The sequence below is a fragment of the Condylostylus longicornis genome, unplaced genomic scaffold (assembly GCF_029603195.1).
Source record: "Condylostylus longicornis isolate FDR11 unplaced genomic scaffold, ASM2960319v2 ptg000055l, whole genome shotgun sequence".
In the NCBI taxonomy this organism is placed as follows: domain Eukaryota; kingdom Metazoa; phylum Arthropoda; class Insecta; order Diptera; family Dolichopodidae; genus Condylostylus; species Condylostylus longicornis.
The window spans coordinates 14,715,935-14,998,025 of record NW_026578024.1 but is presented as its reverse complement, the minus strand read 5'-3'; the positions used below and the strand labels follow the sequence as shown (position 1 = coordinate 14,998,025).

At 25.1% G+C, this 282,091-nt stretch overlaps 8 protein-coding genes across 12 annotated transcripts; 3 read left to right on the top strand and 5 right to left on the bottom strand.

The window, feature by feature from the left end:
* The first annotated feature begins 8,581 nt into the window (after positions 1-8,581).
* LOC129611875 (scavenger receptor class B member 1) lies at positions 8,582-41,825 on the top strand. Its single transcript, XM_055525285.1, has 10 exons — positions 8,582-8,721; positions 18,124-18,510; positions 34,474-34,565; positions 34,939-35,454; positions 35,529-35,812; positions 35,879-36,012; positions 36,868-37,014; positions 38,139-38,257; positions 40,949-41,074; positions 41,167-41,825. The coding sequence occupies exons 2-10, from the start codon at positions 18,477-18,479 to the stop codon at positions 41,566-41,568; spliced, it is 1,854 nt and encodes a 617-aa protein (XP_055381260.1). The 5' UTR covers positions 8,582-8,721; positions 18,124-18,476; the 3' UTR covers positions 41,569-41,825.
* Positions 41,826-48,203: 6,378 nt separating this feature from the next.
* On the bottom strand, positions 48,204-94,654 carry LOC129612024 (GATA zinc finger domain-containing protein 10). The gene is made up of 8 exons (XM_055525465.1): positions 94,113-94,654; positions 68,837-69,116; positions 53,384-53,753; positions 51,565-51,944; positions 51,472-51,497; positions 51,093-51,364; positions 50,376-50,463; positions 48,204-48,396 (listed from the first exon to the last, which is right to left on the bottom strand). Exons 2-8 carry the CDS (start codon positions 68,994-68,996, stop codon positions 48,229-48,231), a joined length of 1,464 nt encoding a protein of 487 aa, XP_055381440.1. The 5' UTR covers positions 68,997-69,116; positions 94,113-94,654; the 3' UTR covers positions 48,204-48,228.
* Positions 94,655-95,793: 1,139 nt separating this feature from the next.
* Positions 95,794-233,324, bottom strand: LOC129612105 (calexcitin-1). Its single transcript, XM_055525609.1, has 7 exons — positions 233,148-233,324; positions 161,773-161,857; positions 159,957-160,009; positions 159,769-159,888; positions 114,213-114,289; positions 101,741-101,876; positions 95,794-100,781 (listed from the first exon to the last, which is right to left on the bottom strand). Exons 2-7 carry the CDS (start codon positions 161,828-161,830, stop codon positions 100,671-100,673), a joined length of 555 nt encoding a protein of 184 aa, XP_055381584.1. The 5' UTR covers positions 161,831-161,857; positions 233,148-233,324; the 3' UTR covers positions 95,794-100,670.
* A 32,816-nt stretch (positions 233,325-266,140) lies between these two features.
* LOC129611973 (probable peptidyl-tRNA hydrolase 2) lies at positions 266,141-267,341 on the bottom strand. The gene is made up of 3 exons (XM_055525404.1): positions 266,932-267,341; positions 266,814-266,880; positions 266,141-266,501 (listed from the first exon to the last, which is right to left on the bottom strand). Exons 1-3 carry the CDS (start codon positions 267,172-267,174, stop codon positions 266,200-266,202), a joined length of 612 nt encoding a protein of 203 aa, XP_055381379.1. The 5' UTR covers positions 267,175-267,341; the 3' UTR covers positions 266,141-266,199.
* A 561-nt stretch (positions 267,342-267,902) lies between these two features.
* On the top strand, positions 267,903-269,625 carry LOC129611711 (ATPase H(+)-transporting accessory protein 2). Its single transcript, XM_055524993.1, has 4 exons — positions 267,903-268,033; positions 268,177-268,529; positions 268,585-268,980; positions 269,041-269,625. The coding sequence occupies exons 1-4, from the start codon at positions 267,991-267,993 to the stop codon at positions 269,221-269,223; spliced, it is 975 nt and encodes a 324-aa protein (XP_055380968.1). The 5' UTR covers positions 267,903-267,990; the 3' UTR covers positions 269,224-269,625.
* Positions 269,626-269,821: 196 nt separating this feature from the next.
* LOC129611710 (LIM and senescent cell antigen-like-containing domain protein 1) lies at positions 269,822-272,355 on the bottom strand. 4 transcript variants are annotated; one of them, XM_055524991.1, is made up of 8 exons: positions 272,221-272,283; positions 272,010-272,060; positions 271,559-271,681; positions 271,272-271,500; positions 271,120-271,196; positions 270,918-271,059; positions 270,598-270,856; positions 269,822-270,539 (listed from the first exon to the last, which is right to left on the bottom strand). In XM_055524991.1, exons 2-8 carry the CDS (start codon positions 272,024-272,026, stop codon positions 270,340-270,342), a joined length of 1,047 nt encoding a protein of 348 aa, XP_055380966.1. In that variant the 5' UTR covers positions 272,027-272,060; positions 272,221-272,283; the 3' UTR covers positions 269,822-270,339. The 4 variants fall into 4 exon arrangements, with proteins under 4 accessions (XP_055380966.1, XP_055380967.1, XP_055380964.1 ...); XM_055524989.1 differs by having other exon boundaries at positions 269,823-270,539; positions 272,010-272,147; positions 272,221-272,355; XM_055524990.1 differs by having other exon boundaries at positions 269,823-270,539; positions 272,010-272,138; positions 272,221-272,352.
* A 1,513-nt stretch (positions 272,356-273,868) lies between these two features.
* Positions 273,869-279,374, top strand: LOC129611865 (PHD finger protein 14). Of its 2 annotated transcripts, XM_055525269.1 has the most exons (10): positions 273,869-274,014; positions 274,204-274,562; positions 274,626-275,092; positions 275,145-275,422; positions 275,493-275,611; positions 275,665-277,431; positions 278,303-278,446; positions 278,532-278,875; positions 278,942-279,050; positions 279,125-279,372. In XM_055525269.1, exons 1-10 carry the CDS (start codon positions 274,005-274,007, stop codon positions 279,140-279,142), a joined length of 3,615 nt encoding a protein of 1,204 aa, XP_055381244.1. In that variant the 5' UTR covers positions 273,869-274,004; the 3' UTR covers positions 279,143-279,372. The 2 variants fall into 2 exon arrangements, with proteins under 2 accessions (XP_055381244.1, XP_055381245.1); XM_055525270.1 differs by lacking the exon at positions 278,303-278,446 and having other exon boundaries at positions 279,125-279,374.
* A 346-nt stretch (positions 279,375-279,720) lies between these two features.
* LOC129611867 (60S ribosomal export protein NMD3) lies at positions 279,721-281,807 on the bottom strand. Its single transcript, XM_055525271.1, has 4 exons — positions 281,554-281,807; positions 280,651-281,474; positions 280,108-280,546; positions 279,721-280,052 (listed from the first exon to the last, which is right to left on the bottom strand). The coding sequence occupies exons 1-4, from the start codon at positions 281,610-281,612 to the stop codon at positions 279,860-279,862; spliced, it is 1,515 nt and encodes a 504-aa protein (XP_055381246.1). The 5' UTR covers positions 281,613-281,807; the 3' UTR covers positions 279,721-279,859.
* Between the last annotated feature and the right edge of the window lie 284 nt (positions 281,808-282,091).

Below are 282,091 nucleotides of genomic sequence, written 5' to 3'. Positions count from 1 at the left end.
TTGCTATGAGGTTTGTGTCGTCAGCATATATTGTGTACTTTGATTCCATGTTACAATTAGAAAGATTCATAACATATAATAAATACAGAAGTGGTCCCAATAGAGATCCTTGTGGTACACCCGTTTTTATACGTAATTCCGCGCTTTTCGTGTTTCTGATTCGCACACTATGCATTCTATTCGATAAGTAACTTCTGAATAAACTATTTGCTGTGCCTCTAATTCCTAAATCTTCAAGAAATTCTAGAAGTCGGCTATGATTAACCACATCAAATGCTTTACTACAAACACCCGCAACGTAATATCCTTCATCTAAAGCGTTATATACATGATCTAGTGTTACCGAAACAGCAGAGTCAGTACCACTTCCTTCTATGAAGCCATATTGATTTTTGTCAAAGCCGATTGTTGATTCAACAAAGCTATGGATTCGTTTATTAATAGCCTTTTCATATATCTTACTTATAGAATTTAGTATAGATATTGGCCTATAATTACCACAGTCCGTTTTTTTTCCACCTTTATGAATGGGTACAATTACAGCCTTTTTCAAGCATTCAGGATAAATTCCGTTAGTGAGGCATAAATTTATCATATCACATAACGGTTTTTTAATAATATGTATTAATTGCTGAATGTCGCTAACTGTTATTCTATCAGATCCTGGGGCAGCATGCCTATTCAGATTTGAAGTAATCTCAACAATTTCATTTTCGGTTACCGGTACTAAAAATACAGATCTTTGATTTATTGAATTTCGAACTGTATTCGGCATATCATTAGTGCTGATATTATTTAAAATTTTTTCCCCAATTTCATTAAAATATTTATTTAATAAGTTGGCGGTTTCTGTATCTGAATTAGTTGATTCACCATTTGGTTTGAGTAAATTACAAATACTTTTTATTATTCTTTTTTATTGTGTTACTAGGTTCCTTTTTATGTGCTTCATATAAGGAGCTCCTAATCTTTAATTGTTTAATAATTGTAGGAGTAATCCATGTGTTACTTCTTGACCTTACAGTTTTTGTTGTTGTACAATTTTCTTTTGCCTTCTGAAGTATATGAATTAATTCATCTACTTCAGTAATATTTATCTTTGCTAGCTCATTAGTGACTATTTCACACATTTTAACATAATCTGTTCTAGTATGTGCGAGTTTGGTGTATGGTTTTATCACATGTTTTGTTAACTCAATACCAACAATAGCAGTTTTATGATCAGATATGTCGTTCTCTTCAATTTTATACGTAATTTTGTGCTCGTCATCAATATTTGATACAATATGATCAATTAATGTGCTAGTGCATTTTGTTTATAAAATTATACCCAGCGATGTTTATCATGTCCATGTATTTGATTACTATTTCGACTTCTTTTTTAATGAATAATGACGGCTTTTTAGGAAAATAAAACTTTATTAGAGAACGGAAAATCGACATTTTACAAACTTCAAAGGGCGACAACTTGGGAGTTGGGGGAGTTGAAATGAAATTTGATTAAGAAAAATATCTTCTCTTATCTCTAATTAAAATTTGATATTAATGCGAGGTGCTGAATAGGGAAAAAATTAGGTCGAAAATTATAGAAAAACCAGTTCCAGATAACAGTTGTTTTGAAGTACCAATTCGGCAGTCCCACATTTGTTTGTGGTTTTATTTTATGATACAAGAAATAAATTCGGTACTGCAAAACAGTCATTTTTATGACGTTGTTAACCTTTAAGATAGAGAAATGTTTAGAACTTAGAGAGAAAAACGTTGATTTTTTTAGCGACAGCGCGAGAGTAGTGTGTGAAATATAAGTGCTGCGAGCTTTTCTCAAATTATAATTTCTTCACTTATATTTTCTTTGTCGGTATAATACATATCTTAAATTTAAATTATCAACATAACGGAAATTAGGTACATTTCTTACAGTAAGTATATAACAAATAATTTAATAATACATTCTTCAATATACTTCAATATAAACAATGCTACCCATACGACATCTATTGTGATTTATTTGATCCAAATTTAGGTGAAAGTTTCAGTATAAGCTTTTTTTATTGAACGTAGTTTGGAGCCGAATTGGTACTTCAAAACAACTGTTAGTATATAAAAAATTATTATGTATGTATTTGAATTCAAGTTATTTCCGTTATAAAACTATACATACCGTTATTGTTTATGGTTCAAAGCTCTTAAATGATTTAAAGCTTATTTTATAATTAATATTTATATTGTGCTTGTAATTTCAAAGCTATTATCACTGATGCAGAAAAAAAAGTTTCGTGATGTACTGATATTTGAGAATTTATTTTGAAATTTGAATGATAACAATAAAAAAATGCGTGAAACTGTTGTTTTTTCTGTAATATGAGTGAAATATTTTATTGAGTTATTAAGTGTTTTGATTTACAAATACATAATGAGTGAATATGTGAATATGAATGAGTAAACACCCGTTAAATAAAATTGTTTGATTTATGAAAAAGTTTATGAGATGAGTGTTTGTTTGTATGTTGAATCAAATTCAAAAAAATTATATACATAAAAAGTTTATAAGAAAAGCAAGCCAATGTTTTTTTTTTTGCACACGGAAGTTTAGAATTTTTTTTTTTTATTTAATATCTTCTGAAAAAATACTTAATTTTTATGGTAATAAAAATTTTAGTAATGTCAAAATATGTACACGCATTCATACATATATTTAATTGTTATACAATAATGTTATGAAATGTTACTCAAGTTTCAATGCGTCTTTCATTATTTTTGTTTGTTATTTTTAGAAAAGTTCAATAAACGTTTGTGCAATTATTAAATTTGTTCTTACCTGTTTTTATATAATTTACTAATAAATTTACTACTTATATTAAATTAGTAAACAATAACAAGGTAGTATAGAATATAAAATTAAAAGGGGAACGCACTTATATGTAGGAAAAGTAATGTTGTAGATTAATAAACGTAATAATTATTTAAGATCTTAATAAGTAATTCAAAATATTATTTAAAATTTTAATAACAAATTATAGTTTTCGTAGGAATTATTAGCAAGAGTCAAAACTCTATAATAAGTCATCGAATATAAGAGTTTTGGTAAGTTTTAGTTGAATTCTGTAGAGAGCATATTCAAATGGAAGTTTTTTTCATTATTTTAGAGTTACGATACAGATTTAATGTTACTTGGACTCAATAAACTACACGATACATTAATAAATTTCGAGGATATTCTATTTCTATTGTTGGAATACTATAGGACAAGCCATTTGAAATGTTGGAATTTAGTATATATTCATTTATATAAGGGTCCGAATTTTTTACACAACATTTATAATTTAGTCACTATATTGTTCAATTTCTGCAAATATTTTTATAACCAAGACAACCATTATTGTAGATATTTCTGTTAATTTATTTGTTCGAGTTTTAATTTCACACTTTTCAGGAACCCAACTATATCCTCATAGATCATTTTATTAAATGAATAAATGGGGAAAACCGTTCCGGAAATACCATTTAAATACCAATTAGAAATTTAGGAAAATTATTAAAATAAATATTATTTATTTTTAAAATAAATTTCAATTCTTATTCCTTAGAAATGAAATTTATTTATATACTTTAATTAGCAAACACAATATACTATAAGAATTTCTGCACTAGTGAAATTTAACACGTGTTTAATATTTGCTTATAACTGGTTTTGATTTTTCTGGATGCGGTCATTTTTACGGTCATGGTTAAATTTAAACTTCTTTTTTTTTTTTTTGAAAAGAACAATTTGCAATTTTACTTCCTTATTTTTCTTAAAATTTTTGTGTATTATATAAGCCCAACATATACGTATGTATACAATATGTATGTGTATTTAAATATATATTTTAATTATAAATAACAATATTATTATTAGCCTATCTTATTTTAATCATAGGCACGTAATTTAATTTTTAAAATAATTATGAAGAATTTCGCTTAAATTATTTTTGCTTTAAGATTTTTTTTCTTCTATAATCTTCTAATCATCATTATTTACATAGTAATTAACAGTTTGTTATTTCGGTAATTGAACAAAATTAAAAAAAATTCTCTAAAATAATTATTTAATTGAAATTTGGAAATTCGGAGAAAATTTTTGCGTCATATACACACAAAATAAGAATATTAAAAAAAAAATAAGAATTATAAGTCGTCATTGTTTTAAATAAGTGACTTTTGTGGCGTAATTTTAAAAGTTTTTTTTTCTATTACAATCACCTCATAATCATGAATAATTTCAATGAAGGATAGATACAAAGATAGTTAAGCCTACGCAAATTTGAATTTGTTTTAATGATTTTTGAAAGAATTTCGAAAAAAGCTTTATATACGCTTTGTAGGAATAAAATGAGCTTTCTCATGTTTTATACTTAATATTAATTATGATTACAATACGGATATTGTAATTTAATTGTTTTCTTCATAAAAATATTTATTTTTTAGGTAAATAGTATTCAAGATTCAGTAATCAATGCTTTAACATATACTATTGTTTTGGGCATCAACATTGAGTAAAAGTTTTGTTTGGAACTGAGTGTAAAATTTCAACGGTTTCCGAGATAGAAGGATTTTCACTTGTTATAACTTGTTTCCCAAAAAAGGTAGAAACTTCAAATAGACTGTTTTAAGCCTCGTAAATCAAAATTTCACTTTAGTTTCACTTCGAAAATTCGCTGTCTAGAAAAAACTCAGTTACTAGATTACGCATAGGATACAAAAAAATCACACATAAACTTTTTTTTTGATTCATTACAAGAAAATCGCCCACCTGTTTCACAGCGAAATTTCATATAGAATACACGTATATTTAAATGAGAGTGCCCACGATCAAGCGAAATTAAGTGGCGGTGAAATAGCATAAATTGGCTGTAGCCGCTCACCGTTTCAGTTATAATTATTTGAAAATGCCGACATAAATTCATACTTAAACATATTTGTAAGATTATCAAATTTATAAGATCATATAAATCGAGTAGGATTTTTTAGTAGGAAAGGCTTATAAACCCTTTTTCTTGTTATTGATAAAAATAAAAACTTAACATAAATAGATAAACAGAATACCATTTCTATATGTAGACAGCAGTGTATGTAGGTATGTACGACATAAATGAATAATCGATTAAAATAATTTGTTTCGTAGTGGGAATGTGACAAGATAGCGATCATTTAATTCTGTACAACATGCAATTACCAATATTATTATAATTATATTCTTAAACCATTATAAGAATACAAATTTGATGCAGCTTACATATTTTATATACGATGATGTGTTCAAGATTTTTTATTTAAAAATATTGAAACAAATTTTCATTATATTTTGTATTGTTGTTGTAAGAAGCAACCTTGCCTGTCGTCAATGTGTAGGGATTAATATTTACCATATATACTTGATTAATATACGATGTAATAAAAAAAAGTTTTTAGTCCTCTCTGATGGCACAAAAAAATTGACGTAGTGTACAAGTCATTTTTATGTTTTTTTTTCTTTTTTTTATAATTATCAGAAATTTTAGTTTTTAATGAAAAATTATTATATTTTAATTTAAGCGAAAAAAAAATATTTATTTTCAATATTATTTTACACAATTTCTTATAGGACATTTTTAGTATTTCATTATTGAAGCTATTATGTGCATGTAAAGTAAGATTGGTTCGTATGATTTTTTGCATCTTCCATGCTAAAATTTTATTAAATTTGTTTTTTCTTCTTCTTATGGCTCTTTTTTTTTTTTTTTTTTTTTTGAATATATGCAATATTCTTGATAATAAATGATCATGGAAGATGCGGTTAAGAATAATGTACAAAAGGCAAACAAAAAAATAACAATTACAATTTATCGAAGTAAATGACAGTAATTGTTATCGTTGTTGTGCAATAAATTATCACAGTGCAATGATTATTATTGTAAAACAGCGCATTCAGTTAATTTTTAATTTTAGGTTTAATATTCTATATGGACTTCATCTTGTATGCCAACGAATAGTTAAGAAGATTTTGTCTCCTACAATATAGAGCTTGGATACCATAGTTATTATAAACTAAAATAGTTTATTATCATTTCTATTTATGATACAAAATACAATATAAACGTATAATGTATATACAACAGCGAAATATGAGGATGAAATCGAGTTTATTTAAAATATTTATTAAAATTAATAAATTTTTTTAACAGATTTTCGGAGAATTTTCTGTAAAATGATTGTGCTTATAATAAAATATTTAAAATATTCGTATATATTGAACTAAAGTATGTAATAATTGAATTAACATAAAAAACTATGTAAGTATAATATGTAAAAAATTCTATTCCTGGGGATTAATAAGTAAGAAGAAAATTAATATGAAGTAGATAACAAAAGTTTGTTTGTATAATTTCCGGTTTAAAATGACGTCAATATGGATTCTTTGTATACTGTGACAAAATTTTTTCTACATTAAAGTAAAATATTATAAAGGAAAATAATTACATATAATATGCCTATCGAGTCTTGTGGTTTATTTTTCAGGTTTTTGCATATTGAGATTTAATAAAAACTAAAAGTTATTTTGAACTCCAATAATTATTTTGAATGTAAATCATGATTAAAAATTCAACAAAATGTCAACTATATCGAATAACTATTCATTGATTTTTTATCAAAAGGTTAAACTGTATAAAATTTCTGATTTCCAGGGCGAATACAATTAGTTATAAATATATGCTCCTTAGCTGTTCTCGTGATTTAATTCTTTTAATTTATTTCTTGAGCCCGTTTTGATAAGTTTTTTTTTATCATTCAGTAATAATTGTGTTTTATGGATGCTATAACTTAAACTTGTAAATTATGGTTGAGATAAAACTAGACAGAAGTGTACTATAAAGGTACTAATACATGCTTTAATATTTTAAAAGTAAGCAAATTTTTCATTACATTCGGAAATTTACATTAATTATTGATTATATTTGTATTATATGAAAGAAATTCCGGGCTAACTTAAAAAATGACTGACACGAATTTTTGTCAAATTGAACAGAATTTGAGTGTAAATATACACAATATGTGTTTACTACATTTGAAATTTCAGAAACTGTATAAGTGATATTTTGTTCTAAGCACTTAGAATTAATTAAAACTCTAAAATAAGTTAATTAAAACCAAATTTTATAAATAAAATTTCGATTTAATTAATAAAATTCAAATATAATTTCTGATACGTTTTTAATAATATTGCCACAAACTTTATACATATTGCACATACATTTACTTAAATGATATTGTTTTGAGAGGGAAAAATTCAGAATAACATAAAAATTACATTAATAAATCTGTACTTAAAAATATGTACGTACTCTAAACTAAATAAATGCAAAAAATCTTACTTTGAATACACGTGAAAGAGTCAAAAGCTTGCAGTCAAGATCATAAAATTGTACGTATACGCTTTTTCACCGCTCTTTTATCTTCTTTATACTCGCATATACCTCGAAATTCGAGGTCTTATTAAAACTTTAGAAATTTGATATTTTAATATTAGCCTGACACATATAGAAAATTCATTCAAATGCAATAACATTAAATTATTAAAAATATAAACTTTTCAACCACAACCGCTCAATCCGCTTTATTTTTTTTTTCAATTTTTTTGTTTTAGGTCAAAAACTTTATTTTTTTTCTAAGACAAACACTACATTGAATCTATGATATTTTATCATTTTACCAACAAAAAGGAAAAAGAAAACAAAACTTAAAAGAGAGAATGACAAAAAAAATTAACTACACACAAATAATTTAAAAAAGCTCAGCTTTGAATGCTTAAAATGAACTAAGAAGAATTCAACTACAAAGTAAGTATACGACGTTGTTAATGTTATCGCAATTTTGTAACAAAAAATTTATTCATATCACCTGGCATGCATATTCGTTTGCATATTACGATTGTGTGTATGTATGTACTGATATCATTTTTGTTTTGTCACCTTAAAAAATTGAGTACAGTTTAAAAAATCTTTAACTGTACTCAAAATTTTTGTTTTTCTTTACTTCAACATTTTTGTTGTGCTTCTTTTTGTTTTTGATAAATATTGTAAAAGAGCGAGAAAATTTTTTCATATATAAATGAATTTTTCAATATAAAATCTTGGCTTAAACGATCGTGATAATCATTTTATTCTGAAACTTGAAAGCGTTTTGAACGATAAAGGAGTAAAAATTAAAAAAAAAAAATATTTTGGAAATTGAAAAAAATAAACGGAAAAAGTAATAATTTTTTTTCTAACGATATTTTTTGTGAAAATTTTGTGTACTGTGAATAAGAAAAAGAAAAATCGAAACGGATTATTTAAAATATTTACGAAAATTTTTAGTATTTATAGCTTTTGAGCTATAGTGGAAAAACTGAAATTGAGAAAAAATAAATTAATTTTAAAATATTAAAATTATTATTTTTAATTATAAATAAAATTAATTTCAAATTGAAAAAAGGATTAAGGATTAAAAAATTTTTTTTTGTTATAAAACCTGAGTTTAAAATTTTTTTTAAAAAATTTAAATTCGAATTGAATAATTAATATTAAATTATAGAAAAATAAAAATAAATAAATATTATTATTATTTTAAAAATCTTGTTGTTAATTAAAAAACGAAAGAATTTTGGAAATCATTACGAGCTTTGCTAGAGCTACAAATTTTGGATTAAAATTATTTCAGAAAGTAAGTATATGACCTTATAAATTATTTGTAAATTTAATGTGCAGTATTGTAGATTAATTAATTTTGAATTAATTTTGTTGCCAAATATTTTGATATTATTAGATATTATGTCAATTGTGTTTAACTAATTATTAAATTAATAAGATAAAATCAGGATTTATTCGCAAAATTTTTTAATTTTAAAAAAAAAATGCACTTTTAGTATTGATCCTGTTGATTATATGAAGAAATTTTTTAACAATGAATAAATTAAATAATAATTATAAAAATAACCAGTGCATACTAAATAATAATAATTAGTGCAAATTATAGTGGTGATGATAGTATAAAGACTAAAACTGCGTTAATTATGTTTCTAAAATTAAAATTTAAAGAATAAGAAATCCATTAAAAGGATTTTTAGATTATAGAATTTTTTTTCTAAATATCGTTTTCTGAAAATTTAAAATTAAATTAATTAATTTGAAAATTCCACGGGACATACTTTTATGAGGAATTAAAAAGTGGCAATAATATTTCATCTAATATTCGATATATTGGAAAATATTGAAAAATATAAGGAAGAGGTGTTTTTGATTTTAAGATAGTTAAGCATTGAATGCAATACAAATGAATGAAAAGAAAAATATTATTTATAAAAATATTACTTATAGGTAAAAACAAGTGGATAATAACAATTAATTTCGGTAGCTATTGATACTTATATAAAAAATATAGTGCTATAAATTAGAAGGGATTGTGTTTTTGAAGTCTAGATTTTCTTTTTAGTAAATTATAATATTTTCTTTTGAAATTTGTTAATTTTAATATATGTATATAATATATTTATTAAAAAAATATTAAAAGCCACAAATATTAACATGTTATACAATTATTGGTATTTTGGAAACTACAATTTCTTTCACTCTGACCGAAAAAATAGTTATTGGCACCAGAAAAACTGTAATCCTTACTAGATTTTGATCCCTTCAGAGTTATAAGTATTGGTATTGAGAGAATATTTATGTACAAGTTGTAGTATTCCTTAAGTGAATTGTAATAAGTAATCACAAAATCATATATTTCATTCTGCAGTCACTTTTACGTATTATAAGCACGAAAACTTATTCCAATATGTCAAAATTGGAGCAAACACAAAATAGGGAGAAAAATGTTGTTTACTCGTATTACAAAATACGTACTTAATGTGCTGAATTTGCCTTATAAAAAAAATAGCGAATATTGACAAAAACTTTACGCGTATGATCACCCGACTGCAGATCAACGTCATTTATGAAAATCATTCAAAACAAATCATAAACTAATTATTAAAGTAATTAAATATAAAAATTTTAAAAGTATATCATCTATTTAAATTTAAACATTGATTGATTAAATACAAAATAAAAAAGATCAAAATGTTATAAAATGACATTAAAATGGACGTCATTAAATTTTCCATGAAAAATTTGCAAAAAAAAGTACGTCAAATTTCATGTGCATTAGTGAAAATTTAAAATATTTTAATAGATTAAATAATAATCAAATTGTCATTACAATTAATGCATAATAAAATTAATTTTGTCTTTTAGCACATTGCTGATTATTTTCATAAAAATCATTTTGTGTACTCGAATTCATTGTTCCCAATAATGTCAACATTTAACGTAATGTGAGAATTGAAAATTATTTAAAATTAAATATTTCATATACATACATATATGCGCATAATATTATAATTATCATTTGATTATTAAAAATGATTTAATTTATTAGATATAATCTTATTTTAATTTACGGTAATGAATACATTAAAGAAAAATTTCAATAATAAAACATAAATTAAATCACGATATGAAAAAAAAATTTATTTTATTTTAAATAATGTTTATTTTATTCACTTTAAAATTCCTTGTCAATTAAATTTTATAACAGAAAATACCTTAAACTATTTCAATTTTTAATATTAATAAATTAGATTTGAATTATTATGGTCAACTCCAAAATTCTGTCACGATTTTGTGTTAATAAAAATTCTATTCGAACTTTGTAAATATTAAATGTTTTTCTTTTTAAATAATTGAAGTAAATCTCCCGTATTCTTTTCATATCGAAGACGCAGAAAAATAAATAATTTTATATCAATTAATTAAAACGACAACTCTGATTTTTTTGACAATGTCATTGAATAGAATGCGTGGTTTTAGTTTACCTTCACAATTATTTTGTGTTGTACTCGTAGTTGCGGCAATAAATAGTTTTTAATGAAATGTTGCATTCAAAACTATTTATTCTAACAAAAAAATTTAATCTTTTAAAATTTTCCACAAGGTCTGTTGCTTCCATTACGCAAGCAATTTCTAATTCAGAATGAGATGAATATTTCATTATGACTTTCCTTGATATTCAATAATTTTTAACTTATTGGTCAACTATCAGCTACTTTCTAAGAAAGATAATTTAGTTAAATATAATATTAATTAAATACTAATTCTTATTAATTAATTATAATATTACACGCATAGATTAAACAGCTATTTTTCATACACACATGTAACTATACAAATGCACATTTGCAATATTGAACATGAGTAATTTTAAATTGTTTTTTTTTTTTTTATCTCAAGGACGCATTTGATGTAAAAGAGTTTTAAATTAATCTAATATAAATCAAATCAAATTTTTTATTTCATAGGAAATTCATCTATATATTCTTTGTTGCATTAAAAAATAAATAATTTATAATCTATATAATTCAATTGATTGCAATGAGAAAAGTATTGCATTAAATTTTTATGAGATTCTTGAATTTTTATAATTTTTTTTTTTGGGGAATACCATAAAAACAGAATTCATTGATATCAAATTAATGAAAACTACAATTATTCAAAATTAATAAATTACTTAATTTACTATTCATATAATCTTAATGAATTTGCACCCCCAAGACAATACAATCGTACTAATAAAAATTTGAGTATGTTTGTAAATAATTCATTTATGTTATGTTTCTTAAATTTCAACTTTTACCTTACAGCAAAATAATTACTTTGTTAATAAAATATGTTTACTATTCGGGAAGTATGATCTTATTGCCATTGGTCTTTTTGAGATTTAATACGTTCTCACTTGCCGAATAAAAAAACTACCATTAGTAGCTCCAAAAGAGCCACTTTCACTACGTCCATTTGAAACCAAAAACTATGGATTAGGCTCAGTGACGAAAAAAGTTTTTTGAAGCTGGTGCTTATATTCGAAAACTGAATACGTCCTCAAATTTTTTTTTATTTCATTTCAAAGAATATGTACATATTTTTGATTTTGATTTTAAAATGATTGTGAGTTTGTATAAAAACAGAACTAAAGAAGAGAACGAAAACGGCGAACGATTTGCGTTGTTCCTTATGAATTTTTACATTTCGTCGCTGAAATCCGAATTTCCGAATTCGCTCTTGTTTTATTTTCACCCTTAAAAATATGGTTATATTTTTCAATTATTGAATTCTTAGGTCTAATCCGAAATATTAAAAATTATGTTCGGCCAACTGTCAATTATGCCAAACTTAACTATGACAGAGAATTGTCAGAAGTATGAGAGTGTTACAAACGAGTTTATTATTTTTTCAAATCGTTAAATTTAAATAGTGTATTCCAATATTCGATAGGGGATGCAAATTGAAAAAAAAATACATAAAATTGCGAATAATTTTTTTTCATTAACCTGATTAACACTGGATAGATTTTTGATCAAAGTGTTTTGTAATATTTGGAATATTTAAAAAAAAAATAAAAATGTAAAAAAGATAAAAATAAAAGTTAAAAATCTGATATTTTTTATGTTTTAATTATATAACATCTATCAATAAAATTTTTACAATATATTTCTACTGCACTATAACTATATTTATATGAATAGCATGTGTACGAGTACATTAAAAAAATCGCTAGACGGTAGCACGCGCATTTTTTGCTCTTTTTTAATTTAAATTAAAATTACTTTAGGTTTTTTTTCTTTTTCTTTTCTTTGAATTTTTAATAGCATTGTTGAATTTTGAAAAGCGATGAAATGTTAAATGGAAGCTTTTCTTACAAACAAAAAAAAAATATGTGTGAAACAGTTGCGTGATTTAAATTGCTTGAAAATTTTCATATTTTGTTTTTCCTTTTGAATTTTATGATATTTTGGTCAGAATAGTTATAGAATTTACTACGAATGATTATATAACAAGTGGGTCATTATGAATTACTGCTTTTTAACGATAAATGTATGTATGTATGTATATAGTTTGTGTATGTTTATTGCATATTTGAAAGACACCACATTGTAAAAATATCAACATAAGATTTTCTTCTGGGGTTTAAAATTTGAAAAGACTATTATTAAATTTTGAAAAAAAAAAGAAAAGCAACAAAATGTGTGCATTTAAAACTTAAAGATTTTTCTTATTTTTGAGCTTTTGGTAGCGTTATTTAAAAATTCTAAGAAAATAATTAGGGTATAAAAATTGGGGTATTTTATACAGGATGATTCAGTAAAGAGTACAATATTAAGTATACAGGGTGATTCAGAAGGGTATACAAGAACATATACCATTACGTATTTATTTTAAGTCCTTTGTTAAATTGTTTCTTTGAAGGCCCTATCTTTTTCGGAGCGAAAGTTATAATCAAACAAACTTGGCTAAGTAGAAATTTCGTAAAAATTCGTTAAAATCCCTGTATCTCGGAAACCCTTGAAATTTTGCTCTTAGTCCGGAACAAAAGTTTTACCCATTTTCAACCCTCTAACCAATGGTATATGTTGTTGTATACTTTTCAAAATCACCCTGTATATCATTGTTAAGTGTAATGAAAATGGGTAAAATTTTTGTTTAGAACACAACCGGTGTCAAGTTTTAGCAGTTTCTGAGGAATATAGGATGATAAAAAACTTTCCCGAAATTGATTTTTTTTTTTGAAAATGTTGCGGCATTCGTTTAACATAAGCAAAAATGACAAGTAAACGAAAGTAAACATTTTGGTCAAACAATGTCATGTAACTGTTTTTGTTATGTCTTTTTGTACGGTATGTCGTGTAAATTCGTATATTTTTATTAAAATATTTCAACATTCGGATACGAAGTGAAATAATAGTTAACAGTTTTGTTTTTTTTGGCGGGTAAAAAATAATATCTACTTAATATTTTATTCAAATTTTATTAGTATATTTTGAAAGTACCAAAACTGTGAGCTGATTAAAGCTGATGTTTCAGTTAAAACAAAAAGAACATAATATAGAACGTGGTACAAAAATAATGCAACAAATCTTAATCAATTATGAATGAAGTAAATTTATTAAAATTAATAGTGTATTGAACCATTAAAAAGCAATTAAAATATAATTTAATTACATTGTTAATAAAATAATACACTATATTCTTTGTTTATAAAATTTTATAATCTCGTTTTACATATAGATATAAGAATAACCTGTAAGAATTTTGTGCTTTTAAAATAAGTTCATAAAACACACTATTAAATAATTATTGCAAATTATTAAAATAATAATAATTTCTAATAAAAAACCTTTGATATTTTGCATTTAAACCTGTTGCTTTTAAATTTAATTACTCTTATTTTAATTTATTTCTATAATTGTGTTTTTTAATATAAATGCAACAGATATTGAGAAAATAAATAAACAAGATTAAGAAGAATGAACTAGAAAATAATTGATCTAAATTTATTAGATCAATTATTTTATTAGGGTAATTTTTTTTACAACAATAAATACTAATTAAATTTATTTTTTCTTAAAAAATTGCATTATAAAATAGTTATTGTAGTTTAATTTTGCCAATTAACAAATATTTTTCAATCTCTCACTGTTCCAAAATATTCTGCTACATTAAAAAATTAAGGACACTATATTTGCTATTTGCATGTTAAATGTGGACTTTATAGACTCTCATATTTTTTTTCAACATTAATTGAAACCATAGTCCTCACCATTTGAAAATATTTTTAATTTATTTATTTATTTTATTTCTACCTGGCAATATAAACTAGACATTATAAATACAAAAAAGTAAATAAACTAATCAAAAGTAAGTAATAGAATTGAAAATAACAATTTAAAATTTACAAAAACAAAACAAAAAAAAATGAGTTAATGTCTGGGAAATTACATTAGAGAAAATCAAAACAAACTGTCAATTCCTTTCAAATAACTATTGTTTTGTGAACATCCTGTCCCGCCGACAACCATTAACCTCACGGCTAATGTTATTAGGGAGACGATTTTAAAGTGAAGCTATTCTGATAAAGAAGAATAAATGGATCTTGCGTGATTAGTGGCGATGAATCTCAACCATTCACAATCTAGAAGAAATAATTACGACAATCCCCAACGACAATTCTGCTGCAAAAGCTATGATATAGCGATAGTTTGGCTATTCTTATATAAAGTTTCTTCTTGGCAGCAATGCTGTTAAACCTCGTCTATATTCCAGCTGCAAATCTAGTGCTGGTATTGAAGATTCCTCTCGATTATATCAATTCATAATATCCATAGAAGAAACCACAATGTCACATTAAAAGATAGAAGAGAACACCACCGGGTTCTCCATTTGATCCTTGTCTCCTTATAGTCAGAAAATCAGCAAATCTACAAAGGAATCTAATTTATTTCTTTTTTTTCTGAATTTCAAATTTTATATTAAGAATTTTTAACATATACTCGTATGTGTATAGGTATGTACAAATTAGTCAATGAATAATTTTTTTTATAATGTAATAATTAAAATAAATAGAAATTAAATGTTTGCATTAACATACTAATTAAAAAGTTATTGAATTGATTATTTTTAATTATCTAACGGAAGTATTTGTTTTATTATTTAAATTGTACGTGAATATGCTTGAAACAATGTATAAGATGCATGTGTAAAATATACATACATACATATATGGAAAAAATAATCATTTATATTATTAATATGTTAAAGAGCATTAATTTATGTACTTATAAATGTACTCAATGCGACAACAGATTTTTACACGGTAATTTAATTTTGACAAAGTGTTTTTTTGTTTTAAATCTTCAATGGCGCCCGAACATTGTGCTTGCTTAATTACGCCATTTTGTGATGCCATTTAAATATGTTTTGCCGTTTTAAATATGTTTTGTTCCAATTGATAGCAAACGTTAATCGAATTGTAATTGATAGAATCTAACTTCAGCAATGTGTCATCGCTAACGTTAAAAACTTTTTAGCATTTTAATTGACAATTTTGACTTTAATTCTTTAATGATTTATTCTTAAATAATTGATTGCTTTACATACTTAACTTAAGCCAATCAAGTTGAAAATCAAATAATTAGAGGAAGCAATCCTGAAAAATGCAATTGATTAATTTTTATTCACACCAGTGTTATTGTAAGCAATTTATTACATCATTTTGTGGAAAATAATTTTCTGTAACATTTACATATGAAAATTATAATATATTTAATTGATTATGAAATATGAATTGACATTTAATTTATGATAAATAATTCAATATTTAATGCACAATATTTGTTTGTATACAGTATTTAGTTAGTTATTTATTAAGCCCTTTTTGACATATGATAATTTAATGTAAGCTATTATTGATGATAAATGTGTTCGTATATAATTTTGTTATTAATTCTCGTTATAAAATTCTCGTATTTTGAAGATTAAAATTATATAAAATATTTAAATACTTTGTAATTAATTAAGAGTACAGTAAAGATGTTAATTTATAAGAAAAATACAGCTTAGAAGAATAATTTAATTACTTAATTATTGTTTTAACCTTTTAAATTACTCCTTAATAACTTTAATATAGAAAACTTATTTAATTGAATTAAATTGATTTACATGTTTAAATAAAACAAATTAATGAAAAATTTTACTTAAAAAATTATATAATATAATTATTGAATTTCAATTTCAAAATGTTGATCATTTGAATTTTCTGCTTAAAAATTTAGAAATGTTTAAAATTTGAGGTCTAGAAATTTTGACAATTTAGTTATTAAAATTTATTTCTGAAGAACAGGTAATCTGTTATACAAGATCATTTATTTTATTAGTATTATTATTTGTAATATTTAAAGAATAAAAAATTATTTTGTGATTCATAATTCTTAAACTCAAAAGTTGTAGTATTTAAATAAGTGCACGCAAGGTTATTATTCATTTATCGTGTGATAGAGTAATACTTAAGCTATAAATTATATTTTATTGGCTTGTTATTATTTTAGGCAATTGTTTTCTTCAGTGTTGTATATAAAAAAGTTCAAGGACCTTAATTTAATCCGTAATATTTTTAATTTTTTGTCATTTTGTGGAATGTCATTTAAATTATTATTATTTATTATATACATACATAAGTATATTGAAAAATTTTTAAAGGAAATGCTTTCCAATATAGAAAAATTTATTAATCATTAAATTTTTGTATATTTAAGTGTAGGTAATATCAATTTGTTCATTGATATTTCTTCGGTACAAGGAATTACAGATTATACCAAATGTTGGTTGTATCAAGTCAATAAACAAAAGAAGTTCTAAGGAAAAAAATCTTCAAGTTCGGAAATACTTACCAATTTCCAACTGAAAATAAACTTGGGAACTCTTAATGCAATTTAGCTATGCATATAGCTATAAGAATTATTTTATATATGTACTATATATTTTTATATATATATATGTATATATGTACAAGTCAGAATACCCATTCTATGTCATAAAAAAATTTATATTCCGAACTTAAGTATGTTTTCAAAAAACTTCAGAATTATTGAAAAACACTAGTGCGTTTAATTTATCCTATATAATCACGTTGGCAAAAATTGTACTTAAAGGATGGAAGGCTAACGCTTCCGAGGATTTTTTCATTTTAAATAATTGGAAAATCTCTATAACTATTTTAAAACTAATTTTTTTTATAAAATTTTTGCTAATTCATTTTGTTTTTGTGGTTGTTGTTCATTTCACACGTGGGCATTTTAAAGTATTGTTTGCAAAATACAACAATTTGTAACCTACGTACATGTACATATAATTATCAATATAATATGTCATTAATCACTTCTATATTCTCAGCAATATGGTAGAAATTCGTAATAGGTCTAAAATGTAAGACATTCATCACGTTTTTCTTTGCTTAAACACTAATAATAGAAAAATATTTCATTGTATTCCGATCACGTAAAAAATTTTTAAAACCCTTTAAATATGAATAATTTTCCTGCTTCAAAATGAATAAAAATAATAATATAACAATCCGAATTTTGGTATAATACTATCTCAATCAAATATACTTTAAATTGCCTCAAAAGATAAACAAAAAATCAATTAATTTTTTTAATAATCACTGAACTTATATAATTTTTTTTTTTTTTCATTTCAGAAACAGTTAATATTATTTGACATCTATTTACAACATATTAAAGACGCAAACCAGACATCGTAGTATACGTTATTTGAAAAATTAAATTATTGTCAAAAGTGGCAACTTGTTTTTTTTTTATATTAGAATAATAAAATATTAAAATGATAATTCAATTCAAAACAATTAATAAATCAATTAGAATAAAGTAAAATATTTAATTTAAAATTGAATCAGAAATTTTTAATACAATTGGAAAGAAAATTTATTTAAAACAAATTATTTAATTTAAAAATTTTATATAAAATTTGTGATATAAAGAAAAAAGAAAGCCTTTTGTGCATATTAAAGCTTATAATTGTATAATTGCCAATATGAAGCTATTTAACAAGGAAAAAGATTCAAGGGGTAAGTAATTGAAATTTAAAATTTATAATAAATATTAAGTGAATAATATTTTATTATAAAGTGATATTTTGTATTATGCTAAAAATTTCACAATTCTTAAAATCAATTCTTTCCTACGATTGCAAATTATAATATTGGTACTATATGTTAAAATTAAATTACCTCAAATTGGTTTAAAGTAGAACTTTATGGAAAGTTAAATGTAATTCATGGCACTCGTCGCCTTTATGGATATCACCTTAGTGCTGCTTCTATTCCTCTTTAAAACTTTTACTCGTCATCTAATCAAAATTTTTATTTTATTTTATATTTCATTTTATACAAAATTTCGATCTACGTACATACATATATTATATTTTCGATCAAGATAAAAAAATCGTAATTTTAACGCTATTTCATACTTATTAAAATATTTAAATAAAAAAAAAGTTTTGCAATTTGATGATTTATTTTCAGATGAAAACTTGACATTCAAATTATTTTTTTCAAATTTTATTCAATTTACAAGTTATTTAATTGATTTACAAATGGAAATCATGAATTCAATTTGATAAATTTGATAAAATTTTGGAATTTCAAATATTGCACAAAAATTAAATTTAAATTAGGTTCCATTATGCATTATTTTATTTTAAAATCATGTTCGCGCAATAGAATTTAATTCAAACAATTTAAACAAATCCAAATTTAATATTTTTCTTTAATTTTAAACTCAGGTAAAAATATTTAAAAAAGTTTTGTAAAAAAATTTGTTTGTTTATTCAAAATGAGGTTAAAATTTTAATTTTTAATCAAAATTATTGAATTCTACATTAAATTAAAATATTATCATATCATAAATGATGTTTTAAAACGAAAAAAGAGAAAAATATATTTTTTTTTATTATTGATTTTATGTGAACAAGTACGGCCATTTATAGTGGTTATATTTGTTAACATAATTAAAAAAAAATAAACCAATAAATTTTCCATACTGGTTAATTAGCGGATAAATAATGTCAAACAAAAAAAAATATGGTTTTTATGCAGGGAAATAAATGTAAATTTAAAAAAGTCATCATCGATTAAGCAGAAATTTTAAAATCATTTATAATTCAACATGATATTTAAAATAGAAAATTAACACTTTTGACTCAATTTATTTAAAATTTTTGTTTTTATATTAAAAAATGTGATTTTTTTTAACCACCTTACGGCCACCAATTTATTAATAAAACTTAACCATATGCATTTTGATACCATACACACGTACTTGTACAATTGCACGAGCACATATACAAAAAAAAACATTATTTAAATTAAAATTTTTAGGGAAATATTGTACATAATTTGAATTTAGACAAGTTTGTTTTTAAATAAAAATATTATTTTTAGTTAAAATTTACGAAAGAGTTGCAAATGTCAAACAAACTGTCATATCCTAATAACTTTTTGACATTCATCGTGGAGAAAAGTAGTTTCAAATTTTATAAATTTATTTGGAAAACCAGTCGTTGATTTTCGCTAATTATAGATGTAGAATTATTTCAAAATTGTTTTCGACGAAGAGCCATTATCAATCAACAAAAGATCATTTACCAATTTAATTACATCCCAAAAAAGTTCAAAATGTGCCTTACCATGTGTCCAAAATCATTAAACCGATCAGTAACATTACTATACGGAAATAGATGGAAAAATAGATCTCAATTGTCAAACTAATCAAATTTTGGGTTCCTTTGTAATTAATTAGAGAAAGCTCGAGTCTAAATGGTTTTATCATTAACACCAACTTTCTTTCACTGATTTTCCTTACACATACTAAAAATGCAAATTTCAAAATTAAATGAGCTAGTCCATAACATTTGTAATAAATACAATAATAATAATTTAATAATGAAAATAATAATGAAATAGTGTAATAAAATAATAATGAAAATAGCATGCACAATAATTGTAATTTTTCATGTTTTATTTTACTTACTTGCCATAAAGCATAATGAATAATATGCAAATTATTATTAAAATATTAAGTATAAAGGGCATAAAAATATAATTGAACTTGACTGCCACCAGGAGGCAAATTTCATACATTTTTTCTTTTAATCTGCATGTCAAATTAAAGTGCCCATTTTCAAGCAAATGTGATTGTGCAAGGTAATATATAGGAGAGCGAGTAAGGTAATGAGATGAAAAATAATTGTGATAAAACTTATTTTTTTTTTTCATTAAAATTTGCACTTATAATTGATATTCAATGAACTTTAAAATGTTTGTAGGTTTTATTTTTTTTATGTAATTTTATCGCGAATTTAAAGTTTGTTAGAAGAAAAATAACCTTGTTGAAATAAAAACAATGAAAAAACAAAAGTTAAAATAAAAATTTACGAACAGTTATATTTTGTCAAAGATGATTTTTTTATTAATTTCGTTTTACTTCGCTCAAAAACTCAACGATCATTTTGACAACTGGGAACGGTAAATCGGTTTATGTTTTATTAACATTCCGTTTTTTTTTCTTTCTTTTTTTTTTGCTTTAAAATTTTAAATTAATAAAAAAAATTTGCGAATAAATTAATCATTTCGCTTTTATTTAATAAATATTTATATGTATCAAAGGCAGTTATTTAAAAAGTTATTAATTTTTTGTATGTATATGCGTGTTTGTCAGTGAATGTGTAGTAGGTTTTAGTTTATTTTATGATAATTTATTTTTGATAAAATATTTGTTTCAATTTGAACAAATTCATTTTATAGTTTTATTTCCAAGGATAACATTTAAAAGAAATTTGATTTAATTGAAAACAAAAAATAAAACTTAAAATGATTAATGATTGAATGAATAAATAAAATGTATAATTAGAAGAATAAACGATAATAATTTACTTTCATTCATTATAAAATTAATTGATATTTCTTTATTAATTACCAATGTTAATGAAAATAATTTGACACTGACAGAATATGTCATTTTAATTACATTCTAAGTTAAAACTGTTTAAAGTACAGTTTCATTTTGGCAAATACAAAAGAGGAATGTATTTAGACAATAATAAAAGGTGGCCCACTATTCCGAAATTTTGCGACACTGAATGTTTAAAAAAAAAAGAATTGTTCTTTTGTGAACACAAAACCGAATTCACTTCTGTGGTCACAAGAAATTAAGTTCAGTTTCGCAGTTTCTTATTTTATTAGAAATTCAAATTTTTCCTAGTTTAATATGCATTCTGTCAAAACTTGATAAATACTTATATTTATCTCACTTATTTTCAAGGTTATTAATGTAATTATTTATTAAAATTTCGTTTTAAATTTTTCTGTAACTTGCGATAAATAAAAATATATAAATTTGCGATAATATAAACTGCCTCATTTAAATTAGAACGTCAAATAATATTCTGACACTTTGTGCAATTGTTGCTATTATACGTTAAATATACCCATTTATAAATTCATAAATAATCTTTATTAAAATCTAATTTTCATCCTATTAAATAAATAAAATTTAAGCTGTACGAGTATACGAATGTATATGTTTAATATTTTAATTAATATGATATTAAGACATTATGGGATTACATTGAATACTGTACAACAAAGTAATTGGTGTTAATTATTTATTATCTTAGATGTATAATTATTATGTTAATTTTTACATCAAGTGCGGCACTTTGAATAATATGTAAATACGTATACATGTTTATAAATACAGAACAACTTACAACCGGAAGATAATAAAATTTTTCAATATTTAATATTTTATAATATTTACAATTAATTTTTCTCAAATAATTTTTTTTTAATAATAAATATTCCTAGAAAAAGTTAATCTTAATCATTAAAATCATATTTATTTTTTAACTCGGCCTATTGATGCTTTATGCCTTTTATGTTTATAGCATTAACATTGAAAATAATTTATATATATATATCTACATATAAAATATATATTATTATATTGTCAACAATTAACATGTTATATTATTCGACTTACCTTGACATTGGTATATTTTACTTAAAAATATCCATGTTCATGTAAAAATAAACACTTATGTAAATTAAATCGTAAAAAACCACATTTCTATATTTGTATGTATGTATATTTTATGTAAACATTATACACATACATGTAAATTTTCTTTTAATAAAATCTGTACAAAATTTTGTATTAAAAATATAATAATTTGCATAACAATATTTAGTTCGTAAAAATTATATTACGTGTTTTGAGCATATTGTTAATTAATCAATTAGGTGTTAGTTATTTTTCCTAAATTTTTCTTTTTTTTTGTGAAAAGAAAAGAATTACGTGCCTAGGTTTCATGAAAACAGCAAAATGTAATGTAAAAACTGTTTTATTATTTTTAAATTTTATTGAAACAATCGAGAGGATGTTGTAAATATTTTTCAATATTTTTTAATAGATCACTTATGTCTGTATTAGTTTAGAACTTTATGCCCAATTTTTCCGATACACTCCAGTATTAAAATCGCTGAATATGATGAAGATCAGTAAATACAGTTGAAGGACATAACAAATAAAACATTATATAATATTTCCGTCAAAAAGAGAATTTTTGCACCAACGACCTTTTGCAATAATTATGTAATGTTTACAACATCCCATTTTTGTCGATATAAAAAAAAAGTCTAAAATATACATTCAAACATCCCAAAATTTCGATAACATAGAACCGGAAGTTTATGTTAATCAAATTATAAGAGCTCATGTTTCTTGAAAAAATTGACAAGAGTACTTTACAAATTATAATTTTAATTTACTGTTGTTTTCCTTTTTTGCAACGGCTAGTAGGTATTTTTAGGTAATTACGAACATAAAAATTCCATTATTTGAGCAAAAAAAAATTCGACTATTACGAGTAAAATAGTAGTTTATATATTTCAAATCCGCAATACAACATTTCCTGGCAAAAATAGAAAAAATCACTGAAACTATTTTTCATGTTAAAACACTAAATATAGCTTATAAATTCAAATATGATTGTATATTCAAGAATATTAAATAAATAATTAGTACTATCCTCCAACATCATTTATCCAATATATACGTTAAAGAGTGTGAACAGCCCATAATACACTTGTCAAAATTAAATTCAATCAATATTCTATAATAAAATCAATATTCTATAATCTATATATTATTATTTACAACAATTTTCAAATTTGAACAAAAAACCCACACCCAGACAAATTATAATTCATATAAAATTTGTAATTACTTGTAATTAACAAATACGAATATTTAGCTATTGTTAATTAAATTTAAATAAAATAGAAAAGAATAAAACAAAAAAAAAATTATTTAACACGGAAACTCTTTCACGGTCTTCACCAATTCAATATACAAAATCATATGTACATAATATATACTTTCGAAATTTGGAATTCCAATAAAATAATCTAGTCATACATACATATATACGTTAATCCATATATTACACATATATTATAAGTATGTAAACATACTTATGTAAGTGTATTCATTGATATTAAAATGAAAATGAAATTGAGAAAAAAAATTTTTTTTTACCGGCTGATAACTGATGATATTGCATTATTTACCGGAGTTCAAAATCTTAAATTAATAATCATAACTATAGTATGATTTATGTATGTATGAATAGGTTTATATAATATAGATAAATAAATAATAAGAAAAATATTATTATAAATATATTAATTATTAGGTGTTTGAGGGACACAAAAGGGGGATAAAAATTATAAACATAAAAAGTATTTTACTATGTCAAGGTTATCAACATATTTTATGAACTATTTTATTAAAAAATTTTCTCTTCCAATTTATTTACAAAATATTTTTATTATAATTTTAAAGACGGCAGCTTTTTCATTTTTCTTTTCTGTCTTTTCTGTACGTGCATGTATGTGTTACAAATATATGTAAATATTAAGTTAAAATTCGAAGAACACGTCACAAAAATTGATAACGATTACAAGAAAATGCCATAAAATAAAATTAGACATTTTTATTTTATGAGATTTGCAGAGAAAACAAGAAACAACAACAAAACCAGAAAAATTAATAATTAAGATTAATAAAACAAAATTTTTATATTCACCTTAAAACTCACCACATCACATTAAAATAAAAATTATCATAATTCACAATAATTTATTATGTGGTTGTATATTTGTATCTAAACATTTTTTTTGTGATAAGATGTTTAGATTCATGAAATTCCGTTGAAGTCTTGTTGCAATTAAAAAACGCAATGACCTTGGCCTTTACTTTGATTTTCTCTTTGATGTTTTTTTTTTGATTTTTTAGAAATAACAAAAATGTTACTTCTTTAAGCTCTTAGATTTCATTGAAGTTTCATCGATCGTCATGTAGTGGCAATTTGGTAATAAAGCATAAAGAAGTGTGGTAACGGTAAAAATTAAAAAAAAAATTATTTTTGCATCTTAAGGTAGGTAGGTAGGTAGTGAGTTTTAATTTTATTTTTTTTTTCTGTTTTGTTGATTTTTTCACCTCGGTTTGAATTTAAAAGTTTTGTGCTTTTTGTTTTTCTGTTTTCATATTTTTGTTTCATGGAGTCAAAAGGAAATTGAAGGAAAATTCATATTATAACTTTGTATTTTTTTTTAGTAAATGACCAGGCATAAATCATAATTTTTGGATTGATTATAGCTAAGAAAAAATGTGAATACCTGTTTAACAGCATCTTGACCTTTCATATTATAATGTGAGATAAATTTTTTTTGTTTGTTTTTGTGCTTACACAATAAAACATAAAAGCCGGAGACTTGTTAACACTTTTATAAGATTTTCGACACCTACAACGGAATTAAGATTTTTTGTGTGTGTATATGTATATATATATATAACGTATGTCTATATGGGTGATTGTTTATTTTTTTTTATAAATTGGCTAACGTTTTGATTTTGTTTTTTGTTTTCAGTATTTCTTGCAATCGTGTGGTATTTCCCGGGTGAATAGCACTCATCAATGCTAAAAATTCATATTTCTCTTTCTGGTTTTTATTGAATAACATTTAAGGGTCAATGTAGTTATGAATGAGAAAACAAAAAAAAAAGTAAAAGTTAAGAGTTTGGACTTGATAGAATTATATAATAATTGTTGTATAGTACCTACTACTACTACCTTTATGACATAATGACCATTGCAATCAGTAAATTTTTATTATAAGAAAATTTAAAAAGTTATTTTGGAAGAGAATGTTATAGATAAAGAAAAATAAATAGAAAAAAAAGCTATCAATCAATACCTTATGTTATAATTGTGAATAGATAGGAAATAAAAATGTGAATTCTAATTTGAATGAAGGCTGCATTTATTATGAAGTCTTTTACAAAATTTATTAGATTTACATAGCATATAATTTTTGTGAAAGGTGTGCGTATAAAATATAATTGAAATTTTTATTAATAATTTAAAAATGACTCTGACACAATTTAATCAAAGATTAAAAATAATTTAAAAAGAGATTTTTCTTCAAAACCAAAATTATAATGTAATATGAAAAAAGAATTTGCTGAAGGTTAAGCCCTTAGCGTATTGTATAGGTATAAAAAGATTTTTAAATATATTTGAAAATTTTTGAATTACAATGGTTATTGAATTTTATATTATTCTGTGGTTTTATATTTTTGAACTTGATTTATACTATATGATTATAATGCAACTGCAATTTTACATATTTAAAGAAAATAAAAATAAATTTTGTAAAGCTCTTTAATTTCGATTGAAGGTTTAATTTTTAAAAAATTATAATGATTTTTATTAATTTACGATTTTATTTGTATTATTTGTAAAAATTAAAATAATTTAGTCATCGAATTTGTTTTGTTTATTATTAAGGCACAATATTGGTTTTTAAAGTGTTGACTTTGAGTTTTTTTAAGTATAAAGTATAAAGAGTTTTTAATTATAAGTTATCTTTACTCTAATAATGCAAACTTGTTGTAATAGTGAGAATATAACATAGTTATCATCAAATAAATTGTATTGGATACGTTTTGTTTTAGGGAAAACAATACTGAAGGAATGCTGCCGAAGGAGTGTTTCTAGTTCAAAATAGTTTGTGACATTGCAAATAAGAGGGATTTATTTTGACAAGTATACGAGTATAACTAAAGTGATAGCAATATTTATTGCCGAAAAATTGAAATAATATGAGTAATCATTTTGTAAACATGGAAATGCTTTGGGTTTTCAAAAAATGTTTTTAATTTTTGTGAAATAAATCACTTTTTTACGAAATTTTGCTTTGATGTGGGCATAGTGAAATATTTCTTATAATAAATCATATTGTATGACACTTACCTATAAAAATTTAAATATTAAGAATACAACATTTAATTTTCATTTAAAATAGTAAAGCCATCTATTGGAATAGTGACTCCAATAGTACGTAAATATTCCTTTTAACTATTCTTTCATATAGTCTATACTGTTGGAATTTTCAATGTTATAAAGCTTGGCGGTTCGCTCTTTTAATATTTAAGTATAAAATGGAGTAATTTTGGATTCAACACCAAATTGCAATCATGTACGTGTGATTATAAACATGTTTTTTTTTCAACAGCTTTCGAAGCGTAATTTTTTGTTGTGGTTGACCTTTTTTTTGTTGGTATAAATAAAATAAGCATTCCTATTACGGTTTTTAAATCTAATCCAATTTAGAACCTCAATCTGAAGATAAATACACTGTGTCACTTTGTCTATGATATGCGTCTATGCTAATCAAAACATCAAAAAATCTAAGTGTTTATCTAGATTTTATTTAACAAATATGCTTTATAAATATTATTTATGGACGGTAAAAGATCATTTTAATAAGGTTTTTGTTGTTATAAATTTTTTTCCTCTATGATTTTTAAATAAAAAGTATATATATGTACATACATATATTGAATATAAATTTGCCATCGTTTCAAGCTTTTGTAATAGAGATGTGAATTATTTTTATATTTACATACACCTTGTAAATTTTAATTGCAATTGACTGAAGAGATCAAATTTTAGAAATCACATATATATGTATGTATGTAAGATCTTATTAGATAAGAATATTGTAAACAAACCCATTAAATTTATGTTTCCAGCAAAATATAATTACACTTAATATGTTGAATAAAAGGTCATACATACGGTTTCAAAAAAAAAAAAATTGCAATATATAGTAATAAAAAATAAATGAATAATAAATATAATAAATTAATAAAAGTATGTCGAACTTATAACACATAAAGATTTTGAAATTTATGTATGTACGTAATACGGCGTAATAAAGTATAGAATAAAATTTTGTGTAGTTTGGTGCAATATGCACGAATACTCAACACATGTGCAAGTTTATTCTACACTTTTTTCTATCTGTCGTTTTAATGTCAAAATATTTAAACACGAAAAATTGAACTACAAAATTATAAATGAAAAATCAACTAAGTTCTCAAGAAATTACGATATATGTATTTTATTGCCAATGGAATTTTTGTTACTGCGGCAATACGAGCGTCCAGCCTTTTTGAATATTGCTGGTGGCAATTCTTCATAGAATAAAATTTTTGAATTGATTGTTTAATTTGAATTTTCATTGCGTTTATTGTAATTCAAAAAGAATGAAAATGGTTACATTTGACCTTACACACAACAAATTGGGATAATTTTCCATATGCCAAGTAAATTTTATATTTTATGGTTTATACTCAATAGCATAAAACTAATTTTTTCTTTAATAATTTAAAATGAAATATTTGACTGGTGTCTTACTGTTTAAATATATAAATAATATATAAAACAAAAAAGTAGTAATTTTTTTATTTCACAATGCTAATGACAAAGATATTCAATTACAAACTGTAATACAAGTATTTAGTAGCATAAAATTATGTAGCGATAATGATCATAATATTGCACACAAATTTTAATTTTATTTAGATCGAATCAACTTTGATGTATTCATTAAAATACTTTTTACATTTAATTTTCTTTATAAAACAATTTGCATTTAATATAATTCTTTTTTTTCTATAAAAAGTGAGTTTTAAAAAAAGTTGTACACAAACATAATTGAATTTATATTTTAGCGCTGAAATATTAATCACGCCAAGACATTTTTATATACCGTTATTATATAATAGGTTTTCTAATTGCTTTATTGAACTTTGCTCTCATAAATGGCATCCCTTTATTTCGACTTACATTTAAAAAAAAACAATTAATTCTGGCACATTTTGCCAATACGTTACGCTTTCATAAAAATTATTATACACTTAAGTTTAACTTTGATTGTATGCAGAATTCCTACACGAAAATGCCGCTCATTTGTCCCATTAACCTATTTAGTTAATTTAACAATGACACATATTTAAAAACTAATAAGCAGAAATTTTTCTGTTTTGAAATTTAATTTTTCAAATAATCAGGTACTTGTCAACTTTACTTGAAATATTTTAAATGACATTTAAAACTAAAACTGTAAACAAAAATTTTTGATACACACTGTACGTAAAATAATAATCATTGAAATTAATTACCTAAAACGGGAAATTTTACACTGTTTTTATGTTTTTTTTTTCAGAATTAAAACGCCTTTTTCTTAATAATTTATAACACGGTTAAAAATAAAGAGCAAAAAAGAAAAAAATATGCAAAGAAAATATGAAAAGTTGAATTTTACCTTTTAATAAAAAAGTTAATTATAATATCAAAACAATTAAAAAATTTTATCAAATATAATAAAGAAATTATTCGTGTTAGTTGTCATACTTGAAAAATCAAGGCACATTTTAATTTTTAATTTTTTGCCATTGTTCTAACATTTAAGTGTAAAATTCAATTTTAATTTGTTTTCAAAACAGCTGAATGAATGTGCACTGTGCAGTTAACGTAAATGACAGAACGCATAGATAATGACGTTATAGATTTTACGCATATTAATTCATAATTTATGAGATAATTACCCTTTATTAGGAATAGAGTTCAAATATTTAATTGATATGTATATATAGTAAGTAATTATTATACACACATACATAATTAAAATATGACGTGAATTTTCAAGAAAAAAACAGAGTAAATATGGGTTAATTGGAGTTAAGTAAATAAACTTAATATATTATTACTATTATTAAAATGCATTATTTTTCGACGAGACCGTAAATTATATTTTGATTTTTATTTCATATCCAAAAAAATATTGTTTTGAAAAATATTCACAAAATTTGCATTCTTTTGTATTCATTCAACACAATTTCCGAATGTTTAATAATTTATTATTTTTGCAATATCGTATTAAATGACCGTAATGTTGTTTTTAATATTTTTAATTGCTGTACATTTACATAGATAGTTAAAAATTTTAAAATAAAAATAAATATTGATTTGGAAATTTATTTTAATCTCGAAAAGTCAAAAAAAAAATTCTTGTTGCTATAAAAGAACTAAGTGACAATTTAAAGTAGAATACAAAAGAGATCCGCTTCGAAGTTTCCATTGATTTTCATTCATTGTGAATATAATGTTTACAGAAAAAATACATAAAATGTTAAAAGACTTTTTAATAATGGACAAATGTTACCTACTACAAATTAAGCTTTTTTTCTCATGAAAAACCATAAAATCATTAAGTAAATAAGAAAAACAGCACTTATTTCATCATACTTAACATTTAAATGAGCGCGAAAAAATATGACGATATAACAAGTCTATTGCAAACAAATAATGTAAACGCAATATTATTTAAAAGGCGGCAAAGTTCAAGTTTATTAAAAATTATGTTAAAAATAAATTATAATATTCTAATATGTCTATAGATAGAATAACTATAATAATGGTTAAAGATTAAATAAATTGAATATGAAGTGTTTATGTTTATAAATGACTCACTAATTTGTTTTTACAAGTTTGATTAAATTGACAATAGGCACCGTAATATACTGTTTTTACCCGAATTCATACATAATTGATCATATGAATAAAATGAGATTGAGCAAAAATTCAAAAATGCATTGGGTTTAATCATTGCATTTAAGAAAGAATTTTGAAAAAATTCTTAATATTTTGTTTGTATCATTGCAATGTAATCAGTGTGCAAATGGTCAGTACATTCATTTTCATATGGTAATGATGAATAAATGGATTTGACAAGAGTAAATATGAAATAGTTCGCAATCACAGTGAAAGAATTAAATTATAAATTTAATAATTTTTATTTTACATGTTTAAATTTTTAGCATATTTTGGTAAATTAATCAAATTTTTATGCAGCTAGTTAATTATTAGAATTTTTATGTAGGTAGTTATATTCTATGCATGCAGGTAGCAGGTAGGTAAATTTTAAGAAAATCTGCAGAGTATAGTTTTTAAAGTTACATAGTTAAACTGCAAACCAATGCTAAAATTGTTCAGGTACTTTGAACTACTATACTTCTTTCTTAATCAGTTTTAATTTTAAGTCAATAATATCATAATCAGTGTTACCAAAAAGGTTAATTTTTTCATAATAGGCCCTCTATTTAGTTGTACGTCATGTAAATTTCTATTTCAACATCTCACCATATTATTAACATTATCCTAATTACAATTTACTTTTTCATTTTATACGAATTGGTTTTAAGTTGTCAAAATAGTGTGAAAAATTTTTCGAAGAAATTCAGTTAAAAAAAAAATTTTTTTCTTACTCATCGCATCTAAACTTTTGTTCGCGCGTATGTTTTATATTATAAGATACTGTTATATATCTAGTTGTATTTGTCAAATATATGTATGTATATCTGTTTCTTTTTCAATAAATCGCGAAAAGAAATGCTTTATGAATATAAAAACTGTGAGAACTGTAAATTGCATAATATTTCAAAAACAAAAAATTAGCGAAAAAAATAATAAAATTACAAATTTTTTTAAAGCTTTTCGAGATGCTCAAAATTTTTGTTATTTTTTTTTTGTTTATGATAATGATGGCAGTAACAAGATTGTGTAAGCAAAGCAGGTGAGTTAGTAGATTTTTTTATTATACGAGAAGAAAACGATTGGTAGCTTTGTTATCTTTGTTTTTGGTTCAATGTCAATGACACAATCAAAGTTTTTTAAGTTTATAAACAAAGTATGTACAAATGTATAATAGTGTGTTTATAGTTTGTACATAATTATACAAGTATTTGAACATTTTTATTAGAAACTCGTTAAATTTTTTCTATATCAAAATTTGTGAAATTTATGCGTAGTCGTAATTAGAGTAAAGTTATTTAGTAAATATTTTAAGAATTAAATATTTCAAATAGAATTGAATTTGTTAATTTTGTTAGATTTAAAGGATCTAGATTTGATATTGAGCATATGCCTATATTAAGAATATTAAGAGGAGTTTGAATTGCACGACATTTGTTTTTTCTTATACAAGAGTTCAATAAAGTACAAATTTTACCTTTAATTCCAGTTTTCTACTTAAGTGTGAAATTTTTCAAAATACTAATTTTTATATACATTTATTAAATTATTAATTATGACATCTGTAATGTCAGAATTAAAAATGGAATTGAAACAGTATTTTTTTTATGGAAAATTTCAGTCACTTCAGATGCTGGAAATTTATTATGTACGCATTGCATACATATACTGCATTTTATTTTAAATAGAGCACCATTACACCTTACAGTATTGAGTAGCAGTAATATGAGAAATTTAATTAAAATACAAGTTTTTTTTCATAATAAATACTCATTATGTACTGTTATGAATTTATTTTTTTTGGATTTCATTAATAAATATTTGTAATACTATTCGAGTGGGATCGTATTACTTGTCATATGAGATTTTCTCAATAAATATTTTTATTACATGAATACATATACATATAAAGTGTCTATAGTAGTAGTATAGCAATGCAATAAAATGAATTATTAATGGAATATTTAATTTATAATACCTATGTATATGTTATATCTGTTTTTTTTTCCTTGTATAGTTATACGAAACATTTATTTTAATTGAGATGTAATTTTATTAAATGAATTATACAAAAATGGCAAGGAAAGGTTAAAATTATTTCGGTTTATATAGTTAAGGAAGCAATTACATCTTCGAAAATATGTTAATAATATTATGTCAAAAAACACAAAAAAAAATGTGTTTATTTTAATGAGAGAATGTAAGGTTTAATTTTATTACTATACTTGGGGTTTTTCCTCTAAAATAATTTTCACAGTTTTATAAAAAAAAAAATATAAGTCAAGTTGTTTCAAGTACTTGTACACTTTATGTTTGCATTTTACATGATTTTTAATGCACTTATCATTAATAAAATTTTTATTCAGTAAAAATGAAAAAAAAATCTCAAAAGAAAAAAAAAATTTGTTTTTCTTTATCAATTTAATTTTATTTTTTTCTGTTATATTTTAATTTTCATTCGTTTCACATTTTTTCGCGTTTCAATCAGTTACTTGTGTGTGTCTAATAATATATTTATGACTATATTTAGTAAGATGGAATGCAGAAATGCAACGCTTTTGTTTGTAAACAAAAAAAAAAAGAAAATTGAAATCTTCTAATATTTACACAATTGCTTATATGATTATCACATTTTTTATTGTGTGCATTCGCAGTTAATCATCTTGACTTAATTCTGATTTCATATTATGTGCAAATACCAATGTATATCTATGAGTATGTATATATGTATATTGATATACCAAAAGCTTCTATAGAATTCAAAAAAACTATCTTATAAGCTTAAGTTGCTTGAATCCTATTGTTAACGTTACATGTTTTTTGTTGTTTTGTTTTGGTTTTTATATTATCTTATGTATTTAATTTAGTTGGGACTATGCAGAAAATAATGATTTGTTTGTATAAAAAGTATTAAGAAATAAAAAAAATATATGTAAGAAGGAAATAAGATGTTCGTTAAATTATACACAATCGCATTATTAAATTTTTTATAATGCCACTTATGTTATTGTTGGAGGATCATGTTGGATATTTGTGAATTGAATATCAAATATTATACATACATAAATGTACTTATAAATTTATAATGAATTTCGTATTGTGAATATTTAAATTATATTTTATAGGAATTAATACACAATTAATATTAAAATATAAAGAACAATACTTCATAAAATTATGTGCTGAATTGCATTAATAATTATTGCTCTAAGGTTCTAATAAAACATGAATATTTGATTTCAATATGATACAAAAGAAGTTTTTTACTGAATAATTGTCAAAAATTTGAACATTTTTTCAGTATTAAAATATTGCCGTTTGAAGGCGCTTTTCAATTATAAATTTGAAGAAAATTGTGTTTACATTTAATACCGGAAATAAAACAAGTCATAATTGCATATTTTATATCGTAATTTCGTTTTATAAGGAAATTGCACGGTGCATTATGTTGTTCCTTTAGGGCTTGCTTCCTGTAATATACATGGAATTGTAATTAAAAATACATACAGTTGCATTCTTAAAACACGTCTGATTTCAAATTACCTCCTATCTTACAATTCAACATTGTTGTGTTTATTTATAAAGTGAGCTATTTTATTTCAAAACTAAAATGTTCTGGTAAAAATTTTAAAAAACTTAAAATTTCATTGTATTATATTAAGATTTTATCTTATTAAATAAAAAAACGGCGGCAAAATAAATTATAATTTTTAATATGAGGTTATCTTTTTGACAAATATAATTTAAGTTTCATGTTTCATGTTTCAACTTGTTTATTGTAATCTTACATTTTATTTTGATTCACTATTGAACTTGATTTTCCAGATTCTGTCAAAAAGATCATTATTAATATGATGGGAGCTCATTTAAATTAATGAAGTGTTAAGTTATTGACACGATTAATTAATTTCGTTTTGATTATTTCATTATTTAATTATTTAATTATATATATCAAGAAATAATAATTTAGTAAATAATTAATAAAAAAACTTAATTATTAATTACATTTTCTTTTATATTATTTTAGGTTGTATGCGGTTCAGTTTTCTTGGGTTACTTTTTTTTATAATAGCGTCATTAATCATCATTATAAATCCAATAAAATTAATTGTAGACGATGTAAGTTTCTTTTTATAATTATTTAATATTTAATATATGTAGTTAAATTTAATAAGGTGTTAAAATATTACACGAACTATGTAATAGATTAATCAGTTTTTTAATTTATATACTAATAAGACGAGTTCAATCACAGTCCAATTTACATTATAAGTGAAAGAACTCACAATTGGTCATTTAATTTAATTTTCGATAATGAGCCAAAACCACCATTTCGTATTTGTAAACCATAGCTGGTCAAATTTTTATAAAAAAAATTTAAACTAGAAAAATAATAAAGAAAATAAATACTATAATGTAAAGTAATTACATTATAATTTTATAATTTAAAAAAATGTATAAAATAACAATAAATAACTACTTTTATTTACAGCAATTGTCACTTCGTCCTGGTTCATTATTATTTAAACTTTGGGAGAAGCCTCCATTAGAAGTATTCATTAGAGTTTATGCATACAATATAACAAATTTTGAAAATTTCTATAAAGGAATAGATAAGAAAATTAAATTAGAAGAAGTTGGACCGTATGTTTATCAGGAGTTTCTTGAAAATCATAATGCAAGCTTTAGTACAGAACATAATACAGTGACTTTTCAGCCAACACGTCGTGTTAAATTTATACGAGAAATGTCAATTGGTGATCCAAAAAGTGACAGAATAACAGTTCCCAATATACCATATATGGGTGTTACAACAGCAGTTTCAGAATTTTCTTTATTAGGTGCAATTGCTGTTCGAACATTAATGCGTACTTTAAGATCACAAGTTATATTAAATAATATAACAGTGGATGAATATTTTTGGGGTTATGATGATCCATTAGTATCATTAGCATCTAAAATTATACCAAATGTTATACATTTTAAAAAATTCGGTTTATTAGATAGGGTAATGAACTTTCACATTTTTTATTAAATAAATTACAACATTGCATTTTGATTAATTATTTGTATATTTTGTAGATGTTTGATGAAGGTAAAAATACTGTAACAATGAATTTACCACATAAATCAAAATCCAATAATATAGATGCACCAATTAGTGAAAGATTAGTATCTAATGATGAATACAATGATGAACAACGTGAATCTTTCGATACGATTGTAGATGTATTAAAAAATATTGAACCAGAACAACAGGAATATGAAAAACCTTTTATACCTTTAATTAGAGATTTTTCAATAGATAATTTTAATGGTCAAAAAGGTTTGAAACAATGGGGCTACGCTGAAAATAATCCTTATGGGTAATATTATACCTTTTTATATTTGTATATTTGAAGAAAAATTTTAATGTTTAATTATTTATATAGAAATTCAGAATGTAATACATTAGCTGGTACTTATGATGGAACATTGTTCCCTAGAAATATAACAGAAGGAGAAACATTTCGAATTTATCGTAAAACATTTTGTAGAACTTTACCAATTGTTTATTCGCACCCAGGTAAGCTTAGGCGTTGCCGAATGTCTTACTGTGATTTGTCATATTGGAAAAAATGAGAATTAATTTTTTATGCAACTGAAAATAAACTTTGGGTAATTAGAGTTAGATAGAGCCATTATACAATTAATTTAAAGCTGCAATATATGTGCCATTCATTTCTTCTTGAGATAAAAAGATACTTCTCTCTTACATTTCTAATCATTTTTTAGGAAATATATTATGTATGTATATTTCCTAAAAAACGATTCGGAACGCTTTGCTCTATTATTATATATAAACTGTGTGCTATAGCATAAATACTTCTTTCAAATACAAGTAGATTAATATTAGCTCTTACAATAAAATAAAATTACAATTAACCACTGATGTTTCATAACCTTATTTGCTATGTGGGGCCTCAATCCGTAATCCAAAGACCCTTTTCCCATTCATGAAGCAGTGATATTGCTAAATTATTAAAAAGAACGGAATGTAGTATATGCGGACAGGAGTAGAACGTCCTAGTCGTATAATGTTTGAATTGGTTTTGAATGTAACAGCTTAGTCTAGGCTTAAATACTTTGGGATGGGGTTTTTCAAAGGCGTTATTATTTCGCCTGTGAATCTGCAGTTTTAACATATCATTCTCGACAAAAAACCAAAGATTTTCAATAATAGAGGTGTGGAGTAGATCTGCGCTAGATATTAATTTTAGTTTATATAGATTACCTGTATATTATTAAACTTAAAGTTGCATAATAAATATTTTTATAATATCATTACCAATCATTTAATAAAGTATGTTACACATATGCTTACAAGTTGGTATACGTAATTTCTATAATACAAGCTTAATATTTCTTTAATAATACACAGGTGAAGTTGATGGTGTCGAAGCGTATTTTTTTAAATTAGCTGACAATGCATTTGACAGTAATATAGATGATCCGCAATCATCATGTTTCTGTAGGAGAGGAGTTTGTTTAAGAAAAGGATTGGGTAATATTACACCATGCTACTATAGTAAGTATACCATAAACAATTTATTGAAATTGGTTTGACTAAAATTTGACAACTTCATTTTTAAGTAAATTTTTTTTTGTTTTTGTTACGATAATACGCAAGCGCTACAGTGATCTTTTATTAAATTATTTTCGTATGAAGTACTTTTTCACAATTTCAACATTATTGAACGTATATTGCATAATTATTTTTATCGTAAATATAAAAAACATTTTATATTTAAAGTTGATTTATCAATAAATAGAGTAATTATAATTAATATTATCTTAATTTAAAATCAAATAATTAATAAATAAATTTTATGCAGTTCATATATTAATTCTGCATATATTTGTAATTTTTATTTATTATAGCAATTATGTTGCTTTTTCTATGTTTTAATTGACCATTTCTGTAAAAAAATCAATTAGTTAAACATATAATTACGGAATATTTTCCACTACTTTGACATAAATGTCAATTTAGTAGCAATTATTTTTCAATCAATTTATCATTATTTTGTTCTAAACCGTACAATTACGAGAAATTATGAATATATAATAAAGTCTAAGTTCTCCCTGTAGAAATAATTATGAATTAGTGATTGTGAATTAGTAAACTTTTATTTGCTTAAAAATTTTTAAATAAAATTAATAATATTTATGAGTTAAACTGAAATGTGACGTACGTTTGCAACTTATTTTCTATTTTAGTTTCATAACAACATTGTAGAGGAAATTGTAATTTGCTTAAATTAAAGCTTAAAAATATTAAGTATGTTATAAAAATGAAATTTCTTTAACGATTACGTACAAGTGGTAAAATAAAGGAAACCCAACTGGTTTTTTTAATTATTTCTAAGTTATATAATTTTAATCAAGAGCTTTAAACCTTTTTTGAATTTTTATGTTTTATAAATTTTTTTTATTAAAATTTAGTTTTAATATGTATAGAATTGCATAATTAAATATGTAGTTTGCAATAAAGTTCACAATAGAACGCCATTGTAAATGAAATGAAGTCATAATTCTATTTCAAAGTCGAATCACTGTAAATGCAAAAATTTGTACTCAATCTTAATTTCAACAATGTATACGTAATGTAGATAATATTAAATTTTTTATATATTAATTTGAAATTAATAGATATTCCAGCTGCAGTATCATTTCCACATTTTTATAATGGTGATCCAAGTTTATTGGATTCGATAGAAGGATTAGATCCATCTGAAGAAAAGCATGGATCTGAAATTGTTTTACAACCGGTAAGTTTTTCAATTTCATTTTAAGTTGAATTATTAATAATGGAATAGAATTGAAAAAATGTTGTTGCTAACACATAAAGTTTATTACTTGACAGATTAAAGTTCAAATTAGTGATCTCTTTTTTATTCTAAATATTTTATCTCTTTTTCATTATTTTTTTTATTTTTCCAACGTGAAATCTATTTAAGATGTGCGCCATAGTTTATATATCGGTTTCATGGAAGAGCATTATTCTAATTTTGTAATACGAATAGCAGAAATTCTGAAGATTTTATTTAGTTTATAATAGTTTAAGGTCCGGCAATATTTTAATAGATCGAAAATTTCAGTTATTACTGTTGTTGTATGGCAACGAATAATACTCTACAATATTTACAAAAAACTCTAATTACAAATCATCTAACTACATCTAACTACACATCTACACTTCCTTAAAAAAGAGGTTCTTTATAAAAGAGTATTTTGAATAAAGTGGTCTTACACATCTCTTTTCCGGTAGATGGCTTTACATGAATGTCAAATTCTATACAATATTTTGTACAATTTAGAGGTTAGTTTAAAATAAATTTTTTTTTTTAAAAAAAATGTTGGGTTCATTTATAAAATTTCCTTAAATGAATTGTACACAGCCGATTAATTTACCGACGGTCAATATACCTAGATCCATTTTTTTTATTCCTATGATTTATTGTGTTGACATTTTTTTATTGTCTTTAACGCTTTAAGTTTAATATGTTACATACAATATTTGTGCAAAATTTAGAATTTCGAAATTAAAATCACTAAAAAAAATTAGTCACATAAAAATAAAAAATTCTAACAGATATAAATTGTTCAAAAGCAAAAAAAACATGTATGCTTACGTTTGTGCAAATATTTTATTATTTACAAGGGTAAATAAAACTTTCTTTTTAGAATTACTTTTTAGAATTGGGTTGTACCTAAGAGAAATTGACAAATATGAAATTATTATAAGTAAATTTAATTTTTTTTTGCACTTAAGGCAGGTGTGAAAATGAAAATTATTTGCAAAGTTTGAACTTTCAAACCGAACTTTTAAGATCATAAAATTGTAATGTTAATTTTTTTTTTAAATTAATATTTGTAATTTCAATTGTCTAACTATGAATAACAAAAAATTTTCAATTTTCAATTGATTTATTCAAATTGCTTATTTTGCTATCCACAAAAATATTTTTATTAGTATTTATTATTACATTTGAGAAAACGATTAAGAATGAAAAAAAAAACAAAATTGAATTGACATTTAAATTGTCAAATGCGCTGTCAGTTAAAACTATATTTCTGCCAGGTCAATAATTTTTTTAAATTAGATAAACGTGTTCCCCTGAAAAGTTGAATTAAAATTGCTCGAATGTTGAATTTTTGTTATAAGTTGAAATTTAAAAATTTATGAAATTTTTCATTAATTTATACAAATCATATTGTAGTATGAGAAAAGAAACTTGTGCAGCGTGAATGTGGTAACTTATTTGAAAATATTCAAGATAATTTTAGCTATAATACATAGTTACCATGCTGTTGTAATAAGAGAAGTAAACTTTTAAAAATATCTTAATTATTTTGACTTTTTACAATGTACAATACAGATAAAGAGTATATATTATGCATATTTAATGCAGGTAAGTAAATGTGCATATACATATTATTTATTGACATAATATTGTATATATATATATTGAATTTAATTAAGATTGATTTAATTTTTAACTCTAATTAATATTGATCTTACAACAGTTTTTGTGCTGCATCACGTTTCAAATAATTTATTAATATTAATTTTAATTTTTTTATTTTTAAATAAAATTACTTTGCATTACATATCAAATAATATGTTTTAAATCGGTATAAGGGCTTTATTATTATAAACTAAAATCTTAATTATTATTAAATTAATTTAAATGAGAATAATTGTTTATTTTTATTGCATGAACAAATTATCAAATTTATTCTGATCCATTAAATTATTTAATCGAATTAATAATTAAGAAAAAATGAGTGAGTTTATATGCTCACTTTATTCTGATAATTGAGAGGTTATTTGAGGTCAAGTCTGGTGATGGTAATATTATACATACATTTGATTAAGTAAATCAACTTTAAGACGTCATAAACATTAAGTACTTAGGTGTGCAATGTCATGCAATTTAGAATTAATGACACAAACAATTATACTGTAAATTTATGATTTAAAGGTATTTAGTATAAGGTGGTAATTTATAAATTAAATAATAACAATAATATGCAATTAAAATATCATGATTTGCATTTATTCTTAATTTTATAGCGTTTTTGATTCTTTATTGTTTTTGAAGTGAATTTGTGATATAGAATTCTATATCTGTATCAGATATCGTATATTCTGAAAAACGGAATATTGATGAATATGTAAATAATTTGAAGAGAAATTTTATTAAAACTCTAGTTACAAATTTCAACTCTTGCAGAATCCAAAATGAATTAGAAGGTTCTAGTTTTATATAATTTTAGAATATACTTAAATAAGTTGGATGGCGGCTGATGCTTTGATTTTTGTATTATTAATAAATTTATTTCCCTCGTTTTGTTAACCAAGCTCCGATAAATAAAATTTTAACATTCATTAATTTTAAATTTACATTTGAAATAAAATTTTTTATTAAAATTTTTTATTTTTAAATCAATTCTAGCAACTTGGAATACCAATGAAAGTACGATCTCGTATACAATTAAATTTATTAATGGGAGAAATTAAATTTAATTCTGATATGAGACCATTTAGAAATATTGTATTACCAATTATTTGGATTGATATGGTAAGAAATTTTTAAAATTTGATTTAAAATAAATTTAAAGTAAAACTTTTATAATAAATTCTAATATTTACTTATTTAAAATATAATTTTAGGGTGTTGAAAGTTTAACACCAGGCTTATTATTTTTATTATATCTTCTATTCAGTATTTTACCATATGCTCAAATAACTTTAATAATTATATTATATGCTGGTGGAATTGCAGCATTTTTAAAAGCAATATTATATATTAGATGGATACCAAATCGTATGAGACATTTACATGAGAAAGCATTAGAAATAACATCAATACCAGCTGGTGTATGTAAAGTACCAATTGTTATTGTAAGTGGTCCAGCAATACTTAGTTTAGATAATAAACGTTTAAGTATAGGTGGTGGTAAAATATTAGAAGAAGAAATGAAATGTTTAACATCAACATCATTTAATGAAGATGATGATGAATTTGAAGATCATGAAGTTTTAGGTACAGATATTTCTAGAATACACTATTAAAGGAACGGATGAAAGAATGTATTTTTAAAAATATTCAATTTTAAATTTATATTATGTAATTTAATTTTATTTTTAAGTAGATAAAAAATAAGAAATTGTTTTATTAAATTTTTATAATTATGATAACATAATATTGTAAATATTGAAAAACAAAATTTATTTAAGAAACCATTATTGTATTCTAATAAAGCAAAATACTTGTAAGATCTTTGTAAATTTCATCCTATACTCATTAATTATTATTTACATAAGCTGTATGTGAAAATTGGTGATAATTTATTAATTTTAGAAAATATTTTAATTTTAAGTTTTACATAATATTATTTTCATATTACATGATTACATGAGAAATTCAAAAAGAAGAATATAGAAACTTTGATCTAGTGAAATAAATAGTCATTAGTTTTAGTTTTTTACTCAATCATTTTTATTTCTTATTATTTGTAGTAAGTCTTGCTTGAATTAAAACTGTTAAAACTGAATTATAAGTAAAAATTACAAAAAAAAAATAGTTATTTTAAAGTACACTACCGAAATGCCATAAAATCTGCTTGTATATTTGAATTATTTCAATATTATATTTGAAATTTTTCAAGAAAATTAAATTTTCGTCTTAAATATTCTATTTGTATATGATTGAGATAAAAATTTGTGAATAATTACAAAAAATTATTGTAAATTTTTAATTTAATTTGAATTTCTTATGTAAAATATGATTCGCTTATGTATGTATTAAACATGTATTAATTAATTGTATTTATAAAATCCTTTTTTGTTTTTTTTTGTTTTTTGTAAATAAGTTGAGGCAAATATTGTTTTATATAATTACAGTGATAGTTTTAATATTAATATATAAGAAAAAGATTGTGACATATTTGTATAATTTTTAGATTTAGTTTTTCGAAACTCTTACAGTATTTATGAAGAGTTTATAAATTGAATATTTATAAATTAATTCTTTATTTTCATAACCTGACAAAAATATGAAAATTCAGAAAATATTTTCTTTAATTTTGAAATTACATAAGTAAAATATCGTTAATGTTGAAAATTTTCAACGCAAACTACATTACTCGGGACACATAATTATGATTTTTCACACTTACAATTATTTTAAATACATATATATAATTGCATTGGAATTATAATTGCGTCCCGTGGGTATGTGGGTTTTACATTCATCTGGTATTTAAATGGAAAAGAAGTACATGCATATAGTAAACTAATAAAAAGATTTATTCAGCTATAATTCTAGGTGAAAACTTACCCAACTAAAATTTTAACTTTACATTAAAATTTTATTTATTTAAATAATCAAGGTATCATCTGTACTTCTATTCAAAAATTTTTTATTAGTGAAAACGTTTGTGGAATACACTATTAATTCTTTCTAAACTTGTGTTAGGTTTAAAGTAAGTGACTCATTGAATTTTAAAACAAAATTTCAAATTATTTCCGAAATGATAAATTGTATTTAATTAAAACGAATTACCTAGCATTGTTGAACATTTCAATTTCCAGAAAAATAAAAAATTTTTCCATTTCACAGTTTATTTATAATGATATTTTATTTCACTTTAATATCTTTTAATATAAACGCAACGAAAGCATACATGAAACCTTTTACATATAAATTCAAAACGCTTTCGTTATAAAAAAATTTTCAGAATAAAATTAAAATCTTTTATAATTATGTATGTGTTATAGAGAGTTACAGTCAATCTTTATTTTTAAGAATAAAATTTGACTGAATCCCTTAGCAATATATAAATTATTTATTTCTTAACCATTTCTTTGTTCCTTAACCTTATAGTTATGATTGCGTTGCGTTTTTGTTATGATTTCATTTAAAGAACTATTCTATATTACTAAAACATTTTCGAAAATTTAACTTCTTAATAGTAAAGATTTTTATTTGTAAATTCTTAAGTATTTCTCTTTAAGTATTAACTATTTTTTTTCGTAGATGCTTATGAAATTCAAATCGACTAACATCAATTATTGCATAATATTATTATAATAAGACCGGGGATGAGAAATTTTATATAATTCTGGAAATTTTATAGGACAATTCAATCACTCTCTTTCTGTGGTTAGTCATATACGTTAAGAAATAACTTGTGAATTTCTAATATTGGCAACGATTATTCAAACTAAAAATTTTTATGATGGTAGTATATTTTAAAAATTTAAAGTTGCGTGGTAATATTTGCACTGTATAATAAATTAGAACTCATTTTTAGCCACATGCTCACATTAGTCACATGCTCCATTAGTCACATGCCTTTGGTACTTCATATGAAAACATCAGAAATATAAATGACTTATTTATAATATCAAAATAACTAAAAATACTCTTACATACTAAAATACAATAATAAAAATTCAATTTCCTATATTATTGCATAATTATAGGATTGCGTATCTATACAATACGTACAAACTTACATACTATATTTCCATTAAAATTTTTGAATTTAAAAACAAATTGAAATAAATTTTTTGTTAACAGTTCAACGTTCTATAATGTTAAAATCTTGTTAAACTTGCAATTTATACATTATTCTTATTTTCAAAGAATTTTATGAGCATGTATATCAATTATTTTAAAAAACTTGTTAGTTTCTATTGTACTATTTTCGAGTACCATGTTGATAAAGCAAAATTTTATGCATTCCTCTGTTTCCCTCATTAATTTCTTTCATAATTTTCATATTTACAAATCACTTATGCGATTTCTAAAATTTAAATAAACACTTTGTGTACTAGTTTATTATATTTTACTTTATATTTATGTTTTCCTTTATTATAAATTGGATTTGAAACTTAACATTATACTCAAAATCAAAAAAATTTTTAAAAAGTTAATTTCAAGTTGAAAATTGTCGTAAAAAGTAATTAAAACAATCAGAAATTATAAGAGAAACAATTTCTTCCAATTTTTGATATGTTAAAATTTTATGTATTTATATAAAATAAGTCAAGCCCTACAAGAAAAACACTGGTAATATGTACCTATTTGTATTTAATTCCATTTACGGCAATTTACTTTTCTAAACGAATAACACTCTTAACTAATTCGCGAATAACACTCTCAACTAAAAAAGTTTATGTAAAGAAGTAATTGAGAGAAATAGTTATGCGAATTTATACCAGTAGATGGTTTTTTATATTTATATAGAAAGCAAACGCTACATTTTAAATATTTTTTAATTGCATAATGGAATTTTTATTTCTAAAGAGCTAATAGAAATTCCATAATGTAGTTTTTTTAATGTTTTTTTATTATGCATAAATTGTGAGCAATTTTCCAGCATTAAATAATGTTTTTCTTTAGTTTACATCACATTTTATTCCTATTAATTAAATGCTCATTGGCTTTTTAAATTTAAAAGATACATTTTCATGTTTTCCAATAATTATTAAAAGTTTATACAATACTTTTTGTTCTAATGTCAGAACGAATATGTCAGTAATATTAATTAATCATTTGACTTCAATTATTGGTTTGTAAAGTGTTGTAATTACATTAATATTTAGTACAAAATTCTACATAAAATTTATTTTACATTCTATAAAATTTTGTTCCAAAATAATGGCCAAAAGTGTGAAAATTTAGTAATTTACATATTTTTACGTCTCTTAACACGTCTTTTAAACTTATAGACAGTTTTCCCTTCTAACCACAGAAATATTTCTTATATATGCAATACATAATATCGAGCAAAGTATTCTAACACTCATATTTTATTTTTAGTATTATAAAAGTGATTTTCTCTATAATTTTACAATATTTTGGTGAATATTAAATTTACATATTTATTTTTGTTAGGTAAATAATTCATTTATATATTTATGTTACATACATGCCCATACATACATACATACGTGTTGTAATATGAAATAAGATCACTAAAAACTGTGATATAATAGTTTTATAATTAAATATCTGATATTATTTTTAAATTTAAGTGCAAAAATATAAACGTCATTTATATTTTATTTAATTTTAAATTGAAAAATAAATATTAAAAAACAAAAATAATAAAAAAATGTATAACATTATTATTAAATTTCAAATGATATAATGAAATGTGACATTTTATTTTTAATAGGTGCTAGCAATTATATACATACATATATATTTATATAATATTACATATTTATAATAATAAATTAAAAAAAAACATTACTCATTAAAAAAAAGAAAAATAAAATTTAGAATATTTTAAGAGAAAACCCTGTTGAAAAAATTTTAAAGATGAAAGATAGAAAAATGAGATTATATTTTTCATATTTTTGTAATAAATTTTTAAAAACCCGAAAAAATTCTTGAATGTTTCAATGCTTGTTTTTTAGGAGTTTTGGGGTGAAACGTAGACGGTATGCAAGAAATGAAATGAAGTTTTGGAAGAAACTCAGCGAATATAGTTTTATAGAGAAACGCTATAGAACTAAATTGAAGTCTCAGAAAACACAATAATTTTCTTTTAAACAATTTGAAAACTAATTGTTTTACTAAGTCACGGAAGAGTAAAACTTTAAAACTTTACTTAAGGTGAATGGTGATTACAAAAAATCTTAGTAATTTTTTATTTCTTAAATGTTTTTTTGAATCCGATTAAAAAATCTTAATAAAACTTAGGTCTTATAATAATTTTTCCCACTACATAAGAATTTATATTTATAAAATGCAACTGTACAATCATATTTTACAAAGTATGTATTCTTGTGATATTTAAGAGCCTTTCCATGAACAAAATGGTTGATTTTTCCTTTTCATACATTTTAACATTGTACAAATTTTGTAACAAAAACTCTTCGAACTTAAAGTAATTAATAAAAATTATTCTGTTCTAATTTATCACGCACGCTTATCACGCAAATTATATCTTGCGCGTAAAGCACATAAGGTAAGTCTGTCTTCAACGAATTTAAAAATTATTAAATTAAATTTCATTCCAACCTTTATTATGGGAATGGATATTTATGGATTATTATGGTTTTTTGTGATATTAGAGTTTTTATACAAAAAACATAGCATTAAAAATTTATTTCGAAATTGAATTTCTATTAAAATTTCTATTCAATGCCTCATATATTTAATGTGATAATTTCATGTAAAAATGTACCTTCTATACACACGAACTATATATTATAAACAAAAGTAAACTAGATGATTTCAAATTGCAATCATGACAATGATAAATGAATTTTTGAATCGACCGCATTGCATACAATAAGGGAGGTTAATGTGATGGCATCAAATTTCACATATCGAGTTTTCGACTTAAATGCACTCATTCATGGTAGGAATGGGTAAATAAACTATTTTGTTAATCGTATTGTCGGTCTGTCGAGTCTGATGTGTAGATTTTAATCTTAATGTCGGCCATTTTCTTGAAATTTTATATGACATGAAGTTTTGAACATTTTCTTAAAAACGATCAAAAATCTAAAATCGACCTGTCCAATTCCCGAAATCTGACATATTCCAAAAGTCGAACTTACACTGACATAAGGTAAAAATTGAGAAAATTTCCAGAGATTTAATATTTTAGTTCTGTGTACTGCCAGAGGAAATTTTCGTGGCATAAAGTAAATCTCTACTCAGAGCTTAGTTTACGTTTTTTAAGGTAGATATCTAAAACCTTACTAGCCTCCTTAAAATTTCAAAAAAGTGTTTAATGGTTTTTTAATTGCGTCACATTTATGCTAAACTAGAAAATACCTTGTTTCGTCGATTATGTGCTGATCACTTCAAATTTTTTTTGTCTTTAAATTCTATACTGGTTGGTTCAACCATCATAAATTATTTTAAATTTTTATTTTAAATACGATTACCATTTTAATTATCTACCATAAATACATATTCAATTGTTTTCAGTAAAATTTCATAGGAAAAACAACAAAACAAACAAAATAAAAATAATATTTTATATTTTAATTATTTCAATATTATGAAAGTTTATTTTAAAATTGAAAAGTCAACAAAAAAAAATATATTAATTAATTAATATAACAATAATTATTATTGATAAAGAACAATAAAATAAAAAAAAAACAAACAATTTATAAATAATATTTTGTTATTTTTAAAAATTATTTTCATTTTTATAAAAAATATTTGTTATACAATGCATGAATAATTAACAAAAAATCGAAAAAAAATTTATATTTATTTTAAATACAATTTCAGACAGAAAAGATTTTCATATTTTGTAATTATTATTATAACTAATATAATAGTGAGTATGACGATTAAATTTAATTATATAAAATAAAAATATAACAATATAAAACAAAAAGGATAAAAACAACGAAGAGTGAAATTACAAAATTTATTATTCAATGACAATATTTAGAGTACCAGATTATAATGGATTAAAGCGACGCACAATAATATCTGAGCTACGCATAAAATTTTTAATAATTATAGTATTATATAACACTAAAATATACCTATACATTTATTCTTATATACACTAAATCCTAAAATCGCTTATTATACACATTTTGTTAACAGACAAAATAATATTTATAACAATTTTTTATAATGAATAATTTTTACTTTTATACATTCATTAACATTTATCCTTGTTTTTTTTTGTATACTTTATTGGGTGTATTACACACATATATATATATATTCAAAGGACTTTATTCATTATCAATAATATCTCGTATCCATTTCATATAAAATGATGTTCTTGTGTATACATCAGGATATCCTTCTAATGCACAGCCAGATCCAAATGATGTTATACCAGCTAATATCCATGGACCATTTTTAGTTAATCTACATTGTAAAGGACCACCGGAATCTCCCTGTCATATACGTAAAAATAAAATAAAAGTTAGAAGCAAAAAAGATTTTTTTTCCTAATAATGTATTTTTTGTTTTGGGCAATCTGGATTGGAGATTTTAAAATGCGTCCTCTTTAAATAATTAAAGATTAATATGGGATGTAATAAATTTTATGGAAAGCAATATTCATGGGTGTAGAGAATGAAACATATAGAAACATATAGAGAATGAAAACAGCGAAAATTATTTTATGCTCAATAATTTTAAAAGAACATTTTAAATTATTTGGTTGACTCTAGAAAATTTTTGTAAATTTCTGCTTTATATAACAGAATATTGTATTTTATTAGCAAGTTCTTAGCATACAAAGTTACTGGGACGTGATTTATCGTAGAAAGATTTCAAAATTAAATTATGATTTTTACTGAGCGGAGAAATCTAAAGAAACTATTTTTAATAAGATATCGATCAGCTATTCTCTTTGTTGTTGTGTCGGGCTGTCCGTTTCCTCTTATATTTAAATTCCAGTTGAACCGCTTTTGATGAAATTCTCTATCTAAGCATATTTTGTAAAGACTCTCAGAAAACTTCATTTTAAGAAAACTTATCTCTCAGTTTCAGTTTTTGAGAAATGTACGATACGAGCATGTGCTGTTCACATCAAATTTTTTTTCAAATAAATATTTCAATAATTTGATTTTATTAATTATTTTTTATATTTATGTGCCATTTTAAGCTAATTTTATTTCCAATATTAAAAATCAATGCATATTTCTTTAACTACACATATGCTTTCATATAAACACTCGAATACTAGAAAAATGCAAATTAATGTTTATTGTAAAATTAGATTTTTAGATTGACAAAAATTGAATTACAACTAAAATTCCAAAAAAAAAAACGAGAAAATCCATAAAAATTTTATTTATTTAAAAAAAAAACAAATAGATTGGGTCGATTTTCATCTATACGAATATGTAATTTTGGTTCAAAACAATTACCAAAAACTCTTCTATTGATCTGTCGAAGAATTTAGAAAATAATAGCAAGAATTTAGAATTTTTTGCACTTTAATGCTTTAAATTTTTAACACAATGTGAAAGTGTCACATTTCAAAGAATCTAAAATCTAAAATATCAGTTATTTACTTTTAACAAAATAACATTGGCAGGACACAAAATATTAAAAAATTTACAATATTCAGAATTGAAAATTTTATTTTTACGAAATTAATTCAATATTTAAAAAAAAATACCTATGTCTATATATGTATATATATAATGCTCCCATGTATGTTACATTTAACCTTAAATCAAAATATTTTTATTCTATTTTTAAAATAATTACTTAATGCGAACCAAATATTTTTTGAAGCAGTTTCTCTTTATAAACTAACTTCAGGAAATAAAAGAATTATGTGGTTGTGTGACCAATTTTATTTCCTTTATATACGTTGCAACAAAGGATTGGTGGTATATGTGAATATGTGAATGTATGTATGAATCAGCGACGGATCTTCCATATATACAAAATAAGCATTTGGAAAGGGCGCCGGAAAACAGGACGCCATTGAAAAAACATAAAAAAAAAATAAATTTTGAAAAGAAAAAATATTTTCCAAATTTTTCCAGTACACTTGGTTTCAAAATAGGCGGTTGGCGTGAGTTCTGGAAACGGTGTAAGGAATCAAAGAAAGTCAGAACCGGGCCTGTATGTATAGTAAGTAAATTATGTATAATTATAATTATGAATTTTTAATTAATCCTTACACATTAAAAAATTTCAATTTAATTTTAAATAAAGGTAAAAAAATAAAGGTAAAAAGGGAAAAAGCCAGAAAGGAAAAACCAAATGAAGTTTTGAAGTTTTGTTGGAGAAATGTTAAAATTTTCAATTGAAATAATTTTTAATATTATTTTTATTATAATTTTGTATAAAAAAAAACGACAATTGAAAATACATTATTAATGTTTATGTATGAAAAATATTTATAGCATACCACACATGTTCCGCCTTTTCCATTTAATTTACCAGCACATAAATGTCCTTTATGAATTTTAACAAAACTACCATAAGCGTCTCTGCATCTGAAATGAGAAAAATATTCAAAATGGTTTTACTGGGAAAAAGGTATGTAATTGAAAATTCATCTTTTGTTTTTGTTATTTTGTCATTTTGTCTTTAATTTTTATAATAATTTTGACTGCTTTAATAAAGTAATAAAAATTTTTGTAAATGAATTTTTATTATAAAAAACTTTTGACAAAGTTAATTTTCCTTTTTTATTAAGAAATTTTCGGAAAAAAAGTTATTGAATTTCTTTTTTGTGAGAGAATTATTGTGAATTAAAAAATAATTCATATATAAAAGGAAATTTTGAATAATTGAGTGTGATGAAATGCATTTTTGCATATAAATATGAAAATTATATTCGCATATTCACATGACGTATAAAAGTCACATGAAAAAGAGGCCAGCAGATACAATTCTCATTTAAATTAGAGGAAAATTTTCAATATTAACACGGGAATTGCTTAATTATTTTTTGATATTTGCGCTACTTCTTGATAGATTTTTAAAGAATAGATTTCGAGCGCGCATAATAACTGATTTGATTGCCCATACTCAAATATCACCCTCATACAATATTTTTCTCTTCATTGGGTACAGTTAATTCTTATATATCGAATAGGTCATGAATAGAAATTCGACTTACCTTGAATTACTTTGCAATGGAACATTTGTTTTTAATAATATATCACTTAAATCTCCTGTTATATTAGGTTTTCCCCAACCGGTTGCAATACAATCCAAATATGGTAAATCTTTATATTCATCATGAAATTTATTATTATATTTTGATAAAATTGTATCACTACTATCACTATTATGACTTTCATTATTATTACCAAATTCATGATTTCCAGTTACATTTGAATCACCATCTTCATTTCCAATTTTAACATTTTTAAAACCATTCATAAATTTATCATTTCTTCTTTTTGGAAATTTTGAATTACGTCGACCATTTGGTCTTTTTATTGGTGGTCTTTTTAGAAAATTTGCTATTTTTGTTGTCATCAATTCTTTCATACTTGGTATTGTAAAATTATTTTTATTTCTACCTTGCATACTTAATAAAAATTCTTGTAATGATGGAAAAAAATTTTCATCTTCCTTATTATTACTAGGTGTATTAAGAAAATGATTGTTATTATGATTATTAAATTGATTATTATTTGTTATTTGCATTATCATTGTATGATGGTCATCAGTTTGAAAAGGATCAATATTAATATCATCATCATTATTGATATCATCATTATATGATTGGTCATTTTCATTGAATATAAATGGTAAACAAATTTTTCGTACATTCGAAAATTTTGATAAATCAGCGGGCATTGATAATTTCATTAAGACTAGATCATGTAAAAAATGTTGATAACTTTGATGTAAAATTATTTTTTCAACTGGTATACGTTGTTCATATCCAGATTCAGCATTTCGATCATATTCACCTAATACAACAGTCCATAATGGCGGTAATGGTAAATTAAATAAATCACTAAAAATATGCAAATGAAAAATGAAAATTTTTTTTTAGGTGAAGTGAAAATTTTATTTAAAAAAATGGTAAATAATAAGATTGGAAACTTTTGGATTTGGAAATGGAAATTCGGCAAATTGTAAGAAATAACGTAAAAGCTTTATCCGCTTCTGTTGTTCGTGGGAAGCTCATACCCGACGTCCGATTTTGGGTCTTCTCTTTGACAATATATTAAAAATAACATGAAGAACGTTTGTATACATGGTCTTATTATGCGTGCCAGTAATACGTTAGGTAGCTCCACAGAAAATAATTATAAAGTATTAAATCATGAAGCCTTGAAATAAAATTTATTATCCCGAAATCAAATTATCACCGAATTTGAATTAGATAATTCCAATATTAACGGCATATTTCATTATCCTTTTGCAACAAAATCTTATCCGGCCTAATGTCATCTATATTTACAAAAATTCATTTATTATTACGAGGTTATTATCTCAATTCACCACAGTGCGTGACATAAATCATAGATAATTATGAGTTGCATGAATCGATGACAGCTTTTCAAAGAGAATTTAGCCAAATTAGTTTAGTTTAAACCCACATATACATATATAATGATTTGTCAGAATGTAATGAAGATAAATGTCAAAGTTCACTACAAACCAAATGAAACAGTTTCATTGAAGGAAAAAAATGAAATTTATTCAATTGTGTAAACTTGAAAGCGTAAGACTGTACAATACTAATGGGATAAAATAAAATACCCTCTATTCATTAATAAGCCAAAATTTCTAGAAAAACACTTAAGATATAAGAATTTGTTTACAACAAATTAAATCACTTCCCATTAATATTCTGTTTTATTACAAAAATTATTGTAATGTTCTTTTAGATTAGATTATTTGTTAACTGGACAACAACGTAACAACACTTAATATACATAATATTTTTTTTCTAGAGAATTAAATCTTTAGTTTTCATTATTTGAATTGAAATTAAAAGCATTTTTCTAATGCTTACAAATACACACAAACACATTTATTCTCAAATTATTTAGCATTATTGAAATACTTTAGCATCCATTGATTCTTTTTAGCATTATTAAAATTGTTTATTTATCATTTTACCTTAAAGGTAAACAAAAATGGCGGCATCGTAAAAAGAAAATTCCAACTTGAAATTACTATACAAAAATTGAAAACAATGTAAAAAAAAAAATAAAAAATAATATTTTTTTTTTGATGTTTGTTTTTTTTTCTTGTTTACCTTTAATGGAAAGAAAAACTTATAATGTAAACAATTCACCTTAATCTTAAGTATAATGGAGTGTTATGAGTGGGGGAGCGCAAGCCGATGAAGAATGGATATAGAATAAAGAAATCACAAGTAATAAAATACAATTATGAAAACAAAAAGTTATTTAGAAACTATAAGAAAAACAAAAAACTTACTTATGAACACAATGTGAAGCAGACAATACCCAAAATTCATCAACTAATACACCACCGCACCAATGACCTAAGAATCCCATTGAGGGATGTAAAAGCTCTAAAGATGCCTGCCATGGAAAATGACCTTCTTTTGTTGGGCTTCCTGCTATAATTTTTGGTATACGAGCATTATGAAAAAATTGATTGTTAACATATTGCTGTTTCTTTTTTCGTTGAAATTGTTGTTGTTGCGGTTGCTGCTGCTGCTGTTCTTCTTGTTGATTACGATTATAATGATGTTGATGATAATGATTATAATTATTTTGATTATGTTGATTATTATGTTGCTGTTCTTTACGTGGTTGACGTCTTAGCGGTCTTATTCCACATTCTGAAAATATGTAAGTGTGTTATATAATACTCGTATAAGTTCAGTAATTTTATATTATAATAGATTTGTGAATATATAAAAGAAATCATAAATAGGAAAATCATAATACAAATAATTTTATTGAAAAATAATAGGAGATTGGCACACATACACACACATACAGTAACAAACATTCGAAATATTTTACAAGTATTAATAATCTGCGTATAGCTTTTATGGCAAGTAACAAAAGATAAGAGAAATGATAATTCTCTTGCTAAAAATTAATTTTCCTCCTTAATATCATACAAAAATAATGGCTACTTAAAATTGATAATCATTAATAATAATCATCATCATCACTGTTTGTATATATAGAGAATATTGAGAAAGAAAAAGAACAGTAATAAAAATTGTATCGAAAAAAAGGGAAGAAAAAAGATATTTTGAAATGAAAAGAGAAGGAATACAAAAAAAAAAACTGAATTTAAAAAAGTAAATTTTTATGTACACCTAGAGAAACGAGACAAAAGCACAGTAGGTCAGTAGGCAGTCTAGCATTAATAATTTATTAACTACCGATATGGTGTACAAGGACAATTTTCGGTTTGTTTCTTTTTTATTTTTGAATTTATTTTTTGACATTTACATTAATTTATTTCAAGTTCTGAACAGATAATTTTAAATAGGGAAAATTTTTACAAGAAAATTGTGTTACAACAGAACATGCAGAAATTGTACGTGTATTACATAGAATTGCTCTTCCTTATAGAAATGATTTATTTTTTTTAAATTTTTAAATTATAGGAAAATTTAATAAAATTTGTTAGATTTTCCATTTCAATTAAAATGTTGTATTGCTTCCGAAATATTGTGCAAATTATGAATGAGGAGCAATTAGAAGCAATTGCAATTTCTATAATGGTACGTTGTAAAAACATTTTTTAAGTTACATATAAAAAAAATTTTAGCCACTTTAATCGTGTATTAATTGTAAATTTTACTAATTTCCTCAACTCATTATGCTTAAAAGTCAAATTGAAATCAAGAGAATGTGTGAGAAAAGAGGTGTGAAAACAAGATAATATGTAAAGTTAGTTTTGAACATGTAAAAACATTTGATTAACAGAAGCAAACTGAATTTCTAGCAGTAAATTTTGATCCCTATGTAACCAAGAGTCAATAAAACTGCAATAAAAATAAGAAGATATAAATGGTGCGGTCAAAGACCAAATATAAGTGGTTATTTTAAGGGAACCGAAATATCCAATAATGAGCCAATGCTCCAAGAGATGGCTGGGGCGTGCGTTCGACATAGTGTCACAGGAAATGAACGAGCGGATGATCTGGTTAGGTGTGGCTTACATTTCCGCGGCGGAATAAGTTTTTGTTACCAGCAAGAAAGTGAAAATGAATATATGTAGACATTATATCTATCGTGCGACGACCGTATGTGTAAAGTCCTGTCTAGATGTGAGACTGCAAGAAATATGTAGCCAAAGGACGACCTTACCAAATAGAGTGGGTCTTCTGGTGATGTCTCGGCGGGCATTGTCTGCATGGCGGCAGTCTACACGGGTATTGGTTGTTAGGGGAGCATGCTGTTAGAATAAGATTACCCTTCAATAAAACGTGTCGCAGCTAGCAGGATATGGATGAGAACGGGATTGTTTTTCCCTTTCCCTATGAGATAGCGAAAAGAAGAAATATCGGAAGATAGATATCGGGGATTTTAATAAATTAATCAAAAGATCCCAATGACTTTGATAAGGCTCCTGTTATCGTGCGCTCAATGATTGTCTAGTGGTCTCAGAATGGTATTAGCAAACCGACACACTTATGCTAATTGAGGTGCGATGAATCTGCTGCACCGTCCATGGCAACCCACCGACTATCTGATTATAAGACACGCGATGGAGTATAACTCCCAGAAAAGCAGAAAAATTTGCAGAATACGGGGAGAAGCGCAGTAATAAATGAAATATCCAGAGGTTACTCCGAAATTGAGACAAATGAAGAGGCTTTGTGAGAGATCTATGCTTCTAGGAAGGAGTAAATAAATTGAATAAACTTTCGAGTAAAAATTATCGTCCTTATTTCTATGATAAATTGTTGAGTGATTTATTGTGAACAATATTTCAGAATTTGCTTATTAATTACTATAATTTTAAGAAACAATATTTTGTAAATTAAAAATTTTGCTATTATAACATTTAAAATAACTAAATCATAATTTATAATGTGGAAGTTTCAATGGAATTTACTTTAGCAGAATAAAGTAATTTCTTTTGAATCTTTTCAATATATGCAAAAGCAAATTTAGGTCACGTTCTTTATTAGGATATTTATGTGAATAAATTGAATACATACATAGGTGATAAGCATAATTAAATTTGTAATATTTCTCTCAAGGATTTTTCTTCAGAATCTACTCATTTTAGGGATGTAATTTTCTTTTATTGATTGAAGAAAATTCTATGCCTCTTTCATCTTTCTCTTTGTTTTAACAATAATTTTATTGCTTTGAAATAGTTTTCCCTTTTTATATTTAGTTAGTTATTAATTTATGGCCCTGCATTTATGTTATATGAATGCTTTTATATATAGCGGCAAGAAAAAAAACGTTCTCTTAACTTCATTTTAAAAATGAGGGTATATTAAAACAATAAAGTGAATATTGTAGAAACAAAAAAAAATTATTCTTAAGAATCATAATAAATATTTATTTTAGAATATTATAAGGACTTTATAGTATTTGACTGTTATTTTATTCTAGACTAAACTAAATAAAAACTATAAAATAAAAAAGATTATTGAGAAAATTTTCTTAAACTTTTTATTGCAATCTCACTTTATTTAAGAAGAAAGTGAAGTATGAAATATTATAGTGATGGGACACATTATTTGTAATTTAAACAATTATAATATAGTAAATGGAGCACATTTTACGAAAGTTTGACTTAAATTTGAAAATAAAGCGTTTGATTATTCTGACAAAAATTATATTTACTACAAATTAAAAGAGATTAACAATATTTACAGAATGTGTCACGGGAAATGTCACTTATTTAACAATTAGGACAAAGGAAAAAGCACACCAAAACCAAAAAAGTGTCGATTCAAATGCAGTGAAGCCGTGCAATCCAGAATGCACTAAAAAGTTTTACTACGGTTTAACTGCATTATTTGTACCGTAGTTAAACTAAAAGAAGACTGGGTTTTTAGCAATTGTGTACAATTCTTGTTACACGTTTTCAGCAATTGTGTACTATCTCGTAACACAGTGTAAATTTGTTATTCTAAAATATGGATCTCAGATAAAATATATTGCTAGAGGAATGCTGCATTTTGGATGTTAGGGAAGATTTGCATAAGCAATAATTTAAGTGCTGCAATGAATCAATGATTTTCAGTGCACTATGAATCCTTGTATGTTTTTAAAATTTTTTTTGTAAATATTATTCACAATATAAAATTTAATTGACTATAAATTGACAGTAAAAATTTTCAAATATTTTGGATTTTGCAAAGAAATACAAGTTTTGAAGCAGAAATAAGAAAAATTTACTACATTAAAACTGCACTTAATTCCGGCCATTGGTAACATTTTATAAAATTTATTCATAAATTTACGACAAAATAAAGCAAAAATGAGAATATCCTTAAACAAAACAAGAGAAAAAAGTTAATAAAAACATGAAATAAATAAAAATAATATTTTCTATGTCAAATAAGTTTTGATGAAACTGAAGAACAAATTGGTTCTATATACGAGTACATTTACAAAATATTGCGTTTGTAACTTTTGAAAAAGGACACAAGAAAAAAACTTAAACAGATGTTATATCGTAAAATCTGATAAAAAATATTCTTCTATGTGTTAACAAAAAACGCTACGGGAAACAAAGCTACTGAAATTTTTCACAAAAAAATTTATGTAAAAAAAATCTTAAATTTTCTACACAAAAAGAAAAAAGCAGAAAAAAATTGTTTTGAACAAAAAATTACTTTTGTTGCTTACTAAGATTTTTCTTTTCATTTTTTTATTAGCTTTAAAAACTTTGAACTTGATAAAATTATGAACTTTTCCATAGAGAATTAATAACATATTTAATCGACATATAGACTTTTTTATTGAAATGGAATGAATCTCTTTGAAAATTGTTATATTTTTTAAATTGTTAAATTTTTAGTTAAAATCAATGAAAGCACTTAGAGCTCTGGCAGAGATGCAATTTTTGTTTTGTAAATACTTCTTGACTCATTACGTCATAGAGTTTTTACTAGACTGACTAGTCACCTACCTAGTTAAAAATCTGTGCCGTATTGAAATTGAGACATGAACCTATGATATCATGCACTAGTTTCTATGCTCTTCTTAAGAGTGGGAAGAAAAAAAGAATACATCTTGATTGTGAAATTGTTGCTTGCACATCTAAGCAACTAAACTATTGATTAAATCAAACAGTTTGTAAAAAATTTTAGCAATCAAACAGTTTGATTGCTTAATTGCATGCGGTCATACAGTTGTATGAATGCGTGCTTGAATATAAACCTGTGGAATACAAAGAAGCTAATAAACAGTTGCAAAACTCAAAAATAGCATGTTCCAAATTGCATGCCTGAGTTCTTAGTTAGGTTTTAAGAATTACAAATGTCACAGTACTAAAAATATATTAATCCGTTGTTTACCATTTTCAATTAAATCTTGTATCCGAGCATAAACTCCCAATGTTGGGCGCCATCAAATAAAGTTTGACAAAATAATGGAGAAACTACTTCTTAAGTTCTTAAAATGGGGAAAGATATTATTGTACGATAGTTTAATGCCCATATTATAGAAAATAATAAAAAGAACAGGAAAAATTAATAATTAAAAGTAATAAAAATTATTTTCCCAGTCAAGGTCAAGAATGAAATATGCGTTTATCTTGATATTAATAATGTTGTTACAGTAGTGTTGATTTTTAATGGGGGTTAATGACTTTAAATGTAAAAGAAGCCGAAAATAATTGTTAAAGCAGCAGGGTTACATTACAAAAGTAGTTGTATTATTTTTGTAAATAAAAATTTCCGATACAAAACTTGAAATAGCATCGTGTCACTCAATTATTCATAATTTTTAGTGCGTTACAACAATTTTGCAATTCTTTCAATATTTTGTATATAATTTCAAGTTATCCTTGAATTAAAACATCCAATATTTTAAGATTATAAGACAAACTGCATGCATGTACACGGAGTATAAACATGAAATTTTAAGTCATAAGTAAATATTATTGTAAATGGTATGATTCGGGTTTTTCAGTTTAATTTGTTTGAAAACAAAACTTTGTTGTTCATAAATAAAATTGACAGTGATTTACAGAATTTTATCTTAATTTTCATATGCAGTTCTAAATATCGGACATAAATAGTTTGCCTTTATTGTATGGATGGTCTATAATTAGAGAACACAATTGTTACATGTCTATAAATAGAGAACACTACATTTTGACGATGTTAGAAATTAGTACCGTGTGTTTGGAAACACTCGGAAGTTGACAAACCTAGTGAATATTACATTCATGAATCTAATACAACGTTAAGCTACAAACAGTACTCCTGATTGTAACAATGATTTTTAATCCTATTAACCGATATAATTAAAGTCGAAAACGTGAACTTTTACATGGCCCAAAATTTTTATAATTATTTTCAATATTTTCTGATACTCGACTACATTTTGTTGTTTTGTTATACATTTTTCGATTATGTTTTTCATTATTCTCTTTTGTTATGTTATTATTTTACTCTGTCATCATCAGACATTCAACTCAATTTCCAGTTATTTATTATTACGTGCTAATGCACTTACAATCTACATAATATTATATATACCTATGTCATGTATATAAGTTATGAGTCACGTGCGCATCTTACCTCTCATTGTTTTATATTTATAGCATATTTATTATAGTGTATTGCTAAATTTATGTAATATATACATACTTGCATCTGTAATAATTATACATTATGACTCGTTGCAAATAATATGAAATGTATACAGCATTTTTATATACCCTGAAATTGAAATCTAGCTGAACTTGTAATCAAAGAAGTTATTTAATATACCTTTAAGCTTAACGGTTGACTTCCTTGAGAAGGTGAATGAATTTATATTTGGTTTTACTTTTAATATTGCATTGGTAAAAATGCAAGAAATCAATAAGACCGTTGGTAAATAAGATGAAATATGTGCCCATGTATATATGTATATGTATATAATGTATATATGAACATCTCTTAAAATAAAATAAGTGGAGATGTACGAGTACATGAACGTGTGTTTATGTTTGGTATATGATTAAGGTGATGTAGTAACGGTGAGACAATGTTGGAGCATTTATTGTAGTGTTTTATGTTGATATTAATTGTTTTCTTTTGCTTTTGATTGCATTCATGTTTATTTGGTATATTCTGGAAAATGGGACAAAATATCAATGCACTCGTCATTTTTTTCAATTTATTTTTCAAGTTCATTATAATAGTATTGTAATAAATTATTTCGAGCTTGTTTGCCATCTTGTATGTGAATAATAAAAAAAAATTATTTTTTTTTGTTTTATTTTGTAAAACAGGCATGGATGTGATTGTGAAGGCGTACATTTTTATTAATTAAATAATACTTTTATTTTAGGTGGTTTGTTTGTCTGTCGTTTTTTAGATTATTTTATAAAAGTAGTATTAGTAAAGAATATGAAATAATTATTATCTCTTTAAAAAAATTTTCACGATCATTGCAAACAATTACAATGAAATTAATATATTTTTATTGCATACTTTTAGGGAAGTAAAAAATTTAATGGCAGAATTATTAAGACCGAATAGGGAGCGGGGGCTTATTAATACAATGGAGCTCATTCTGATTATCGAATCATGAAGTGATATTGATAAATTGTCGTGATTATTGCAATATTATTATTGTATACACAAACCAATTCACTTAAATGATTCGTATCTATAATAAAGTTTTTGCAATTTTTACGGTAAATATCACTATCATTTAGTGATTCGATATTCAGAATAAGACTCTCTTTGATTTTACGCAAACTCGATAATGGTTATAATTTTAATCACAAATCAAATTTGTTCCATCGAAAATTTGAAAATGACTCATGTGAAAATTCCCGGTCTGTTTGAATTTGAAAATTAATTTCAAAGGAAATTTTGTCATTCTTGTGATGTTTCCATTAGATATTTTGGTATAGAATACGGTAATTTTTCGATATTATTAAAAAAGGTTTGACGTTTTGACTTTAAAAGTTGTCAAAAATTAAACTTTTAGAATCTTCTTATGGAACTGAAAATTTTCTTCTAAAAGCGGACAATTCAGTTTACGAAATAATTATTACTTGTTTACAATATTATAAATTTCAAAAGATTAAAAATAACAACAAAAAAATTAAAAATAAGAACAAAAAATAGTGAAATAATGCATGACTAATTTGCGGTCTTAATCAATGTTGAATCAAGTTATCAATTAAAAGGATGAAACAAAAACGTTGTTATTAAAAATATTAAGGATACAAGGTGGTCACTGTAAACTCAAAAACAAAAAAAAAAATATGTTATTAATTTCTTTTTTATTTTTTTTTGTAATTTTTCTCAAAAAAATAAAAAAATATACGATTTTAATTGAAACTTATGAAAACCATAAATTATTTATTGAAAAATTAATTAAATATTTTGTTTTTTAATTAAATTCTACGATTAAATTTTAAAATAACTGATAATTTATTATCATAATATTTGTGATGTATTTAAAAAGAATTAAAGATGAAGAATATATTGAGTATTGAGTAAATTTTAATATTGTGTCCTGTCTCCAGTAGAATGAATGTCTTAAAAGAATAATTTAAACAATGCAAATTGGCGTCATGCAAAAATTAATTTTTCTCTTTTACAAGGATAAATAATTTTATTGCCATAGGACGTACATAAATACACGTTTGCACGTATAACACGCACAAATCATTTCTTAAATTTGTTTTCAATATTGAATCGGGGATATTTTTGTACAATGAATTTGTGTTTATGTTATATGCAATAATAAGAGAATTAAAACTCAAGGATATTTTTGAATGTCCAATTTGATGAATTTTATTGTGTATACGCGTACGTAAAAAAATGTGTTCTTTTTAATACCTCAAGTGTTATTTTAAATGAGATTAAAATTTTGAAATCAAATTAGGCTGAAATAGCAATAATTTGGTAGTTAGTTAATATATTAAAAAATAATGATTAATTGAAAATTATTGCGGCTTCCTGTTGATGGTAAATGATGGTGATTTCGATGTTATCACCCAAAGTGTAATTTGCAAGAAAATTATGTTTTTTTTTTTAAAGAAAATTTACTTATAAGAATTTCACTACAACTAATATTGCTTGTCTGCCGTAAGGTTGCTGTAGAACTTTTTCGTTTCATGTCACATTAAATGTTCATTTCAGGAATTATTTCATTTTAGTTTGACATATTTAGTATTCAATTTTGGAGTTGATATTTTTTACGCACCGGATTAGTGCAGAGAAAATGTGAAGTAAAATAAATAGACTTCAACTAATCAATTAGGTAAGAATAACTTACTCCATTAATTACATTAAAAATCAAATTAATTTTTAAACTACTTCCAAAACTCATAAAAAATTTTCATTTAGGCCCTTTGTTTTAATTTTTTATGTAAATTTTATTAAATTTTAAATTTTATAACAAAAACAATTTTTGAAAGATTTTCCAAATCGATTTCAAAAGTTAAAATAAATTTTTCCTTCCAACCAAAAATAAAAGGAAAATAACAAAAGATACAAGTGAGGTTATTTTCAATCTTCTGTGACAATTGCAAATTTAAATCTTCTCTTCTTGTTTTCTTAATTCAATTGAATATATGTAATACACCATTTTTCGTCACCATTTACCTTTTGGTAACAAACTAAAATATGATAAATCCCAATGGTTTTGTGAATTTAAAAGCAAAGTAAATTACATCCTGACAACATTTTCGATGTTTTCAGTGAGAAAAAAAAATGAGTAAAGAGAAGGGAAAAAAAATAAAGTGCTACTTTGAAAAAAGTGTCAATAAAATTTTTTTATTTTGTTTATTTTTATCATTCTATTTGCGAGTTAAATGGAAAGGCACACTTATTTAAGTGAATTTACGTTTAGAAGATAGATAAAATGCTTGCAGCTGGGAATTTTCTAACCTGGGCTCGATTACAAATTTTAACCTGGGTAACATACGAAATTTGTTTTTATCAGAAGTCAGATTTCAGACCGATTCTCACTATAGAATTATAATTACGATAATAATGCAAGTATGCCCATTATCTAAGAAATTATAGAATTTACGAATTTAAAATTATTGTTTCATTATTGTAACTTATACGACTAATTTGCCCCATTGGATTTTTCAGAATTAATTCTTATAAATGTTAATAAATTCACTCCTTTGTTAAAGTGAACATGTTCAATTTATTAAGTTTATTATTTTAAATATTAAGTTTTATACGCTTTTCTATGTTTTCTCTCAACATTTATTACAATTTTCTAAAAAGGCGTGAATTAGATTGTCGAATTTTGTTGCGAATTTGGACATATAAAGTTTGGTGCCGTCGGGATACCTTCCTTCCTGTATGTGAATAATTGAATAATTAATTATGAATAAATATAAATAATATTAAAAATTCCCAGAATTGAGTTCCAAATAATCCAAAACTCAAACTATAAGTTTAAAATTCAAACAAAATTTGAGGAATTTAAAGTTTTTAAAATTATCCAATTCACCCCTATAAGAAATCCAATTTCAATGGACTTCTTTCAATAATAAAAAAATTTGGAAAAATAATCTTCGTTGCCTGCAGGAAGCCTATTATTTACTTAATTTAAATTAAAGGTTATTTTGAAAAATGAAGAAATTTTTGTGAAATAAAATTTATTGTTCTTCAAATATTTTCTTTCGAATGGCTCCATTTTTATATTGAATGTACGTATGTATTTTTATATTGAATGAAGTGCATTATTTCACTATGGCGTTTACATCTTTTAAACTATATTGAAAATAAAATTGAACGTTGAAATAGTGAAAAGAAAATGGAGGAAAATATTTGCAATTTGAATCGCTATGTGAAATCTTCAAAAGTCGAAATTTTATTTATATATATATACATATATTTACGTTTCCTTAACCTACGTTCAATATAATAGAAAGGACATAGGGTTTATTTGGATTTAAATTTCCAATTACGGTGGTTTTTCCAAATAAAAAAAAAATAGAATAGAAATTTTTATTTTAAAATTTTGTGTGTTGAAAGGAAAGAATTTCAGGTATAATATGGATGTTTGTGTGTACATATGCTTACGTATAAGGACAGGTGCATATAAATAAGTGTAACCATCAAATTTCTACTATTAACAAAGGATGTTCTAAATTGAACTACAATACGGTAGATTTGAATCAATTTTTGATAATTTGTTGGTGTAAGCTTTTCAATTGAGTTTTAAGATGAATTTAGGTTTTTTTGTAGTAGATATGTGGCTGAATGTTTCAATTTGAATTAAGGAGGAAAAAATTATTGGCATAATTGTGTTTAAAATGAAATATTGTGGGAGTACTACAGAGCCATAAGAACATTGTTCTATACTAAGCAGCGGAATATTATTTGTTTCTCTAGTTTTAAAAGTTAAAACCTCACTACAATCATAAATTTCAAATCTTTTAGAGTTGTTTTCATACACTGCACTTTTGTGATCCACTTGAATGAGTCGTCTGCAATATCTGCTCGGTATAGACATTTTCGTCCGTCCTTCGATAGCAGGACAATTCAAAAAGTAAATACGACCAAACTTTCACAAAGTGTTTTTTCTTTTAGCCAAGGACTCTTGTTGTAGTTGGATCAATTCGGCCAACAGTTTCGGGTAGCTTCCATACAACTCCCAAAACAAATTTTAAATATTCGGAAAAATAATAAAGTTTCCATGTAACTTGGCATTTGTGTGCCCAATTATAGATCGGACAAATCCATGAAGTTTTTATGGAATAGTTAGACAGGTTCAAGTAACTTCCATGCAGCTATGAAATCTTTTTACAAATTTTTATATATTGCCAAGGTAAAGGGAATAATTCAGTCGATTCAGACCGACTGAAACGTTTTTACTTGTTATAAATTTGTTTCGCCCTTATGAAAAAATATTTGAGGGACTTCAAAGCGACTAGATTTTGTTAAGATTTTCTTTTAACGCTTTAATTTCAATCATTTTCTATGAAAATTCTTTCTGTTTTGCTTATTCCAAATTTTTGAATATTTTCTTTGCATATTTTTAGGCAAACTATTATTTTAATTTTCTAAATCGCTCTGGTTTTGGTAAATGTGAGAGCATGTTTAATAGACTTCTTAGATATTATCATTCTTTCAGCTCATGATCTTAATTGAATTGAAGAATAATTCCAAGAATTGAAGAATAATAAATCAAAATTTTGTATTGAGTGAAAATTTTTTAATAAACAATATATCGTCGGTTAAGAAGCAGAAAGCATTAAACCAGGAAACCATGTTTTGAGTAAATTCAATTTGAAAAAATCGTGAAATTGTAAAATTAATCAATTAGTGCAATGGGGATCGGTCTCTTTAATTTCTAAACTATATTCTGGATTTGCATGATTTTTTGCCACAACAAAAAATATATTTTTCTTATTTAATTCATCTGGATAATTCGAATTTTCAAAAAATGCACTTAGTGCTTTCTGCCTTTTAACCGACGATATGCAATTATACTTCAAGAAAATTTAATATTCTTAAATAATTTTAGGGATAATTGAAATTGCTACATTTAGCTCTTTATAATATTAACATATTCATTAATTGATTATTAATTTAAAATTACATTTTAATTATATTAACAATCCTTAAACAATAGAATATGGTTAAAAGATTATTTCCTGTTGTTTTAATGAATTCTTTGGTAAGATTGTTTTAACAATTACTTAGTCATTGTTTGCGCGAAAGCTTTTGAAACCCAGCACTAATATTACAATTCAAATAATTACTAACCGTGTGGTAATTGAAATTTTTGTCACCTGAATACAAGTAATAAAAATTACTTTTATCGTCGTTTATCATATACACATAGAGACATGTACGTATGTATTGAGTGTGCACTATGGTAGATATTCAAAGAATGCTTCAAAATGATCCTTTTTATATATAATGTTTCATATTTAAATTTATTTTTGTAAACTAATTAAATTTGTGGTTTTTTAATCCTTTTGAAGAATTACTGAAGTTTTTATGTTACAAGCATTTAAAATCATTTTATTATACCACAAGTTATTTGCTGAGTACTCAAAATAATTTTATTATCATTGCGGTTTTGTAAATTATTCTGATATAAAATTACTTGATTTAACTATCATTTACGATAATGGTATGTAATTTTAGTATACTATTATAATAAATATGTTTTTAATATTTTGTATATATATATTTTTTTTTCAATTAAATTAATATTAATTGTGTTTAATTTTACTTGTTGTAATTATGAGGGTCATTGATTTGATTATTGCACAAGGATTACAAAATATCAAAAGAACACAGCCATGAAATATGAAAAATAGGGTAAAAAATTTTTGTTTTAGATATTGTGTGAATAATTTTTCTGGATAGAGAAGGTGGTTTTATATAAGAAATTTATATAAAAAATATTGAATCAAATTTTGATGTTCTTGATTTGAATTCTGGAAATGTGCTATAACCTCTTAAAATTGAGCTTCAATATAATACGAATGGAATCATTTAATATTAAATTTAACAAAAAATCAATTGAAAAATCAAAATTTTAAATTACTCTACTGAAACATAACACCTACTCAATAATATTGTTTTTAAAATTTTAATGAAATTTTTATACAATCGTCAATTATTATTATTGGCCACTTAAACTAAGATCAACTCAATTGATTTCCAAAATTTTTTTTTTTGAATTATAACAGTGAAAGTTAAAACTTAAAATTTATTAATATTAAATTTACATTATATATATTGGACAGAAATATTGTCTAACATGAACCCAAAAGTGCTCTAATAGAAAAATTTTATTTTTTACCTTTCCATTAAAAATTTAATGGTTAGATTGCTATAATTTATTTAATATTTTCAATAAATTTAATGGGAGGCTACTTTATTGAAAGTTTTTTTTTTTGTTTTGAAAAAATATTTGTTTTATAAATTTTATGTTAGTGCTTGCATTAACAGCTGTGCGGACAGTATAAGAAGGTTGTGTTGAAAAAATGTGTTATAAAATTTTTTTACTTTCTGTTCGATTAAAGATCGGCGATATCAAATAAGTATATAGGAATCTGAATTTTTTTTAAGATTGATTTAAATCTCTTTATAGTTTTTGATTATTTTTGAAAAATAATGCATTGATTATGTTATGCAATATAAGTAAATTTATTTGAAATTTCAAAGTAGTTTGGATTAAAATGAAAATTTAGTCTGATTCAGTTATAATTTATAGACGTTCTAAATAATTGGCGATTAATAATTTAATTCGAAAATATGTGCAGAATTAAAGTTCATTGATCTTGTACTTGTCATGTGTATTTCTTACTTAGGTGGAACTTACTAACTCTGGCGTTAACTAACAAGTAGACTGTTACACTACAATTACTCTTTGAAATTTAGAATCTGTATAACATTTCTTACACTAAGTGACTAATTATCATCAATAAACTTGTACTTGAGACAAAGCTATACTTAAACTTCTAGATAGAGATAAAACATCTAGATACATGTAGATATCGTAAAGTATAATATGAATATCGTTATTTATAAGTCATAAGAAACTATCAAATATTTCATCTTTCCGCCGTTTGGGCTCTGTTCTTTTATTACAAAGCTGTGTTTTAAGATTTTATATAAAATATTGCGTTAGAATAATTTAAAATTTTCATAAATTATTTTCTGGAATTTTTCATACTAAAATATAGTTTGTCTTATCAAAAATAATTGGCGTAATTTTCCAACAAACAATTCCAAATAAAACTGAGTTAAGTTCAAAGACCACTTCAGAGAAAAGTAGTTGTGTTTATAAGCATCGGGTTTTCACAAAACGACCAAGGACAATGTTCGGTAAAATATTAACAATTTGACATTGCTATAGTTTCTTTGCTAATTAGGGAAGTTTTGGCTAGTTTATGTTTTGATTTTCTCTTTTCTTTTTAGCTTTTGACTATTATGTCCTATTTTCAGCTTATTTTATTTCATTTCGGTTGAATATACTCGCATGTTCGGATTTCGTTAGAAAATATTTAGAATTTTATGTTTTTAATGAAAATATTAATTTTTTTTACATTTTATGTCAAAAATATTGGGTTACTTACATTTTATATAAAAATATTGAATTTTTTACATTTTACGTAAAAAATATAGGGTTATTTACGTTCTTTACGTAAAATATAAAAATATTTTACGTAAACAATATAGGGTTATTTACGTTTTATATTAAAATATTGAATTTTTTACATTTTACGTAAATAATATAGAGTTATTTACGTTTTATATTAAAATATTGAATTTCTTACATTTTACGTAAATAATATAGGGTTATTTACGTTTTATATTAAAATATTGAATTTTTTACATTTTACGTAAATAATATAGGGTTATTTACGTTTTATATAAAAATATTGAATTTCTTACATTTTTTGTAAACAATATTGGGCTACTTACGTTTTTAATTAAAATTAACATGAATACCGCCGGTTACGTTTTGTTTATTGGGTTTGTTTTGAAAAATATTATTTTTTGCATAAATCTGCTTAAATCTACTGAAATATTTGATGATGGAAACTTTGTGTTTTAAATTAAACCTAGTACATACATAAATAAAAGAAATCTACACATTCATACTTGAAAAACTAAAAATATAAATTGTATATAAATGAAATAAAACTTCTTAACATTATTAAACAATTGAATATAACAAAAAAAATCCATTTTTCACGTAAAAAATATTAAGAATTATGATAATGAGATTATAAATAGATCATTACAGTTAAGTCTTATTATACCTGTTGCACGCTGATGGTGATTGTTATCGATTTGATTACCATTTTTATTGGATGTTGTTGAAGATGATGATGAAGAAATTGTTGGAAATTGTTGAAGAAAATTAATGGTTATTCCTTTTTGTATTGATACGAAAAGTGTAAATGCCATCAGGTAGTTCATTTTTTATTAAAATTTCCATTCAAAAATAGATTGCATCGTTGTTGCAAATTTTTTTCTTTACACAGTTTTTTTTTTTTGTGGTATATTTCTTTACTGAAAAACGTGCAAACGACAGCTAATCTGAAAATACAAAAAAAAATAATAATAATACAACACATAAGTTATGATTAATAATTTGTCTTCGAGCCATATAATTTAAAATAATGAATATCGCAAAGGAAAATATTGTTTTTCATAAGAAAATTATTTCATACTATTATTTTTTATTTTACATTTAAAATACAATTAATATCAATAAAAAAAACTTTAATATACAATTTAAATAATATGGCGATAGTGTTGTTATTTGCTAATAGCGGTCAAAGTTATTTATTACATACAATTATTATTAAATTTTTATACAAATATATTTTATATCCGAATTAACAGGTCTTCTGTTAGAGTGTTGACCTGATTATGTTGAGTTGGTAGAAAGAAAAACTTGTAGTATAATATGAGCAATGTAGCACTAATATTGTAATAGTAAGAGAGAATTGTAATAGTAAGAGAGAATCACTTCCTTTCACATAGTTGCTGTAATAGAGATAAATAAATAATTAATGTATAACAAGACATAATAAATTGCAGTGGCAGTAATGTAGCATTAATCAAAATATTTTTCTATATTAATTGTAGTTTTTGTATGATTTATATTGAAAAATAGATAACAAGAAAGTAATAGAATATTATTGGCGTTGTGAATCAGAAAATATAATTTGCGGAATTCTCCATAATGCGGTAGTGTTGCAACATTTGATTTTCCATACTTTGTTCACATAAATTAACAAAATTTTGCCTATATTTTAATACTAGCTCTCTTACATCAGAGCAAATAAACTACATACTTCCAAATTTATGGTGAACGTATTTCTATACACATTACAGTCTTCTAACAGAATATAATGTAAACAAGAACTTTTAGTGCTGCTCCCTCTCTTCAAAAAACAAATGTAATTAGACACAAAAACCTTTGCAATATTAATACTGTTTTCAACCGCAAACATATTTACTTTCGCAAAGGGGAAATATACTCAATTAAAAATTATAAAGAACTATTTGAGAATTTGTAAATTAGTAATTTTAAGCAAGCATTATGCATAACCAGGCAAAGCTCTTATTTCAAAATTGAAATTAAATCACAAATCGCATATTCTGTCAAAATATTTTTCTTCATTTAGCTTAGACTTTAAAGAAATTCCATTCCTCTAATTAGTTGTTATCAGATAGTTTCGGCCAATTATTTTTAAAAGAAATTAAAATTACTAGCTATATAATTATTCATATTAATTTTTTTTCGGAATATTAAAAAATCTACAAAATTGTAATCATCTTTAATATTAACGATATTAAAACAAAGCAAATGATTTGTTAATTTTTCAACCTCAGTTTTCTTTTTTCTTTATAGACACGATTTTCTTCCAAAAAAAAAATTTCATGCTGGAAAAATGACCATTTTAATAACACAGGCACATAATAAACACACATGCATGCATAAATAATTGTGTATTAGTAAATAAGATGAAAAGCGTCTAATACGATAAAGGAAATTTTTTGTTCAAAAAAAAAAAAATTATTATAAAAATTTTTGAATGACTGACTGGTTTACTCATCACATGAACTTGATAAAATCTCATAATAAAACAACTTTTACCTTCATTTGCTTCTCCATTTTTTTTTTTTTTTTAATTTTAGCGCATTTCTTTGGATTACGACATCGGTCCACTAAAATATTGTAATAAAAAACTAAAAAACAGAAAATGAAAAACCAGCATATTTTTGAGTAATAACCATGCAAGCTTGACGTTCCATTCAGTTAGTCATAGTTATATTACCATATGTCATATCATCACTGTTTTTGAAGATAGTTACAATCTGTAACTTTGTAATTTGTAAACAAGTAATCTTTTCATAATTTTCATTGCTTGTTTGTGCCATACACAATCAGTTAGACATGAACAGATAAAAAAAGAGGCAAAAGAATAAAAAAACAACAAACTAACCAACATAACTATAACCAACGTGTCAAGTTTACATTCATTTATCGCATTCTTTCGACAATTTTTTTATTTCGCTTGAAATTTTCATAACACAATATAGCGTACGTATCTAATGCTCATGTTCACCCATGGCGCTTAAAATTAAACTTTTCACTTTCAATTGCAAACTAGTTTTATTCTATATAGGAATAAGTTGCTGTTTAATGAAATAGAAAAAAAAAGTGATGTTTTTTTTTGTTTTTATGGCTACCGCGTTTGTTTTTCTTGTTTTACAAATAACATTTTTATTATCGAGTGACTTAAAGAAGACTCATCGGCTTTATATGTTGTCGACTATGTCTAAATTAATGTTAGTATGGTTGTTTAAATTAAAATTATGATGGAAATGTTTTAATAAAAAAATTTTATGTACACTACATAATAGTGAATATTTCACAAATGTATTCTAAAATTAATGATTCCGTTTACAATTACGCTTTCAAATGTTCTACTACAAGTTACAACATATGAATAAGAATACTAAACTGTGTATTTACTACTTTAGTATTTTAGTACATGTAGTGTTGTGTATAATGTAGTCGGTTGTACTTTTTAATTGCACTGGCAGATAGAGTTTGCAGTTCAATTGTATTTGAATGTCATTTTAAATATGTAAATTAAATTACTAATCTACGATCTATACTTTAAGTTTTACTCTATGTTAAGTTGAAATTGATATTGTTTGATATGAGCTGAAAATTCCCATACCATACTTTCGAATCTAATGACCATGATGGTGCTTACATTTGAATTGTATTGCTACTAAGTATCCTATTTTCTCTTCACATTTTTAAAATATTTGTTCGCGTTATTTATTAAAAGTCGAACTAAATTTTTAATATAAACAAATTCTTAGACTAAAGCTAGGGTCCCCAATTTAGTTTGAACCACAAAATATATGAAAGTTTGTACGAAAATCAAATGACAACAAGGTCTTAAATTTGTAATCTTACAAAACTAAAGGCAAAATAAAATTTTCCCCCGGATAATCCTACTATCGCTGGTAAATAATAAAAAATTCTTCTGAATATTTCACTTTATTTGAAACGATTATACGGCATAGCGATTGAAGTGTGGCGAATCGATAGCCAATTGCTTTTGAATAAATTTTTTATGGTTTATTTTTCCAATTTTTTTTTTTTAGTATTTCTTGTCTCGTGTTATGATCACGATGAAAACTTCATTGCCTTATGTGAACTTAGAGTTTTTTCTAAAATTTTAGATTTAGTTATTGTTAATTTATGAAATTATGTTGTAGTTGAAGTAACTTACAGTTTTAATATTTTAAATATCTAGAGTTTTTTTTAGCTGTTAATTAAGTTTTTCTTAAAAATAGTTTTAAAACCTTGATTTTAAGTGGTTTAATAAAATTATTTATAATTTTTTATTATTCAAGTATTAAGAGGACATAATCAATATGGAAAATGCTAAAATAAAAAAAAGAATGAATAAATTTAAATTGAAAATTGTATGAAAAGCAGTAAAAATTGCCACACAAGCTTTGATTTATTCGACTTTTATATTGCATCTCTAAAGCATATAAAATTCAATAATAATTCGTGTTAATAATGTCATAAAAATAGCAAAGGTTTTAGAACATAAACAAGTTTTTAAAAACGCCTCCTTTAATTTGACTGTCAATTATTATCGCATATAAAATAATTCCGTTCTAATATATTCAAAAAAAAAAAAATTAGTAATTTAGTTAGTTCAACATTTAATTTTATAAACGAGAGTGTTTTCCACTTCATGACGTAAAGTATGTATAAATTAATCAAGTGTACAAAGTACTTGGAAATAATTTTACAATCAATTTTTACCGGCCGCATTGCATAAAATAAAAAAGGTTATTTAAATTAGTTTCAAATAAAGACAATTGGGGATCAATTGATTCATCAAGTTTCTTAAAATAAACTTAAAACAAGTAAAAACGTTTCAGTCGGTATAAACCGATTGAATTATACCCTGCACCTTTCGTTGTTGTATAGCAATTACTCGAACCTGTGAAATCAGTTTATAGAAACAACTTGACGGATATGTCTGACCTATAATTGGACATCCGACTACCAAGTTTCATGAATCTGACTTTATAATTTTTCCAAATATTTAAAATTAGCTTTTGGAGTTGTATGGCACGTATCTGAACCTGTCAAACAATTCTATCAAAACTTCACAAATATATCTGACCTATAACTCGACACACAACTGCCAAGTTTCATGAATCTGACTTTACTATTTTTCAAAATATTTAAAATAAGCTTTTGGAGCTGTATGGCAAGTACCCGATCCTGTCAAGCAATTCCATCAAAACTTCAGAAATATGTCTGACAGATAATTGGACACACGACTGCAAAAGCTCATGAATCTGACTTTATTATTTTTCCAAATATTTAAAATAAGCTTTTAGACTTGTATGAGAGCTACTCGAACCTGAAAAGCAATTTAACCAAAACTTCAGAAATATATCTGGCCTATAACTCGACACACAACTGCCAAGTTTTATGTATCTGACTATATTACTTTTCCAAATATTTAAAATTAGCTTCTGGAGTTGTATGTCAGGTACCCGAACCTGTCAAGCAATTTTTCTAAAACTTCAGAAATATATTTGACCTATAATTGGACACATGACTGCCAAGTTTCATGAATCTGACTTTATTAGTTTTCCAAATATAAAAAATTTGCTGTTGGAGTTGTATGGCAGCCACCCGAACCGGTGCAGCTATCCCATTATAATTTTTAGAGCATATGTAGAATATAATTGGACACATGTATACAAAATTTAGTATTTATACCTTTATTAGTTTTTAAAATATTTGAAATAAACTCTTGGAGTCGTATGGCAGCTACCCGAACCCGTTGTCCGAATAAGTCCAATAACAATAGGGCTCGTCCTTGGCACAAAAGAAAAAACTTGTGAAAGTTTGGTGTCGATTGCATTATTCGTTTTTGAGTTATCGTGCGATCGGACGGACGGACGGACGGACGGACGGACGGACGGACAGACGGACATGTCTAAATCGACGCAGAATTTTACGCTGAGCAAGAATATATATATATGTCCATACCGCAGATGACTCCTTCAAGTAGTTACAAACTCCATACCAAAGTTAATATACCCTTCACGAAGTGCAGGGTATAAAAAATGGGGCGTCAGATATTTTGCAAATGCTTCATGTGAAACTATTGACGGTCATTTTATCTATATGGCAATTTTAGACAAAAATTTTAAATATTGTTTGAAATGAAGTTGGATTTTCTAATAAAACCAAGGAGGGCTATATGACTCTAGGAATCTAGCTCAGGATTATTTTTAAAAAGATTTATACGAATGATGAGATTTCATGGCGAATGAGGCAAAATTGTTATTTTGTTCTAGGCTTAGGTTCAGATTCCCGAACCCGAATTTTAAAATAGAAGAAATTATATTTTCTAACATTCGCGGACTGATATTTCAAAATGTAAAACATAAAATTCAAGATTAGCCCAAAATAAATCGGAATACAAAATTGTATAACGTAAGTTCATTTAGCACTGCTTGACGAATAAACATCAGAAAATTTACTTGTTTTAAAATTAATGTTACTTAATGCTGCTCTTGTATTATAGAAATATGCAAAATTATTACAAGTTCGGATTGTTTTCTTTAAAATATAGCTTCTTATTTAGTGAGCAGAGTATACAGAAGCGGCTAAAAGAATAATCTTGCATATAATAGCATTTTTCTTAAGAATTTTTACTTTGCGTCAATTAAATTTAAAAAATATATTTCGTAAATTATAAATCATATTAGTTAGCCATAAAAATGTCCATGTGTGTAGTTTATTTTCTGAAACTACTAGTATAAAAGAATTACAAAATGATTTTGAATTTAATTAATATTTCCAAGCTCATATCTTAACTTTATTAATAATAATTTAATAATAAAACAAACTAAAAAACAATTAAATTATAAAAGTGTCATAAAACGTGGAAATAACTGCGAAATAACGAATAATTAAAATTCCTAAAATTATTTAATTTGAAATCGTAAATATTTTCCATAAATGCAAATACAATTTGTAAAAAGTTTTGCAATAAGTTGCAGTTTTAATATTTTGCAACTTATGATTAAATTTTAGTTAAGGTACAAGGTGTTTGCAGTGCAATTTTCTTGTTATTATACATAAAAACCAATGTCTGAATTGTCACATTTTGCACTCATGAAATTTCTTATTTTTAACAATCACTGTTAAAGTCAATTGATTAAGTGCTATACTTAAATAGCGGCAATCTGCTGCACACCGCTGCCAGTGAAAAATATTGGTCCATCAGTTTAAATGTAATACTACGGTTTCGGACTGTCAATTTTACACATCTATTGTTCAAATTAACATTTTGACATTACTGATAAAAATAGTCGTTCATAATACATCTTTAAAACGAAAAATTAGTGTTGCCACGCGCATTAATTTTTATATGTCCAAATGACAATGCAAAATTTTAAACAACCATAGGTTCTCGGAAAAATTGCTTTGAACATGGCAAAAACTGAAATTAATACAACTAGTTGTATTGTATTATAACTGACGTGTAATGATGATTTTTCACTTTGTGCTAGCATAAGTTTTGTTACAGATTATCAGTAAAATGTCGTTAGAAACACACTAAACTCAACTAATACTTAATTATTGCTTTTCCTAAAATATTTTCCGGTATTTTATAGTTCTAGTTTTCGTTATAGCCGGAGCCGGTTATTTATAGGTTAATTAGTGTTAAACGTTTAGTGTTAGCTGAAAATTTAAAGTCAATTGAATGATTTTGCAAATTATTACTTTTTTTATTACAGGCGTAAATGTAGAATTTTTCAGTCTTCTACATTGTTACAGAGTACTGCGTAATACATATCAAAAATTCGGGATGATTTTCACCCTGTCAGTTGTATTTAAATATATCATATATACATGGGTAATACACACAGGTATAGATATTTTAAATATTATTTGTATATATTTTAGTAAATGCAAGAAAAATTATTAGAAAACGAAAGTGAAATGTACACAAAAATAAAACTTCAATTCTCATGTGCATAAACCTAGGTACAAATATGGTGTGTGTTATTTGTATATTTTTATGAAAACCTCAAGTTGCAATTTTAATTTATGGTTGCAAATGATGGTTGATAAATAACATCATAGATCATTCGTTGCACTGAAAAGTATTCAGTTTTTATTTTCATATAGATTCTTCATAAATTTTCTAATGTTTTAAATTTTCACTTTTCATCAGTTTTATTTTGTTTTTTTTTTTATTATTTTTTAATAATCTACCAAGTTGTAATTGCATAAAGTATCAATAATTATAAGAAATTGAAATAACATTTGCGTATAGCTATAAATTCACACATAACACACACATATATATAATATATATGTAATATTATGTATATCAGGTGCAGTTACGTGATACGGTACATATTATGACTTTTTTTTTTTTTTTGCTTTTTTGTTGTAAAATGAGAAATTTGAAGAAACATGATAAAATCAAAATGCTGCTGAGGTTAGAAAATATTTGACTTCTTGGTGGCTGCGAACAAAATAAAAATTATTATATTTTATTACCGAACATATCAAATGCGCGTGTGGATGTGTCTAAAATGTCGATAGAGCTAGAGAGAGACTTGTTGTTTAATTTTAATATTTCTGCATTTTAAAAAATGTTTATGAACTTGAATATTGAATTCTGTATATATACATATATAAAAACATATTTACATACACACATTAATTTGTAATCAAAGATATTTTCTTAGATAATCGTATAGTGTCAGATGTGTTATTGCTGTTATTGTTGTCGTTGATATTGTCGTGCTGTTGAGGACATTAATCTTTAACATTTAATTTTTCTTTTCCTTTGTTATTTAAGATAATAATTGGAATTTCCTTTATATTTTCAATATAAAATTTATTATTAAGCTATTAAATTTAATATACTCTATAAAGTAATACAATACTTTAAGATCAAAAAATGATTATTATCGTTAAAGTTTATAAATTTTGAAGTATGTATTTAATATATAATAAAGTAGGAGACGATTAAAAAGCTATTTATTATAAATATATAGCATTTAAATCACTACATATTTAAAATTTTCCGAAAATAATTAAAATATCCTGCGAAAGTGTTAAAAATTTATCAGTTTTTTCTTCATCTTGTGTTATGACTTGTGAGGTACTTAGTGAGTTAAGTCATATTTTGACAACAAAAATGTTTAGTGTAGAGAACTTTGACTTAAGTGTCAAATCTAAAAAATATAATTTGAACTCTACTCATTAGTTTTGCTGAAAATACGTATAGAGAATGACTCGAAACAAAATTTATTGCTTTTTTGTATAAGCATTAGTGGCATATTTTTAATAACATACGCATTTGTAACTTCAATATTAAGTGAATTGAAATACATGCACCTAAATAAAAGTATAAACAACAAAAGCTTTAAAATTTAAAATAAATTCGCCGTGTGTTTTTGAAAATTTTGTCTAAATTTTGTATAAGCGGAGACAGACGCTCATAACTTAACGCCAACACAAGAGAGGGTTACATATTCTTTTGTCATTTGATATAATACAAACTGTCAACTTATTTTCTCTTTAAGGTAGGCTCCATTTTGATGAAATGAAAGCTCATAGGAAAAAATTCTTAATTCAATTTTAAATGGCATTTTCATCGACTGAGTGAATTGGTAGCTTCAGTTACTGCATTCTACTTTTCGATTACCATTTTACTTGATGTTAAAAAAACTTAAAAAGGTAATTGCAGTGCAAGAAATTTCACAGTGTAAATTATTGGCTGCAATTAATTCCCTGTAACTGAACCAATTGCGTGTTTTTGAAAACGTTATTCTGAAATAGGTTCTGAAAATACATATAATAATTAAATAAGCGCATCTTTCTATAAAATGTTGAAAAAAGGAATTATCAATAATATCTATGCTATTATTTTTTATACAATTGAAATGTTCCCAATAATATTATAATGTTTCTTTGTCAACAATTTAATTTATTAAATTTTTAAACACCTTGACGAAGAGTATTGTACTTAACGCGATGTTAAACAATTTCAATTAAATTTTTTCCAATTCAATAATTGAAAACATTAATGGCGTACAAATAAAAAATTGATTAATGATTGCACTCTTAATTTGTTTTAATTGTTTAAAAATTTTTTTTTTTTCTTAGTTATACGCCAATTAAAATAAAATTTTATTAACAATATTTTCAATACAATGGCAATCTAAATTTTTATGTGAGTCTTTTTTATTGCAGTTAAAATTTGAGAACGTAAATAATCTATTAAGAGCAAAAAAGAGAGAAATTGGTACTAATTGCTAAATAATAAATTATAAAAAAAAATTAATAAAAAATTCCTATGGGTTTTAATTTACAAGGTAATGAAGGAAAAAATTTACTTGAAAGGATTTTTTTTAATTGCGATCCGTTATTATTTTATTAAAATCAAAAATATCCTTTTGAAGAGCATACACATTTTTATTAGAATTCTTTTGACACATCCAAATTTCTTTGTATACTGCAATATAACAGATAATATGTAGTTAAAAGCGTTTTTACTGTGCAAAATTCTTAGCTAGGATCTATAATGAGTTGTCTATATACACTACGTTCCAAAGAAGAATTTAAAGCATATCACATGATTTGAGCGTATGAACATTGCATTATTTAAGATTGTTTATATTTTACTGATTAAAATCCTCGCTAAATAATTTTAATTGCAAACATTATGCATACGCCAAAGTTCCATGCGCAAAATTGTGTTTCTAAGGAAATCAATATGTTTGTATAAAAAATAGTTTAAAAATTTTTCAGTAATTTAAATTAAAAATCTTATTAGCTTTGTGTTATTAATTTAATTATTACAATTTTTAAATTTTTCAGTTTTAGAAACCAAACAATTAGCCTTGCAATATTAGGATTTTTTCATAATTATTAAATTTTAAAATTTTAGTTAGAGAGTTTTCAACACAGGCACTTTTTATAGGCACTGCTTGCAGTTTTCAATTAAATTCAAAATGTGGTAAGTAGATAACGTAAAATATTAATAGAATAAAATACGGCTCTTCAAAACAACATTTGTTTTTTTTTAAATAATGTTAGTGCTTTAGAGGAAATCATTTGTTCATGTGCAGTTAAACATAGTGCCTTGTTGGCGAGGGTTCGTATTATAAAATTTATTTAAATAATATAAAATTATATAAATTTTGATCCTAAATTTTTTAAAAGAGTCACATAAGCTTTAGTTATATAAGTTTTTTATAACTTTCTGACATCGACAATTTTCAACGTTTCAAAAAAATGTTTGAAATAACCCAATTTCTTTCAGACAATTCCGATTTCACTCCGGTAACTCGAGCTCGATTCCGATTTAACAATCGTTAATCTAACGTAACTGTGGAACATTTCAAAATTCCTTACATATACAAAGGGTTCAAAATTCATTGTAATGAAAATAAATTTCGCAAACAATACAAAATTAGCTTTTCAACCCTTTATTACCGACCGTATTGTGTAAACAATAGGTAGGTTATGTGATGGCAACAAATTTTGCATATCGAGTTTTCGGTGGGAACGTACTTCTCCATAGTAGGGAAGTGTAAATAAACTATTTTTAGCAACCTGTCGGTCTGTCGGTCTGTCGGTCTGTCGGTCTGTCGGTCTGTCGGTCTGTCCGTCTGTCGGTCTGTGTGTGCACGCGTGTATCTCAAGTTCGGCTGAACCAATTTTGATGAAATTTTATATGTAAGTTTGTTTCCACCATGGCACGGATCGATCAACTTTTGGTATATATCAGGCCTCGGGAACTGCACTTTTTAGCGGGCCTGTTTTACATTTTTGAACATTTTGAAGAAAGTATTCAACCGATTTACTTGAAATTTTATATATAAGCTCAGCTCGACCGTCCGCAAAAATTCGTATGTTTTGGAAGAAATCAGGCATCGGCAACTAGCCGTTTACTACGGGCCAAATATACATTTTTGTGTATATAAAGAGAAATAATCAACCGATTTCATTGAAATTTAATATATGAACTCCTCGTATTAAAACAATGAATATATAAATTTTTTGGAAAGATCAGGGCTCGAAAACGGATTTGCGGGCCGATTTTACATTTTTCACCATTTTGAAGAAAGTATTCAACCGATTTACTTGAAATTTCATATATAAGCTTTGCTCGATCATACGCAAAAATTCCTAACTTTTGGAAGAAATCAGGCATCAGCAACTGGGCGTTTACTACGGGCCAAATATACATTTTTGTGTATATAAAGAGAAATAATCAACCGATTTCATTGAAATTTAATATATGAATTCCCCGTATTAAAACAATGAACATGTAAATTTTTTGGAAAGATCAGGCATCGGCAACTAGACGTTTACTACGGGCCAAACATACACTTTTGTGTATATAAAGAGAAATAATCAACCGATTTCATTGAAATTTAATATATGAATTACTCATATTAAAGCAATGAACATATAACTTTTTTGGAAAGATCAGGGCTCGAGAACTGATTTGCGGGCCGATTTTACATTTTTCACCATATCCACAGAACAAATTGATGGAATTTCTTGAAATTTGATATTTGAGTTCCGGTTGTTACCCAAACTAACTGGCGAGCATTTCAGGGAATTCGGGTAGCACAAAGCGAAACTCTACTAAGAGCCAAATTTACATTTTTCTAAGTATGTTAACTATAAGCTTACTAATGTCCTAAAAATTGGAAAGAAGTATTTAACAGACATTTTTATAATATTCTGTAACACTTTCATTTAACTAGACAATACACAATGCGGTCGGTTATGTGCTGACCACATCAGATTTTTTTTTTTTAAACTTTTATAATTGTATTACATACGTTTAGAATATAATTAATAAAATTGAATTTTAAACTACTTAACCATATTATTTATCATTAAGCAATAAACACTAAATAAAGCTCATGTGATTGTTGTTTTGGTCTGAAAATATATTGTACATAATAGTGTAATTAATTCAATAAACACTATAAAATTTCCCACATGGGTATATGAACGTTTTCACGAATATAATATGTATACGTACATATGTGTATGTAAATTTTTGTGTTGTAAATATATAAAAGTGCAAAATGTATGTATGTATATATAGTTTGTGAATCAATTTGTGTAGTGGTAGGAAATCAATTAAATCTTTAAATAAATTTAATAATGAATTGAATGAGGAGAAAGGCGCAATATTTAGGTATTCCGTTAATAGATTATTCAGGTGAATTTATTTTTGTTGCTTGCATTCTTTTATTTTTGTATATACTAATGTACTTTATTTTAAAAATTGAATAGTGAGAAAAGGCCACACATATTGCTAATTATAGCACATAAAATAAATTATACTGTTATTTATTTTCCTCTTATACACGGTTATATGCAAATATATAGCGAATCTTGTTTGCTTATTTTATTAAATAGTGTGTATGAGACCTTGTGAATTAAATAAACAATGTGATATTATTTACCCTTTTGACCTATATAGTATTTTGCAAAATAATGTAAAATGCCCTTATATATACAAAGATTAAAAAGGTTTAATTAAAACCGAAAGTTTAAAATTTTAAATTTTGAAGTGATTTACAATTTTTAAGAGGATTTTAAAGCAATTGAATTTGATTAAAGTTACTATTCCGTCCGTCAAGTTGATTACGTTTTCTGTTTTAAAATAACCTATATAGTAAGACAAAAATCTATCATAGCAGAATCTGAAACTCAAGTAGTAGATAGTTCCAATTTGTGCATATAAATTTTAAAGCTATTGTGGTCTATGAAAAGACAAATTATTATTCGGAAAAGTCAAGCTTGTACTTTTCCCCTCTGTCATACTGCTTGGACCTTTGTAAGAGGTGTTCCCCTCAGTCACATTGCCTGGAATACTGAATACACTGGCCTAGAAAAAAGAGTTCACTCTTTAATTAGCATCTATTCCAAAAATAGTGGTGACCGAAGGCAGCACAATTTGCTACTTTTAAGTACCGGGCAAAGCGTTCCATTTGTAAATTATAGATTATTGACGTGCAAAACATATCTTTTAAAGATTTTTTCTAACAATTTTCAAATTTATATAGTTGTTTATTATTGATTCACTATTTTTTAATAGTGTTTAATTTTTTAATAGTTTAACTTATTTTTTAATTGTAGTGAATTTTTTATATTATACTTGCCTGACTCCAGAGGGAAACTTTTGTGAAATTTTACTAATAAATGCCTACTGGGGATTTTTTATTTGAAAATACAATAATTTAATTATTTTTACCTGAATAAGACGATTTCGCAAAAAAATATGAAGGTATAAAATTTTTTCCATTTTATTCCCTTGATATTTAAAAAGAGTATGAAAGTCAAATTATTCAAATTGTATTACAGTGATAATTTTTGGAAAATTATTACATATAATTTTATTAAAAACAAAATCCCAGTCATTACCCAAGTGTGAGTAATGGAATTTAAAATTTCTATGCAAATGTTGCTAATAGAACATATGCATTTTTATTCTGCTTTATTTCCATTCCTAAGAAATTACATTGGAAAACAATAGGAAATTTAAGATTGGTCCCATAAGAAATTCAAGCCAAATTTTTGTTTTCACTTAGTTCTGTTGAATAATTCTGGTACACTTTCATTGTAGTACAACATATTTATTTACAAATATTTTGGGAACATCTTACCATTGCCTTTTTTATTGCAAATTTTAATTTTTTTTTTCATTTTACATTTATAAATTATCGTAAATTTTTGGGTAAATAAAGAGGTCAAATAAGAAAATTTCATTATAAATTTTAGGCTTTTTCTTCGTTGTGTTTTTTTTACAATATCATTCAATTTTTCTCCTAAGTCATAGTGTGGAACGAAAATAAAAGTAAAATTTGGTCAAAATTGAAAGATCATTTATTCTTTAAAATTAACATACACGTGTGATGAGTACAATGACAACATGTTTGCTCATAAATAGACTGAAGTTTCTAATTAGACCTGGTATTTGCATATTAAATTTTTAATTTTTATTTTTTATATCTTTGTGTTTAATGTATAAAAATGAAAGAAGTAAAAGTGTGTAATGGATTGTGTTTATTCCAATTATTTTTTCACAAACAATAATTTTTATTTAAAACAATTGTGTTCGGTATTATTGTGATCGTGCTGACAGAAGAAGAATTTCTACAAAAATTAGGTACTTTTGAACTTATTCAACTAATCAGCATTCAATTACTTTGGGTTAGCTTATGAAAGTATTTTGTTGATAATTTTCTTATTACAATTGTTATAATTTATTTTATTTTCTGTTATTTCATTTTATTTGCAGATCTTGAAAAAACAGAGTCCAAAGAAAAGAAGAAGGAAAGTATTTATATACAGAATTTATATTCTGGCAAGCAGCTTATATAAATTGAAAACGGTCTCGATTAATTAAATAGGCGAATTGCAAATATTGGCACAACTTCGCTTTTTAACAAATATCTTTTAAGGAGTATTTGTGATTCTGTTAATTAAAACCGGAGCTGCGAACACTGCTTCTAAAAGAAGCGGGAAGCGTTCAGAATGAAGAAAATGTAGAAGAGCTTTGTGGATTACATGTTCCTGTACGATTTTGGAACAATTGGAGAAATTTGTCAAAAAAAACTAATTTCTTAATAAAATAGAACAGTCAACCTGAAAAAACACATGTAACGCCTCCGATGCGAATTCAGTGTGACATGATGGGTAATTTGACAAAGATTTAGTTCATGTATTGTTAGCTAAGTACAATTACCTTAGAATATAAGAAGATTATAAAAGTTTCACCAGCAACATCTTAAGCATTTCACTAATTTTTACTATTTTCTGAATTTAAAATGTAAACTTTTTGTTAAAATTTTTCACAATTAATTTTGTATTTCTGCTATTTTTCTAGGACATTTTTCTTGATTCTTTTTAATATCACTATCTAAAATTCTAATCCTTGTTAGGGAATGATTCAATTTCAGAATTTGATATCAAAATTTAATTCACGTACTTTTGAATTTAAGTTATAAATTAAATCAACAAATTACAACAAAACATTTTATTAAAATAATTTGTATGTCATTATTTATGCAAAATCAATATCATCGGGTTAGCACTTTTGTTAAAATATTTTATATCCAAAAAATCTTTTCATATCACAATTTTCAAATTATAAATTTAAAATAAATTTAAGACCTTTCTAGTTTCAATGTCGCGAATAAACTGATAAATTTTCATATGAATAGGTTTGTGTATGAAAATCTTTTAAAATAAAAATAAATTTGATACAATTACCATTAGGGGGAGCAATGAATCCCACTAAATTTTAATCGTGATTTTTTTTTGTTTTTATTTTTGCTTTTTTTGTTATCATTTACTTTTTATATCTTTTACCATTTCTTTTCTTTACACTAATATTTTTTTTTGTATTTTTCCCCTTTTCTTATCTTCTTATGTTATTACGAGTATATGCATATAATATATTAGAGTTAGTAGCAGTATTAACAGTAGCAGCACTTGCAACAAAAACAATAATAATAATAATAATAAGAAAGTAGCATAATAGTAATAGTAAAATTGAAAAATATACCCTGTTGAATTCCCCGATTCACTTGTTAGTGTTAGCTATAAGACAACAAATAGTTTGTGAAATCCCATAGTACATAGATATTACAAATAAATTAGAGATAAAAGAAAAACAACAACACTGTATACATATTTATATTTTTTCATTTGCTATACTCGTATTAGCATTGATAGGAAAAATAATTTAAAAGAAAAACCGAATAAAGATTTTAAGATTTTAGCGGTTTTTTTTTTGCGAATTTTTGGAGCTATTTTTTTCTTGTTTTATAAAATCTCAATAGAAAAATGAAAACTATTTTTTTATTTTTCTTTTCTTGTGTGAATTATACACATATATATAGGGAAATGGTTAAAATGCTTAATAAATTGCAACAAAAGTTGTGCTTTAAGAGAAGAATATTTCTTATTCATTTGAAATTCTTGGGGTCTTATTTGCTTTTACAAATAATATAAGAACAATAACATAAATTGTATATCATGCCAGTTACTTTATTACCATCAAAAAATTAACATGATAGCGTATATATGATAGTGACAGTAAAACTTACTTTTATCTTTCTAAATAACAATATTGAAGGGAGAATGGTATAGACGAAAAAAAATTTGTTTATGAAAATTTATAGTATAATTTATTGGTGCATGCCAGTGGCGTATAATGGACAATTCAATTTGTAAGAATTGAAATTTATAAAAGGTATCCCAATAATTTCAATAAATTCGAACCTTATATCTTAAAGACAATGATGCACAATTGCATCTATCAAGGAACAGCTGAAAATCTATATCGAGTTTTTTATATTGCGCCTAAAAATGTGTTGAAATGTGCTGTTGTATGAATTTCTTTCATTAAAGGTTTTATTTAAAATATGTATGTCGAATGTAATAAAAAAAGCAAAATGGGGTCTTTCAAACTTTCATTATAGAAATGATCATACGTCACTGATACTAATATAGTATTACATCTGCACCTGAAACCTGTTGTTATTATATGAATAATTCATATTTTTGGTTTTTTTTTAAAGACACTAATTTTTTTTTTCAATTTTGAATATTAACAAAAATATAATGGACTCGTGAGTATAAGTTGTTATGCAATACTATTGTGTATAATGTATATCATTATATTTAAATAATATAAATTTATTATATGATATATTAGACTTTACATTAAATTAGGCTCCTTTTCGTTTTCACTTTTTTATGCTTAAATTGTAAAAAATGAAAAATGAATTTGCTACTTGTACGTTTCATACATTCATGTAATTGTATAGGGATGCCGAAATGTTATTTGAATGTATGTTAAGTTCAAATTAAAGGTAATTGATCAAATATGTAAATTAAATCAGTTATTGTACTTATACGCAACAAATTGTGGTACTGCCATAAAACAGCACTAAAATATGACTTTTAATAATTTTCATTATTGTGAATGATTTCGGATTTGTAGAGGACGTGAGGAAGATACTGGTAATTATCTTTTGTAATCCGCTCTCTTAAATTGCGGTAGGGCGGTCAAAAGAAGTGCGCTCGATGATATTGACTATGATTCGAGCACAGTTTTAGAGAAACTAAAAGTTTGCTCTTAAACTGGAGCTATTCCTCATGTCGTACATTTATTTTGCAATTATGTGAAGAAATATAAAAAATGGCCTATGTTTACAACTGCCAGAGAAAAACTAATAACAATTCATTGATAATCATCGTGTCTTATTGCGGGCAAGTTTTGTTGATTATTATACTTCTTTAGCTCTATAATTTAAAACCTGGAAATCAGATATGCAACAATCATATTTTCAGAACAAAATCTTAATTCACGTCTACTTGAGCTGTTCACGTTTAGGTTCACGTTCGCGTTTAATAATAAATGCGCTTATGCTATTGATTTCGGTTAGTAAATAACCAAATTGTTGCTTGTTCATTGATTTTCTGTTGTAACTTAAGTAATTTTTTCCTTCCTTTATTTTTTATCAAACATTATAGGAAAACAAAAGGTAAAAAAAAGAAAAAATAGAAAGATTCGAAAAACTAAAAAATTTAACAATGAAAAGAAATTTTTCTTTTTTACTTTCGCCTTCGTTTCTTCGGAAGTAGCAGCGATTTTTTCAACGAAAGTTTTTATCTTGTTTCAACATCTGATTGTACAAGAGCACAACATTAAGGTGACTTGTGTACATTATATTGCATATGATTGGTAGCATTACATTACATTACAGGTGAGGTGATGATGCTGCTGTTATTTTTATCATCACATTTTTACTCTCTAATCGCTATTAATTCAGCAGAAAAAAAAATAAAAAATAATTGAAAACATTTTTAAATAGAGAAGTAAAAATTTCGAATCAAAATTATTTTATTTTCCTCAAGTACATGACAGGTGGCGTATTTAACATTATTAGTATACGTCAAAGCATACTAAAATGTTAAATGAACAGTTAGCACAATTTAGTTAAATAATTTGATTGTTATTTAATGTGACGTTTCTAAAATTTTTAATTAATTAAGATTGAAATTTTCACAAAAATTAGCAAAATTAGTTAAAGTTGAAAAGAATAACTGAAATTTATGCTCGCTCGTTATGTTGTTTATTGGCTTTACACAAGAAAAGAGAGGAGATAAAAATTTCAAAAGAAAAAAATTTAATTTTGCAATCTATGTTAAGTTAATCATGAAATGAATGTCACCTGCTGAAGGAAAATTGACTTTGCCTATAGTAGGTCCTACTGCAGTTGCTATTGGCGAAGCTATTTCTGTGCATCCAACTCGATATACTACTTCTTGAAACAATAATAGCTGTATGTCATAAACAACGAAATTGTTCGTCTTATGTATTGTTGGTTCCTCAGCGTAAAATATTGAATTTAAGAAGTCCTACAAACATAGTTGGGAGATGTAAAATTATACGACTTCGAAAGAAATTACCTTAGCTAATTCCAAATATTCGCCAAACTTTAATTTCAACAAGTCGGGGATTGCGATCGTCATTAACCAAGTAGTACCAGCTATAGCAAACCAAACCGTACCAAACGTTTCTCCTTTTTGAATGCAGTAGAAGAGACATTTCGGACTTTTATGGATTTATTCCAAACGCAATTCTCGCAGTTAATAAATTCATTGAGAAAAAATGAACATCATCATCAACCAAATTTTGCGACAGAATTACTTCTGCAAGTTGTTTGAATCAATTAATTGTTTTGTATTTTTCAAAAGTAAGTGGTGCAAGAGACGGCGTACTGGCTGAGCTATTAGCCGATCTCTAAAATTGTCTCTTTTTTTATAGATTTTTATATTCTACGATAAAAAATTTTTTATGTTTCTGTAAAAATTTCCAATATGATATTTTTCCACAATGTTCACTTTACAGTTTGAGTGTAAGATATGTGAATATCCCGAAGTACATTCCAGAGTTATTGGAATTACTTGCTAATTATTATACACATTAAATCATTCGGTGGTGTAGTTCCATTATTGAATCTATTGAGTAAAATTTAATCTTAATTACATTGCTTTTTAATTTATTGTATTGAAGTTGATCCCAAATTTTTCATTCTCTTTGGAACGTGAAATTGATCACATTACGAAAATTCGATTTCATTTCATTGTCAGTAAAAACTATTGCAGGTATATGAACTGTTATTATTATATATATATATATACACATACAGCATGTTAAAAATATTGTACATAAAGAAAAAATAAAAAAGTTAATATTACTTTTTATCGTAAAAATTATTAAAAAATAAATTCCATTTGAGGTTGAGTTCAATAATTATAAAGTGTGCAAATTATAAGGATTAAATCGTTTAAATTTTATAAGCTTTATTAAATTTAATGAATTTTTTTTTCTCTTTATTAATTTTCCAAACATTTTTACTGATTTTTTGTTTGTTAAATGAAAAGAAAGAGGAATAAGTGTGAATTAAAATAATTACACACTGTAAAGAAAATAAATATTTAAGTTTAATTTTATGGTTATTTTATTATTTGCTTTTTTCGATATATCGAATTTTTCGATAAAAGTAAAAGTGAGAAAAATCAATAATTTTAAATTTAATATTGTTTATTTTTCGATTATTGAACGCGGCTATAAGGTAATAAAAATAAAATATTAATAATAAAAAATTGAAAATTATTATAAAATGCAGAAAATCAATAATTGTTATTGGTTTGTTATATAAGTTAATTAGTTAATTTTATTGATACAAAATTTGAAAAATAAGTTTATTGCTTAATTTAATTGCACATACTTATTTTTTATTTAAATTGTAAATTTAAAATGTTTGAACAATCTTGTACGTAGGTTGGATTTTGAATCATAGTAATTGAATCGTACTTTAATAAAAAATAATAGTCAAGCTCTATTGAAATTTTATTAAATAAAATGCTCAATATACCACCATAGCAAAGTAATAAAAAAATTTGATACAATATTTTCTCGTTGCACGTCATTTTTACCAAGAGCACTCTTGCATTTTCGGAGAAATGCGTAAAATTATTTTTAACGAGACTTAACGATTATCGTTCGATTTGTCAATCAAGTTTGAGTGATGAAGCTGAACCAACTTTCACTATAATTTGAGTTTAGTTTTTTAATTTGACGATCTATTAAACTAATAAGACCTTTCTTTACTAATGGCCGATTTTTTTGATTAATTTTAAGAAAGTTACCCAACAAAATTTTCTCGAAATTTTAATATTTTCTTGGAATACAAATGTCAGCAAGATTATTTACTTTAGGTAAAATATTCTTCCGTTAGAATATTTGCAATCTGAAGCAAATCCCAACGGAATTTCTTGAAGTTTTTTTGTGAACAGCACTAATTGAAGATTTTTTTTAAGAAATATAATTCAGCCAATTTAAATATAGTAATGGACAATGCCATCGATTGTGTTTTGACCACCTCGGTCATAAATTTCTAACATAGTACATTGTATGTGGTATGGAATGTTTTTTCATTATCCAGAATTAATTTCGAAATAATAATGTTCCCGGATGTGAAAAATACAAAAAAAATACTCAAAAAATATTCTATAGTTTATCAATAAGTTGATCAGCAATTTGCAAGAGCTTTAAAATACAAATTGTAGTTCTTAAATATCAAAAATATTTATTGTTCTTTAAAATTAATTTTACACATATTTCTAAAATTTTAAAAATTTTATAATTCAGAAGAATGTATTTTAGGACAATGTCAAATGAATATTTTTGTATTTCCATTAAAATTTTCCTTCAATGTTCCAAATCGACCCAATTCTCTTTTTTTCGTTACTATAGTATTTCCGTTGAATTCTTTTATTGAAATCTAAAAAAATTTTTTAGGGATAATTAAAAGGATAATTAAAAGAAAAAACTGCTTTGTAGCCAGATTTTTCAATACCCCATAATAATTGAAAAAAATAGCATGACATGCATTGTACAGGAGGGTAATTCTTACTGAATGAATGCGGGGAGTCATTAAATTTAAATGTTTTCATATTTCAAATTTTTGAATAATTTTCAATAATTTTAAATCTTAACTCTTAATAATGTAGCTCTAAATAATTCATGAGAGAATATAGAAATTTCATACAGCGAGAAATTTGATTAGCTAAAGACATTCATGACTTATTAAGAGCAAATATTTCAAGTTTATAATTCAATTATAAATTTTAGTTATGGCACTCTCAGATCACAATTAACTAACAGTCAACTTACATTATAAAACCCTAAATACTTACAAGATTGACTTCATTTTAAATCACAGTATGAATGGAAGCCAGTAATTTTATAATTTGTTTTTAAATCCCTCCACAAGAATATGGCACATGGACAATTAATTTCAATTGCCTTTGTTAGTTTTTTATCATTATCATTGCAAATATTTTTTTTTCCATATTCTTTCAAAAAACAAAAAACTATTCCATAATGCAAAAATTATCTGTCATTTCACTTTAATTTTTAATCTACCATAAAAATAAAGGGTATTACAAAAAATATTGTTCGAATAAGGGGAATAAAATGACAACAAAGAAATCGAATAATCAAAAGATAAGAAGAGAAAAGTGAAAAAAAATCTGATATTTAAATGAAAAAAAAAATGCACAAAACATTGACTATTTAGATTTGCAAGTTTCGATTAAATTACAGCTTTCGTGAAATGTTAAAACTACAATAAGATTAAAGACTTCCGATATGTCAACATCTTATTATTGTGAATTTTGAATTTAACCTTTTTGATTTCTTTCACAGAAAAAGAAAAACGACAAAATCAAAAAATAGAAAAAGAAAAAAGATACGCTACATTTTTAAAATTAAATGTCAAATTTAACAAGGCAAAGGTAATCAATCTTTTTACCACTTAAACATCAGTTAATCTAATAACGAAATGAAAAAAACGGAGGCAGCTTATAAAAATTGCAACCAAAAAAAAACCAAAAAAACCCAAAAAGCAATGAAATGAAAAACTTTTTTTAGTACATTTTCTTTCAAAAATGAAAATGAAAGACAATGTCTTTAGTTTATTAGGTGTCCGAGCGTCTTGTCATTCATAAATGTTTCACGGCATTCAATTTTGAAATTAGCATATAAACTCATGTACGCATGAGTTTATACGCTATATATAATCCCAGCTCTACACTTAGGATTAAATCATTCAAAACCTTAGTGACTGTATTTTTGAGAAAACGTATTTATGTTCACAATTTGAAACCAGCTACATTCGCTGATGCAGTGTTTTTACTCCAAAAAGGAACAAGTAGTTTTCAAAGAAAGATTAAAATATTCGATATTTTCTTAAATTTGTTATATAAAGTTCGATATTATTTTTTATTCATGCAAACCAAATTACGCAGTAACACTTCTTTATGCGCCTAAAACAAAAATGTGCTTCTTTAAAAGTTCCAATTTAATTCAAACTTGTTTTAATTCAACATCAATACTTTGAAATCAATACCTTTGGAAAACTGTGAAAAATTAAGTTGAAAGAAAACCGAGAAAAGAAAAAAGAAATGTAAAAAAAATGTAAAAAAAACCAAAATCACTAAAATTGGAAGCAGCTACTCGACATTTTTTGTTATGGTGCAGCAGCATTGAAAATTTTTTGCATTCATAAATAAATTTAAGAAAAAAAAATTGCATATTTTTGTTTTCTTTCTTGTTGCCATTTGCAATTTCTTTAAACGAAAACACCTCTTAAAATGTCTAGTTAAGACAAATTATGAGAAATCTACATGACAGTTAAGTTTTGTATTTAACTAAATATTTACAAAGCCGATGGTCTCTTTAAATATTCTTGTATATTTTTTATTATAGTTTCAGTTCTTATAATATACAAAATAAAGGAAAATTCAAACTAAAATCTATCAAATATTTTTATTATTATAACAGAAATTTCTGGAAATTAATTTACCTTCTTAATGAGTGTAAAGCCTCATTAAGAAGGTAAATTTATTTACAGCTAGTGTAAATAGCTGCTAGATAGGTTTCGACTCAGTGTTTTAGTCATGATAAGTAGAAGGAAGAGGGCACAATAGATGCTTCGGTGTATTATTACCATATGTCTAATCTAAAACTGGATATTTAAATTAAAAATCATGATATTTACGGTCAAAATTACCCTGTTTACGGTCAAAATTACGCTATTTTCACTGAAAGATTTTTAAAATTCTCAGTTTAATTGTAATTAATTTACACAGAGCTACTTTTTAATTTCAATCATACAATTTGTTCTTTGTTATGCCTTCGAGTATATTTTGCAGCCTTTTTTTATCATCAGCCCTTTAAAGTAATTTTTGGTGCAATAAATTTTTACATTCAACTTAGAACTTGCCAAGCAGGCAGTATACTATAATTGTCACTCTAAACAAATTCGCTTCTTAATACCATCGAAATTTTACCATAATACCGCAAGATGGTTTCATATTACTGTATATATAAATTTATTATGTGCATATTTTGACGTAAATATTTTTTAACCTGACAGCATTTTATTCCACCTTCACTTTTTCATTTAAAATTCATATTTAAAAAAATTTAAAGTACATAATCTTGTGTATACAACAAGGGATACAAAAAATATGTTTTTCATTTTCAGCGATTAATCGTTTTCCTGTCTTTTAAATTAAAAAATTGAATCGAAAGTGAAATTCATAAAACTAAATATAGATAAAGAAAAAATTACTTTAAATCTTGCCATTATATTTTATGAACTAGAGTACTTAAACAGTATAGAAGATAATTATTCAGTAAATTAAATTTAATGTGGTTAAACAGAAGTCATCGTAAATTAAAATTATACCAAGCAAGTTGAAATTTATTTAAAGTGTTACAACACTTTTCAAAATTGCCATTATACATAATTTTTTTTTTGCGAACAATAAATATGTCAAATAAAATTTAATGATTTGTTGTATATAAATGAAAATTAACCAGAAATTTATTGTTTAATTCAAATTGTAATGATCAGAAGAACGTCAAATATTTAACAAGCAAATAAGGAGTTTTAGATAATCATTATTAAATTTTTGATAGAGGGCAAATGTGTTACTATAGGTTATTAATAGTACAAAAAATATAGAAAATTCAGAGCAAATTATTAAATGCTTGTAGATTTATTCACATGAGATTTAGCTGCCTAAATTTTTAATTCTTTTTAAAGTTAATTTCATGTAATCACAATTTATCTCATCATTTTAAAGTTGATAAAATATTTTAGAGAAGAGAATTTCGTTAGTAGCTTCCTTCCGCACAACGGAAATTTTAGTTTCTTTACTTTTTTTTCTTGATTTAGTCATCATCGTAATGAAATTACCATGGAGGCGTAATGTTAAGTAAAATTTAGTTACAAAAATTTCCGGCTAAATTTTGATTACCTAAAATATTATCATATTTTTTAATGGCATTTTTTTTAAATGAAGAAGAGAGGCATTTTTAATTCTTACTAAAATTAAAATATCATTTAATTGAAGGCTATTCATTTCTATAATATAAAGTCCAAGTAGATTATTTTTCACTGAAAATATTCCTTTTTGAGGTTAAAATAATGAAATACTGATATAACACTCTTAAAATACTTTTATATCGTTGATCATATTTGCACCTTTTAAGTGAAATTTTACATCATAGGCAGCGTATGTGATTATAGATATTAGATTCATACACTTAATACTGGTGTACATATTATTATACAAGTGTACAAAAAATATTATACAAGTGTAGTGCAGGAGGTGATATTTTGATATATAATTAAAGCTATAAAAAATTCATTGCACTTCTTATTGAACATATATTCGATTTTGCAATTTCTACACCAATGATTAGCAATGAAAGAAAACAATGATTAGCCATCTATCTTTTAAAACAGGTAACAAAAAACAGAAATGTTTTGTATTAGCAAAAGCAAAAAATTAATTAGCACCTTTTTTTTAATTTGAAATTGTTGATATTAAGTTGGAAACAGAACAAGAACGGTAAAATCTTTAAATTCACATAGAATACACATATTTTAATTGGACTGGAGCAAGTAAAATTACCACCGTGAATTTAACCTTCGGTGATTAAACACCCTAAATACCCACTTTTCCGCTGTCAGTTTTTTTGGACATAATCTATTTCCATATATGTGTTTGATATTATATGTAAAATACTGAACAGTTGATATTGTCGTTCCGCTGATGTTGTAGGTTAATAACAGGAATCGTCCGCTATTACCGTTACCTAGGTTGACAAATAGATTTTAAATTTAAATTTTAACTTTTAATTTTTTTAAATTATTTGAAAAAGATGTGAAATTCATCACAATTTTTAATTTTGTACGTGAACACCAATGTTAACCAAAAATTTTGTAGCTGCGTTCAAAATCATTTGACATAATATTGTCAATTTATTGTTTATTGACAATAAATTTGACAATTATTATTGAGTTCATTGTGATTTGCAGAAAAACTTTTATAATTTGTAAAAAAATATCAAGAAAACTATGAATAAAAATCAATTGATTTGTTGTTAGACGTTTTATTCATCGCATTTAATTCATTTTGTTTTAATTAATTTTTTGTTTGTTTGTTTGTTTGTTAATTTAATTTCATAATTTCTTCATTATTGTTTTTTAATATCGTTTACATTTATTTCTTGTTTTGTTTTTTTTTTTGCACTAGTTAAACATTTAATTTATTTTTTTTAACAGTATTTTTAAACTTTTATATATATATTTTATATATATATATTTATTGATTTTCTTCTCATATATATTGTTGATTTCTTAGTTATAGTTTTGATTTTTTTTTTCTGTTTTCTCTACAATTTTTTTTTGTTATTTCATTTATTATTGAAATTCATTAATTATTAATTTGTTTTTTTTTTTTATGTATTAAATCACTTTAAAACAGTTTTACAATTTTTACATTAAATCTAAAAATTTTTTTATATTTTTGTTATTTTTAATTGGCCGTATTTTAATTAAACATTAAAAATTAAAATTTATCAACGATTTTGAATACAAATTTTTCATTTTATATTTTTCTTTTTTTTTTTTTTAAATAGGATAATTGACTTTTGAAGAAAAATTTTTCATAATTCTAAATTTAATAAGAATTGAAGTAGTTTTTGTAACAAAAAGATATTTAACAGAGATTTCTGTTATATTTTATTGATTGAGAATTTTTCAAATATATTTTTATATTTTAATTTTATTTATTTTTTATATTTTGTCAATATTTTATAGGAAAGGTCTTGAAGGGAAAATGGACACAATATTCTTGTTTTGTATTTAATATGACAGTCTGTGACATAATTGTATAATAGTAACTTAGAGAATAATATACTGTTTACAGATATATATATATTACATGATTATACACTAATGGTATCCAAAATTTTAATATTTAAATTAAATTTTTAAAAAATCGCTGCCGTAAAATTTTTTAAGAGTAAATATTAAGATAAGAGTTTGAGAACAGTTTTTTTATCTTTAAGGTAACACTATAACTGTCATACTTGCTCTTTATATTATTTAATAACTGTAGATAGAGAATTATTAATCGATTTTTTTGTCTATTTAATTATGGTTTCTTTACTTTAGAAATCCATTGTGTTATTGATATTGTTCTTGTAAATTTCAATTAGAAAATGTTCTGTTCTGTTTCAATTAGAAATTGTGTTTCAATTGACTGTTCTCAAATCAAATTTTTTTTTTTTTTTTTTTTTTCCTTTGTTCACTCCTAGAAGGAGCATAGGGCTAGTGCATGATTTCTCATGGACTAGTTTCATAGCGTCATAGGGTTTAACTAGGTAGGTGACTAGCCTGCCGTAGTTTTTATTTATATAAATCAAATAAGTATAGTAAAATAAAACTGTTCCTAAATAAATCACAATCTTAATTCTATTCCGAATTATTAAAGATTTTATTTGACAATATTTTAGAGTTTACAATTTGTTTTGGAATAACTAATTTGTTATTTATTTTATATATATATTTTGTTATAATATACATGTACATATACATACATATATGTATGTACTTTTGCACATATAGTTATACACATATGTATATAGGAGTATATAGGGAAGAAATGCAATTTTTATCTCATATGGAATTTTAAAAGTTACACTGCTATACTTTTTACTTTTTTTGATTTTTTTTTAAATATTTTTGAAACCTATTTATAAAAAATTGAAATTTGCATATAATTAGAATTTTTATATTTAATTATATAATAAATATTATAAAATTTAATATTTTTAATTTTAATTTATTTTTTCTAATTATAGGGTTATTTTAATTGAGAACAAAAAAACAAAAATTATGAAATTTTTTGTTAATTTTTTTTTTATTAATTTTATAAATTGTATTTATTGAATTTATTTCAATTTTATGCTTTTTAAATTAAATTTTAATTTTTAAAAAATATATTAATAAAATTTAATTGTTATATAGATTTTTATAATTTTTATATAATATTATGGATTCTTTTGAGAAACAAAAACATTGAATTGATTATAGAATGTTTTTTTTTGGTTATTGGAAAATTGGTTGGAAATTTTATAGGAAATTGTATTGGAAATTTTGTTTTTTTTTTTTTAAATTTTGAAGAATAATTTATTAATTTTATTATATATATTTTATAATATTATTATTAAAATTGAAAAATATATTTTTTTTTTCGTTTGCTTATTAAATTTTTTCTCTTTTTTTGTTATATATTTAGTTATTCAAAGAATATAATTATGTACTAAAGAAAATAAAATTCAAATTAACAATTTATTATTAATTAACAAATTATTATAATAAGCATATAATTTCTTTATATAATAAAATTGTATATATAAGTTACAAGTTTAATTTGTTTTTTAGTTCTTTTTTCAAAATTTACAAACAGAATCATGTTAATTGTTATATAATGATAATGACGAATAATAATTATATTTTTAGTACATTTTAAAATATTTTTTTGGTTTGTGTATTTTTTCTTTTTATTTAGTAGTATAACATCAAACAATTTCAGATATTCAAGAATAAAAATTTTTTTTTTTTAATATTATAAGGGTAAACGTTTTATAATACATATATATATATATATATATATATATATATATATATAGAATTATTTTGAATAAAATTGAATTTTATTATTTTAATGAACCATTTAAATAAAATTTTTGTAATTTTGAAGAGATTAATATTAAAATTAAATATTAAAATTAAATATTATTTTTATATATAATATGTATATGTGTATATATGAAATACAATTATAATACATACAGACAATATAACAGTGTTATGTATTCATTAAATTTTTTATATTTCATTTTTTTTGGTTTTTGATTTCTTATATTTTCTTGTATTTTTAAAAGAGATTCTGATTCTAATTTTTATTAAATATTTAGTTATATAATATGTAATAAATATATATATGTATAAATTTTAAATTATATACGCATGTGTCTATAAAAATGCATTCTTTCTTAATATTTTGGTTGGCGGAATATTTTCCACGAAATTCATTTATTTTATTTATTGATAATTAATTATTACGATATGAATACTATTTAGATAAGAAAATAATCTATTATAATTAATTTTCATATATAAATTTATATACGATATTATATTTTATTGTTATATTACTCATTATATTTTATTATAAGATTTTATATTGTTTTAAATTAAATAAATATTTTTCTTGTTTTTATATTAAATAATTTGTTATAATTATATATATATATATATATATATAGGACCACAATTATTATAATAATTTAATTTTTGAACATTTTAATTATATTTTTTTTTGATTCTTTGATTGAGAAAATCTCAATATAATAGGTAAATGAAAATTTTTGTATTATATTATTTTTGTATTAAAGCTTTATCTTGTACATATTTATTTATTTTGTTATACAATATATATGTATATATATAATTTTTTTTCTTTTATATTTATATAATATATATAAAAAGTAAAACATATTAATAATATTTTTAACATTTTATATTTTATAATATTGTGTAATCTATGACATCACAAACAGGACAATAAATTCATTTTAGTTAAATTTTTGTTTTGATTTGTAATAAGAAATGTTGCGTTTATTTTTTTTTTTTTTGTTTTTTCATCATTTAAAAATTAATATTATTATTATTATATTAAATGATAATTTTTATTTTATATTAATAAAAATAAAATAAAATCATGTGAAATTTCATTAAATTTTGTTTTTAAGTACCTTTATAGATTTGTAATAATTCTGTCAATACTCTCAATTTAAGAACAAAATACGGAAACAAATATGTCAAAGTTGTTTTAGACCGTTTCAAATTGACAAATTGAAATTGATAACATTTTACAAATAAAATTGTTAAACAGAATTTTTTTATGCACAATCATGAATAATGTCAAAATAGAAAGTAGTTGCATTCATTGTCGCAAATAGAAAGTGATCAGCATTTGTTTACATTTGATCGAGTACATCTTTTAAAAATTGAATAGCTTAAACTATAATTTGTGTTTTGTCAAGTTTAGGAATTTAATTAGAATTTTTAATTTTGTATTTCAACTCTTTAAATATTTTCGTATTTGAAAATAAAATTATTTTTACTTTAATATTGTTTTCTGGCAAGAAATTGTTACCAGATTTCAAAGACATTACGTAGTTTAAGCTATTCTAATTTCTAAGTTATATTTTATGTCAATTTTGTCACTTAACGTTAATTGAGAATATTTTCCAATATTATAACAGTTTTGCTTTTATACATTTGTGATTTATTATAGCAAATTTCATTTTTAAAAAAATTTAATTATTTGGTCATATATAATTTGATTGTTTCTAAAAATTATAAATAAATCAATAATTTTCTCTTTGATCAAACTTTCAACAAAACGCGCAATATTTTAGAAAATTTCTTTAAAATTTTTTAATTTAAAATTTAAAGAAATTTTTCCAATAAATTGTGCTACAATTATGGAAATTTGTAATAATTGACAAAATTGTATATTAAATTTTAATATTAAAAATAAAATAAATAATAATAGATTTTTAAAAGCACATTTTATTAATTAAATAATTTTTCGATAAATATTCATATATATAGAATATTAAATGTTATATCGCAATATAGATATACAAATATATTTATGATATTTATTTGGTATATTTTAGTATTACATTAATTTTCGCCTTCAATTATATATTTGCAATAATTTTTATTATTATAGCTAAAAATTTATCATTAATTTTAAAATTTAAATATTTTGTTAAATAATAAATTCCAAAATTTTCCTTGCATACTTATAGGTTTCATAATATTCAAAATTTAAATATGATTTCTTTTGATTTACAAGAATTTTGTTTTTTTTTTTTAAGAAAATATTTGTCACGTTTATAAATTTTGAATTCAATTTAAATGAATACAATCAATATATATGTATATAATTGACATATATATATATAATTATTTTTTTTAATAATGATTTTCTGCTGTTTCATTTTTTATTCTGACCATAATAAATACAATTTCGCGATATTAAAATTTTTGGAACATCAATAAATTTTTTTTTTTTCAAAGAGACAAAACAAAATTTTTTAGACATTTAACATTTATTTATTTGTATATGTATGTATTTCTTATTTTATTTTATTTATTATATTTTAAAAATGTTATACACAAAATTATCTATATATTATATAAGATAATATACGTTTTTTTTTTTGTTGGTGAAACAAAGAAAAAAAAAAGAAATTTTCTTGTTGCTGTAGTTGTTATTATTGTTGTTGTTGTTGTTGTATTTCATTTTTTAAAATTTATGCTATACATTATACTACATATATATATATATATATATATTATTTTATCTAAGGTACATTTACTCACTTGTGAATTAAAATTTTCAAAAATTTTATAATTAATTATTATTTAATTTTTATATTTTTGGATTTCGATCTTATGGCAATTTAAAAAGTACAAATTTTCTTTTATTTTTTTTTTCTATTTAATTGAATTTTTTCATAATTTACTTTTTTTTTTGTATTTCTCTATATATAATAATTATGTTTCTTTTTTTATTTTTTAATTTTAACACTATATTATTCACAATATTACAAAGTTTTCACTGTTATTACTTTTATAATAAGTGAACGTCATCATTTTGTTAAATTTCATTAAATTTTTTTATTACAATTACATATTTAGTTTTCGAATATCTAAAAAACAAAAAAAAAAAATAAAACAAAATAAATTTAAAATTCGAGACATTTTTTTATTTTATTTAATTTTTATAATAAATATTTTCTGGTTTGTTACATAATTGATTTTTTTTTTCTCTGAAAATTTAAAAACTTTTTTTTCATATATATAATATTTTTTTTTATTAATTTATTTATATAATTAAAATACTCATTTTTTATATAATCGCTTTTATATATAAAGATATATAATATGGTAGTTAAATTTTTTAATTTTTCTTTATTAATTACGTTAAAATGAAAGTTTTCCAAAAATGAAATTGCCGGGAGCATTTTTATCCTCAGCAGAAAAATATTCTTTCCACAAATCAGCAAATTGTTCACGAGTAACTTCTTCTGCACCCTGTTGCAATGAAAATTGTAAATAGAAAAAATTTTTTTAAAATTAGTTATTTTTTTTTTAATAATAAAATTGTAGTTTTACATGGACAAAATAAAAGTACACTGAAAATAACCAGAATTAATCGGAAATGTCAAAATAGAATTGAATTCGATTCAATTATACGTAATAGAAATATAATCGATTAGTTAATTCTAATTTGATAATGCAGTTTTAAATGTCAATCAAAAGTTTTGTTCTTAATGTCAAATTATCTTAAGAACTAAAGCAATATAATGTGTTATGAGTAATAGTAGTACCATGTGTCATTGAGCAAAAATAGAAATAATGAAAACTGTTAAACTATGTTCATACATACATATGTATGTATATTCGGGCAAATAAAATGTGGAATATTGACACTTTGTTCTTATAATTAGAATAGCGAATAATCAACTCAATATAATATACAAAATCAAACCTCATATAAAATGGAAATCATATATGAGAGCGCTTTCAGATCAAATGAAAAAAATTTGGTAATTTAAGAGCTCATATTCAAAAAATGAACACTTGCTATTCTCATTCTTTCATTTAATGAGTTTTCAAACTTTAAGTGATATACTATATAAAGAAGTAGTTTGTATAAAATAAATAGTTAAAAAACTTTCAATTTTCTCTTTGACATAAAGAATTCTATGAAATATGAAATTTCTTTTCCGAGAGCGCGATCTGAGCATACTCTGACGGTTTTAAATTAAAAAAAAAAACACACATTTTTAACTTACAGCGCTCCGAGATAAAAAATCAACTCGAATTTATATTTTTAACAGATCTGAATCTGGTCTAAATTAACAAAAAAACCGAAAATACTCTTTGTTTTTTTAAAATTAAACTATTTTGGGACGTTATGAAGACATTTCTATTTTTATTCATATAGATTTAATTAGTTATTATTTTATAATATAAAAAAATAAATTTACCTGTGACATTTTTGTGAAAGCTTGTTCACATTCAGATTTATCTAAGCCATAACTTGAACAAACGAGAGCAAATTCTTTTGCATCGATTGCACCATCATTTGATGCATCTTCCAAATCAAACATAAAATTCATGTATCTGAAAATAAAAGTATAACAATAATTTATGTTAACAATATAACAAATATGGTGCTATTACAAAATTTTGAATTTATTTTTAAGAGCATTTGTTTTATTTCATTTATAGGACTATATCAAGGTACTATTTAAGAGGTACTATTTTAAATTATACAATTAAATAGAAGAGTTCGATTAGTTTTAGCTTTATCTAAAAATTAGCTGTGTTAATACCACCACGAGTTTTCATTCGAGTACAGTCAAATTTTCATTCGAGCATTTGTAAACTTCCTGTTACGTAAACAGTCAAAATAAATTTTCGTTGTTTTTTTAATAAGTCAAAAAAAAAGCTTTTATGTTGTGAATATGCATTCAAAGTAACTTTAGCGCTCTGACTTTATTCTTTCCGTGTTTATTGTTGAAATCATAAAAAAAAGTACTACAAGTGATTTTTTTTCTCCAAAATTTTTGTTTTTAATTAATTTCTTCAACAATGAACTTATATGCAGTCATGCTTTCAATAACAATGCTCTCTTTTTCTTTTTCTCCCCCCTCCCTTCTGATTTTCCTTTCTATTTTTCGAACAATTTTAAACGCCATATTTTCTCGTTTTTGTTGTCTTTTCTTTTAAATTGTACAAAGTGTAAAAAGTTCTTGTATTTCAACTTTGTTTTAAAATTTTTCGATATTAAAAAGTTACGAAAAACATTTTTTTTTTTTTTTGGAAAATAGTCCATGTTAACGTCATCAATCAAAATCATCATGATGTGAAAAAGTTATGTTTACCCTCTAAACGTAATATTTGCATTATACTCAAGGATACTAGATAAGTTTTACACCTGTAGCTTTGGTTTTAGATTTCAAAAACAAAATTTCAAAAAAAAATTTCCAAAATTTTCTTCAACTGGCAAAGCAAACTTTGCAAATTTAGTCCAAAAGGGTGAAAATTAAAATTTTTTTTTCATGCCAAAATAAATGCAATTTTTATTTTAGTTTTAATGTTTCTCTTTCTTTTACAAATTTGAAAATAAAAGCACGTTCCGACACACTACGTATAATTATTCTGTCACGTATAAAAGGCAAAAAAAAAGAAAACATAACAAGAAAAAGATCTAGAACATGAATGGGAAAAATCCCCCGTCATATCTAATAAACGTTTTTGTTTTCACTGTTTTTTTTTTTGGAAAACTTTACCTTTAAAAAAATTCAAAATTGGCGAAAAAATTTTTTTATAGTCGTAGCAATAAAATGTGTGTGTATGTTTACCGTTATATCGTATATATGGGAAAATTAACACATTTAAAGTATACAATATTGCTAAAAATTCGGAATTGTGTTAGTTTTATGAACTAGATAAAGTTAAATAGATTTAACCTATTAAATTCATTATGAAGTACGTTTCTTTGTGTGAACATACGTTGTGTGCCATGCATTATAATTTTTTTAATATCGTAAAAATATTTTACCTTGGCGTGTAAAATAAATTCGTGTACAAGGAATAAATGTTGTTTATCTAGAGTAATAAGGTGAAAATTGGCACAAATTTTTCGGCTAAATTTTAATTAAATTTCACACTATTTAAATAACACTTGCACTTTTGAATGCAAGATAATGATAACAAAGTAATTTGCCACTTGAATGTTTATTTCTATTCAATGGGTGACTTGTTATTTGCCATTCCAATCGAAAGAAATGGATTTCTTGAGTAAACTTCAAATTTGTAAATAAGAGTTTATTCTAAGAACCTGGAAAATAGGAACCTAAATGGCTGAAAGGGTGCAATAACCGAAAATTTTGGATCGAATTTCAATTCGTCCAGATTTTATTGAATTTAAAATATTTTTCAAATTTCTGAAAATGTCAATATTGTTCTTGAACTTTTAATCTGTTATTCTGAATCTTTGGAATCATTTTAGTAACAATTCTTCAACAATATACAAAATTGAAGTATCGAAAACATTCTACTATTAATCCAATCATTTATGATTTTGTTAAGAAAATTGGGATGATTTGAAAGGTTGAGGCTCCAAAAAGCAAATGGAATTTACTTAGAAAATTTGCTTTAAAATCTTCGTTTTTCAAACTCGTTTCGTGTTGTTTTAGCTGGCTAAAATTTCAAATTTGCTTTAAAATCTTCGTTTTTCAAACTCGTTTCGTGTTGTTTTAGCTGGCTAAAATTTCAAATTTGCTTTAAAATCTTCGTTTTTCAAACTCGTTTCGTGTTGTTTTAGCTGGCTAAAATTTCAAATTTGCTTTATTTAATATTAATTTTACAAAACAAAAAATTAGGAAAATGAAACTGGTTTATTGGTATGTTCAAATCAAAAATTATATCCGGTCTTCAAAAATCAATTAAAGTACTCTTAAAAGAAACTTTATGTGATTGTCCTAGCAATATGAAATTCAACTGGTTGCTAAAATTCATTATAAAATTTTAATAACTTCTATCTTTAAAAGTTCTTGTGTAGCATGTCTAATGTTCAAAAATAATAACATCAAATTTATATATGCAAATTATACACAGAGAAAAAGCAATGTAGGGTTTGGGTCTTAACATTAAATCATTAGAATTCTCTATTAAATAACGCAAGTACACTGAGAAAAATTAAATGATCAAAATAAATGGTCGAAATGTTTCGGATATTGTGGTTGATATGAATTACTGTTGAAGAAATTTTTCTTCTGCATTTTTAAGTCCAATTTACACGAATTCAGAGCCACACAGTCATTCACTTTAAGGAATTTTTCACAATTAATTTATACACTTCACCTTACAATTGCTCTGTTCTAAATTAAAACATTTTTGGGGCAAATATAACTTTTATAAAACTAAAAATACAATATCAGATTTTTTCGTTTTTTTGCCAAAAAATTCTAAATATAAAAAATTCTTCAACAAATGAATTAATTAAGAAAAAATTCTTTTTTTTGGAACATTTTGATTTTCTACACTCAAAATGCATGCATACTAAAAGCATATATGCACACATAACATTGTTATCACTCACATGTTATTAGATGCTCTCATGTCCTTCTTAAAATTTTGCAAAAAAAAAAATAAAGGATTCCATTAAACTAGAATGAAAACAATAAAATTATAAACAAGAAAAAATAAGAAAAAAAAATTTTTAAATAAACATAAATTGCAAAAACAATTATGTCCTTTTTATTCAAAAATCCTTTCAGTTAATGTCCTTTTTTATTTTACTCTCTCTCTCTCTCTCTCTGTTCATTCCCTTGGGTGAATTAAGAAACACAAAAAGATGAAAAATAAAAAAAAAAAAAAACTAAATAACAAACAAAAAAATTTTTTTTTTTTCAGTTCAAAGGGCAACGAAGTGCATGGATGATTCTTGATTTATAATTTATGGTGGACTTGAACCTGTCAGTAAGATTATAAATGCATATTATATACGTATGTGTGTACTTGTTAGGAATTTGTAGTTTGTGTGTGTATGTGCTGCAAATGTACATAATAAAGAGGATTTGGGTACATGATTTTTGTTTTTTTTTGGGTATTATTTTGTGCTGGTTGAGATTTTGTATTAGAAAAGTACTTTATAAGTTAATTTGAATCGAATTTATTTGAAAGGTGAATGGAATTTAATTTAGAAAATATCTTGGATGTAAAACATAATTTCTTCACTTCTTATTAAGTACAGTAGGAGTACATATTCTTTTTTGGATTTTTTTATACAAGATGCTTATATGCCTTACTCAATTACTTTTAACATCAATCTTTGAATATACATGTAGATAAATTAAATTGAATGGTGCAGGATTTTTTTGGGTTATTTGATTTTTGAACATTGAGCAAGCGACTGAATAAATTGATTTTAAATTAATCGAGTTTTATCGAGATATTTTCAAAATTAAGTGAGATAAAATTTTTGCAGTTTATAAAAAAAAACCACTAAAATTCAAAATTTCAACTAATTTTAAAAATAAATGCCAAACTCAGTTTTTCTAAATAAATTTAAATTTTCAATTCGATTTTTTACGAATAATTGTAGTATTTTTCATATTCATGCATAATTTCAAAATTTTATTTCAGGTACATGAATCGAAATTTAAAAGAATGTGGACTAACCTATGGAATACTTGAATTTGCAACAATACAAGAAAGCGTCAAATTAAATTTATGCAGTTTTTACTTGTTACCACAGAATTACTGTCAATACTTGAATTCAAAGAAAATAGGTAAACAATTGCAGTATTACGTATACAAGATTGTAAAAGAAAATTATTTTAGAAAATTTTAGTTCAACTTGGATTTCTACCATTGCATTTCATTTTTATTTTTTTGTAAAATTGACTGCGAGAACGTCCAAATGGAAAGTTTCATCTTGTGATATGATCTTTGTTTATATCTTAAAAACTCTATAGAGACTTGAAAAAGAGTCAATGTGAAAGGTATCTTCTTGCTTTCATTTTTTGAAGTTGTTCGACTTCAATAAATTCCATAATTTTTCGTCACAATATACTTAGAAAATTATGCCGGTAAACTCAATAACAATAAAAGGATAACGTTAAAACTCAGATCGTCCATTTCGTGTTATGAATTTTTTAAAAATATTTCGAAAAAATTTATTTTTTTGTTATACAATGAGTTTTGAATATCTTTTATTGTTTTCCAGTGACGCATCTGTCATATATGGCAGTAAACTTTTATTTTAAGTATTTTTTTAATGACTGGCGGCGCTTTTGAAAACATAAAAAAAAGTCTAAATTTTAAAAAAATTTAAATTTTTTTTTCAATTTTTTTTTCATTACGTCTTTTCTAAAAATTTTTTATTTCTATGAAATTTTAGAAACCACGTAGGGCACCGAACAAGTGAACTCCGGGCCTGTTGTTTTCTAATTCTCTTTGTGTTAAAACTTTCAATAATTCAAATTTTGACAAGATTCAATAAATTTTTTAACAAATAATTATTTTGTAATTACATGCAAAATGCTTTAATTGTCTTCATTATTACTCTAATAATTATTACTACTCTAAGACTAATAATAATTATTAAATTACAGAATTCTAAAATATTGCAAAAACCTAACAAAAACTTGACATAATTGCAAGGCAAATGTATGTACTCGTATGTAATTAAAAATTTCTTTGAAGAATTTTCATTTTTGCAAAATGAAATTATAAAAATAATTTTTTTAAACACAAATTTTTTTTTGAAATAATTTTGACTTTATTATTGGTATATAATTAAATTAATCAAGTATGATTAAAAAGTAATTTATTTTTGCCATGCAAATTTACAGTGAGGTGAAAATGGTGTTAGTGTCAAATTTAAATTCTAATGTCTGTCAAAACATTCTTTTTAAAAGGCAAGTATTCAAAAAGTTTTTTAAGACTAAAAATTTGATTTAACAACTTGCGATTTAATTTAAATTCGAAAGGTGAAAAAAAAGTTATAAGAAATTATTCACCATATCAGTTGATTCCTTTATTAGGTTTGTGTGTCCTTCATTTTATAATTGGGTATTTAATTTCCTTTTTAGCATTGATAATAAGTTTTAAGGGTTTTTTCTTCTGTTTATTCTTTCAATTTTGAATTTTAGTTCATTAAAGTTTTTTTCACAACATTTTCACCCAAAAATTGTAAACTAATTAAAACAAAAAAAAAAAAAAATTACAAGGACATTTTTGTAATTATTAAAAATTATTTGTATACACAAATTTTCAAAACTTGATATTATATATACGTATGTTATCCTTATTCCAAATACAATAAGTTTTGCCTTCTATATTATTTTTGAATCCTTGAAAGAAAATGCAAATTTTTATACAATTTTGAATATTTGTGATGTTGAGTGTATTTCAACTGCGTTTAGGTTATTTTCTAAATTTCTTTTTAATATGCTTGTTTTTTTGCTTTTATAATAGTTTTATACTATTTTTAATTAAAAATAGAAAATGTGTGATATACAGACAATTAAAATGCTTTGAAATGAAATTTTATGATTTCTTTATTTAACCAATTAAATTTCAATTAATGGCGTATGGCGAGGTTTTGCATTACGAGTCTGGTATTAAAATGGTGTATGATGAATTTGCATTGAATTGTGAATGGTTTTTCAAATAATTTGTTATTATTTTTGTTTCGTATCATGTGTTTGTGCTCATATAAATCTCTTTTAATTATGCAAATAACAATTTTAATTTAATTTTCAATTAGCATTATGCAGCATTATTTTAAATTAAATTCAAAATTTTAGGTAAATTTTTTGAATATAAATTATTAGGAAGCAAAATATTCTAATATTATTTTCATTATTAACTACTGGTGTAGAAAACTTTCATAATCTATGTTAGCTCCAAATCAAAAATCTTTTTTAATTGATATTTAATATTCATGTTGTGCATACAATAATTGGATGGAAAATATGTAGAAATTGACAACTTTATTGAAATAGACACCAAGTATTAAAAATAATTTCATTACAATTTATTTTAAATTATTTATTAATTGATTATGAATTAGAAGAAAAACGCAAATATTTGTGGTTTATTGTAAAAAAGTATGCATTAATTCGTATTATTTTTATTTACAGTGATAACAATTTCAATGTACAATGAACACTAGCATACTGATTTTCTTATTTTCAGTAAAGAATGAACAATTTGCCAGATACTATTAAATTTTATTAATATTAGATATCAGTAGCTGCGTGTTAACCGATTGAATTCTTGCAAAAAGAGCAAAATTATTTTATACGAGAATGAAACGTATGGCAATCATTGATATAGTCGTTTTGCAAACACACCTACTAATTATTTTTTTTGTTGTTAGTATATAATATCAAAATGAAATTTGAAATTGGTTTTTCCTAAAAACATGCAATTTTTCATTACCGACTAAAACTGTGATGCTGCAATAAAAGATTAAAATTTAAAAATTTATAATATAAAAGTGATGCATATTAGAGTTTAACTAACAAGTAAAAGTGCGATTACATCGCATGTGCTTATGTGGTGTTCAGCACCTTTCATATTTAAATGTACATTAATTGCACACCAAACGAATTTATTTATTTGGGTATGTAAAAAGCATAAATTACTTGTCCTTTTAGTGTTCCAATTTATTCTGAATTTTAAAAAAGAAATATTATATTAAAATTATATTAAAAATATTATATTTCATCTGAAATTTTTCACTTCCATCAACATCATTTTTTTCATTGATTGATGTTATCTTAAAATGCACACGATGTTTTATAAATTGAGTTTTTTTTTTTTAAAGTGATTAAAATCTTAATTAAAAGGAAGTAAGAAAAATTTAATTTATAATGTACGGGAGTTGCTGTATGCTGTAGAATAAAATTAATATGTCGTATTCAAGAAAATAATATTTTGATGTTAATCATTAATATTAATGTATAAGGTCAATCCGCACATAATATCATTCACGGTGAAAGTAATTTTAATTCACATAATTCGTAAATATTTCTTATTAAATTCATATATTAAGGACATTTTTAATAACTACAACTGATTAAATTTTAAATTATTTAATTTTTTTTTATAATTACGGATAGATTTACTTTTTCATTAATGTATTGAAGATAATTATTTAATTCACAATTTTATTCACACGAATTCTAATATTTTGCAATGTAAAATAAATTTAGAAAATCACATTCTTATCCGTCATAAGATCACATTAATTGACTTTGAAATTCACGGTAAAGACGATGCAGTAGGCGTTAATAGTTTTATAATTAAGCTTTTGTTTTGCATCTAAAACTTAAATGAAAAACTTTGTGTGAAACTAAAATAATTTTAAAATATTGTTATCTTTTTAAAATCTATAGAAAATAAAATTTTTTTTTAATTATTTTAAATATTTTAGTTTTAAAATAATTTTTGTAATTATATCATAGAAAAGCTATTCTATTAAAATGAAATTTTAATTAAAATTAATTAATTTAATAAAATAACATAAGCAATAACAAAATGTATAGAAAAATCTAAGTTTGTATATAAACGGCAACAGTGAACACTTTTAATAAAAATTAAATTTAATACGAGTATTATATCTGCTGGCTGATTTACTTGTATTAATGTCTTTATTCAATTTCAAATAGGATTTCTAGACAAAATCTACAAAAAGTATACTAGCTATTGTTAAGCTTTTTACTAAAATACCACGATACTATGGTAAAATTTAATTGAATTTTTTCTTTATATGATTTTTATCTTTTCCTCTTCCGATTTAATTTTGTTAATGCAAAAATTTAATTTTAAGCAATAAGAATTGTTTTTCGTTTTTGTTTTATGGTGTAGTTTTAAGTATCGTTCCTGTATAAAAGAGATTTTTTTTCATATAGTAAACTAATAATTGTTGTCGGTTCTTAGCTGATATTTTTGCACAATTGCTGTATTTTTAATATTTTGAGTTTGAAAGTAAACATTTTATAGAATTTTCGTTAGTTATGTAGGAATGCATAATTGCCGTGCCCGATTATATAGATTATAAACTGTCCTTAACAACTTCCGGTATAGTTATTAATGTCTTTAACATAAGAACTAGTCCTTATATAGGCATATTATTATAATTTTATATCTTATTTTCATATATTTTGCGTTCTAGATAGAAATATTTTGATTTTTCCTTTATAGACAAATTACGTTCCAGATAATGCACCGATCGGACTAAAAACGTTAACATATCAAATTTATACATGCCAAATACTAGCATAAACGTTGAATTCAAGAATTCAAATGCAAATAATTCCGTCAGTTAGCCCACGTCACGTAGGAGAATTATGAAAATTTCTCTTTAATTTTTTGGATTCGTAAAATTATTTGTATACAATAATTTGTATGTTTTTAAAAATCTTATTTGACATTTCATTATTTTTAACTTTAACTCTTGTATCAAACTATTGTAAACACATCAATTTAAGTCATGTATCAAACTTTAATAATAATGTCGATATTTGATATTATCGACATAGTTGAATCGATTAATATTGTAAACAAATTAGATGCACGAACATTTTTGATTATGTAGTTGAGTTCAGTTCTATTATATAAATCAGGCGCAGAGGATGTTATTGCAGTTGACCAATGTAGATTAAATAAAAGAATAATTTTTGGAAATATTATTCTTTTAATAATTGATTTTCATCTATTTTTTCTACGATTTCGAACATCGTCCTTTTCTCATTGAACCCTTACCTTATAATATCGTTTATAATAATATCGACACGCTATGCACTTTTATGAAGCGAAAATAAATCAATGCAATTGCAAAACAACCGGAAAATAAGTGTGATTTAAATAACATCATTTAAGTTGTCTTTTTTCTTGTATTTTTTTTTATTTAAGTTGAGTGGTTGAGAAGTGCCCGATATTAATTTTTGTTTACAACTACAAAATTTTTTGTCCATGACCGACAAATTTATTTTTTTTTACAATAAAAACTTTTGATAAACTTTTGTTTCTTTTAATTTGTCATTTAATTCATTTGTCATCGGTTTTTCGTTTTTTCTTTTTTTTGTATATGAATCCTTTTTTGAACAAAGGATTAAATAAAAGGTGGGACCAAAAACAAGATAAAAGAAAAAGATGTACTGAAAGCTATAAACAATTTTTTTTTTTCTTTTTGGTTTTTTTTTTCGAGATTTATGACAATGATTTATTTTTAAAATTTATTTTTTTAAAAAAATTTTATTTCATAAAAATAAATTTTGAGAAATTGAAGATAAACACTTTTTCATAAATATATATGTATATGTATATGAAAAGGTAAAATTATTATTGTTTAATTATGCTAAAGGACATTATTGATTCTGAAAGATACAAGAAAAAAATTTAAGGAAAGACAAAAAATTCAAAATGATTTATGATGCTTTCCGAAAAAGTTTAAGCAACTTGTCACAAATTTTAAAGGAGAAAAACTGTAATAATTGTAGAGAGAGTTTATAAATGAAATTTTATAATTCATAAAATTGTCTAGTCTAATAAACCTTTTCCATTGTTTTTTCATGGGGGCATTAGGGGCGGTTATTCATGGGTTTTTTATATATTAAAAACCTATTATGTATGTGTTCTTAGAATTTCAAATTATTGTTAAAAATTCATAATATTAAGAAAACTAAGAAAGAACGAATAGTTTCTTTGGTATCATCTATGAAAAAGTTATTCAAGTCTAATAATAAGAGTGTGAATAAATTTTAATTTCGTTCACTTAAAATTTTCTGCATTTTTTTTAAAGAATAAGGTATTTTTTTAAACGTTTAAAAAAAATCAAAATTGAAAATAATATTTTAATAATCAAATCTAACTATAATAATTAATATTGAAATTAAAGGAGAAAAGGAAAGCTGCAAAGAACTACAAAAAGCTGCAAAAAATTATAAATAGAGAAAATCTACAACAATATACAGAAAATAATAAAAGTTTCAATGAGTACAAACATTTTAAATGTTTCACAACTTCTGTGACTATAAACTATTTGCAACATGAAATGAAAGTTGCTGAAGCATTTGTGTACAAACAATTAATTTAATAATGTTGAAATAAAATTTACTTGTTTTAATTCAATATGTGTATTGTGTTGGATATTTTCAAAATGTTTGAATATTGTAAAAATTAAAAAAATTAAAATGTGTTAATCTTAAATTTACTCAAGTTCTTAATATTTTTCTACTATTTGCTATATTAAATATTTAGAGGCAAAAGATTGTTATCGCTTCAAATTAATTTCTTAAAAAATAAGTGTTAGTTCCACCAAATCCACCAATTGATTCCACCAATATTGACCAAATTCATAAGATTTTCAATTCAGTTTCACGGGAAATATGTAATCTATATACTTAGATGAAAATGTTACAGTTTTCATGTTGGTTGGAAAATTGCATATTTTGCAAGAAATTTATTGAAAATTTTAAATTTACAGAAAATTCTAAAATTGTGAATGTTTTTTTTGCCACTAATTTTACTTATACTTAAAGCATATTCGATGTTTACTAAAAAAAAAATTTGTATGAAAACTACAAAATTTTTAAACAATTGTTATAAACTGCTGGCTAAACGGAAAATTAGGTTTAATTTGGTATACGCTGATTGTCACTTTCCAAAGTGACTGACTAGACTGTTATAGGTAAAACTTCACAAGCTTCTTTCAACATTAAACTTGATTCGCACAATCAATATCACTCAGAAATCTTTCATAAAATTTATTAAAAAAAAATTTCACACTGAAAGAAAATTAAGTGCCAACACAAACCAATTTAATCAAGGCAAAAAGATATGAGCTTCATTTTTTTAGTTATATTTGCCTTATATTGCCCTTACAACTAAACTTAAGTGTATTTACAAATTTTACATTATATTTTATTAATAACTTAATAAATTTTATCGAAAAATATACCCACTCTCCCTATTTTACCAAAAAAAAACCTTATTTTTTTATAATACTCGTAATACGAGATGGGAAAAAATATTTTTAAATGTAAACGCATCCTGACCAATGTTGTTTTTAAAATATTACAAGAAAAAATTATTTTTCAAAAAACAGAATTTATTTTTTTTTTTTATTAAAATATTCTGTTTTCATATTATTACTCAAAATGTATGTATGTATGTATAATGTATGTTAAGAATCAGTAACATATAAGGTAAAAAATAACATTTTTTCAGCTGACATTGATTGAAGTTTTCATACAGTGATGGAGAAAAATAATAATAATAATAAAGAGAAAATAAAAATGGGAAGAGCAAAAAGCATCAATCAACAAACCTTAAGAACATTATAAAGAACCATAGAAACTCACAATCGTTTACAAAAATAAAGAAAAAAAAAAGAGTACCTTGAGGAGAACACGGTTTATATTTTCTTTATTATACTTTAACTGTCATATTATAAAAGGTAAAAAATAAAAAAATAATAAAAAAAATAAAGGAAACTTTGTATAGAATGTAAAAGAGAAATTAGAGGAAATAAGACCCATCACCATTGTGGAGTCTCTCACATATTTAAAAAGAATTTTACAGTTAAAGGACTTAAGAAGTAAATAAAAAGGTTTCATTTTTTCTTCTTCTTCTTCTTCCTTAAGAAATTCTTTTACTTCTTTTCATTAATAAAAATAGGTAATAAAAATGTTTAAGAAAATCAAAAAGAGAAAAGAAGGAGAAAATAATTTTTGGGGCTATTCTTTCTTGATCCCATAATTTATACTAAATAATTACATACATACATGCATACAAACCTATAATATTTCTTTTGAATACAAAATTTTCTTTTTAGACTCATAGCTATTCTCCATGTATTTCATGAAAAGGTAACCTCAATTTGTATAAAAAGCAAAAAAAAATTGAAAAAAAAATGTTTTAGAAAAAGCATACCTTTGTTGCCAATCTAAAGCGGAATCAGGATCTTTAGCATAAGCATCCCACATGTTACACCATTCATCAACAGATACCTAAAAAAAATTATCAAAATTTTATCATTTTAATTTTTATTCACATACAATCAACTATTATATAAAAATAATTTCAATTTAATTTAATAATCGAATTTAATATTATTTTCGGGGGGTTTGAGCATTATTTGTTGAAGAAAATAGGGATATTGTGTCAGAAAATAGGGATATTTTGTAATCTGTAATCATAATGTAAGTAAGTAAATAAGGATATTAGTTAAAATTGACAATAGAATTTTTATGGTTTCAGAAGATTTATGAAATTTGGTCTAACAAAAGGAGTTTATAACTGTGATACTTATTAATCTTATTTCTTGTATTACAGTTATTTTAAAGAATTAGGTACAATATTCAGTCCCAATACTCTGTCATGATAAACTAGCATTAATTTAATATACTGGCATTTAATTTAATTGATATTTTCTGGTATCAACGGAAAATTTGCTTAATCGAAGGTCTGCATCATTAAAGGTAGCACAACAACGAAGTCGCAGAGATTATTGAGCATTGTATGCATTCTTCCTTCATTCTCAATCTTTTACTACACACTAGGTTTTTTTGTTAGCTATACAAAAGTAATTGCGTATAGTCAAAAGTGCACTTTATCGTACAAATCTTCAAACATAAAAGACTAAATTTGATAAGCTGTAGGTAAAACATTTTATTGTAGCCGGAGTCGCTTCAGATTGTAAGCTAAAACAAAAGTGTACTGTAATAGTATTGGCATATTGCATATGTAAAACTTTTAAAAAACAATTGTAGGATTTTATTTTGTAATCCCTAACTATACAAATTAGGGATTTTGACAAGTTATATATAGATAATTGGGATTCAGAATAAAAGAAATTGAAGCTCATTTCGGCAGCTGTTAGTTTTACATATTCCATGAACGTATAGTAGTGACTAGTTTTTGCTTGTAACCACCAGAATGAATGGTAACGTAAAAATGATATGCTCATAAATAAATAAGAATTTGAAAGTAAACTGTGGCTACAGTTTCTTGCTCTATGGTTTCTTAAAAGAAAAAGCGAGGGCGGTTTTCTTTACAAATTTATTCATTATGCTTGAAAATCAAATAACAATTTGAAATCTTAAATTAATTAAGTTTGCATCAGATTCTACACGCTGTAATGAACACAATGCTCCTTTACTTAAAAAACACTCCCTAAAACTTATTCATGCCACATTTTAATTAGATTAAATGAGTAAAAAGTGAGAAAATTAAGTGAGACGCTTGTTCCATGCCATATCCTAAGCAAATTCAAATTTAATACTACATAACTTTGGTATTAAACAGTATAAGAGTTTTAAAAATATAAAATCGCTGTAGAATTATTATTTGTGGAATTCATTAATTTAATATTAATTTAAAATGCTCTTATTTTAAATTATTCTTTATTAATATTTTTGCTTTTTAGTTTTTTCTTACCAACATAATTCTATCATTTTCTACTACTATGCCATTATAAAACCATAAAGAATATATAACTGAGTTGAAATTAAATAAAGAAAGCAAGTCATTTGAGAACAATCTTTTAACTCTAATATATGCAATATGAGTGTGGTATAAATTCCACAAAATTCATTTTTGAACAACTTTAATGCAATTTTCATTCTATTTCCCTCTATATTTTCTTTTTAATGAAAAATACTCTCTTATAAATTATGAGCGAATTTTTCAAAAACTTAAGTAGTATAAACAATAAAAATATCGTGAGTATTATAAATATTAAGACAATTAAAATTAAAAAAAAAAAGTTCACATTTTATTCCATGAAATTTTTAAACAAAAACAAAAAGAACCAACTATTTTAGATAATTAGATACACAATTCAAAGGTTATATTTTGGATCCAACAGTACACATACACACACATACACGTTTCTGTTGAACAGAATTAGTAATTAAAAATAAAAAATGCGAGGGATCTGAAATTTAATTACAGGGTTATAAAATATTAAAATTATTGGTCTTATATGGTGTAAATTTTGTTTTAAAAAATTTAAAAAGTAGTGTAATGTAAATATATAATATACAGCATGTATGTATGTGTTATGACCTAATTTTAAAATATCAAAAATTTAATTAGTAATTTACTCCGCATTAATTTTGTTAAAAATAAGCAAGCACCTCTTTTATGTCACCTACATTATTAGTTAGAAACAAAGTTTAAGAAATGCAAACAATGTTTAATTTTACAACTTAAAAATATTTTTGCATATATTTAGGCGAACAAAATTTTATAATATTCATTTTATATAGCTATAGTACTTAGCAGCAACATAATGCTAGCGCTACATGAAAAATCTAGTTGCTTTTCTTGTATAGGAATTTCTAACTACATTTTTCAAATAAATATTCTCTTCTTGAAAGATAACTCTAATCTAAGGTATAAAATGGTGGTTGGTGAATTTAGTTTTAAAGTGTTATATAACCTGTAAAATATTCAAATTTTACAAAAAAACGTATTGAAAAATTTCAATTAAAGAATTTTATTCAAATGGGTTATGTAATGGGTTGGTGGAATTTAAAATTATGATTAAAGAAAATTTGATTTACACATTCAACCTTCTGGCAAAATATAACAAACATAAAACCATAATATAATGAACTATAAAGCTTTGTCTTATGCTAATTAAAATTATTTTACAATATATACATAGCATAATATATATATATTATGTATACATAACAGTTTTATGCCTTGACAATATCGTGCTCACTTCATATATAGGTACAAATTTTATGAGATCACATGATTTTTTGATTCTATTAAACGTTAGCCTATGAAATTTAAAAATAAAAGATTTTCATAGTTTTTTAGGCTACATAAAAATTGTTAGAGCAAAAATAAACTTAATTGCAAATTGCATTAATTTTAACTTTTGAGTCTTTTTTATGCAACTTCGCTCAAGGGAGGAGCATAGAACTAGTAAATGATATTGTACATAACCATATTCTTACCAGTTTCGGTCGGTAGTTACGTGTCGGTATATAATAAACGGGAGGCTCGGTAATCAACTTATAATTTACTTAAATATTTTCAAAATTTCAATCAATTTCTATAATTTTCAAGCTGAACCGACAGTTCTTATAGCTATAAGTTATTGCTTATCCACTATTTAACTTGGCCCCTCAATACGTTTCCAACACGTTGAATTTTTAGTTTCCCAAAACGTTTGTTATTACGTTTCGAACACGTTGAATTGTTAGTAGACTAGATGATTAACCATTTAATAGTTGAAACTTGGTTGAAAATTTCTAAATAAAATTGAAGTGTGAGTGACTATGCCGATCTACGTGTTTTTCAAGGTGTTGTTAGATCAAGTTGATTTGTGAATAGGCAGCATAAAACATTATTTTTGACCACACCACTACAATTTTACATTAACATTTCCTCTACGCTCTACGGCAATAACGTAAATTTTATGAAAAAAAAAATCAATATTTACGTTACGGAATTGCAGTTTGAAGTGCTACCTCATTGTGTTTACGGCATTAATATGACATTCAGTTGTCAAATAATTATTGAATCACTTTCATTTCTTTTCAAAAATTTTTAAATTCCTGTATAATTTTTTGCATATAATTTACAAACATTTACATATATGCATATCTAACAATACAAAATTTCATAGAAAGTTATTGAACGAAGACTACATTTGACATTTTGCATTTGTGGTGTAAATTCCATGATTCAAAGAATTTGAATTTTACTTTATTCAACACTCAATATTGTAATCATATTATAAAAAAGAAATTGTTACCATATACACATACTTTGATATATTGTATACAAAAATTTAAACACACCTAAGTGGATTACAAAGGAATTATTTTTTGATATATTTTGTTCCCCTCAAATAAATTCAAAAATGTCATCCTACTTTAAAATTTCAGTTTTTTTTTGGAAAACAAGAACGAAAGAAGAATTTTTTTTTTAAGAATAATACTTTTTTCTCTGGAAAAAAAATTCTTCTACAAAGTTAAACAAAGTGTTGTCCTTTGCAGTAGTAAATACTTGGTTTTCGTCTTTTTTACTTTTCTGTTTTTCTTACAATATTAAAATGTGGCTAAAAAGAGGAATTCATTTTTGTTCGTGACATGAATTTCACTTAGAGTAAAAGATAGCAAAAACAAAATATTTACATACTTTTATGCATGTGTAAATATAAAGGACTTTTTAAAAATAAATTTAATTTTCTATTTTAGCATAATAAAAAACTATTGACTTTGTATTAGTTTCGTGTTTCTTAACACACATATTTGGGTTTTGTGAGGATAGAATGTGTTCTTTGCAGTTGAAAACTATTGTTAAATTGTTTAGGGTTGCTTATTATTTCTTGTGTCCTTAAATAATTTAAAATAGCACTATGTTTTATTGCACATTTAAAACCGAAGATCAAATGTAATGAAAGAAAAAAGAAAACGTTCTAAACATTAAAGGACAATAGAACTTTGTTAATTTAATTTTTTATTACCCAATCAGTAAAACTGTAGAGATCAACCACTAAATTTTATATTAAATAATAATTAAAAATAATATAAAAAATTTGTAAATTTTCTAAAAGAAAATAAAAATTTTTAAGTGCAAATATTTTAACCTTCAAGTATACAACAAGCATAATAGAAAATCTTACCAAGGTGATCATAAAGATAAGATTATTTTAAAATATTTTCCTAATTTAAAATTAAAAAAAATGGTCAAATGAACGTGACTTTGTATATTTGAATCTATAAAATTTAAGAATATTGTTAATTCTTGACCTTGAAAACTCGCATATAAGGAAATTTTGTCGAAAACAATAATAATAATAATTTTGAGCTTAATATTTTATAAAATAACGTGCTAAAGGATATACAACGGATTTTAATAATGGGGCCATAAGATTTACGATCTTAAAGTATAGATAAACATAATATAGAATATAATTTTGTAATACCTTATTTTAATATGGAATAGGTGCTTAAAAACAATGTTGTTCACATACAATGTTGCTATAAGTTTTAATATTATTGCCATTAATATGTTCGAAGAATATTAGTTAAAAGTCCTTGAAATCTTTGAAATCACTGTAAGATAGAAAAGGAATATGAGATACTTATATACGAAATATAAAATAATAGACAAGATTTTGAATTAGGTCTTCTTACGAAACACTTAGAAGGATTTATGTAGTAAGTGTTAAAAATTGTTATAAACAAGTTTACAAATAAATTTTCGTATCAGAATAGAAAATATTATTGTTTTGAATTCTTGAAAATTCAGCATTTTTTTAGCATCCCCTGCTCATTATCACAAGCATTTCTTGAAAAATCTCAAATAAATTTTTATTAAAAACTCATTTGAAAACTTTTTAGCTATTTAGAGTATGCCGGAATTTCTTATATTGTATATTGAATCTATATGACCCATATTATGAAACAAAGATGTCAATATTAATTCATTCTCCACTGCATTCTTTCCTCAGAATTCTTCATATCTAATGTGGAACAGTTAAGATATTGTTCGCTTATTTCCTTTAAGGTTTTGCAGTTGTAATGTGAATTGGGTTTCCTTAAGTTTTATTCCAAAAATTTCAGCACTCTCAATATTATTAAAGTACACTCTCAATAAATTAAAGTATTGTAGGTCTCAATATTAATTTTCAAAACTGATAATTTCTTATAGGGTCCCTAAAATAAAAATTGAGTATAGCACAGAGAGAAAATGTGTGCTCATTTGAACGAATGAACTTAAAAATTGAAATCGCCTACCTATAGAATTTGGTACAGAAATCACATTATTCTTTTGTTATCTGCTAAATAATTTTTTACAAGTGCATTTTTAATTTTGAATTAAATTATAAGAGAATACAACAAAAAAGGTTTTACAATTTATTTTTGCATATTAGCGTAAATTCGAATTTATTAAGTTGTAAAAAACAAGAAAAAACAAAAAAACTATAAATTTTACTTAAGTGGAAAATTTTTCTTTGCTTGTTTAATAATTTCAATGAAAATGGAACAAACATGTTATGTGAATGCACACATGTGAACTAAAGATTGTTAATAGTCAGAACCACAAATGCATGGTGAAAATGATATGGTGAAAATTTGAATTTCCGCCAAATAACGTTGTTTATTTTCGGTGATAATTTTGCTTTTGTTATGTGTACTTGTTTTTTACATTTTTTTTAATAATTTAACAATACAATCATAAACGCGTAATTAATAAAACACTCTTAAATAGTTGTATGTGTATTGTTTTTGTTTATTTATTTTTTTTTTGGGCTGAAATATGTTAACAATATTCCAGTTACCTTGGACTGCAGAATTATTCTGTATTACTGTTTTATTTTATTTTTGCCCTGATTTTGTGATTTTGACTCTGATTTTTTTGTTTTTAATATTTGTTTTGTAATTTTTTTTTGACATTCATTATCTTTATTTTTAAGGGCAATTTAGATTTTACGCAACAATATTGGGAATTTTTTACAAATCGAAATATGTAAATTGCATTTTCGAATTCTTGAAATTCGAAAAATGTAAAATATAAAATTGTACAGTTTGTTGAATTGAAAAGCAAAATTCAATATTAAATTTGAAATATATGCCGCATTTTCGAAAATAATATTAATAATTTTCGAAATTTTCAAAAATGAGCTTTACAATAAAAGTTCCTTACTACTTTCAATACTAAATTATTACGGTAGGTGAATAGCTTAGTAATGATTTTTTCGAAAATGTTAATTTGTGTTAATCAGACAAACCTTGTAATTATACACAAATTCGAATTCCAAAGTAGTTTTTTTGAGATTCTAAATTAATATCGGTTGATTCTAAAACCTGATTTCAATATTTTTTCAATTTGGTTGACTAGTTTTCAAATATTTAAAAAAAAAAAAGGGATGTTTAAAATAGAACCCTTTATTTTTTGTTTTCCTTTTTTTGTTTTCAAAATCAAGTTAAATGAATAAAATTTGTTATAAATAGATTTGTTATGGAAAAGATTTTATTTCTTCTGTCAAAACGCCTTAATTTACTTTCCTTTGCTCCATTTTGCTCCTTTCCAAGTATATCAAATGCGTGCAACTGGGTTGATCATGAATTTCACTCATAAATTCCAATGTACGTTGCCAACGCAAGTGATTATTACTTTAGGTTTTTTTTTACATTTCTTAAAAGGTTGACACATAAGTGAGAAATAATTTGTAAAATATCAATCGCGAAAATTGCTTAATAGCAGATGATTGTCATTTGCCATATGCGAATGACGTGACTAACATGATCGTCAAATCTTTGACATACTTGATGGGAAACGATCGCATTTGGTTAATATTTCTAAACTATATTTAGCGCTGTCGTCTTCATTATTACAATAGACAGACAAAATTTCATACTAATGGGAGTAAACAAGAAATATTAATTTTGTTTAGACTCCGACACTTGTTTTAGCTATATTTTGAGCACAGTGCTATAACCTTTATTTGCAATGAACTAATATAAAATTCAATAAGTTATTTACCAATAAGTTCAAAATCGAATAATTTTGAATTTCCGATAACATTATTCTTATACAAATTATGTTGTAAACGTATAAGTTAATTTTATTTTATAAATTATTTAATTAAAATAATAAAAACAAGTGATTGTAAATTACATATAGCCACTTCCAATTCTACCAATTACTAAAACAAAAGGATTTTCCTTTGTGAATAATATAAAATAGAACAAAAAATTTTTTTTTATGTTTTCCTAAAATTTTATTCGGTCAGTATTTAAATTCCTTGTTGGTATAGTTTTCACATTTATATGTACACAAAGGTCATGAGAGTATAAAATTTCATCTTGTTATAAAATTGCCTTTCTTATTTTCCTTTTTTTTCTTTTTGTTTATATTTTTTATAGTTTCCTTTTCTATTTTGTTATTCTTAACAATATTTTACGATAACTAAACCAGAAAAGGGAAAATTTCTAAGTTATTTTTATGTTTTGCAGATAAATATTTTGTTTTTCTATATTTTGGACCAGAACGAACCCACTATATACTCGTAATATGTATATGGATAAAATTTGTTACCTTCCTATATCATTTGAGAATTATTTGTGTATGCATGTGTGTATAAATTCATATATTATGTACGTAAGCACATGAGTATCTAGTGTAAACGTACAACATATAAAATGTGCATTTTTAAATGCGACGATTGTTTCTTTTCCTCTTTAATTCTTTTGCATTTTTTTTTCAGTGCATTTACGAAATAAATGCTAAAATTTTCTTTCATTTTTGTATTTAGTTATCAAAAAATTATTGTACGTATGTAATAATATAATAGAGCTTGGAAATTTGCCAGGTGCTGTTATTTTGTATCCTAGATACAACAGAAAAAAAAGAATTATAAATATTATTTTTATTTTTGAAGACTTTTGGCTCTTTTACTTCTGTTTCTGTTTTCTTTTTACATATACAAACATTAATTTACAAACAATAGCTTAATAATAATAAAAAAAATAAATAAAAATAAAAAAGGATATAAAATATTCTCTTTGAATCGCATATTTTGTAATCATATTTTTCAAATATGTTTTTTTTTTTTTACAAATAATATTTTTTGTAAACTTAAGTTGACCAAAGATTTCAAATATACACAGACGAATATATATAGACAATAATACAGGCAGGCAAGTTGTTTGCGTACTTAAATTATGACCTAAATTTAAGAGTCTATAAAAATTTTCACTAATATAGTACAGTACTCCTATACATATATGATGATCTAATGTGTTAATTGGAAATATATAGAACAAGAAAGAGATTTAGAATCGATTTCACCGACTATATATACGGTAAAAGTAGATCATTTTGCGGCACTAAAGGGTTAATAATTTAATTACAATATTTTTGTGAATATATGTATGTATAATAATAATTTTTTATTCATATGTGTGTTGGTATGTCACAAAATTCTTTACATAATATCTAATGTTAAAAAAATCGTTTTGGTAAAAAATTCACATTGTGAATAATTATTTGTAAAATCGAAATATTGCCTATATTTAGGCGAAAATTTTTATTAAATAAATGTAGTTATTTCACGGAAATTTTTTTAGTCTCCTTATCATTTTTGAACAAAGACAACAATAATACTTCACTGTTAGTAGATCAGAATATTTTTGAATACAATCCATTGCAGACAACAAAATCGGCACTGATTTCAGAAATTCTACCACATTGTTCATCAATTTTTATTTTTTTTAGGAAATTGAAAGTATGACATTGCCTTTAGTAAAAGTGATGCTCAATAATATTTTTGATTAAGTTTTTGTTATACTAATAGCCTCTAAGCCCCTCTTATCAATTGAAAAAAAAAAGTTATAACATCTTGAATCTTTTCACCATTATTCAGAATATTGTAACGGAATTACAAGAAATATGCCTTTAGTAAATAATCATTTACAATATTTAACGGAGAACTTTCTTTAAACCCTCGTGTTTTTTTAATTCTAGCATCTTTTAAATTCTCATTTGATAGTCAAATTTTAATTTAATAATTGCCTCAAACCCTTATAGTCTCTAACAGTCCTGAATTCATTTTTTTCTTTCTATAAATATAAGACGAATCAGAAAAATAATGAAAATTTTTAATTTCTTCAGCGTTGCAGAATAAAATTTTTCATATTATAAGTTTTAGACTTTTAAAAAAATCAGGGAAAATTGGCTGTTATGTCAATGGACTTCTAAAGAATTTTTACGAAATTCATCTCAGAGTACTCACGTTTACTAAAATTCCAGAAAACTCTTATGAAATCAATTACAAAATAACGCACTTTCGAAAGATGGTACAAATTTCCTCATCGTTTAGTTCATTAATTTTTCTATTTTTCATTCATTTTATATCAAATTTCAGTGTCATAATCTTTTTTTCTTTTAAAATAAATTTACCACATGAACTTGGAAGCCGTAATGAAAATTTCAAGTACGTCTATTTAAAAAACAATATTTTCTATTCTGTTGCAAAAGAAGTCGCTTAGTATATAATAGCTTTTATCTAAAGGATAATTTTGTTTATTAGTCATTATTTACAATAATTTTATCCCCCAAACTACTTATATTTGCTTTAGCAATTAAAGCAAATAATATATAGACGCATAGTGGCCATTAAATAATGAGAACTTTTTATTTTTTCTTCTATCCATAACAAATAAATAATATAAATATGAACTAAAAAAATATTATTGCTCTTATTTAAAGGATGTAAAGGATAATTATTGTATATTTATTACAAATTCATTAAAGCAATAGAAAAATTATCATGAAAATACTTTCTGAGTTGAAAAGTTTCTCATTGAAATAATTTTGTATTTTTTCAAACAATCGTAGAATAAAATGGTGAAAATTAGTGTAAATTAAATTGCAGTTTGAAGAGAAATTAATAAAATTTAAATTCTCAATGCAAAGAGAACTCTGGAGTTGCTCAAGCGTGGTTCTATAGAGCTGCTTAATAGAATTTTTTTATAAAAACTTGGCTTTTAGTCATAAAATACTGACGTAAATGAATATTAGATGAGCCGTTTTACAAATCCATGTGCGTTTTATAATAGACTATTGAAATTTGAAGGATAGCCTCAAGGGATATATGATCGCTATAGTATATGTTCAACTGAATTAGGGACAAGAAGTTTTCCAATTAAAGATGTGATCATTTTTAGTTGAAATCAGAACTGGTTAGTTGTACATGAATAGGTATTATTTAATTAATCGAAGCTGCCTTTATCATTCAATCGAAAAATTTTTCACTTATTTTAGATCTCACAAAAATATTCATTTTTTTTAATTAAAAATTTTAAACTAAAACTTAAGGCTATCTCCAACCTTTGCTTTCTGTAAATTGCTATGAAATTTAATTTAATTGTATTGATTTAAAAATTTTTAGCACTTTCCCAAAAAAATTTTGAAAAAAGTGCTTATTAGTTTCACAATGTCCATCCGTCTGTCCGTCCGTGCGTCTGCTCGTATGTCTATTTACAGAACTTCTACACCCTTGAAGATAGAAATCTTACCGCCCCCCTCCCCTCAACCGCCTCTAAAGGTTATAACCCCCTAAAATCCTAGAAATTGAATTTTTTGATTATTTATTGCAGGGAAGCCATAAGCTTGCATTGCAAACGCAGAAAGATATTGGTTGGTTTCTTCTACCGGGGCATACCATACTTGAACTGTAAGAAAGCAAAATTGCCGTTAAAATTTACTGTTATCTAAAATCCGCTTTTTCCAATTTTTTTTGAATTCTGAAATTTTAACAGCATTTAGAATCTAATAAATAGTTCATTTCATTTAAAGAAATTTTTTTTCCCCTTCCACCCCCTCTCAAGTTATCGCCTCCCGAAATTTATAAAATTAGAATTTTTAGCACCTTATATTTCCTTAAATTTCTATAAATGCAGAAATTAAACGGTAAATACCATGCCATTAAGAAATATAATTATTTTTCTTAACTCGCAAAGTTAACCCTTAAAGTCGAGCATTATGGTAACGCCACTTTTAATTTTTTTTGTTCTAAAACTACATACATTGCTCATCCATATGGTATGCAATCTTTGAAATTTTTTCGTATATGAATGAAAGTAATTTTAATAATTGTTAGAGGGAAAAGTGCTACATTACAAAATATTGGGTTTGACCCAACTTTATTTAAAATCTCTTTAAAGTTGTTCTATTTTCGATTCTCTAAAAATTTTGTACTAATTATCAGGTTTTTAAGTTTTACATTAAATATTAATCATTAATAAATTATAAAACTTTTTATTATCCTTTTTAAGGTTGAAGCGAATTTATTATTTCTATATACAAAATTCATTTAAAAATAAAAAGGAGAAAATCTTAACATTTTTAAAATTCTTAAAGAAAAAATTATACAAAATCCTTTTACAAGTAATTATATTCCTATTTTTAAACAAATTACATAAATCACAATTTAAGGTATTACCACTTCAATAGGAGATCAGCTGTCCTACATTCCTGCTCAAATCATTCCATTTGATTCTTTAAGTTACTCAGTAGAATAGAAAATCTTAATTAAATACAAAAATTTCAAAGGATCAAAATTAATTACCAAAAAAAAAGCATATTTGTTTCTACATTTTTTTTAAATCCTTGTCATCTATGTATATAGTGTTTTTAATTTGGTATAATAAAACGAGCATGGGCAGTAATTTTATAAAATTTGAAACATTTTATCCACTATAAACAATCGATAATTGATTTTAATCTTCTTTTCATTAGGGACAAGATAAATTGATTTTGTGTATATTTGTATGTGTGTGTATGTATAAAACAATTGAAATGATTTATAATTAATCTATATGCATGTACATATGTATATTTTATTAAAATATCTGTTAAAAAAAACTAAAATATTATAATAGACATCATCAATTATTTAAACGAAATAATTTTCTGAATGAATTTTTTAAAACAAAATATTTTAATGGGCATGGATAAAACAAAAGTAATTTGGTAAATAATTTTAATTTTTAATTCGTTTTATTTTAGAAATTCCAAAAAAATATTTTATGATAATAAAATACTCACATACATACATATATATTGTTGATATTTAATAATATGAAATGCTACTGTTCAATAAGGTGGTGTGAACAAATATTTGGTTAAAATAGAAAATATTGACAAAAGCGTAATTAAAGACACAAACCATAAATTGGAAAGCAGTATGACACAACGTGACGAATGACAACTTGTGACAAAAAACTAGAAGAATTAGGTTGGACAATGATGCTTATTCTGAGCATTGAATCACTAAGTTTATCATTAAAGTTTCCAAAACTTCATTGTGGATACGAACTTGTATGAATAGGTTTAGGTTTACAATGATAATACCGAATTTTTTACGGTGATTATTAGTATAACTTGTTACTTAAGAAACCCAATAGCATTATAGCCATAAAAATAATTGTGTCGAATTCAGTTTGTAATAATTTTGTTAAAAAAATGCTGACAAATAACAGGAAATCTAATTTTTAAAAATATTTATATTTAATGCAAAAAGAAATTCAAAATTTACACAAATTTGTGGGATCGTTTATTAATCACAGTAATGGATAATATAGTTGTAGGGAGTATCTATCTAAAAGAAGATGTAACATCAGTTTGACTTATTCTATAGTGCACAATCTTAGCAGTAAGCTGAAACTTTGAATAGGCCTTAAGGCGCCCAATTATTCGGAGAAAGTTCCATGGAAATGAATAGTTTAGAAGTCTGGTTATAAAACTCAAAAGTCACCTTTAAAATGAGATAGCAGTATTATATTGACAAATTTGATGTAATTAGATCATTTGATTCTTCTTTTTTTAGGATGCACATACAACGAAATCAAATTCAGTAGAATTTCATTACGACAGTCGAACTTTAGAAAACCGTCTATGACATCTGACTCAAGCTCAATTGGTTTGAATTTTAATTGATTTATATTATTATTCATTTCACCGAATCAAATACGAATTTTCCTCATAAACTATTAAAAATTTCTCAACAACCCCAAATATTTATGTAGACTAAATCAAATAAAATGACAGATGCAAAAGACTATTTTACCTACGCATTTTGATAAAATGTTAAAAAGGATAAAATTATTAAAAATGATAATCTAAACATTTTACTCTTATTTATTTATTTATTTATTTATGAAAATTAAATTTTCATGTGATTTCTAAACCATTAAATTTTTGAAATTTCAATAAAAAATTTTTCACTTATCATAATTTAATACTGAAATTTATGGTAATCAGATTAATTTTTTTTTTTTTAAATATTTATAGGAAATTTTCATATTGTGTGATTCTACAAAGGATAGAAAAAATTTCAATGTCATTATACCAATACAGGCATATTACACCAATACAGAGTAGAAAAATATCATTGTGATTCAAAGAACAATGGTATAGAAACAAAAAAAAAAAAATTGAATAACTTTCACTCATACAAAATTTTTATTTAAATTGAATTTTATGTCTTTTTTTTCACAAACACACCATAATTATTATGCATGTGTTTATAGATTATGAATTTTTTCTCCAAAATAAAAAAAAAGTTTTTGGAATGTTTCCAAACTCTTTCTTCAGTTCTTTTCATTTCTGTTTTTTTTTTTTTTTGCATTTAAATTATTAAATTTATTATCAAAAAATTATGCCAACACAATGTTCTTTCTACTGTTTTAACCTCAGTTTAATGAAATTAAAATAAAAAATAAAATTAAGTTGCAAATTTTTTTCAAGGCTGACAAGACCGTAAATTATAAATATTTATTATTGAAAATATTATTGAATATTGTGAATTAATTATAAATTTTATATTTTGTCATTGGGTTTTATTTTATATGTAGAGACGCGCAGTTTTGGTACAATTCACAATTGAATTCGAAAACGAAATAAAGGAATTGAAAATATTGGATATGAAATTTTTTAAAAAAGGAGGTGTGGGCTGAACCAACATTAATTAAATCCAATATTTGAAATTGTTATTAATGGATTTAATAAATTCTATATGCAAATAATTATTCTAAACAATTAGTTAATATGTAGACCTGCAATACCAAATACTTTTAAAAATTTATTTGCTCCAATTTTGATTATTTTGCTATTCACAATATTATTTTGTTATAAAATATAAATTAGTCACATTGAATTCTTGTGATTAAACATGAAGGAGACAATATTAATTTGTTTAATCTAAATTTCTTAGTATGTAATATTTTTAATATTTTCTCGCTGCATTTTTAAAACATTTCAACCATACAGTCGTTATGATTATTAGAAAAAACCAGAAAATATAGAACTATGGCCGTGCCACTATGTTATTACGAAGGATTTCCAAGGGTTACCTATATAATGACAGATTCGTATTGGTCATATACTAATTTCTTTTTTAAAATTCTTCTTTATTCTAATATTTTGTGTGAATTTAACATGCCTGTTGCAGGGTAACTGTATAAGGATCTGACCAGATTATAAAGATCTATTGTACCCTCTACACAAGATGTGTAACACACATCTACAACACCTCTTCGAAACTCACCTTTCTTATGCTTTAGAGTAACTTGAAAAATTCGGCAGACCGTAGGCGACCGATAAACGAACGATGCTGAGATAAACAAACAATCGGAATGTCAGATATATTTAAATTGATTGAGAATCCGATATTTACATCTCTGACTTCAATATCTTAGTGTTGGAAATAGAAAATATGTAAATATGTAATAACCTTCGATTACAAATTCATGCGGCTATAAAAAGATGTTTATGATGCAAGGATTACTTGTATAACACCCACTCATTGCTTGTATAGCAGTTATTAATAAAATTATTAATTGTAGAAATAATTGCATTGTAGAAATTGAACAAAGTTCATTAAGGATAAATTTCATTCACTGAAATCCTTAAATTAATTTTCAAAAGAATTAAAATGAACCGCTTCTTTGTATTTAAACTCTCCTATAGTATACTAAATAAAATATCTTTGTTTTTCTACATATAAAATTCTTATAAGTATTATAAAATTAATATAAGTACCTATACAATTAAATTTATTAAACCATTTATGTTTTAAGGAATTAATCTTAATTTAAAGAAGAATCTTGAATCTATAATTTAATTTCAAGTAAAACAAGAATATAGTCAAATACTTTATGTTATTAATAATAAATTTATTATAAAATATCATTAATATTTATTTATTATCAATAAAATATAAATAAAATCAAGATAATCAATGAATTTAAAGCAGATTTTCATAACATACTCAATCACATTAACTCATATAGAATAAATAATGAAAAAACACATTACTTCTAAAATAATCTTCTTAAATTTACCTTTAGTACTTTAAAAAATCATCATTTAACTTCATCCATAATAATATTCAAGTAAATTCGAAAATGAATCACATTTTAAATACATACTTAGTGTATAAAATATAAAATCAGTAGATATATGGATAATCTAAAAGCATACTTCGAGGGGAATTATTTACAAGAAGTTGAAATATCTAAATAATAATTTACACTAGCTATACGTATAAGCTATAATAACATTAAAATATTATAAGAATATGCATTGTGCATTCAATGTATATATACATGCACATATATAGTTAATAAATCAACTATAAGTTGAGAATAATATGCGAGAATAAGATTTACTAAAAGATACAAGATAACCTCGAAAAACGATATTATTATTCTAGTATGGTGTATTAGAAAGCATAATAATAAAAAAATTGCAAAATTCAGTTATATAACTATATACATCAATAATTTTCCATTTTTCATATATTATGAGGATATAAGGTATATGAGCATTGCTTTATTATAAAATAATGTAGTTAAAGAAATTATAACGATCCATGCAAGAAATAAGGATATCTAACAGAAAAGAACAGAATAAAGCAATATTAGAGAATAAATTGCGTGAAATCATATACTAATAATGTAAAATAAGAAAAATGGAACAACTATTGTAAATTATTCTAGTGAAAATTTTGCATCAATAGCTTTAATTCATATTTTATTTCCATATTATATAAGAAAATATAAAAAAATTATATAGAATACACGTTTAATAAGGAAATAATAAAATATTATCAATGTATATGTACACTTTAAATAACAAAATGGTAATTCAACCATTGTGTAAAACCATTGTATGTATATATACATTTTATGTTTTTTATGTGTAATTCAAGGTAAAAGCAATTTATAAAATTTCTATGTTGACATACGAAATTAATGTGATTTGTTAACATCCTTAAATAAGGACATTAAATTAGGATAAAAAATATTATTTATATATTATTATGAAATATTATATACAATACTATTATATTACATATTATTATTATTATTACCTTGAAGAAATATCATTATTATTATTAAAAAATAAAATTTTTAACTTAAATTATAATAATTATATTTAGAATACATATTGAATGCACACACGCAAAATAAATGTGCACATGCCAAAATTGTTTATACGTCATAAAATGTTATACAATATAAAAAATAAAAAAAAAATATGCCTAATTTCATGAAATTCTGGCCCAATTATACCCTTAATATAATATATGAAATAAATCAATTTCATTAATCTATTATTATTATAAATTAAAATTAGATCGAGAAATTTAAACACTTGATACAAGTGTGATGAAAATATAATCTGGGTGAAAGAATTTTATTAAATGCGATTAATTCGTATAAAAAAAATTAAATTTATTAGGAAAAATTTGAAAGTTTGGAAAGTATGTGCATACAATCATAAATAAAAAGAAATTTTAAAATTTTATTATTGATTGTTGTTAATATTTTGGAATGACATCGAGATTCTGGTGGAAATTATAGTCAATAATATTTATTATTTCAAATAGCTGATTTTAATATTTCCAAATGAAAACTAAATTAACAATTCCACCGACGTCACAATGCGTGTAATTTCAATAATATTATTAAACAGTGATATAAAGTTGCTAACACTCTCTTGTGTCGCTATATATGTTAAGTACAGCAATCCTAATAGGATTTCAAGAATAAGAAGGATGTAGAAGAATTATAAGAATGATCTAATTTAATAAAATTATAAAAATTATGTTTCGTTTTTATTTTTACTAGAATTTTCAATAATATACGAATTTTTCTAAATCAAGGTTTAAATATTATAATATTTTATAATTAATTGCTTTATTATAATGTGATAAATTAATTTTTCTCACTCGAATTTTAAAATTTAATAATATTAAATTGGTCATTTATAAAAATATTGAACATAAAACACACACGTATAAACAAAATTGTATTTCTTAAATTTAACAAAAAATTGAGCAACAACAAATTTTTGAAGTTTACAGTAAAATTAGAATTAATACTCTCACCACAGCTAATAAAGTTGACCACATTATAAACTCTGTATGTATTAAACTACAGACACAATATATAAACTTCATGAAGAAATATGAAATATAAAGAGAACAATAAATTTACTTTGTATAAAAAGCAAAAAAACAATGGCGTAACAATGAGTATAATTTCTCAATAAATTTTTTTCGATAAAAAAAGCTAGCTATAATGCTAAAAAATATTTTAAAAATTTTACAACCCCACTTTTATAAATTTTTAAATTTCTTCATTATTTTTCTTCAATTTGAAAAATATTTCAAATCACGTCGATTCTTCATCATTATAAATCATTGAAAAAAAAAAATACGAGTATTCACAATAGTGTTCACAATATTATTCTCTTCCCGAAAAATTCCTTTAATATACCAATGAAAATTTTAATACAAAAATATTTATTTGTTATTATTTTATATTTTTAGTTACATGGAAAGGTTATCAATACTACTTTGTATTCGAAGAATCGCCGCTGTAGAATAATAAAGTTGGGTCAAACCAATGGTTTGTATTGTAGCACTTTTCCCTTCAACAAGTGAAAATTCTGCTTTTAAATACAGTCTATGTGTAGCTATCACACTATTAAAATTATTTTCATTCATATACAAAACTATTTCTAGGATTGCATATATTTAGGATGACGCATATATGCAGTCTTTGAAATAAAGCAAAAATTAATATAAAAAGGGGTTAACATAATGCTCGATTTTAAGGGTTAATTGTGTGAGTTAAGAAAAGTAATTATATTTTTTAATTTCATGGAATTTACCGTTAGCTTTTTGCGTTTATAAAAATTTGGAAAAGCTTGCGGTTTCGGAAATATAAGGTGTCAAAAATTCAAATTTTACGAATTTCAAGAGGTGATAACTTGAGAGGGGGTGGAGATGGAAAAAAATTTTCTTCTAACAAAATGAACTATTTATTAATATCTAAAAGCTCCTAAAATTTCAAGCTTCTACAGTCTGGGGTCTAGAAGAAAAACGACATCAAAAATTTGGAAAACAAGGACTTTAGATAACGGTAAATTTGAACGGCCATTTTGTTTTTCTAAAGTTTAACTGTAGTATACCGCGCAAGGGGAAGCAAGCCACTGCCTTTCCGCGTTTGCAAAATTTCAAAAATGCTTATGGTTTCATTGCAACAAATATTTAAAAAAGGCCATTTTTAGGGTTTTGGGGGGGTATAACTTCTAGAGGGGGGGAGATAGGTAAAAATTTTGTTCTACGGAAATAAGTTTCTAGTGAAGATCTATGTACGTATTAAATGTCAGCTTTCTATCTTCAAAGGTGTAGAAGTTTTGTAAACAGACACACGGACGGACGGACGGACGGACGGACGGACGGACGGACGGACGGACGGACGGACGGACGGACGGACGGACAGACGGACGGACGGACGGACAGACGGACAGACGGACGGACGGACGGACGGACGGACGGACGGACGGACGGACGGACGGACAGAGTGAAACTAATAAGCACTTTTTTTCTTTTTTTTAAATTATGTTTCGTTTTTATTTTTACTAGAATTTTCAATAATATACGAATTTTTCTAAATCAAGGTTTAAATATTATAATATTTTATAATTAATTGCTTTATTATAATGTGATAAATTAATTTTTCTCACTCGAATTTTAAAATTTAATAATATTAAATTGGTCATTTATAAAAATATTGAACATAAAACACACACGTATAAACAAAATTGTATTTCTTAAATTTAACAAAAAATTGAGCAACAACAAATTTTTGAAGTTTACAGTAAAATTAGAATTAATACTCTCACCACAGCTAATAAAGTTGACCACATTATAAACTCTGTATGTATTAAACTACAGACACAATATATAAACTTCATGAAGAAATATGAAATATAAAGAGAACAATAAATTTACTTTGTATAAAAAGCAAAAAAACAATGGCGTAACAATGAGTATAATTTCTCAATAAATTTTTTTCGATAAAAAAAGCTAGCTATAATGCTAAAAAATATTTTAAAAATTTTACAACCCCACTTTTATAAATTTTTAAATTTCTTCATTATTTTTCTTCAATTTGAAAAATATTTCAAATCACGTCGATTCTTCATCATTATAAATCATTGAAAAAAAAAAATACGAGTATTCACAATAGTGTTCACAATATTATTCTCTTCCCGAAAAATTCCTTTAATATACCAATGAAAATTTTAATACAAAAATATTTATTTGTTATTATTTTATATTTTTAGTTACATGGAAAGGTTATCAATACTACTTTGTATTCGAAGAATCGCCGCTGTAGAATAATAAAGTTGGGTCAAACCAATGGTTTGTATTGTAGCACTTTTCCCTTCAACAAGTGAAAATTCTGCTTTTAAATACAGTCTATGTGTAGCTATCACACTATTAAAATTATTTTCATTCATATACAAAACTATTTCTAGGATTGCATATATTTAGGATGACGCATATATGCAGTCTTTGAAATAAAGCAAAAATTAATATAAAAAGGGGTTAACATAATGCTCGATTTTAAGGGTTAATTGTGTGAGTTAAGAAAAGTAATTATATTTTTTAATTTCATGGAATTTACCGTTAGCTTTTTGCGTTTATAAAAATTTGGAAAAGCTTGCGGTTTCGGAAATATAAGGTGTCAAAAATTCAAATTTTACGAATTTCAAGAGGTGATAACTTGAGAGGGGGTGGAGATGGAAAAAAATTTTCTTCTAACAAAATGAACTATTTATTAATATCTAAAAGCTCCTAAAATTTCAAGCTTCTACAGTCTGGGGTCTAGAAGAAAAACGACATCAAAAATTTGGAAAACAAGGACTTTAGATAACGGTAAATTTGAACGGCCATTTTGTTTTTCTAAAGTTTAACTGTAGTATACCGCGCAAGGGGAAGCAAGCCACTGCCTTTCCGCGTTTGCAAAATTTCAAAAATGCTTATGGTTTCATTGCAACAAATATTTAAAAAAGGCCATTTTTAGGGTTTTGGGGGGGTATAACTTCTAGAGGGGGGGAGATAGGTAAAAATTTTGTTCTACGGAAATAAGTTTCTAGTGAAGATCTATGTACGTATTAAATGTCAGCTTTCTATCTTCAAAGGTGTAGAAGTTTTGTAAACAGACACACGGACGGACGGACGGACGGACGGACGGACGGACGGACGGACGGACGGACGGACGGACGGACGGACGGACAGACGGACGGACGGACGGACAGACGGACAGACGGACGGACGGACGGACGGACGGACGGACGGACGGACGGACGGACGGACAGAGTGAAACTAATAAGCACTTTTTTCAAAAAATTTTTTGGAAAAGTGCTAAAAAGTCACAGAAAATATAACAATAAGGAAGAAAGAATAGCAAATAAGAACAGCAAATTATTCTGAATTAGAAAACAAAATACGAAAATATTGAAAAAATAACAGTACAAATAATGCTAGGAATTTTTTTCCCTTCATATTCTTTTAAAATAAAGGAAAAAAATTGTTAAACCATTTTTATTTCGAAAAAAAACAAAATTTTAGTTAAATAAGAGTACACATAAATTATTATTGTAACGATTTGTTTCACTCATTCTGCTTCTCTCTCTCTCTCTCTCACACAATTTCTACTAAAATAGTAAAATTTTCAAAACGATTCGATTATTTTACTGTTTTATTCCAGTTCAGTTTTGTTTTTGAGAAAATGCGGTTGATCTTCAATACAAATCATGCTATAGTTGAAGGTTATTTTATTCCTGAATTATTTTATACCTTTAAAAATAAATTCCATATGCATATTATACTAATAGCCTTTATAACCTTTAATTTAATAGCAGAGTGAGCGAAAAAGAAAGGCAAAAATCTAAAAGATGAAAAAGAAAAAAAAATACAAATGAATGACGACAATATAAGGAAATTGTGAAAACTTTAATCGAGCATAAAATTACATTTTGTCAAATTTTCCCGTCATGTGGAATCAATGTTGCAATAAAAAATAGTTTTTCACAATTTTTATTATTTGATTTCTTCTTACTCTTTTTACTGCTTTATGGAGCTATTTTGAAAAAAAAAATTTATTTTCTTTCATCTTTATTATTTTCAGCGACAACAATGGCGAAAATTTAATGTACATTCTTTTTTGGCTCATTTTGGGAATTTTTTCTTTGTACTCGTACATTCGAATATAATATTTTAATGTTGATGACGGTAAAATGGTATTCAGGTGAAAAGTATTTGGGTCATGATTTTTACAATCAAATTTATTATAAAAAAAAAAAAGTTTATTGTATTTTATAATATAAAGCGTATGAATTTTAAAATTGTTTATTTAAATGTTTTAGAGAGAAGAATTTATTCCTAATGCTTTTAACCCTTTTAGATTCTAGTGTACTCCAGTTTTCACATCAATGTGGTATTTAAAATATGTAATTGAATTTAAACAAATGCAAAACTGCTTAATAATTTTGGAAAATAAATGCGAATTGAAAGATGAAGGTAAATCGTAAGTTTAATTTTACTTAGGACGACGATTCAATTTTGATAAACGTTGAATGAAATGAAGGGGTTAATAATTTCTTCAGATCAGAAACAAAAAAGGATTTTATTTTTTAATATTTTGGTAAGAAAACATTTTCTAACAATGTTACAAATGCAATTTAATATATGGGATGCAAAGCAAAAATCATATTTTTTATGAAACGAAGACTTTGTAGAAAAATATTTTCAAGAAAAATTTTTCATTTTATTCATTGCTTTTTTATTAAAAGTAAACGTTGCCAAATAATTTCGTATTTATTTTATTTCTATTGTAAATATAACTTATGTATATGTTTATTCACGGTAGCATTTATTATACAAGATTTGTGAATTTATTGTGTGTTTATGATCTCATATTTCCAAATACTATTAAATTTCACATTGTTTATTCGATATTGCAAAATTATTTTTTTCTGAAAATTACCGAATTTTATTTTGAATTAAATTGTTAGAATGCTTTTAAAAACAATAACTGAAGTGCGTAGTTAAAACAAGAATAAAAGTATTGCCATTTGGTATTGATTTGAAGAACCAAGAATTCAAATGACAAAACTTAATTTACTCGATTTTTTTTAAATTTTAACAGGTACCTAGGAATTTTCAATTTTTTGTATTCGTTTTCTTACTTTTACTGTACACATTTGGTAAGAAATAACGGTCTAAGGCATATATATGGCATGCTATATGACAATTCTCAAGTTTAGTTGTTTGTCCGTCTGCCCCAACGATAACTCAAAAGTTAATTGAGTTCATTGATTTTAGTTCACTAAAAATTCGCAAATTGTTCATTATAATAAATGTATATGTTTGAAGCAATGTTTGGGACACCTATATCATACAACTTAAAAAGTTATTTTGCAATATTTCAGAAACCACTAAAGCTACAGCTAAAACTAAAAACGGGAATTAAAGGGGTGCTCGAGTTCATCAGGAGGTTGGGTCTCAAGCAGGTATTTTAGGACATGCCTCGCACCCAGAGGAGGGAACAATAGGTCCTTATACGCAGTCGCGGTGCACTGTTTCCTCGATTGTACAAATCTACTCTATTTTCGTATTAATGTTAAATTTTTCTAAGCTGCACTGAATCTTTACTAAATAAAATTCGTTTAGAAAAATAATCTTTTCCTTTCATATTGAATTTAAAATTTTTTTGAATACTTGAGAAAATCAAAAGTAACATCAAATTTCAAACATGAAAAAAAAGAATCGCATTACATCGCAATTGTTTTAATTTTTTATAATTGTTGCAGTCTAATTTGGACTTTAATTTTTGAAAAATTTTATTATTATTAAAAAGTTTTAATTAAAATTAAAATAAAAGAAAAGTTTTTTACTTTATCTTTTATTTTGTATTCTTTTTTTTCTCTATTTAATCCCAGCAATTGTAAATTTTGTTAAATTTTTCTTGAATAATTTTTTATTGTAATTAAAAGTGTACAGAAAAAGACTCGGTATTGTAATATTGTAATCGGTTCAACATAACGCTGTAATTCCGAGAAATATTTTGTGTTAAATTAGAATGTTCATATTGGCGCAATATTATAGAATCTAGTCGAGAGTAACGTTCAAGGTTCTATAAATTTATTCTTTTAATATTTAATTCTATTTGCTATTGAAACTCTTACAGTATTAATGACCCCCATGTTGCAAAATTTGTTTTAATTGAGTTGAATACTTATTTCTTAATACTCTGCACGCCATTCCGAGTTGTAATTCTACCAGAGGAAATATAAATAAAATTTCAAACACAATATGACTAAATTTTTAATATTAATTGATTACAATAAACATCTGTCTAGAGTAAATGCATGCAACGCCAGACAATGAATTAAATTTTTTCCTTAAAATAAGCTTTTAAGTTTTTATAACTATGATGCTTTTAAAGTAAAAAAATAAAATTTATTAGCACAGTATAGTGTATATGAATCCTTTCTCTTAATTTTTATATCCTTTACACATTTCAATTACACAATTAACATTAAAAGAATCCTCTTTTCTTTACACACTATTCTTCTATATATACTGTAAAAATAACATGAAAACTTTTATAATAAAAGAAATTAGCAGAAATATCCTTTATATAAAAATTTTCACTTTTTTTTCAAAATAACCCTTGGTTTTATGTTGCTGTTCATTTAAAAATTTTATAGTTTTTTATCAATTCAAAGTTGTTATTACAGAAGCTCTTGTAATAATAACGAAAGAAAAAAAGAAACGCAAGGGTAGAATAAATTTAAAAACATTAGTGCCATTAAATTTAATGTTAGCATGGATTGATCTTAATTAACTTTGCAATTTATTTTTTTATTGACCGTCTAATAAAAATTTTCTTATTTAGTTTTAAAAGATTTATGGGTAACCATAAATAATATCTCGAAAGAGCCAATAATGACAACGGTAATAATTTTTGTTTTTTTTTTGTCCAAAGGTAAGTGTGCAATTAAATTGAAATTTACATGACGTATTGCGTTTTTAATGAAAGTGACATCATTTCTTAAAGTGTTGTGATATTAACTGACATATTATTAAATGAAGACTCTCTCTATAAAAACTCTCATATGTAATTATTCATTCGTAAGCTTTGCCTGCTCGTTGTGTCTGCTTATGAAAAAACTTAGAAAATTCTCGCAAATTTGTCAAAATTTCTATGAAATATTATTAAAATTTGACATTTATTTTCTGTTGACGGATTCTCTCCCAATTTGCGGATGTCACTTTTCCTCAGTGTTCCTTACACCGACTATCTGAGCAGATAATTCTCATCAGAGTGATTTTATAAAAATTTTGCAAGTATTGATAGAATCAGCTTACGGTTGCAACTTTATTTGTAAGTGAGAGAGCGTAAATTTTAAATTATAATTTTATTCTCCTATATTTTCTCAAATTTCAAATTTTTAAAGTTTTGTAAAGAATGACAATATGAAGGCAATATGAAAATTTTTTTTCAATATAAAGTCAATGAAAGGTGAGTTTATTGTGTGTATCTGTAAGAAGTGTTTGTACATCTAAAAGTTTAAGAGGGAAATTTCAAACTTATGATCGTAAATTTAAATTTAATATTTCAAATTGCATATTTTTTCTTAAAATTATATAAAATCATTTATCAGTTCATATCATATCATCATAAATATGTAATATAAAAATGGTGTTAACAAAATTATTAATCAATATCGTTTTTATAGCTCGCATCTTTTATGACAAAATAAAATTTCGAATGAATTCTATAGAATTTTGTTGACTGTCTAGACTTAGATAATACCAATAAAATATACATATGTATATATGTATTGTATTTCTATATTACATACATATATGTATGGGTATACGAAAATCTATAAATCATAAGTATACAATAAGATCGTAAAAAAATTTGATTTTCGAAATAAATTGTTTAATATGAAAGACAATTCAATAAATAAACCAATTTATAAATTTTTTTTTCGTATACAATTTGGAAAATAAGAAACAAATCTATGCACATTTTAATATACAAAGAATTGTTGGCAAACATTTTTATGGTATTGTATGTCTACACTTATTGTCATCGTTGTTATTTATGGCATAATTATATTTAGGATTCTTACAACAAAGACATGATTTAATGCTACATATAACTGTCGTATGAAATAAGAGTTCTAAGCATATTATAAAGGTTTTACAGCTCCCAAGGTGAATATTATAAGAAAACGAGTTTTCCGAAAGATTTTCATAATTAAAATTAAAAGAAATTATAAACTTGAATGATTATGGTTAGCATAAATTGCAATTATTTATCTTATGTATCGCTCACATGAGATAAATGTCACAACTTTGATCACATCAGCAATGATGATGAAAAATTATTTGAACACAATTCAAATTTCAACCTAGTTATCCTATTTTTAGATTTTATTCAAATATTCATGACTTCAAAATGAGCAATTCTTACTTTCATTATTCAATTACATTATTGAATACATCCTCTTGTCTCAGATTAGAATCATCATTAGGATTGAGATTAACAATATATTCAGTAAATTATACCAAATATTACTTCATTCCTGTTTTTTCACTCTTTATTTTGTCCTATAATCTACCGAAAACAGGCATGTTTTAATAAAATGATTTATGATTTATTATTATTAAAATAAAGGACCGTAAAAAAAATTGAAAATATTGTAAACCCAAAGGAAGGACTAGAATAAAATTTCATTTCTTTGGCAAATCGCCACTTTATGATTTTATTAATGGAAACATTGATAATGAATTCGGAAAATGTTTTTAAGTAGATGTTAAAATTTTTTTTTGTACTCTGTAGGAATGAATAAGGGTGTGCGTTGTACATGATATAATAATGTAATCCTTACGATAATAGCTTTTGCTTTCAGAACTTTTAGGGTATAGATACTATAGGTTAAAATTCTAAGTATCCCATAGAAAATGTATATATGAATTTTTAATTTATAAAAAACATTTTAAGTTGAAAAACTGGTTGATTTTGGCATTCGAAATAATTATTGAAGAAACAACTTCCATTACAAATTTTAGTGCCATAATTAATTGAAAAATTCAATTATAATCGGTCTCTATTAAATCTTTGTTGAACAAAATGCGAACAAGTCGAATGCAATACTCAAGTAACAAAGAATGCCAGAAACTGTAAGGTAAAGTTTCCACCATTCTATACTGAATCATAAAACATATTTGTAATCCCACACAAGTGATTAAAATTTTCTGTTCTGAATCTGCGTCAACTTCATGCGACATTTCTCGCGTCCCATTTGCCTTCATGCTTAAGTTATTGAAGAGCTTATGCGTATAGTTTGTAAAAGAAACGGTCTTCCTCGGCATATGTGTAAAACATAACCTCAATTTTTTTGACATAACCATTTTTGTTTTTATATTTAATTTTTTTTTTATTTTTCAAATGACAATTTAATAAAAAGCCATTGAAACTATTGCAATTAAGTACCAAATTCACTATGAAAACACGATCCACTTACTGTAAATAAGAAATATTATTTCCATTCAAGTAATGTATGTAGTTGCTTAGTTTAGTTTACTCATGAATAGTTAGTTTTGATTACTCATGAATAGTTCGAACATGTAAATGGTTTGAACTCATGTTTCAAAAATTCCTGAAAATGTATAAAATTTAGCACCATTGCCAGAAGTATTTTAAGGAGATAAACACGCAAAAATGATTTCCAGTTTAAATTTTCAAGGGAGGAAAAACTCGGACTCTCAATTCTTTAAATAAACAAATAAATTTAATGTTGATTTAAATTTTAGGAATGTTTCAAATTCCAAGAAACAAACGATACAAAATTTTCACTTATCAACTCTGTTGGGCATTTCAAATACAAACTGTAGTACACAAGAATAATTAAATCACTTTAATTTATTTCAATACAAAATGCTATAAGTATCTTATCACAACAGTATACATTCAGAACGTTTTATATAAGCATTGTGTACAAAAATGCAAATTATGAAAAGATTTTCTGCTTTCAGATCTGGAAAAGAATTCACCGGATTCTCAGTATTTAAAAACATTCGCAATGTACACAAACTGATTTCGTATTAATATTTAAATGCAAATATATTGTGTGTGTATAAATAAAGCTGAACAATAGTATTGCATTCTTGTAAAATTTATGAAGACAATATTCTGTTTTTGTTATTAATAGATAATAGTTGCTGTATACACATTTGTAAGGCCCTAACGCAATAGGCATTTGTTAGTAATCTAAAAAACGCAATCATCAGAACAAATTATATGCATTTTGGTTTAACAATAATTTTTTTATTAATCTTTTGTTTTCTCATACGGCTAGTACTTTGTTTTCTTAAAACAGAAATACCAAAATAGAATGGAATTTATGTAATTGAAATTGCATAAATTTTGGCTGAATTACAAGTAGATTATGATAACTGGGGAATAATATTATTTTTTGTAAATGTTAGGAATCAAATAAGCAACTTTTATTTGAAAAATAAAAGTTTAATAAATGTTTTTTTGTCTTCTGTTTAAATTCTTTGGAATTTAATGGAAAATAAAATGTAGGACTTGATTTGTAAAATGGTTGGTTAACTGGTTAACTTCTATTGTTTGATAATGTTGTGGTTCACAAATGGTATTTTAATCCCCGAAAAACAATATGTTGATGAGAGAATTAGCAAATATGAAAGTATTTAGGAATTTTAAAGGTTTAAATTTTATTCAAGAATTGGTTTTAACAATTTCGAATTTCATTTAGCAACAATGTGTAGGTTAAATGTAATGGGGGCTTTCAAACACATTTACAATAATACAAGATGCACTTAGATTTTTTTAATTTTAAGACACAACCTATTATATTTACAAATTTCATCTAACCGGTAAGGAATCAGTTTATAAAATTAATTAAATAATATCAAATCAGAATTTAGTAAGATGTCGAAAATTTGAAAGCAATATAGATTCAAGACCTCTTGAAGGTTGCTAATCAGAATTTCAGCTTATAACTACAAATTTATTTTAATGGATTTATAATTCAACTGTATGTAAGACTTTAATAGTAATTAGTTCGCAAAAAATAGTGAAATTTACGAAACTTATTCTTACTGGTAGCAAGATTTAATTTGGTAATTTTTAACAAATAAGGGTTCGGCTCAACAAACAGCATTCTTCCTGCTGAATGATTTTCCTTCCAAATTTTCTTTACTTACTACTGAACGCTGGAGGTAAAGAATATTTGACTGTCATTGGTGCTTCCTCGTCGAGGGAATAATTTATTTACCCGATATAAAATTTCTATTGATACTGACTCACTTCGAATAGTGCTTTAACTATTTACACTTTCGTAAAATAATTGTGTTTTATTTGATTGGATGAGATTTTTAAGTTAAAACTCAATAATTACAGCCTTAGTAAAGGATAAATGAAATTATATCCTTTAAATATCCTGTTTTCAAAAAATTTCAACAAAAAAATGAAATAATGTTAACATAAAATTAAAAATTCACCAGTTTCATTTGCGTAAAAAAATTTTATGATAGCACAAAGTTCTTCCATTAATTTTTTTTTTTCTGAAATTTTCACAAAAAAAATTTATTTAAAAATAATTTTAAATTGAGCTGGAATTTTTCTCACGAAAAGGTCCAATAACATTCTTTTGTTATGATTTCCTTTTATTTTTTAAAAAATATTCAATTATGCCCATATGAGAATAATCAATACTTTTTTTTTCCCCCCATTCAATTTTTCCGACTAAACTTTCAACTAAAATAAATTTCAAAACCAAATTACAATGCTTTATTTCACAAAGGGAAAGGAAAATACTATCAGGAATACATGCATTTTGCATGTGAATTCGCATAATTAATTGGAAATGGTTTTTTTTCCCCATAAAATATTGAATTTAACAGTTCTGTGAAATTAAAATAACCCTTATATAGTATATTTAATTCAATCTCGACAACATTTACATAAAAATAAATTTTCTTTAAAAAAAAAACTCGCAACGATAGTGCTCTAATAATGTTAAGTTTTCCCTTTAATATTACGTATGAGGGAATATAGCACATCCTTCTATTCTTAAACCACATATATTCAAGCTGGTTATACAGACAACATAATAGTCTTCGAATATGAAGTCATAAATATTTCCAGTATCGTATCGTGTTTATTGTACTCATAAGATTGCAGAGTGTCTCATTATACAATGTACCTGAAGAGGCGAAACCTTTATATTTTTAGCCAGCACCTTTTACATTTCTTACGTTTAAGGTATTTTATTTATGACTTGTTATTTGAATATTTTTAAATCTCACAAGTGGAGCCTTATTTCATGGAAATACATATGAGCATTTTCCCTTTCTTCTAAGAATTTCCAAAAAACAAAAATTTATAAAATTTCATCAATCGAAAAATTTATTAAAATTATTTTAAAAATTCCGAAATAGCTACTAAGAAAAACAAAGATAAATTGTTGAAAATATTATTAGGTAAGTTGAAGTGCTCTTGAAGACAATCGAAATTGCCAAATAAATTTAAAAATATAAAAGAGGGAGTGAAAATTTTGCAGCGAAAATCTCAAAATGTAACAAATGAATTCTGAAAAAACGTCTTTTACGATTTCAGTTTTCAATAATGAAGTTTTGTAGACAATAGAAGGAGAGAAACAGTAATTCGAATGTATATTCGAGGAAGAATTCTAAACACTACGACAAAATTCCACGTTTATTGTTGATTGTCTGTTTTATGGTAGTAGATCAAATTCTCTAGTTTTGAAATTTGGAATAACAACGTTAGAGAATAACAGGAATGAATTCTCCAATATTGACTCCATTTTCCCCAAATACAAGAAACAACAAACTTTGATTTTCATGCACTTATTGGTACACCCTTTGCATACAGTCGTATTAATTTAATGCATTCCATTAAGTTCTTTTTTATCTTCATATTCACAAAAGAGAAAAAAAATATCAAATTATGTTCAGAATTTTTAATAAACGGATTTCTTTTTTCTTTAGTTGTGTTTAATGTGAAAAATTCCATAAAAAAAATGTAAAAATTATTTTATTTTTACGTTGACGACCCACAAACCTTGATTTGGAAAAAAAAAAACATTTTTTTTTTGTTCATTTAGTTGCTTTCTTTAAACTTGAAAAAAAAATTATTTGAAAATTAATGATCGAAAATGACCTTTCAAAATGGGAAATAAGCAAGGACAATTGTAAAAACGAAAAATATCCTGCTAGTCTAGTTTTATAATTATATAATGTGCGTGTATGTCTACTTTTATGTCTGTAAATTGGTAGGTTGTGTAGTGTTCTAATTAAACTTGTAGTCAAATTTATATGTTTTCAAAATTCAAAATGTTAGGCTAAAAAATATTTGCTTCTTCCTCTTTATTATAAATTTTTTTAGAATATTTTTAATGCATTATTAATATAAAATGAACTCATTCATTTAAATCTGTCGATTCGTCGGTCAGTCATCCGATTTTCTATTGGCCTACTTGTCAAACTTCTATACTTTTTAAAGGGTAAATTCAATTTATCCAAAATATTAGTTTACGTCTTATCTCCGCGTTCTGTCAAATACTAAATTTTCCAGAACGTGGATTTTCTAAATTCAAAAAGAGTTAAATTTTGACATTTAACACCGTCACTGTGTTAAAGTTCATAGCGTTAGCAAAGTTTGCCCCATTCCACTATCATCTCAACATAATAAGAGATTTTAGTGACAAGTAAAATTTACAAGAAGTCATTATTATATAAGGAGGTCATTATGACTATATGGGAAAAAAATTTCCTTTATTTTAATCTATTAGGTATGGTTTTTTTAGGTTGACGCGGAAGCAATTAGGTCAGGTAGAACCGTTGTGATAACACAGGATCTCCATATACCCAACCTCATTTGAAGCAGTGCAGATATAAAAATATATCGGTTTAAATCCCTGGCATTTATATTCACTAGGCTCGTGACTCACAAAAAGGAATATGATCCAAGAAACACCTTTGCGTGCCAAAGCTGAGCATGGGTACTGAAGAGGAGCCATTATTCCTCATTCTCCTCATCACAGCAGTTCCACCATAGATCATTAGCGGGATGTCCCACCCTCTTCGTATTTCGTATTCGGTAATCAGGAAGTGCCCGGAACTAGTTTAGGCCAAATTTGCCTGATCGCGCCGCATTTCGTTTCATTTTCCTACCTACTGTTAATTTTCTCTATTTCTGCATTCGGTTTCAACAGCTTGCACGTACTCAGAGGTATCCCCTTGGCCTCCTTTTCAGGGAGAACCCCGAAAGTACTTCCATGCGTTACGAGTTCTATTTTAAACTGCTAAACTTTTAATATTTTTTCTCTAATTTTTTAATTTTACTTTATCAATAAAGCCTACAATAATTGCTAAGAAAAACTACCGACAGTTTGCTTTTAAGGAAAATGTTTTTATTTCCGAACCATTAAATTTTACCAAACCTTCATTTATTTTCTTTGATTTTGTTTTCTAACTGCTCATGCCATTTTCTTAGTTTTCTTAGTTCAACAAGAATTTCTTTTGAGCATGGAATTCTTCTGATTTTTATAGTCTTATTTTAATGACAGATGTATAAGAAAGGAAAGTAGGAAACATCCTTTTTTATACATTTTATTTTATAAATTAGACATTTGACCTAAAAATACTTTTACAATTTTTGTTACATAGGATGAAAAATTAAATTTAACGTAAGATTGTGATTCATTAGAAGACGTAACTAATTTATTTAAGGACATAATCATCCACATTTTATTTATTATTTTCTTTTAGACTCCTGCCCATACATCAAAAGTGAATTACGTGGGATTGATTTAGGATAGAAAAGACGTGGGATTGATTTTTCCAAATGAAAAAAATTTTCTTACAGATAATTGAAACGTCATTTTATCACTTAATTTTTTATTATTATTTTTTGTTTTTCATGTTTCATTTATTTGTCAAAAATATTTCATGAAACGAATACGATGGGAAATGTAATTTGTAGCTGTGTCTTTTGAATGATGATTAAGATATTGATCGTAAACAGAGAATTTCAATACAGAGAGCAAATTACCGACAATTTCTTCATACAAAAATAAAATTTTTCTGAAGTTCAGTTAGTGGAGCGTCCATTGGAAAAGCAGTAGATCAAGCACTCACTTAAAATTTGAATAGAAAAATTTTTTAATTTCTTGACTTGTGCTTTGGATTACGTTATCCATCTGTTTTGCAGTTGCATGAAAAAATTTTCGTTGTTTATTTCAAATTGTCTAATATTTTAGATTATGAGAATATGTTTAGTATGATTCTCGATACGAAGCGCTAAGTGTAATATTTAATTTATAATCGAATATCACATTTGCGATCGCATGTCAAGAGCCTGTGACAGTTGCTCTCATTTCTATAAGAACGTCAAAAATGTCTCAAGATAATTGAATTTTATAAGAAAACTCTTTCAACTTTAATAAAGATATCTAAACGTAATGCAATTATAATTGAATTTATTACATATTCTGATAAAAAAATAACAAATCTCAGTTGAATCGTAAATTTATTATACAATCTACATTTACTTATTTAGAGGGAAGGTTATAAATTAACAAATCGTAGGGATGAAAATTCAATTTTGTGCAAAGGTTTCGACAAGGGCTACGTCACGCTTCCGAGCTTATTACTAGATGAACGATTCCAATAGGTACACCTAAAAGCCTAAACTACAACCAAAATTTCTAGCAAAGATAATCAGACAATATTAAATAGGGGTGAGTAAGCGGTTTAGATATTGTTCGAAAATTAAAAAAGCCTGAACCCAACAGGAATAATAAAAATATAGAGTATTTATTTTTCAATGAACTTAATTTCTAATATTACTTTTAATTGGATTTACGCGTTCCACCACCATAGGGGTGCAATCTCCAATAGACTCTTAGAATATTTTAAACAATTCCAACCATTTTAGACTATCGGCAAACCATTTAAAATAATAGCAATTTGGTTATTAATTTAATTATTGAAATTTCCCTAAAAGAATTTAATTAAAACCAAAAAATAAAACTTAAAAATACAATTAGCTTTTCAATTTATGAATTCTTGAGTTTTCGTCTACAGGAAGAAGAGAGAAGCAATCTTTGTTCTCTCATAATTCTCAATAATTAAATATCTTTTAAGTTTTTTTTTTTAGGTCATATTTTAATTAGAACATATAAAAATAATCGTAGACAATTTAAATAATTTTTTTTTCCCTAAATAAGTAATTATTAATTTTAAAATTTAATAAAATAATGTCCTGTCAAAGGGATTCAGAATAATAAATTTCTCTCTTCTTCTCTCTCGTTTCTCTTGTGTGCCTTTACACAAAAAAAATTCTTTCATATTTTAATCATCGTAATTATAATGAAGAAATGATGATGAAATCATCATTAAAATGTCCCAAACTATAGATGTCCTTTTCTCTACCAATTTCCATTTCAGTATCTTGTTAAAATGAAGAAGAAAAAAAAATAAAATTGAAAAGAAAAACAATTTTTTTTTGCTTTTAATTTTCCTCTACATTTTCTTCATTTGAAAAATCGGGCGAATTATGAAAAAATAAAAATTTAAAATAGCAGAAAAAAAATGTGAAAATTTATGGAAAAAGTTAAATTTTTTCGTTATGGAAACCTTTAAAATGGTACCAGCAGCAGCACAACAGTTATAAAAGATGATAAAAAGTCACTGTGAACATTTTTTATTTACTCTTTGTTAATATATTTTCAAAGAAAGAACAAGAAATATGCTGAAACTTGTTAATTTTAATTTGTTCGTCTGTCACTTTACCCGCGGATTGAAAAATTTTCTACATTCTGTACAGTGTAAAGTTCACATTTTGAAACAAAACACATTTTGTTGTTAGACTTTTTTTCTATTCAGGCATTTGCAATCTCTTTTCACAATTTTTAACCTTCGTCAAAAAAAAAATTTGGTGCTAATGACTTATCATGAGAAAAATATAAATTTTATAAGAATGTAAGTGCTGAGTCATATTTTATTTTGTTTGCATGGTCAAAAAATCATGTCCAACTTTCTAGTTCCACAGCCGTCTCACAACCACAACATCAATCATCTTTTAAACGTTTGCAACGTCTTCATCGGGCATGTTTTATATAAAATGTTTGGTCAACAGGCCACATTTGATGAGGTCTTCCTTAATTACAACATAAAAATAAATGGTCGTGTCAATCAATTAATTCAAGAAGTGATACTTTGTTTTCAATTGGAGACGATAATCGACTACCCCGACATTAGTTGATTGACAAAAATTCTCAAAATTGATCATGAACCGGATAATTTCTTCAAAGAGATTTCAGTGTCGCAAACAAAATTTTTATAGGTTTAACTTCCAATGAAACTCAAACCATAAACTTATTATTGGAAGCTTCACACGAGTACCAAACATATATTGTGGCAATATTCGCCTAAATAAACTATAATAGTCAAAGTTTACTAAATTATCGAAATATTTGTATTCTCCCAGCAGATCTTAATATATGTAGCTATTAGCTAAAACAAAAACCATATTATTTTCTCAGGAAAATTCCTACTCTTCAAACTCATTTGTTTGTGAAGACTCTTTTTGTATGTTGTGAATAAAATATTGTTAAAGCTTCCTGTCGACTTTATTTTACTTTTTCTCTTTCTTTTTACCAATACATTATTACACAATATTATATATGAGTTTCTCTATGTTAAGTCATTTATATACAGCTAAAATATTTTATGAATCGCTGATTCTAATCAGTTCCAGACTGATAATTTATACAACTGTGATATGCGACTGAGTATATTAAATTAGAGTATATTAAGTATATTAAGCCTATATATATATATTAAATGTAAACCAGTGTGTATATTGTTACACTACCAACATATTTTATATCAGATAAAATATTTCTACGTTGATTTTTCTCTTAATTAAATTTAATTTAATTTTTAAAGACACTACAAATATTCTAATGTTATTTTATAAGAAAGGAGAATATTTTAATAGCAATAATTTATATACGGTTAATGTTATAACTGCGTCAAGTCGGGGCTCCCCTATTATTTTCACCTACTATTATTATTGTTTTATTAAATTTTATTAAATTTTCACGAATGTCATTATAAATGAAATTAAAAGATTGTAAATTTTAATACTTTAAATCAGATTGCTAGAATAAAATATTTTAAATATTTCTTCGAAAAAATAAGAATATTATAAATTTTTTTTTTATAAATGATTTTCGAAACATTTGCGATTATGTCGAATATTAAAAAAAAAAATATTAAAGATATTAAATTTTTTCTTAGAAAAATAAAGAATAAAAATTGATTTTATTGTACAACGTTTTCAAGGCTGAAATTCAATAATTTTAACGCTTACTATTGATTTTTTCGCTTAAATGAATAAAAAAAATGTACATGGAGAAAATTTGATTTTTTTTCTATTTTCAATAATATTTTCAATACAAAAAAAATTATTTGATTTAAAAAATGAACATTGAAACAATAGAGCTATTGAAATTAAAATAGAAGATTGCATAAAACATTCATACATCACACGTTAACGATATTTTTCAACAATAGCTACTCAAATGAAATTTTATGAATAAAAGAGAAGAAGAGAAGAGGAAGGTGCTTCTATTTAAGATGTCAGTTGTTGAGTCTATCATAAATAGAAAATTTTATTCGACATAAACACTGACAGGAAATTTTCAACTTGTTTCATAGCAACGTTACCATTCTTTCAATTGATTATATGGAGATACAGTTACGCAAATTGGAAAATATATTGACACGACAGCAAAATTTCAGGCGCTTCATCTATTTGGTAGAAAAATTAAAAATTTGGCTTGATTAGGTCATATAAATAATATATGATGCAAATCATATATTATTTGCTGTTATGACATTAATTTGCCTGTCTATTTTCGAATCTGTTTCTAATGTATTAAACCGAAAATAATATTAAAATTTCACTGTTATGACAGTGATTAAAGAATCTTATATTAAAATATTGTGAGAGGAAAATCAATCCGATTTAGAAATTATTTAAGAATAATATTTAAAAATCAAAAACAGAAGAACAAATTTCCTTCAAGTTGATAAAACCATCTTAAGTGTAAAAAAGTTTAATAAAATTTTTCAACAATAAATTTGGGAGCGGGGAGCTCCATTTGTTGCCTTCTTTCTTAAATGTTCTTGACAAACAAATTAAATTTTGTGATGATTAAAACTTTCAAAATTTTTAAAGGAAAGCATTCAAAGTTCAAACAATTATTTAAAAGATTTCATTCAGTTTTTATAATAAAATCAATTAAGATCAATTCTTTTAAGTTATTCCAAAAATTACCGTCACTTGCAATATATTTAATTATACGCAAATTCAAATTAGAAATCTTATGTTTTTTTTGTAATTGAAGATCTAAAATAATTAAACAAAACATGAAAAACTCTTTCATTATGTAGAAGATCTTTGATAATTATTTCAAGTCTTAATTATTGCATTTTTATGACTTTGTCCTTTAGAATGCACAAATATAATTTATTTAATTTTTTTTTTCTCCCAATGCTTTCCCTTTGCTTCAATTTAAAAAAGTAAAAAGGAAAATTTTTTTATTAAAAACTTTTCATAATGATTTCAAATGTTCCCAGTGTTTGATGTCCTTGTATAATAATAATAATCTGGCTATTTGAAAGAAATTTTTGTTTTGAATTTTTCTTTTAAAAAATGAAAAAAAAAAGAAGAAAAAAACGGAAGTGAGAAAAGTTAAGAAAATTTACGAATTGCAAGGCTGAAAATAATTAACACCCTTTTTGTTTTTAGATTCCTTTTGTGTTCATATTTTATAGTTTCACACTTTCATTCACACCCAGCAGAATTCAATTCAAATAATTGAAATATGTCAAATTTTTAAATTTCCTTTTAGCAGTAAAATAAATAATTAACGATTTGGATTCTATATATATAAGGGTAATTATGAGCCGGGACCTACATTTCTGCATGTTAAGTATCCTATGTGACCCTTAAAATTAGTGAGCTGATGAAAATTGTAGATCTTGCCAGATAGAAACTGTGCTGCCATTAGTGTAGAATTAAACCAACTTATTCCGTCTTCGTTAATCAAAGCCGTGTCATCTCTTATAAACAATTTGCTCAAGTTTGCTCAAGCTTCAAGCATTGTCGCTTACTATGAATCGCAATTTATTCTTACCCAAATACCCATCTTACCCCAATTAATCAAATTTCTCAATTCTTTCTGCCTCTTGACCGCATCTTTTCCATCCATTCCCTTAGTTAGTTATACAAAACGATATGATAAAAGATACCTAGTATCTCTTCTTGAGTAGATCTAGGGACTGAGATATGCAAAGAAGGCTCATGCTCTTTTTTAGAATATCTAAACGATATCCATATCATTTTTTATCAAGCTCACTCATTCCAACACAGAATCACATAGCTTCACTTCTTAAAATTGTCTCAAAACGGAAGATAGTGAATATTAATTAATTGTTTCGATGGCCGCCTGACTGTTGCAAAATCGGAAAATGTCCATAAGTGCCAAGTATTTTTGTAATTGGAAATTGTTTAGAAATTAAAATTTTTTGTAATTTAAAGAGGTTTTTTTCCTGTACAATATTAATGTTCGTATTTTAAACTTGATCCAGTATGGTTGTAAATTAAATCAATTTACTATATTCCATGAACCTAAAAATTCCTACTGCAAATAACGAAAGAAAAAGAACTGGAAAAAGTGATTTCTATAGAAAAAATTTCAACTATAAAATTGAAAAAAGAAAATTTTCTTGTTTTTTAAAATTTCAAATATTAATTAAGATACAAAAGTGAAAAATTTGTGTTTGTGTACACATACATACATATGTCTGCATATACGAAAAGCATATACGTCTACTGGCATAAAAAACAAATTCTGACTATAAGAAAATGCCAAAAGGAAAAGAAAATCATGAATTTGACCAGAAAAATTTCATACTTTTGCATATAGGAAGAAAAAAGCCTCCCAGTCATTTTATTTTTTCAGATAAAAGTGAACATAGTTTTATTTGAAAATTTTTATTAAAAAATTTTTTCATGTTGAATTTTAGGCATTTCATGAAATTAACATTTAGGTTTCAAGAGTATACAGTTAAAACTTTTAGTACAATTTCAAAATGAACGAGAATAGATATAGTTGACAGTGTTAACTCTGTGGTACCCGTACGAATAAATGATTTTGTATCCTAATTGCTCTATATATGAGACCATACCTTCTCAAAGATTTTAATCAAAAATGATGGCTACATAACGAAATTCATTAGTTCAAAATTTCAGATGTGTAGCTTCAATAGTTTCCGAACTACTTAACCTAAACTTGAACTTAGATTTAAACCTTAGGTTAAACCTTCTGAACTACCTAACCTAAATTTTGAACTTAGGTTATGATTCAAATAACTTATGAAGTTGTAAGACAGCTACCACAAGCAGTCTGGAAATTTTAACAACTTTTACTAAGCATAACAGCATTATATGGAATATTTACTTGTGCAAATTTTCAAAACTGTACCCTAAATGGCAGATTTCTGAGATGGCAGATATCACAAGCACTCATGACATTTCAGCAACGAATAAAGCTTTTAAATTGCAAAATTTCAGTACTATAGGTTGAACAGTTTTTAAGATATTGCCAAATAACTTTTCAAATTGTATGACAGCTATCTGAAGGAGCCAAGCAATTTCAAAGACTTTTGCCAAATTGCGAAAATTCAATACCATAGTTTCTAGAATTCCTGAGATATAGCCAAATAAAGTGGAAGTTGTATGCAAGCTAATCGAACCAGTACCCCGGTCATATCCAATTTGAATCGGGTTTTGGAAATCATTTGTGATAATTTGGAAAACTTAGCTCTATTAGTTCTTCAGCTTTGCGCCGGACATTCGGACGGACGAACCTACAAACAGACGAACGAGACGGATGGATGGACGAACAGGCGTGGCGACTCAGAATTCGACGTTGATCAAAAACAGAAACTCGAATCTATATCTCAAAACATTATTTTTCTTAGCGTTACAAATGGTAAGTAAATTTAGTATACCCTTCGAATATACGTTCGTACAGGTATAAAAAAAGAAAATTGTAAAAATCTTTAAGATTTAACGATAATTTTGTTCATAATTTCCACAGAATTTTATTATTTAATTTTAAGTCGTGGATCAACAATTCTATAATGAACCGACATGAGTATTCAAAAATTTTTCTCCTTAAAAAAGTTCTTTAATAAGTTTTTTTTTATTAAATAATGCCACACGAGTCTTCAATTTTTAGCTTTGAAAAAAAAATATTAATTTTTTCGCAATTAATTAAGTGGTCTATTGTAATTTTATTACAAATATTTTTTCCCTGCTTATCGTATGTGATCGAAATAGTCTTACAGTTTCAATATGAATCTAATGCAGTTTTCGGAATTGGAAAGACGCATCTAATAGTATACGAAACCTTTAATGAAAATAAGACGATCACCGATAATTGTTGTATGATGAAGACGTCGAACATTTTTATATTGGAAGTTCGATTACTCAAATTGGCAACAAACCTACGAAAAGCCTATGCATGAGTTTATACAAATTGAATAAAGAATCAAACGTTTGCTCTTTACATAATCTCGACAAATTTATGCTACGCGTTTGGTTCTGGAAGAAGTTCTAAATTGAGCGACTTTGGGAGTCTCGAAAATTTTTTAGAAATGGGTTTTTCATTTCATGTTGTCAAATGTAAAATTTTTTTAGAACAACACCAGTCTGTTACTGATGAGCTTGTCCTTCTCGCACGACCTGCGGGCAAACCATTGAAAAATCAGGGATAATTCGATACGTTCAAATTCCTTGTTGCTACTAATCTTTCACTTTGATCATTAATATTCTTAGCATTACTCTAATTTAGAATAGCAATATAAAATTTATTTATAAATTCCGACATATTTCAAAAATTTCTTGAAAACTTCAATTAATTTTTTGTACAAAAATAAAAGTAAATTATTTTCTTATTTTAAAACAATTTAGAATTACCTAGAATTTCTTAAAATCAAATTATTTTTAGCGATAATAAAAAAAATATCCTGAATTCATGCTCGCATATGACCTTCTTTTGAATAAAGAATTTTCAATTTCAAGTTTTCAAAAAAAAAAAATAATTTTAAAAATTATTGAATCTAGGATGAAAAGATTTTTTCACAACGGACAGCAGTAGTCAAATCGTTATTAACAGAAATTGAGAAAAAAGAAAATTATAATTTTCATTGTAATTTTCGAGAAGTAGAAAAGAAAAATTTTTTACCTTAAGTCTTCCTTAAAAAAAATTAAATTCAGAAAGAAAATTTAAGAGAACAGAAAATTTAGGTTTATTAAGGTATTTTTCATGGCAACATTCAAAAGAGAAGGAGGATGAGGAGGAAGAGAAGGAGGCAACCTTCTTTCAATAATTTACGAGTGTAAATTTTTCTCTCATTTCTTTTATATCGTCTATATTTGTTTCGAATCTCGATTATTATTCGTAAATTGTTTTATTTCGTCAGTTCAAAAAAAAAACAACGAAAACTTCGATTAAACTTCATAAAAATATACAGCACAATATAATGAAGGATAATAGAAATGTATAACAAAGGACTTTTTTTGCCTCTATCAACTGCCATTCTTCCCTTCTCTATGTTCGTACGTCAAAACCTCTCAAAAGCTTTCCAACATCAATAATTTTTTGTATTTTACGAGTATATTTTTCTCTTATTTTTTCTCTTTTTAATTCTTTTGTGCTCATTTTCGTCTCATTTGAAGTGTACACAATATTTTATGGGCAGCTAATAAAAAGGAATGAAGCGGCCATAACCCAAAACGCATAAATATGGTATCCTTTTGTCTAGATCCCTTTTATTATTTAATGTAATTCTATATATTTTATTAAGGATGAAAAAAAGATTATAGTAATTTTGTAGTTTTTTTTTTTTTGTTTTTCATTCAATCTAATGGTTTTATCTATTGCAGACTAATATAAAATATTAAAAAAAAAAAAAAATTCTTTTCTCTCTTTCTGTGTATTTGTAAATCTCTTCGAAACCATTAATTCGAAACATAAGGACCATAAAATACATTTTAATTTGTCTTCTGCTAATAAAAACCGCTACCACAAGAAGAAAAACAAAAAGAAAAATCATAAAATGAATGAAAATTCTTATCTGAAATCTAAGCGTAAAAATCGCGTTGATTTATGAAGTGGAAAAAATTAGATTCCAACCTGTAGAATAATAATTCTTAAGTAGAAGGAGAATTAAGATGAACGTTTTATCGCGATTAGATAGAGTTACAAATTAGTTTTTGATATTTTCAGAAAACAAAAAAAAAGACAGAAGAAATTTAGAAATTATTGGATTTGAAATTTTCTCATTGAACAATAGAACACCTGAGTTGCATATTAAAAATTGATTAATGAAGGTTTTAATATTCTGGCAACCATATCGTGTTATTCGATTCTGAAAGATATACCAACAAACGACGTTCAGAAAACACAATTAATTTCATAATATTTGAATATTGAGAATACATTGATGTGTGGATTTATGAATATATGGCGGTCCCAATAATAATCAAAAAATATTGAGAAGATTATGACAACACAATCACTCAGGTACGCCAAATCCCATCATTACTGGTTGTCGTTTCTTATTCCATGTACAAAATCTATAAAACCGCGACACAAATTTGTGATTACAACAAAAGTGAATTATAAATCAAAAATATTTTATGTCCGTCATTCTAAAATAGTTTTCGCATACATTCACAGCAGAGAATAGAAATTCGGTAATAAATTTTGCTATTAAATTCAACTTCTAATGAATTCAGACATGTTAACGTAAAATTAACACTTAAAATGAGAAACACTTAACTTTTCCTCATTCTCTTCAAAAATTAACGATTCATATAAAAAAGGAGAATTTATAATGGAAAATTTTCGATAAATGATTGTTTTTTTTTACACCTAATTTCCTAGAATACCTTCATCATTTTATTCTATTATACCCATAGCCAGATACTTTACTATTTTCGAATGCAATCAAAAAGAAATTTCCCTACTCAAACGCATTGTTCTCTTAGCTCAACTTTAAATATTAAAAATCTCTTGAAAATATTCAATTTGTTATTAGTTGGTATTCTTTTGTCCTTCAGAATTCATGTATTAAGATTCTTTTAAGAAATTTTCCTCTACCAATAAAAAGAAACCCAAAATAAAATAAACTCTTTAAATAAATATTTTTTAAATAAAAGAAAAAGGATAATAGAGAAGAAAAATTACGATAAAATTCACGATAAACTTTTAAATATTTTTTTGTTTTATTTTAGGGAACTGCTGAAAATTGTGAAAACAAAATTTTTTATGCTTAAACCGATATAGGAATTTGTGAGAATATCTAGTGACAACCACGTAAAGAAAACTCAAGACTTTATTCAGAGAAGATTGTCGACTCTGGAGCTATCTGGTGATATTAGATCTGGGTGATTGAGATATCTGGACGTCATATGATGAGATAGAACTAAATAAAGAAAAAAAGATCTTTGACCCACAAGAAAAAGTTTCTGGGAAATTGCGTCATAACAGCAACCCAATTAAGAGCAGTCAATCTTTATAAGATAATTAATTAACAGTACAGGCATCGAAACACGTTTTAAGGGTGATAAACAGTACAAAGATTCATAACACATTCATTCTTTGGGTAACTCTGCACGGTTCCTTATATCGCAAACTATCAGAACCGCATCAATTTTTGAATGAAATAAAAATTGTATATGATTTTCATTTTTTCGACTGGTTAAAGCAATGGGCAAATTTATTTAGCAACTGCTTCATTACAACATCTTGTAGAATAATTTTAGTCCAGTTTAAATTCAAAAAAAATTTCGATGCGTTACCTAAAACACATATATTTTCGAACAATAACTCAATTTTGAATTTTTCCAGTTTATTAAAGTAAAATTTACTGTACAATTTAACTAGGTCACCAGGAAAATTGCAAGTCTATTTGCAAGAATTTTTAAACGCTCCATATATGTGTATGCTTTATATACATACATACATAGGTATTTAAAGTTTGTAGGGTAAAAATTTGTTAAAAAATCTTTAATATACACAAAGATAATCTCAATATAACCGTTGTTCATACACTGAAAAAAAAAAAAATAAATAAATTCGCCTCCGACCACATATTAAATTTTTATAAAAAATTCGTTACAAATAAAATGGCGTATTGTTATTGGGATTTTAAAATATGTTGGAAAAAAAACAAACAGCAAAAAAAATAAAAATTCTGCTTTAAAACATTGAACATCTAAAAGGACTTTTTAAATTTTTTTTTCTATCCCCTTATGCTCCATTATTATATTTATCACAGCCAATAGCTTTGGGGACTATAGGCAAACTAAAGACATTATTATAAAGTCAATAAAAATTATATTTATTATTCTCTTATGCGTACAAAGGCAAATATAGATATTCTGAAGATGTTATAAGGGTAAAAATTATTCAATAAATTGATTTTCAATTAATCGGAAAATTTCTGTTTTTGAAACATAGAAAAATAATAAAAGAGACTGTTAAAAAATTGTTTTCTTGAACAATACTTTAGTAAGCGAAAAATCAAATGCTTGAATTATTTATAACTTCCTATTTTTTATACATATTGTAGTTATCAGGATTTATCGAAAAGAATTTCAAAAATTTCAGCAAACACAATATAAACTACTAAACAGGATGATGTATGCAAAGCTACATGAAAATATATAAGACCAAGTTGCATAAAGGAAGATGTAACGCAATAAAAAAAAAGTTGAAAATTTTTTAAAAAAATTTCCAGCATTTTAACCCAAACTTCGTATTTAAGCCACTCTTACTCGAAAACGACTAGGCTAATCTCAAATATTGATGTTGCCGTTTCATGGACCACTCTAGTATCATTAGCTTCGAAATTGTAATGGATATTTGAGAAATAGACTATTTTCAATCTGAATCTGAATTTTAGCTCCTCCCATGGATCCTTGAAGGAATCCATGCTAATCAGACCACACTAATCCTAGTTTTGAACGATTTTGATTATTAAAATTTAATTGTTACAAAAAGTTTACTGGACAAGTGTTTTCAATTTTGAATTAAAACATTATTACATTTCTCAATTCTACAAATACGGTTTGTCTTGAAACTTCCCAACTAAAAAGAGTTCGTAGGGAAATTTGCTCCTTCTTGTTTATATTACTTTATAAATCGGGAATAATAATTTCTGAAATTCTTTTCCTTTAATTAATTCAAATATGGAATAAAATATTTTTACACTATTATGTATAATTACTCTAAGAAAGAAGTCATAAAGAATTCCAAGCAGTAAAACTTGACTTACATGAATCAATTCTGGTACAAGAATTTTATAAAATTTTGGCTGAAATATTTTAAATACATATGTATATTTTTTACAAACAATTGAACATACCTGGCCGTCACCATCTCTATCTGCTTTTGATCGTAAACCTTCCCAAATTCTTAACATAATATCATGTGTTTCTGCATTTTTTGGATGTCCTGATCCCCAGCCTCTTAAGGAACATACTTTCTATAAAATATTAAAAAAAAATTTTATTATATTTTGAAAATATTAAAAATAAATTTAATATTTCTTACTTCAATAGCCAATTTGAAATCATCTAAGTCGATCTCTCCGCTTTGATTGACATCTTTATAGAAAAAAAAGAAGTGAAAATTTTAATTTTTAATTAAATTTTTATACTATATTTTAATTTTTGAAATTGACATTAAAAGAAAATGACAGTCAAAATTTTTTTTTTTTTAAAAAAGTGCGTACTCATCAAATGAAACATAAATGAGTAAGAGTGTAGAAAGAATTTTTAAAGAGAGCGGAAGGTATAATTATATACCTATACAGACAGGAGAATAACATGTTATACTGTTCGATTAACATGTTATAGAATATTGGATTCGCACTACATTAAGCTGTTTACATTTGACAGTAAAATTGTTTTGGTAACATTTTGTTTATTGAAAATTTTGAAAGAATATTTTTGTATACTGAAATATTATTAGACTTCAATTTACTAAAAATTATTATGAAATTCAATTTTTTTTTAATTTTTTTGAAGTTTCTTTCAAAATTTCCTTTGATTTGAGAAAAAACCCCAAAAATAGTTCATTCACAATGGGAAAAAATGTTTCAGTTTGACAATTCTAGAACAATATGTTATTCGTTGTATTGGGAAAAGGGCATAAGAAACAAAAAATCTACTCATTGCCAGAATGAAATTCAAGCCTTCAAACTTTAGTGTACTTGCATTGCCTTCGTGTCATCAATATACCATAAAAAACTTTTGAGTATTACAAAACCTCATCTGTAAACGTACATAATATGGAATAATAAATATAATGCTCTTAGCACCTGCATCCGTTTATTAATTCTGTTAAAATGTGAAAGTACATGAATAAATAATTACAAAACTAACCATTTAAAATTCCTTTTTCCGTGCAAAAGCTCAAAAACTTTTTTATAAAATCCTTTAATTTCACATATGATGAAATTGACCGTTTACTTGCATTAAAATATCTAATGAGAAACTCTAATGAGATTTTTCTATCATATGCGATTATTGATACGAAACGATGGATACAAAATTTACAATCATTCACATAGAATCAGGATATCCGCTCTACATATGTATGTTTGGTGTTTAAATATACATTAACAATGCATGTGCACGTATGTGGACACGCAAAAAAAACTGTGAACAAAGGTGTGTATTTTTTGTAGATGGTTGTTAGTTTCACATTTTTTTTTAATGTGGTCATTCAGTATAGGAAATGAAAGAAATTTAAAAAAAATAATTTTTTTAACGCTATATGCACTATTAGATCACATTTAATTTATTATAATGAATAAAGAATAAAAAATAGAATTTATTATAAAGCGAGATTTGAATTTTTAGAAAAGTTGACATAAATTGGTTAAATTAGTTAACAAAATTTCAGGTATCAAAGTTTTGTTTAAAATTGAATTGAACAAAATATAAAAATTTGCTGTTCTAAAAGTATTTTAAAGTTTCATATAATTGCTAAAAGCTCTCATGTAAGGTATTTTAAATTGGTGATGAAGCAGTTGACCTGCTACAAAACTGCAATAAACCGAACACGATCTATACCGAAATTATTATTTTAAAACCTATATGGCAGTTAAAGCTACAGCAGAATTCTTGGGTAGCGGTGGAGTATTACAAGAACTCTTTATGATTACAATGACTTGGTCTAAAAACCTGACTCTTCTGAGACTTCTTTTTCAATTTTCCACCTAAATTTTTTATTAAAATCTAAAATTTAGCACATGAACCTCACATAGTACTATTAAATTTAGTTCGAAAGTGATAATGTACTATAATGTAGTTATAGGACTATATATAGGACTAACAGAACAAAAATAATATTTATGACTTACCAAAGAAGACGTGGAAAACGTATAAAAGCTTCTTTCTACGGAAATCTGAAATTGACATTTTGTTGATTTATTTATGTGATTTGTCCTGGAAAAAAAGAAAAGAAATTGTTAAACATTCAGTAATACACCTAAAAGATTGTGTGGTTGTATGAGTACAATTTTAATACAAAAATGATATTCAAAATTTCGTCAGTGAAATGTTGTAAAAACAAAAATTTTAGTAAAATATTAATGAGCGCCTGTATTTCAGAAAACTTATACAAAATTTGTAAATAAATTATTTTTCACAAAAAAGTTTACAAAATAATTATGCAAAAATTTCCTCATTTATATTGAAGAAAATGTTCCTCAATTTCGTCTGCAGTCCAAGAATATCAAAAAAATTGCATATTTTTGGGCGCATAACACCTAAATTATTTAAATTTGAAATTTACTCTTTTCATTCAATAATATCAAGACCCATTTCAAGTGACATTGAAAAACAATTTTGAAAAGGAAAAACTAAGATTGCTTTACTAAAAAAAAAAGGTAAAAGAATTTACAAATTTTTGGCGGCCATTATTTGCATAAAATTTTTATTTTTTTATTTCTCTCTTGATTTATGATTTCTTACACGTTTTAGAGTTTTTATAACAATTTTTTATTTTCTTTCATTTTTTGCCCCAAAGGATTTATAAAATTTTTATTCAATCGTTTAGAAAATTAAATGAAATAAAAAGTAAAAAAAAAATATTTTTAAAACTTTGTAAAATTCATAAAAATTATGAATCCTTTTTCCGAATTTTTCAAATTATTTTGAATATTAAAAAATTACTTTTAAACGTTGATTCCCTATCCAAAAAAAAAAATTACATAAATTACAGGATTCATAATTCAACGTTACAACACGAGCTGTACAATCATTTACTGCGTTATAGAAAAAAAATTGATCTATTATGTTTTTAGAATTTCTAGTTAACACTTAACATATCTATCTAATTCTAGTGATTTCTATGTAGTAATTTCGCTAATACGATTACTTTGTTCAAAGTCATGAATTGGGGATTGACAACCAAAATTGTAGAATAACCAATTACCCTTATGTTTTAGGGTGTTGTTTGTGAATTCTAGAACTCACTTTTTATGAGCAACCTACATTCAGACCCCTGATTTTAATTTTAAAAAGGAGTCTGTTGTAAGGATCAACGTAAATAAATCAAACAATCTATTTCAAAATGGTAAACGAAACCATAAATTTAAAATATACTTCTTGAGCATTATGTAGATCAAAAAATTAAAAAATTACTAATTAAAAAGTTGTTTTTTAAAGATTTTTAATAATTTAAATCAAAATTTGAAAATCAAAGGAATATTTTTTTTTAAATATTAAGAAATGTGGGTAAAAGAAGTAAATTGAAATATTAAGAAATGTGAATATTTTTTTACATTGAAGGTTATCGAACGATGTTTCCCCAAATTCAAACTCTTTAACTTGTAAATGAAATTTATTTTAAGAGCATAAGTATGAACACTTTGTCGAATTTAAATGAAGGATAAGTAACATTGCACATAGGCATTATAGGCGGGCTCACCCCTGTGCAGATTTTGTGGAGGTGGCGATGTGACCGCCGTGCATATTCCCTATGACTGTCCGGCACTGGCTGTTCGGCGCCGCAATTGTCTTGGACATGGGCCACTAAATGTTCGGGAACTGCTGTCCAACTCCCTCAGGGATATCTCCGGCTTTGTGGTTGGGACGGTGATATTATAGGCGGAAGGTTGGGGGGGGGGGCTACAATAAGTCAAGAATGGCTGCAGTGGCTTGGGGGGTTACTCTTGTCCCACTCGGTTCCCTTAAAATCTACAATCTAGGCTAATATATTTAATTAAAATTTCACCACGTGCCGGAAGTTTTTACCCACAAAGCAAAAAGATAATATTGAACAATAAAAGTAGCAACTTATTCTCAATGAAATTTACTAACAATAAGTTAGTTAACAGAAGGTGTAGGCAATATCTCTAATACGACCGCATTAGCACAATAGACCTTATGACAACAAAGTCAGAGAGTAAACTAAAATTGTTTTTCAACACTACATCAAGCTCAGGAACTCACAGAAATGTGTGAGAATCTCAGAGTTTTATACTACAATAGATGTAGAGATCTTTTTAACCAAAAGCATCCTAGCACCAGCGCCAGTCTGGTGACTAATGAGTAATTTTACAAAAAATTGAGAAAGTAATTGCATACAATACGGGAAGTTGTGTGATAGCATCAAACAACTTTCGGTGGGAACGCATTTCTCCATAGTAGGAAAGTGTAAATAAACTAATTTTAGCAGCCTGTTGGTCCGTATGTCTGTGTGTGCACGAGTGTCCGGCTAAACCGATTTTCATAAAATTTTATGTGTGAGTTTTTTTTGGCTATGTCGTGGATAGATCAACTTTTGGGATAAATTATTTAAGTTAATTTCAAATTTTTACCCATATAAAGAGAAACAATCAACCAATTTCCTTGAAATTTAATATTTAAATGTTGAATGTTAAAGCAATGAATCTATTATTTTTTAGAACGATCGGGGCTCGGAAATCAAACCAGGGGCCGATTTTACATTTTTTACCATATCTACGGAACGAATTGATGGAATCTCTGGAAATTTTTACAATATTCTGTAACACTTTAACTTAAATACATAATGCGGTCGGTTATGTGCTGACTACATCAGATTGTTTCATTTATAGTTAGCGTTACTATGCCTTGATACTCAGAACATTCTTTATTTGCACAAGTGTCCGAAAACTCTACATTTGCACTCGATCATATGACAATTTAGGAAATTCACTTTGTGCAAAAATTTACTTTTTCAGAAAACCATTTTGCTACGAGCTTATGAGCATAAAAATTAAATCGGAGTGCATAATTCTCTTTTCCCTTTGAATTGTGCCGACAGTATTTAAATTGTTTTACTAAACATTAAACAGGATTTGTTACTGAAAATCAATACGTAAAGAATTAATCTTACTTTTATAAATTTAATACGAAATATCAAAGGATTATTTGACAAAAAAAAAAACAAACATAATATTCTTAATCCTTTAATCTTCTATCGGAGTGATACAAGGTTGTACTGTTAAAAGCTTACCTTTAATTTTTCAGCATATTTTTGTGCGTTATTAATTTTTAATGAACAATTTTTTTCATATTTTCTGTTTGTTCCCTTTGAAATTAAAATTTAATCGGATAAAATTTGTAATTAAATTTTATGTTTTTTTAATCATTTATAAGTGAATTAGATGGATTTTTGTATATAAAAATAAAAATCCTTTTTAATGTCCTTTACTCTATATGTAAAATGATGAACTTTTATTGGAGTCGATATTTTTTTCGTTTTTGTTGTTGTTTTACTTCAATTTTAATTATATTCGAAAATCGAAATAAAAATTTAGTTTTGTTTTATTCTGCAATTTACTTTTTAATTTAAATTTAAAAAAATTTTTAATTATTCTAAAAATGTAATTAAAAAAAATTTAATAAATAATTTGGGATGAAATTAAATGGTCTGTATAGAATTGCACATTTTCTCTCAACAATTAAAAAATCATTTAAAAAAAAAATTTCATATTATTGCATATCTCTAGGATGAGATTCCAATAACAGATAATTTGAACAGCTATTTTGTGTGAAAGTGACGTTTGTTTATATTAATTTTTGATATTGGACAGCAGAAGAATTTTTGTCGGAATTTGCAACGGTTGCCAATTTAACCATTTAGGAACTTAAAACTTTTTGAGAGGAGGCAGGGGGAGTATATAAAATTGTGCTTTAAGTCATCAGACCTTTATCATTTTAAAAGGATACAAGGAATTTTGAAAAGACACGCGCTACTGCCAGGGTAATATTAAAATGCAGCAACAAAAGTGTATTTTGTCAATAAAATCGATTTTTTGCGTTCCAATAGCATTGAATAGCAAAATTATTTACATGTCACTTATGCGCACAATGCACGATGATTTTTACTTTAAATTCCTTAATTAGTTGAAATTAGTTTTTCATATTTGGTTTTTTAAATGACAAAGTTGCGAATAATTTGCAAGTATTTAACAAATTTTCCAAATTTTAACTACAAAATGTGACGAAGAGGAAAAGGAGAAACGATAACCCACTTTTCATGCTCGCGTTCGGCCCAATTAAGAATTTGAGCCGATTTTTGAGGAGCTCGGGCTGATTTGAGTGAGGAACGGAAAAGCTAGAGATCCGGCTAGTTGGCCTATGCGTACCATTCCGAGGCGGCCGCGATAACCCAACCTAACTTAAAAATGCCATACTTTTCAATTGCAAAACAATTTTCAAAATTCTACTTAACTATTAATTTTGGTAATTTACGCCAATTCAATTTTAATATTTTCCAATTTTCTAAATCCCTAAAACTATTGCCTTGCATTAAAGATATTTTGAAGCGCAAAAGAAAAATTGATTTGTCCGTTCTCCTTCTACTTAATCGGAATTTTTTTCCCCAAATCATTTTTTTTACTAAAATTTAATATAATGAAATGAAAATCCAAGAAAATTATACTGCGGTTAAAAAAGAAAATTAAGAACTTCCCCCTTACATTATTAAAATACTAAATGAATAGTGTTATAAATTAGTTTCACATTCATTTTATTACTTAATAGTATATATACAGGTACTTGAGTGTGAATAAATATGATAAAAAAAGAAATTTTCACCATTCTCATTATCCAAGGATATTTTTCAAGGTGTTGGAATTCATATATGGCCTATGTTCTTTGTAATAATGATTGATAACAATGAAATTAATATTGTTAGAGCGATAATGTTCAATCTACCTATACATCCATGAATGTAAATGAAATATGTATATAAAACCCGAGATGAAATTTATTTTAATTAAAATGTTATCCTTAAACAATTAATGTATATACTTATTTTTTTGGAGAAAAAATATTCAAGCTGTTCCCATGATATTAATTATAACACTATTTACCTCTATACATAAAAATATGTGAAAATATTCACCATCCAAAAATGGTTTTCATAAAATAATTATGGCGATTGTGGATACTAGGATATTTAATATCCTGAAATATTTTACATATTTACCTACATACAAGAATAAATTGGATAATAAATATGTTGAAAAAAATATTAACAAAAATATTATTTAATGTAAATAAGAATAGTTTAACCAACTATTAACAATAACATAAAAATTTTCACCCCCAAAAAGAATGTGTGAAAATTATGAAAATTTTATGTACCGTATAAATATTTTACATATATTAATTAAATGTTTATGTGTAGAAATATAACAGGCGTGCGGTTATTTTTATGACAAGTTCACAAAATATTTTGAAAAGGGAATCGTGGTATTCAAAGGAACCAAATAGTTCTATAATCGAGTTTTACAATCATGCTGATTACCTTTTTTTATAATTTTAATATTATTTTGAATACATATTTATTCGCCTAACGGTACATATACTACAGCATACACAATAACTTATTTAAAAATTTGATTTTTTAATTTTCGAGAGAAATATTTGCAATTATTTTATGTAACTGTTTTGCAAAAAATACCACGGGCTTTTACTTCTTAATTACTTGAGATTTTCGAGTTCGCTTCTTAATATTTGACATCTAGAATTTCAAGGAAATCTATTAATTTTTTTGTTAGATAAAGGCAAAAATGTAAAATAATCGCTTAGGAAAAGCTCAGTTTTTGGCTCCCTATCAATTGTATCTGACGATTAGCCAATTAATAACATCTCATTTAAAACATATCTCTTTCATGGAACGACGGATTATTGTTCAAAACTTGGTTTGTAAAATTTATTTCAATTACAATACTGCCATTATTAAGTGTTTGCAGTGTGCTGGGCAAAGATAACAAATCGTACTCAATAAAATCTTATATACGACAAGAATTTAATAATTGCATTCCAAATCATTCCATACCAGGCAATGTCAATATTGTAATTATTCCTTTTAACTTTCACGTTTGCTTTGTTTGGTTGCTTTTTCTCCGAAAGTGTTCTTACAACTGTGATCTCAATCAATAACTTCGTATGTACGGCAAATATTAAATAATTCTAGTAAACCTATTTATTTTTTCTCATGTTTTCTGCCATTTGGTTCTTCAGTAAATGAAAATTAACTTATGCCTTTTAAAAACAAGATAAATTCTGAATTAAATTTAAATATTTCAATAAAATTAAATTTAAATTTCAAATAAATAATTGAATAAATTAATTTAGGGAATCAGAAATCATTATATATAATGTATGTATGTATGTGAGTCTATAAAATTATCATAATAACTAGAGCTGACAAGCAACAATATTCTTATTTAATTATAATATAATTTTACCCATATTATACTGTTCAATACCATATCAAACTAATATAAATTCAATTTTCATTTATTTGTCTCCAAGGATATCAAAAAAAAAATGATTTTATTGATTACCTTAATGTATTTTCTCCTTGTCTTTACAGTTTTCTAAAGCTATAAATTAATCATTTACCCAATATATATATATATATATATACATATGCTTTTATGTATACAATGTACATACAAGCTAAATCTAAAGCTCATCATAAAATCATTATTTATTTTTACTTACCTACTTTATTTTTGATGTGATTGTTATTTTAACCATTTTAATATCTCGACACCTGAGATTTAAAAGTGACAATAAACAAATGAGAATACATAAACTTTCAATACACCTGTATTTTATATGATAAAACAGATTAAATACATTTGAGAAAAATAATGAAGTATATTGCCAAAATAATCCTGTATTTTGAGACGACAAGGATTTTCTGTCTAAAAAGTTTAATCTAAATAATTGGAACAAAAACAAAAATTAAAAAGAAAAATAAAGTCTATATTGTTGTCATTGAATTATTAATCAGATTTTTTTTTTGTTTTACTTGGTTTTGTGGAATAAATTTTCTAGACATTAAATCAAGAAATTAATCTAATAGGTTTATGAAAATCAAAATTATATTATTAAATTGGTACCGTTGCAATTTAAAATAAATTTTCATAAATTTTTAGGAAAATTTCAAATTTGAATTTTAATAGTGACTTGGCATATATAAAATTCATTACAACTCCTGCGATTTAATGTGCAACAATATAAACACAGCAATTTAACAATTGAGAAGTGGATAAAATTTTGCCCGGATTAAAATTTCAAGTGGGTAAAATTTTACTCCATAAAATTAAATAACATGAAAGATAAAAAGTCATTATATAAATATAGATAAAAGTCATAACTCAAATGCAAATGAGTTGGCTACATAGCAAACCTCAAATTGAAGACAAATATGTCAGCACCCATAAAATTCGGAAAACACCAAACTGATCGGTTTTGTTGTGATCTGTTTAATTTTCTTAAGCCATATTATATTCGAATTTTTATTTTAAATTCAACAGAAATAATGAATAAGGCTCAGCAAATCAAATTGTAACAAGCTGTAAAAATGAAATAAAAATTGCTGCAAAGTATAAAATGAAACAATGAAAATGAGAAATGGAGCACCCAACCTAATTTTTAAGGTTGTGTCCTTGCAATTTTTCATAATATTTCACGAGCCTCCTTCCCGTCATAATTTCCTCAAATTAAGTTCAAATCCTCCCCTATCTGGGTGTAATTTATGAAAATTTCACAGAGAATTATTAAATTTTCATCCAAAAATTTCAAAAAGTGATTACACACCATAACATTTTAAAAAGGCCTTCATATCAAACGGGAATTACATAAATTATATTGATACACATATAAAAATACACATATACATTCATATATACATATACCCCCGCCCCCCAGTCAAACACGTAATCGTACGTACTCGAATAAAACCATTTTACGTTTTTATTAACGAAAGTTTTCCGCTTTTTAGTTTCGTATTTAAAGTGCGTGATTTAAAAAAAAAACTATTGCTTTTAAAGAGCATACATATGAAAACAAGAATGAAAAAACTCTCAGAGTACACAATATCGAAACAAACCACAAATACAATATTTGTGTGTACGTTCGCGATTGAAAAAAAATTATCGTTAATATTTTGTTATGACAAACGCAAATCAAACGAAAAGAGAAAAAAGCGTTTAATGAAATGAGAATTTTATAAAGGATAAAAAAAAGTTTTACAAATTTTTTTTCAATCGCATTGTTAAAATTTTTCAATAATTTTTTTTTTGTTTATGTTTAATTTTGAGCAAGGATAACATGTGTACACATTAACGGGTAACTTAATTTGCAGGCTAAAAAATCTTTAGATTAAGACATTTCAAAAACTGAAAGGCAGCTGTCATAATAAAATTAAAATTTTTACAAACACGCTGGAATTGTTTTTCCCTTGGCTTCCATTAACTGAAAAGGGTTTTTTAAAGGTAAAATTAATCTGGTAAAATTTATTCATGTATTATTAAGATATTCGGGTCAAATAACTCTAGCCTGAATTCATAGGCATAGGCTTAGCCTAAATAGACTTAATTGAGGCTGTCAATTTTGTGATTTTCTCCGTACGAATTATTTCAAGAGTTTCATCACACATACATGTTACTTTTTCAAAAGTTCTGGAGCTTAACTGAATAAGTATTTGGGATATGGTTGGAACAAAGAAATGAACAGATACTCGTATATAGACTAAATCAATTTTCAGATGTGATCCTGACCAATATAAATAAATGCACATTATGTAAGTCTATATAAGTACGGTATATTTTTTTTTGTAAAATTTGAAATAGGTGCTCAAAATTTATATAAAACACGCACTTCGCAACACACACGGAAAAATATTACAATTGTAAAAATTCTATGACTAGAAAATTGCACAAAAGACGTCCTTTCTGATAAAACTGAGCAGGGCTTCACCTACATTAGAGAAGTTTTGTTCCATTTTGTATGCAAACTTTTTACTCAAACATAATCAATAGCAATTTTTATTTTCGGAACAGATTTGGAGCCTCTTTCTATGAAACTAATTTGACAATTCGTAATTTTCTTTTCATCGTTTCTTTTTTACACCTGACTCATTGTCGATCTTTCATATTTAATGTGATACTATTATTGTTGTAATATCAGTGTTAGTGCGTCAACTCTCTCTCAATTGAACCAATTCCTACGATATTTTATATTTGAATTCGCTCTGTTGCAGCAATAACTATATTAGCCTATAATATTGACAATTTCTAAACTCAAATTAGATCCAATTATTCTTTCTCCCATATATTAGATGAAACAGGAGTTTTTCTGATGTTTTCATATTTAAAATGGAGCCGAAATTGATAAGATTCCAGATTTACCCCTAAGGAATTCGACATTTCATCAAATTAAATTTCAAAATGGATGTGGTTTTTGTAAAACGTTAGCATTGATTTTAAGTTATTTATTTATTTTTTTTTAGTTTTACTAAGACTTAAAAGGTACACAACTACAATCCTTGAATAAACCAACAGAATAATAATAATATAATAAATTTTATATTATTATTTTTTATTTAAAATCCAATTTAAAAAAAAAATATAATAAAAAACTTATTTCTATTATTTTAATGGAAAGAGAGAAGAAAATATTTGCAAGGATTTCATTAAATGTTTTTTTTTTATTTTGGAATAAATTTAAAATTTCTTTTCTTTTATTTTAATCTAAAGGAAAACGAACGAACCTTTTATAAGAAATCCTTTTAAGAAAAAACAAAAATTCTCTTATTTTGTTTTCATTGAACTTCTTCTGTTTTGTTTTTTTTGATTCATTTTTACATTGAATTTTTTTGTGACTTCCTTTCAAACCTCTAGAGTATATTTTCTTCCATTCCATGTTATACAAGTATATACTCGTATATGTTATGAATATACGCAACAAATTACTGTTGTACAAGTTATACCATATATGAAATGACATACCAAGGTCATATATTACAAAAATATAAAAAAGGATTCTTACAATGAATACAAGAAAAAAAAAAAAATGGTTTCAATAAGAGTGCAAGGAGAAATGAACAGACAATTCATCCCTTTAATTAATATTTTATAACACTTTTTACCTTTTAGTTTATTTTTATACCCTACGTAAATTATGTAAACCTACACATATGTCTCTGTATTATTTTGTCAAAAAAATATCCTTTAAGGAATTAGAAATAAAATAAGAAACCGAGATCAATTTTGTTTTTGTTTGTTTTTTTTTTTTAAGAATCTTTTCTTTATAATTTTTAATTTATGAATGACTTTTTAACATCCTACATTCTAAGGGCATTCATTGAAATCAAAGAGAATCTAAAATAAAATTTGATTTGTTTTTTTTTTTGTTTCTCTACATTTCAATAAAATCTTTTCTCAATTTTTTTACTTGTTTTTTTACAAAATATTAACTGTTAAATGTAGTAGTGCATGGAAGTCAGAGTAGAATAAATTTAATTATACTCAGATTGAAAAACATTCTTAGTGGAAGATTAAATTTACTTCCAATATACTTAGGATCTGGGATTAATAAAAGAAGCAACTAGTCAAATGATGATCTGATTATAGTTTTGTATGTGTTTCTATTCAGTATTAAATTTTAGTCTTTTACAGGAGGATTCTCAATTCTAGTGATTCTAATAACATTCACAAACATGATTAAGAAGTGACATTTCACTTGAGGGATATGGGCACCCTCTAAAATTTGAGCAAATTTTAATAATAAAATGGGAAGGTAAGTTGTAATGCTTTAATGTACAGTTTTATTTTAACTCAATTCAATTATAAACGGTTTCATGTTGGGAATACAACGGTATCTGGATAAATGAATGGTGCACATAATGAGCCTATTTACACGAATGTGCACTAAGTGCCTATTTACTAATTTAAATAAAATTTAAAAGATTGACTAATGGTGTTCTTTGACCAATGCCTTTGCCGAATTTTATTATGTCAGATATATAGCACAAATATATGAATAAAGCGAATACCTAATTAGTGTCCATATATATCGAAAATTAATTTTATTTAATCACGCTTGTTTTCTTTGTTAAACAAAAGTATTCGCGCCAGTTGTCTAACACGCTTATTTATCTATCTCTGCTTTTATTTTAGCAATCCATTGTGAAATGCTTTTTATAAAATAAACACAAGTTATACTTGTACAAGTGTGTATGTATAAAATTCAAGTATATTATATGTGTGTATGCATAGATTCAGTTTTACTTTTGTTTATCTTGTCACCGGTAAAATTTCGGAAGCTTGTCTTTTTTTCTTATTTTTGTTTTATTTTCTCTCCTTGAACATTAAAAATAGTTTACAATGTTACTACATTATTGGCTTTTTCCTTAAAGCTATATTGCATACCCTTTTTTAAAGAATAAATTTAAAATATACAACTAAACATATGTTATTTCTCTCTGTCTATCCCTCTCTCTATTTCTCTCTTTCTCCATAAAGAATTGAAGGAAGGCAAAAAGAGCACTAAAATAAACCATAACTTATCCGAATACAAAACTTATGCAACACTATAAAAATTTTCATATCTTTACGCCAATTCCTTCATGATACTTTTATTATCTAGATTACATGGTATGCCCTTTAAAAAGGATTAGATATATATATGAGTTAGGAGACCAAAATGCAAACAAAATAACAATATGGTAATGTATGTAAAAAATATGGAAAAATAAAAACAAAAAAAAAATTTAAATATTCAAAAAATAAAAAAAAATAACAAAGACAACACTTTCATAATCTCAATTTGTATAGAAAGGACATCAAAACAAAAAGACAAAAGAAAATTGTAGAAAAGTCAGTCCATTGAATAAAACTTTAAGGATATTGTATACATTAATGCATGTACACATACACATGATTATACAACTATGACAACAGCACTAAAATAGAAAATCCTTTGATGCAATGAGAAGATTAAACCATAAAATAAAAATATGAAAATTTTTTTCACTTTTTTTCACAACACAAAAAGAGAGAAGGAGAGAGAGAGAGAGCATCAAGCTTCCCATTTTTCAATGATTTTTACAAATATTAAAAATTAAAATAATAATAATAGTTTTAAAAGGATTTCATAGACAAAAAAATAAAAAAAAAAAAAAAACAAAATAATTTTTTAACAGATTCTTTTTCAATAAAATTTGACATTTTTAATCCACACATTAAAATCAAAATTAAAATTTCTTTCTGACACAATTCATAAGGATTTTGTTATGAAATTGAAAATGTATGTATGTATAATGTATGTAATATGCCCATGTATTTGATTTTGTTAAAATGTGGGTTTATTCAGGTGTAGTGATTATTTAAAGATTAATTACAACAAGCCGTCAATTATCATTTGTTTGTTTAATTTAATAAAACAAGTCTTTGTTTTGCAACAATTATGAAAAATTACGTGTATCATAATCTTTAATAAATTAGTGGAAAATGTTGTTTAACAACAGAGCACGCGAACCATCACCATGTGAATCTATTGTCCTTACCGTCAGAATGAGAGGCATCTTAAATAATATTCACTTCAAGCCCACGAAATCTAGCAATGATAAAAAGTATTTCTACTCCAGCGAGAAAATATTTTGGGGAAGGCATATAGTGCAATTTTCAATCGCCATCATTCATATTTTCAGCTTCCTAAGGTGTTCTTTAGAGCTATAGTTACTCGACAAGGCATATTCATCTAGTGAGCACAATCGTCTATTACCTGTCCATCCCTATTACTTTCTTAAAGAGTTTCTGGCCGTGATCATCTCGAAGTTGTTTGGTCTTTCGCAGCACTGGATATTTTCTTAATGCTCTGCCTACAGCTCAATTCTCGCCAAAATTCTCGTCCCATTGTATGCGGTCCAATTTTGCAGAACAGTTTCGACCCTGTAAAGTACTATGCTGTATAGTTATCGGATTGCCAATCTGTTATGATATTAATGAAACTTTAGATCTGTTTTAACCCAGATTTTTGCAAAAAAGGAATTCTTTTCACAATTATTACAGTAAATATTCACAACTATAACGGACATTTAATTGAAAATTAGAAATTCCGATCACATCGTAGGTTTTTCGAATAATATTCACTAATTCCAATCGATTTTTAGTAAAATTAATAAAATTTACTGAAATTCAAATTACACACAAAAATAAAATTATTAAAATTTAATATCTCATAGGGTGTGACAACATGTTTAAAACTTTGTCGATGTCAACTTGTCAACACTAATAATTTTAATACTCATAAAAAACTCAAAAGACACAACAGAACTTTTGCGAATTATAAGTTTTCCGTAACGTGCACATTTTAACAAATTTTCAATACATTTTAAAGAACTTTTAAAATTTTACAAACTTTTACTTCTTAATTCCCTGTTTTCTTTCCTTAACATGAATCCAATTATTTTCTCCATTATATCTTTGACTTTTGTTGTACACATATACTAAACACAAAAACTTTAAAATTTATAAAACAATTGTAATTATTTTGAGCTGAATAGGAAATTTCGTGTTTATCAAATCGAATATTAGGTATATAGTTTTTAGATTTTTAAAAAGTGTTTAAGCAAAAATTTGAAACTAAATGGAAATTTCCTAGTACGTACTACATATTAATTGAAAATATTTGAAAAAATTTGCAGTTTTATAGGATTGCAAGAATTTAGGCAGGAAATTTCAAATTGTGCATAATTAATTAGGATAAAAGAGTCTTCAAAACCGAAGGAAAGCCACGGAGAGATGAATTTCATAAGTTTTGGTATAAACCCCAAGTTAGCTGTATTTGCTACTTTTCCTCAGCTATATGAGAAAACGTTAAAGTCTTCTCAGAAAGACTAAATTTGAGACATCATTACCCGTTTAAGGAAATGTCCCCTATTGTTTTTGTTCGTCCATTCTAACTGGATTCATCTATGAAATACTACAGACTCCCGGACACTTTGTATATTAAAAAATCTACTATCGCATATTAACTATATTAACTTTTCAAAAACAAGTCCTGTAACTAGTGCAGACTTAATGGCATTTCCAATTAGAATCTCTTCATTAAGTTCAAAATTCAGAACTGCAAACGTTTTATATTTTGTAAAATTCAAATCAAACCCTTACTAGATAATGATCCTTTAGATAAATTTAACTCTTTAAGTTACTTTAATTATCTAGTTGCCATTTTTCCTAAAAAAAATAATCGGCACAAAAATTTATTCAAACAATTCTCTAGTGAATAATTTTAACTTTTTTCGAAAAACAAATTTAAATTTTTTTTTTATCTTTTGCTAATTTTTTAACAACACAAACAAAAAAACCAGGTTATTTGAATAAAAGGTTTAAATTTAAAAATTTTTTTCTAAATAAAATTAAAATTCAACAAATCAATTCTCTTATTATTTAAATTTCAACCATTAAAATCCAATTTTAATCCGAATTAAAATATTTTGGTATTGAAATTATTTTCTTTAATGTTTTTGTTTCCTACCACAATCCCAACAATACATGTAACAAATAGGAAACGTAAATTTTGCTACTTTTTAACACTTTTCCTGTAAAATTGTAAAAAAAGTAGTTAATAGCTTCACTCAGTTCGCTCGTCTATCTGTTTATCTGCTTATATCAAAATTTTAATTTTTTTTTTACGTATTAACGGCATAATAGACATTACATCGACTAAATATCCATTAAAATTATAACCACTAAAATCACCAGATTACACTAATCACTAAAATCACCAGAACTACACCAGACTACACTAAAAATTTTAATTACTAAAAATAAAGGACGCTACAATTAGAACTTCAATATGAAATTATAACCGTTTCTTTTATTTTCACAAATACCCACATGCACCGCGACTCACGATAGGATAACCTCATTCCTAAATCCTCCCACTAAGATCCACATACGCGTGTAGATAATCGCACACCGAATTCGACTTGATTTGGTAGGAGTCGCCGCCTGCCTATTCGAGAATATGTTAATAGTTTTGTTCACATATCTACTACTAATGTAGACGTATGCAAAGATCCAAAGCAAAGACCTATGCCTGGAAAAACGTTGGGAACGCCTCAAGCTTCTGGACCACCCAAAGCGTGATCTCAACCAAAACCAATTGCTCCACTGCTTCAATTTTGGACCCGTCCCCATACCACTCGATCTCCGCCCACCATGGTCTTTCCCCTCTGATTCACGGCGGAATTGCCAGCCAGCCCGCCTCATCCCTGATTATCAAACCAGCGATTCTCCGCGTAGCTATACGAATCGGGACCATAATCTCTTTAGTCTTGAAAGCTTATTCTGGGTTGTCTTTTGGAAAGTTTTTCCCCAACAGATCACAACCACTGAACGAACAATGGACAGATACTCGTATATTCAGTGTATGATTTTAAGACTAAGATCACAATGTTTCAACATAGACGTCTGCACGTCCAATTGGAAAACCGAGCCCTTCCAGTCACAGTGTAAAGATGTGAGCTCCACGTAAGTACCTTATCAAACGTGGGTCCCAGAAAAATAATACTGCTAGAAAAGCCAATCTCTTGTCCAAAAAGCGAGAACGACCGCGACCCGTTTATTTTCCATCTTCTAGTGAAGGGAACAACCGCAGTTTTCTAAGGGTTGACCGTCAATGACAACTCAACACACTATCGTTGGACTATATAACTCGTTTGAACTACTTTAAGTAAACCATTGTTTTTTTTACAAAAGCGCTTTGCAAACTACTGGTTTGGCCCGAATTTATTTGATAACCAAGAAGCTTAATAATAAAAAAAGAACAAAAAAACCATTTTTTTTTGTGCTTTCTTCAAAGGCATTAAACAATGAAAAATGATAAAAAATTAAAAAACAGAAATTTTTTTATTAAATGCTTTGCATTCAGTGAGTTTTTAAAACCGTTAAGTAGTTGCTAACTTTTATTCTATTTTAGATGCCTTAAAAAAATTTCTTTTTATAAATGTTCACATAACCAATTAAATAACAACCTGAAGGCAAAAGTCAATGTTTTTCTTTATGGTACATTAAATAAACATTTCGGTTTTTTTTTTCATCTTTTGACTGAAAGTCCTTAAGAAAGGACGAAAAATTCTTAAAGATTTCTACTTATTTTTTTTTGTCTTTTCTGCCTTTTATTTTTCGTTCTCCTTTATATTTCCTTTTTTTTATCCCGAAAACAAAAACGATGAGAGATAATATATTGTATATGAGCAAATGTATGCGTGTTTGTGTGTTTATGAGAATCCTTAAAGCAATGAATGTTTTGTTCTTTAAATTGTGGCCGGTTTTTAACTTTTCAGTTGTTAATTTTTCACCCTTTTCAAGTCATTTTTTATAATTTTCTTTTTGTTTGGTTTTGTTGTTTTTTTTTATTTTTGATATCGTCTTTAAGATCTCATATTCTTAATAGCTACCTTTTTTATTTTTTTTTGGTTCCTTACAAAGCTTTACAATAAAAAATTGAAGTTTTCCTTTTGTTTAAATATGAGGTGTTTTTTTTATTCAAAAGACTGTGTGTTTTTTTTCTGTTTTCAAGGATCCTTAATAAAGAAAACTTGAAAAGTTTTGTGTTTTTGTTCATTTATTTTTTGTTTTTTAATAACTGACCGATTGTTAAATTTGTGTTTTATTTTTTTTTGTTGGTTCGGATTGAAAATTGGTTAAAAATTGAGTTTCTTTTATTTTTTTTTGTTTTTAATAATTTTAGATTTTAAATGGAAGGATTAAGGAATATGTAAATGGAAGGTGATGGTCCATATTGCAAAATTTTATTAATTTTGACTAATAATTGTTAAGCTTATAGAGATTAAGATACTTAATTTTGGTACCATCAACACCCAAGTTGCCGACTTTATTTCTCATTTTAAAAACAGCTTTTTAATTATTTGCAAATTCATAACATTATATAGATTTAAGTACTTAATGTATTTCAAATGAAGGACGCAATTACTCTAACTTATCAGCCGTAAGTAAGCTGATTCGTTTTTACCTAGGTTTAAAATATGGATGACCTTAGGTGTAATCATCTCCATATTCGTTTAAATATTTTATTCAAACAAGGTAGCTTATTGTAAGAAAATAATCACTAAGCCCCCCGTAGACATGAAATTCTTAGTCTATAGCAATTACTACCCTTGATTCATTGCGCTTTATATTTGGTCGCTATTAAAAAACTAGAAATGGGCAATCAAACAATTATTGTAAAACTAAATATTGCATGTCTGCAAGAGTCATATAATCCTATAATAGCTATAATAGAGTCCTATAACATATTTTGCACAAAACCCTCGATATTAGTATTGTAAACACAAACCGATTCAAATAAAATAATTTGTGTCTATATTAAAGTTTTCGAAATTTGTACGATAAATGTCACTATAAGCGTTTACTCCATATTGCGTTTTTCAGAACAAGCCTGAAATTCTATATTTCTTGTTAATTTATTCATTTATACTTAAAATTTTATGTAATTCAAGTGACATGGCATGAAAATATGAAACTAAAGCGGCTTATTTTGAAAACCCCAAAAATTCAAAGCGGCTTATATTCAACTCTTGAATGAATTTCAGCTATAAAAATAATTAAAAGAAAAAATTATTAATTTTTCACTGAAAAGGAAAAAAATTTTAAAAATTTTCTTAATTTCTTTCATAATTTTCCTAATTTTGCCGTAAATTTCTTTTTTCTCTTTTGCGTTAAAGCCTACACAATATAAAAAAAAATTCATTTTTGTAAAAAATTGTGAAAATTTCCTCATTTTTCAGTTCTCCCGTTAATTGTTTTTGGAAATTTGTAAATGAAAGGAAAACAAGAAAATTTTTAAAACAGAAATTAAAAGTTTCTTTTTTTCTCTCTCTGTGTGTGTGTTTGTGCTCACTTCGGGCATAAAAAATAAAATTAAATAATTTAATGAACCGATGAACATCAGCTTGTTAAGAAAGACAAGTTCATCATAATTTTCCAAAAAAAAAAAAAAATTAAATGATAAAAATGAATAAAAAAGTTTCATTCATTTTTTTCCCTAAAAACTTTTATTTTTGTTTTTTTTTTTTTTTGAAAATCTTTAAAATCGGAAGTTTTCATAATTTCATTGCGTTATTTTTTTTAATTTAATACGCGAAAAGATTGAGGAAAAAGAAAATTGTTTTGAATCTCAAAGGTGGAAAATAAAGTAACAAACGAAAAAACAAACAAAAAAACAAAGCATAAGAAAATTTCAAATGAGATTTTTTCTCTTATTAAAAGAATCCAGCCGGAAATGTTTAGATTTCATTTCCGTTAAGAGAAAAAAAATTATTGTTTTTGTAACATTCAAAAAGTTTTTCTCTGAAAATCACAGAAACAAAAAAAAAAATTAAAGACATCTGGCAATTTATTTTGATTTAATTTCTTATTTTCACAAATTTTAAATAAAAAAAAATATTTATAAAACAAAAGAAGAGAAAAATTGGGTTTTGTTTCTAAAGATTTCAGCTTTCAATATCACTAAAAACACAATTAATAAGTTAAAAAATAATTATTAAATGATAAAAGAAATAAAAATGTTTATTTGTTTGTTTGTTTTTTTTGAGAACGGAAATATTAGACTCGCATAGCTATGAAATATCAAATTGTACTTAAATAGCTCATCAATCAAATGAAAATTATTTCAAATGTCTGCTTTTTTTATACCAGAACATGATGGGACGTCATCATTGTCTCGTTTCACCCCTAACATTGGCAATAAGAGAATTTTTCATGGAAATTTTACAAATACGTGGATGGATTTGATGGAATCTTAGAATATATTTTGTTAATAATAGATGGTGTAATAGGAACATTGAAAGAAACATAGTTTTTCGAATGCATATAGAAATTATTTCATCGTTATATTCCAAATCAAATTCTATATAAGAGAAAAAATGTTCTATTGTACCTAACAGTTCCTTTGTTTCTTCCTGTAAGCAAAACAAATTCATTAATAAATAAATTTCCACTCGAATATGTGATTTAGAATGTCATATCTGATAAAAGTGAGAAGAGTAAATCAAAGCAGAAAATTAATTTTTCTTCATTCTAGTTTTAATTATTACAAAACATTTGTAATTCATTTTATTGATATTGCATACTTTGAAAATAGAAAGGCGAGGAAATTTGAATTAGAGGGAAGTTCAATGAAATTTGCACTTATATTTAGATGCAATCGCCTATATAGTTCTTTACTCCTTTCATATCACAACTTTCCTGAGAAATTCCATTTCACAGAAATCTTCTTTACAAACCAAACATTTTTAGTTAAGCTAAGCATTAGACTCTAAAATTTCTTCATATTTATTATGAACGGTTACGTTTTCAATGATTTTAATAATGAGATTAGGTGAATTATTTAATTTAGTGATTGCCATCGCTTATAACAAAACCACAAACTTCACCTGGACAAATCAGCTACGCTTTTTCATATTTTTTAATGAACTTTTATATTATAATAAACAAATCAGATTTTGCTTATGGATCCTGTTAAATCAATATCTTCATTTAATATCGAAGTTTATTATTCTAATAACATCGAACTATACGGATGAAAAGTATCATAAAACTTATCACCTAAAATTGGCAAAAATATCATATTGTTGCACACAAATATTTCATTTACGCATACGGCCTTGTTAAGTATTAAAAAAAAAACCTTTATACTGTATAACACAAATTCTAACAACATAATTTCTGTTATTTTATGTTTTTTCATAAATAAATTGTAAATTTGATGCAATATAAAAATTTAATAACTTTTCTACATGATTAATTAAAATTACAATTCGCACTTTCTAACAAAAAAGAGAAGGAAATTTTCAAAATTAAATTACGAGACCAGAAAATTTTTATCTTAAATGATAAAATCAATAATTTACTTTTTCGCCCGTTTATTTAAGTAAAATCGCCTGAAAATATGCAAAATTGCAATATTTCACAGTCAACTGGTTTACAAAGGTTAAAAACAATACTGTTTTGTTCTCTCACACCAAATGTATATTAAATTTTTCAAAAAAAAATTCATTAATGTTGTAAGCTTTAAATATATAGGAATATATTCGTAAAGATTTGTACTTGGAAATATTTTATTCTAAAAAAGAAATGTGTTGTTTAAAAACCATTGTTTCACTTCAAATTATTTATAAAACATAATAATATTCAGCGAAAAAAATTTCACTAATACAAAAAAAATGGCAACAAATTTTTAATTAAGAACATTACAACTACATACATAACGTACATATGTATAATACAAAAATTACATAACCTTGCACATTATGCAACATACATGCATTCTATAATGCCTTTAATAATTTCAGTAAAATTTAATGAAATTTGCCTGTATATGACAAAAAAAAAAAATAGGCAAACACGTGTAATTTACATGTATATGTATTCATAAAGGATTTTCTTTGCATACATACATACACGCATACATAGTTGAAAGTATTCAAATTTAAATCCTTAATGTAATCGGTACTGTACATATAAGAAGAAGGGAACACACATAAACAATAAATAAATATGTTGTTAAGAAAAATGTTTGTAAACAAAAAAAAAATTCTATACAAATTCAAAAAAAAATTTTTTGAATAGAAAATAAATTAAGACTTATAACTGGAGGGGTCTTTAACAATCTAAAAATGACATAATAGTATTGGGAATGCGTAATCTTTTTAAAATGAGAAAATAAGGAATTAAAAATATGACGGCAAAACCTTTATTAAAAAAATTATTATTAAAAACAGAAAAACCTTCTTTTGTATTTTTGAAGGTTAACCTTGTAATTGAATTCTTTGCCTGAAGCTTAAAGTAGCTTCTCATATGCAAATGTTCTCTTTAATATTTTTAAAGAAATTCAAATAAATTACACGCATTTTAAATGGCAAAATATTAAAAAAAGAATTTCAATTGAAAACTAAAAATTTGTTGTAAGGAATACTAAAATTGATAACTAGAACCATGTGACTATACCATGTTTCATCTTCTATTTCATCTTTGTAGAAGAAATGATTTTCATTTTTAATAAAAATCTTTACAAAGGTGGTGGCGTTCTTTTATAAAATAATTGTCTTCTAACTGTTTAACAAAATATTTTTTTTCCGTTTTGATGAATTGAAAAAGATTAAAAGAAAACCGCAAACTTTTTATTCTAAAAAATGAAAAAAGAAAGTGTTGAGTTTCTGAATACAATAAAATTTCTTTTAAAAATACTTTTTAATCTTAATAAAAGTTTATTTTAGTTGAAAATCGTACTTGAAAAAAAAATTTTTATTGTTTTTTTAAATACTTTGTAAATTTTCACAAAATTGTTAAAAAGAAAGAATGAATTTATTTCTAATAGAAACAAGAAGAAGAAGAAGTAAGAAGAGGCAATCGAAAGTTAAAGGTTGAAATAAATCGCTATGATCTATTGATATCCAATGGGACCTTTTTTTAATCGAACAAAACCAATACAATTAAAATGTGACGAAAACTATGTGTTAGAACAACTTTTTGATAGCTAAAACAAATAACAAAAATTTTATACCGCATACAAGAATTTGAAATGAAGTTACGCCTCATGACCATATAAATTGATATCAGTTAATTTTAAGCTCTTCTTAAATCTAAGAAATCTTGGATTGCAAAGATTCATGTTTAGTCATAGTGGATGGAAAAGTTGTGCAATTTTTCATATATTCTTTAATATGCCACCTGCTTTGGGTCCGTTTAAAAGTTTCAACCCTGAAATTTGTTCAAAGTTCTTCAGAGCTGCATTACCTGAGTCTTTATCAAATTTCCTTCATTTCAAGTATTTAGTTTATCTGGAACTAGCTGTATATTTTGTACTAGTAAAGCTCCGCCGTGACGGTGTCACCTCACCTCCACCCCAACAAGAAGAAAATCACTCAAAAAATCACTCAAAAAAATCACTTAAAAAATAGTTGAAAGAAAAATCCAGCTAAAAAAGATCAAATCGCAGCTTGCTCCTATAAGAACTTTACCAAAATATCATCGTCAAGAAAATCACTCAAAAAAGTCACTCAAACAGTAACACAAATCTCTCAAAAAATTAATTCAAAAAAAAAAATCAAAAAAATCAGTCAAACCAGCTTTATACATTAAGCCGTTTTCATCTTAGAGCCATTCAAAAATTATCAAAAGTGTTACCGACCGACGAACAAACTCACATACAACATTGGGCTATTATAATAGATGCCATTAGACTCATATTCCGCCAAAAGTTTTTCAATACGATTATTTTATTTGAACAAAGGTAGTTTTTTTTAGTTCGCTTTAAATTCAAAATTTTATTCAAATAACAATTTCCCTCACAAATCGAAACCAGTTAACTTATTAATCTCAGAAAAACTAAATTACGCCTGTAGCAATTCTAAATATATTGTTAATAAATCACATGCTAAATTGTCAAAATAAATACCACAAACTCTAATTTGAAGATCTCATAAATATTATTATTGTTGCAGATAAATTATGAGTACTACGTGGAAATTTTTTACGCAATTTAAATTTCATATTCCACTAGAATCACTCTAAATTTCAAATTTATTAATTTTAATTTCCAATTTATTCATATTTTACGAATTTTCATTCTTTACACGGTGTACATAAAATGTGTCTATTGTTCACTTCACATTATTGCTACAATTTTCTCCTAAAAACTCGTTCTTATCATGTAGAAAATAATAAGAATATAATCAGCTCATTTCCAAACATAATACGACCAAGATATTTTTGAAATTAAAACCACCACATAATCTTTTTGAATTAAGGCTTTGCTATTATGCGCGACCATTAAAAAAATTAAAATAAGCTTTTATAAAAAAAACCATGAAATTAGAAATGGATAAAATGTTTTCATATAAGGATTTTTCATGCATGAATTTTTCTTTTTCGGGGGAATAGAAAAAAAATTTTTAATTGAAAAATTTTTCGTTTTACCAAATAAAATTCACATTGCAGTAGATCCAAAATACAAAATCAAGAACAAAGTAACTAAAAAGGATATTTTAAAAAAGGATTTCAATATTGCATATCTAATGGGTAAAATTTTTTGGATTATTCCCAATTATACAAGCAACATGACATAGGATTCATTTTTAATTCGCTAATAGTCTTTCGAAATAATTTAGATAACAACTTAATATGTTTAATTTTATAATGGCAATATTAAGATTCATCATTGATAAAATGTTTGTATTTGTATGCATATGTATGTGAAATTAATATTTTAATAAAAAAAAACCACATGACATGAGAGGAGAAAAAGAAGAGTTCACAGAAAATTTTCACAGAAAGAGTTCACTGAAAGGGTCTTCGTTTCAGTACCGGCAAACTTGAATATTAAGAATTTGTGCGGAAAATATCAGAGGCATAAATTATGAAAAATTATTTAAAATACAAGGTTGTCATTTCATTTTATTTGCTATGATTATTTTATATTGATCTTGATTTTATTTTTACAATAACACCAAATCTTTTGCAAATTTCAGAGCCACATCAAGGACTATGTATTGCCCTTAAGGTCAATTAAACTGCAAAACGGTATAAGAGAGAAAAGAATTTTGTGTTTCAATTTAACTTTTCCGCTGGCATCAAATTCATTCCGGTTCAAAGATTTCCTGCCAATCAAGACAAAGTCAATATTTCTGCACTTAAGAACAAGAGTCCAAAATTTTTTTAAAAAACAAAAAAAAACTAATACTTAATTTAAGCGAAAATGCATTTTAAAATACTGTATAAGAACTCTGGCCTAGTATTCTGGACACCAACACGTACGTTATTCGTCCTATTTCTTTTACAATTTTATTCATTTTCCTATTTAAATTCGTAAAAGATCAACCCATTAATTCCAATAACTATGAACTTGACCCTTAACACCTATTTATTGTAAATGTAGAAGTCATAGAGCGAAACAGTAAAAGTGAATCTATAGAATAAAAATATTTATTCCTAAATAATCCTGAATTTTATTAGACAAAATAAAAAACGATTTAAAAATTTTAGTAAAACACAAAAGAAATGTTTAAGGGTTTCTTTTTTGCCTAAACAAAACATTTTAAATTTCAAATTCATACTCCCATACAGAATAGAAACTTTAAGATCCTTACAAAACTTTCTTATATCCTTTTTTCGTTTCATTAGAATTTTGACATATAAATATTTCAATGAATTTATGACCTGCAATTAAAGATAAAACTAAAAAATAATTTATTTAACACACAGACGCACTTCACATGTTCATTTTTTTGGACACATGCAATTTTTCCTTTAACATTCAAAACATTCTCTATATTATTTTAAATTTCTTGAGTCTTCATTTAAACGGAATTTTCTGCAATTATGAAATTTCAAAACCAAAAAAAAGTAATTTTAATTTTAAAAATATTTTTACTCAAATATTTTTGAAGAAATTCTCAAAATAGATTTTTCATTTTGAGAAAAACAAAAAGTTAGTTGGTCCGATAATCCTTTAAAGATTTATCCTTTTTCTGTAAAAGTCAGTTTGTGGTTGGAAAATGTTTTTCAGTATTATTTTAAAAAAATATTACTTTAACTTTAGAAGTTTTTTTTTGTTAATTTTAAATCACTACAAATTTTTATTTTTCTAAATCAAGTAGTTTTGCTAAAGTTCTTTGGAAAATCTTAAAAAGAATTGAAAAAGATTAAATACCTATTTGAAAATAAATTTTCTTAATGCTAGACGATATTGGGAGATTGTAAATTATAGTTAAAGTAATGGGTTTGAAGAAGAGTATTAAAAATTTTAAACTTCAAATTTAGTCCAGTTATTGGTAAGCAAATGAAGAAATAAGAAATGTTGGATATTTAAATTTAATACTTTAAAAATATTAAGACAATATTCCAGAGTCTTGTCTACTATCAGAAAAAAAATTGACAAAGTCACGATTAATAGCTGTAGATGGTGAGATTGATATCGAAACACTCAATGCCAGCCAGTTGTAATTTTAAAAAAAAATTATTTAGAAAATAGACCTAATGCTTATGTTCGATTCGACTTGATATAGATTTTTACATTTTTCATGCTAATCTAAGGAACTCCGCTCTTTTTCCATGGTGTGAAAACAAATATTTTTAAAAATAATGTAAGATGCATAAAGAATAATGCCGCAAATCAGGCAAGCAGAGTATAGAACCGAATACTGACGCTAGCTTTCATTCTAAGTATACAGAAAAAAATCAATTTCTTTTGAATTCTCAAAATTTTTTGCAAAAAAAAACTGTCGTTTTTACATCCGATCTCGTATATGACTGAAAATTTAAAAAACATAACCACATATTTGCCTTGCTAATGCCGCATTTCTTTCTCACAAATTTTACACCCTACCCAGTATCAACAGTATTGCAGTAATTTAGTATTAAATTCAAAAACTCCTTTCAAACTACTTGCAGCACATTGTCATCTGAGTTCTTTCAATTTCAATTTTTATTTGAACTATAAAGGCCGATGTTTATTGTACGGGAGCTTAAGTTTTCGACCACCTTCAATTTCTCGAAGTATATTTGATTGGTTCTCATTAATTTTTTTTATGAGAACTTGTATGATAAAAACACATGAGCATATTAATAGGGTCGGTAATAGCAACTATTCAAGAGTCGACATAGATAACTGAAAATTTTTTTCATACTTAATTTTACACGATTTTCAGAAGAGAGCAAAAACATAAATTATGGCAAATTGCCAATTTACAACACAAATTTTGTTATACATTACAATCAAGAATACATGCTCAAAATATACAGACAAGCTCTCCTTAAATTCCTTAACACAACAAAAAAAATTAAAATCTTTGCATTTTACTTTTTTTCAAAAATATTTTTATGAAAAAATATTTTAAATTATTTGAATACTACTGTCAATAACAGAACTTTAAAATGTAATAGTAAAAATTAATGATTTATAAATTTGTATGTTTTGCTAATTTTTTTTTTTTTTTACTATCTGGCAAAAAGCCATATTGTGCTGCATAATAAACAAATTTTAAATACTGAGCGTCTCACACACATAAAAATTAAGTTATTGTAGATTGAAAATAAGAGGTAACAGTGCACCGCGACCAGAAAATATAGATCTATCGTGCCCCTAAACCAGGTGCGGGACAAAGCGAATTTATAACAGAACGCTGGAAAATAATTTATAAGAGTGTTAAATGAAAAGAAAAACGCATTTTCTTTTTGCACATTTAGAATTGGATTGGAAGTTTTACATATTAATTTCTACACTAGTAAAAATATATTGTTGAGATCTTGACACTCATTCTTTATAATATGATGGTTAACGCAAGACTTATTTCAAAAAAGTACACCAAATACTTTACAATTTTAAAAGGCTATAAGTATGTGAATTCCAAGCTCTATCTGATTTTAAATAGAATCTAATTATTTTTGCTTCCATAATTAACAAATATGTAAGTAATTCAAAAGAAATTGAATATTCTCTTATGATATTGCTGTTAACTAAATCCTCTTTTAAAGACCCCTTTTAGAAACTTTTTTAGAGATGCAATATGTAATTTACGTAAATTGGTTATTGTAATCACAATATGCTACCGTGAATTAATTTCACATGAAAATATCCACAATGAAAATATTAAGAAATAAATTTTTTTTATGTTAATAAGTCTAAATCTAAAGCAATTTTCAATTCTTCAATATATTTTAAGGGATCTACCCTTAGTTAACGGATATCCTTTCTATAAATTTTATGGTAATGTGCTATAATTGTGATTGTCATGACATGACATAGCTCTTGTGGAATAACTCCTCCAACTATAACGGGCTGTTTAACGTTCAATAACTGAAATTAAAGCTTAAGCAGCTATGAGAAAATTCTCTAAAAAAAAATTTCGAAGTTTCAAAAAATTTCGTTTGAAATGATCGAGTTGGAGAAAAATAAAAAACATAATAGAAGGTAAAAATTAAATTTTCTTTAAAGTTCAAATGCTTAGTATTCCAAAAATACAAAATACACCATCAAATAATATACCGCTTTTAAGCTCTGTACTAGCCTTTTCAAAAATTGTATACTTAAAGCATATATCTTTTTCGGAAAGGATGTTATAAGTAAAAAAACTTGAAAAAGTTCCTGTATCTCGGAAACTCTTGAGATTGGACATCTAGTTTTGAGCAAAACTAGTTTAGTCTCTTTTGATGCCTTAATAATTAATGATTAAATTCATTTAAAAATTGAATTTCCGCCATTATTTACTTTTTTCCAGGAATCTAATTCCTACCACCTTAATGATTTCCTGAATTAATCAGGAGGGTGGGTCTCGAACAGGTGTTATAGCGCTTTGTCCCGCACCTGGTTTAGGGGCACGATAGATCTATATTTTCTGGTCGCGGTGCACTGTTGTCCCTTCTTTGCAATCTACAATCTACAATCTACCTTAATGATTCTGAATATTTTCAAAATATCCACGCATGATGCCACATAGACGAACAAAGCACAAAGTGTCATGAATTTTATTTCAAAATTTTAATTCTTTTCCAAATTTCTATTTAATTTAAATAATATTTTAAAAGCAATCACTTATGTATTTCTATTGTAATAAATCTTCTTGGTTTTTTATTCATGAATTAAAAAATTCTTTTTAATTTTCTAAGATTTTCTTTTGTTTTAAGTAAAAAATTTATGCTTTTTCTATTATAAATTCAAAATCTAAGAAATTTTATCTAAAAATTAAAAAATAAATCTTAGATTTTAAATTAAAATTTTTGTAAATTTGTAAAATAAAATAATTTTTTCCTTTAGCTTTCCTTTTTTCATATCTTTAATTTTAATAATTGATTTAAAGGCAAAGGAAAGAAAGGATTACATATAAGAAGAAATAAAAATTTTTTTCAAATAATTTATTTAAAATGAATTGATAAGAATTAGTCTTTTGTATTTTTTGTATCCTTAAAGAAAATATATAAAAAGGTCCTTACCGAAATTACATAAGTAAAATGATTAAATTTGACTTTCATTCTGTATAACACTTACATGCATAGTAAAATGAAAAATTTTGAAAAATAAAATTTTAATAAAATTCAATTTTTCTTCTATTTAAATGGACAAAAGAGATTTGGTTTTTATTTTTTTAAATTTAATGAACACTTTGCGACAAAAAATTTTCTTCTTAAAAATACGATAAAATTACAAATTTAAATAAAAGTTCTCTAAAATATTCTAAGGTAAAAAAAATTGTTAAAATTCAACTAAAAAATCACAAAAGATCAAAAGATAAATGTTTTGGCAGGAGATAAAATAGAAACCAAAGAAACCAGAACAATTAATTTTTTTTTGATAAAAATGTAAAATTGTAATTCGACATTGAATTTCTTTCAAAATGCATTTAGGAACTATGAGACGGAAATTTTTTGAATTTCTTGGATCATTACCTGTATTCAAATATAACCATGAGACAAGAATGGGAAAACCGATCTCATTGAAATCTATTAACAAAGTAAAAATATTTGGTTCGCTTTTCCCATTTGCTTCAGTGCAACATTTATGCATTTTATCATTTAATTAAATTGATTTCAGCCTAAAATTATGCTTGATATTCAGTAAAAGTGCTTTGTCTTCTTTTCTTAATATTTATGTAGAGCTTATTTTATTTCTTGGATCTTCAATAATTTCAAAATTGTATTTATTTAAAGTTTCTTCACTGGTAAAATATGCGAAAAATATATGAGAACCGATGAAGTTTACTTTAGCTAAAAGAATTCAAACAGACTGAAATACAATTAGTCAATTTACTAGAAATCCTAAATCACCCAATTAATTTTGGAAAAAAAAATGTATAGGTCTTACAAAATTGTATTATAGTGAGTTTTTGTTATCGTCTTATATAATTTTTTTAACTAGCAACTTCAACTTAATAAGAATTGCTATTCATAATAAAAATTAAAATTTTAGATCAGCCCAACCATAATGTCCAAAAACCAATATAAATTAATGGTATTTTAAGAAGCACTTCAAAAGCATTATACTTTGCTTTTTAGAAAAAAAAAATCAAATCTCTTTACTTAAAAATTTCATTAACCTCAAATTAGAAAAAAAAAAATAAATTTATTTTATAATGACAATGACACAATTTCATTTTATAAAACAAAGTAAAATTAAGATTATTAAGAAACCATTAAGGTGAGCCTATAAGTAAAATTTTTTATTTAATTTTTTGCTCGCCATTTTTCGAATCCCCAAAACATTTTCATTAATTACTTCAAATGAAATTTGTGCAAATTGCTAATTCATTCCAATTTTCAACATAAATTTAGTGGTAATGCGGCATTAGCAAACAACAGTAAAAATTATTAAAATAAAACAAGCAGTTTGTTAAAACAAAAATTATGAAACCAAAAAAAAAATTCTTTGATTAACGCTTTTTAATAATACTTTGTTCTTTAAGATTTATTTAAAATAATGGGGGTAGGGAGTAAAAGTATAAGAAAAAAATTAAATAAAATGCACGTTTTTTTTTATGATTAAATTTTTAATGCACACTAAAAATATAAACTAGACTAGACTTTCCCTTATATAAGCACTAAATAGATATTATGTATAGCAAAATTTGTAGACGTGAATTTGTTAAAATAGTTTGTAGTTAAAAATATAAAAATTGAAGGAAACAGAAAAAAAATTACAAAAGCCGGATAAAATTATAAAGCCGGAAGGATGTATGCGGCAAAATTTCATGAACGGAACACAAAAAAGAAAAAAAAATCAAAAAAATTATTAGGCATTTCTCTCTCATTCACAAAAAAATTTATGTAAGTATGTACTATGAGTGTAGGGTAATATGTAACAACTCTTAAATGTTACAAAAACAAAATTCTCTTTTTTAAGATCCAAAAATATTCTTTGAAAAATAGGATAAAAAATAAACAAAAAAAAAACTTGAAAAGATTTACGAGGATTTTAAAAATTTTTTTGTTCTCTTTTCATATTATTTGTTTTTTTTTTTTTGAATTTCTTTTCTTTTCATAATATTTTTATTGTTGATTTCTTAAATGTGTGTCTGAGCTTTAAAAATACTTTATAATAATGTCATATTTTATTAACAGTGTTGTCATTTTTAAAAATTTTATTGAAATTTTTAAAAATTTAATTCTGTCTTAAAGTAAAAGTGGAAAATGACAATAATTATTGTGTTCTCATGCGAATATGAAGAGCACTTTTCAAATACATAAATCTCACTTAAGAAATATATTTTCTATTTTATATTTGTGGTAATATACTTGATAATATAATATTTTAATAACTTGTAGGTGAATTCAATTGAAATTTGGGTATACATATATTTATTATACTTAATATCTTATAAAAGACAGTTCTACAATTCAGGCAGTCATTCATAATAAAATCAAAGTATTGTCAAATTTTGCAAATTATTCAATGTTACGCAAATAAAATTTTTTCATTTCGTACTAAGTTTTCAAAATTAAATTTAACTGCATTATTACTTTTGAAGCAGCAAAAATTTTCGTTACAAATTAAAATTTAGCATCAAACTTAGCACAAATATATCATATCAAACTTAATGATTTACACAAAATAGCACATTTCTTTTTTAAAAGGTGAAAACAATTCTCTTACAAAGACGGTATTCTGTTTGAATTCCTGTCATTAATATGCTATCGTATATAAATATTATAAAAACATTGCATACTTATAGGATGACAAAAGAAATTAAGTATCACTGGCATGATGTGTTGGCAGCCAACGTCTATTTAGTTTAGTTATGAGATTAAAAAATATATTTTTAATAGAACGATATTTCATAAATATTAGAAAACGCTTAGAGTTCCAGAAAAATAAGGAGCCAGAAAAAGAAATTTTGCTTATTTTGATAGGCAATAAAATTTGGAAGCAAAGCGAGGTAAAAACACTTTTTGTTCAACCAAAGGAAGCATTTATCAAATTCAGCGACTAGTTAAAATTTTAAAAATTCTGTGATTTGTCGGCTAAGACAGAAGTAATGAGAAAATTTCAGGAAAAAATATTAAAGGTAAAAGTTAATTTCAACAACCCTTGCTCCATAATTTTTTATGAGTTTACAAAACTCAAAAGCTAGATATAATTGCCGTTCAAAAAATTTTATTTGACGAGCTAAAACATTTTGAGGGGGATTAGGAAGGGAACAGAAAAAAATCCTCTTCTTGAAAAACAGATTTCTCAAAAACAAGAATTTATATTGGATTTTTATGTAAAAGTTGTGTGAGCAGGATGTATAGGCGAAGGAAAAATCCGAAATTAAATAGTATGCGCCTTTTTTCCAATAGTTTTGAAAACGAAGAAATTTTTTGAAAATTTCGAAATGGAAGTAAAATTACTGTAATTACTATGAAATGAAAGTACTTACATGTACCGCCGTCTTACATACCAATTGACAACAAGAAAATTATGTTATTTGTATAACGGCAAAGATTTGCCTGCCATTATAGAAAAAAAATACTCTATGAATACCTAAAGAAAAAAAATTTTTTTTTGCCCTAGGTAACCGACAGAAATAAAATCCAAATATTATTACATAATCAGTTTACAGACAAAAAATTGCTCTTCATAATTTTGAAGTCAAGGTTTCTTAGCAATTACATGCATAAATATTTAAGAAAAACCTTGACTTAAATTTTCCCCTCGTTATAAGAGAAAATGTTTTTTTTTTTCATTTCATTATGAAAAAAGGAATTATTAAGGATTGAAGTTTTACCATATTACACGTATACACACATTAACATATAAATTATATCAGAACTTACATATGTAGAATCGAATTCCATCTTCCTTAATATGCGGTAAAATTATTTGATTTATAAATTTTCTCTTTTTTAACCTTTGAAGAAAAAAAAAAAAGAACGATGTTTCGAAAAAAATGTTTGGCTTTTTTCCATTTTGAAATATTATCAAAATTAGTTCATCAAGTTTATAAATTGTAACGATATTATAAGCAATGGTACAACCAAATTAGGGCATGGCATAACTTAAATGAAAAATTTTTAGTATATGCTTGAAAAAAATTTACAATTGATGTGTTAAAAAGCTTGCCAATATTTTTATAAAATTTATATTAGTTGTGGGCAAATGTTTTTATGATATCGGAAAAATTTCTATGGGTTTTAGTTAATTTAGTTGTTTATCTTGTATGAATTTCGAACAATTTTAAATGTTCACATTCCTCAAAAAAATAAAGCAATTAATTTATTTTATTAAATAAATGTTTTCACGAAAGGATACAACAAACAATTGCACTTCAAAAATTTAACAACATAAATTGTTTTTATTATATAAATTTATTTAACATAAAAATTGCAATTAATAATTTCATGCTAAAATTATGCAAATTTCAATGAAAATCTAACATTCATTAAATGATTCAAATTTTTGTTTTACTTGTTAATTAAAAAAATTTCATAAATTAACGTTCATTTAAATATTGCTTTCGTTATTTTAAAAAATTAATGTATAAATGTCAGCCATTTAAAGGAACACATAAAGTGCCAAGCATATTAGTTTTCGAAGCGTATACGACTCATCGAACTACACAAGTCCAACACATATAATGAGTTAATAGAAGGATATCAGCAACACACCTTTGCTCCGTTAGATGGCTTTAGAGTGTTATGTAGAAATAAATGTGAAATATCTTTTAAATTTTAAAATAATTTTTTAGTTCTATATACCTAAAGTTCTTAACTTAAGAGATTCTGTAAATAATTGTGGGATTTTAAACATCCTTTAAAAAATTGTATGCAATAGATTAACATTGAACATATTTAATCTTCATGCGTTGAGCATATACATAGCATTTGCTTTGTATTTGTCATTCCGTACTCAATGCAGAACCAGATCTAACATACATGCAGAGTAAGTATATGCAATGACCGCTGGAAAACAAGAGCGCAATATTATCATGTGCAATGTTTATTAGATATTATTTACTGCTTTGAAAGCGGAAGGGTGCAATTTTTTAAAACCGCGTGGAGTTAAGTCAACGCCGGGACTGGCTCAATGTATTTATATGTAAACAGGCCAGTACTACTGCTACATTCCAAAATTTTCATATGTTTAATTCTACCTTTTGCAAAATATTAAAATTTGTATAACTATGAAATTTATTACTTCTGCCATCTAAATTAAGTTTTAAACAGTAACTATATGTGGAATATTTATTTTGAGAAATAAAATTCTCAATAATTTTTAAAAAACAAAAAAATTATGAAACACAATTTCACAAAAAAAAATGAATATTTACTTTCCGCATTGAGAAACCCAACAGTCCTTAATTCTCGTTTTAATTGCATGTTGAACGAAACTTATAAAATTCAAATTCCTGTAGTTAACAATAATTAAAAACTATAAAAGCCCTCAAAAGTCATAAAGACACATTTAAATTACTGTAGAATTGAACAATTTTACTACTGCGTTTACTAGTTTTTTAAAATTTTATAAATATTTTATGAATAAAATTTTAAAAAATTGAAATTAAAATTGCCATAAGAATCGGTATAAAATAAGGTTTTCTAATATATTTAATTATTCATTTAGACATCATTTTATACAACATACTCTTAGTTCACATACACAAGCTGAATTTAAATTTATTAAATAATCCACAAGTGCATATAATTGAAAAAATAATAAAACAAAACCTTCATTTTGAATTTATTTACAATTTAAAATGCTAATCGGGTTAAGTACTAATAAATTTGAGTTTTATTTAAATGTTTTTATAGTCTAATGAAATTTGCTCTGTAAACATTTTAATGACAGCGATTATTATTTTCTAGTAAATTTAGAATTTTATTAAAAATGCATATTACTATTTAGTAATTAAATATATAGAGGAATGATTCAGTGCAATTGCATAATCAAGGACGAAATGAATCACCAATTGAAAATGTTTGAAGTTTTTTACCAAAATCATCGCACGATGGTTTATTTTACAGTATTTAACTATCAAATAAGGTTATAAAAAAGTTTTGGTTCTTAAAATCCAAGTAACTCAAGAAAGGTAAAGAAGGGCAATGTGAGTAGAGTTTGTAGAGATGTGTTTTGAGTTCTTTCAATACTTCAAGGCTAATCCCAATAAGCAACTCAGTTTTAATAGAACCATACTTAAAAAATAGTAAAACAAAGCTTGTGTCATGTTAAACAGAGCTTGGGTGACGGGGCTGGACGAGATATCGGAAATTAGCATCGGCGATTTAGAAAAATTCCTCAAGGGAACCGGGTGGCTTAGAAAGATTACCTGTAATCGTATGCTCAGTGATGGTCTGGTGATCACAAGGTAGTGGTAGCAAAACGGCACAATTGTGCTAATTGAGTTGCGACGAACCTGCCACACCTGCCAAACAAAAACCAGATAAATAGCTTTCAGAATGAGTGGTTTTGCTACCAAAAACTACAAAATTAAAAAAAACCAAATTTCTAACACCTGTCTGTTTTATTGCTGCGCTACACAAGTCTCTTTAAATTTCCATAAATTCTATTCAAGGACTCGAAGGGATGATGATGAAGAAAAAAATTCTTTAAATTCTTTTCTTTTAAAAAGTTTACTTTTGATAAAGGATGACATAAAAATATACACGGAACATTTTTATTACAAAGCTATACACATGTATTTTTTTTCTGCAAAAATTATGCAAATTAAGGTGTCAAAAACACTTACTACTTCTGTTTTTTATGTTAGCATACTCGTATTTGCGAGGAACACTTTAAATATTTTCACAATTACATGTACATGCGAAGAAAAATTCAAAATAATTCTTAAAAAAAAATTATTTTTTTTTTGCAAATTCATTTTTTTAATAGAATTTCAGTTGAATTTTTATAAATTGTAATAAAGTGCCTATAACCAAATTGCTTTTTCTGAACTTCTCAACACTGAATAAACTTAAACGTATAAAATGTAAATTAAATTCATTTTAAAAACTTTTATATTTTATTTTATATTTTTCTGTTTTTGTTTTTGAAATCTTATAATAAATCATAATAAATCATAAAATTTTATTCAAAGTTAAAATTAAATAAATTACAGTGAATTTATTTATGTACATTACAAAAGAGTGCATCATTGTCTGTCTTATTCAGATATTCAAAATGCAATGGCATTGAAGTGAATTGAAGGAAAAAAAAAATAGAATTTATGTGTAGCCCCTTGAAAAGAATGTAATTATGACCTAGAAATGGTTTTTTTGAATAGGTGTATTATGAACAACATGTATACACATTATGTATTATGAACACATTATGCAGGTAGATAAATAAATTAATTGATGGATGAGATGAGAGAGGTTGAATTCTCTGATGCAATGAAAACACGTAACTACACTTCCATCAAACCAGTGATCGCACTTATTTAAATAAACATATTATGTCGAAAACCCGGACCTCACAATTTAGAGGACACAAGATTTTCCGTTTCATTTAAGAATGTTGTTCGGGATTAAAAAACTCACATTTGCAAAGAATCTTCTCCTTCCACTAGCAAAATTGGCATAAACGCAGCTAATCTTATAGTTTTACATATGTTAATTGAAACAACAACCGCCCGTGAGAAAGTAAACTGGATAATCGGAACTACCTTTTTCTAGACGGACCGGAGAAGAAACTTAGTTGAATTAATTTTAGTTACTTCTTACTCCAAAATTTTAAGAGCAAGCGTGGGTCTCCATCGGAAACCAACTCAATGCATGTTAAAAGTTGGCGGAAAGACGTAAGTTCTGTGTATAACATGCTCATCAATGGCGATTTTTGATTTCTAATTGCTGGTATGCCCACATGCACTGCAATATCACAGTCACCTTTTGATTGCTACAGAGTTATAAAACACCTTTTGGCATATACACGAACTAGTGCATGCTTATCCAATATACATATATATAGATTTTATATTGCAATTTAGAAACAAACAGAAAAAACAACTATGCACCCACAACATTTTAAAAAAGACAGCTAATCATAAATATTAATTTTAAAAACAAATTGCAAAATTCAAATATTAATTCCGAATTCTGTCACACAAGCAAAAAATTAAATCTCTAAATTTGAACATGAAAATTAAATGTCCAAACAATTCAATTAATTTTTATATTTGCCAAACAATGACAATTCAAAAACCGCAAATTGGCATAATTTTCATAAAATAATTTTTTTTTATTTCAATTTTCTTTTATATCAATTTTAATATTTCAAAATAATTACAAAAACAAGATTTAATAACCTCAATAAAACACCAGTTTTCGTAATCGTGTGCATTTCCACATTTTGTACTGGAAAATTTAGAAGCAAAATAATTTTAAAAAATTTTAAACGATAAAATTACCAGACCACATCAAATTATTTATCTGCTGTAATGAACCCTCTCCAAATAACGACAACCACAGAATCCTGTACAACACGCCGTCATTTTAAACAACAACAAAATCAAAAATATTATATAAAATTTCCTGCAGAAAATATCAAATTTTGGTAGAGGAAATAAATGCGATATAAGATAAACGTTTTGCTCATGATAATAAAAAAATATAAAAAAATTCTGCTCACCATCTAAATCTAAAGTACAAGAAAAATTATTATTTTATTCAGCTTTGCCCTATTTTTTCCTTTCCAAATTTCCTAAACGGAAATCCCAACCTGGGCAGAATTTCTGTTGGGTATCTTAGTTTTTTCTCCTTTTTTTATTTTTTTGTGATGGTTTACCTTAAATCTTTTATAGAAATAACACTTTTTTTTAAAAATACTCAAAAAAAACATTGAGCCAGAAAACATTTTAAATTTACACCCTTAAAAATAAATGTTAGCGTTAATAACTATGAGAAACGAAGTTGTATATTAAAACTTAAATATGTAAAAACAGCACTTTTTCCTGACTTCTGATGCAGAAAAATACAAAATGCATATGGGAATTCAATTTTGAAAATTTTGTAATATGGATTTTCATTGTAATTAAATTGTATAATAAGTTAAACTGCAAATACTTTTATAATAATTTTATATTCGTATATGAAAAAAGTTATTCATGTATAAGTAAGTAAACAAAAATGAAGTTAAAAGTAGTTGATTCGTAAAAATATTTCAGAAAAAGGTTTACATGATAATGCTTTTGTGGAATAATTAACATGAAAAATAATAATGCTTTGGATGATTAAGATTTGTTTTTCAATAAAATGCAACCATAAATAGATATAATGGCAAATTTGATAGTTATAAAACACAAAGTACAACAGCAGGACTGGAATTAAAAAGTCAAACTCAAAACTGAGAAATCAGAATCAAAGAGAAATTGGATTCAAGAGTCGAGAATCGGAAATCCGAAATCGGAGTTAGGTATTCGGCAGAATCAAAAGTCGAATTCGGAGCTAAAATTCAGATATCAGGATAGAGCTCAAAAAATGAGTATCGTAATCAGTGAATCGAGGTAGGATATTCCGAACCGGAGTCATTAATTCGGAGTTACGTATTCAAAATTACACTCAACTAGTTTAATTCGAATCCAAGAATTTAGATTCGGAAAAGAAGAATCAGAATATGACACAAAGGCGAAGTCTCTTTATAGTTTATTTGGCATTGCTAATATTTCGAGGTCGAATTCTGCAGAACTCAATGGCAATATTTCATATTGCTAAAGCTATTGCTTTCGTTTAGTATTTCCAAATAGTTTTTTAAAAAATCGAAAGCTGTTCCCTTTGTGTCACAATTCATAATAATCCCTTGTGATACAAGGTCCCCTTGTGATACAAGGTCCCCTTGTGTCACAATTCATAGTAACTCTCAAATTAAATAATAATCATCTAAAATAAATCCTATATCCTCTTATATATCCTATAATTAGAACATCTTAACATTTCAAAACACCCTGTTTAAGAGTTTTAGACTCACATATAAGATTTTATCAAGTAATTGAGAAATATTTTTACTAATCCTTAAAATAACTATGCATGGTAAACGGACTAAAATTTTCAACGAAATTTTTTTTTTTAAATATATATTTTGCTATAAATGAATTTTATAATTTCAAAAACAAAAAAAAATTGAAAAAAAAGGATTAAGATAAAAAGTATCCAAAAACAAAGAAAAAAAAATTCTTTAAAAGAAAAGAAATAAAAAATGTTTTTATTTAATTTTAATGAGCTTTTCTTTTCAATGTTTTCTTCTCTCCTATGCAATAATAATTTCCTTTTAAACACTATACCGAACCAATTCAGATCATAAAAAAAAGTTTAAATTTGAAACAATTTGTTTTGCAGTTTCCTTCTTCATAAAATAGCCTTTAGATTATTGGATTCTACCCGGAAAAGCTATTATGAAAATCAAAAAATTATTATAGTGCAAAGCGTAATGCCACAAATGTGAGTACATGTGCGATGTACAAAAATGGTTAATGTTTATTCAATACAATATAATACTCCCGATGGATTTCATGAATTTAAAATGTGTTCCCATGTTTGGAGAAATTAAAGTGAATTTGTGATAGAGGTGAATTGAATTATGTTTACATATAAGACCCACCAGATAAATAACCAGACGATATTTAGACATTTTTATCAGTCTTACGAAAAACAAGCGATTCCATTTCACTTACTTCCACAAAATTACTTGGTCTGAGATTCGGATTAAAATAAAAACTAAAATTTTCGCTAGTTTCAGAAAATTTATTTCTTTCTTAATATTTTCTCCGAAAGGAAAAAAATTTGGTGAAAATTTAAATCGAAAATCGATGTATGGAATACGGTTTGAAAATAATATCGCCCTTTGTTATAAATTCAATTCAGTCGATAATATTCATCTTCGGTAACTTTTAATTTTTATAATTATTACAATATTTTAGTAAAAGAGAAAAGTTTTTTCCTTTCATTTCCGCGATATAATTAATTAAATTGGAAATAAAGTTAATAGGTATGCGATAAAGTTAAAAAAAAATATTTTGTAAAAATATTGACATAATTATTTTCCGGGCAAATGAAACTGCATAGCTATATATAGTTGAAAACAAGATATAACAAGTAGATTTTGTAAGGCTTAATTAACACAATATTCAGTGAAAAGTTTTCTATACTCTCGAGTATAAGAAATGCGGATGCAGATTACTACGATATTTTTAAAAAAAATCCTATTGTTTGGGAAGATGGAGAATGCAGCATTATTAACTTTCTTTACTCAAATTCCATACCACTTCTTTAGCAAACAAACTGAAATTCTACATTTTACAGATGAATAATGAGACTTTTAAAGTTTTAATTTCTCTCAAAATTCTTTGCAAAGTTAATTAGCATTAAACATCTCTTCTTCATAATTACTTTATAGCAGCAATTACTTATATGGTAATCAATAAATTTTGTTTATTACTTACTATCTCTCAATATCGTTAATAATTAGATTATACATTAATCTGCGTTATATTAAAATTCTTTTTCAAAAAATTTATGGAGATAACCATTTCGCGTTTTGCACCATCATTTTCTCAATTGCTTACCTGAAAAGAATAAAAAAAATTAAGTAATTTAATTTTATGTAAAATTTTAATAGAAAATTTTATTGCAATAGAAGAATTTTTGTGGAAAAATAAATAAATTTAAGAAAAATTTCTTATTACTTTAACAATATTAAGTGTTAGTGTTTTGATCGTGACCCAATCGGCTAAAGTGGACGACGATTAAATCCATGAAACTATACAGGTATTAAGCATGGCAAAACATTTAAAAATATAATTATTATTAAAAATGAGGAAAAAAAAAGTTGACACGGTCAATTCTATTTTTTCTAGTTTTCACTATGTGGGAGTAACGGCCTCACAGATAAGTACGAATAAGTTGCCGTTTTGCCATATTAATTTATGCAAAATTTAGTATTGTGTTTTCAATATCTTTCGAGAGCAACTATTGAAGTTGTATGGCAGTTACCACAAGGAGTCAAGAAAAATTCAACGATTCTTATCACGCATAATAGCCCTAGTAATACATTTGCTTTCACGAAATTTCTATATTATACTTGTACCTACACAATAATTTCTGAGATAGTGCCAAATAACTTTTGGAGTTTTATGGCAGATATCACAAGTGCTCATGAGATCTCAACAACTTTTAATGCATATAGCTGTCATTTTACCATATTTTGTTTTGCAAAATTTCAGTTTTGTATAGGTTGAGCAGTTTTTCAGATATAGCCAAATAACCTCTCAAGATTTAGGATAAGGGGGAAAATTTTCAAAACAAAATACGTATTACCGATCACAGCACTTACTCTAGTCTAAGAAGCTTTTTTTAATAACTATATTCAAATAACTCATTTCGCACCATTCAGAAGCAATAATCCAACAAACTTTTCGAGGATATCACAGTTTGGAAAACGACCTTTCACTAGCACAATATTTCTGTTATGATAATAGGGAACAACTTGTTCAAGAGCATCCGATAGCCGAAAAGATGAACCTCTACTAGGAGTAGAATATATATTTTCCGAAGCTTATAAACAAGAGGATCGCCCGTTTCTTCACATTTGAAATTAATTTATACATGACATCCTGATAATCTTGTGTACACTTAATAAGATTTATTGGAATTTGTAAATATAATTTACATTCTTCATTACTTTAATTTGACCATGTAACGGCCTCAGTCAGACATGAGAAACTGGATCGTTATTAAGGACCAATTTCATATATTTGGATGTTTTAATATGATGACCTACTAGTTACAAGGATAAAATACAAGGTACATTTTAATTTTTTTAAAAAATCAACTTAAAATAGGAAATTGCATGCACGTATGCAAATAACCATTTTTTTATTTAATTTTCGAAATTCTCTTATTGATTTTTTATGTTGATTGCTTCCTTCAAAAAAAAAAATAATTATAATTTTATTAACATTAAACCAAAATGTCATGCAGATTACAATTATTTTTTTTTTTGAAAAAAAAAAAAACAGCATAATTACCATAATTTTTTTTATTGCATATTTTTATTTTGTTTAATGAATGGTGTGTTTGTTATACACGGTTATTAAAATTTTTATATTGTGTTTTAAATGAATAATAACAATTGTAGTCCGTTCCATCAAAATATTTAAATAAACTACTTTTTTTTATGTGTCAGAACTTATCAACTTAAATTGACATGAAATATGAAGGTCAACCAGAATATTTATTGGGATAATAATCAATTTAAGTTGTGGAAAAATTTTTTATACATTGTTATACAATTATCCTTTTTTTATTCATACTTAATTCATTTTACACATCAGTCATCACCTTAATCAATTACTAAAATAAAATAAATTAATTTTATACAGGTTTTGTATATGACAGTAGTTTAAGTATATAAAAATATAAATAACCAAATTTGAATTGAAACTGCGATTCTTCTCTAATCTGCAATATATCAATATTTCGGCTGCATCGGGAAAAAAATTTAAAATGTGTGTTAATTAAAAATTCCAGAACTAAATGTCGACTTAAGAGATTAATATTGACTATAATCCAAACTCCAACGATTATCGTATTTTTGAAAAATAAGGTTGGACTCGCACAAATTACAAGAAATGGTTCACGTTTCTCTAATAGATGTAATGGAATTTATATGATATCACTCCACATAAGTGCGTTATGTTTCGACTTATCAACAAAACCTATCTAGTCAAAAGTGAACATCAACGCTGATCACAATTTAACCAGAAAATAAGTTTTTAAATTACGTGAATGAACGATTCATTTTCAAGGTAAATTTAGTAGCTTTGTTCAAGTATAAGTTTTTTCATATTGATTTGCCAGAATAAAATATGACAGCTCCAGTCATATTTTGGAATATGACTGGCCTGAAATATGCTACTGAAGTCCGGTAGGCTAACAAATAACTATAATTTCATCTCCTCACAAAACATACCCGCCCTAGTTCCACTGAATGTCTTAGTGTAGATACAATGTAGGTGCAGATGCTCCCCTCTCAATTCCTTCTTCGCGGAATCAATATGTCGCACCATTTGATGTTAATTTTTTTTTAATTTTTTTTTTTAATTTTTTTTACTGAGGTTTTTTTTTAAGTGCTACTTATTTATTATGAATTTTCATCACTTTTTTGATTTTCCCAGAATATCATTTGCAAATAATTTGCAGAGCCATGGGCCCAAACACTGGATTTAATGTAAGCGTTATAAGTTCTAATTTTAATTGCTAGCTCAAGTGATTATCAATTTTTTAATTTTCTTACATTGTTCTAATATCTGCCACTTCACTTGAAAGAGCCCAATTTATAAAATTGACATTGACGTAAATTACAATAATATACGGAGTTCTGATTGATTTTTAAATATTTTCTAAATTCATGTATATAAACTTTTCAAGCAAAAGAGAAACTCTTTAAATTTTTAATATCCAAAAAAATTTTTAATATTTTAAATTGAAAAAAGTTTGAGAAAAAGACATTAAAAATCGTTATCAGTCCCGTTTATCACATGAAAGCACAAAATATCGGTGAATTCTTTATAAAAATGAAATAAAAACTGTACACAGAGAAAAAATTTCTTTAATCATTTCAATTTTTTTCATTTTAATAATGTTATCATATTTAAAAATGCATAAAATTAAATTGAAAATATTTTAGATTTATTAAAATTACAAAAGCAAAATAAAATCATAAATAGTTTTCAAGGTAACAAGGATATTTCAATTAAATTTCGTTAATATTATTTTTTTTTCTCTCAAGTTCTTTCTCTTTTATTATTTTTATAACATAATATTGTGTTGCCATAGTGTATATACATATAAAATAACGAAGGCAATCACATAATAAGAATTGCATATAAGATCTATATTTAATGTAATAAATTTGAATGGTTATATTTTGATGAAAAATAATTTAAACTGATTTTTCTCAACTCTTCATAAAAAATATCAAAACTGCAATCTTAATTGAATTGAATTATACTCGTATAGAGAAAAAAACTCAAACTTTTACTCATTTTATAAGAAATGAGAAAGTTTTTCTTTCAACTTCTCTTATCTTTATTAATTTTTCTCTTTATGAATTGTGCAAAATGAAAATTTTACGGAAATCGTTTTAAGAATTTCCTCAAGATTTCAAACATTAAATTTATTTTTCACTGAAAACAAAAACAAGAACTCAATAATTCCAGAGCAAATTTGCAAAATTTAAAAAAAATAAATGTGTTTATTATGAGATTGTTAATTTTACGTTGCTCATCTTTTGTTCTTCCAAATTGTTTGACTATTAACGAAACAAAAACAAAAAAAATTAAATTTCAACTTGAATAAGAAAATTTGTGAAAAACTCATTTAAAGAAAATGAAAAATTTCTTAATTTTTAAAAATTACTTCATTATTGTCATATAGGAAAATCCTGATAGAAACTGCAACACATGTAAACAAATTTTTGATGTGATTATAAGCCACAGCCGAACTGTTTAACAATTTCTCAATTTATCCAATCGTATCAGACCGCTAAATTATTAGAAATTATTAATTGCATAAAAATTTAATTAGAGCTGTTTTTATATTCGTGCATTCTCTCGACAATTTTCTCAAAATAAGTCACCTTTTACCTAGGTAAATTAAATGTGAGGAAAAAATACAAAATTTTTTAACTTGTTCCTAACATAGCTTCAATATTAAAGCAAGAAGAGTTATTGTAAAATGAAGGAAGTTCTTGTCTAGATATGCCAACAACTATAATATTTTTTTTGAAAATGATATTATTTTATTAAGTCTTTCGCACATACGAAAAATTGAGCACTGTGTGTAATTCAAATACAGCCCAATTGTTTTTGAAGTTATATGGAAGCTACTCTATTATAATCTACAATATAAATCACACACAAGGTTTAGAAAATTGTGAAAGTTTTTTTATAATAAGCCGTAATTTTAAAAATTTGATAATCTTATTTCACTTTACTTTCGAGCAATCGCAGCAACAGACGAACGAATGTCTAATAGATATTTGAAAAGTGTGGTACGGTATTGGTTAAAAATACGATTAAACTTAAAGATTGTAAGCATTTTAAGCAAGTGTTAATAAAAACTTAATTCTTATTCCAAATCATTTGGTTTGCTTTGATCTTATTAAGCATATTATCATTCTTTTAGTGAATTCATTAGATTGCATCCGTATGCACCTATACAATAACACTTCATATCTTCTGCATATAAACGACCTTAAAATTCATCTTTAATGTGAGATTCATTTTCATCACGTTCATTTCGATAAAAAAAAACGTACATGAAACTTTAAAAACTGAAAAGGAATTTTTTTTTTTTTCATTAAAAATTATTTTACGTGGCTTTTTCTTTTAATTTTATTTTACTACATCTACATATACATATATAAACACATACAAATTCTATTCATTAATATCAAGGATACTGAATTTTATCCTAATTAATTTAGAAGAATATTTTTTGTTCTATATTCTACACAAAAATTCACACAATAAAGAAAAAAAAAACTAAAAGTGTAGTACTAATATAGAACAGGGAGTAAAATTATCACTTACCATTCGTCTCCCAAGTGCATCTAATAGAAAAAAAAAACTGAAATCCTTTTAATACCTAATCTTATCTTTCATACCAAATCTGCGCAAAAAAAAAATCCGAAAATTATGAAAAAAATGTGAGCAACTTGCACATAAGAACAACTTGAGAATATAGAACTTAAAAAAAAATTGTCTTTATCAAGGTAAGAGATTATTTTTCGGCAAAACATGCAAGTGTCTAATGGCACACAAACATACATTTTATATTTACAAATATTTTTGACATGAATTTGAATATAGAAACTATATGAAATGTTGAAGGGTGATAAATGTGTCAAACAAGGATTTTTCAAGGTTATTTTTTAAGTGGATTTGTTCTTATTTTTTCTGTTCGAAATTGCATTTTAAGTTTAATAATGTAATCTTATTATAGTTTTCATAATAAATATAAAAAAAAAATTGATGGAAAATGTAATTTTAAAATTCAAAAATAAGATTTTTTTTTCCTATTAAATTTGAAATTTTTTTATTTTTTTAATTTTAACTGTAATGGTACGGAAGAAGAGATGAAGTTATCGAAATTACAAAAAATTTTCTCTAATATTTTTTTTTTATTTGAACAGGGGAAATAGTTATTTCCCATTTTCGTAATTCAGATCGAAAATTGAGAAATCGAAAATATAATTTATTTCATTTATTCTTATACCTGGCTCTTTGAAATTCAACGAAATCCGGCTCAATATCAACTAATCTCTTTCAAATTCACGTAAAACAGTGTCGAAAGATAGTCGTTACGAAATCTTTTTAATTCTAAAACAAAGACCAATTTTCTACTCTAATTTCTTTATACTAAATTGATTTCTTTGTTATTTTACTTAATAAATTCACCTATAGATCGTAGATTGTAGATATTATAAAATTACAATATACTACAACTCTTGACTCTTCCCTCCCCAAATTTAAAAAATGTTGAAGCCACGAACGCGCACCTTTCCAATGTGGAGCGTTGGTCCATATGAAAGGTACCAGCTTGGGAGGGCCCTGGCTGGTGGGCATGCCGTTGTGAGATATCCCACCGAAAAGGTTGCTCAGATTCATTAGTCGCCATAGATCTTTTAAGTCGCGGTTCATTATCACTCCATTCTGTAATCTACAATCTACATAGTATACGCTTGAGCTAGAAGTATTGTTACTCATAATGAACAAAAATAACAAGAGTTTTCCGTTTCATGGTTTAATGCCCCAGATTTCTCAAAAGGTGTGAAGATGCACGCATGGTCTTTATAGCACATAACAATAATTTGTTATTTGAAATTGTTTAGTATGCAGTAGTTTATCTTCAAAATAAGTAGTAAGTAGTAAGTACCAACCAGAATAGAAATAATATTAAAATTCAAAATTTTTTTGAATTTTATACTGTGAATAAGTCCTAATATTTCTATAAGTTGAAAGTGCCTTAAAAATCTCTGAATATTTTAAGACTGAAAAAATAGCTGTCACATAAATAATTTTCTATAAATCAACTTGAAAATGAACAACGATATGGCAATTCGAATATATCATTAATAAATATCTAAATGACTACTACAACATAAAAATCATACATATATGATTCAAAATTATCAATTTTATGTTCAAACCAAAACATTAAAGCGTGGACTCAAACCATAATATTTTATAAATCTAAATCAGCTTCCAATATAACTCGAATTATATAGGCGCGAATAAGCAAAGACTCGTAAAGGTTTGTAAAAAGTTTAAACCTTTATTGAAACATTTAAAGACCTATATTCTATTGTGTTTGTAAAAAACAAAAAATGAATTTTTTAATACCTGCTATGAATTTTCAATTTTTCTTATTTTTTATTTAAATAAGCTATTTCTTAAATAAATTTTTCCCCATAAAATAAATTCTTATTCAGAAAAGTGGTAATAAAAAACTCTTTTGTGTACAATAATTATTGCATTGTGACTATGCATACGACTTTTGAAAAACATTCAGAAATATCTTTATTCTTATATGAAATCACAAATTTACATACCCAAGAACATATTCATTCGGTCATTCATATAGACATAAACACATACATATATACTACATGCATATTTTTATAAATACACATGCACATTCATTGTAGACTATATTTAAAGCTTTCTACTCAACATTTGTACTAAGTACATATTTGCATAATTGCATAATTCAATTTCTAAGGCTTATCAAAATTAATTTATTTTTATACGAAGAAAAGTTTTCTATGCTATACAGAAATATTTATGGCATGTAATTTAAGTAATTTACTTACAAGAACATTCTGTGTCTCAAATAAATATTGTACGTACTCATGTCTAACAAATGATTTGTGTGTGTAACAATTTTCAAGTATGTGACAGTAAAGTGACCACTTATTTCATTCAAACTAATTAAGTAATAAAATAAAATTACGTGCAAGGCACGCTTCAACAATTTTCATAAACTTATCAAATCAATTGTAAAAAAAAAAAAAGAAAATTTAAAAGAAAATTTTAAATAAAATGGAAATTAGGGGAAAATTTAAAAAAAAAGTAATTTTTAAAGAAAAAATGCAATTTAAACAATTCTATTTTAAGATTAGCTAAAATAAATTTTAAATTATTACAAAGTTTTAAATTAAAGCACATAAATGGAAATGGGTGCTCATGCAAAATTAGAATATTGGGCGGTTTTCTTTTTTTTTAAAGCAGATTATAAATTCTTAAGAAATTCTTAATTTTATTCGGCACAGCATAATGGGTTATGGTTTAATTGGCATGGAACCATTGCGATAAGCAAAATCGGACAGAATGCCAATTATTATGGATTTTGACTAAAGTGTGCCACTGATATTTTACAGAACAAACTTATAATTTTAATGAGCGTCCAGCTTTTTAAGGAATTGATTCTTTACAAAAATGAAATTTTTAAGCAATAAGCAAATTTTACATTTGATAATAAAATAACGGGATACTGTCGAAATTTATCTTTTAAGATGAAAAGTAGCGAATCAACTGAGGGGGTTTTCCTCTTTTCTCCATAATATTCATTAAGTGTTAAATAAATTGTTTAATTGATATGGTTTAGACTATTTGATTGATATGGTTTGAATTTAACAGCAAGCCCCTGGAGCAAGCGGGATACTACGCAACATGAAATGTTTTCTAGCCACTGTATCGAAAATTTTTATTGGAGAAACTAATTATTTCGTCAATCAACACTTGTATCACTTTAAAATTAAACGGTCTGTTTTTTTTTTAAGTCCAAAATTAAATTCAAAAATAAAACTATTACAATGCTGCATTTTTTAAAGAAATGTTATACAAACGCAAATTACTACCAGAGGCGAAAATCTTTTCGTGAAAATTATATTTTTCTTGCAATAACTTAAACAGATTAAAAACTTAATACTAATTCCCTTATATTCGAGGAAATCTTTGAAAATAATTATTTTCAGGATCAAACTTAAAAATGCGCTTTTATATATGATGCGATAAATATAATCCACGGAGATAATTATGAAATTATTACAATTGTAAAATACTATGCGATATTTCAATAATAAAAATAAAAGGATAATAATAAAATTCAATTATTGTGCAAGAATGTACAAGAATACTTTTATATTCACAGGATCACCAGAAAATCCCCTTAAATTCATGAAATGTTATAAAACAAAAAAATCTTTTTACTATAATACAAGGAAATAAAAATTGCTTTTCCTCTCTTCATTAAATCACAATACACTGAAATTTTTTAAAATGTTCCTGTTTGTATACAAAGTATTTAAGAAAAGAAAATGGAAGAATTTAGAAAGAGTTTAATATCTTGAACAAAGGATTTTTGAACGAAAAAAAGAAGCAACAACATTTTTCGAATATTTCCGGTAAGAATTCATATCGCATAACATTAAAATTCCCATGATTACGGATTATCGTCCGTTCCATATTAATAATCATTGTGAATAAATTTTGAAAGAATTGTTCAAAATTTAAGATTTAATTGTTCAGATTATTCACTGCAACTGTGTTTAATTCGGAGCAAGCTAAAATTGAGTTTTTTCGAGAAGGACTGCGTGATTTAGTGATTACACAAAAATTTCTATATTCAAATCATTTCCTAGAGCATTTTTCGGAGGTTAATTTGAAAAGTTGCTTTTGAATAAAAAAAATTATAAGCAAATTGAACATCAAATGTTAGTTTTAAAATACCATAGTTATTTTGAAAGCAATGAGATTTGGATAATGTGCTCCTATATAATCCAGTTTGTTTTAAAATAATTTTGAATGATAGCTAATTAAAAATTTAAACTTCTATTTCTATTTATTATTGCTAATTAAAAATTTAAACTTTTATTTCTACCAATCTTAAAAACTTTACGGTTGTCTCGTAAATATGCCAACTTGTTCCCATTTATTCAATTAAGTGAATATATTCACGGTTTAACAAATATTAAAGAAAAATTTAAAGTATTAGACAAAATCTCCAACTGCATACAGCATACCTCTACAAATATTCAATAAGAATCGTGACAACAAAAATTTTTATGCAACGTACTCGTATATAGTAGAAAATTTTTCCCACTTAAAGTGTAGCCTTTAGAATTTAACAATGTACCTTCTTTGAAATAAACTTTATTCATAAATTTTCTATGTATCCTTGAACCATATATACTGAAACAAAAACATTAAGGTGAATGTTCAAACTTTAAAACTTTAAAATTTTTCATAAAGAGAAACCTTAATATATCTAAATAATCTACTTTAAACTGCACTTTTAAACATTACAGAATGAAAATCTTTAACTTTAAAATTATAGTTTTTCTACTTACTTTTATCTACGAAAATTTCAACACATTTATCATCAACTTTTATCAAGTTTTTTGATCTAAAAAGTTCCAAACTTCTATTTTTGATAATTGTTTAATAATTGAAAAAATTTTCTTCATTAAATAATATAAGGATGGCTCTTTCTTTCCATTGTTTTCTACAAATTGCTATGAACATCTGACTATTAAAATTGTATTTTGAGGGCTAAAAAAATGTTCAAATACCAATAGTAGCGAGATTTTTAAAAAATTTGCTGAACTTTAATTCACATGCATTTTAAAGTAACTTATTTTAAAGTTTATTTCTTTGTCTAGCTAGTGTCACCGTTGAGCAAAAATACATAAATATCAAGTCTGAGAAATAAATAAAAAATTGGAGGTGAGTTAAAAAATAATTTCACTAAAAGACCACGAGTGGCGTTTGTAAAGTTTATAACCAATAGTTCTAAGCGTTTACATTGAGCGTCATATAAAATTCTTTCAATTAAATGTCATATAAGTGACACAATGAAATTTTTAAAAGCGTCGACAGCAGCAAACAGAGCAACACGAAGAGAAAAAAACCATTACAAAATTTTTAATTCAAAAATTTTGCTTAGAAATCATAATAAACAATTTATTCAAAATTTTCAATCAATTCAAATATTGTTTATACCAAAAATTTAAATTTAAAAATTTATCGGAACAATAGAACCTGATAAAAAACGTGACAGAAAATAATAATGAAAATTCAAATTAATTATTGAGTAGCCTAATTAAAAATTATCAAAATATAGGTTGAATAAAAAATTCTTTGGTAGTTATCGGGGAGCAATTCAATAAAACACTAAAAATATAGGTTTATAATGGAATCTAACATTATTTTAAAATTCCACCAAACCCATTTAGTGATCACGAAAACATTTGCAAAATATTTGTTATCCTAAATAATATCTTTAAAAAGAATGGAAAAAAAATCTTTTTAAATGACGTTCTAATTATTAAAATTTAACATTTTAATTATCAAAGCGAACGGTCAATCTCAATATATTAAAATTAAAAAATTTTATAAAATTTTAAAAACAAATAGAAATTTAACTACACTTTCAATGAACCTTGAAATACCAAACTCATGTAGTATAAATCCAATTAAATTCATAATATAATAAAGAATTCTATAACTCCATGCTAAAATATCATCCTTGATGTATTCATTCGATAGCTTGAAATGAAAAATAGCTAATTTGATTTTAGAACAATGAAAATTTATTTTTGTTGTATGAAAATATTTTCTATATGATAGCCAATTGATCCGTTTTTGTTTTCAACATACAAAACACATCATTATTATAATATAATAACAAAAATTATTAATTTTAAAGGATGCGAGGTGAATTTTTTCCGAAAATTTTATGGTTAAAGGAAAAATTTATACCCAAATGTAATTTAAAACAAAAAATTCTATATAATTTAAATATACCCATCCACTATTTGCCTAATTTTCTGTAAAAATAAAATAAAGACTACATTAGAACTGTAATTTTCTGCAACATTACTCAATTTTATACGAGTATCGAATTTTTTAATTTGTAATTTTCCACAACTTTAACGTAACGCTTAATTTACTTTCACTTTGTGCCGCTTTATTAAACTAAATTTATCTAAAATTAAAAGTTCAGTTCCTATTGAATTTAAAAACAAAGATAAAATTTTATTTTAAATGTTTTTTATGTCCTTTTTTTGAAAAAATAAATTTAACAAAAAAATCCATTATCATTGTCATAATATATTTCAAATTAAATTTAAAAGCCACAACAGTGTTCAATAATTCATTCCTAGACTTTTGTGAATTTAGTCAAAATAAAAATACCTAAAAAATTTTGTTTTTCCATTCATTAGTTTTTCCTATTATTAAGCCGTCAATTTATTTGAATACAAATTCTGAATGTGTAAAGAATGTAGATTTTATTATATTCAAAAAGTAAGTTTTTAAAAAGTGGTTATTCAGTTGACTCTTGTCAGGTCATCGAGTTGTTAATTTTTGTAGCACATGTTTTTCTCCCAAACGACAACTTTTAGTACAAAAAATTTTTTTTCAATTTTTAATTGGTATAATTTAAAATTACATACACCGTATAAATAATAAAGAAATTCTTTAAATTGAACAGTATTGCACTATAATTAAATTTAAAATAAAAAAAAAATGTTTTGAATACATAATGGAATTTCATTTATTTCATATTAATAAAGTATGTAAATAAACCATATAGGCAAATTAAATGTCCCAAATTTTTAAATTAACGTTGCAAATATTTGATATTTTAACTAATTTCTCATTTAACCTAAATTCCAATTTGAAAATTTTATATTAAATTTAATTTTAAAGAGACTTGGTTTTTTTATAGTAGAATTTATAAAAATTACCATAATTGTAGGCATCTTTGTAGTTATTACAATTTCTTGAATTTGTAGAAACTGTTTTGTTATAATTTTATAATGCCACGTATTGCGAATAATTTTATCTTAAATTCAATGTCAAAATCATAATAAATTCACTTGTAAAATAAGTACATACATACTTTGTAATGAACTTTAAAGCGGTTTAAAATTTTAAAAATTGTAGTGTCATTTAAATTTTTTTAAAATCTGTTTAATAAGGTTTAATTCACTTCATCATTGTAGACATATTATGTACATACTTCTTAAACATAAGCTCTTGCATAATAAAATTTATATTCTGTCATATTCTTCTGCAACATACGATATACCAAAAGTTGATGAGTCATAGTAATTATATCACATTTCCAAAATCTGTGTATAAATAAAAATTTCCTAAGAATTTCTACTCCGAATCGAATCTCAAATCTTATCATATTAAACTGTCAAAAACAAATTTTTTCAAAATAAAATCTAGAATCATTTTTTATATTTATAAATTTATGCAAGAAAATAATGAAGTTTTCTAAATAAAATTGCAACCGTATACACAAATTTAAAATATTTTTATATTTTTTTCTCAATATGTTGTGTAATGTGTATGTTGTGCTATGAATAAATTAAAATAAATGTAGTTGAAATAAAAGAATATAGATGGAGTGAAAACATCGATTCTAATATTTCCGAAAAAAAAATTCGATTTTAATTCTTATAAAAATATAAAAAAAAAAACACATGATTTATTTTTAAAACATATGCTTTTATTCCATGTACGTGCATATATGCAAATTTTCCGCTTAATCAAGTAGATAGACTCTCTTGAAAAAAGTTATTTGGATACTAAATTCAAAATATACTAAATAAACAAATTTCAAAGTAATAAAGCAAATTTCAGTGGCTTCAAGCACAAACGACTTAAGTCTGTTTTAGTGATTTCGAGATAAATGCATTTTAAACTTTAAATTAAATTTTGAAAAAAGTTATAAAGTTTTTTGAACCAATTTTTTTTTTGATTGAAAGATAATTAAAAAAGGAAGCGATTAACTCATAATTTGAAGTAAAACAATTAATAGTATTCTCATAATTATGAAAAAAGTGAGATAGGCGGTTATACAAAATTTATAAAAAGCATTTTGCAAAGCATAACTCGAGTTAGGCGATTTGTGAAAAATTACTTTTGTATTTTCGTCAAACTTAAGTCGACTTAAGCTGTTGTTGCAAAACTGAAAATATGGTTTTAGGTGACTTAAGTTATACTAAAAAGGGAAGAAATATATATATTATTTTTACGTTATTTGATTTTTCACTTTTTTTTCAAATCATTGTCATAAAAAACATAAATTGGGGTAAAAAATGAATAAACTTCAAGTAAAAATTATTTCTAAAAGTTTAAAAATAATTTTTTCATTAAATTTAAGAAAGGTGACAGTATCTTTTATTCTCTCTCGGATTCTCCAACTAAATATGGATGAGTATCTGCTAAATCTCCAGTCTTAATCGTTTTGTAAAATTTGTAAACCAACAGATTAAAAAATTGCATCAAGTACTCTAAGTTTTTCTTTTTTGGTACTAATTTTCTCTTCTTCTTCAATTGAATGATTGCATGTCTTGAAAATCTAACTAGTTAACACCTCGTCTTAAAATATAAAAAATCTTTCTATAAACTGTTCTTGTAAAATATTTTTGGAAGTCAATTTTTTGAAATCTGTGGTGCGACTCTTTCCACTTAAGAGAATTTCAAAAAGTAATTCAATTACAAAAAGGCTTCATTGTGCAACGAATCTGACAAAGTTGTTACATTATTGTAAAAATGAGCACATAAAGTAATCTCTAAAATGAGTTTATGAGTTTGGTGTTTGTTATTTTTTTTAACATATGTACTATATAGTCCATATGACTTTCTTACTTGTTCATAATGATACTAAATGCGAATTAATTAAAATTTTTAAATCGAAAACAAAATGAAATCGAGTGTGAGTTATTACAACTACTGTAATGAAAAGTCAAATTTGATAGTGAACTCGAACTCGTATAGAAAATAATAATTAATAATAAGATACTTGTGAAAATTAAATCTTGGAGACGTATTATTAATTACATGTAGAAAATGGTTTGTTCGTCAGTTTTTCTCTAAGTTCTGCCGTAAAAAGTATATAGATCTCCGTAAAAAGTTGTGGCAAAGTAAATTGGTTCGGAATTTGCTCTCCTATCATAGAGTATATAAGTATTTGATTATCAAATAAACAAAGAATATTGTAAGTTTGCTCGACATTTTTATTTTAGCTGTCAGCATTTACTTTTCAATTAAGACTCCATACAAATTGACCACGAGTCAGTTTCGAGCGTTCATGTACTTGAGTGCATTCAGGAAGCCCGGTCGCGAAAGATTAAGCGAATTTTTCTAACCGTTCGGCAAATTGTAAAAGGATTTTTTTTAAAAGAATAAAAGTAGAAAGCCTTTCATATTTTTGTATCTCTACAGATATGTTCACATGCCCAATAGGACTCGAAAACTTGCTTTTGAATGTTGTCAATTTTAAAATTAGGATCATTAATACAGTCACCGCGACCAAAGTCAATTGCGCTTTTCAAAACTGTATTAACTTCGGTTTTCAAAGTAAGATCTGTTGTGTAAATACTGTTTATTTACTATAGGACCAGTTTCGCTAATTTCTATGCTTTAAAACACTTTGAATCCGTTATGTTAGTTTCAAATATATTGCAATACCTCTAACATCCGCCACAATCATCTCAGCTCTCCTAGCAAGTTCCAAAATTTTTAACGTACATTTATTAAGCATGAATAAAGTTTATATTGGATAATTTTTGCATTATTTAACAATTTCCAACATCAGCACATTTAAAAACAATAATAAATAACTGTCTTTGTAAAAAATACTTTCTTCCAAATAACAAAAATATCATAAATATTTGAAAATCGAAGAAATTTAATCTCACGGAAATGAGTAATAAAAAGTATAACAAAATATTGTTATTCCCAGATGTACCAATTTTATTTGTTGAAAACCCTTGCAAATTATAATAATTTGAATTTCCTAACAAAATGTGTTTTACTAGTGTATAATAAAAGTGTTGCTTTGTAATACAATAATTAGAATAAATACTCTTGTCAAACACAAAAATTTGATCTTCCTAATAACATGTGTTTTACAAGGGCGTAATAAAACAACACTTTGTTTAATAATACAATTAGACCACAAAGGCAAAACAATCTACCATCAGGTAGCTAGCCACGTGTCATTTTAACATGGGAACTCCGTCAATTGAAAAAAACATTTGTCGCAGGTAAATCACGAAATGACCTACAAGATTATTTGTTAAATAAAAAAATTCAAATCTTAAACATGGGATATTTGGGTAATTAGAGCATTAATAATGCAGGTAACTTGTGTACATGTTTTATATTTTGGGTTAAAAAATACAATTATTTTCTTATCGCTGAATGAAAGATTTAATTTTAACTATAGTGAACAAGTTTTAAATCATGTACATAAAGTACCTACACTATATATCACATAAAATAATATGTTAAGCGTTATAAAATATTTTTTATTATAAAAAACTAAAAAATATTCTATACTGATCATGTATTATTTTGAACACTAAACGCTTAACTTCGATGTATTGTTCTTATTTGCACGCGTTATAAAAACCTAACTCAACATAAGAAGCCTTATGGAATATAATTGTATTTGCAATAATCGCCTAACTCGAGATGAGTTTAAACAACCAACAATTATTATTTTACACAAATCGCTTATGTCGAGTTAGTATTTAAAAAAACTCAAAATTAATTTTGCAACAAAAGCTTAACTCGAGATAAGCGGTTGTAAAAATTCATACAAATAAAAAAAAATGTCACTAATTTCGATTTGCAACAATAGCCTATCTCGAGATAAGTGGTTTGTCAAAAACATAAAAAAGATGTTTTCTGCTCTTAACTCGATTTAGGCGATTAGTGCAAGTGCACATAGCTACCATTTTGAGTTAGGTCATGTGTGAATTCGACAATAACTCCGGCTACAACAGTCGTAGAACCACCAAATTTTGTGAGCATATGAAACTCAAAACGGAGAATTCGCTGGTAAACATATCTCATTTTTGTCTTATCTCGAGTTAGGCGGTTTGTGTTTGAGGCCACTGATTTGTGTGTTTCAGTCGGTTTTTCTATTCAATTGCACATAATATGGCCGTAGTCACATTGAAAATTTCCGGAGAGAAAATTTTTAATATGATTTGTCATCAATTGTAAAAATTTTTAAAATTGGTCCATACTTTAGTTTTTTTATAAAAATGCACGAAAAAAAAATTTTATGTGGTCAGCATACAACCGACCGGAAGTTGTCTAGTTTAGCAAAAGTTTTGCACAAGATTATGAAAATGTATTTTAAACATTTCTTTCAAATTTTGAAGACGCTAGTAACCTCTTAGTTAACATACCTAGAAAAAAATTATTTTAGCTCTTGGGTTCCCACTTTATGCCGGTATGTTAATTTGAAGATAAATAGTGTTCTTAAAATTTGAAAAAAGCGTCAAAGAAGGAAAAGTACATTTTCATTCTCTTGTTCTACATTTTTGCTAATGGAGACTTTTTTTATATACAATTACATTTCTCGAAAATGTCTAAAATTTTAATAATTTTGTCAAATACATAATATATATTTATATTCTCATTCAATTTTCGTGAATTATATTATTGAATTTCAAATCTTTATATAAAATTTAAATTTTAACGAAAGTTTTCATACACCGTAGTATAGCCCCACATAGGGCGCCAGCAACGTGACTAAAATCAAATATATTTTAGTTATGCTGCAATATCTTAATAAAACTGAAGTTGATTAAGAAAACGAGCTCTTTATGAAAAATTTTCAAATAAATGCATTTATAATTTTAAAATAATTTTGCTCAAGAATTCTGGCTTCGGAATTTAAAATCTTACATAAAATTGAATAAAAATATATATACAAGATTTAAAATTACTGAAAACTCTAGCTTGTGTTGTACATCAGTACACAAAGGGTAAAAAGAACAAAAACACATAAATTCTTATTATTTCATACTTGATATATTATTATGTGTGTATTGTATATCGTTTCAGCGCCATAAATATATTAAGTTTATATAAGAAGTGAACGGCATTTAATTAGTTATAAATTAAATGTTGACTCAAAAATAATTTAGCATAACATATTTGTAAATTCTTTATCATTTCAATAAAATTTTCACCATAAATTTTAATTTAATATTTATTTAAAACAAACAAGATAATTATTAAAATTTAAAAATTTTTAATTGTCCACCTGGGTAAAGAACTACACAATAGATGAAAGAAAAGGTACACAATAGATTTCAAGTATGATTTTATTCGGAAACTTTCTTATATTTTTCCTCCAAGAGAAATCAAATAATTTATTATTTCAAAGCAATGCACACAATAATTATTGTATATTTGAAATTATGAATTGAAAAATTATTGGTCTTTATTTGAAACTATAAGAAATTTTCTTTATTCCGAAATTATTTATGTATGAATTCTTATTCTATAATCAATATTCAATTAAAATTATTAAATCATTGTTGAATTTATGTCAATAAAGAATTCATGAGAACTAGAATTATGTTTTATACACATACATATATGAAGAGAATAACAAAAATTAAAATAAATTATTTTATTTTATTGATCACAAACAAATTCATCAAAATTTAACATACAAGTACATAAATGTATGTGCAAAATATGAGCTGTGTATATGTTCCGAATATTTTATTAGCAATATACTGTATATGTGCCTATTGAAAATTTTAAATAATATATTCGAAACTTTAAATCATTCTCGATAAAATAAACAAAAATTTCCATTACACATTTCCTGAAGGGAAACTAACAAAAATATGAAAACGGAAAAGTAGACTAAATGAAAAAGGAAAAGAAAATAATTTTAAAATTAATATGAAGATCGCTTCAAACCAATTTTATTTACATTGTATAATATCCTTGTATAAACAATATATGAAAAAACTCACATACAGTAGAGTCTTACAAAAAAAAGCAAGTGAATGAGCCCGGTGAATAATGGCATAAATTAATTTAGGAATAAAAACTATTATTTCTTCCCAAAATGCTCTTCATAAAGTGAAATTTTCAAGTCTGCGGTTGAGCAGTTTACGAGATATTCGAATAGTGTAGAATAAGTTGGTATAATTGTTCGAGTCCATAATTAATATTCGGAAAATGAAGTACATATTTGAGTTTTATACAGGTTTATTCGGCTTTCGCTAATGGTTTGACTGTCAAATGATTGATTTAATCAATCGTCTGATATAATTTAATAAGTCTTTTATCAACAGCATTAAAGAACAAATTAAAATGATTCTTTTTTCAATTAAATGTTATTTTGGTCCGAAATTCGACTGTATGTAGAAAATTTATGGTTTTACTTTATCGATACAAATTATAAATCCTTCCTCAACATAATCTACACGTGTATACATATCCACAAATAAATTATATTATAAATACATATAACATGTAAAATATTGCTCACATCTGTTTATGTACTCATATGTGTCCACACAAAATGTATGTATAATGAAAATACGTAATTACACTTCTGCACGAAAGCATACTACAAAGATGAAATTTTAATCACATAATATACAAGTTATTGGTCAGTTTTCATTAATATATCAAACGATACGTGTGTATTCACTTAAATTAAAATTAAATTTTGAATTATATTTTTGGAAATCAGCTTTCGAAATTAATTTCTTTAGCATAATATACTTGAAATTGATTTCTTCTCAATTTAATTATTATTATTAAATTGTTTTTTTTTTTTGAGAGATCACTTTAAGGATTTATAATTTTAGATATAAGATGTGTTTTATTTGAAGGAGATTTTTCAATTTTACAGTAGACAATATTGAATTTTGTCAATAAAATTTTAATTATTTTGTTCGTTTTATTCTTTTAAATTATTTGACCAAATTAAGATTTTTAAATATTCTCTTAATTTCTTATAAGTATCCATAAAATTTCTCAATTTGAAATTATTTAAGATTCTTAAGTTAAGAATAATTGATTTCTTCTTTAAAATGAATTTTAAGGATTTTTAAATTTAATAATAGAAAATTGAAGTCATCAAGTCATCATTAGTTTTAATTACTTTTAAAGCATCAGATGCTTAATAATAATAAAGGTTATCAAATTTGATCGGTTGTCAAATCTACACTGTCGTAAAATTTGTCAATTCAAAACAATATTGCAATGAAAATCAATAAAATTTTGATACTACCTGCTATCATGGAATGAATAAAAAATAAGAAAAATACCATGTGAATTTTGCAGTCATTTAAAATTTGAAAATGTTGTTCTTGTAGAAAAGTTTCTTTGAAATATTTATGTATTGTCATAGTTTTAATTGTCATATGATTGCTATTTATGATTAATATTTTCTATTTTTCGACAGATTAATGTATTTTTAACGTGGATAATTGTTATTTGTAACAAGTAAAATTTTTCTTTAAACTACGATTTGTCGAATTTTTGACTTTTTTTTTTTGGGTTTCATAAGTCATTTAATTTAACTAACTATTACTATTATATTATTACATTTCGCATTCTCTCGTACCAGTAATTACTGCTCTGATTCAAAAAAAATTTTTTTTTGTAGAAAAATAACTCAAAATTATTGTGTTTTCTCAATTCGTAAATGCAATCTTTATTGACAAATTGTCCATTTATTTTTTTTGCTTAATAACGATTCACTCACAGCAGAAATAAAAACAAATCCAATACTTCAATAATAAATTTTTTACTAAAGTAATTAAGCAATGCAGTTATTTTGTGACAGACCTCTCCTATTGATAAAAAAAAACCAATAAATTTTAAAAACATAAAAAAAATATTTATTTTTTTTAATCCATTATTGGAAACAGAGAAAAATTGAATGAAAGAATAAAGTTTTTCTTGTCATAAACAAAAAATTAATTATTCTTCAAGCAGTGTGTGAGGAATACGTTTTTCATATTCACTTTAAATTATTAAATTTTTTAGAATTTGTGAGCTCAAATAATTTATGTCAGTAAGTAAATCAATGTCAAATTGGTGATTACGTTACGTACCAATACTTTAATTTTAAACCTTGACGACACGCATATGCATATACGAGAGGCGGCTGCCAAATGATTTGCATTAAAAATAATAAAATATTCAATTTAAAAATTCCTCACCTATATACTAGAAAATTATATTCTAATACCGTTGTACAGATTATGTAAATTGAAAATAACATGTACGTAATTTAAAAGTAATAAATTTGTTTTTCGAAAGACATTTTAAATATTTGAACAAATGTATAGTTTTAAAATGATATATGCATGCATAAATGTCCTCATTATATTCAATTTAGAAAAAAAATGTTTACATTTGCATATTTTTAAATTTTCTAGTTCATAAACTAGAATAGTTTGAAACGTAAAACTTGTAATATTAAATTCATCTCACGTTTTCAAATTAAACGGTTTTGTAACGAAAAAATATGTAAAAATGTGTAAAAAAAAAAAATCGACCACAAAAGTGTTTCGCGTGCATAAAAAATAAGAAAGGAATATGAAAGGATAATTTTTTTGTCATCTACACACACGTAAATTATGTATATGCATTTGCATTGTAAATCATATTTGCTGCACGAAATGTTAAAGAAAAACATGTATGTACATTGTTCAGGCCAAAATTAATATTATTAAGTTTCTAAGATTTCTATTCGACAAAGTTAAACATGAAGCCATTTGAAATGCATTAGACTATAAGGTTGTCCCCAGTAAACAGTAAAAATATCATTAAGACCATTTAGGAAAATTTGAGTTCCAAGCTTTTACACGACGGCTACCTAAGCCCGATTATTCAAATAACTTACGTTATCAGATTGGGCAGTCCTCTATTCTCCTCTTCATGGCATGGTGAGTTAATGAAAAGAGTTAACCAAATGAGGATTTTCAGCAAGGTTGGAGGACCTTGAGTATGCAGATGATTACTGCCTTTTAGTTTATACTTACACGGAAATGCAGACCAAAATAAATATTCTAGAAAGAGAAGCTACGGGAGTTGTTTTCATAGTCAACACCAAGAAAACTAAATGCCTAAAATTGAACACAATTAATAATAAGTAAGTAAGTAAGTAAGAGAGGGGTGCTCCACTCGTACACCCGCGCAAAGCCCATGCACTAGACCAACAGAAAAAGGCCCATCGGCAAAGTCCAAAAACCAACACTCAACAACCCCCATTCAGTCCGACCCACAAGACCCCCTATCCAAACCAGCCAACCTCCCTAGCGAAGTCCAAAAGCCGCGCAAGAAACACCCCGGAAAAGTCCCCCAGGCCATCGTAAAAATAAGCCCCCAAGACACGCCTTCTCTTCTACATCAGAAACAAACAGGCACAGAGAACATGCTCTAAATACAATTAATAATACGCAAATAATAATATGCGCCTTGAACTGGGCAATAATTAAATTCAGGATGTGCCGAACACAACTACTTGGCCCGCATTTTGGCAGTCGATGGAAAAAACAAGAAATTGAACAAAAATTCTTGACAGCAAGTATAGCATTTGACCAGCTACAGCCTGTATGGAAGTCGTCCCACTTAGCAAAGAGCATCTAGATCAGAATATTCAACGCCTGTGTAAAAATCGGTACTACTAAGCGACTGTGAAACACGGCTGAAAATTAGTAGAAATAGCTGGAACACATGTTATGATTGGATGATTGCTGATACACATGTTACCAGGCAGATTCGAACCCATAGGGTAGAGAAAAAAAAGTGGGTAGAGCCCATGACACGAGGCGGCGCACCCTACTTAAGGGGATCGATCGAATGCGAAATGATAATCAGAAATAGAGTGCGATTCGGAGGATTTTTCAAGCCGTATGTTTCCACCAAGAATAAACAAAGAAGAAAAAGAAAGCTTTCTATGGAAATAAGGGAAATACCACATAAATCACTGCTCTCTAGTTGACGCACAAAATTGCTTTAACTTTATATCAAAGTTAGGGCATTTTTTTTTTTTTTCCTTCTTTACTCCTAGGAGGAGTATAGGGCTAGTGCATGATATCTATCATGCCCTAGTTTCTTATAGTCATAGAGAGTTAGCTAGGTAGGTGACTAGCCTGCCGTAGTTTTATTTATATTAATTATTTGAGGTTATTAATATTTACTGTTTATTTTTCTTAGTTTTTAGTATCGAATATTATGAATATTTGAAAATTACTTGTTTTTTAATATTTATTAGTATTGCATATTAAGTTATATAATATTGAATATAATTTTTTTATAGTGACCTGACCGGGGTTTGAACCCGAGACCCTTCGGTTAAAGGGCCGGTGCCATAACCACTGCACCAATGATCAGATAAAAAGTTAGATAAAAGATAAAAGTTAGGGCATAACATAAGGTTAAAGTTGATCTCTTATTTACACTTATCATTCAAGGTATTTTTTCCTTCTGATTTCTTAGATATTACTGAAATACAAACAATTTCAGGTGCATTTTAAATATATTCATACTTTAATTTAAAAATTTTCACCCATTTCATCTCATATCAAGATCAATTATCTTAATAATGATTTTAATTTAAAATAATCATTTAAATAACATTTAAATATGTACATATAAAATAATTATTATTTTAATACTGATATTAACATTCTACGAGTATGTATTTTACACAATAAGTTCTTAAAAGTGCTCGCAAACTTACATTTTGTTTCAATGAATTCGAATGTATCGAATAATTTTTGAATAACCTTGAGAGATGAACACTGCAGCAAATGCTATGAAATTATAATATAATTTTATTTTTTAAATAAAATTATCTCTTTCTTTATGCATAAATTTTAAATCCAAATGTAATGCACATTTTTTAAATTTAAATTCGTCGTATATTAAATAATAAAAAACAAAGTGCATATAATCCGACTTTAAATAAAATTTTTAAAATCTTTAATACTTTTTATTATATATTATGTGTAAAATTCGTAAATGGTGTTAACAAAAATTCAACAATTTATGTGTTTTCATGTTACATAATATAAAAAACATATAAAATGTAGCCATTTCCAAATGTGTTTCTACAGCTTATGTGTTTCTAAACCTTAACGGAACTACAAGTAAAAACAGCTGATCTTAGCTCAGATGATTTAATAAACAAAAACAATTTCTCACCTCACATACTCAAAAATTCAAAATTTTATTTTATTTTAAAGTTTCTTAATGGAATATAGTAATAATTAAGATTTGCAAAAGTTAGCATGTGGTACTCCTTTTTTTGACAGAAAATCTCAAAAATTATGCAATAATTTGGGAATTTTACTTATTCTAAAAAACAAATTACCGTCTTCGAATCAGTGACTAAAACTTGTATATTAACCAAATAAGCATCCAATATTTCTTCATCAATAATTTTCCATTTCAATAAATTAATTACACAGCAATTATAGAAGTTAATAATTAACTTCTCATTAACTAATTAATTGCTCATTGACTAAGTATATTGCATACCATAAGGGGAATTTTATTAATGCACACCAAATGTTACATGCAGATATTTTAATAGCATTGCAATTCATAGTGTTGGTGAAAACTAAAAAAAAAAATATTTATAACAATTAATTCCTGCCAGTTGGTTTAACTCTCAATCTGCCGTCTCTCGAAATTTCACTTTATTTCATTTATTTGAGGTTCAACTGAAAATATTTAGAATAAAAAAGTTCATATTTAAGTTTATTTTGATGATTCAATAAACTAATCGACAATTGGAATACGAATCACGATTGTAGGATAAACTCGATAACTGCAAGAGTCACTCTACTAAATATATTACAAACACATAATCAACCGGACTTATTGTAAATCTTATATTTTGATTCTGTTTGACAGGGAAACTAGCTCCAAAATGTGAATCGTAATTTTTTTCGAATTTTAAAACAAATGCACAAAGGAAATTCTTACAGTTTTGGTCCATTCATAATAAAAATAAATTTATTAGAATTTGTAAAAATATTAACTTGAAATCACACAATATCATTCGGTTGTATAGGGACCACAAAGAGCTTGTACAGGGACAAAATTTTTTGTCGTATGCAAACAGAAATCAAAATTTTGTCATCAAAATTTTCACTCGAAACCCATCGTTTCCTTAAATTCCAAACGTACTTTTCGTATTCAGTTAAGATTGAAGTATGCATGATTTCACAAATTATCAAAAGAATCCTTCTTTTTATATTGATTCACTTTAGATTCCAGGAAAAGCGATAAAAAAAAGCATTCTAATTGAAATCGTTCAAAAAGAAATTTAAATGTTGAGTTTTTTTCCACTTTCTTTCAATAATCCTTTTTGTTTGCGCTGCATTCAGTTTTCGTAACCAAAAAAAAAAAGCCATTTCTAAAACAATTCAGCAACAACATACTTTTTTGTTTTGTTTTTTTTTTTCAGGTGATTTTTCATTTCAATTCTAAAATTCTTAATTTCTCCATTCCATATTCGTATATTGAGAAGGAATTTCAAATTAAAGTCAAAAGCAATATCAATGAAATAAGCATTTTCCACATAACAAAACTCAGGTATACTTTCCATTCAATCCCGTAGATGTCGTCTTGAATTAATAATACCAACATTATCACTTCAATCAATATTATCATTTAAGGATGCCGTTTCGTTTATTAGATTACTTCTGTTGTATATCGTAACTATACCGTGTTTTGAAGTTGAAATTTCACTTTCCAGTTAAGTACATACAAACACAAGCATAATACGAGTAATGATTATATTTGCATATAAATAAAATGAAATGGTAAAATTTCATTTTATTTTCATGGAAAATTTATATATATACCATTATGTATTTAGGGTAAATATACAATATTGTATTATTGAAATTTAAAATTTAAAGAACGGAAATTAAATGGTTATATAAAGTCGATTTCTAATAGAATCCAACATAACCAATGAAATATAAATTTTACTTGAAATTTAGTTTACCAACAAGGAAAAACAAGGAAATTCCATAAAAGGATATTCGAATTTAAATCATTTAATCATAATTAAATTAGAAAAACTGCAATAACCGCAAAATAAAAGAATAAAAAATATTTTCTCTTCTTTTAATAAAAAATATGTCGGCATACTATTAACATCTGTTCTGAGGCTATTTAATAAATAACAATTTTATATCATATAGTAGTTCTTACTTGGACATTAAATTTCATGTGAGTATATAAAATATGTATAATAAATATACCACATGATTGTGTGCTGCAAACACTTACATGTAACACATACTTTAGTAAAATTAACCTAGTTTCTTCCGATAACTCTTATCTCATGTCTTTTGTATTAAATTCAATAACAGTGAAAAGTTAGAAGTGAAAATCGGAAAATATATCTTTTATATTTTGCCAGATACGTACAAATTATTATAGGAGAATAGACTATTCCATTACAAAAACTATGTACGCCGATATCTGATATAACCTTTGTCTATGATCGTAATTTTTCTCTCATTGCTTCAGCGGGTTTTAAAATTCTAACGTTTCGACGACTTTCTTTTTTATGTCGAAATTTTATGGAATGATTTGAATGTGTTAGGTCATAAGACTCAACTAATCCTATTATAATCATTTAAGAGGATGCAGTACTATTTTAGTTAAGGACACCATAAAGCATAGTGTAGAATTCAAAATAGGGACGGAGGAAGTTAAACTTATTATTATTAAAATTCAGTCTACAGAACAGAACCTCAATTTTGATTTGATAAAGAAAAATACTTTTATTGTTCTCCTATGGGCTGATGTAAATCGATTCTTACCGGAAGGTGACTGCAATTTCCAAACATGTGGATTGGAATCCCTGCTCTCATGTGAATTGGAATCCCTGCTCTCATGAGGATAATTTATTTATATTAACTTAGAAATCGTGAACACATAAGATGTCTGCAATTATATATTACGAAGAGAATTATTAGAAATGCTTACCAAGTGCATTTTTCAATTAAGAATCTAAAGAAGTTTCTGGAATATATAAAGTTGGATAACTCTTATAAAAGTGAAAATATCACAATTAGACTTGTTATTAAAGAATAACACTATAACAAATCCAAATTTACATCAGCAGGTTGCTTGTTATCTATGTTGAAAGAGTATAGCCTTTTCTGAATTATAAACTACGATAAATTTAAATGTCCTTAAACTAACTTTTTTAGAATCAAGTCATTTATAATTCCATTACGTTTTCAAAAATTTTTTTTTTTTGCAAAAATTCAATAAAAAATTAAAATTTTTTTTTATTATTAAATTTAGAGATTTTAACCTTTTAATTCCAAATGTTTGCTCTTTCGACTTACGTTTGTAACGTAATATTTCTATTTGAATATTGAATACTTTAGTGAATCAAGATAATAAATTTCATAATTCTATGAAAATATTTTTAAAAGTTCTTTTTGAAAAAAAAATGCGAATACAACTAGGATCATTTTTTTATTATATTTTCTTTAGAAACAAACTACTTGCGTTTGTAAATCAAGATATAAAAGTACTTTGTATGATATTTACAGTTTAAAGGATTGTCTATAACATTTCAAAAAAAAAAAATCATTTAGAGAACGAAAAGAGTTTCTTAAGTGAAATTATACGAGTTCATATGATGAGATTATTGAAATTTATAAGAAGACTAATAACCTAATGAGAAGACTAATTATTTTTTAATAATTGTGAAAAATGTTTTTAATGAAAAAAAATTTAAAAACAATTTTTATTAAAATAAAATTAAGTATTAGTTTTCTGTAACATTGTAAAAATTCATGTAGCTAGATGTGCGAAATATGCAATAATAAAATTAGATCAAAATATCCTTGTAAAATAACACATTTTCTCTTAAACAGCTGAAAGCACATTTAAAAAAGCGGGGAATGTATTTAAACTTTTGTATTAAAATAATAATTTTTTATTGCATACTTTTAGGGATGTAACAATAATTTAAGCCACTTTACTTTAAACACTATAGTATTTACGGAATCTCAGAAACTCAACAATATAAGTTGCAAAAAAATTTTTTTTTAATATTCTATAATTTCTAGCAGGTTTAAAAAATAAGAAGGAAGGAGTAAAGAGTAACGGTGTAAAAAATTCGTTTTAATTCAAAATTAATCCTTAAAATTTTGTAAAATTTCTTTCTAGCAAAATAGATTTTTACATTCAAACTGGACACCGAAGTTTGACGGACAAACAGGCGGACATTTTTGGCGCTTTCTCTAAAAACTTTTTGTTAAAACAAATGTATTTATGCAAACTGTTGAGGAACACACTTAATGTTTCAATAATTCGCATTCACTATACAAAAGCGACAATATTGAACAATTTTTTGAGTTATCAACTTTCGGTCATAAAGCTATCCAATAACAAACAAGTTCGTGAAAATCTGAGTTAGAATTGAAAAAAATATTCCAAAAATTTTACAAATTGTTTTTTGTAAATTGTCTAAAAAAAAAAAATAAAAATTTAAGGACTCTGGTTAAAAAATTTAAGAACAGAATTCAAATATATTGAGCAGAAATTTGTAAAATGTTGCCTAACCTCAAATTCATTTTAAATATTAATAAATTCTTCTTAAAATTTATTGAAAAAGTTCAGAACATATGCTTGTAGCATGTGTACATTTACCATATATCCTGACATTTTAAAATACATTTTAAAAATTAAAAACTATTTAAAAAAGAATTAATTAAAAAAAAAAAAAAAAAATAGTTTTGGAGTAAGTCAATTAAATAAAATTTTTAAAATATTTTTTTTTTTTTAAATTTCATACAAATGCACCTGGCATCCATTAAAATAACTTTGAAATGAAAACTTTTCTTATACAAATCGAAAAAATTTTATCAATCTAAAATTTACCACAATATTTTTTAGTTCATCAATTGTTACATAAAAATTTAAAATATTATGTATGTTCCCACATTTTTTTAAAACAAAGAAAGTAAAACAAAATTTTTGAAAGTTTTCCTGTACAAATTTTTAAACATTGTATATAAATTCAATGCAAATGCACATTATTGACTGCTCTGTTAAAAAAAAGAATCTGACAAATTCAATACTTCATTACAGTTACGGAAGGAAAGTTTTATTCGTATTATGAGCTTTGTTCCAAACCTTTAAGTTGCTTTTTAATTAGTGCCTGACAATCGCAGATTTAAACAATTTTCAATTTCAAAGAAAAACAAAAATATTGACGATCCATCCAACTTCGTATTAAAGATATTTAAAGCAAAATTATTTAAAATTGTTTGGAATCAAGCACCTGCGCTAAAATCTGGACAAATCAGATACTAAGAAAGTGATAGAATGAAAAGTTAACTACATATGTGCAGGGTATATATCAAATAATGTCAAATATAGAGAGGCTTAAACTTAATTAATTTACAGTAAACAATGTGCAAACGTAGTCACTATTTTTTCTGAAATGTGAAAACTTACTAATAATTTTCAAAACTAGCTAAATCAGCTTCATTAACTTTAATATTTACGCAAATTATTCTTTGCGTTCTGGCAGAGTCTCTTTTTGAGTAAATAGTTTCTCACAAGAAGAAATAATTAAACGTGAGTTCACGTAGTTGTCTGTATTGAAAATCTAATTTTCCGATTTTTTCTTAATATTCAAATAAACAACTTGGTCTTTTAAACAAAAAATATTCTTAAAAAACAAATAAATAAAAAATATTAATTACCAATGTTACCTCTTCTTTTCTCTTAAAATCCTATTTAATTCAACATCTTATAAAATTAATAATATTTTAATTCAACGCTTATTAATGGTATTTTATTTTCAATAGAACTCATTTATTTTCTCTCCGGGGTTGACATTTTAATTATGTTACCCCATAATATAAATTCCTACATCAAACAATGAAACAAATAAATTATGATAGAAATGTCAATATTTTTCATACATAGTATAATATGTACATAATATGTAGATATACAGACATATTTCATTAACATTAAATATTTAGCTAAAAAATTAAATAAAATTGACTAATGGAAGAGAAGAAGTATCTATACAATAATTATTTGTACAAATAATTTTGTTTTTTTTTTAATTTTTTAGTCATGAAATGAAGAAAACAATATTTTACATTCACTCATCATAAATTAAAATATTCTTTAAAGGAAACTTTTATTTATTCTTATTTTAAGAACAAACTTGTACATATGCGAACAAACCAGGCAACTTATCTGAATGATGACATTCTTTATACCATATTGAATAAATCTAAATAAATATTATTTATGGTTTACCGTACAATCCACCAAATTGTAACCCAGATAATTCCAAAAGCCAAAAAGAGCAAAAAAGTAAAAAAAAAAACATTTGTTTTTGAAATTTTGAGAGTTTTTTAACCGAAACTCATGCGCGCGATGAAAATTTCATGTCGAAAACAATTTTTTAACACCATTCACTAGAGAAATTAAAACAATTATTACGACATCTGCATTTATGAATTAAAACACGAAATATCTTGGTATTTGGCGTTTCATTAAGGAAATTAATTTTAATTTGAACCAAATGTAATAAGTTTTTCTCTTCAAATAACTTATTTTCATGTAATTTATGTGTTAGCGAAAATAAAATTTAAAATCATATTAGTTAATTGCAATTCCAATACACAATTTAATTACAAATACTTACATACATTATGCATTTATTAAGTGACCAGGATTATTGCCAAAATCACTGGTTTATTTAAATTGCATTTATCTAGACCCTACCGTATGTTCAAATACATGTGTACAAACAAAATTAATAAATACATCACTATATTACATAACATTTTTATTATGAGAATTTTTTTGAAATATATGTGGACATGTATTTGATATTGCATACTTTTAGGTATTCATTAATATATGGCAAAAATATACCATACGATTTTTTATAGGCATATTCAAATGTACTATAGTTAAATTTATTTATTTAAAAAAAAGTATAAATTATTTAAGTAATTTACAAATCTGAGTAAAAAATTACATTAAAATTTTAAATATAGGTTATGTTTTCATTGTAAATATTGTATATCAAATTTGTATATCAAATTTGATTTAACTCTCAGAGAAATTTTATATTATCTGTATTTACGCCTTCTACTCAATTTTAATATTATTTGAAAAAATCATGTACGTATACCATAAAAATTTAATTATAAAATCAATTACAATTCAATTAAAAAATTTATTTAAGAAAAATGAAGACAAATTTTTTACTTTCAATTATAAATATATTATGCATATATATTTTATAATAAAAATCTACCCAAATCATAAAAAATATTTTATAAATTTTGTTTTTATATCAAAAATTATTTATATAATATAGGTTCTCACTTATATATGAGTACAATCATTTGACCAACAACAATATTAACACATTATTCATAATTTAGTAAAAGAATGTAAAATGAGCAAAAAACAAAACTCTTCAATTTTAATTGGTAAATATTTAAAAAATAAAAAATAAAATCATAAAATTAATGATAAGGTACATAGTACAATAAAAAAAATTTTTTTATGATATTTAATGTTTTAATTTAATGTTTAATGTTTTACATTACAGAAAAAAGTACAAAGAAAAAAAAAACGATTTTCCTGTAATTGACCCAATTTTCTATACTCTATATGTATATACATACGTATAACACATGACTCTATCGACAATGTATACAAATATTAAAATTTGTGTATCAAATCTAGTGATTTCAAAGATTCCCAATTAGTAAACTATTAAAAACTCATACAATTTTTTTTTTTTTCAATATACAATATTCTTGTAATTCATGCTATAATATTACCCTATTACTATCATATACATGTATGTATATGCATGTAATATATCATAGATCCCATATTAAATACATGAAAATTTCTATTTTAATTTAAAATTCAAATTTAATCATATATATGTATGCATGCAAAATATTCTATGCGCTCATTATAACTCATGACTGATTCGAAAACTTTTCCCAATATAACAATATTACATAAATGTATTACTTGTAACTTGCATAATATAACAGTATATGCATACATATATTTAAATTATATGCAAAAAAAAAAAATAAATTTATAAATTTTGTATTCAATGTTCGAATTCAAAATAATTTTTTTTTTTTTTTGAAATTAAGGACAACTTATTTTTTAAGAAATTTGATATTGTATAAGAATTTGTTATATTGTAAATCATATTGTATGTACATCTGGTTTAAGCTTGTATATATATGGTAAATATCATTGATTTTTATATCATCATCATTATTTTATAATCATATTTTTGTGATATACTAATAATACATCCATTATAATATGTTTACATTATAAAACTAATATGGTATTCCAAACAAATATTTGAATAATTCAAAAAGATTTGTTTTTTTTTTTGTGCCTAATATAAAAAAGTTTGTTTTCTTTGATCATTCACTAAAGAAGCAAAAAATAAAATAAGGGAGCAAGACAAAATGTAAAATTGTAAGAAAAAAATTTTCTTATTTTTTCATTTTTTGTTTTTTTTTTGTTAAAACCTACCTCTTCCTTTTAAAAATAAATCTCCTCCAAATTGTACTTATATGGTACTTGCGTTGTTCTTTTTCTCTTTTTGTTCTTTTATTTTAAAAAATTATTAATGTTATATATTTTGTTTTCGTATGTAAGTATGTGCGTCTTTAGTTATTCTTCTTTAAAAGAATTATGAATTTTTTTTTGTTTTTTATCTTAAATAAACTTTTATATTCCTTTTTAAGTTCTCGCACTCAATTTACAATTTTTCTTTTTGCTTGTTTTTGTTCTTATTTTTCTATATTATATAATCGTATATATATATATATATAATAAAGATGCCAAATAATTTTTATACACTTTAATTTGAAGAAGAAAAAAAAGGGAAAATTTCTGAAAAAAAATTAAAAAAAAAACATGTAAAATTTCATAATACAAAAAAAAAATAAGAAAATTAAAAGTAAAATAAAAAAAAATATTTTCACATTTTAAAGTTAAAAACTTTTTAGTTAATCATTAAAAAAGGATTACGAGAATAACAAAAAAAATAAAATAAAATAAAAAATAAATAATTCTTTTAGTTTTAATTAAATATTTTTTATGTACATAAATACAATTTATTTATGATCTTTGATTAAAATAATTAATTTATATGTATACCAGAGATTTTTGGGTTCGAAACAACTTAATCTCCTTAATATAAACTTAAATTCTGACATAATAAAGAAATGAGCTCTTAATTACAGTAATGTTGCCAACACTGCCATATATTAAAAAATTCGATACTGTAATATCGAATTTTAATAACAGAAAGCAAATCATTCAAAATTTTTAAATTCCCGGAAGTGCTTAAAAATTTTCTAAAAATTTAAAACAGAATATTCAACACTATTATAAACAATAAACAATAATTTGAGAGTTGAATTTCCCTTTATAGCTTCAATCCGTCTTGCAAATTTTAATTGCTAAATCGTATGGAACTAGGCAGTATATTACTGCAATTTGAAAACTATGGTTTTCTAATAAACCCGAATTTGTAATTAATAGGATAGCATTTGAAATTAATGGCAAAAGGTATAAAATTTTTGATTAAATTCAACAATTTAATTTTACTAATATAATAAAATAATCAATTAACGAAAAATTGTGACAATATATTTAAATTATGACACTGGGCAAAAAATACAATTTTTAACTCGACAACTAATGTCTAACCTGAATTGAATTTAAAAATCTTTTGATTGCTTTATGGATTGGGGACACATTGAATAATTTTTTTTAAAGAATCATTAATAACTGGTAATATGGAGAAACATGGGGCTATGAAAATGCTGATCAACCATCAACTTGACTTATTTAACAAAGCATATTTATTCATAAAATAAAAAATATTGCAGTTTATTTTGCGCTTACACTGCAGTAACACTGTTTCTAGAAATACGAGTATGCGCTTCTTTCAATTTACCTTAAAGAAACTAAAACCATGTAAGTAAGATAGAATTTTTTTAAGCATTAAATATATTTTGAAAAATCCGGAAATAACTTAAAATCAGCATTAAGATAAGTAACTTAAATTATTAATAATATCTTTGAATTATCAATGGGATCTTCTTCAGAAGATATGTAGGTACCTATAACTTACATTATTAAAAATTACTCAATATAAAATTCTTATAAATTACTTAATATAGTTCTTTTGATCATTATTCTATACTGATATGAAGATTAATAATATTGTAGGCTGTTTATGAAAGCCATGCATCATCAACAAATAATAATATTACTTTGATTTTTTTTTTCTAAATGAAAAAGGATATTAAATCATTATATTTTAACAAAAAATCGATATTTTATAAAAAATTCAAGTTAAAAAAAAAAAGTAAAATCTCTTTGATAAATATGATTTAATTGTTTTTGGATTTAGGGAATATGAGATGGATTGAAAATATGAATTAAATATTAAAGATAAGTAGAACACGTGGAAATTGCTGAAATGAAACCAACTGAAAGACGATTGTAATATGTTTATTGAAATACGACAGCATGTTTTTTGAAAACCTTTCATATATTTTAATTTTATTTTAAGAATGACCTTCTAGCTTTAATATGGCACAAATGTAAAAATTCCTTCTGAAATACATTCTGGAAAATTTTCATTCTACGGCTTATGCTCTGTACTTAAAATAAAGATTCCGGAAGATGTCATTCTGGCATAAACCTTAATTACATGACAGGAGGAGAAAATTTTAATAGTAATTATATTCAAAGCAAAAATTGAAATATCAGAATGTGCAAAAATTTTGCTTTACGCAAAGTCTTATATTTAAAAAATTTTATATGCTGCCTAAATTTTTCCAACAAAACTCATCACCTTCCTTTTAATATGTGCATGTAGGTGCTTGTAATTTGTAATAAAATTTAAAAAGCCGATTACATATACAGAATTTCATATTCCGAAAATATTTTTCTAAATTATTATAAATATTATGTAAATATCATCGCAGATTACGATATTACGTATGTTGAAAATTATTGAAATACAATCTAATAAATTTTCATTTTCCAATTGAAATTCAATTCCGTACGACGTTTGTGCGTATCAAAAATACTTCAAATAAATTTTTAACATTAAATTTTCAAAATAAATTCAATTTTAAATTATGTATATAATTGTATTCAAATATTAAGACAAACTCTTGAAATTTTATCCTTCTATTATACAATCCGTGATTATTATGATCGTTATAAGTAATTGTATAAGTAAGAAGACAAAACTTGCAAAGTAATCACGTTTCAGCAATAATTTCATAAATTCAATATTTATAAATGTAATCAAAATTCAATGTATATATACATATATATTATATATGAATTTAACAGCTTTAATATTTTCTATATTATAATTGAGTGAAAATTAAAATATTCTTTAAAATTCTATATAAGGATTATAAGGAGATTTAAAATAAAAATATTTCATATTTCATTTGGGATTTATAAAATATTCTTTAAATATACTCTTATAATAGTGAAATTTTAAAGATTTTATATTTTACGATATGATTGATGAATTCTTCATCAAAAACTCTCCAGAACTAATATTTCAAATATCTCTTCTGTTTGAAGCACTTGAGCTCTATACAATAATATTAAATGTATATATGTATATGTATGAAAACAAGGACTTTTTTTGTTACATACAATAGCGTAGCAAAAAAAAAAAATAATTTTTAAATTGTATAAAAAAAAATAACTTTAAATCGATATTGAAATAAAAATATTCTTCATTTTAAAAAAAAAAAAAATTTAATATAAATCAGACCATTTATAATAAAATTATGTGATATAGCTGTGAACATTTAGAATATTGTGCTTAATTTATATATGGGACGTGCATAATATTCCATTCAGGAATTTTTTTTTTTTTTGGTGTCTAATACTAACTGTATTTAACTATAATAATGCATTTTTCTATAGGTAAACGCTGAAATGCTATTTTAAAATTAATTTAATAATTTTCCGTGTTTTAAACGAGTATACATACATGTGTATAAAATACCACATTTATGAAACGGTTATTACACACGCAATAAGGAATTATAGGAGAAAAAATAAGGAACCATATAATTTGATAAAAATTTATGAATATAAGAAATTCTTATAAAAAATTATTTTAAATTTCAAGGCATTAATTTTTGTAATTTTTTAGTGAACTAAAGTAATTTTTTATTGATTTTTATATTTATGGCAGTATGAAACTTAAGCTGCAAGAGCTATATATCAAATTAGTTAACAGAAAATTGTATAATAATATTAAAATTAATTCCTCGGTATTATAGTGGTCAGTATATCCACCTGTTTTAAAATTGATTGCTTAACTTTCAAATTTCTTTGTGAATAAATTGGTTTAAAAATATTAAAAATAAACTAAAAATTTCTTTACAGTAATAAAAGATTCAAAGAAATAATTTCTGTTACATTAAGTTATTCATTACATAGAGTAGAAAATTCAAAATGTCTAAGAAATTTTTCTCTATGATTATTAAATAATCATAAAAATGTAAGTATTATTTAAAATTTTAATTTATACAATAATTTCCTATATTTGTAATCAAATATCTTTCCAATTTTACATTAAATGGAGCAAAATCAACAGTTTCTTTTTTAATATTTGTAATCTACGGTATTGCAATATAAATTCATTAATTATTTATAATATACATATAAGAGCACAATATGCATAAAATATTCAATTGAGACTTGTATCGAACCCATTATCTTTCATTTTACAAATTTATATTATTTTTTAATAAAAGTTGCGTTTATTATCAAAGGAATAAAATTTTTTTTTTTTATAATTATTTAAAAAATTTTTCCCTTTTCATAAATAAATTTTCTTTTATTATTCACTTTTATAAATAATTAATTTTTAATGTTTTTCATTATTGATTGATTTATTGATATTTTGTAATATTTGATGAACAATATAATTAATATTTAATGAGAATATTATATGTGTAAAATGCATGTGTGAATAGAGAAATTATTTACTGTTATTATTAAATTTTTCGTTCATACGAAAAATACAATATGCATTTTTTGCATATGAAGGTACACGAGTATGTGAACGTCTTAAAAATTGAAGAATAACAGTAAAATTTAAAGCTAATAAATTATTTTTTATTAAAATTAAAAATTTAAATAAAAATTAATGTAATGAAATATGAAATTAATAATTTATTTTTTTTTAATTTTATTTTATTTTATAAATAAAATTATAAAATATTTTTATTTTTCCGATTCAAAATGTTTTAAAATTTAAGAATTTTAAAATGCAAATGTAGTTATGATTTTTTTTTTTTTTTTGAAAATTAATTAAATAATTTGTTAAAAATTTTTTTTTAAATATTTTTTCACAAAATTATTAAGTCCTATTGTTTAAATATACGCTTATGGTTAATTTTTACAAATTAATTTTTTATTAGAATAAAAAGAAAAATTTTAAAAAATAAATAATTCACAAATTTTTAAAATTTTTATAATTTAATTAATATTTTTTTTCTATATTTTTTTTGTTATATATTTTTTTACTTAATATTTTTTGCTAATTTTTCCTTTTAAAAACTTTTCGAATAATATATTTAAAACTAAACGAACACCCGAACCGTTTTATTTGAAATGCAGAAAATTCATCTATGGCAATTGCCTTTTATATTATTTTTTGTCAAAATATAAAATTTTATTTATGTACTCGTTCAGGTTCTTTTGATTATAAAATACATACATAATATTATTATAAATATACACACATGTATACAGAATTTAATACATTTACATACATATACATAGTCATATGAAAATAATGAAATAAAAAAAATTATTCCAAGTTCAAAATAAGAAAAAAAAAATAAAAAAAAAAAGACAAAATCTTCTGATACAAAATATGAAGATATGTAGCACTGTAAATATATGGTATATACATACATACATATATGGAATTTGTCCATCTTAGCAACATTTTAGGTACATATGCAACATTTTTGTGATTATTTTTGTAATAATAAGCTTTCCATGTTGATAGAAGGAAATAATAACGGTAAAAAGTTGTTATTTTTTCTTTGCGTTATTTACAAATATACTTAAGTATTTACATACATAAAAGTATGTATAAAAAATTGAAAACATTCTTTGCAGAAATGTTTAGAATCATTATTCAAATTTAACAGTTGATAATATTAACCTATAGGCTAAACAAGAATTCGTAATTCCCACAACTCGGACGTTTATTGAATGTTTGACAAAAACTTCTAAAAGATATTAATTTGGTCTCAGATTGTAAGTTGCAGATGGTAAATTGTAAAAAACTTTAATAGTCCATAGAAATCACCAAGTGAGTTACATTGTTGGAACATTTTTCAATACCAATTTACAACCGCCACAACAGTGACATCTAGATCTTCGGAACTAATTTGATGGCTAATGGTTACCCGTCTTATGATTAATGTTTCGAAACATAATTTTTTAACTATGTTCTTTTTTATTAAAGAACGGGCTCTGAAAAGGCACCTCTTGAAAAAACTTGGTTGTCTCCCTACATTTTTGTTAAATGTTGGAAGAATTCGTACCAAAATGCCGGACGTTTACCTATGTTTTCTTTCGTTCTCTCATGATTTTGTTGCGATAAATTAGAATTAGCTTGATAATAGTTTTTAGTAGGACATCCTTTCTTGAGACTGTTTTGTGTATATCGTTGTCATGAGTTTAAGAGTGTTGGCTCGGAGGTGTTGACTTCCTACTGGCTGTTAGGTAGCGTTATCGTCTAAGGCTGTCCCTTTTCGTGTTTCTGATTTGTTTGAATCGGTCTATGTGAAGATTAGTTTTAATCAGTCTAATTCTTTTGTTGCAGCCCATCAATGGGTCGTCTCTTATAAAGTTTGTTAGCTTCATTTGTGAAAAAATAAAAATTTTGTGACTCGTCCAAATATTTTTAACGTCATCCCACTTTGGCTTTATAATAATGCAAAACCGTTATATTTTTAAGTTTGTATACATTTATATAGCATAAATTATTGCAGCAACATCATTTCTATATTATCATTATTTGTTGCTTAATATTGTTATCAACTTTATTGTTGGTGATGTGCGCAATGAATGATGCTGAATATCAAGAGGAAAAATTTAAAGTACTTACCAACATACTTACATTTTGTTTTTTTGTTGTACTTTTTGAATGAAAAAAAAAATTATTTTTGTTTTTCTTGCTCTCATTTATGCTCTATTTTAGTTGTATTTTGTTTTGCAGCTTGTACTTACCGATGCCGCATTAAATTTTCTATAATATTTTCTTGTTTTTTTTTAAAAAAACAAATGTTATGGTTTTGAAAGCTTTCTTCTTATTTTTTTGTTCTTTTTTGTTGTTTTTTTTGCAATATTTGGATATACGATAACAAACGAGAACATGTGCATTAGAAAATAAAAATAAAATGCTAGTTGTATAGAGTACAAAAAAAAAAAAAACAAAAAATACAAATTTGTAAAGCACGTTGTCTAAGAAAAAAAAAACCGTTGTATAGTAGTATTATTTTTAGAAGTAATGATAATAGTAGATCTCAAATGATAGAGGTAACATTGGTATGATAGTACTGCAGTGCTTAATATATAGATGCAAAAGTAAACTAGATAAAACAAAAAAACAAAGTATATTAGTAAAGTGTAGGAGGAGGATGTAAGGTCTAAAACGGTGTTCTAGATTTCATTTAAAGTCTTTCACTTTATGTTTTTTTTTTTGCAATTCCGCTTTTGAGAAAATTATAAGAAAACAAAAACAGACATTTTTTATTTTGCTTTTTCCTTTTTATTATTATTTTTTTTTTTTAAATAAGTTCTTCTCTTTAATACTCGGAAAAATTAAATTTATTTTGTTTCTTTTTTTTATAATTAGTTTTTTTTTGGTTTCAAAGAAAATTTACTGTAATATAAATGTAAGGGTATATGATTTACAATTGACTATATAAGTAAATGGTTATATTATGTAAATGTAGTTGTGAATGGTTGTAAAACCGCTAATATTTTAATGTTTTACGAGCGCATTATATGTGCACATTTTACTATCCTTTAGTGATTTGTTCGAGCTTTAGGATATCATACTAAATACTCTTAAGTATAAAGTCTTTCAGACATTTATCTTCTTGAACTTAAATTAAATACACACACACACATAATATAACTGTACTATTTAATTTAACTGTGATACTTAAAATTTTTATATATATACTTTTGACAGAAATCTTTTAAATCTTTAAAATTTCGTGCATCTACTTTTGTGTATATTTATATTTCATGTTGTTCTATATTTTTGTTTATTTAATAATTTTTTTTGCAGATATCGTGATGCGTTCTAATAAATAGGTCATCGTTATAAGGGCTTTCATTAAAAATTTTACTATAAATACTTATTAATATTACAAAGCATAAAAATATATGCTACTATACTACAAAAATCAAGACTTTAATTTAATTTTTAATTTCTTTTAAATTCCAAATAAAAGTTTATTTGATTTTGAATATTCAAAAATTTTCTGTAACAATTACATATATGGCTCTACAATTAGTAAATTACTATAAACTAGCAATTTTTTTTTTAAATCTTTTAGGCATATTTTATACATTTTTGGTAATTTTCTGATAATTGAAGTAAATTTTTAGATAATTTGTAAGAATACTATTTAGAACTGGAATTAGCTTTTATTAAGAAAAGTTTTTAATTAGTTCAAATATTAGAAGTTTGTTGCTTGACTGCAGCAATGTAATTTTGATGCAATTTTTTTTATTTTTATGTATAACACTATTACTTTCGACTTAATTTAATAAAATTTTGTTATTTGTTCTTAATTCTATAATTCTTATTGTTAAATAAAGACTGTTTTTCATATTCTTTTTGATAATACACATTTATGTTATCGTTTCTGCCTAAAATACTTGAAGCCATATTGCGATTAACAAAGTCAAGTCCTAGATTCTATATATCTATTTCATAATCCGAAAAATAATATTCTATTATTTGATTAACTGGCTTTTTCTCATTGCATTAATATTAACAGAAATTTTATAGAATTGCATGAGACAAAATTACTCTTAAGTTGAAATACGGAAATATTCTATGGAATCTTAAAAATCTTTAACAAAGTAAATGCACAGGGAAAACAAAGGGAAAAAAAAGCATTTCCTGAACATATTTAATTTCGATTTGGTAATTAAAAAATCATTTTCTACCTCACTGACATATTGAGAGCATTTATAGGGTTGAAAATTAAATATATACCAATAATAGGTTGTTCTTTATACAATTATGATTTGCAACTCTTTAAAAGTATGCGTGCATAATAATTGTGAAACCCATTTTACTTTAAATATTAAATAAATATTGATTCCAATCACATCCTCAACATTTCGAATTAATGAATTAGAATTTTGTATACCGCATGACATTTTTTGATTAAAACATAATATGCACATATCGAAAAATCCCTAAAATCTATTAATTTTTCATTTCAAATTTTATTTTGTGTTTTTGACTTACATGTGTATATACATACATTCGAATAACTATGACTTTTACAATAATATGACAGAAAATTTTAATTTAAATTTTTTTTTAATAAATTTTTCACATTATACAATAATTTTTAAAATTTTTTTGCCTCTGTTAAAAAAAATTTTTTAATATGAAACTTTTATAATTTTTTTCCCACTGATTGCATTCTATACTACACAATTAAAATTTTGTAGTTATATTTAAGTTAACCTAAATAACTGTTTTAAATATATGTTACAAACCATATACCTATACAATTGAGAGTAGTTTTAACAAATTTTCAATGTTAAATATCTAGGTTATGTACGAGTGTATATGAAAATCTCCGATTGTTAAAACAAGTAAAGGATATGAATTTAAAATGCAAAGTGCTTCGAAGGTTCTTTAAAGCTTTTCGGTTTTGTAAATATTCTCTAGTTGTTTTTTTCTTTTTGTTATTCTTTTTAGTTAATAGTAAAAAGCGGAAGATTGTGCTAAATAAATCGTAAATGGTAAAAATTCTTTTTGTGTGTGCAAATAAAAATTGCTTTTATATTTTTCTTCTTATTCTTTTATATTTTAATTTTTGTGAACTTAATTTGAAATTTGTTACACTGCTTTTTTTTTTTGTTTTTTGTTTTTATATTGTTAGTTTACCTTTTCCTTGTACTTTGAAATTATTGTATATGAAGAATCCTGTATTGTGTGTATGTACAATGTATATTTGAATTTAGAGAAAAAAAATCCACAATTAAATTTTCTTTTCTTTTTCTCTATACATAAATACATACATACAATATAAAAGAAGTGAGATCAAAAGACTGTTCTTAATATTTAAATATAATTAAATAAGTACAATAAATTTTTAAAAATGAAAATTTATTTCATAAAAGGAAAATGCGTTTATAGAAATTTTTTTAAGAAAATCAAAAGAATTTTAAAATGACCATATTTAGAAGGTTTACGAAATTTTTTAATGGAGAAACCATTTTAATATTCACCACAATTCCAGAGTTCGCTTACAAGTCGGTACTATGTAGAAAAACATTATTAATTCAGCAACGGATATGCAATATATTTTAGTTCTAAAACTCTGCTCTTTTAATCAATGAACATTACCGTAAATCAAGTATAATGTAAACACAAATTTACAAGAAGTCGACAACCCTTTTCGGTCGGCAGGAAATTTTCAAAATAAAATATTTTATGCAGGTTGCACATTCAAATCTAGCTTAAACAGAATTTAGATTCGAATTTACAATATTAAATTTTGCAATTTGTGGCGAAACAAACTAAATTTTTTGAATACACTTATAGATTTTTCGCAAATAAGGCATAATAGTGTTTTTGTGTATAGTCATTAATACTGAAATAAGTTGATTCCACGAATTCATTAAATCCTTAGTTTTCTTATTTAATTTGTAACATTGCAACTTATACTCTATCTATTGTAGTAAAAACGTCATACGGTTAAAAATTTCAACGTACTAACTACGCAAATTGTACAAATGAACATAAAGCAGCAAAATTGAAAGAATGCTAAAATTTCTGGTGGAGAATGGGCATCAAGCTTCCGCACAGTAAAATAGATTTCTTACTGTTCTTCTATTAGAATGCATTTTTGCCGAAATTTGGTACGATAACAACAATTCTCTTATTGCATGCATAAAATACAATAAAGGAGGATATTGTTAAAATTAATTACTTAATTGTTCAGAAATAAAGAAATCCATTTAGTAGTATACTTGAAATAAAGGTAAAGTAAATTCTATTAGTACTGGTAATTTCCACTTGTTTAACCTTATGTAATGAATTGGATTTGTTGTATACTCAATTCTTTCTAATGTTTCTCAGTTATATAAGTACTAAGTTCTTTTTAATACAATTTTTTAAAAATTAGAAATAAAGTATAATTCGAAATTAAAATCACTTTCAGCTACAGTTTATATTTTATAAATAAAATAATTAAAAATTTTGTTGTGTTTGATGTTGCTTTGCAATTCAAACAAAATTTAAAATATAAAAAAAAAATTTTTATGATTTTTCCTTATCTTTATTAAATTTTGTTTCTTACTTATATTTTTTTAATAAAATTTTAATTCTCTTACTAACTTAAATAATATATACATGTACACATAAGTATGTAAAATGAAAAAAATTGTATAGTTTGAGGTTTATTTAGCCATGCTATAAAATCATTCTTTAGACTATAAAATTTTTTATATCGTAAAATATTCTTCTGAAAAAAAATTATTTTTAACTTTCATTTTATTTTTATTTTTGCAAATATCAGTAAAAATTAAGATTAATATTTTAAATTTAATTCACTTTAAATGCTGTTGTTAGTGCATATGAAGTGAAAATCATAGGTCTACCTTAAAATCCTCTCAATATGTCTGCTCTACAATTTATACAATTAATCTTCTGAAAGTTTTAAAATTGATATATTTAGATATCTGTATAGATAAATGTCATTCGAAGAAAAAATTTGACAACTCATTGAAATTTTACATTAGAAAATCCAAATTGTTTAAAAAAAAATTAAACACCTCACATTTTTATTGATTGTGAGAGAACAATGTGAGTATGAAAATGAAATATCCGTATTTAAGTAATTTTAAATTTAAAAGAATATTTTCCGTATTATGTAAACATCTTTTTCCAAATATATACAAAATTCGGTCACCATTCAGTCACCATTTATTTTGGAAGCTTAAAAATTAAGTCAATTTTATTTTTTTAATTTTTATGTGAATATTTACAAAAACAATATTTCAAATTTAAGAAAGACGGAAAATACTGTCATAAAATTGGGAATACCGAATGAGGGTGTCACATGCAATGTAAAATTAGTGACATTTAGATATCAAAATCAATAATTTTAAATCTCATTGGTCATATATGATCAAGAAATTCTACTACATTTTTATATTAAACAAAATATTCAAGTTAAATAAAATACTTAAAAGAACTGATTTATTTATTCGTACATTAATATTTTGTTCAAGAAGTTATAGTAGCTTTTAATCCTATTTTTATATTGGTTTTTCTTTTACTTTATGAATTTTTATGTAACCTTATTTATACAATATGTTTATTAAATAAAATCTTTTACTTGTGATACTCAAATTGCAAACAAACTCAAGAGAACACAAGAGAAATTCTTTAACCCTTTCGACCCGGTTCGTACACATATGTACCAATAAAGTCCAAACATTCCTAAAATTTAAAAATGGCATGGTATTTAGTTCTCGTGTTGTACCATTTCATTTTTGCATAATTCGGCACATTGAATTCAACTTTTTGATCACAGACAAATTTTTTTATATAAAGGTAATAAATTCCACATATGAAACATGTGCTAAATGCACCATTCGAAAGCCAGGTCGAAAGGGTTAAAAATTCATTGACTATTAAATCCTTTAACATTTTGTATTTAATCATCAAGAGTCAAGATCGTTTCCAAAATTTCTCTTCTATTTTGTTCTCTTATTTAAAGTTCATCTACTTATACACAACTCGCTCTATAAAAATGGGATAATTTAAAAAAAATTCCAGGCAAGAAGAAAATATTTTAATAACACTTTATTGAAAATTTCTGAAACTAATATTTAATTAATACATTTTCTTATATATTGTTAAAAAATTTGCTGCAAAATTTTTAATAAAATATTTTTGAGTATTTTTGTCTACTTTTTTTAAAATAATAATAAAAATTGGATCATAACTTAAAGAACACATACCATACGTACGTACACAACTATGATAAAACCAAAAGTGACAAAATATTTTTTAAAATTCTTATTTGTTTTTTTTATTTTCTATAAGAAAAAATAAAATTTGAATATTTTTTATGAAAGAATGAAATTAAATATTTTCATCGGAACCATATGAGTACCATTTTGTTTACCTTAAAAAAACCGAAACTTCTGAAAAAAAAACAAAAATTTTCTATTCATATCTTAGATATGTAGGTACATATGTTAAAATATACAAGTATGTACGTAATTATACACACACATTTTTATAAAACTATATTTTTATGTAAAATAGTGTTGAATGTCACATAAATCTATTGAAAATTACATAGGTAAGTTGTCAGTGTCACACATACTTGTGTAAAAAATGTGCAAAAAAAATATGCAGCAAAATTCATTTTCTTAGAAACAATAGAAATGACTAAGTTTTTATGAAAATTAAACTTAAAGTTGAACATTGAAGAATTAAAATTTTTTTTATTAAAAAATAATTCAAATTAAATTTAAAAAGAAATGAAAGGAAAATAAATATTAGAAAAACATTCTTTTACATTTTAATTAAATATTTGTATGTACGTGTTCATTTTTCATAAATATATATACACATATATGAATTTTATACATGCATATTGACTCCATTGCAGCTATAGTCACTAGCCGGTTAATTTATTCTACAAAATTGCGTAGCAGAGTACTAAGTTAATTTATACAGATGCTTTCAAGTTGTGTAATTTGGCAAAAATACTATTGATTGTACTTTGACAATAATATTGTGACTTACTTTTAAAAATTTCAAAAATTAATGTTCGGAAGTCAGGTATGTTACGAACTATTGACCTAGATAGTTAATAAAAAAATATTACACCAAAATTCATAACCTGAAAAATTACTACAAAACCTAAATTATATATATCTACTAAAATATTATAGTTAAGGGAAATGTTTAACATAAGCCCCGGCGGTACATGAATCATCTGAAATAAGTAGTCAACTTAATATACCCACCCATAATTAATCAGAACCGAACGTCAATGGTATTAAAAAAAACATTTATCTAAAAAATATTAAGGGATAGGTAAATTTTGTTTTTAAACATAAAATTTATTAGTCCAACAATTATAGTTTCGAATAACAGCAGCAGCGAGCAGTAATAATAAAATTCAATTTCTATGTACTCTGAGACGTGATTATTATCTTCACAAACTATCCGATAAGAAGCGACTTAAGCTTATGCCAATCTTGCCCAAAGTATTGCATAAATAAGATCTAAATTAAGCAATTAAAAGCTTCGCATCATAGGTTACGGAAATTTTTAGAGAGCTATAATGAAACATTGAATAATATTTTAAAATTTTAAAATTAAAAAATTATTCGAATTTCAATTCAGTTAAATTATAATGTGAGTATCCTATCCATTTTTTCAACATTTTATATCACAATGAAATATCACAATAGATATCACAATAACTATGATATATTGAAAAATTTTATACTATAATATTTTAAACTTAAACTTTGAGATTTTTTTAATTATTAAAAAATATTAGTTTATTGTGCTTATAAATAAATTTACGTAAATTATTTATTCAAATATTAAATTCAAATATAAAGTAAATTTAAACATAAAACTATTAAATTATAATTAAAACTATAAGAAAAAAAAAAAAAAACAATTTTATTCGAAAAATTTTTCGAATCATTCTTTAAAATTGAATTTTAAATAATTACTACATCATTCTCCCGGTTCCCATCCCATTGCAATAAAATCTACACAAATTCTATTCTTCATAGAATCATATTAATGTTCACTTAAATAGAGAAGAACAAAAGAATAAGAAGAACTATACTTAATTAAAAGTAACTCAAATATACTAAGGACATTACTAAATATCAAACGATTGCCATTTTATAACTTTAAAGAACATAGTTTTCATTCAATTCTTTATGAACTACCGAAAGCTGCCGTACTACCGAAATCTGTTATATGTAGAACGTGTCTGTGAGTATATAAATTTAACATTAAAAAATTTAATTTGTTCTTTGTTATGCTCATGTGTATGTATAATATACACTTTTAGATACACACACATGTAAGACATCAACGGTTTCATTTTCATTAATTTTTACAAAAAAAAAAATATAAGATTTTTTTTTTTAATTCTTTAGTTTAAACAAAAAAAAACTAAAACGTAAAGCATAATTTTCTCCTTCTTTAATCCTTACCATAATCCTCGTAAATTACTACTGTTAGAGAGTAAAACTATAAGGCATAAGAGAGCACAATAGAATAAAAAAATAAAAAAAAAAATAATTCTGTTTTACTATAGAATATTAAAAAAACGATATGAAAAAGACAACTTTGCAACTTAAACACATGCACTGCACTTTCAAATATAAAGATAATTAGATACACACAAGTATACATATATATATACAAATGCATTTAGCACACCCAATATTCTCACCTTTCGTTTATAAAATATGCTTTCACGTGCTTATACTCACATACTCGTACGTATACATGCTTACGTATCAAATCTTGATGATTTTTTTTCTTTTTCTTTGCAATCCTTTTTTTTTTTATATAAACTTTTGTATTAAAGGCTCTTATGGGAAAATATAATATTTTCAAAATTTTCTACTTTAAAATTCTCTCTCGTATTATAAAATCCTTTTTGTGAATATTTTCATAATGTACTTTTCATATATAATATGAACATAATCATAAAGCATTTTAACATACGTATGTTACATTCACACATGTATATGATATATGATATGAGAATGTTGAATCATAAAGGTTGAATTATAAAGCATGGCTTTAAAATCTTAATTCATATATTATGTTATTATCATATGTATTGGTGAAATTGTTATGACAGTGCTGCAAATTGAAAAAATTGGACGACAGCTATCAAGTCATTATCCAACAGATGACAGCCAAATTTTACGCATCTAACTTTATTATTTTTCAGCTATTTGATATTAACTTTAAGGGTTGTTTAAGGAAATAATTTGTGACAGTTTGGTTGTGTTTGCTTTATTCGTTTTTAAGTTATCATGCGATCGAAAGGGGGAACGGATATGTCTAAATCATCGCAGAAATTTACGTTGGGCAAGCATATATTTGCATGTTCATACTGTAGACAAGTCCTTCAAGTGGAAACAAATTTCATACCCAAGTTAATATAACTATTCATTAAGGTGAAGATTTGCTGTACGAGTGCCCAGCTTTGATTTGAAGGAGAGAGCGCTTTTTGGGTGGATATTGGTTCGATGGATTGGAGGAGCTCTCAGAGGTGTCTGTAAGTTATCTGCTGAAGTACTTTGAAGGGACGCCGATAAGCCTTCTGCTGGCCCAGTACTGGGTAGCAGCTTTGGCACTGCCGCCTCACCTCTCTAAACTAAACTAGACTAAACTAAGGTGAAGATTATAAAAACTTAATTTTATTCCTTTGTTACTTTATAACGTTGTATAGCGTTATGTTATGTGCAATTAAGGTTTTGTAACACTGATCTATAATATTTAATACATATAGAAATACATTTCTTCGTGAGCAAAATATCCGTCTGACTATAAACTTATGCATGTGTGTTTTCACAAAGAATTTTGTTTCACTAAAAAGAAAATCATTGAAGGAGACAGCAATGTTGATGTTTCGTTGAAAAAATGTTAAAAAATTCATACTTATAAACACGTGCATATCCGTATATATAATTATGAAAATAATTGATACATATTCATTTGTACAAAATATGTATGTAAATATATAAACGAAAATATGTGTATGTATGCATTAATTTCAAAAAAAAAAATTAACATTTTAAAACGCTACGAAATCCAGATGTTAACAACATTTTTTAAATAGGAGTAATAATTATAGCACTGCGATAGCGATAAATTTTAGTGTACAATTTAATAACGTTTGAAAAGTTGCATTTATTAACCCTCTTTTGCCAGTATACTAAAGTAGGTTTTAAAGTAAATGTGTTTGATGCTTATTCACCATCAATAAGGAATTCTTTTAAAAGTTCAAATGCTTGTCATTTCGAAAGTGCATGAAAAATAAAATAATTATCATACTTTATTAGCACTTCTTATCATACTTAAAAACTCTTTATTAACGCCTTTTAAAAACTTTTTATTTAAAACTTAAATATTTTTTGAGAGCACAAATTGATATCTCGATAACCATTGAGATTCGACAAACACTCCGTAAGAAACACTTTTTACATTTTCGATTCTCTAATAAATGACGTATATTTTGTTATATATCTTTCTTAAACACCCTGTATATGATGTTATTATTAAGAGATTCAAAAAACATACATATATACAAATAATAACATCAACTTATGCATTTTATATAAAAACATATGCAAATATAAATTTATATAAACAAAAAAGTAAAAAGTAAAAATTTCACTGTCAGTAAGTTGTTCCATATTTATAACGATACTTTATACAAAGTGAAATGTAATAATACATACATATGTAAATATATTCCATTGTTTTTATATTAAAATAATCTTGTGCACATAAGTCAGTGCCGGATCTACTATATGGCATGGTAAACATTGTCGACCATAAAAAAAGCTAAATTGAAATAAGAACTTTGCCAATTTTTTGCATTACGTGCTTTCTAAAATTTTTTTTTCCTATTTTCAGTAAAATGAACTTGATAACATAAAGATATATACAAACATTGAAGAACAGAAAGCTGAAAGTTTAATTAATCATCATTTGGCACTACAGCCCGGGATAGACTTTGGTCTTCTGCACAATTTGCCTCCAAGTTATCCTTTCTTGCACTAATGTTTTCCAAAATTGGACTCTCAGCTTTTTGGTATCATTTTCTACATTAACGATTCACCTTGTTCTTGGTCTACCTCTCGGCTCTCACACAATTAAGATAGGAATGACAATTAAAAATTTTAAACTGTGAATGTTTATTTCCAGGCTTTAATTTTATCAATATTCTTGTATTCAGCATGATCAAGTTGTAAGAAAGTAATTTATTATGCGCAATGTGCAATATTTATTGAATAACGTTAATTGCATTGAAAGCAATAAGTGGAAGCGCACGTTTCGGAAACCGTGCGAGGTGTTAAACAAGTCAGAACCGGTCTTGAATTTTATTTAAATAAATCTGGTAATATTTTGTTATTTTATACACTTTAATATATTTTATAGAGATATGCATGTATGTGCATATATTAATGTATGTAATCCTTATGACTGCTATAAGTAATAGTTGATATGATTTTATAAGAAAAGCGTAACGGTGTTTAATTGTACCAACGAATATGACAACATACATACCTACAACACAATGTAAATTGTTATTGTGCATGTGAATGTACCTGCAGAAACTTGACATAAAAGTGAATTTTGATTGAAATACGGAAATAGTTTTTGTTTTTGAATATTTATTTCAATATTTTCAACTATTTTATAGGACTTGGGTGAGGCATCATGCAATTTTTAAATATAGATTTCTTAATAATTTTATGAAATTTTGTTAATTTTCTGAAATTAAGTAAAAACATTGAGTTTAAGAACGTTACATGTTTTGTGTAGGTTCCTTGAAATTTTCAGCTACTTTTATTATTTTCTTGAATTTAATTTAAAAATTATTCATTTTAGTTTATTGTAAACTTTTCATTTTACTTACAAACAATAAAGAAGGTACTTTATTTTTTCCTAATACAAATTTAATTATGGTAGTATTAATTGTAATTTTCACATAAATAAATACATTTTAAAACTAATAATAAATTTTACTGATGAAAATTGCTTTTGTTTTTTGTCTAAAATTTGAGGCTTTGTATGTTCTTTTATATAGAATTAAAAAGAAATTCGGTACGGTAGTCGGAAAAGAAAAATGTTTAAGAAATTTAATTACAAGAGGTTTTTCAATTCTTTTGTCTTTGTAAAATTATAGTTAGTTTTTTTCTTTTTTTATAAAAATTTTAATTTTCTACTTGGTTTTTTTTATGAAATAAATCATATAATTGCTTTTATATACATTTATGTAATTTATTGTATAAGTATAGAAAATTGCACGTACACTTTTCTCGAATTGTTATTATAAAAATAATTAATATAAGGCGGCAAGTCTCAAATCAGTAGTACTCGTAAATGAGAATGTTCTGGAAGAATAAAAAATTAATTTTTATTTATTTCAAGTCTACTTTTAACTAATGCAAAATTAATTGGAAAGCAAATATTTCTGAAAGCTTTAATTGCACAACCAAATATAGCTTAAGACGTGATATTTTAGGCGTGTGGCATTTAATTTAAAAAAAATATTGCAAATTTACATAAATATTTATTTATTTACATATTTGCCGCAACTATACGTTTCAGGTGCTCGATTCAAAGAGTTTAATGTTTAATTAACGCGTCGCATTTGCTGCACTTTTCGCATTCGTTGTACGTATCTTCAATAAACCACTAAATATTACTTTGTTTTCATATACAATACTGCTGAATCGATACCGAATACTAAACATAAAAGAGAGATTTTACGTACCAAAAGGAAAAACTAATATGTATATCTAAGCAGAAAATCGAAAAAAGGTCTTAGCGGGCAATTGAATAAACACTTAACATGAAATTAATTACTCAATAAACGAATTTTTGAAATACACAAAACGGAATATGTTCAAACCATAGCGCAAAGAATGGCGATGGAATTCCTCTTAATTTACTTCATTTAATTTTACTTTCTCTTAATGGAACGATAAGATTTATATACTTAAAAGTTGAAATCCAATATGTTCTAAATCAAAAATATTATTTTGTACAATTGTTGCGTTTCTTGAAACCTTATAATATTTTAATATTTCTGCATGAAAGTTAAGAGTTATTTATTAAAAGTTATTTACCCTACCTTCAACGCAATTACTTTCAATAAAAAAACACTTTTAATATTATATATATATAAAAAATTTAAATTAATTAAATTAAAAAAATATTCCACCTCCTATATTTGAACTTTTTAAAGTAAGGCAAATCTAATCTAAAATAAATTAAATAAATTTTTATCCATAATAAACCAATTAAGAAGCTTGACAAAAAAAAAATTTTAAAAACATTTCTAGATGAAAAAAAAGTGCAATAAAACCCTGAAATCTTACTACAGTAGTACAAAAATAGCATATCAGAGGGCATCATAAATTCATAACTTTTTATCTGATATACTTTCTTCTTCTATATTTTAACGTATAAAAAAAAAACAAATATTAGAGAAAAATAAAAAAATAAATAAGATTTCTTTTCATATTTTCTAAATACATTTGTTTATACATATATATATACATATAAACACGTAATTTCATACTGCGGAATTTCTTCTCTTAATATTATGACGACAATTTACACCTGTTATTCACTATATTTGTATATTTCTTAGACGCGTATATGCAAATAAATTTATATGAAAAAAAACGTCATAGATCGCAATTATCATTGAATCGTATATCGTATTTTCGCCATCTTTATGTATGTATATTACATACATACAGGCCTTACTTTAGTATAACACAATGAAATAATATATTTTAAGCAATAAATCATTTTGACCTTCATCTATGATTAAAATGAGCAACGAAAGATAATCTTAAAAAAAAAGGAAAAGAATGCATTGCTATAAGAGAGAAGATTATCATAATGTACGAGTAAACGCTTATTATACATTCATATAAACAACAATAGAAAAAAATCTGATGTGATCAGCATATAACCGACCGCAATGTATATTGTCTAGTTAAGTGAAAGTGTTACAGAATATTATAAAAATGTCTGTTAAATACTTCTTTCCAATTTTTAGGGCATAAGTAAGCTTTTTAATTAACATACCTACAAAAATGTAAATTTTGGCTTTTTAGAGTTTCGCTTTCTTTCCGGATTCTTTGAAGTGCTCGCCAGTTAGTTTCGGTAACAACCAAAATTCAAATATCAAATTTCTAGAAATTCTTTCAATTCGTTCCGTAGATATGCTAAAAAATGTAAAATCAGTTCCTCAGATCAGTTTCCGAGCCCTGATCTTTCCAAAAATTTATAAATTCATTGTTTTAATACGAAGAACTTAAATATTAAATTTCAATGAAATTGGTTGATTATTTCTCTTTATATACGCAAAAATGTATATTTGGCCCGTATTAAACGTCTAGTTGCTGGCGTCTAATTTCTTCCAAAAGTTACGAGGTTTTACGGACGGTCTGGTGAAGCTTATATATGAAATTTCAAGTAAATCTGTTGAATATTTTCTTCATAATGATTAAAAATGAAAAACAAACCCACTAAAAAGTGCAGTTCCGGAAGGCGGATGTATCCCAAAAGTTGATCAGTCCGTGCCATAATCGAAATAAACTTACATATAAAATTTCATCAAAATCGGTTCAGTTGAACTTGAGATACACGCGTGTACATACAGACCGACAGGTTGCTAAACATAGTTTATTTACAGTTCCCTACCATGGAGAAGTGCATTCCCACCAAAAACTCGATATGCTAAATTTGTTGCCATCACGTAACCTACCTATTGTATTCACAATACGGTTGATAAAAATATAGGTAGTTAGTTACCCTGTATAAGACAAAGGTCACCAAAAATCTACCCTTGTATATCTAATTTTCTATAAATTGTGAATTGAATTGTTATTGTAATTGTTAATTTAGTTATTGTCGAATTTGGAAAGCTATTCACTTAACTCAATTGTATAAATTTTGAAAACAAATTTGTCGTAGTAATAGCTTTATATATACTGACAAGCTTCTTTATACGAAATATTATAGTATACAAGGGAGTTCAATAGGAGTAAGCGGTTATAGAGGTATCTGTAAATTATCTATAGTAGAATTTCGAATAAACATATTTATTTTCATATTTAGAATAAAATACTTTGAATTGCAACTATTTTTACTTATAAATGAATTTGCTCTTGTAGGACTCAATCTTATATTTTCGTATATTTAACAAAAAAATGCAGTAAAATTCCTAAAAAATCTCCAAATAATTAAATTTTTGCAACCGTTCTAGTTTTTAAAGATATGTAGGCCATAAGATGATGTTTCTTGTGAGTTTTAAAATAATAACTTTTTATAAAAGAAACTATTGCTACAATATACCAATTCAATGGGCTGACTGCTTTTTAGAACATTATACATAATTATATTTTAGCAAAAACATGACACATTTGAAGAGTCACTTGTTCAACAAAAATCAAAAATTAACTAAACAAAGCGAAATTCTAGCATATACGCGTATAATATTATAATTTCATACATACTGCACAAATTTAAGAACATTATGTAAATCTCATAACTCTATACGTTCTAGAAGTCTGTCATATTACAATAATAGTGTGCAATAATAGAGTACATCAGTAATAGTACATTGGAGTACATGTACTCAATTATTAAATCTTATGTAAATTGAATTTAATATTGTGATATAATTTATGTATTACTATGTATGTACACATGTATATTTCAATATAAATTTATAAATCGAATATTTTAAGATTTATTGTTTATAAATATAACAAATATAAGTAATCTAATCTACAAGTAAGAAAAATATTTTACTAATTATAAAATATTAGTATTTTTAAAAGTATATATAAAGAAAAAATACAAGCCCCCTTTCAATTTAAGCTTAAATTAAAATTGCATTCATTCATAATGATAATTTTTTAAATAGTATATAAAATAAATTGTGATAAAGAAGAAATATTTACTTTCATATACATACATATATACATAGAATAAATACGTAAATTTAGATATTTCTATACACCGGAACTCTTAATACTAATATTGAATTTTATTAAATTAAGAATTTAATTTTATTGTACAGCATATAAATTCATAAAAAGCAAATTTGATGTAAAAAATATGACAGACAAAGTAATAGACATCTTATTAAAAATAATCTACTTACGCGTGTCTATGGCGCAGAAGGGAAATTTTCGTCGAAAATTCGACATTCGAAATTTGATACCATCATAAAACTACAACTATTGCATTCAATGCAGCCGGCAACAATGAGATTAAAGCTTAAAATACGTAACAGTGATAAAATAAATTCATAAAATAAAATAATAAGTCAAATTTTAGTATTCTTGAATTAATAAAAAAAATCAATAAAATATTTGAGAATGTTCGAATAGCCATGAAGCACTGCTAAATACAAAAAATATTTTTATGTCAAATTTTTAAGAAAAGCATAACTTTTAATTATAAATTTCGCAATAAATACTTAATTTAACTTTTATACGCAAATTATTATGTAACGTAAGCAAATTAAAGCATTTTTCAATTTAAGTAATTTATAAATCAACTTGTACCTTTTTTATACTTTATTTATGGATTTGTATAATAATATGCATTGCAGTGCAAATTAAGAGCGAATCCCACTCTTAATTAGAACTACAGTAAAATAATTATATTATATAGACAGAAATATAAAATTTTTTAAACCAGTTATTTAAGGAATTCAAGCTTAAAAATTAAAACTCAAATATTTTGTTAGACACTAAGAAAGAAAAACACGTGTCCTCATAATAATTTTTCAAACTGGGTCATTTTTAGTTTTCAACTCAAAAATTAAAACCTGCATACTATATTATATACTATATATGTATGTACATGAATTTTAAATATATGAAATATATAATTATGCACTAAATATTTTAATATATTTAAAATTGCTATTTGAAAATTGTTTGCCTAAGGGAAAGTTTGGAGAACTCCCCATACACTATATACGTATATGCAGAAAAATAATTTTTATAACACTTGTAATTCTTCAATGTCATCCAAAATGTCATTTAAACTAATTATATATTGTGGGTGTTTATTTAATTAAAAGCAGGTGTTAGCAAATTATTTTTGTATTACATGTAATTATTGCGTGCTTTAAAGAAATATTACGTATACTGCTAAGAGTTAGTTTTGGAATATTATACTTAAATTAAAAAAAAACTTTTTGAATAGTGTGTGACCTATCAAGATTTTTTATAATACAATCTTTTATTTCAAGTGCATTCATGACGTCATAAATTTTAATAAGTAAATAATAATTGATTATTTAGAAAAAATGCGTTTATGTCAACTTATTTCTGTCTTTTTATTTAAATACGTCAATAGAATCGAATTTTAATCGAATCCAAATTTTTTATTTATATGCAAATTTATTTTAAAAATATTTTCTCATTTCACCTTTACAAATGATCCGTTCACCATAGCATTAATCATATTATTTGAACCGATTTGACAGATTAGCTTCTTAACGTCAATTTCTGCTTGCTTCTGTTATTTATAATTTGATTTATAATATTTTCTCAATCCATAAAACCGATAATAATTCTTTTCAATTTTCTTGTTTATTATATTCAATTTTTTTTTTTTGGTCATGGACTTTCTTATCTTTTGATAAATTTTCTTTGAAATAAATTTCTTGGCTCTGTTCTATATTTATTTTTTATATAATGTATATACATATTATATGCATACTATTACGAATATTTAGTACATTATGAAAAAAAAAACATACAAAAAAAATCACCTTTGTGTACATAAGTGATTTTTGTAAGAAATAATACAAAATTGAATTGATTTAAATTATTGAAAAGATGAATTTTTCGCCTTTTATAGAAAATTACTATACACGTATACATATGATAAAATGTATGTAATATATAGTAATAAGAATATTTGCTTCTACTTTTCATATAATATATGTATTACAAATAGAATTAAGAGGCGATATATGCAGGCCATGTAAAAATGTAAAGAAAAGAAAAATATCATTTCCAAGAATAAGAGGATTTATATATTTATGCAAGCTAACTATAAGGTAAATAACTCTAGTAGTCACAAAATGACATTATCAACTCCATTTATATATACTTACACAACTACACTGTGATAGAACTTAAAAAAATTGGCAAAAATGTTTCCAATAGAAAAGACTACTTCCAACAATTGTCAATATTAGAAAATAATTTAACTGCTGCAAATTTTGTGACAGAATTTTTCGCAAAACTACAAAACGAAGCGAACTTTTTGCAGTATAGCAACGAAAACCGGATGCGACTGTATGTCTTTAACTGAAGAGTGCAAACATGAATTCCACTTATTTTTTTCATAATTTTATATGAAACTGAGAATTATCACTGAGAATCCGTAAAAATTTTTGTAATTATTTTTGTAATATTTATGAATTTAAGGGCTGATTCCTTGTTTCTCTGATTTGATTCGAACTTCGTCTTCATATAATTCATTATTTAAAAAACAAAAGCCAAAAGCAATCATAAAGGAACAACCAATTTTGTTATGTCGAATTGTTTTTTCGAAGGGGCATAATTATATCCTTTTATACTAAAACATCCTTTTTGCACTATAATTTATCATTCATTTTTTTTTTTTTTTTTCTATTTTGCAATTTTTCCTAGATTTTTTTTTATTTTATCTTGGCATTGTTCTTTTGATTTTTTCTACTTTTAAATAGGCTTAAAATGTCCTTAAAACTGAATACGAATTGACTCAGCATTTTTTTTTTAATTTTGTTTTGTTTTTCTTTTTTAAATATTATAAGTGATGGATTTCCTGTTTTGCTGTATGCTTTTATATTATTTCTCGTGTTTCAAACTGAGCTTGAGACATTAAATGAAACTATATTTAATACAATTTTTGAAATGTTTAACATCATGAATATGACGTATGTATGTATTTGTTGTTGTATATTGTATGCATGTATAATGAATAAAATGTTCTTGATATAATAGTAAGGATAAGTGACAAGGCGCCAATAACTGTTTAGTGTAAGAAAATTTTTTCACACTTATTATACGTATGCATAAATGTTTATACGTATAGGTACTTATTATTTGTATACTGACATCAAATTGATTCAACCTTAAAGTTTTAAAAATTATACTAAATAACTACATATTATATGTACTTCCTATTTTCTTTCTATCTGAACGCATTTTATTTGTAACAACACTTTTCGTTTATAATAGCTCCGATGACAATGTTGATTATTTTATTTGTTTTTAGTAAGAATTGCATTGATAGCCAACCAGCTCATTGAGCGACTAGTTAGCCGAGCTCATTGAACGATAATAGTTAAGTAATGTCACTGGGTATATAGATTATAATGATACACAGAAGACAATTTTTGTAATTACTCAAACGAACTGTTTTATTTTAATTGAGCCAATTCTAAATTAGAACATATGGCTCACTATCGCCGCTCAAAAAAAACAAAAATTCGTTGTGTAATTACAAAGATTGTCTTCTGTATACCACTATAAACTATTTAGGCAATGGTTTATAGTGGTATACAATACTTACGAAAACGGAAAGTAAACGCAAAGCGACAGTTAATAAATATCAAATTATTTGTTGTGTCAAATTTACTGTTATTTGTTAACAGTATTCAATTACACTGCATATGTGCACTTCTTATGCATAATTTTACTAATAATTACAAAAAACGCACGATATTTTTTTAACTTCAAACTTGCTTTTAGAAAATTATAAGTAGAATTAATCTTGTACAGGTTGAATTTGTCATTAGAAAATGTCAAATGTCACAATTGGCATTTGACAAACTAATGTAAAACACAACCACATTCTTATATTTTGTTTAATAAAATAAATTAAATTAAAATAAATTTTAATAATTATTTTGTTACAAGTTATCTTTTAATTTTGTTTCATTTCTTTTATAACCTTAAAAATTTTCTATTCAGAATCCATTAACTAAAAAAAAAATCTGTTGCAGCTGTCGTTGAACAGTTGGAATTTCTTAAAATATATATTTTTTTTCTTCCTGCGAAGAAATGAAAAGTTTTTTAACACTAATATGAAAAATTTTCCTTATGGTGCCTATACTTTTCATTGGAATGCATGCGGCTTTCCATTTTTCAAGAACAACTCATACATACATACTATAACACAATTTATCTCATGCATACATACATTATGTAGATTTATTTTTATTATATGCTTATAATTATGATTGCTTGCAAATAATAAAATTGTTATAAGAAATTTAAAAAATTCGTATGGCAATTGCTGTAAGAAAATTTAAAATTTATATTAAATTATGTAAATTGAAATTAAAAAAAATAGATTAATTTTAAATTTTCCTAGAGAAATGAAGATTAGAACACAACAAATGTCGGACACCAAATTTATTCGATTAATTTCAACCACTCCGTATATTCAAAAATGCATTGCATAGCTCCGTATCTTACTAAAAGAGCTAATAATAATAATTTAGCTTAATAAAACCATCATCTAAAAAACACCACAGTCGCAGAGTCACAATTTATGACTGCGACAAAGGATTCTCGTATTTATCGTTTATTACACTTGACTGAAAACTGAATTTTTGCAAAATTTTAGCAGTTGCAATGTAAAGCGGCAAGAAGGAACAAGCAAGTTCTACTCTTACAAATTAAATCGTTTACGTTAATAAACTCTAAAACTTTGAAGCTGAAAGACTTTTTGTGTAAAAATGAAGTAATTTCAAAAATTATGAAGATCAACTTTCTGACAATTGCTTATGGTTTTTTAAGATAAAAGAAATAAAGCTGCCAAATTTATGAACTTTCAATATAGTTTGGTTACAATAAGTAGCCGAAAACTTGCAATTTCACGTTTTTCAACGAATTCAAATAAATTTTTGATTTACATTTAATAAAATTTTTCTATTATAATTCATAATTTTTCAATTCATCCCCCCCCCCACCCGTCAAACGTTGTTTAAATTTAAAAATCATTTGACCTCATCTCACTCCACATATACATACAATATTCTTTGAACGCGAATTTCAAAAAAAAAAATTTTACATTAATTCTCCCTAAATTCTTAATTCAAATTTATTTATATAACAAGGCGAAGTACCACTATACATACATAAATAAATTATTGAAATAATTCTTTTAATGTCTATCTATGACTTTTCAGTAATATTAAATTCTATAAAGAGTGCAACTATCATTATCAGATACATTAACATCGAAAATGAGTCCTTGAAATTATTATTTATAAAATTCATATATGTATATAAATGTATGTACATAAATGTATGCAGATTAATTGTAAAATATAAAATTTATATTATTTGAATTTAAGATTTATGTATTTCTATAAATTTTGTATAGCAATATAGTAATACAATTGTAATTTTTGCTACAATAAATGAATATTTGATTGTAAAAACAATTTTAGTGTGATATGAATGACAATACGAAAAAATATAACATTTAAGCTTCATATAACATAAAGAAAAAACAAAAAAAAATGTTATTCAAAAAATGTCAAATTAGAATGATCACAGTATTTAAATATAGAAGGCCGGAAGAAGCAATCAACCTTGACGGTTCTAAATACAAGATTTATTTTTGTTTTTTCTTTCATTTTCTTCTATTTTCTGTTCTTAAATATACACTATATTAATTTTTAAATATAGTAAAAATTTAGGGTTAGTAAAATAAGTGAAATTTATTAAAATCTTTCAGAAAATTTATATAAAGATCTTTGGAGAAACTCTGCTCTTCACTGTTCTTCGTGAACTTCAAAGGTATAAGGATAAAAGTTAAACAGTGCTACTGTCAGCTGAACTATATTGCAGATTAATATTATAATTATATAAGTGACAGTAAAGATTAGTAACTATGTAATCCAGAAACCAGTTTCATTAACGCCGGAACTACGTTATTTACTAACTCAAATTAATCTTTTATCGAATTGGTGCTATAGTGAATTCAAAAAATTCTTATGAACTTTATGAATTCACATAAGAAAATGGGAAAATTTTAGTTTCCCATTTATAATTTTGCATTGCAGATATTTAAATTTTTATCCTAAAACATAAAATTTTTTACATAACATATACGTAATTTTTCGACTAAAAAAAATCGACCAAATAAGTACGAGTAAATCCTTTCAATTATTAAAATTTAAAAATATCATTCAGTAGTATTCACAGATGGAGCAAGCAAAACAAAATTTTCTAAAAATTTTCTTTAAAATTATAGTCTTTTATTATTTAAATTAATTAATTTTGTAATTTACTAATGAATTAATTACAAAATTTATGGTCAAAATTTAATATTTGCTTTCCATTAAATTATAAGGTTAAGAATTTTGTAAAACTAGTTTTGCATACTTTGCGGGGCTTCAATTTAAATTACAAAATTTCTTGTATTGTTTGACTTAATTGTTTTTGCGTGTTTATTGTTTTGTTTGAAAATAAACAGCTGTTAAAAGTGCAAGGTTTCTCCTGACTTCTGACTAGTGTTTTGTGTTTCACAAGTTTGATATTATTAAAGGAAATAATTTTATTAATTTTAATAGTAATTTTATTTAAGAACATTTTACATGTGTTTTTAAAATTTTAAAGATTCATTTAAATTTTAATTAAAAAATTTTTTATTTGTAATTAAGTTTTAAATAGAAATATTTCCGTATATTTATGCACATAAAAAAAAACAATATTTAGTAAAATTTTTCAAAAAATCCTTTCAAAATTTACGATATTGCTAAATAGGGTAGTCAACTACATAGATGACTAGCGTATTATTAAACTATTAAAATAGTAAAAAGTTTTTAATAAAAACAAATTGGTTTATTGCCTTTAATTTGATTCCTCAATTTCTTCTCGCATTTCAATTAATTTCATTTAATTTTTAATCAAAGTTATTATAAAATATTTATAAGTGTTAATGGAAAAACACTGTGCAACATAATTTTTAAACTTTAATACAGTAGACATCTGTTACAATGAACACAATATAAACACGAACTTTTCATTCTAGTGAACAACTTCTTTATATTGAATATTAAATAAATTAAACTAAAAAGTTGTTCTTAAGATCTTATTGCTCTGAAAATTATTCAGTTGCTTCTTTTAGATGTACTTTTTAATTGAAAATTTTTAAATAAATATTTTCTCTTATATTTTAAAGAGTGAAACCCTCATTTTATCGAAATTAAAGTTTAAATGAACACAATTATGTAACACAATATAAGTTTTACTTTAAAAGACAAAATATTGGTCTTTTTTTTAATTTAATACAAAAAGTCACGTCACAATGAGAAAGGAAATTATAAAAAACAAAAGTTTTGTAAAATTTCTTCACTATTTTGGTTTCTTATAAAAATTCTTGTTCACAGTGTAAGTCAATGCTAAAATTTGCATGTTCACTCGACTGAGAAGTTTCAAAAAATTCCATGTTCACATAAACAGTTTTCTACTGTATTTCAATTAAAGTGGACAGAATAAGAAAACTTTTTTGGGCTGAATTGTGCTGTAAACTTAAAAAAAAAACAAATTTTAAATTAAAAATAAAAAATCCTGTGAAAGTTTACCAAACGTTTAATCTTTTTCATTGTTCTGTATATAATTATTCAAATATTTCTTATATAAAAAAAGGAACAATTAATCAAAACCATAGAAGTCACACAATATATTGATACAAACCACAAGTCATCAACTTTATTTAAAAAGTAGAAAAAAAAATTGTAAAAACAACTTTTAATTTTTTGTATACTGAACTAGCTTTTAATCTCTAATAATTGTATACATATACATATATATGAATAATTAGAATTATACATATATACTAAATTAATGTGCGACTTGCATGACCGATTATGCACATTATATTTTAACTATTATGAGAAAAACAAAAAAAAAAACAAAAATATTTAAATCTATTTTGGAATCTGGCCAAACTAATTTACCAAGAAATAATATAAAAAAAAAAAAACTAATTTTTAATTTAAATTTAAAATTACAAAATAGCTAGTATAAAAATTCAAAAAGGAAAAAAAACCAACAAAAATAATAGGAACAAACTATATTTGTAGTTGCCTTAAAAATTTTCTAGGACGAAATATTGAAATATCAAACACCTTCTATTTTAGTTTTAAAACAGTGACGATAATGACACTGAAATTATAAAAGGCATAATATACAACAAAAAAAAAGAAGATTTGGACATCTTTTGCCTTGTTCTTTTAATTTGAAAAATATATAGCAAGCAAATTTCTTATAAGTATATGTAGATAAGTGCATATGAGTTCTTTTTCTTTTCCTTTTATCCTTTTTCAAATTTTTTCATTTGCACAGATTCCTTTTATTTCTTTATTTCATGCATATTTATTGAAGCATAAGTATATTTTCAAATTTTATACAAAAGAAAATTTATTGTAATTTTCAACAACTTTAAGATAAATGTGCTTTTCTACATTCGTCATTCGAAATTTGGTATATGTAGATAATTTATTTGTCTCCTAATCAAAATTCTTTTGTACACATAAGAATTTCCAATATTTAAAGTATTAAAAACGTATTTTCATTTTTATAGCAAGACCACTTTTATAATCTAGCCACAGATTTTTACCGCCATTACGTTTTTCCATTAAAATGCCTCTTTAATTAGATTTCCTTCATATTCCATATGATGATCACCATTTTCTTACTTGAATTAAACATTGACAGTAATTCACATTGCTAATGCGAGAGTAGAGACAAATACCCCTAAGAAATTTTCGAAATTTTATACCGAAGTTTATCATTTTAAATTTATAATATAAGCATTTTGAAAGAAAAATAAATTTTATAATGCATTTGAATTTTCTTTTTAAAAAAATATATTAAAATTTATAACAATAAGATTGTTAAGAGGTGAAAGATTATTCATTTTGATTTCAAAACAAAGAATTTATATAGATACAAGAAATAAAGAAGAAAATGTTTCAAAAATAAAAACTATACAAGACCAGAAAACTAAAATTTTAAAAATGATTTTTAAATGTATGGAACGATAAACATAAATTTTTCGAATTATAATACTATTATACAAAAACAATATATAGATATTTATTGCCATAATAGTGCTACAATGTCAATTACAAAAGTTTAATAATTATAATAAATCGAAAACTTCAAGCGAATAATATAAAAATTAGAAAAATCATATTTGGGTATTTTTACCATAATGCTTACATTCCACAATATAATTGACAATAGTGTACAAGTGGTTGTAAAATAAAAAATATTAAATGTTATGGTTCCTCTTCGTTTTTTTTGGGAAAAAATTAATTTAAAAAATTTAATTGGATTTATTGTCCAATTATTAGGTTATTCAAGAAAATCATGCATATTAAAAAATTTCCTGATTTGTATGATTGATACAAGCCATGTATGATATGTGCCAACATACAATAATCATTGCATTATTAATTAATAAAAAAAATTGCATACGTCTAGGAAGTTGTTTTTTTTTTCTTACTTTAAGAAATCTATTCAGAAATTGTCGATAAATCCTTTCCCCCGTCTATATATTTTATTTTGCTTGTAGTTTAAACCCTAGAAATCGAAGATCTTAGATATTATATCTAATATAATTTTTGTGAATGTAAAAATGTTATGAAAATAACATATTGTTATGAAAATAAAATTCTTGAAATTGAAATCAAAGAAATAATAGAAGTAGAAATGCATGTTTACTTTAATATGGGGATACTGCAAATACCTCCTATTCATATGACGAAATTCTGCTAACAATTAACCCGTAATTTTACATTACATTAAACAACAGCTTTGCAGAAAGATAACATAGGTTTGCAATTTCACGCATTTCTGGAAGTCAAATATAAAACTAACGCCAAAGACATTAAATGGAATCAAAGATTAAGTATTATTTTGACAATGCAAAATTTTTTTTTGAAAAATATCTCCTAAAATATACCTGTGTGTTTAAAAATCCGTTAGAGTTAATAAAATGGATTTCAAAAACAAACTGGATCACACCAAACACACCAGAGATAAACAGAAATCACACTATAGATTAAATTTCTGAGTTCATGTAAGTATATAGGTACCTACCTAGATACATAATATTGGTCTTTACAAAGATTGAAATAAAAATATCCAAAAAAAAGCAATTTATGTGCAGAATTGCCAATACATTTTTATAATTTTCATTATCCCTTTTCAGAAGCTTGGTCCGGTTCTTAATATTTTTATTATATCAAAAAATACAACCATTTATTTTGGTATGTTCCTAGTTAAAGCAATCAATTAGCTACGAATTCTCATAACACCATTACTGATCTTAAGGTTGGAAATAATTTACCTATCTACTATTTAAATCAAAGTTATCTAAATGCAAAATTGAATAATTTATTTTAACTTTAAATATTAAATTTCCAAAAAATTATAAAAGACGCAAATGTCCAGTCACTTTGTCTAATTCATCGGCTATATCTGGACCTACAGCTAAAACTGTTTTTGTGTTTGGTTCAATTTGAGTGCGTCCTGCATCTCGAATCAAACTTGTTATGAAATTTCTACTTTCAGCAGCTTTTTTGATATCCATTAATTCCTTTTCGCTCTCTACTTTAAGCGCTACTTTTGCACAACCCGTGCATTCCCATTGATTAACAATATCCGGAATCCGTCTTTTTGCTTTTTGATATGCATCCACTGCAGCATGACCACACTGAGCAGCAATCTTACCTACAATTGTAGACAAATTAATGAGATATTTATTTGCAATTTAATTTTACACAAAAATATTTGAAATATCAATAAAAGTTTAGTAATTTAATATTAGACTTCATTTAAATAACATTTCTATTTTATCATAAAATGTAAATGAATAAAAATATGTACATTAAGGAATTTATGACTTAATCAGTAAATTATAAATCCACATATTCGACATAAAAGTGCATATATGTATATGTATACATGTTTATGTATCTAAGTATACGTTTTACCAAATAAGAAATTGAAATATCAATATTTTCTACATTCATGTTACTTTACCTTTGCCCATTTTTAGATCATTTCTTACAATTAAAAGCATTTTATAGTTCCTATTGTCTGGTCGAAACTGTAAATTATATTTATTAGTATGTTATAAATACAAATTTTTACCACAAACCTTTAAAAATTTTCTTCCTTCTGTGTCCACTTTATCTTTGAATTTCAAACCATATTTATATCCTACATAAAAAGATAAGAGAATTGCTATCCCATTTATAAATTGAGATGTTTCCATTATTCTATCTGACATTATTAAAGTTCCTTTATAACACTCCAATAACTTTTCCTTATTTCTAAAAGGAATTTGAATGACTTCACTAACAAAATTTTTACTTTTATGGTAAAAACAAATTAATTTCATTTGCTGTTGTTTTTGCCCATCAAATTAGTTTTGATCCAAAATTTTCTGGCTTTTAATGAACTCAAAACTTGGTGGTATATTTTATTTTTCTGTATTCTATTAAGGTTATGTTTCAAAAAAAGAACAATCCAACCAACCAACTAGCTATTGGATTGAGAAAAGTTCAATTCAAATTGTAGAGAAAAAACATATTGCTCTATTGTCAAAATATAAGAACCACAAGTGTATTACAATTTACAAATCGTATGTGGAACCAATAGGGATGCGCGATTTTTATTCATTTTTTCTAGTCAATGAATTTGCTTCTAATAGATTAATTTGCTGTCATCTACTATTCAACTTGGTCCTTTAAAACGTTGAAAAGCGCGTTGATCAAAGTTGCCACCCACACCACAACATTATTTCATTTTTTTCAAAACTACAGATATGATGTTTTACACAACATACAAAATTACACCCACAAAAATTTAAAATTTTTTAATATTTTTTCAACTAAGTTTCAATCCTTCAAATAATTGAAATGGATCAAAAAAAGTTGATTAAATAGTCCACTAAAAGTTCGACGCGCTGAAAACTTGTGTTTTCGACGTGTTGAGAGACCAATTCGAATGAACTAAAACTATATTCGTAAGATTTTTTATTTCAACTGGCAATATCAAGGACTGTCATTTTGCTGTCAAAACGCATTTATAATGTAGTAGATCAAACCAACAAACTATTGTACATAAGTTGACAGATCTCATCACTTGCTATAGTCGAAAAGTCATATGATCAAATAGTTTCTGCGAAAATTATTTAAATTTTAATAAAAATAAAATGTTGAAATATCTTGTAATTTTTCCATTTCTGTTATTAACAGGTAAGAATAAAACAAATCTTTTAATAATTTTATATTTCGCAGTGATAACTTAGAGAAAATATCAACGTCTAGTATGTATACCAAAATTGAAAATAAAATCAATACAATTTTATAATTTTGTATTACAACTTATTTTCCTGTAGTTCAAGCAGCTGGAACTTTTTCTGTATTAGAACATCCAAATTCACTACTTTTTAAAGGAAATGATCGTCTGGACTCAAATTATATAGGAGATGTTTTAGGCGCTTCTTTAGGTCTCTATATAGATGCAGACACGAAATGGAGCGGTCTCTTTATTGATAATCCGTTTGAATTTCCAAAAGGTGTAATAAATGTTATGGTTGAAGGAGTTAAGGGAATCAATTTAAGTCAAAAAGCAAAAACTTTTCCGTTGACGGGGGGAGATTCTATAGACTCACTGAATACAATATCATCGACGGTTGAAGCCTTGAACTCTCCAACAATAAACGTAGATTTAAATAGGGGATTAGATTCTGTAAGTTGTTGAAATTATTTTGATAAGCTTTTATATAAGAATACAAAAATTTCAGCTCCTTACATATACGGATGTCTTAGGAAATTTACAAATACCCACAACTGCAAAGTACGTAGGAAATTTAAAACCAGAAACTTATCCGGAAGATAAATTATTTTTGCAACAAATTGCTGCTATTAAAGCTTTGTCAAATAAATTATCAGACATACAAAATAAACCAACGCTTATTAATATTCGTTTGTCCTTAAAGTCAATAATTGAAGCACACGGACCTAAGTCACCAGCCGTTGCTGAAGCATTGAAACTTATTTCCAAAACTGTTGAAGATTTTAGTGAAAAATCTAATAAAGCTTATGGGGGACAATTGTTGTTTACAGTAACAACTGATGATAGCGCAGAAGTTTCTTCCAGACAGAAACGTCAAACACAAAAAGCCAATGATTTCAAAAAGGTTAAACTATTATAAATATAAAATTTGTAATTCAAATAATAATGAACAATTTTGTTTTAGGAGTTAAACCTTGCTGAATATTATAAAGAGGATTACCCAGTGATTTTCAATATTATTCTATGGTTTATGGTTGTATTTGTTTTTGCATTACTAGCAATTTCTTATGTAATTGGCACAATGGATCCAGGCAGAGATTCAATCATTTATCGCATGACATCTACTAGAATGAAAAAAGACAACTAAACACAAATAAAATATTAAAATTCCAAAAATTATGAATCATCAATTGTATCATAATACATATTAGTAAACCTTTTTTTTTAAATTATTTTGTTATTCGTTTTCAGTTCATATTTCAAAAATTACCTATAACTTGAGCGCGTTAAATAAAATTTTGAAAGAAAAATAACTTAACAAAATATAAAGTAAGGCAAATATTTAAATAATTGTGAATAGTTTTTTAATATGGTATGAAAATATGTATAAAAAATGTGTAAAATTTTATCAGTTTTCTCATGAAATTTTTTGATAAGATGTTATCAAAGAACTTTAAATGAACTCACCTAATTGAGAAAATGTGTATATAGAAATACTATGTAATTTGTTGTATTATAATTTTAAATAAATAGCATTAGCTTAATTTCATTCAAGTTATTTTGAATTCGTAACTCCAATAGTTTTATTAAAATGAAGTCATGTGGTCAGTAATATGTACAAAGGTGTTACAAATGAAGACAAACAAATTATACACATACCTACATAAATAAATTGTAACATTGAACGAAATATTCTGGTATCTGGTCTCGTAATTGACAAAAATAAAACAATTTCATGTGGTTAATTTAAAAATTGATTTATTTTTCATAAAATTTTCAATAAAATTCTAAATATATACTTTCGCTATGTCGGCAGTTTGTTAAAAAATTAATACAAAATTTTTACCTAATAAAAAATATTTAATATTGATTAGCTGCAACATGAAACTTATAATTAAAAACAGTAATTGACATAAAATATACGCACACTGAAAAAAATTAAGCGTAAATTAATTTTGCTATTTTTTTTTAATTTAGTAAAACTTATAACGAATATTACATAAAAATTATTTTTTCGAGTGAAATACATTATAAAATGTGCTAATTTATGTAAGGCAACTTTCTTTTTACTTATGTATATTCAACAAGGCACTTAAAAGGAAGTTTATTTAAAAAAAAAAATATAGTCATTTAATATTGAAGTTAGTAGTATAAACTATTGGCTATAATTATAAATTTATTTAATAGATATTAAATTTAATTAATATCTGAGGCACATTTTATTTTATCTGCAAGTATTTTAAAAAAAAATACATGTTTCTAATTAAACTGGATTCTTTTTCATTGTGTTTTCATGAGCTACACGTAGACGACGTCTTAGTTCACTCGGAAATTTCTCGTAACATTTTTTGCAAACTGGTTTCTCATCATATTCGTAAAATTTGGATTTTTGATTCATCTTTGTATCGCAAACAGAACAGGCAAAATGATGAACGCACCATGCTTTGTTTAAAGCAGTAAATACTATTTGAAAAATATTTTAAATACGTAAAGAAAAGAATAATAGATTAATATATTTTACCATCTCCCGCTATAACTTGATTGCATACAAAACAAAGATTGCCGAATAGTTGATGATAATGTGTTTCACAATAGGCCAGGCCACGTTTTTCATAGTGGCGATGACCCAGAAACGGTTTCTCACATTTTGCACATACAAAATGCTCTACATGCCAATGTTTTCCAAGTGCAGTAACCACGCGTTCTTCAATAGGACGGCGACACGCACCACAAATTGGTATTCCCATTTTATCATGACATCTCAAACAATATAATTCATTCTAAAATTTTTATAAATTCAATTTAAATTGAAAGTTATAAAAAAAGTTTCTATATTTATACCATATCGTTAGCTGCAAATCCCGGTCGACTCTTGACTTCCCGGGCAGTTGAATCTAACTCTACTGCACAATTAGCACAATTAAAATGATAACCATGATAAACCTCTCCTCGAAATCTTAATGGTTCATCATCGATCAAACCACTAAAAAATTTGTTTTATCAAATAAACTTTGTTTTTCTCTAAGAGAAAATGAGTTCTTACTGGCATTTTTGACAAACATATTTTCCTGTTCCAACAGCTTTTACTGCGGCGTTGCATTCATGGCAAAGTGCGCGATTCTATATGCATATTAAAAATAAATCCAGTTTAATGTATTTTTTAATATAAAAAAAATAACTAATGCGGTAACGAACCTGATTTCTGATAAATCCAGCATCAGCCAATTCTTTTCCACACATTTGACAACGGAAACAATGTGGATGCCAGTTAGCTGCCATTGCTTTGATGACTCTCCCAATAACAAATTCTCCGCATTTATTGCAGCACGGTGCAAAAAGTACATGAAAGTCCCTTTCACAGTATTTCCTACCTTCAAACTCATAAAAAATACCATCTTGAAACGGTCGAAAACATTGCGCGCACCTATTTTTTTGTAAACAAAAGTTTTAAAAGTAATATTGGTAATTTAATAAAAGTTTACACAAAACATTGGGTATGCCAAAGTTCTCCGTTAGAATTAACAATTTTTTCGTTGGCTTCAAAACCATCAGCGCATCGAGTGCACCGCATATTCCCTAGAGACATTTTCGCAATATCTTCAACACTAAAAAAATGCAAACAAAATATATTACATTAACAGGAAAAAACTACAAGCATAAAGTGAAAAATATTAGATTATTGTAAATAATGGATATATGTAGTAAATGGATGTTAAAGGATTTGAAGCTTAAAACCAAAGCAAAGTTCACTTTAAGATGAAATAAGCTAGAGCAAAACAAAAATTTCCTAGAAAAGCTATTTCTCACGTCGTAGGTATATTAATGAATAATAGTGACAGAAAACAAACCCACGCATATATGGAAATGTACATATATATTGCATGATATTAAAATACAAATTTAAATTTTAATAACTGATATACTAATGCTTACTCCGTTATTGGTGCCATTCTTTTTTCTTAAAGAATTCTTCAAACCAGACACCTTATAATTTAACAAAAAAAAGAAACAATAGCTTAATAGGGAAACCAAATAACGATTAGAATGTCCACAGGTCCACACCTTAATAAACTTTCAATTTATATACATTCAATACTTTCTAGAAAATATATGTACAAATTATATTATTATAAATAAGCCATACCTTTCCTAAATTTAAGACCCAATTTCTTTATTTTTTTAAGCAATACGCAAATTTTAAAAATTTATTTCCAACCTTCTCTCCAAAAAAAAAAATGAAATCAAAAACTAAAAGCGAAATTATTACGTCATTTTAAATGTCATAATTGTGGCTATTTAGATTCTGTTTTGAAGAATATTTTGACTGGAGATATGTAATTCACAATATCGTTCTCAATGACACTAGCAATTTCTTTTAAAGCATCTATTGGAATATTTGAAAAATACATGAGGTGATGTTTTGAAATATTATTTAATTTGAAAATAGAATGAAACTAAGGTAAATTATTAAATTATTATTTAATAAAGCAAGGAATTTGTCAAATTTTATTCAAGAACATTCTCCTTTTTAAAAAGCATGTAGTTTCTAAATATATTTTTGCTAAAGTGCATAAAATGAACACTAAAATGTAGAGCAAATAATATTTTTTTATACTTTCACAAGGTGTTTATCAAAGTAGTAATATTTACTTAATAATTTAGTAAACACTATCTGCAAATTTTACTGTTAGCTTTCGTTATATTAAAATTTATTTCAATTAACTTTGATAAACTCTTAGGCGATGTTTATGAATGTTCAATATTTCAATATCTGTTAAAAACTCAGACAAAAAAGGATTAGATAAGATACGTTGAGGGAAGTTATACACGAAAAAAACAATTTTCTCTATATGAAAAAATGAATGCGAATTAGTAGAGCTAATGATCGGAGTATGCAGTACATGCAATTACCGAATTTTTTTTAGCGCGGCATACCCGGTGATATAAAAATATTAATGTTTGAAATATAAAACGTAAACAATGCCATTAATTGTTTATTTCAAACACAGCACGCTTGAATAGGAAATTCGAATTTAGGTTGCTTTAGAGTAAATTTAATATGGTAGGTTTCCACTAAGCAAACAGTATTTTTACGCAATTAAGAATATTAACGAAGACGTAACGTATTAAATTTCTTTTTATTTAGAAAAAAACTGCTGAAAATGTATCAAATATATGCGTATATTTTTGCTTCAGCTTTCAGTCAAAAGTAAAATTTATTTTTTAACTCAAAAAATAGGATTATGAACTTTAGTAGTTTCAGTTTCTCAAATATTGGAACACATCACTAATCCAAAAAATGTAATGTCAACGTCATAATCATATTTACACTGTTCTGTTGAAGTCAGATATTAATGTTTTATATACATTAAAAATAATTAAGAATTTTCATGTTTTTCATTATGCAACTATATTACATGCAGTTATAATGCACAATTTAAGCAGTTATGTTCAGTAATAAACATCAACATCAAGCTTACTCATGAATTAGCAAGCTTATTTTCATGAATTTTCTTCTTTATATATAATAAACAGGTCATATGAAAGTACGATCACATTTATTTATACGATAACAAAAAAATATATAAAGCTAATGTCAAATTATAAGGAACAACCAATTGCAGAGTAGAACGGTTTGTTTTTGTATGAACACGCAATAAATCTATAATTGGCGTAAACTTGAAGTATTCACAAAGATATGTCAGTATAAACAAACACATCCCTGACATTTAGGAAAACTCAAAACCCCTCTTAAAATATACCACTTCTCTTACAGCATCTGCGGCGAAGAATAAAAGTTGCGAGAAATTTCATTCAAGCTTTCTAATATCAAATAAATTGATATTTTTTACTTAAAATGATTTAAATAAATTATAAAAATTTCCTACAAGTTTAAAATCAATAATTTAAATAGGAAGTATTATCAGTATGGCCCCATGTAAGTATAAAACTTTAAGTATTTCATCGTGGTTTTTTCCTTATTCAGAAAGGGGTTATAAATGTTTGTAAGCGAATTTTATGGGAGCCGTCAAACACCGGCGAAATTGTCTCAACCAAAAATTTGCTAATATTTTTAAAAAACAATTGCATATTTTAATGATCAACAATGTTTTCACTTTTGTTTTAGTGAACAAAAATTCAAAAAACAAGGCTAGATTGCCGAAAATGACAACACAAACATTACTGGATTTTGATTTAGGAGAAAGCTCATCTGATAGTGATTTTCGTATTGAGGATCATGACGACGATAGCGATGATGATTTTTCAGTCAATTCAAATGATAGTGATGGCGACATGGATGATGATGATGACGATGATGAGGAAAATGATACGGATTCAGATGACAGCGATAGTAATAAAGAAACAGCAAAGGCGATAGAAAAAATAGGATTGACTTCAACAAAAATGGAAGAGAATTCGAATGTTAAAGATATAATTTCCAAAACATTGGCTGGAGAAAATACGGTTTCTAATTTAAAGATTGACGTAAGAAATAATATTTTCGTGATATTTTATTTTAGGATTTATTTTAAATTTGATCACTTTTAGCTTTCGAAAAATTTAATATGTTGCGCATGCCTTGGTGATCGATCCGATGATTCTAATGAAATTGTCGAATGTGATGGTTGTGGAGTTTCTGTACATGAAGGTTGTTACGGAATTAGTGATACAGCATCGATATCTTCAACAAATTCTTCATGTTCAACTGAGCCCTGGTTTTGCGAGGCATGTAAAGCTGGTGTTATAGAGCCAAGTTGTGAGTTATGCCCTGGGAAAGGTGGCATTTTTAAGGAAACAGAAGTCGGGCGTTGGGTTCATTTAATATGCGCACTCTATGTTCCAGGAGTTGCATTTGGTGAAGTAGACCATTTATCTTCAGTAACATTATTTGAAATGCAGTATAGTAAATGGGGAGCAAAGCAGTGTACTTTATGCGAAGACGATCGGTATGCCAGAACTGGAGTTTGCATTGGCTGTGATGCAGGGATGTGTAAAACATTTTTTCATGTGACATGGTAAATTTTCTTTTGAAATTTTGTTTCTAAGTTTCAATTTCTTATTTCACAGTGCTCAAGCGGCTGGTTTTTTGTCAGAACCACATTCTGATGAAGCAGATCACGCTGATCCATTTTACGCCCATTGCAAGGTTCACTCCGACAAAACTATGATTAAACATAGGAAAAGAAATTACAACTTAATGAAATTAAGAATGCAGCAAATAAGGTATGAGAAAGAAGAACATAGTAATGAAAAGCAGACACCAGAGCAGATAAGAATTCAAAGAAAATTAGTTAAACATCAAAATAAATATAAAGGTCACAAAGAAACAAAAAATGATCCATGGGGTATGCTATGTTACACATATTTTTTCGAAATTTTGCACACTAAAATTTTTCTGAATTGATTTTCTTTTAGTTCCAACCCAAAAAATTCCTAGATTATTAACAACCAGTGCTACGGCAGTTCGTCGTTTGCATGCAAAAGCAGCAGTTATGGGAATCGACACCGAGCTTTTAGAATTTCAAGAAGCACAGGTTATATTCCAATTTATAATTTTTTGTCACAAAATTTATGCAATGAATTTTAGGTGGCTGCGATAACTGACGTACGTAAAAAATGGCACGTTCCACCTGCATTTAGTGTGGAATTCGTTGCCTATTATTTGGATCGAATTAGTCGAACGAAAGAACTAAAGTTGACTTTAGAGAAAAACGTTGATGACAATAAAAAATTGTTAATAGATCAAGCTCATTTTAGGGAAGAATATGATAAAAAAATAAAAATTAATGCTGAACTTTTGGAATCAAACGTTAAATTAAAAAGTATTATAGAAGAAATGCACAAGCAAATATCCCTTTTATGTCCAAACAAACAACTACAATCAATTGATAATATTGGACGTCCAATTCAGCAACCTCTGCAGTGTGGAAATTCAACTCAGATTCCTCATATTACTACAACGGCTGTTGCAATTCCCAGAACAATGACTGTCCCAACAGCAGCTGCTCGCAAAATGGGTGTAGGCTTTCCCTTGAACAATTTACCTGGCGACAAGAGAAATGATACCAATCGAGTTCTCAGTACGCAAATTCAGAATAAAAACCAATTAGTGCACAATTGTGGAATTTGCAAGGGATGTCATGATCAACATTTATTAGCTAAATGTGATACGTGTCATTTACATTACCATTTAGGTTGCTTAAATCCACCATTAACACGGCATCCTAAAAAATCCAAACTTTATGGATGGCAATGTTCAGAATGTGATAAGTCAGATGATTCTGACGTCATAGTGGAACTACCACCAGGTCCTCGTCGATCGCGTACAAAATTTAGTAAGGATGGTAAAATTGTACCAGCCGATGGAAATTCAAGTTTAAATTCCTTAGAAGAAGATAGTATTACAAATAACATTGATAAGCCGCAAGCAATTCAAACAACAAAGAGAAAATCTACCGATAGACGTTCCTCAATAACACAACCTCTATCTCCCAAAATGGCTTCAATAGCAACTGGGGGCGAAGTAGCTAAAGCAATTAAAAAATCTGAGAAAATTGATTTGAAGCCGATAGTATATAATGGTCAAATACGTTCTCCTAAAGAAGCTACTCCACCAAAAAGCCCTAAGAAATCAAATACGAAAACGGCGAGCATTGGTAACCGAAAAGATTCAAGTCAGAGCCCTTCAAAAATTGTAAATTATTCAGTTACTGAAAAAAGTGGTGACATATCTATAGAAAAACGTAACAACTCAATTGGAGCAAATCAGCAAAATAAAATAGAAATATCCGCAAAGAAGGCGAAAAAGCATTTAGGAATTTCTAAAAGTCCTCCGCCAGTGACAACATCATCTTTAACAATAACAACTACAAAAGTTAGACCTTCATCATCAGGTTCAATTCCAATCAAAGCTATTTTTGATCCATTATCTTTAGATAATGAGTCTCCATTGGCTGAAAATGTCGTTATTAAGCCGATTAGAACTCCAAAACGTAAAAAAGACAACGAAGAAGATGTTGATCCCTTACAAATTAGCCCTAATAAATTAAATTGTAATGTAAATTTAAATATAAGTAATAATGAAAATATCGTGTTAAATGATGACCAGAGTAACGTTGTTATTATTAATGATGGCACTGTTGGAGGTTATGATGTCGTGGAGAATAGTGATAATATAAGTCATAAAATAAATCGTAAAAAAAGAAAAGAAAAACATAAAAATAGGTGTTATTCGGACAGTGATAAATCACCAAGCAAAGAACATAAACGAAAACGGAAGAAGAAGAATCATGATAACGAAAACCCCAAAGATTTGTCATCATCAACGTCATCTGTACCGAAAATCAAAATTAAGGTGAGATTGAATTTATTGTTTCTTCTTTAATAAATGATTTTTATTTATTTAGAAGCATAATTTTGTAGTTTTTCATAAGAATTGTGGTGATATGTATATATAGCTAATTAGAAAATTTTGGTTTTGGATAGTTTTTTTTTAATCCAATTTAATTTTCTATTCAATTTTATTGCATTGTTCGAATATTTTTGTTTATGAGTAGATTTGATGAAGCAATACATTCCAAGGAAGTTTTATTTTTTTCCTTTAGCACTTAATTAAATTTTTGTATTATTGTAAAATATTTTTTTAACACTTAGAGAAAAATTACTAAAACGTGGAGCTGCTTTGCATGGCTTTATATTCATTGGTTTTGAACATATTTTAATCCTATTTTGGTTCTTATGACTGTCCAAGGATGGTCGATTTATATTTTTTTTTGTTTAAATTTATGCACATAGTGAGTTCATAAAATATCTTTGTTTTCTCATTTACATTGCCTTAGTTTGAATTTTGAATTTCATTTTGTTTGTTAATTTGAATTTATATGTGTTTGGTATTTATTTTATATATTTTTTTTAACTTAAACGGCACAAACATTAAATAGTTTGATTATATATTTTTCTTAGATATTTTTTTGTGGCATCAATATATTAGTTTGCATATTTTGTATATAATGTCGAAATTGTTTTATATTTAGCTCTAATTCGCAACGTTCTTCTTAATCATTTTCACTTCATATTATTTACCATAACAATTTCTTTTAGTTCGTATTTTATTTACTTTTCTTTTTCTCTTTAACTTAAACATCTCATTAAATTTAATAAAGAAGAAATAATTAGTAAAACAAAAATCTAATTAAAATCGTATTTCTATGACACATTCCAAATAGTTTAAAACTCTTCCATTGCCTGGTGAGACAGCTCCTGAGCCACAATTTTTTTATGTTTCGGCGGATATGGTCCGTCCAACGGATGCATCATCACGACCTACATCGGTTGAAACAGTTGAAGAAATGGCAACGACAATAAATAATGTGAATGTCAAATAAATTTTGAACAAAATATTAAAAAAATATCTATAAATAAAAATATAAATGAACGTATTTTTTAATATTTTAGGATAATGAAACAAAACTGAATAATCCAAATATGCCAACAACATCAACACCACTAGGAACACCAGCAAATTTAAATGCTAACAATACAGGTCTTGGTGACCTTTGTGAAGGAAATTCACCCACTAAACGTACACCGAAACCAATTAATAGAGATATTCCAAAATCGTTAGCTATACCAGCCAAACAAACAGCATCTAGTCCAAAAAGAACAAAAAAATCAAGAATGTCAACTAATTCAAATATTTCAACTAGTAACACTAGTGTCAGTTCACAATTGCTAACATCGACATGCAGCCTTAATTGTACTACTTGTCAGTTAATTGGTACTATACAGAATAGTGTACAGTAAGTTTACCACTTTCAATTTAGCATAAATAATTTTTGAAATTTGATAACATTTTTATTTTGTAGATGTGATGAATGTTATAAAGTCTATCACTTTTCTTGTTTGGACCCACCAGTGAAGAAAACCCCAAAAAGACGCGGTTATTCATGGCATTGTGCAGATTGTGATCCTACGGTATGTATTTAATTTTTATTTAATTAAAAATTATCAATTAAAATATTTTTTTTCATTATATTTTGCTCTTTTAGGACCATGAAGGATCATAATTTTACAGTTTCGAAAAATATAAATTGAAGGCAAATTTCTGAAAATATATGCTAATAATTTGCTATAATTCCATTATTTAGCAAATTACTAAATTTTCGTTAATTAATAGTTTAATAAAAATCTTTAATTTTGTAGTTTATAAGAAATATCAGTTTTATTTCATAATGAATGAAGCCCAAATTAAAAGTTTTGTATTTAAAAATTGTAATTAAAATAAATTTTTGTCTTAAGGTATAGTTACGGAAAAGAAAACAAAAATTATAAATTTGTAATATATTATGATTTTTCTGTAAATTTAAATAAAATCTAAGAATTTTTTCTTAGGAATTTCCTTTTAGATATTAAAAATTAAAAAAAGAAAAAAATTATTTATTTTATATTAAAATTTCTTTATATGTACTCCTAAATCCTTGGTGTTCTCATGTTTTTTTTAGTTTCAATGCATAAAAAGTTATTTTTATAATGTAGTTTAAAAAATTATTTTTTAGTTTTTAAATTAAAAGAAAATATTCTAAAAAATATTTTTAAATGTAAAAATTTAAGAAAATACAAAAAAATGTAAAATATAAAATACTCGTTTCAATATTTTAAAAAACATTTGGTTTTAATATTTATTTCCCAATAAACATGTTATAAAATTAATTAAGAAATAAATAAGAAACGGCGTGGATCATAATTAATTATGTTCAAATTTCAAGTTTGATTGTATTCAAACTTTAAATATCATCCCCCATTTCGTCGTCATCCAAATTTAAATCATCTAACATTTCCGCTAAAGTAATTCGTGGAATGTTATCGGAAGGATGATCGAATTCATCTATTGGAATTTGTTTCCTGTCCTTATATATATTAACATTCTGTCGCATGTCAGCATCCTCTTCCAGATCTTCCAGAAATTCTTCATAATCACTGAAATAAAATATTATTGCAACTTTAATTAAAACCCCTTATTTGTCAACTTAACTGTTTTCGTTTGTCTTCCTCATTAGAGATATGTTTTAATTTCCAATTTCTGGATTTGTTTCTTCTTTCGCGATCTCCATAACTTTTTTTAACTAAAATAACATCTGGTATTTGATCCTTGTTTAATTTTTCAAATTTATCATTATTTATGTTTGCATCCTCTAGGTTATAACCAAATACATTATCTCCAACTTTTAAAAGATGACCTAAATGTGTTTTTGTATGAATAGTATTATCATTGATTCCCAATTCGGAAGATTTAACCAGCCATATATCACATAAGACATGCTTATTAGAAATAGTTCCTTGTCCTGGGAAAAATTTTCTATCTTTATCAAAAATTATTTCAATGTCCATTACGGTGTACTCAGTTAAACGGTTTGGATTACATATAGCTTCGAAAGGTGATCTATTATAGTTGATACCACTAACTTCAGCAACTAAAATATATTTTAAAGTTTTACAGTATTCCTTGAGTGTAGTTTTTATAGAACTATGATAAGTCTAATATTTTAGTATTACAAAATCTATAATTCTTACTTACTCTGAGCGGTCAATGGATCTATTAAGTGAATAGTTTTTGCTACACGATGAATTAAACACAAAGGAGAGATACCCCCGAACTGCCTTTGTTGAGTTTTATCTAAGCAAACTAAGCTGTCTTTACTTAAAGGTGGGATTTCAACAGATATAGTGTGCTTGCAATTATGAATATTACTTTTGATATCGTGAGATATTAATCTTTTTGAGTTTGTTACTTTAACAGGTAGAGCATTCGAAAGAAATTCGACCATTTTCCTTGCATGAACTTCGCTCGCATAAAAGAAATCTATTCCACCATGCTGTGATTTTATTCCTAAAGTATTATCATGTGCTTTTCTCTTTAATATCAATTGCTCCAAATAATACAAAGTTTTCTTATTCTCGGAACGTTGGCGTACTTGAACAAGATATTTCCAAAAATCTTTTGCTTCGCTCCGGTGACAATCATTGCACATATGATTTGTAACAGTATATTCAACAATAAAAACCTGTTGTAAAGTAGTACCGCTCAAAACTTCAGCGTTTACTGTCAACTTAACTTTAATACGTTTTGAGTTAGGATCTGTCCATATAAAACCAGCGTCGACCAATTTCACGTCTTTAAGCCCTTTTAGTCGTTTGACACATATAGCCAAAAGTTCGCGTGATTCTAAACCACATTGCACCCAATCATCTGGCGGTTGCAAATACCTTTCACAATTACGACAAAACTGCAATACCGCTGATTTAGGGATATTTTCTGTGATGTCTACATGATTACGAATGCATGTCACACACATATTGGCTGAGTTGGGCTCTATTTTAATCCCACATTCACAGCAAAGACTAAAAATTTAAGATTTTATGTCGATATATTTATATAAAACCTTAATTCTAATATTAATGCAATTATTTTATGACTCACATTTGCCTAATGTTATTTCCTTCATTTTTTATACCTGCTCCAAAATTTACATATTCCATATTTATTTACAAAATATTTCACAAGATGAAAAATAAAAATGTGGTGATTGTAGGAACTTAGTGGTGGCCGATATATATAAATAACCTGCACTATCGATAGCTTCGAAATTAGTTATCGATATTTTCGCAACTGACACATAATAAGAATTGAATTGTTTCAAATTTAGACTTCGTCGCAAAATTTTTCGTCATTAAGAAATAAAATGCAACAAAATACTATGTCTGCCTGGCATAAACTTGGAAAATTTTTAAAAAGAGATAAATGTAACGTCAATTGTCCCAAAGAAAAAAAATGTCATTTAAAAAAAAATTAACCAGACGGTAAAGTTAAAGTTGAAAAAATTTTATAAAATAGGTTAAAAAACGTCAAAAATCAAAATATCTGTCAAACTTACACAAATATATTTTAGTTATAAAAAAGGCGAAAATTTCGATTTTGGTTTATAAAAGAGTGAAATTTAGGAAAAACAAACATGTGT

What these genes read in the sequence shown, in the direction of transcription:
- LOC129611875 (XM_055525285.1), top strand. Translation starts at nt 18,477, where the DNA reads ATGAAGCTATTTAACAAGGAAAAAGATTCAAGGG. An exon ending in AATTCGGTTTATTAGATAGG is followed by an intron (nt 35,455 to 35,528) that starts GTAATGAACTTT and finishes TATATTTTGTAG; the next exon opens with ATGTTTGATGAAGGTAAAAA. An exon ending in TATTACACCATGCTACTATA is followed by an intron (nt 37,015 to 38,138) that starts GTAAGTATACCA and finishes TGAAATTAATAG; the next exon opens with ATATTCCAGCTGCAGTATCA.
- LOC129612024 (XM_055525465.1), bottom strand. Translation starts at nt 68,996, where the DNA reads ATGAACTACCTGATGGCATTTACACTTTTCGTATCAATACAAAAAGGA. An exon ending in TCACCATCAGCGTGCAACAG is followed by an intron (nt 53,754 to 68,836) that starts GTATAATAAGAC and finishes ACATATTTTCAG; the next exon opens with AATGTGGAATAAGACCGCTA. An exon ending in AAATAATTTTACAATACCAA is followed by an intron (nt 51,365 to 51,471) that starts GTATGAAAGAAT and finishes AGAAGAAATGAT; the next exon opens with AAATTTATGAATGGTTTTAA.
- LOC129612105 (XM_055525609.1), bottom strand. Translation starts at nt 161,830, where the DNA reads ATGTCAATTTCAGATTTCCGTAGAAAGAAGCTTTTATACGTTTTCCAC. An exon ending in ATTTCAAATTGGCTATTGAA is followed by an intron (nt 159,889 to 159,956) that starts GTAAGAAATATT and finishes AATATTTTATAG; the next exon opens with AAAGTATGTTCCTTAAGAGG. An exon ending in CTTTCACAAAAATGTCACAG is followed by an intron (nt 100,782 to 101,740) that starts GTAAATTTATTT and finishes TCATTGCAACAG; the next exon opens with GGTGCAGAAGAAGTTACTCG.
- LOC129611973 (XM_055525404.1), bottom strand. Translation starts at nt 267,174, where the DNA reads ATGAAATTAATTTGTTTTTACCATAAAAGTAAAAATTTTGTTAGTGAA. An exon ending in AAGGAAGAAAATTTTTAAAG is followed by an intron (nt 266,881 to 266,931) that starts GTTTGTGGTAAA and finishes TATAATTTACAG; the next exon opens with TTTCGACCAGACAATAGGAA. An exon ending in TGATCTAAAAATGGGCAAAG is followed by an intron (nt 266,502 to 266,813) that starts GTAAAGTAACAT and finishes CTACAATTGTAG; the next exon opens with GTAAGATTGCTGCTCAGTGT.
- LOC129611711 (XM_055524993.1), top strand. Translation starts at nt 267,991, where the DNA reads ATGTTGAAATATCTTGTAATTTTTCCATTTCTGTTATTAACAG. An exon ending in TCCATTTCTGTTATTAACAG is followed by an intron (nt 268,034 to 268,176) that starts GTAAGAATAAAA and finishes ATTTTCCTGTAG; the next exon opens with TTCAAGCAGCTGGAACTTTT. An exon ending in AAGCCAATGATTTCAAAAAG is followed by an intron (nt 268,981 to 269,040) that starts GTTAAACTATTA and finishes ATTTTGTTTTAG; the next exon opens with GAGTTAAACCTTGCTGAATA.
- LOC129611710 (XM_055524989.1), bottom strand. An exon ending in CTGGATTTATCAGAAATCAG is followed by an intron (nt 271,197 to 271,271) that starts GTTCGTTACCGC and finishes ATATGCATATAG; the next exon opens with AATCGCGCACTTTGCCATGA. An exon ending in TCAAGTTATAGCGGGAGATG is followed by an intron (nt 270,540 to 270,597) that starts GTAAAATATATT and finishes TTTTTCAAATAG; the next exon opens with TATTTACTGCTTTAAACAAA.
- LOC129611865 (XM_055525269.1), top strand. An exon ending in TTTCTAATTTAAAGATTGAC is followed by an intron (nt 274,563 to 274,625) that starts GTAAGAAATAAT and finishes GATCACTTTTAG; the next exon opens with CTTTCGAAAAATTTAATATG. An exon ending in TGGCAACGACAATAAATAAT is followed by an intron (nt 278,447 to 278,531) that starts GTGAATGTCAAA and finishes TTAATATTTTAG; the next exon opens with GATAATGAAACAAAACTGAA.
- LOC129611867 (XM_055525271.1), bottom strand. Translation starts at nt 281,612, where the DNA reads ATGGAATATGTAAATTTTGGAGCAGGTATAAAAAATGAAGGAAATAAC. An exon ending in AGATCCATTGACCGCTCAGA is followed by an intron (nt 280,547 to 280,650) that starts GTAAGTAAGAAT and finishes AATATATTTTAG; the next exon opens with TTGCTGAAGTTAGTGGTATC. An exon ending in GAGGAAGACAAACGAAAACA is followed by an intron (nt 280,053 to 280,107) that starts GTTAAGTTGACA and finishes ATTTTATTTCAG; the next exon opens with TGATTATGAAGAATTTCTGG.